General features: G+C 40.5%; 8 protein-coding genes and 2 long non-coding RNA genes across 18 annotated transcripts in view; 6 read left to right on the forward strand and 4 right to left on the reverse strand.

The window, feature by feature from the left end:
* Positions 1-30,529, forward strand: part of LOC117531261 (NHP2-like protein 1) — a 35,985-nt gene extending 5,456 nt beyond the window's left edge. For 2 of the 4 annotated variants that reach the window (XM_034194279.1, XM_034194281.1), the window contains exon 3: positions 30,080-30,529. In XM_034194279.1, the coding sequence (XP_034050170.1) occupies positions 30,080-30,342 (263 nt within the window). In that variant the 3' untranslated portion in view covers positions 30,343-30,529. Of the gene's footprint in view, positions 1-18,942; positions 19,160-19,270; positions 19,398-30,079 lie in introns of those variants that run through there. The other 2 variants (XM_034194282.1, XM_034194280.1) reach the window with 2 other exon arrangements.
* LOC117531262 (ketimine reductase mu-crystallin-like) lies at positions 11,593-12,234 on the forward strand. Its single transcript, XM_034194283.1, has 2 exons — positions 11,593-11,808; positions 11,887-12,234. The coding sequence occupies exons 1-2, from the start codon at positions 11,642-11,644 to the stop codon at positions 12,062-12,064; spliced, it is 345 nt and encodes a 114-aa protein (XP_034050174.1). The 5' UTR covers positions 11,593-11,641; the 3' UTR covers positions 12,065-12,234.
* A 5,452-nt stretch (positions 30,530-35,981) lies between the features above and the next one.
* On the forward strand, positions 35,982-51,713 carry LOC117530526 (ketimine reductase mu-crystallin-like). Its single transcript, XM_034193420.1, has 8 exons — positions 35,982-36,200; positions 36,279-36,429; positions 47,066-47,128; positions 47,213-47,314; positions 47,400-47,583; positions 50,447-50,568; positions 50,673-50,757; positions 50,857-51,713. Exons 1-8 carry the CDS (start codon positions 36,034-36,036, stop codon positions 50,991-50,993), a joined length of 1,011 nt encoding a protein of 336 aa, XP_034049311.1. The 5' UTR covers positions 35,982-36,033; the 3' UTR covers positions 50,994-51,713.
* A 1,679-nt stretch (positions 51,714-53,392) lies between these two features.
* On the reverse strand, positions 53,393-62,925 carry LOC117530527 (ras-related C3 botulinum toxin substrate 1). Its single transcript, XM_034193421.1, has 6 exons — positions 62,620-62,925; positions 59,805-59,876; positions 59,395-59,512; positions 57,390-57,452; positions 56,916-57,075; positions 53,393-53,969 (listed from the first exon to the last, which is right to left on the reverse strand). Exons 1-6 carry the CDS (start codon positions 62,652-62,654, stop codon positions 53,839-53,841), a joined length of 579 nt encoding a protein of 192 aa, XP_034049312.1. The 5' UTR covers positions 62,655-62,925; the 3' UTR covers positions 53,393-53,838.
* Positions 62,926-85,694: 22,769 nt separating this feature from the next.
* LOC117531470 (cytohesin-3-like) lies at positions 85,695-151,035 on the forward strand. The gene is made up of 13 exons (XM_034194585.1): positions 85,695-86,048; positions 112,068-112,150; positions 113,558-113,622; positions 115,438-115,504; positions 115,641-115,759; positions 120,085-120,165; positions 120,274-120,386; positions 122,444-122,592; positions 122,680-122,791; positions 136,612-136,688; positions 139,867-139,938; positions 140,644-140,798; positions 150,688-151,035. The coding sequence occupies exons 1-13, from the start codon at positions 86,030-86,032 to the stop codon at positions 150,758-150,760; spliced, it is 1,185 nt and encodes a 394-aa protein (XP_034050476.1). The 5' UTR covers positions 85,695-86,029; the 3' UTR covers positions 150,761-151,035.
* Positions 141,230-152,673, reverse strand: LOC117531472. The gene is made up of 3 exons (XR_004566630.1): positions 152,124-152,673; positions 144,610-144,619; positions 141,230-141,241 (listed from the first exon to the last, which is right to left on the reverse strand). It is a non-coding gene; the product is annotated as an uncharacterized LOC117531472 (long non-coding RNA).
* Positions 152,674-152,819: 146 nt separating this feature from the next.
* usp42 (ubiquitin specific peptidase 42) lies at positions 152,820-180,629 on the reverse strand. Of its 5 annotated transcripts, none has more exons than XM_034194581.1 (17): positions 179,724-180,629; positions 170,384-170,633; positions 166,702-166,902; positions 166,404-166,514; positions 166,077-166,176; positions 165,324-165,391; positions 165,160-165,230; positions 164,839-164,921; positions 163,346-163,457; positions 163,126-163,266; positions 162,333-162,433; positions 161,669-161,834; positions 160,591-161,240; positions 159,357-160,466; positions 156,050-156,354; positions 155,009-155,072; positions 152,820-154,893 (listed from the first exon to the last, which is right to left on the reverse strand). In XM_034194581.1, the coding sequence occupies exons 2-16, from the start codon at positions 170,622-170,624 to the stop codon at positions 155,011-155,013; spliced, it is 3,522 nt and encodes a 1,173-aa protein (XP_034050472.1). In that variant the 5' UTR covers positions 170,625-170,633; positions 179,724-180,629; the 3' UTR covers positions 152,820-154,893; positions 155,009-155,010. The 5 variants fall into 5 exon arrangements, with proteins under 5 accessions (XP_034050472.1, XP_034050473.1, XP_034050471.1 ...); XM_034194582.1 differs by having other exon boundaries at positions 165,160-165,179; positions 166,702-166,911; XM_034194580.1 differs by having other exon boundaries at positions 156,050-156,351; positions 166,702-166,911.
* LOC117531471 lies at positions 160,237-194,862 on the forward strand. Its single transcript, XR_004566628.1, has 4 exons — positions 160,237-160,249; positions 176,333-176,454; positions 183,405-183,409; positions 194,851-194,862. It is a non-coding gene; the product is annotated as an uncharacterized LOC117531471 (long non-coding RNA).
* Positions 183,705-224,024, reverse strand: eif2ak1 (eukaryotic translation initiation factor 2-alpha kinase 1). Of its 2 annotated transcripts, none has more exons than XM_034194583.1 (15): positions 223,723-224,024; positions 204,080-204,247; positions 203,537-203,673; positions 201,634-201,677; positions 201,451-201,550; positions 201,271-201,351; positions 201,101-201,194; positions 193,544-193,592; positions 193,045-193,432; positions 192,687-192,795; positions 188,772-188,878; positions 185,800-185,914; positions 185,615-185,694; positions 185,254-185,487; positions 183,705-183,985 (listed from the first exon to the last, which is right to left on the reverse strand). In XM_034194583.1, exons 1-15 carry the CDS (start codon positions 223,865-223,867, stop codon positions 183,881-183,883), a joined length of 1,956 nt encoding a protein of 651 aa, XP_034050474.1. In that variant the 5' UTR covers positions 223,868-224,024; the 3' UTR covers positions 183,705-183,880. The 2 variants fall into 2 exon arrangements, with proteins under 2 accessions (XP_034050474.1, XP_034050475.1); XM_034194584.1 differs by lacking the exon at positions 223,723-224,024 and adding an exon at positions 204,383-204,941.
* Positions 224,025-225,055: 1,031 nt separating this feature from the next.
* On the forward strand, positions 225,056-237,071 carry pms2 (PMS1 homolog 2, mismatch repair system component). The gene is made up of 16 exons (XM_034194337.1): positions 225,056-225,215; positions 225,409-225,551; positions 227,027-227,113; positions 227,188-227,290; positions 227,367-227,550; positions 228,238-228,405; positions 229,929-230,026; positions 230,111-230,210; positions 230,282-230,366; positions 230,457-230,609; positions 235,244-235,801; positions 235,832-236,051; positions 236,196-236,363; positions 236,443-236,543; positions 236,640-236,809; positions 236,911-237,071. Exons 1-16 carry the CDS (start codon positions 225,196-225,198, stop codon positions 237,052-237,054), a joined length of 2,502 nt encoding a protein of 833 aa, XP_034050228.1. The 5' UTR covers positions 225,056-225,195; the 3' UTR covers positions 237,055-237,071.
* Positions 237,072-238,575: the final 1,504 nt, after the last annotated feature.

Genomic DNA, 238,575 nt, shown 5'->3' on the forward strand with positions numbered 1-238,575 from the left:
AGCTTTATCTATCCATGAAGCCAGAGGACACACACCAATTAGCTAAACTGCAGGATTGTCTTACAGACATAAAGACATGGATGACCTCTAATTCCTGCTTTTAAACTCAGATAAAACTGAAGTTATTGTACTTGGCCCCACAAATCTTAGAAACATGGTGTCTAACCAGATCCTTACTGTGGATGGCATTACCCTGACCTCTAGTAATACTGTGAGAAATCTTGGAATCATTTTGATCAGGATATGTCATTCAAAGCGCATATTAAACAAATATGTAGGACTGCTTTTTTGCATTTACGCAATATCTCTAAAATCAGAAAGGTCTTGTCTCAGAGTGATGCTGAAAAACTAATTCATGCATTTATTTCCTCTAGGCTGGGACTATTGTAATTCATTATTATCAGGTTGTCCTAAAAGTTCCCTAAAAAGCCTTCAGTTAATTCAAAAGCTGCAGCTAGAGTACTGGACGGGGACTAGAAGGAGAGAGCATATCTCACCCATATTGGCCTCTCTTCATTGGCTTCCTGTTAATTCTAGAATAGAATTTAAAATTCTTCTTCTTACTTATAAGGTTTTGAATAATCAGGTCCCATCTTATCTTAGGGACCCTCGTAGTACCATATCACCCCAATAGAGCGCTTCGCTCTGACTGCAGGCTTACTTGTAGTTCTAGGGTTTGTAAGAGTAGAATGGGAGGCAGAGCCTTCAGCTTTCAGGCTCCTCTCCTGTGGAACCAGCTCCCAATTCAGATCAGGGAGACAGACACCCTCTCTACTTTTAAGATTAGGCTTAAAACTTTCCTTTTTGCTAAAGCTTATAGTTAGGGCTGGATCAGGTGACCCTGAACCATCCCTTAGTTATGCTGCTATAGACGTAGACTGCTGGGGGGTTCCCATGATGCACTGTTTCTTCTCTTTTTGCTCTGTATGCACCACTCTGCATTTAATCATTAGTGATTGATCTCTGCTCCCCTCCACGCATGTCTTTTCCTGGTTCTCTCCCTCAGCCCCAACCAGTCCCAGCAGAAGACTGCCCTCCCTGAGCCTGGTTCTGCTGGAGGTTTCTTTCCTGTTAAAAGGGAGTTTTTCCTTCCCACTGTAGCCAAGTGCTTGCTCACAGGGGGTCGTTTTGACCGTTGGGGTTTTACATAATTATTGTATGGCCTTGCCTTACAATATAAAGCGCCTTGGGGCAACTGTTTGTTGTGATTTGGCGCTATATAAAAAAATTGATTGATTGATTGATTAGAGCGGCAAACTGATCAGATGTTATGACGCCTCACAGAGCAGCTGATCAATCGAAGCTGGACGCCGGTTAAACAATGTCAACGTAAGTCCAGATTTCTTGTTTAGTTTTGGCTTCGTGTCCTTTGTTAGTGCCATGTGACCGGGGCTTTACAGTCCTTGATAGGAAAGTTCAACAACCAAAATACCAACATTCTGCGGGCAATGAACATGTTTTCACTGTGTTTTTTTTTTTTTTTTTTTTTTGTGCGACTGACTTCATTATTCAAGTATTCAAAGGGTTATTTCTACCTCCACACAACTTCAAACAGCAACGAGAAAGTTTCTTGACAGTTCTTGTTGGGAAAAAAAAAAAAACGCGTCTCCCTAACTGGACAGAGTTGTGACGTCATCGCGCATGGCCATAGGCGCTACTCTATTGCAACTTGAAAATCTCCATTGTGGTTGGAATGGATTCAGCATGTTAGGAAATATAGGAAACAACACATTTGTGTCTGTATGACATCTACTACTACAACTCCTGGCAATAATTATGGAATCACCGGCCTCGGAGGATGTTCATTCAGTTGTTTAATTTTGTAGAAAAAAGCAGATCACAGACATGACACAAAACTAAAGTCATTTCAAATGGCAACTTTCTGGCTTTAAGAAACACTATAAGAAATCAGGAAAAAAAAATTGTGGCAGTCAGTAACGGTTACTTTTTCAGACCAAGCAGAGGGAAAAAAATATGGACTCACTCAATTCTGAGGAATAAATTATGGAATCACCCTGTAAACTTTCATCCCCAAAACTAACACCTGCATCAAATCAGATCTGCTCGTTAGTCTGCATCTAAAAGGGAGTGATCACACCTTGGAGAGCTGTTGCAGCAAGTGGACTGACATGAATCATGGCTCCAACACGAGAGATGTCCATTGAAACAAAGGAGAGGATTATCAAACTCTTAAAAGAGGGTAAATCATCACGCAATGTTGCAAAAGATGTTGGTTGTTCACAGTCAGCTGTGTCTAAACTCTGGACCAATACAAACAACATGGGAAGGTTGTTAAAGGCAAACATACTGGTAGACCAAGGAAGACATCAAAGCGTCAAGACAGAAACTTAAAGCAATATGTCTCAAAAATCGAAAATGCACAACAAAACAAATGAGGAACGAATGGGAGGAAACTGGAGTCAACATCTGTGACCGAACTGTAAGAAACCGCCTAAAGGAAATGGGAATTAACATACAGAAAAGCTAAACGAAAGCCATCATTAACACCTAAACAGAAAAAAACAAGGTTACAATGGGCTAGGAAAAGCAATCGTGGACTGTGGAGACTGATGAAAGTCATATTCAGTGATGAATCTGCATTGGGCAAGGTGATGATGCTGGAGCTTTGTTTGGTGCCGTTCCAATGAGATTTATAAAGATGACTCCCTGAAGAGAACATGTACATTTCCACAGTCATGATGATATGGGGCTGCATGTCAGGTAAAGGCACTGGGGAGATGGCTGTCATTACATCATCAATAAATGCCAAGTTTACATTGATATTTTGGACACTTTCTTATCCCATCAATTGAAAGGATGTTTGGGGATGATGAAATCATTTTTCAAGATGATATGCATCTTGCCATAGAGCAAAAACTGTGAAAAACATTCCTTACAAAAAGACACATAGGGTCAATGTCATGGGCCTGCAAATAGTCCGGATCTTAATCCAATTGAAATCTTTGGTGGAAGTTGAAGAAAATGGTCCATGACAAGGCTTCAACCTGCAAAGCTGATCTGGCAACAGCAATCAGAGAAAGTTGGAGCCAGATTGATGAAGAGTACTGTTTGTCACTCATTAAGTCCATGCCTCAGAGACTGCAAGCTGTTATAAAAGCCAGAGGGTGGTGCAACAAAATACTAGTGATGTGTTGGAGCGTTCTTTTGTTTCTCATGATTCCATAATTTTTTCCTCCGAATTGAATGATTCCATTTTTTTTTTCCCCCTCTGCTTGGTCTAAAAAAGTAACTGTTACTGACTGCCACATTTTTTTTTTCCCTGATTTCTTATAGTGTTTCTTAAAGCCAGAAAGTTGCCATTTGAAATTACTTTAGTTTTGTGTCATGTCTGTGATATGCTTTTTTTTTTTCTACAAAATTAACCAACTGAATGAACATCCTCCGAGGCCGGGTGATTCCATAATTTTTGCCAGGGTGTATGTCCCACAGCAGCCTGTACTCAAGGTTATCAAAATGGAGCAATATCTCCACCTGGTGAACATTTTCTATTAAAGAGGAACTATGCAACATTTTTACCTTAATTTTACAGTTTGGGAGTAAATGTAATTCCTAATGACTTGTTTTGGAGAGAATGGGCACTCTCTCTCCCCCCACCAAGCATCTTGCAGCAGAAATCCAGCCTTGCAAGTGTTGGGACACCAACCCGGTGTTCTTTGAACGAAAGTCTCAAATCTCACAAGAAACACAGACTGCTTTGACAATCCACCTTATCGAGGCACCAGCAAGCTAGCAGTTATAACAACAAGCCAGTACAGGCTTTATTTCTTACATGTTCATTGTAGTGGCAGGGCCGGCAAAAAGGCCAAAAAATTAAAAATTAAAATAACACTGTCGGAAAAAGAGAAACCAGTCATGTGATCACGTTTTTAAGACCGTTTTATGACATACAGTAGTGTTCAGAATAATAGTAGTGCTATGTGACTAAAAAGATTAATCCAGGTTTTGAGTATATTTCTTATTGTTACATGGGAAACAAGGTACCAGTAGATTCTCACAAATCCAACAAGACCAACCATTCATGATATGCACACTCTTAAGGCTATGAAATTGGGCTATTAGTAAAAAAAAAAAAAAGTAGAAAAAGGGGTGTTCACAATAATAGTAGCATCTGCTATTGAGCTACAAAACTCAAAACTATTATGTTCAAACTGCTTTTTTAGCAATCCTGTGAATCACTAAACTAGTATTTAGTTGTATAACCACAGTTTTTCATGATTTCTTCACATCTGTGAGGCATTAATTTTGGTTGGTTTGGAACCATAATTTTGCTCCGTACTAGTGTGCTTGGGGTCATGGTCTAGTTGAAACACCATTTCAAGGGCATGTCCTCTTCAGCATAAGGCAACATGACCCCTTCAAGTATTTGACATATCCAAACTGATCCATGATACCTGGTATGCGATATATAGGCCCAACACCATAGTAGGAGAAACATGCCCATATCATGATGCTTGCACCACCATGCTTCACTGTCTTCACTGTGAACTGTGGCTTGAATTCAGAGTTTGGGGGTCGTCTCACAAACTCTGGGGCCCCTGGACCCAAAAAGAACAATTTTACTCATCAGTCCACAAAATATTCCTCCATTTCTCTTTAGGCCAGTTGATGTGTTCTTTTGGCAAATTGTAACCTCTTCTGCATGTCTTTTATTTAACAGAGGGACTTTGCGGGGGATTCTTGCAAATAAATTAGCTTCACACAGGCGTCTTCTGTCACAGCACTTACAGGTAACTCCAGACTGTCTTTGATCATCCTGGAGCTGATCAATGGGTGAGCCTTTGCCATTCTGATTATTCTTCTATCCATTTTGATGGTTTTCCGTTTCTTCCACGCGTCTCTTTTTTTTTTTTTTTTGTCCATTTTAAAGCATTGGGAGATCATTGAAGATGAACGCCTTAATTTTTTGCACCTGGCTATAAGTTTCCCCTCTCCAATCAACTTTTTAATCAAACTACGCTGTTCTTCTGAACAATGTCTTGAACGTCCCATTTTCCTCAGGGCTTTTAAAGAGAAAAGAATGTTCAACAGGTGCTGGCTCATCCTTAAATAGGGGACACCTGATTCACACCTGTTGTTCCAGAAAACTGACGAACTCACTGACTGAATTCCACACGATATTATTGTGAACACACCCCCTTTTCTACTTTTTTTTTTTTATAATAGCCCAATTTCATAGCCTTAAGCGTGTGCATATCATGAATGCTTGGTCTTGTTGGATTTGTGAGAATCTACTGGTACTTTGTTTCCCATGTAACCAATAAGAATATAACTCAAAACCTGGATTAATCTTTTTAGTCATAGCACTAGTATTATTCTGAACACTACTGTATATTCCCAAGCTGTAGAGAAGAATGTGACCAAAAAAGCTGACCAAACAGTGAAAAACTGACCAGAGTTGTATAGTTGATCTTGCAGGTACATTAGTATTCACCAAGAGCTCTAGTATAGTAACAGAGAAGGAGCATTTTGAAGGTATTCCACAGCGGTATGGTGGCATCTTGGAATTTATGTATTATCTGACTGCTGGTGGGAGATTGGGCTTGGCATGATATCTATTTTTGTCAATTACCTGCCAAACCATGTCTGTGCAAAATTTGGTGCTTTTAACATAAAACACACAGTCGTATGATCTTGGTATATTGCATTCATTATAATAAGAAAAATATCTCCTGTTTCCTCCCAGCTACAAAACATTAAACAGGGGCATCGCAGAGTTCATTGTGATGGCTGCTGATGCCGAAACCACTGGAGATCATCCTCCACCTCCCGTTGCTCTGCGAGGACAAGAACGTCCCATATGTGTTTGTCCGCTCAAGCGGCCCTGGGGCGGGCGTGCGGTGTGTCCCGGCCCGTCATCGCCACCTCGGTCACCATAAAGGAAGGCTCTCAGCTCAAACCACAGATCCAGTCTGTTCAAACAGCGATTGAGAGACTGCTTGTGTGATTACTGTTTGCTCTGGTCTCTGTTGAGAAAGGAGAACCAAGACTTAAACATCCTATCTTCTGTTTTTGGACCAAACTGTTCATATGCATTAGCAGCAAGTTACTTTTTTATTTTAGGGCAGGTGACTACATCATTGTACTAGTTTGCAAGTTACCTGATTTGTAATAAAACATTAATTGAAACGTTAGTGTTTTTGGCGTTTTTGCTTTGATCTCATAATGTGGCCATCGTGATAAAGTGCTGAGTTACTGGAGTGAATGTGGAGATGAGTTATGAATCAGACTAGATTTTTAGATTAGATAGAACTTTATTAAGTCTTTGGGAAGAATCCCGCGGAAGTTGAAGGTTTCCAGTAGCCTTTGTATAGCAGCACACAGGGTAAGAAGCACAGGAGTATCGAAAGTAAAAAAAAAAAAAAAAAAAAAAAACTAGAGACGATCATCACGAAATGTCCCGTGAGCGGTATTTTCCATGCTAAGTGCAGTAATATGTACTTGTATGTACTATGTGTTTGATGTAAATTGAGATATACAATGAAAAAATTGGAGATTGGCGTAATATTTATTTAGAGGATTTGACAAACAGTGACATAAAAGTAGGTCATGGTCGCCAGCCTTCAAAACAAATAACTACTGGTGACATTGAAACGGCGGTCAAGGTCACCGGCCTTTGTGACCATTGGTGACCTTGAAAAGCAGGTCAGGTCGCTGGCCTTTGAAACCCATGCGAAGTACTAGGCATGTACCCACTAAATATTAAGTTTCTGCGAGCAATACGTGCCAAGCTACGTTGCGGCGAAGGATTTGACAGTTGTGACCCCTGGTGACCTTCAAAAGTAAGTCGTGGTCACTGGCCTTTGAACCCATGCGAAGTACTCCAAGGCATGTACCCACCAAATATGAAGTTTCTGCTAGCAATAGGTGCATAGCTACTTTGTGGCGAAGAATTTGACAGTTGTGACCTTGAAAATAGGTCAAGGTCACCGGCCTTCGAACCCATGCGAAGTACTCCAAGGCTTGTACCCACCAAATATGAAGTTTTTGCGAACAATAGGTGCCAAACTACGTTGCGGCAGACGGATGGACAACCTGGATGGTATATGCCCCGCCTCGTGGCACAAACGCCGGCCGGGGCGTAAAAAAAAAAATAAAAAAAATTGCAAAATGTAAATACCAATAAAAATACCAAAAATACTGCTTGCTACTACTGTTCCTCTCCTTTCTGTCCTCTGTCTTCCTGTTACTCCTCCTCCTCAAGTGAGGACTTGTACAGTCTGATGACCTGAGGGACAAAGGAGTTTTTCAGTCTGTTGGTCCTGCACTTGGGAAGGAGCAGTCTATGGCTGAAGAGGCTCCTCTGGTTCCTGATGACTGTGTGCAGAGGGTGATTGGCATCATCCATGATGTCCAGAAGTCTGTCCAGTGTTCTGTCACCATCATTGGAGTGTCTGCCCTTTCATTAAAATATAGCTTACAAAATATCAGGTGGATATGGGAAATGATGAAATTTGTGAAAATGGTCCATAAGCATCAAATTGAATAAATTTTAGGAATAAACCCAAAGTGACCTGCTCCTGCAGCTTTAATCCACCAGTCAACATGAACTAACAGCAACTTAACAGTTAATAATTTATTAAATGTTCACGTTAAACCAAGATAATAAATGGCTACTAAACACAGCTAACTCTGTTCTTCAAAGGTTAAACTCAGTGTCTCTCTTCCCGACAACTGAGCCAATGATCATAAAGGGGCGTCTCTTCTGTTGCGTCATACCTTCCCAAGCATACAGTAGCTGCGCAAGATGTCTCACTCGACATAAACACAATGGAGACGCAGCCCAACTTTTTCAGGTCTGCAAAACAACAACTTTTTAATGTGGTTTCTGAACCTCCTAACCTGCATATTTGCCATCTTTCCCTGTTCCACCAAAAAGCTGATTAGTTTCATTTTGTGTAAATGTACTTCACTTCTGATGAAGAAAATAATGGGATTTAGTTCAATTAATGGTTACAGGATTTCACAATTCAAAAGCTTTGCAGAAATAAAGTAAAATAAACATGCAAATTTAAAAAGGAGAGCTGCAGGGGTCACAAAGGGTCATACATTCATTAGATTGTCATATAGAATCAGAAAATTCTTTGTCTTTTACTGTCGTAAGAAACACCAAGAAGTATGAAATTTGATTTTTTTTAATGCATTTTATGTTTTGTTTTTTCTCAAACTTTTTCAACAAATCCAATAACCATAAACGAAGTACGACAATAGGTCACAATAACATTCACAGTATTATCATTAGAAATAGAATGAGATAGAAAATAAAATAAAAATTGTACAATAACAAAAGTAAAGGAATTCATTAACATTAATTCTCTTTAAAAAAGTTCCTTATAGAGACTGGCAGTTTGATGACATTTGATACTGCTTACTGTAGTTCATTCGGCTGCTCCCGGTTTTGTTCAGGGTCGCCACAGCGGATACAGCCCGATCCACATTGGTAATTGGCACAAGTTTTACGCCAGATGCCCGTCCGGATGCAACTCCAGTTTTACCCGGAGAAAACACACACAGCCGCTGTGTTCCAAAGAGATCTCTCATCCAAGTACTAACCAGATCCTGCTCTGCTTAGCTTCTGAGATCTGACGGGATCAGGCTGACACAGAGGCAGACCGGCAAAATGAAACTTGCAAACTAAAAATAAATACAGTAGTGTTCAGAATAATAGTACTGCTATGTGACTAAACAGATTATCCAGGTTTTGAGTATATTTCTTATTGTTACATGGGAAACAAGGTACCAGTAGATTCAGTAGAGTCTCACAAATCCAGCAAGACCAAGCATTCATGATATGAACACTCTTAAGGCTATGAAATTGGGCTACTAGCAAAAAAAAAAAGAAAAGGGGGTGTTCACAATAATAGTAGCATCTGCTGTTGATGCTACAAATTAAACTATTAGGTTCAACTGCTTTTTAGCAATCTGTGAATCACTAACTAGTATTTAGTTGTATAACCACAAGTTTTCATGATTTCTTCACATCTGCGAGGCATTAATTTGTTCGTTGGAACCAAGATTTTACTAATTTACTAGTGTGCTTGAGGTCATTGTCTTGTTGAAACACTCATTTCAAGGGCATGTCCTCTTCAGCATAAGGCAACATGACCTCTTCAAGTATTTTGACATATCCAAACCTGATCCATGATACCTGGTATGTGATATATGGCCCAACACCATTAGTAGGAGAAACATGCCCATATCATGATGCTTGCACCACCATGCTTCACTGTCTTCACTGTGAACTGTGGCTTGAATTCAGAGTTTGGGGGTCGTCTCACAAACTGTCTGTGGCTGTGGACCCAAAAAGAACAATTTTACTCTCATCAGTCCACAAAATATTCCTCCATTTCTCTTTAGGCCAGCTGATGTGTTCTTTGGCAAATTGTAACCTCTTCTGCACATGTCTTTTATTTAACAGAGGGACTTTGCGGGGGATTCTTGCAAATAAATTAGCTTCACACAGGCATCTTCTAACTGTCACAGCACTTACAAGTAACTCCAGACTGTCTTTGATCATCCTGGAGCTGATCAATGGGTGAGCCTTTGCCATTCTGATTATTCCTCTATCCATTTTGATGGTTGTTTTCCATTTTCTTCCACGCATCTCTGGTTTTTTTTGTCCATTTTAAAGCATTGGAGATCATTGTAGATGAACAGCCTATAATTTTTTGCACCTGCGTATAAGTCTTCCCCTCTCCAATCAACTTTTAATCAAACTACGCTGTTCTTCTGAACAGTGTCTTGAACGTCCCATTTTCTTCAGGCTTTCAAAGAGAAAAGCATGTTCAACAGGTGCTGGCTTCATCCTTAAATAGGGGACACCTGATTCACACCTGTTTGTTCCCAAAATTGACAAACTCACTGACTGAATGCCACACTATTATTGTGAACACCCCCTTTTCTACTTTTTTTTACTAATAGCCCAATTTTCATAGCCTTAAGAATGTGCATATCATGAAATGCTTGGTCTTGTTGGATTTGGGAGAATCTACTAAATCTATTGGTACCTTGTTTCCCATGTAACAATACTAATATACTCAAAACCTGGATTAAGCTTTTAGTCCACATAGCACTACTATTATTCTGAACACTACTGTAAATAAATACATCAGCAATGGGTCAACAAGGCTGCTGAAATCCATAAATGACAGCAGAGGCTTTTTCAACGCCATGAAAGCAAGCGACAGTGTATGCAAAAGTTTGGGCACCCTGATAATTTTCATGATTTTCCTTTATAAATCATTGGTTGTCTGGATCAGAAATTTCAGTTAATATATCATATAGCAGACAAACACACTGATATTGAGAAGTGAAATGAAGTTTCTAGTATTTACAGAAAGTGTGCAATTATTATTGAAACAAAATTGGGCAGGTGCATAAATTTGGGCACCCATGTCATTTTACTGATTTGAATACATTTAGCACTATTATTGGAACACAGATTTGGTTTGGGTAAGCTAATTGACCCTTGCCCTCCTTACACAGGTGAATCCAATCATGAGAAAGGGTATTTAAGGGGGCCATTTGCAAATGTTTCTCCTCTTTGCATCTCTTCTAATGAGTGGCAACATGGGAGCCTCTAAACAACTCTCAAATGACCTGAAAACAAAGATTGTTCAACATCATGGTTTAGGGGAAGGATACAAAAAGCTATCAGAGATTTTAGCTGTCAGTATTTGATACTGCTATATACAGTGGTCCCTCATTTATCACGGGAGTTATGTTCTTAAAAAAAACCTGCGATAAGCAAAATCCGCGAAGTAGTCAGTGTTATTTTTTGCAATTATTATAGATGTTTTAAGGCTGTAAAACCCCTCACTACACACTTTATACACTTTTCTCAAACAGGCATTAACATTTTCTCACTTTTCTCTCTTGTGTAAACACTCTTTTTCTTCTGTGCGAGAAGATTATAAACAGACACACGCAGAACACAATGCGCATACTCTCCCTTCGCTCACTGCCTCCGGGGGTACGGATGCGGGACCCAAGTCCTCTCTTGGTGGCCACGGAGCGCTGCGGCTGCGGTCAACATCCGGATCAAAACAGTGAGCGTAGTCTCTGGACCTGTTGTCAGATTTGGCGCAGCTCTGCACAGCAGACAGGAGGGCGGTGTGAGTGGCCCGCTGCTGCGTTTACCAAGCCCGCAGACTCAGAAAGCGCATCGGAAGCAGTGAGAGCAATCGCGGTGATACTGACCGGTGCTGCGACTGGCCCACCTGATAAGGACGCAGAACACAATGCGCTGTTTAAAAAAAAAAAAAGCATGCAAAATTGCACTAAAAAAAAATCTGTGAAACTGCGAGGCCGTGAAAGGTGAACCGCGTTATAGTGAGGGACCACTGTATTGCCTAAATTCATCCAACTGTTCATGTAAAGTCACAATCCTTTTCAATACTCTGCATTTATGAATATGAAACTGACCAAACAATATTAAAAGGTAGATTGTAGTATTCAATGCGCTTCTGGTTAATTATGGTTTACCACAAGGAGCAAATGCCACGCCCACCTTCACCTCGCTCCGTGTTTTCACAGAAGTGGCGCATCTTGCGTTGCTCTCGTATCTTTCTTGATCTTTGGCTTTAGGCTGTTGAATGCTGCACTTCGGTCAGTTTCCGCAGTCATGGCGGAGGGTCCTGTCGTTATCCGGCGGGCGGACGTGCAGCGCCTCCTGCTGTACTCCGAGCTGATCCCCGCTTTGGAAGAAGCTTTGGGGAAATTCTCTAAACGGGACAGTGCGGCGGTGATCCAGCCGGTGCGAACCACCGTCCCGCTGCAGAAACACCACGGGTAGGCGCTCTGCTTCTTCCTCACATTCTGACCCGACAGAAAGAAGAATCCGCGCCTCATCCCTGCGCCCCTTTCCAGGTTTTTTGGGGTGATGCCTGCGTACATGGAGCAGGACGGGATTCTGTGCACCAAGATGGTGGTGTGTTTCTACAAGAGGGAGCCCGGTTCCGACCTGCCGTCCACGCAGTCCACGGTGCTGCTGCTGGATCCACAAGTCGGAGACGTCAAAGCTGTGAGTGCTGAACTACTTAAGTAAAGTTGGGAAGACATTCCAAGACTCGATTTTCCGGAAGGCAGTGGCTACGGGTACGGACCCGTATCTACAGAGACCGTTGTAAAGATAACGGAGGGTGTCTTACCGACCAATCAGAATGCGCAAATATGTCAGTACCCGTATGCGGTTGAAGGTCCGCTTAGAACTTGAGGTGGATTTATGATGATAAGAAGCACAACACCTTCGCAATTTACGTCGCTATTTTGATGAATTTCTTCATTTACATTTGATGAATTTCTTAAATTACAGCAGCTTCATTAAACAAATGTACTCGAATGATTAGCAGCACGACGGCGAGCTTACAGGCTAACCTCCGCTAACACTAGAGGACAGTTGCTAGTTATGGCTTCTGAAACAAGGGAGGAAAAAAGAAAGAGAGTGGCTATACGCCCAGCCGTTGGGTCAATAAAGTAAATTCGCGAGCATATACGTCCAACCGTGGACATATAGACGCGGAATGGCCGTCACGTGACTAGCGGCGTGCCGCACGGCGGCCATTACTAAGGGTGGAGAGAGACCTTGAGCCAGTTAAACAGAAGCTAAATGAGGAGGAAAAAAAGGCAGCCAGTGCTTCACCATCAACTGCAGCAACTACAAAAACAAATTCTCCAAGACTAAAATGAAATAAATGTCTATTTTAAAGTCGTTGTGTCGCAATTTAATATTGCTATACTGAGACTATAACTCAACGCCGTAAGTTCTTTTCATTAAGCTGCGTTCACATGCATACAAATATGTAAACAAAAATGTTTCAGTATATTTATGTATATATACTTGCAGTTGTTGTTTAATATGATATGTACATGGTCACAGGTGGCATTTAAATTTGAACAGTGTGGTTGGAGGGGATGGAGGAGGTACTTTTTACCCTGACTGAGGGTCAAAGTCATCAGTTCTGAATGGCTTTATATCTACTTGGAATAAAATGTTAGTAAAAGTCATATATATATGTTGTTGTCATTAAAAGACTATATTATATTACAATAATATTACAGTGGAAAAAGCAGCAAGGTAAATGAGCACAATGGCAAGGCATACTTCACATTTATATTTAATATATAAGGATTTTTTATCCAGGCATGTATGGGTTCATTAGAGCTTTTAATCAGCATGAATACAACTTATAAGGCTTCATTTATAAAAATCCATCGAGAATTATGATGACAGGAAAAAAAACATCACAGTAAATGAACATAATGGCATATTTACCCCAAATTTCCACTTTACATAATTTTTTTTTCTACCCAGACATGTATGGGTTCATTAGAAAGAGCGATCAAAGGGCTTTAAAACAAGCCTACTTTTTTTTTTTATTTTATTTTATAATTCAAGTATTTAGTGTTATTAGTGTTTCAGTAACTACAGAGGCATAAAGCTGATCAGCCACAGCATGAAGTTATGGGAAAGAGTAGTAGAAGCTAGACTTAGAAAACAGGTGAAGATCTGTGAGCAGCAATATGGTTTCATGCCGAGAAAGAGCACTACAGATGCAATGTTTGCTCTGAGAATACTGTTGGAAAAGTACAGAGAAGGACAGAAAGAGTTACATTGTGTGTTTGTGGACTTAGAAAAAGCTTATGATAGGGTGCCAAGAGAAGAGTTGTGGTATTGTATGAGGAAGTCTGGAATGGCAGAGAAGTATGTTAGGGTAGTGCAGGACATGTACAAGAATAGTGTGACAGCAGTGAGATGCGCAGTCGGAATGACTGACTCATTCAAGGTGGAGGTGGGATTACACCAAGGATCAGCTCTGAGTCCTTTCTTGTTTGCAGTGGTGATGGACAGGTTGACGGATGAGATCAGACAGGAGTCCCCATGGACTATGATGTTTGCAGATGACATTGTGATCTGTAGTGAGAGTAGAGAGCAAGTTGAGTCTAGTCTGGAGAAGTGGAGATATGCTTTGGAGAGAAGGGGAATGAAAGTCAGTAGAAGCAAGACTGAGTACATGTGTGTGAATGAGAGGGAGCCCAGTGGAATAGTGCAGTTACAAGGAGTAGAAGTGGTGAAAGTAGATGAGTTTAAATATTTGGGGTCAACTGTTCAAAGTAATGGAGAGTGTGGTAGAGAGGTGAAGAAGAGAGTGCAGGCAGGGTGGAGTGGGTGGAGAAAGGTGGCAGGAGTGATTTGTGACCGAAGAATATCAGCAAGAGTGAAGGGGAAAGTTTACAAGACAGTAGTGAGACCAGCTATGTTGTACGGCTTAGAGACGGTGGCACTAACAGAAAGACAGGAGGCAGAGCTGGAGGTGGCAGAGCTGAAGATGTTGAGATTCTCTTTGGGAGTGACAAGAATGGACAAGATTAGGAATGAACAAAGTCAGAGAGGCGAGATTGAGATGGTTTGGACATGTGCAGAGGAGGGACCCAGGGTATATAGGGAGAAGGATGCTGAGGATGGATCCACCAGGCAGGAGGAGAGGAGGGAGACCAAAGAGGAGGTTCATGGATGTGCTGAGAGAGGACATGCAGGTGGTTGGTGTGACAGAGGAAGATACAGAGGACAGGGTGAGATGGAAACGATTGATCTGCTGTGGCGACCCCTAATGGGAACAGCCGAAAGACAAAGAAGAAGAAGTTGGTACATGGCAAATACAATATTACAGACCTCATGTTTACATGAGAAATACAAGAAAAACAAAAAACCAAGAGTCAGTTGGAGTCGGGGTTGTAACTCAAAAACAGTGCAGGTAAGCACAAAGAAGTACATCATTATATAAACCTCTCAGGCATCAGTACCACCACATTAAAGCATATTTAACCTATTATTGGGGTTATATTCCTATCTAAGAATTATTTGTCGTGATGTATGACCAAAATGATCCCATACTGATACTATAGTTTTGTCCTTTTTTAAGCTTGAGCATGCACTCATAAAGCCATTTTTGTCATTATTGGCCCATTCTTTAACTTCTGGAGCGGTCTGTATTTTCCAGTGGGTTAGAATAACTCTAGCAGCTATGAGACCCCTACCATGATGACTGAGAATTTCCCAGCAGAATGTTAGGTATCTGTGCTCTATCCCCCAATAAACATAATCTGGGACAAAGGTAAGGGCTTCCCCAGCCAATCACTAAGAATTTGCACCACCTTTAACCAGAAGGGTTTTATAACTGTACACTCCCACAGACAGTGCATAAGAGTCCCAGCCTCATTACAGCATTTCCAGCATAATGGATTATTCATAAGGCCCAGTCTATGCAGCTTTGTTGGAGTCCTAGTATCTCTGAAGTATTTTATATTGTGTAAATTTACCTCTACATTCTCTTACAATTTTCCATTTTCAGATATAATTTTAAACCACTCTTCATCTTTTAACACAGTTCCAATGTCTTTCTCCCATAAAACTTTCAAAGCTTTACAGCCATCACTGAGTGCTGAGTTGATTCTCCTGTAGAATGTTGGCTCGATGATGATGAGGTGGGAGATTCAAATAGTCCAAAATGGGATTGGCATCCGAAGACTGAGGCAGTGACTTTACAATTCCTTATCTGAAGATATTTCCAAAAGTGTCCTTTACCCGTCAGAGAGTATTTTTGTAATATTTCATTATATGACATTAATACCCCATCCTTATAAAGATTTCCCAGTGTGGATATTTTGTGATCGTGCCAATTCCTCCAGTAGATTGGTGCCTTCCAATACAAATGGCTGAATTTGCCAGAGTGAAGAATACAATTGTTTAGAAAATGACATTTTAAAAAGTTTATGTGCCTTCATCCAGATTTCTTTTGAATGTGACATAATGGGATTGTCAGTTTCACCTGTAATTTGAGAGAGGCATTCTATAGGAGTGAATTGGCCAGACAAGGATTTCTCAATAGTTGCCCAGTACAAATGATCTCGTCCCGACCAATGTGAAGCAATTTTTGCCATTTCAAAGGAAATATAGTACAGTCTAGGGTCAGGTAAACCCAGCCCCCCTGCATCCCTTGGTAAACACAATTTAGTTAGTTTTATTCTAGGCTTTTTCCCCTCCCAAAGGAACTGCTTAACCATCAATTCATATTGTTTGAATATGGATGGTGATATAGTGACTGGCAGCATCATAAGAAGGTAATTGAACTGTGGTGAGATGATCATCTTGATTACATTCACTTTGCCCCAGAGTGTCAATTTCAATTTTCCCCATTTGTCTAAATTAACTTTCATGTTTTGTAAAATTGGTTCTAAATTTAATGCTGGCATTTCCTCCACTTCCCTACTCAATTAATGCCCAAATATTTCATTCCTTTTGAAATCCATTTAAAACCAAATTTTGCCATTATGTTTCCACTATAAATGCCTGATATGGGCATTGCCTCAGATTTTGTCCAATTAATTTTGTATCCTGAAACTTTAGAATAAGATTGTATAGTATCCATTAATTGGGGTATTGATTTGTCTAGATCCTCTAACAGGACTAATATATCGTCTGCGTAAAATAGCAGTTTGTGCTCTATCCCACCACCTTCTATGCTCTTTATATTCAGATTCCTCTTATGGCAACTGCCAGTGGTTCTAGTGAGATATTAACAATAAAGGTGAGAGGGGCACCCTTGTCTCATGACTCTCTTTAGGCCAAAAAAGGGAGATATGACCCCATTAGTAACTGAAGCTTTGGGACTTTTATATAAAATTTTGATCCACGTGACAAATGATGTGGAGAAGCCAAAATTAACTAGAGCTGCAACGCGGTCAAAGGCCTTCTCCGCATCGAGGGAGAGGGCCACAATAGGGTAGTTTTTCTGCGATTAAGGCTTATTAGGTGCAGCAGCTTCTCATATGATCAGTGATGATCTATTTTTCATGAACCCTACTTGGTCCATATTTATAATATACGTTAGCACTTTTTCTAAACGGGTAGCTAATATTTGAAATGGACATTACAGAATCATGTTTCAGGCACAGACATTTTTATATGCAGTTCCGCAATTTTTTATAGCCCATAAACATTTGGACAAATTAACATACTTCTTACATAATGAATAAAATGCTATTTTTATAGACAATTTTCTTTTGACAAGTCAGGGGATGAATAAATAAACATTTACAAGTGACCATACAAGAATAAGACAAGTGAGGCAAGCCTCCAAGACACCACACCAACTCTAAGGAGTTTAGGCTTCAGAGTCTGTAACTGGAGAAACTATAGTGCAAGTTTTATCTGCAGCATCAGTTGTACAGCTTCATGGTGGAGTGGAACAAACAAGGATTTTCATGCAAGAAAACAGTTCAAACCTAGGCTCCAGTCTCTCATGTGCTTTCTGAGATACTGCCATTAAAGTTCACATAGTTTTACAAAAATCCTCTGCTCCACCCACCGAGAAGCCATCCAAATACTCATGCACCTATTCCTACACTGAATGTGGAACTTACTCAGTCTGGAAAAAGAAACACTTCTGCTTATTGTTAACTAACTAAATATATATATATATATATATATATATATATATATAAATCGATAAATCAATGAGCTTTATGGATGTACAAATTCAAGACAAAATAAACAGGACAAACAAATAACGATATTCAACACAAAGCAAACAAATGAGAAGTACTTACAGGTAAATAACAAGTAACATTCTCTACACAATTAACTATATATTCCTGCAGAAATTGTATTTCAGACTCAAAAATAATATTAAGTTCCAATGAGTACAATGCTTTAGCTGATCCTGTTAGGTTGCAATGATTTTACCTCTTTAAATGGAGCTGTTAAAACCGATATGATTTTAGAAAAGTGACGCAAAGTAATATGCAGCTAACTCTGCTAGCCTCTGTGCTAACTGCTCTGGTCTCCACCGCCTAGTTTGTCGGACATCGTCCTGGATTTTCAGGTGGAAAAACAAACGATATCGGTGATTATATGCACACACAAATATATAACACAAATAAATAACGCCTTACTGAAAAGCGAGTAATTTCGCGAATCCCCTTCATTCTCTCCTTCAGCCAGGACGATATGGCAATGTCCTACTACCCACAATCCCTAGCGCGTTCTGGAAGCACACATTAAGTGCATCAGCGCCACCTAATGTTCTGGAGTTGTTACTGACGAAGAATACAGACAGGATGCACAACGACCCTGACAAATTAATAAGTTCCTACTTTTATCTGATATTTGATTCTTCAATTTTTCCATTTGTTTGTCTAGAACTCAGTAACTTCTCAATGCATTTTAATGAATATTTTACAAATGATCTTCATATTTAGAAAGATGACTGTTAAACATTTATGGCCATGAAAACATTATAGCCAAGGTCTCAAAAGTGTTTGATGGATTTCCTTCATATTTGGCAGAATGTTTGTACCAATCTGTAATACTGTTTTAAATATAATTGTGACAAATATGCATCAATGTTTAGTCAAAGGAGGCGTTTAAATTTTTTTTGATCAGAACACTCCAAACTCCAAAGATATTCAGTTTAGAATTATATAAAACAAAGAAAATCACCAGTTACTCTTAAAAAAACAGCAATAACCAAATTATTTATTTAATTATTTAAACAATTTGTATATGATTAAAAATAAATGTTGACTGATGTTATATTCTATTAAATCGATCAATTAAATTTAATTGTTGTGGTACCAGTTTGTTTAAAACTCCATAAACACAAAAGCAGCACATTTGACACAACTTTTACCCTTGACGTATTTATTTTCTTTTTTATTTATTTTGTAATAATGCCTCGATTTTCAGTCAGTCAACTTATTAATGTTGACACCCTATAATTGCAAAAAAACCGTTTATCACTACTTCTAAAATACCCAGTTTTCATTTTTAAAAGAGATACGTTTATTTAAGAAATACACCGAAATGCAGACATGGCTAGTTTTGATTTTATTTTGAAGTATTTCCTCTTTTTGTACTACTACATCCTGGTTCTCAGAGCGCATGTGCTTGTCTTTACACATGTGGTGAACGTTTATGTTGCGTTTAACGTAGTTTAAAGTTATAGTTATTAGAAATAGCGCTCCAAAAACATAACTTAAGATTCGTTTTTATATATATAGTAGCCCTTTCGATCTTAGCTTTCAGAAACAGTCCTCCGTGAAGCATTTCGCCGAGAGGGCCGGAGAAACAAAACCCGCGATGGTGAGTGTGAACAACCTAACGCTAACTTAGCTTGCAAGTAATTAAATCTGACTAACCGGATAACTTTAGACACGTCTTTCCTGGTAGTTAATATTTTATGATGTTGTTTAATATTATCAGACTGATGCCCAAGTGAACCCGAAGGCCTACCCGCTGGCTGACGCCACGCTGACTAAAACTATGGACTTGGTGCTGCAGGCTGCTAACTACAAGCAGCTGAGGAAGGGAGCTAATGAAGGTCAGCAAACTACACCACCCATTGTAAAATACCTAGCATCGCAGTTCACACACAACCCTATCCATATGTTTCTTGCTTTAAACTCAACAGTTGCCTCCTGTACAGCTTTGATTCCGTGATGTCCACTTTTATGTTACGATAATCACAGCGGTTCATTCTTACTGAATGCCGTATGAAGTGGTGGAATACGATACCGTAATAAGTAGAAAGTTTGAATAAAATATGGACATTAACTGGGTTTTCTCTGAGGTTGAATGAATGTTATCTACTGTGCCTAATTGGGTTTTCTAGAGCCCTTGGAATCACGTGACCAGCGGTAGGGAGACAGTCTCGCTACCACATGTATTAATGTCATAGTTTTTGGTCCATATTGCCCTTATGCCTGGTTCACACGGCAGGATTTTAAAATTATCTGTAGGTTTTCAAAATCCGAGAGACCACACACGTGAAGATAAAAAAAAAAACACGGTGAAGTCAACACACCACACATGAAGAGATTTCACACATGAACATTCCCAGATCAGACAGGAAATCTCAATCTCTCAAGGTTAAATATGACATCTCCAGTCCACTCAGGAACGATTCCTTCTCACGCACATATGTGAACAATTAAAAAAAAAACTGGCTTGCAGCACTTCCTCACTCTCCTCTCAAACTCTCTTATCACTCTGTTAAATAAAAGGACAAAAAAGGACATGAGATCTGCTCACAGACTGAATGCCAGAGACAGGACATGTCCACATCAAGTTTAACTCCAGACATCTCCACACAGACGTTCGTTCGCGCACATGCGTACGTTCGCGTACACGCAGCTTGCGGTCAAAGAAAGAAAGATAAACTATAACAGACCTCAGAGCGCAGACCTGCAGCTCAGCACAAAAACAAGGTGAAGTGAGGGGAAGCACCTGGAAGCAAAACTGCAGCCCAACGACTCGTCATCGGGTGCAAGCCGACACAGCAATTAACGGGCAATTAACTCCAAATAGCGCAGTTTTTTTGGCGTCGTCATGATGCCACAGGAAGCAACTGCAAGCACCCCTGGTGTGAAAGGGGCTTTAGCGTCATCACGATAATCAGGGCATCCTTAAGATTGCCGGAAGGGGAAGATCGGGTCTGATATCGGCCTAATTATCTTGCCGTGTGAACCAGGATATTTGTCCTATCGTGCAAATTTTTAGTTTAGTTGGTAAACTTTCAATTCGTGTTTTTTCCAATGCTGTTTAAAATTTATGCAGTATGTTCATGTCCAACTTGGTTTTTCTAATTGTTTTTTGCCCTTGAGCAGCGGGGGCCAGCCAGCTGCCAAAATGGTGTGCTTTTACATTTTGTTCTGATATATAAAGTCTAGATCTTGTAGTCAGTGTAGTGTACAAGCTATCTACATGGTAATATACACTGTACAGTGAATATCAATTCAGTGATGTATGCCAGGCTGACTCGGTTGAAACAAAATGTTTTGACTATTTACCCCTTTTCCATGTGCTGTTGATGAAATTCAATATACGATTCTTGAAGAGAAGTGTTTTAAAAAAATTAGCATGATAGGACAAATATTAAGGGAGATATGGACCAAAACATATAACATTAATGCATGTGATTCTGAGACATTAAGCAGTTAGCATTAAGCAGTTGCAGCTGTCATCACGTTCGGGTGCATTTGTTTTCAAATTGTAATATTTCTTAAATTTATTTTGTTTATGGAAATTTTATGGAGTGGTTGGAAATGACAAGAGGAACAAGTGATGAAATTTTAGTGATGATCTCGATCACGATCCGGATCCCGATGCTAACGCATTAGCATGTCTATGGCATTTTCAATGTTAAAAGTTAGCATTAAGCAGTTGCAGCTGTCATCACGTTCGGGTGCATTTGTTTTCAAATTGTAATATTTCTTACATTTATTTTGTTTATATATTATAATCTAATGATTATTATATACAATTTTAGAGAAAGAGACAAAAAGAAATAGATCACTGTGCCAAGGAGGGAATCTCTTTAGGGTCAGTGACCCTATGGCCTTGTTTAGAGAAGTGTTTCATAAATGTTAAAAAATTCGTATATTTGCAGTTTAGTTGAATAATAAATTGAATTTTGTCTCATTTGTTTTTGTCTATAAGCACATGCAATATCAATATCAGTGCTCAGATGACAGTAGCTTCTGGGAAAGGTGCAAGTTGCAATAAACTGTGATGCCAAGCGCTAAGGATACATGCTATCCAGTCACAGCAGATGAAACTTTTTTATTACTGAGCAAACATCATTGTTTGACTTTTTTAGGTTCAGTGATTCCACGGCATGTAGATGTTATGGCGTCAGTGACCCCATGGCCTTGGCGGAGGTTTGCACTCTGAGTGCTTCTAGTTTTATAATAATAATAAACAAAAATTGATATCATGCCAGTGTATTTATTTATTTTATTCAATGTAATGGACAATTTTCAGGTTGTGCTGCTGAGACTTCTAGTTAGTGAGCCTCTCACTCGCATGTTTGGTGTCATTAGAAACAACAGCGTGTTATGACACCTCGCGGCTAACCGATCAGTCGTTATGGGCCAGTTACCGTGTTTGTGAAGCATTGTGTGTTCTCCAAAAAAGTGAAACACTCAGTCTGTGAGTCTGAGCAAAAAACAGAAGAGTGACGGACTTCTGCTGAGGGAGCTTGTTTCAGAGACTGTTCGTTGGTGTGGTCCCAGTGTAAGGGGAGTGCTGCCCCTCACACTGGCCAGAGAGAGACAGCAGCCGGATGAAAAGCAGATTTCGACTGTGGCTGACTGGTCGGGTGTTACGATGCCTCTCTGCAGCTTCTCTCCCCTGCCATCCCCTCATTACCCCATCCCCGTAGAGACGGTGCCTGCTCCCAGACTACCAATAACCAGCAAAAATCTATTTAAGAAAATTCAAAAAGAAAAAATAATATAGCACCTTCAACTGCACCACAGACTAAACAGTTAAATGTGGTCTATTAAACATTAGGTCTCTCTCTTCTAAGTCCCTGTTGGTAAATGATATAATTGATCAACATATTGATTTGTTGCCCAAACCTGGTTACAGGATGATTGTTAGTTTAAATGAGTCAACACCCCCGAGTCACACTAACTGCCAGAACACTCGTAGCACGGGCGGGGCGGAGGATTAGCAGCAATCTTCCATTCCAGTTATTAATTAATCAAAAACCCAGACAGAGCTTTAATTCATTTGAAAGCTTGATCTTAGTCTTGCCATCCAATTGGAAGTCCCAAAAACCAGTTTTATTTGTATTATCTATCGTCACCTGGTTGTTACTGTGAGTTTCTCTGAATTTTCAGACCTTTTGTCTGACTTAGTGCTTAGCTCAGATAAGATAATTATAGGGGCGATTTTAACATCCACACAGATGCTGAGAATGACAGCATCAACACTGCATTTAATCTATTATTAGACTCTATTGGCTTTGCTCAAAAAGTAAATGAGTCCACCCACCACTTTAATCATATCTTAGATCTTGTTCTGACTTATGGTATGGAAATAGAAGACTTAACAGTATTCCCTGAAAACTCCCTTCTGTCTGATCATTTCTTAATAACATTTACTCTGATGGACTACCCAGCAGTGGGGAATTGTTTCATTACACTAGAAGTCTTTCAGAAAGCGCTGTAACTAGGTTTAAGGATATGATTCCTTCTTTATGTTCTCTAATGCCATATACCAACACAGTGCAGAGTAGCTACCTAAACTCTGTGAGATAGAGTATCTCGTCAATAGTTTTACATCCTCATTGAAGACAACTTTGGATGCTGTAGCTCCTCTAAAAAGAGAGCTTTAAATCAGAAGTGCCTGACTCCGTGGTATAACTCACAAACTCGTAGCTTAAAGCAGATAACCCGTAAGTTGGAGAGGAAATGGCGTCTCACTAATTTAGAAGATCTTCACTTAGCCTGGAAAAAGAGTCTGTTGCTCTATAAAAAAGCCCTCCGTAAAGCTAGGACATCTTTCTACTCATCACTAATTGAAGAAAATAAGAACAACCCCAGGTTTCTTTTCAGCACTGTAGCCAGGCTGACAGAGTCAGAGCTCTATTGAGCTGAGTATTCCATTAACTTTAACTAGTAATGACTTCATGACTTTCTTTGCTAACAAAATTTTAACTATTAGAGAAAAAATTACTCATAACCATCCCAAAGACGTATCGTTATCTTTGGCTGCTTTCAGTGATGCCTGTATTTGGTTAGACTCTTTCTCTCTGATTGTTCTGAGTTATTTTCATTAGTTACTTCATCCAAACCATCAACATGTTTATTAGACCCCATTCCTACCAGGCTGCTCAAGGAAGTCCTACCATTATTTAATGCTTCGATCTTAAATATGATCAATCTATCTTTGTTAGTTGGCTATGTACCACAGGCTTTTAAGGTGGCAGTAATTAAACCATTACTTAAAAAGCCATCACTTGACCCAGCTATCTTAGCTAATTATAGGCCAATCTCCAACCTTCCTTTTCTCTCAAAAATTCTTGAAAGGGTAGTTGTAAAACAGCTAACTGATCATCTGCAGAGGAATGGTCTATTTGAAGAGTTTCAGTCAGGTTTTTAGAATTCATCATAGTACAGAAACAGCATTAGTGAAGGTTACAAATGATCTTCTTATGGCCTTGGACAGTGGACTCATCTCTGTGCTTGTTCTGTTAGACCTCAGTGCTGCTTTTGATACTGTTGACCATAAAATTTTATTACAGAGATTAGAGCATGCCATAGGTATTAAAGGCACTGCGCTGCGGTGGTTTGAATCATATTTGTCTAATAGATTACAATTTGTTCATGTAAATGGGGAATCTTTTTCACAGACTAAAGTTAATTGTGGAGTTCCACAAGGTTCTGTGCTAGGACCAATTTTATTCACTTTATACATGCTTCCCTTAGGCAGTATTATTAGACGGTATTGCTTAAATTTTCATTGTTACGCAGATGATACCCAGCTTTATCTATCCATGAAGCCAGAGGACACACACCAATTAGCTAAACTGCAGGATTGTCTTACAGACATAAAGACATGGATGACCTCTAATTTCCTGCTTTTAAACTCAGATAAAACTGAAGTTATTGTACTTGGCCCCACAAATCTTAGAAACATGGTGTCTAACCAGATCCTTACTGTGGATGGCATTACCCTGACCTCTAGTAATACTGTGAGAAATCTTGGAATCATTTTTGATCAGGATATGTCATTCAAAGCGCATATTAAACAAATATGTAGGACTGCTTTTTGCATTTACGCAATATCTCTAAAATCAGAAAGGTCTTGTCTCAGAGTGATGCTGAAAAACTAATTCATGCATTTATTTCCTCTAGGCTGGACTATTGTAATTCATTATTATCAGGTTGTCCTAAAAGTTCCCTAAAAAGCCTTCAGTTAATTCAAAAGCTGCAGCTAGAGTACTGACGGGGACTAGAAGGAGAGAGCATATCTCACCCATATTGGCCTCTCTTCATTGGCTTCCTGTTAATTCTAGAATAGAATTTAAAATTCTTCTTCTTACTTATAAGGTTTTGAATAATCAGGTCCCATCTTATCTTAGGGACCTCGTAGTACCATATCACCCAATAGAGCGCTTCGCTCTGACTGCAGGCTTACTTGTAGTTCCTAGGGTTTGTAAGAGTAGAATGGGAGGCAGAGCCTTCAGCTTTCAGGCTCCTCTCCTGTGGAACCAGCTCCCAATTCAGATCAGGGAGACAGACACCCTCTCTACTTTTAAGATTAGGCTTAAAACTTTCTTTTTTGCTAAAGCTTATAGTTAGGGCTGGATCAGGTGACCCTGAACCATCCTTAGTTATGCTGCTATAGACGTAGACTGCTGGGGGGTTCCCATGATGCACTGTTTCTTTCTCTTTTTGCTCTGTATGCACCACTCTGCATTTAATCATTAGTGATTGATCTCTGCTCCCCTCCACAGCATGTCTTTTCCTGGTTCTCTCCCTCAGCCCCAACCAGTCCAGCAGAAGACTGCCCCCTCCCTGAGCCTGGTTCTGCCTGGAGGTTTCTTCCTGTTAAAAGGGAGTTTTTCCTCTACCACTGTAGCCAAGTGCTTGCTCACAGGGGGTCGTTTTGACCGTTGGGGTTTTACATAATTATTGTATGGCCCTTGCCTTACAATATAAAGCGCCTTGGGGCAACTGTTTTGTTTTGATTTGGCGCTATATAAAAAAATTGATTGATTGATTGATTAGAGCGGCAAACTGATACAGATGTTATGACGCCTCACAGAGCAGCTGATCAATCGAAGCTGGACGCCTGGTTTAAACAATGTCAACGTAAAGTCCAGATTTCTTGTTTAGTTTTGGCTTCGTGTCCTTGTTAGTGCCATGTGACCGGGGCTTTACAGTCCCTTGATAGGAAAGTTCAACAACCAAATACCAACATTCTGCGGGCAATGAACATGTTTTTCACTGTGTTTTTTTTTTTTTTTTTTTTTTTTGTGCGACTGACTTCATTATTCAAGATTCAAAGGGTTATTTCTACCTCCACACCAACTTCAAACAGCAACGAGAAAGTTTCTGACAGTTCCTTGTTGGGAAAAAAAAAAAACGCCCGTCTCCCTAACTGGACCCGAGTTGTGACGTCATCGCGCTATGCGAATAGGCGACTCTCTATTGCAACTTGAAAATCATCCATGTGGTTGGAATGGATTCAGCATGTTAGGAAATATAGGAAACAACACATTTTGTGTCTGTATGACATCTACTACTACAACTCCTGGCAATAATTATGGAATCACCGGCCTCGGAGGATGTCATTCAGTGTTTAATTTTGTAGAAAACAAGCAGATAACAGACATGACACAAACTAAAGTCATTTCAATGGCAACTTCTGGCTTTTTATAGAACACTATAAGCAATCAGGAAAAAAAAATTGTGGCAGTCAGTAACGGTTACTTTTTCAGACCAAGCAGAGGGAAAAAAATATGGACTCACTCAATTCTGAGGAATAAATTATGGAATCACCCTGTAACTTTCATCCCAAAACTAACACCTGCATCAAATCAGATCTGCTCGTTAGTCTGCATCTAAAAGGGAGTGATCACACCTTGGAGAGCTGTTGCAGCAAGTGGACTGACATGAATCATGGCTCCAACACGAGAGATGTCCATTGAAACAAAGGAGAGGATTATCAAACTCTTAAAAGAGGGTAAATCATCACGCAATGTTGCAAAAGATGTTGGTTGTTCACAGTCAGCTGTGTCTAACTCTGGACCAAATACAAACAACATGGGAAGGTTTGTTAAAGGCAAACATACTGGTAGACCAAGGAAGACATCAAAGCGTCAAGACAGAAAACTTAAAGCAATATGTCTCAAAATCGAAAATGCACAACAAAACAAATGAGGAAACGAATGGGAGGAAACTGGAGTCAACATCTGTGACCGAACTGTAAGAAACCGCCTAAAGGAAATGGGATTAACATACAGAAAAGCTAAACGAAAGCCATCATTAACACCTAAACAGAAAAAAACAAGGTTACAATGGGCTAAGGAAAAGCAATCGTGGACTGTGGATGACTGGATGAAAGTCATATTCAGTGATGAATCTGCATTGGGCAAGGTGATGATGCTGGAGCTTTTGTTTGGTGCCGTTCCAATGAGCTTTATAAAGATGACTCCCTGAATGAGAACATGTACATTTCCACAGTCATTGATGATATGGGGCTGCATGTCAGGTAAAGGCACTGGGGAGATGGCTTGTCATTACATCATTCAATAAATGCACAAGTTTACATTGATATTTTGGACACTTTTCTTATCCCATCACTTGAAAGGATGTTTGGGGATGATGAAATCATCTTTTCAAGATGATAATGCATCTTGCCATAGAGCAAACAACTGTGAAAACATTCCTTACAAAAGGACACATAGGGTCAATGTCATGGCCTGCAAATAGTCCGGATCTTAATCCAATTGAAATCTTTGGTGGAAGTGAAGAAAATGGTCCATGACAAGGCTTCAACCTGCAAAGCTGATCTGGCAACAGCGATCAGAGAAAGTTGGAGCCAGATTGATGAAGAGTACTGTTTGTCACTCATTAAGTCCATGCCTCAGAGACTGCAAGCTGTTATAAAAGCCAGAGGTGGTGCAACAAAATACTAGTGATGTGTTGGAGCGTTCTTTTGTTTCTCATGATTCCATAATTTTTTCCTCCGAATTGAATGATTCCATTTTTTTTTTCCCCCTCTGCTTGGTCTAAAAAAGTAACTGTTACTGACTGCCACAATTTTTTTTTTCCCTGATTTCTTATAGTGTTTCTTAAAGCCAGAAAGTTGCCATTTGAAATTACTTTAGTTTTGTGTCATGTCTGTGATATGCTTTTTTTTTTTCTACAAAATTAACCAACTGAATGAACATCCTCCGAGGCCGGTGATTCCATAATTTTTGCCAGGGGTTGTATGTCCCACAGCAGCCTGTACTCAAGGTTATCAAAATGGAGCAATATCTCCACCTGGTGAACATTTTCTATTAAAGAGGAACTATGCAACATTTTTACCTTAATTTTACAGTTTGGGAGTAAATGTAATTCCTAAATGACTTGTTTTGGAGAGAATGGGCACTCTCTCTCCCCCCACCAAGCATCTTGCAGCAGAAATCCAGCCTTGCAAGTGTTGGGACACCAACCCGGTGTTCTTTGAACGAAAGTCTCAAATCTCACAAGAAACACAGACTGCTTTGACAATCCACCTTATCGAGGCACCAGCAAGCTAGCAGTTATAACAACAAGCCAGTACAGGCTTTATTTCTTACATGTTCATTGTAGTGGCAGGGCCGGCAAAAAGGCCAAAAAATTAAAAATTAAAATAACACTGTCGGAAAAAAGAGAAACCAGTCATGTGATCACGTTTTTAAGACCGTTTTATGACATACAGTAGTGTTCAGAATAATAGTAGTGCTATGTGACTAAAAAGATTAATCCAGGTTTTGAGTATATTTCTTATTGTTACATGGGAAACAAGGTACCAGTAGATTCTCACAAATCCAACAAGACCAACCATTCATGATATGCACACTCTTAAGGCTATGAAATTGGGCTATTAGTAAAAAAAAAAAAAAAGTAGAAAAAGGGGTGTTCACAATAATAGTAGCATCTGCTATTGATGCTACAAACTCAAAACTATTATGTTCAAACTGCTTTTTTAGCAATCCTGTGAATCACTAAACTAGTATTTAGTTGTATAACCACAGTTTTTCATGATTTCTTCACATCTGTGAGGCATTAATTTTGTTGGTTTGGAACCATAATTTTGCTCCGTTACTAGTGTGCTTGGGGTCATGGTCTAGTTGAAACACCCATTTCAAGGGCATGTCCTCTTCAGCATAAGGCAACATGACCCCTTCAAGTATTTTGACATATCCAAACTGATCCATGATACCTGGTATGCGATATATAGGCCCAACACCATAGTAGGAGAAACATGCCCATATCATGATGCTTGCACCACCATGCTTCACTGTCTTCACTGTGAACTGTGGCTTGAATTCAGAGTTTGGGGGTCGTCTCACAAACTCTGGGGCCCCTGGACCCAAAAAGAACAATTTTACTCATCAGTCCACAAAATATTCCTCCATTTCTCTTTAGGCCAGTTGATGTGTTCTTTGGCAAATTGTAACCTCTTCTGCATGTCTTTTATTTAACAGAGGGACTTTGCGGGGGATTCTTGCAAATAAATTAGCTTCACACAGGCGTCTTCTGTCACAGCACTTACAGGTAACTCCAGACTGTCTTTGATCATCCTGGAGCTGATCAATGGGTGAGCCTTTGCCATTCTGATTATTCTTCTATCCATTTTGATGGTTTTCCGTTTTCTTCCACGCGTCTCTTTTTTTTTTTTTTTTGTCCATTTTAAAGCATTGGAGATCATTGAAGATGAACAGCCTATAATTTTTTGCACCTGCGTATAAGTTTCCCCTCTCCAATCAACTTTTTAATCAAACTACGCTGTTCTTCTGAACAATGTCTTGAACGTCCCATTTTCCTCAGGCTTTTAAAGAGAAAAGCATGTTCAACAGGTGCTGGCTTCATCCTTAAATAGGGGACACCTGATTCACACCTGTTTGTTCCAGAAAACTGACGAACTCACTGACTGAATTCCACACGACTATTATTGTGAACACCCCCTTTTCTACTTTTTTTTTTTTACTAATAGCCCAATTTCATAGCCTTAAGCGTGTGCATATCATGAATGCTTGGTCTTGTTGGATTTGTGAGAATCTACTGGTACTTTGTTTCCCATGTAACAATAAGAAATATACTCAAAACCTGGATTAATCTTTTTAGTCATAGCACTAGTATTATTCTGAACACTACTGTATATTCCCAAGCTGTAGAGAAGAATGTGACCAAAAAAGCTGACCAAACAGTGAAAAACTGACCAGAGTTGTATAGTTGATCTTGCAGGTACATTAGTATTTCACCAAGAGCTCTAGTATAGTAACAGAGAAGGAGCATTTTGAAGGTATTCCACAGCGGTATGGTGGCATCTTGGAATTTATGTATTATCTGACTGCTGGTGGGAGATTGGGCTTGGCATGATATCTATTTTTGTCAATTACCTGCCAACCATGTCTGTGCAAAATTTGGTGCTTTTAACATAAAACACACAGTCGTAGTGATCTTGGTAATATTGCATTCATTATAATAAGAAAAATATCTCCTGTTTCCTCCACAGCTACAAAAACATTAAACAGGGGCATCGCAGAGTTCATTGTGATGGCTGCTGATGCCGAACCACTGGAGATCATCCTCCACCTCCCGTTGCTCTGCGAGGACAAGAACGTCCCATATGTGTTTGTCCGCTCCAAGCAGGCCCTGGGGCGGGCGTGCGGTGTGTCCCGGCCCGTCATCGCCACCTCGGTCACCATAAAGGAAGGCTCTCAGCTCAAACCACAGATCCAGTCTGTTCAAACAGCGATTGAGAGACTGCTTGTGTGATTACTGTTGCTCTGGTCTCTGTTGAGAAAGGAGAACCAAGACTTAAACATCCTATCTTCTGTTTTTGGACAAACTGTTCATATGCATTAGCAGCAAGTTACTTTTTTATTTTTAGGGCAGTGTGACTACATCATTGTACTAGTTTGCAAGTTACCTGATTTGTAATAAAACATTAATTGAAACGTTAGTGTTTTTGGCGTTTTTGCTTTGATCTCATAATGTGCCATCGTGATAAAGTGCTGAGTTACTGGAGTGAATGTGGAGATGAGTTATGAATCAGACTAGATTTTTAGATTAGATAGAACTTTATTAAGTCTTTGGGAAGAATCCCTCGGAAGTTGAGGTTCCAGTAGCTTTGTATAGCAGCACACAGGGTAAGAAGCACAGAGTATCGAAAGTAAAAAAAAAAAAAAAAAAAAACTAGAGACGATCATCACGAAATGTCCCGTGAGCGGTATTTTCCATGCTAAGTGCAGTAATATGTACTTGTATGTACTTATGTGTTTGATGTAAATTGAGATATACAATGAAAAAATTGGAGATTGGCGTAATATTTATTTAGAGGATTTGACAAACAGTGACCATAAAAAGTAGGTCATGGTCGCCAGCCTTCAAAACAAATAACTACTGGTGACATTGAAACGGCGGTCAAGGTCACCGGCCTTTGTGACCATTGGTGACCTTGAAAAGCAGGTCAAGGTCGCTGGCCTTTGAACCCATGCGAAGTACTAGGCATGTACCCACTAAATATTAAGTTTCTGCGAGCAATACGTGCCAAGCTACGTTGCGGCGAAGGATTTGACAGTTGTGACCCCTGGTGACCTTCAAAAGTAAGTCGTGGTCACTGGCCTTTGAACCCATGCGAAGTACTCCAAGGCATGTACCCACCAAATATGAAGTTTCTGCTAGCAATAGGTGCATAGCTACTTTGTGGCGAAGAATTTGACAGTTGTGACCTTGAAAATAGGTCAAGGTCACCGGCCTTCGAACCCATGCGAAGTACTCCAAGGCTTGTACCCACCAAATATGAAGTTTTTGCGAACAATAGGTGCCAAACTACGTTGCGGCAGACGGATGGACAACCTGGATGGTATATGCCCCGCCTCGTGGCACAAACGCCGGCCGGGGCGTAAAAAAAAAAATAAAAAAAATTGCAAATGTAAATACCAATAAAAATACCAAAATACTGCTTGCTACTACTGTTCCTCTCCTTTCTGTCCTCTGTCTTCCTGTTACTCCTCCTCCTCAAGTGAGGACTTGTACAGTCTGATGACCTGAGGGACAAAGGAGTTTTTCAGTCTGTTGGTCCTGCACTTGGGAAGGAGCAGTCTATGGCTGAAGAGGCTCCTCTGGTTCCTGATGACTGTGTGCAGAGGGTGATTGGCATCATCCATGATGTCCAGAAGTCTGTCCAGTGTTCTGTCACCATCATTGGAGTGTCTGCCCTTTCATTAAAATATAGCTTACAAAATATCAGGTGGATATGGGAAATGATGAAATTTGTGAAAATGGTCCATAAGCATCAAATTGAATAAATTTTAGGAATAAACCCAAAGTGACCTGCTCCTGCAGCTTTAATCCACCAGTCAACATGAACTAACAGCAACTTAACAGTTAATAATTTATTAAATGTTCACGTTAAACCAAGATAATAAATGGCTACTAAACACAGCTAACTCTGTTCTTCAAAGGTTAAACTCAGTGTCTCTCTTCCCGGACAACTGAGCCAATGATCATAAAGGGGCGTCTCTTCTGTTGCGTCATACCTTCCCAAGCATACAGTAGCTGCGCAAGATGTCTCACTCGACTAAACACAATGGAGACGCAGCCCAACTTTTTCAGGTCTGCAAAACAACAACTTTTTAATGTGGTTTCTGAACCTCCTAACCTGCATATTTGCCATCTTTCCCTGTTCCACCAAAAGCTGATTAGTTTCATTTTGTGTAAATGTACTTCACTTCTGATGAAGAAAATAATGGGATTTAGTTCAAATTAATGGTTACAGGATTCACAATTCAAAAGCTTTGCAGAAATAAAGTAAAATAAACATGCAAATTTAAAAAGGAGAGCTGCAGGGGTCACAAAGGGTCATACATTCATTAGATTGTCATATAGAATCAGAAAATTCTTTGTCTTTTACTGTCGTAAGAAACACCAAGAAGTAATGAAATTTGATTTTTTTTTAATGCATTTTATGTTTTGTTTTTTCTCAAAACTTTTTCAACAAATCCAATAACCATAAACGAAGTAACGACAATAGGTCACAATAACATTCACAGTATTATCATTAGAAATAGAATGAGATAGAAAATAAAAATAAAAAATTGTACAATAACAAAAGTAAAGGAATTCATTAACATTAATTCTCTTTAAAAAAGTTCCTTATAGAGACTGGCAGTTTGATGACATTTGATACTGCTTACTGTAGTTCATTCGGCTGCTCCCGGTTTTGTTCAGGGTCGCCACAGCGGATACAGCCCGATCCACATTGGTAATTGGCACAAGTTTTACGCCAGATGCCCTTCCTGATGCAACTCCAGTTTTACCCGGAGAAACACACACAGCCGCTGTGTTCCAAAGAGATCTCTCATCCAAGTACTAACCAGATCCTGCTCTGCTTAGCTTCTGAGATCTGACGGGATCAGGCTGACACAGAGCAGACCGGCAAAATGAAACTTGCAAACTAAAAATAAATACAGTAGTGTTCAGAATAATAGTACTGCTATGTGACTAAAAAGATTAATCCAGGTTTTGAGTATATTTCTTATTGTTACATGGGAAACAAGGTACCAGTAGATTCAGTAGAGTCTCACAAATCCAGCAAGACCAAGCATTCATGATATGAACACTCTTAAGGCTATGAAATTGGGCTACTAGCAAAAAAAAAAAGAAAAAGGGGGTGTTCACAATAATAGTAGCATCTGCTGTTGATGCTACAAACTTAAAACTATTATGTTCAAACTGCTTTTTTAGCAATCCTGTGAATCACTAAACTAGTATTTAGTTGTATAACCACAGTTTTTCATGATTTCTTCACATCTGCGAGGCATTAATTTTGTTCGTTTGGAACCAAGATTTTACTAATTTACTAGTGTGCTTGAGGTCATTGTCTTGTTGAAACACTCATTTCAAGGGCATGTCCTCTTCAGCATAAGGCAACATGACCTCTTCAAGTATTTTGACATATCCAAACTGATCCATGATACCTGGTATGTGATATATAGGCCCAACACCATAGTAGGAGAAACATGCCCATATCATGATGCTTGCACCACCATGCTTCACTGTCTTCACTGTGAACTGTGGCTTGAATTCAGAGTTTGGGGGTCGTCTCACAAACTGTCTGTGGCTGTTGGACCCAAAAAGAACAATTTTACTCTCATCAGTCCACAAAATATTCCTCCATTTCTCTTTAGGCCAGCTGATGTGTTCTTTGGCAAATTGTAACCTCTTCTGCACATGTCTTTTATTTAACAGAGGGACTTTGCGGGGGATTCTTGCAAATAAATTAGCTTCACACAGGCATCTTCTAACTGTCACAGCACTTACAAGTAACTCCAGACTGTCTTTGATCATCCTGGAGCTGATCAATGGGTGAGCCTTTGCCATTCTGATTATTCCTCTATCCATTTTGATGGTTGTTTTCCATTTTCTTCCACGCATCTCTGGTTTTTTTTTGTCCATTTTAAAGCATTGGAGATCATTGTAGATGAACAGCCTATAATTTTTTGCACCTGCGTATAAGTCTTCCCCTCTCCAATCAACTTTTTAATCAAACTACGCTGTTCTTCTGAACAGTGTCTTGAACGTCCCATTTTCTTCAGGCTTTCAAAGAGAAAAGCATGTTCAACAGGTGCTGGCTTCATCCTTAAATAGGGGACACCTGATTCACACCTGTTTGTTCCACAAAATTGACAAACTCACTGACTGAATGCCACACTATTATTGTGAACACCCCCTTTTCTACTTTTTTTTACTAATAGCCCAATTTCATAGCCTTAAGAATGTGCATATCATGAATGCTTGGTCTTGTTGGATTTGTGAGAATCTACTAAATCTATTGGTACCTTGTTTCCCATGTAACAATAATAAATATACTCAAAACCTGGATTAAGCTTTTTAGTCACATAGCACTACTATTATTCTGAACACTACTGTAAATAAATACATCAGCAATGGGTCAACAAGGCTGCTGAAATCCATAAATGACAGCAGAGGCTTTTTCAACGCCATGAAAGCAAGCGACAGTTGTATGCAAAAGTTTGGGCACCCCTGATAATTTTCATGATTTTCCTTTATAAATCATTGGTTGTCTGGATCAGAAATTTCAGTTAAATATATCATATAGCAGACAAACACACTGATATTTGAGAAGTGAAATGAAGTTTCTAGTATTTACAGAAAGTGTGCAATTATTATTGAAACAAAATTGGGCAGGTGCATAAATTTGGGCACCCATGTCATTTTACTGATTTGAATACATTTAGCACTAATTATTGGAACACAGATTTGGTTTGGTAAGCTAATTGACCCTTGCCCTCCTTACACAGGTGAATCCAATCATGAGAAAGGGTATTTAAGGGGGCCATTTGCAAATGTTTCTCCTCTTTGCATCTCTTCTAATGAGTGGCAACATGGGAGCCTCTAAACAACTCTCAAATGACCTGAAAACAAAGATTGTTCAACATCATGGTTTAGGGGAAGGATACAAAAAGCTATCAGAGATTTTAGCTGTCAGTATTTGATACTGCTTATATACAGTGGTCCCTCATTTATCACGGGAGTTATGTTCTTAAAAAAAACCTGCGATAAGCAAAATCCGCGAAGTAGTCAGTGTTATTTTTTGCAATTATTATAGATGTTTTAAGGCTGTAAAACCCCTCACTACACACTTTATACACTTTTCTCAAACAGGCATTAACATTTTCTCACTTTTCTCTCTTGTGTAAACACTCTTTTTTCTTCTGTGCGAGAAGATTATAAACAGACACACGCAGAACACAATGCGCATACTCTCCCTTCGCTCACTGCCTCCGGGGGTACGGATGCGGGACCCAAGTCCTCTCTTGGTGGCCACGGAGCGCTGCGGCTGCGGTCAACATCCGGATCAAAACAGTGAGCGTAGTCTCTGGACCTGTTGTCAGATTTGGCGCAGCTCTGCACAGCAGACAGGAGGGCGGTGTGAGTGGCCCGCTGCTGCGTTTACCAAGCCCGCAGACTCAGAAAGCGCATCGGAAGCAGTGAGAGCAATCGCGGTGATACTGACCGGTGCTGCGACTGGCCCACCTGATAAGGACGCAGAACACAATGCGCTGTTTAAAAAAAAAAAAAAGCATGCAAAATTGCACTAAAAAAAAATCTGTGAAACTGCGAGGCCGTGAAAGGTGAACCGCGTTATAGTGAGGGACCACTGTATTGCCTAAATTCATCCAACTGTTCATGTAAAGTCACAATCCTTTTCAATACTCTGCATTTATGAATATGAAACTGACCAAACAATATTAAAAGGTAGATTGTAGTATTCAATGCGCTTCTGGTTAATTATGGTTTACCACAAGGAGCAAATGCCACGCCCACCTTCACCTCGCTCCGTGTTTTCACAGAAGTGGCGCATCTTGCGTTGCTCTCGTATCTTTCTTGATCTTTGGCTTTAGGCTGTTGAATGCTGCACTTCGGTCAGTTTCCGCAGTCATGGCGGAGGGTCCTGTCGTTATCCGGCGGGCGGACGTGCAGCGCCTCCTGCTGTACTCCGAGCTGATCCCCGCTTTGGAAGAAGCTTTGGGGAAATTCTCTAAACGGGACAGTGCGGCGGTGATCCAGCCGGTGCGAACCACCGTCCCGCTGCAGAAACACCACGGGTAGGCGCTCTGCTTCTTCCTCACATTCTGACCCGACAGAAAGAAGAATCCGCGCCTCATCCCTGCGCCCCTTTCCAGGTTTTTTGGGGTGATGCCTGCGTACATGGAGCAGGACGGGATTCTGTGCACCAAGATGGTGTGTTTCTACAAGAGGGAGCCCGGTTCCGACCTGCCGTCCACGCAGTCCACGGTGCTGCTGCTGGATCCACAAGTCGGAGACGTCAAAGCTGTGAGTGCTGAACTACTTAAGTAAAGTTGGGAAGACATTCCAAGACTCGATTTTCCGGAAGGCAGTGGCTACGGGTACGGACCCGTATCTACAGAGACCGTTGTAAAGATAACGGAGGGTGTCTTACCGACCAATCAGAATGCGCAAATATGTCAGTACCCGTATGCGGTTGAAGGTCCGCTTAGAACTTGAGGTGGATTTATGATGATAAGAAGCACAACACCTTCGCAATTTACGTCGCTATTTTGATGAATTTCTTCATTTACATTTGATGAATTTCTTAAATTACAGCAGCTTCATTAAACAAATGTACTCGAATGATTAGCAGCACGACGGCGAGCTTACAGGCTAACCTCCGCTAACACTAGAGGACAGTTGCTAGTTATGGCTTCTGAAACAAGGGAGGAAAAAAGAAAGAGAGTGGCTATACGCCCAGCCGTTGGGTCAATAAAGTAAATTCGCGAGCATATACGTCCAACCGTGGACATATAGACGCGGAATGGCCGTCACGTGACTAGCGGCGTGCCGCACGGCGGCCATTACTAAGGGTGGAGAGAGACCTTGAGCCAGTTAAACAGAAGCTAAATGAGGAGGAAAAAAAGGCAGCCAGTGCTTCACCATCAACTGCAGCAACTACAAAAACAAATTCTCCAAGACTAAAATGAAATAAATGTCTATTTTAAAGTCGTTGTGTCGCAATTTAATATTGCTATACTGAGACTATAACTCAACGCCGTAAGTTCTTTTCATTAAGCTGCGTTCACATGCATACAAATATGTAAACAAAAATGTTTCAGTATATTTATGTATATATACTTGCAGTTGTTGTTTAATATGATATGTACATGGTGGTCACAGGTGGCATTTAAATTTGAACAGTGTGGTTGGAGGGGATGGAGGAGGTACTTTTTACCCTGACTGAGGGTCAAAGTCATCAGTTCTGAATGGCTTTATATCTACTTGGAATAAAATGTTAGTAAAAGTCATATATATATGTTGTTGTCATTAAAAGACTATATTATATTACAATAATATTACAGTGGAAAAAGCAGCAAGGTAAATGAGCACAATGGCAAGGCATACTTCACATTTATATTTTAATATATAAGGATTTTTTATCCAGGCATGTATGGGTTCATTAGAGCTTTTAATCAGCATGAATACAACTTATAAGGCTTCATTTATAAAAATCCATCGAGAATTATGATGACAGGAAAAAAACATCACAGTAAATGAACATAATGGCATATTTACCCCAAATTTCCACTTTACATAATTTTTTTTTTCTACCCAGACATGTATGGGTTCATTAGAAAGAGTGATCAAAGGGCTTTAAAACAAGCCTACTTTTTTTTATTTTATTTTATTTTATAATTCAAGTATTTAGTGTTATTAGTGTTTCAGTAACTACAGAGGCATAAAGCTGATCAGCCACAGCATGAAGTTATGGGAAAGAGTAGTAGAAGCTAGACTTAGAAAACAGGTGAAGATCTGTGAGCAGCAATATGGTTTCATGCCGAGAAAGAGCACTACAGATGCAATGTTTGCTCTGAGAATACTGTTGGAAAAGTACAGAGAAGGACAGAAAGAGTTACATTGTGTGTTTGTGGACTTAGAAAAAGCTTATGATAGGGTGCCAAGAGAAGAGTTGTGGTATTGTATGAGGAAGTCTGGAATGGCAGAGAAGTATGTTAGGGTAGTGCAGGACATGTACAAGAATAGTGTGACAGCAGTGAGATGCGCAGTCGGAATGACTGACTCATTCAAGGTGGAGGTGGGATTACACCAAGGATCAGCTCTGAGTCCTTTCTTGTTTGCAGTGGTGATGGACAGGTTGACGGATGAGATCAGACAGGAGTCCCCATGGACTATGATGTTTGCAGATGACATTGTGATCTGTAGTGAGAGTAGAGAGCAAGTTGAGTCTAGTCTGGAGAAGTGGAGATATGCTTTGGAGAGAAGGGGAATGAAAGTCAGTAGAAGCAAGACTGAGTACATGTGTGTGAATGAGAGGGAGCCCAGTGGAATAGTGCAGTTACAAGGAGTAGAAGTGGTGAAAGTAGATGAGTTTAAATATTTGGGGTCAACTGTTCAAAGTAATGGAGAGTGTGGTAGAGAGGTGAAGAAGAGAGTGCAGGCAGGGTGGAGTGGGTGGAGAAAGGTGGCAGGAGTGATTTGTGACCGAAGAATATCAGCAAGAGTGAAGGGGAAAGTTTACAAGACAGTAGTGAGACCAGCTATGTTGTACGGCTTAGAGACGGTGGCACTAACAGAAAGACAGGAGGCAGAGCTGGAGGTGGCAGAGCTGAAGATGTTGAGATTCTCTTTGGGAGTGACAAGAATGGACAAGATTAGGAATGAACAAAGTCAGAGAGGCGAGATTGAGATGGTTTGGACATGTGCAGAGGAGGGACCCAGGGTATATAGGGAGAAGGATGCTGAGGATGGATCCACCAGGCAGGAGGAGAGGAGGGAGACCAAAGAGGAGGTTCATGGATGTGCTGAGAGAGGACATGCAGGTGGTTGGTGTGACAGAGGAAGATACAGAGGACAGGGTGAGATGGAAACGATTGATCTGCTGTGGCGACCCCTAATGGGAACAGCCGAAAGACAAAGAAGAAGAAGAAGAAGTTGGTACATGGCAAATACAATATTACAGACCTCATGTTTACATGAGAAATACAAGAAAAACAAAAAACCAAGAGTCAGTTGGAGTCGGGGTTGTAACTCAAAAACAGTGCAGGTAAGCACAAAGAAGTACATCATTATATAAACCTCTCAGGCATCAGTAGCCACCACATTAAAGCATATTTAACCTATTATTAGGGTTATATTCCTATCTAAGAATTATTTATCGTGATGTATGACCAGAAATGATCCCATACTGATACTATAGTTTTGTCCTTGTTTTTAAGCTTGTTGAGCATGCACTCATAAGAAGCCATTTTTGTCATGTTATTGGCCCATTCTTTAACTTCTGGAGCGGTCTGTATTTTCCAGTGGGTTAGAATAACTCTAGCAGCTAATGAGACCCCTACCATGATGACTGAGAATTTCCCAGCAGAAATGTTAGGTATCTGTGCTCTATCCCCCAATAAACATAATCTGGGACAAAAAGGTAAGGGCTTCCCCAGCCAATCACTAAGAATTTGTACCACCTTTAACCAGAAGGGTTTTATAACTGTACATTCCCACAGACAGTGCATAAGAGTCCCAGCCTCATTACAGCATTTCCAGCATAATGGATTATTCATAAGGCCCAGTCTGTGCAGCTTTGTTGGAGTCCTATTTGTGAAGTATTTTATATTGTGTAAATTTACCTCTACATTCTCTTACAGATTTTCCATTTTCAGATATAATTTTAAACCACTCTTCATCTTTTAACACAGTTCCAATGTCTTTCTCCCATAAAACTTTCAAAGCTTTACAGCCATCACTGAGTGCTGAGTTGATTCTCCTGTAGAATGTTGAGGCTCGATGATGATGAGGTGGGAGATTCAAATAGTCCAAATGGGATTGGCATCCGAAGACTGAGGCAGTGACTTTACACAATTCCTTATCTGAAGATATTTCCAAAAGTGTCCTTTACCCGTCAGAGAGTATTTTTGTAATATTTCATTATATGACATTAATACCCCATCCTTATAAAGATTTCCCAGTGTGGATATTTTGTGATCGTGCCAATTCCTCCAGTAGATTGGTGCCTTTCCAATACAAATGGCTGAATTCTGCCAGAGTGAAGAATACAATTGTTTAGAAAATGACATTTTAAAAAGTTTATGTGCCTTCATCCAGATTTCTTTTGAATGTAGCATAATGGGATTGTCAGTTTCACCTGTAATTTGAGAGAGGCATTCTATAGGAGTGAATTGGCCAGACAAGGATTTCTCAATAGTTGCCCAGTACAAATGATCTCGTCCCGACCAATGTGAAGCAATTTTTGCCATTTTAAAGGAAATATAGTACAGTCTAGGGTCAGGTAAACCCAGCCCCCCTGCATCCCTTGGTAAACACAATTTAGTTAGTTTTATTCTAGGCTTTTTCCCCTCCCAAAGGAACTGCTTAACCATCAATTCATATTGTTTGAATATGGATGGTGATATAGTGACTGGCAGCATCATAAGAAGGTAATTGAACTGTTGTGAGATGATCATCTTGATTACATTCACTTTGCCCCAGAGTGTCAATTTCAATTTTCCCCATTTGTCTAAATTAACTTTCATGTTTTGTAAAATTGGTTCTAAATTTAATGCAGGCATTTCCTCCACTTCCCTACTCAGTTTAATGCCCAAATATTTCATTCCTTTTGAAATCCATTTAAAACCAAATTTTGCCGTTATGTTTCCACTATAAATGCCTGATATGGGCATTGCCTCAGATTTTGTCCAATTAATTTTGTATCCTGAAACTTTAGAATAAGATTGTATAGTATCCATTAATTGGGGTATTGATTTGTCTAGATCCTCTAACAGGACTAATATATCGTCTGCGTAAAATAGCAGTTTGTGCTCTATCCCACCACCTTCTATGCTCTTTATATTCAGATTTCCTCTTATGGCAACTGCCAGTGGTTCTAGTGAGATATTAAACAATAAAGGTGAGAGGGGCACCCTTGTCTCATGACTCTCTTTAGGCCAAAAAAAGGGAGATATGACCCCATTAGTTATAACTGAAGCTTTGGGACTTTTATATAAAATTTTGATCCACGTGACAAATGATGTGGAGAAGCCAAAATTAACTAGAGCTGCAACGCGGTCAAAGGCCTTCTCCGCATCGAGGGAGAGGGCCACAATAGGGTAGTTTTTCTCGCGATTAAGGCTTATTAGGTGCAGCAGTCTTCTCATATGATCAGTTGATGATCTATTTTTCATGAACCCTACTTGGTCCATATTTATAATATACGTTAGCACTTTTTCTAAACGGGTAGCTAATATTTTAGTTAAAATTTTACAATCTACATTTAGTAAACTAATAGGCCGATAATTAGAGGGTTGTAATGGGTCTCTATCTTTTTTGGGGATAACTGTAATTAAAGCCTCATCAAAACTTGGAGGTAGAGATCTTAATGCAAATGCTTCATTATATACATCCTTCAGCACCGGGCCTAAAATGTCTATAAACTGTTTATAATACTCAATGGGAAACCCATCTCCCCCGGGAATTTTCCCATTCTTCATTCCAGCAATGGATTTACGAATTTCAGTTTCAGTTATGGGACCCTCTAATCGTTTTGCCTGTTCTGATGACAATTTAGGTAGATTTATTTTAGTAAAGAAATCATCAATTTCTCTGTGATCGGGGTGTGAATCTGGAGTATATAAAGCTTTATAGTAATTTTGTAATACTTCATTTATTTCTTTAGTGTCAGTTACAACTAAATCTCCTTTTTTTATTGCAGGTATTTGATTCCCAGAGTTGCGCTGTTTAAGCTGTTTAGCCAACAATTTGCCTGTTTTTTCTCCTTCTTCATAAAAGGATGTTTCCAATCTAAATAAGGCATATTATACTTTCTTATTGTATATTTCCTGAAGTTCAAATTTAAATTCACAAATTTCCTGAAATTTAATGTTAAAACAAGCCTACTTTTATTAAAATCTGTTAACAAATAGCGACAATAGAGAGAGAAAAGCAGCACAGTTTGTCATAATTTCCCCAAATTTCTGCATTTTACATAAGTTTTTTTTTTTCACCCATACATGCATAGGTTCATTGCAAAGAGCTTTCAAATGGCTTTAAAACAAGCCCACATTTATTAAAATCTGTTAAGAAATAGCGACGCTAGTGCGAAAAAAGCGGTCAGTTTATTATTGATGATCTGCACATTTCCACCCTTGGTAATGGCGCCTTCCTGTCCTGAGCGACACTAATAGATTGAGGCGCGCACGTCCATTCCTGTCTATATTTCATGCGCCCAACCACAACTGACCAATGAGCGCGCTTGTAAGCTCACTTCCGGTTTCAATGCGGGAGGGAAAAAAAGGTGGATATTTCTCGCCGGCTACGGGAGGGTTCGCAGCCCGTGGAGGAGCTGTGATCTAAAGTGGTTCTGTTTGGCTCATCACACCCAGGGAACAGTGTCAAACTAACACCATCTCACAGCCAACAAGCAGCATTTTGTTCAAAAACTGTTTCATCGTCGTTAACAGGCTTCTGTTCAAAAATGCTTATGAAGTTTGTCTGTTTTCATCCATTGTGGTGTTTTTGCAGTAATTAAAGACGGCACCGTTAAATGTCAAACATACGCCGCAATAGAGCCTTAAAAAGTGGTGTAAAAAACATAGTTTAGATGCACAAAACGTCAAATACACGATCATGGTTGGGTGAATAAGATAAGACATATTTATTTGCCCAACGGTTGGGCATATAGCCTTTGCCAAAAAGAAACAGCACAGTTCAGCTGAAAATAAGTAAAATATTCTGTATCTGTTAAGCGCTTCACCGCTTGTTCCACGTGTGTATTTCCCTCTGGTTCATGTACATCCACTCAGTGAACCACAGTCCGTACCTTTAGCAGTCCCGCAGAAGATACGGATGTACGTACCCATAGCCACTTTGTTTCTGGAATCTTCAAAGCAAATTGCCGTTTTAACCCAAATGACACATCTTTGTAAACGTTGTAACCCAGACTACAAACAACCAAAACTGTTTTCCCCCCGAAATGAGACATCACGTTGATCTTTAGGTGCAGCAGGCGTCATGCCAAAGTAGTTTCCCCCATCAGTATCCCCTATCGCAGAGTGCGCACTCAGTGCAGCTCTTACAAGAGTATGTTGGTTGTCCGTTTCATAATCTTTGACAACGTTTAATGCATACGTGTCTTCACATTGATTACACAAGCACTGCACAGAAACGATTTCCAATAACACGCTGTAAGACATTGACAACTGCCCCACTGTCACGATAATCTACAATGATTTTTGTTGTGTTCTTACCAGAAAGAAGTGTTGTGGGTCTCCATGGAAAAGACTTGTTGAACAAATGGCAACTTTATTACAGTACTGTGTACAGATTTACAGCTTCCTCTCATGCTCTCGCTCTGCACCAACAACCCGACTCTCTCTCGGATCTCCCCAGGGGCAGCTCCAGTACATGTCAGGGGTTTTTAATATTTTTGTCTGTTATTTTAGACAGTTAAAATGTTATATGTTTATAGTAGACTCACTGCATATTTTGACACTAATACTGTCCACTAGGAGGGTAAGCTGTTGCTGTATCAAGACATATTCATGAATGGTTGGCTGGAAGGGAAAAGTGTGGTTGGAAAAGGTGCACAAACAACAGAGATGATTGCAGCCTTGACAAGATTGTCCAGCAAAGCCAATTCAATAACTTGGGGGAGCTTCACAAGGAGTGGACTAAGGTTGGAGATACCAACTATCCTCTATTAAGGCTCCATATCTCAAAATTTAAAGAAGATACAAGCCCAAATTTGGACTCAGCAGTTGTTGGGTATCATTATATTATTATGTGAAATGCAAAGAAAATCAAAGATGGTTGGGAATTTTTTGTAAAAGCTTTTGATTTCTAATAGAATGCCCCTAATGTGTCCATCCATCAGTCTTTACCACTTTCCCAAAATTTAGGAAAATATGTGTTTAGGGACATGTCACATTAGTGTATAAACATTAATACCCATTTTTCAGATTTATGCTGACATCCGCTATACGGTCGCTATACACTGTACGCCTTTAAAGCTCACCCACATCTACGTCTTGGTCTGAATTGACATCAATCAATCAATCAACTTTTTTCTTGTATAGCGCCAAATCACAACAAACAGTTGCCCCAAGGTGCTCCACATTGCAAGGCAAGGCCATACAATAATTATGAAACACAGTCTACGTCTAAAGCAACATAACCAAGGGATGGTCCAGGGTCACCCGATCCAGCCCTAACTATAAGCCTTAGCGAAAAGGAAAGTTTTAAGCCTAATCTTAAAAGTAGAGAGGGTATCTGTCTCCCTGATCTGAATTGGGAGCTGGTTCCACAGGAGAGGAGCCTGAAAGCTGAAGGCTCTGCCTCCCATTCTACTCTTACAAACCCTAGGAACTACAAGTAAGCCCGCAGTCTGAGAGCGAAGCGCTCTAATGGGGTAATATGGTACTATGAGGTCCCTAAGATAAGATGGGACCTGATTATTCAAAACCTTATAAGTAAGAAGAAGAATTTTAAATTCTATTCTAGCATTAACAGGAAGCCAATGAAGGGAGGCCAACACGGGTGAGATATGCTCTCTCCTGCTAGTCCCCGTCAGTACTCTAGCTGCAGCATTCTGAACCAACTGAAGGCTTTTTAGGGAACTTTTAGGACAACCTGATAATAATGAATTACAATAGTCCAGCCTAGAGGAAACAAATGCATGAATTAGTTTTTCAGCATCACTCTGAGACAAGACCTTTCTGATTTTAGAGATATTGCGTAAATGCAAAAAGGCAGTCCTACATATTTGTTTAATATGCGCTTTGAATGACATATCCTGATCAAAAATAACTCCAAGATTTCTCACAGTATTACTAGAGATCAGGGAAATGCCATCCAGAGTAACGATCTGGTTAGACACCATGCTTCTAAGATTTGTGGGGCCAAGTACAATAACTTCAGTTTTATCTGAGTTTAAAAGCAGGAAATTAGAGGTCATCCATGTCTTTATGTCTGTAAGACAATCCTGCAGTTTAGCTAATTGGTGCGTATCCTCTGGCTTCATGGATAGATAAAGCTGGGTATCATCTGCGTAACAATGAAAATTTAAGCAATACCGTCTAATAATACTGCCCAAGGGAAGCATGTATAAAGTGAATAAAATTGGTCCTAGCACAGAACCTTGTGGAACTCCATAATTAACTTTAGTCTGTGAAGAAGATTCCCCATTTACATGAACAAACTGTAATCTATTAGACAAATATGATTCAAACCACCGCAGCGCAATGCCTGTATCCAGTTCTGTCATTTTGGCTCCCATCACCAGTGAAACTGGGAAAAAGTGGGAATGTCAACCAGTCTAGATAAAATCATTCGGATGCAGAAGTACAGTGCATCCACAAAGTATTCACAACACTTCACTTTTTCCACATTTTGTTATGTTACAACCTTATTCCAAAATGGATGAAATTAATTTTTCCCACCCCTCAAAATTCTGTACACAAAACCCCGTAATGACAACGTGAAAAAAGGTTGGTTTTTTTTTTTCTTTTTACATTTTTGCAAATGTATTAAAAAAAACTAAGAAATCACATGTACCTTTCACAGCTTTTTCCATGAAGCTTAAACTTGAGCTCAGGTGCATCCTGTTTCCACTTATCATCCTTGAGATGTTTCTACAGCTTAATTGGAGTCCATCTGGAGTAAATTCAGTTGATTGGACATGATTTGGAAAGACACACACCTGTCTACATAAAAGGTCCCACAGTTGACAGTGCATGTCAGAGCACAAACCAAGCATGAAGTCAAAAGAATTGTCTGTAGACCTCTGAGACAGGATTATCTTGAGGCACAAATCTGGGGAAGGGTACAGAAACAGTTCTGCTGCTTTGAATGTGCACAGTGGCCTCCATCATCCATAAATGGAAGAATTTCAGATCTCCCAGGACTTTTCCTAGAGCTGGCCACCCATCTAAACTGAGTGATCGGGGAGAAGCACCTTATTCAGGTAGGTGACCAAGAACCTGATGGTGATTCTGTCAGAGCTCCACCATTCCTCCAGCTTCAGATTCCAACCATCTCTGCAGCAATCCACCAATCAGGCCTGTATGGTAGAGTGGCCAGACAGAAGCCACTCCTTAGTAAAAGGCACATGGCAGCAAATCTAGAGTTTGCAAAAAGGCACCTGAAGGACTCTCAGACCATGAGAAATAAAATTCTCTTTGGCATGAATGCCAGGTGTCATGTTTGGAGGAAACCAATCACTATCTACAGTGAAGCATGATGGTGGCAACATCATGCTGTGGGGATGTTTTTCAGCAGCAGGAACTGGGAGAGTAGTCAGGACTGAGGGAAATATGAATTCAACAATGTACAGAGACATCCTGAATGAAAACCTGCCCCAGAGCACGAGTGATCCAGCAGGACATTGACCCTAAGCACACAACCAAGATATCAAAGGAGTGGCTTCAGGACAACTCTGTGAATGTCCTTGAGTGGACCGGCCAGAGCTCAGACCTGAATGTGATCGAACATCTTTGGAGCGATTTAAAAATGGCTGTGCACCAATGCTCCCCATCCAACCTGATGGAGCTTGAGAGGTGCTGCAAAGAGGAATGGACAAAACTGCCCAAAGATAGATAGGTGCACCAAGCTTGTGGCATCATATTCAGGAAGACTTGAGGCTGTAATTGTTGACAAAGGTGCATCAACAAAGTATTGAACAAAGACTATGGATACTTATGTGCATGTGATTCCTTTTTATTTTTAATTTGCAAAAAATGAAAAAACAACTTTTTTCATCTTGTCATTATGGGGTGTTGTGAGTAGAATTTTGAGGGGAAAAATTAATTGACTCCATTTTGGAAGAAGGCTGTAACATAGCAAAATGTGTAAAAAGTGAAGCGCTGTGAATACTTTCCCAATGCAGAGTACACCCCAAAACATGCTCAACGCAAGACTTTGTTTGTTCAGAAGTGGTGGTGTTTCCAACCTGCAGGTCATCGACGGTGAGGTCATCACAGCCATGAGGACGGCTGCAGTCTCGGCCATTTCTGCTAAGGTACGAGTCCAACCCTTTTTTAATGTAGACATCAATCCACCATGAATCTCTGATTCATAAATGCTTTGTCATGTTATTGTGCAGCTCCTGATGCGGTCTGAAGCGGAGATCCTGGCCATCCTGGGAACCGGCCAGCAGGCCTTGAGTCACTACCACATCTTCACTGAAATATTTTCATTTAAAGAGGTGCAGTTTTCAAAGCTGTTAGTAGGAGTGGATTAGGTGCTTTCTCAGTAGTTTTGTTGTTTTATAAAAAAGGTCTGATGTTTAGGTGCGCGTGTGGAGCCACACGCGAGAGGGTGCGGAGCGGTTCAGGCACTCTGTCAGTGGTCCTGTAACTACATGTGATTCTGTGGAGGAGGCAGTAAAAGATGCAGATGCCATAGTGACGGTAACCACATGCACAGAGCCAGTGCTGTTTGGATGCTGGGTCAAACCTGGAGCTCATATTGCAGGTGTGACATCATAAATACACTGTGCACGATAATAGGACACCCACAGTCTCGTTTGAATCCTCCGTGATATCGTGGGATTTAACCACTTACGGGGACCTCCATTTAATATATAAACAGTATATACACACTAAACACGAATAAATGGTGTACGGTTTTGTTTTCTCCTGCAATCACCGAAGCAGTCACGAAAAGTATTTTTGTTTTCGGTTCCTGGTGGAGAAGAAAAGGCGAGGAGGTGGGAGACATTGTCCCAGTAAGTGTTAGCGTACACAGTTAACCAGAGTAGCTCCGTTCTCTCTTTTGCAAAACCGCTTTGACACATTTGTGCTCCAGATCATAAACAAACCGCAACACATGCCCACTTTCCCACTGCATCATCACTTTTTCTTTGCATTTTCACTTTGTTTGCGTGTAATTGCCCAAAACCCCATTGAAAATACCGTGGTTTGTACCCCGGAAGTAGAGAAATGACATCATATGCGTCATATGTTACGGTGAGCAAATCCCAGAACTACACAGAGGGACCTGATGAATGACCTGCAGAGAGCTGGGACCAAAGTAACAAAGGCTACACACTACGCACAGAGGGACTCAAATCCTGCAGTGCCAGACGTGTCCCCCTGCTTAAGCCAGTACATGTCCAGGCCGTTTGAAGTTTGCCAGAGAGAATATAGATGATCCAGAAGAGGATTGGGAGAATGTCATGTGGTTAGATTGAAACGAAAATAGAATTTTTTAGTAAAACTCACTAGTCATGTTTGGAGGAAGAAGAATGCTGAGTTGCATCCCAAGAACACCATATCTACTGTGAAGCATGGGGATGGAAACATCATGCTTTGGGGCTGTTTTTTGCAAAGGGGACATGACGACTGATCCGTGTTAAGGGAAGAATGAACGTGGCCATGTACTGTGAGATTTTAAGCCAAAACCTCCTTCCTTCAGTGAGAGCATTGAAGATGCAACGTGGCTGGGTCTTCCAGCATGACAATGATCCCAAACATGCCGCTCGGGCAACAAAGGAGTGACTCCGTAAAAAGCATTTCAAGGTCCTGGAGTGGCCAAGCCAGTCTCCAGACCGCAACCCCATAGAAAATTTGTTGAGGGAGTTGAAAGTCCGTGTTGCCCAACCCCAAAACATCACTGCTCTAGAGGAGATCTGCATGGAGGAATGGACCAAAATACCAGCTACAGTGTGTGCAAAACTGGTGAAGACCTACAGGAAATGTTTGACCTCTGTTATTGCCAACAAAGATTATGTTACAAAGTATTGAGTTGAACTTTTGTTATTGACCAAATACTTATTTTCCACCATAATTTACAAATAAATTCTTAAAAATCCTACAATGTGATTTCTTGGATTTTTTTTTTGTTGTTTGTTTTGTCATTTTCTCTCTCATAGTTGCATGTACCTATGTTGAAAATTACAGACCTCATCTTTCTAAGTAGGAGAAATTGCACAATCAGGACTGACTAGATACTTTTTGCCCCACTGTAACTATGAGATACCAAGTAGAACGTTTAATCATAATAAGTTTTCATGAGTTTTTCTTGTAAGCCATGAGATAAAAGGTCAAAATTATGAGTTGAATTATGTTGAATTAATTAACTTATGAGAATTTGACTTTCAGAGTCATATCAGTGAGATAAGAAGTCAGTATTTCAACTTTTGGAGTTACTTATGAGATACCAAGTAGAACGTTCAGTCATAATGAGTCCAAATTATGAGTTTTTCCTTCTAAGCCATGTGATAAAAGGTCAAAATTCTGAGTTGGATTATGTTGAATTAATAACGTATGACAGATAAAAATGAAATTTTGACTGTCACATTTATGAAATGGCAAATGAAAAAATATATATGTATATATTTTGAAGTGGTAATTATCGAACAGTAAGGTAAAAATGGGTATGAGAGTCAAAATTTAAACTTTTGAACTAGACTACAAAGTACTAAATCTAAGCAATGATTCATAATTATGAGATGAAGTCAAAAACTAAGAATTATGTCAAATCTCTGACTGAACTGAGAGATACTAAGTGGAATGCTGAGTCAAATTTGATGTTTTAGTTGTGCATGAGATGCCAAGTCACAAATGTCATTTATGACTAAATTTTTAAGTTAATTATGAGATACTAAATCAAACTTTGAATCATTCAAAATGATTTGAAGTCATGAGAAATTATGAACACCGATGTCAAAATTTCAGTCATCTGAAAATACTGTCAAAAATACAATTTTCATGATTATAAAATATGAAATCAAAAGTGACTTTCCAAATCATAATAAAGTAAAAATTATGATTTTCATAATATTAAAGTTAAAACATTCCAAGTTGTAATATAAGTCGAAAGTGTTATTCAATCATAATAAGTCAAAATTATCACTTAGTTATGAGATAAATTATAAACAGTGAAAAGTTCAACTTTCTCAATCATACATAAGAGATACTAAGTCAAAAATCTGCTTTCATAATTATCAGCCAAGTGACTTCCAATTTATATTCAAGAGATGGTCAAACTACTGGCTACGTCATAAAGAGTCAGTTATCAACATATAGTTACAATGAATCAAAACTTTGTCTTTCGGAGTCAAACATGAGATACTCAGTTGAAAATATGATTTTGATCATATAAATTGTCTAATTATGAGATAGTCTAAAATTACTTCACAATTATAAGCTAAGTGACTTCCAATTATCAATGAGATGGTCAGAATTATGACAGTCATAAGATGAAGTCAGTTGTCACCAAGCAAGTCAATACTCTTCCTGTTCTGATTGTTTCTATAGAAGATTTAAAGATTGTCAAACCCATCAGCCCTGTAAAGTGCCACTGTTTGTTGTGTGTGTGTTGGGGGAATGCGAAGCGGTGGGAGCCTGCAGGCCACACTGGCGGGAGATGGACGATGTGCTAATGAAGGAGGCAGTGCTTTACGTTGACAGCAGGGAGGGAGCGATGACTGAGTGTGGCGACGTCATCTTATCTGGGGTCGGTTTATTTTATTGGCTTCTTAACAGCTCGTGCATTTTGTCCAAGTCTCCGCCAATGGTTCACTTTCACTGCGGCGTTTTTTGTGTCTGTCGTGTTTCTAGGCCGAGGTGTTTGCAGAGAATTGGAACGTTCTAAATGGAACAAAACCTGCCCACAGAGACCAGATGACGGTGTTCAAATCTCTCGGTGAGCTGTTCCACATTCAAACTGAACATCATGTGGAACAGTCTTTAAACCTGCAAACTACATACATTAATACTTAATGTTCCTCTTCCTCTTTAACAGGAATGGGGGTGCAGGACGCTGTGTCAGCCAAACTGGTGTTTGACCACTGGAAGAATGAAACTAACCTTTACACAGACGACAATCTTAAATCTTCATATTTCGACTTGAGTTTAACCTCAGAAGTTAATATCAAATGAGCACTACAAATGTGAACTTGCCTTCTTTAATATAGATTTTCTCATATTGTGCTGCTGTTTGATAACACCGGGAAAATACCTTCAGATTTACTATCAATTTATTTTATACAGTGCCATCGCCCCAAGGGACTCTACTGTAAAGTACGGACTGCATGGAGACCGTGGAGCTCGACTGGGGGCTTAAAGCACAACCCTTGATCCATGCACAACCCTATCCCTATGTTGCGTGCTTGAAACTTGACAGTTGCCTCCTTTGCAGCTTTGATGCCGTGATGTCCACCTTTATGTTATGATAATGACGGCAGTTCATTCTTATTGGATGACGGATGAAATGGCAGAATACGGTACCGTAACAAGTAGAAAGTTTGAATTAAATATGGACATTAACAGACTTCTCTCTGAGGTTGAATGATTATCTACTGTGCCTAATCGGGATTTCTAGAGACCTCGAAACCACGGGACCAGCGGTAGGGAGACAATCTCGTTACCGCATACATTAATGTCATACGTTTTGGTCCATATCTCCTTTAATATTTGTCCTATTGTGCTAATTTTTAAAATGTGTTCTTCACGTAATTCTCTTTGAGGATCACATATTATAGGATTATAAACTGAGCTTGAGGTCTGTACTGGAAAATATATGTGTTCATGTCCGACTTGGTTTTTCTCATCGTGTTTTTTTGCTTTCTGGTTTGTAATAAATGTGATCCACGATCCGGACCGATTGTCGTTATTTCTTCCCCCAGTTCTTTCTGTAACACTGCCTCTTCCAAAGTACAAACTCGAACTATTCCACTTTTAAATGTAATCAAAGTCACAGCAAAATAATCAGGCCTGGGCCCTGCAAGAACTTCTCCTACAGACAGATCCGCTATTACAGAACCCCGAACAAGTTTTATACAGGATTACGTCTGTAATGGCTATTGAAGCACTGACTCCCAGCCACAGTCCACTCTTTGCTTTCCCTGTTGATTGTACACCTTTTTCTACCATTTTTTTTTTTTTTTTAAACTTCCACTCAATTTTCCATTAATATGCTTGGATACAGAACACTAAACAGCCAGCTCCTTTAGCAATTACGTTTTGTGGCTTAACCTCCTTGCGGAGGATGTCAATGACTTGTCTTCTGGACAACTATCAAGTCAGCAGTCTTCCCCAGGACTTCGCAGCCTATTGGACCAGACTGAGAGGCTATCTGAAGGTTCAGATAACCTTTGCAGGTGTCTTGAGTTACTTAGTTGATTTATGACATGAGTCTACAGTATTGATCCCCCCACATCATTCTAATTTTCTATGATGCTGAATTTTGGGTTTTCATTAGCTGTAAGCCATGATCATCTAAATTAAAAGAAATAACTTAACTTTTCAATGATATTCTAAATTATTGACCTATGCCTGTATCTTAGACTGTCACCATGTCTAAATGTTGTCTGGAACTTACAAAACCATCTGCAGTGCCCTCTAGTGGACATTATCTCATCAGCAAGGTAAAGGGCAGGTGTGTGCAGTAACTTTTAACACGATTTGAAACAGATTTTTGTACTTAAAATGGAACATGAATGAGCCTTTATCTGAAATGTGTGTATATAGATATAAGACATAACGGGGTATTTTCAAAGAATTTTATTTGCTTTTTAAAAAAAAATCTGTAGCTCTGTGAAAATGAAACCACATTGACTAAGAAATTCAACCCACATGTGCACATCCACTGAAACCCTAACGCTAATCCAGAGTTTTGTTTTCCCACCAGATGACCAACGCGTTTTGATCTTTGCTCCTTCCAAAGCGTTGTGCACGTGCAGAATGGCTGCTGAAGACATTAAACTCACTAACCTACAAGTGCCAACACCACCAGTCACAGGCAGAGTTAGAACACAATGACAACGTCGGCTGCACATAGAGTACAAAAAAGAAAAGAAAAAAGGCATAATGCCTGAAGAAGAGTTTGGGAAGAAATAAAAATGCTTCCAAGCTTTAATAGAACCCATCACCTTGTGTAAGGATGATGTGACATGACAACACTGGAGGGTGAAACAGACGCCACTGAAGTAAAAAAAATAATTAAAAAAATTAACTGCTTAAACTAATGAGTAACGAGTCTCTTCTACTCTGTCAGACTGCATCACAATTTCATGGACCAACGTTTGAGCCTCATTATACAGGCTGGCAGAACAAGGCGGGGCTTCAAAGAAAGGGGGAGTGGTCCACAGTAGGGACGACTACACCATCATCAGCAATTTCAACTTCATAAATGGTTTTTCACAGAATCAAACGACTTCAAGACTGCGCTGATTTGTTTTTTTTTTAGTGTTCGTGAAGAGCCGCCAACGGATGACTGGTCAGTTTTGGCGAAACCTCAGCCTGGCTGGGTGACAAGTGTAAACAAAAAGGTCTGCCTGCAACAGCTGGCGATGGAAAAGCTGAGAAGACACACCTTTCAGTGAAAATAAAATAAACATTTTTCTTAAAGCAAAGTGTCACCAAGGCAGAAGGAATCTCGTAGTGTCAGGGAGAAAATGTAGTGGTGGAGCTTCAAGGGTAACTTCATAAAAAAAAAAAAAAAATCATATTCAAGTAATACTTTTCACAATATCTGAGTAAATGTCAGCCTTTTTTTCTTATAATTTGTGTAAAATCCCTCTATGTCCTTCCTGCTCGCCTGAACGGATGAAACGGACGTAAGCGACATCAGTTTGATCCTTTCAGACTGCAGCCTAAACGACGTCTGTCAAAAGCACGGACACAAGAGGGGAAATGGATATTTGGGGAACCTACACATTATACTTCCTTCCCAGTAGGCAACTGCAACTGGCAACTGACCCCCCCACCCAGAAATGATTTGTGATTACAATACTGAACACTTCCTCTTCCTCTTCTTAATGGGTGGGGGGCAGAGAACCGCCCTGATGGCTTCATCGAACACCGTCTTCAGGCCACGCTGCGTCAAAGCTGAGCATTCCAAATACTTCACTGCACCTTCAGGAAGAAAGCGGGAGGAAAGACACACACACACACAAAAAACCCTCAGTAAAGGTGTCGAGTGCTTCTTGAGCTAAAGCGTCAATGACTCTCCTGACCTTTGACCTTGAACATAATGCACAACCACCTGACAAATACTGTCTGCAAACTCAATACAAATCAGACAAATGCAGGACTAGCTGCACTTTTCAAATTAATTCAAGTGGCAAAAGAATGTGACCTTCAGGGATTAAAGCAAAAAAAGAAGAAAAAAAGACTGAATTTATTTACAGCCAAATCATAAGCTGTTCACCATCTATCTTTTTATAGAAACCCTTTTAGCGATCACATCCTTGAAGGTAAAACAAGGCGGAGACAGAAAAGAGAACAGCATATTGTTCTCCTGATGAACAAGATTATAGTTCACTAACCATTGCTGCTCTTTCCTAATGCAGCATCATATTACAGAACGACTTTAACCTACACATTATTTAAATACTTCAGGACAAACACATTTTAAGGGGACAGCGTTTCTACAACTTTTAAATAAGTCAATACAAATTCAAATCTCAGGCCTGTAGCCAGGATATGACATGGGGGTACTTTGTTGGTGAAAGTGGACCTGTGTCAGCAGTAGTCCAAGAGCCAGACATGAATTTTGACCTAATCTGTACCACTTAAGGGGGGAGGGGGGGGGGGGGGGGGGGGGACACGACACTTAGAATCCAGCCTCAGTGTATCATGGCCTACACAAAAATGTATGATAGCCATCCCAGGGTGGTAGCTGTAGCCAGGTAGGGGTCAATGAAGAATTACACAGAGGTCAAACTTTAAAAATGCTCCAATCATTTTGAAAACTATATCACATTATTTGTCGGATCATAACAATTCCAAAAAAGGTATAGTTTGGAATATCTATGATGGAATGTTCTGGAGTTATGGGGTAAAAACAGCAAAATGGTGACAAAGGTCAATTTCAGTTTGTACAGGGGTCAAAAGTTAAAGTTGCTCCAATTTCAGCAAAAATTATGCAAATTATTGGTTGAAATAAAAGGATCAATAAATGGTATAATTTTGACTGTGTTGAATGCTTTGCCTCCAAAGTAAAGGTCAAACAATGTCAACATCCATTGAATTCTATGACATGTTGCATATGTTACCCTGTATCATGATAATTAAGCATGACAGATGGTGCAAACTATTCCTTTTTAGAACCCTATTAACCCAAACAATAATTTGCATACTTTTTTTTACTGAAATTGGAGCAACTTTAATATTTGACCCCTGTACAAACTGAAATTGACCTTTGTCACCATTTTTGCTGGTTTGACCCCATAACTCCACGGCATTACATCATAGATAGTCCAAACTATACCTTTTTGGAATCATTATGTTCAGACAAGTAATGTGATATAGTTTTCAACATGATTTGAGCATTTGACCTCTGCGTAATTCTTTAATGATCCCTACCTGGGTACAGCTGCCACCTTGGGATGGCTATCACACATTTTTGTGTAGGCCATGACACACCGAGGCTGGATTCTAAGTGTTGTTTTTTTCCCCTCAAGTGGTACCGAAAACCAGCTTGGCCCATGGACTACAGGGGGTCAGAGGGTTGCTCAAGGCCCGCAGCAAATTTTAGGGCTTTGATGTCCAGGGATGCATGCTGGAGGGTTTTTATGACTATTTTCTCACTCTAGTCCCTCCCCAATTTAATTGTACTGTTTAATGTGTTGTATTTGTTTATTTTCTTTTGCACATTTTCACCTTTTCTTTGCCTTTAACCAAAATTGATATCACAGCCTACATGTTTGTTTGATCAGATTACTAACCACAAGAGCTGTAATCATTTTAATATTTTTGGCTTCCCTTATCCTAACTGACTTGATTTTAAAAAGGAAGAACCCCAAACACGCCCAGTAATACTGAGCTTTGCTTCACATCCCACTTTAGATATGCAGAAAGGTTAAACTAAGTAAACTTAATTTTATACAGCTCATCATTAAACTTAGTCCAGAACTACAGAAAAACGTAGGCACAGAGAAATACTGATTTAAACATTTTAGTTATTGAAATAATTTGTTATTATTACTGTTATTATTATAAGTAGTAGTAGTTTGAAACATGTCTTCAAAAGTGGACTGTTAATCAAGGGGTGTTGTGGGGGGGCACATCCCCTCAGAACACCCTCTTTCCACCTGGATTCACCCCTGGTTTGCAGTCTGAGTAGGAACAATCAAGAATTTGTGTATCTATGTGGAAAGTGCAACCCTGATTGAGAGGTAAGGTCTTCTGAGCGTATTTTACATAATGCCGTCCTCAGGAAGAGATTACAGGTGTTTTTTTTTTTTTTTGGGGGGGGGGGTGTTTGTTGTTAACACATCGTGGGTTTTGCAGCTGTGTTTTTAGTTTAACCACAGCGAGGGCACTCAGAGCAGAATTTCAAAGAAAAGAAAAACTGCGCTCTGCTCGCTCTGTCGTTACGGCGCTGTGACACAAACACAGCAGGCTGACCCACCACCCTCTTCCCTCCGGTGGAGTGGACACAGAGGAACAGACGAGGGGACTCACTGCAAGAAGGAAAAAACAAAACAAAGACATTCTAAAAATCGATTTCTGAATGCGGCTGGCATGTGTCCCAGGGATGTGGTAAATTTTATAGCTTGTGTCCAGTCTCGATTTTGCGTCAGTACTAAACCTGCCTGTTGGCAGCCCAACTGACAGAAACCCATCATGGTACAAATTTTCTCCAAATCTGAAAATAACTGCAAGAGTAAAAGCATTTTAACTTTTATACTCCATGTACTAAATTCTGCAAACTTCGAACTGAGAAAACAAACCATCTACTTTAACAGATGCATCAAAATAAGAATAAAGCAAAGTGATGATCAAAAGAAGCATATTTATGATGTTAATGTGATTTTTATGGTCTTGAATAAATGTGCAGTGCTCCAGCAGACTTACTTATCTCTTTGGCCATGGCCAGACCTTGAGGGTAGATGATGGGGGAGAGTTTCTTCTCTTTCAGTTTTTCGATGGTGTCCTTGTCGTCTCTCAGGTCCAGCTTGGTACCCACCAGAATGATGGGGGTATTGGGGCAGTGATGTCTCACCTCTGGGTACCACTAGAGGCGGAAGAGAGCAAGAGGACAGACAAAGACTGTTGGACATGACCGGGTTTATTGCTTAAATCTCTGTTGACAACATAAATTTTGGCTTTTGAAGGGTTTTTTTTTTCAGCTCATTTGTGTCTAAAACTCAGGTCTTGTCAGATGAATTGCAGTAAATTCCAGATAAGGAACAAAAACTGCTCACCTTCAGTCTAAGTGGATCTGGCCTGACAATTTCTACAACACCTAACAGTTTTTCAAAATTCTGTTAAAATTACATTTTTTTTTAGCAACAAAAGTGCTCACAGAAAGAAGAGACAGTAACTCACCTTGGCACGGACATTTTCAAAGGAGGCCGGACTAACGAGTGAAAAGCAAATCAGGAAAACATCCTACAGAAAGGAGTGAAAAAAAACAACCAACCCACCATTAATCCAGACGCACATTAAAAGACAAAGAGATATTATTGGGACATAGATTTCCCAGATTTTTTTTTTTAAATAAAGAGTTAAAACTCACTAATTTATAATTTATTAGTTTTTATATTTCATCTGACATTACTAATGTTTTAATTTGTAATTCGTGCACATTTGCGTTGGTTGTTCTCGTGTTCTGTGATTAATCTGCAACTGGAACTGTTGATCAACACTTCAACATCAGGCTGGGCAATAAAACATCACAATCACCGACTGCAATAAAATTCACATAGATAACGAAGATGAGGTTTGGACATTTATGCACGACGTGGCCAGAGCTGAGAACCTGTTACACAGCAGAAATTAACGCAAGAACACAGTCTGCATATCAAAGTGCGTGACCATTTCCTGCCGCAAAGTCTTTGAACAGCAGCATGGTGAAGAAAGCAACGGAAACGGGGCCAAAAACTGTTAAAAAGTGACAGTGAAAGTGAACTTGTACATCATACTCTAAAGCTAAAGAAACGACTGACAAAACAGGTTATCTAATCAGCTGTTGGTGTTGCACTGATACAGTCGCCACTGTGTGAGCAGAGAAAACTGGTTTCCACTCAAGTCACAGTCTAACAACACACACCTCTTGTACCAATGTTTCACAATAAAAGCCATACACATGCCTTGCTACTACTACAATAACAACAATTACAAAATGTTTGTGTAGCACTTTCTAAACTTACAATAAAAGCCAATTGTTTAACAAATGGGGCAGCACGGTGGCTTAGTGGTTAGCACTGTTGCCTCACAGCGAGAAGGTTGTGGGTTCAATTCCCGTGGCCTTTCTGTGTGGAGTTTGCATGTTCTCCCCGTGTTTGCGTGGGTTTCCTCCGGGTGCTCCGGTTTCCTCCCACATCCAAAGACATGCGGGTTAGGTGGATTGGACTCTTTAAAATTGTCCGTAGGTGTTTGCGTGGGTTTCCTCCGGGTGCTCCGGTTTCCTCCCACATCCAAAGACATGCGGGTTAGGTGGATTGGACTCTTTAAAATTGTCCGTAGGTGTGTGTGTGGGTGTGTCTGTGTTTGTTTGCGACAGACTGGCGTCCTGTCCTGGGTGTACCCCGCCTCGCGCTCTATGACTGCTGGGATAGGCTCCAGCCCCCCGCAACCCTTAATTGGACTAAGCGGTAGAAGATGAATGAATGTTTAACAAATGAACCAGCTAGTTTCTTAAGGTTTCAATCACTCTGAGGATACTTTCAAACTGGCAGGATTATTTACCGTATTTTCCTGTGTATAAATCACACTTGCTTAAATAAAAAAAAAAATGTCTTGAAGAGGAAAAACTTGTGTTAATTTCATGAGACAAGACAAAATATATTTCTGAACAACCATTTTTTTTCATGACGAGATGGCGACACCATGTCTGTGTTCTAAAACGCTGACGAAGACAAAATTAACATGCATTATTGTCGACGAAAAAGACGAGACTAAAATATTTTGCATAAAATAAAACAAAACCTCTCTTTATCTCTCTTTGAATGCGCGGGACGTCCCGTGGAATGTGGCAGGAAAATAACTATGTCAAAATCATTTACGAGATGTTAAGTTCATCAACACCATTATTACTATGATAAGCAGAGCGCAAACAATACTGACTTTAATGTGTCCGTATGAGGACTGAGAAATGTGAACAGCCCCTGTTGCCGGCTATAAATCAACTCCTGTTTTCAGCTGCCCGTGTCTCTGGCACAGAGGCCAGCGTGTTGTGAAGACAAAGAAGGCAAACAAATGATTCAGTCGCACCACCCAGACAGTGTATAGGTACTGTGGATACAAGGCTCTACTCCACTGTCTGAAACAGTGCGATATTAGTCTGTATGTGACACAGATCGTACAGTTGGGTGCAGTATGTGAACTTTACCGTCTGTGGGTATGACAGCGGTCTGAGCCTGTCATAGTCCTCCTGTCCAGCCGTGTCCCACAGCCCCAGGTTCACAGGTTTTCCATCGACCATCACATTTGCAGAGTAGTTGTCAAAGCTGTGAGGAAGAAGGCAACAGCAGTGATTTTAATTTAACGCGGTGTGCAAGCTGGAGCATGGCTGTGCCTGCTTGCTACATACTGAGTAAAAATTAGATAATGAGGACAAATTCATTCAAATTTGGTGAAGTTTAACTAACCAGATTATTCCAAAAAAAAAGTAACTTCAGTTTGCAATATCACATAGATGCTTCTACCATCTGCATTCTAATGTACCAAGCTTTACTATCTCTCCTTTTGCTGACCACCTGTGTAAGACACAGCTGTTCAAGGCATGCGTGTGTTACTTACACTGTGGGGATGTACTCTCCAGGGAAGGCATTGGTTGTGTAGCTGATGAGCAGACATGTTTTACCCACAGCCCTGAGTGGAAAAAACAGAGCAAACAGTCACACAAACAAAGGATGGCTACTTGATTCAGAAGAAAAGGTAAAATAAACATGCGTCAGTCGATACAGCCCGCACACATGAGCAGTAAAATCTACAACAAGGACACGAATCAAGCAACAGCCTCAAAAAACAGTTTGAATCAACAGCTGCCTCATACAGATGCTGCACAAATGATTGTTATTGGTGCCCATTTTTTTTTTTGGGTTGTAAGCTCTGGGTTTTTTCTGTTTGTTAGTTGGTTGGTTTTTAAGAATTCTTAGCAGGGAACCACTGTCTGACCATGTATCTCATTTGTAGCAAGTATTTAAACCATCTCTCTACAAACTAATGGTAGGAAAAACTAGAACTGCATCAATCAGGATACAAACACTTCAAACTCAGTGACCAAAAAAATAAAATCGTAGTATAGCTGGAACTATTACTCACAAAATTTCTAATGTGTTTAAATGCAGTTATTATGAAACACGTTTATTTCTGTGGTATTAGAATCACAAAGTTACAGCTAATTTTACTGGTGGTATTTATTCTGGGTGCCTTCTGTGGCAAATACAGTGAGTTTACTCCAAGACGCTGCAGATGACCTGAAAGGGGGGGGGGGGGGTACAAGGTTCAAAGTTCAAGATGTATTTAGTGGAAACTGGGAATGTAAAACTTAAATTTTTGATAATATATTAGTCTCCCCCACTGCCTCATTTTGGCATATTATGTAAAAACAGTATATGTATAACAAATATATGTTGACAACTGACAGTACATGTGTGAGTACTGGCCTACCTGTCCAGCAGATATCCAGCAAAATCTTGGTGTAAAATATGTCCACATTTTAAATGGAGTTTTTCCCAACAACATCATTGCTTGCCTATGCTTACCAGCATCCTTTCTGCTTAAATTTTACAACATTTCGGGGGCAATTTCAGTCACAAATGAAGGTCTCCTGCATTTCTTCAACTCCATCATGCTGACACTACCACATGTAGCGTAGCAGTATCAAACTGCAGAGCTTATTATTTCAGCATGAGTTACCCAGCATACTATTTGAGGGTCAGAACCCCCCCCTCCCCCACCACCACACACACACACACACACACACACTTTCTATAAAATCTCTACAGAAAGTGTCTTTTTGCTCTATTTTAACTCATGTGAGTCCAACTGCTAAATTGTTTTTAGAAAAGGCAGATGTGAATCATATTATTGGCACTGTAATACTGAATCCTTTATCAAGATGCCAAGGAAGAAAATTATGCTGATGCAAATTTCTTTTATTGATTTAAATGGCTACACTTTTAGACAACTACACCTTTAAAATTGCACAAGTATGCATTATTGATTATGCAATAATTTGATGCTGCTGTTGTAGTCGTGACATTCAAGTAAAATATTAGACATTTCCTGTTAAGACTTAAGCTTAATATAAAACACTGGACAATTGATTTATTTATTATTTTGACTTTCCAGTTAAAGTAGCTGAAAACAGGTTTTACAGTTTCAGTTTTTAAGAGCGTAGATAGATAAATAGATGATGAACACAAAATTTACCCATTTATTTTTAAAATATGAGGAAATGGTTTAGTCATTATCAAAACTTGACAAATCATTAGAATGCAACTCTTTGGGTTGCTTGATTTACTATGAATCTACAGACAACTAATCACCACCAGTGGTTCTGATTTCTCGGGCAGTCAGTTGTTATTGACTTATAACTGGGTCAATACTGTTTTGAAATTAATTGTCATTGCTGATACTGCTGGTAAATTGTTCCATTCTTTTACAAACACACCAAGAATGAATATTTGCTAGTGCTGAGCCTTAGTTGTCTCTGTATTGTTTTTGAGCATCCACAGAAATTCCTGCTGGATTGCATAAATGTAAAAAAAAAGAAAAAGAAAAAGTTGTAATCTGTTAATTCATTCGTTATTCTAATGAATAAACACAAAGTCTGCTCATATCTAGAGATTTAAGGTGTTTTTTTTCTTTTATTTCTCTTCATATGTACTGCTTACCAATTATTTTACTAAAATAAAATAAAATAGGGCTGGGACGACGAATGGGTACCATTAGTGAGACTAGTCCGCAACTAAATGGTGAAACTCAAATGTGACAGTTATTTTAACAAATATAAGCACAAAATCACAAATACAAAAAAAACAGCATTAGAATGAAGACAATTTACTAGGCATAGACTACCCATCTGAGCTGACTAATTCACACACTTTCTTCACTGAGTGAAGGGAGTTGACCAGTCGGATGTTAGCTAGTCATAGTCAGCTATTACGACTAGCCGTCCCAACCCAAATTTTTAGTGCTCTTTTCTGGACTTTCTCTAGGTTATCAATGTCAGTCTGTAAACCATGCTTGGATACAACACTCCAGATATGGTCTCACAAGGACTTGTATAATTGAATTACATTTCTTCTCTCTCTTACATCTTATAGCTCTTGCTGGTACAAAACAACTTAGACACTTAGAACTTTCACATATGCAAATGTGGCGATAGTGCGCCCTTTAACAGCAATTTTTAGCCCAGAAATTAGTCGAAAGAATGACAAGTTTTCTTGACAACAAATCTGTCTGATCCAGCTGGCACTTATAGCAGCTGTCGCTCATCATGTTAGCCGCTAGCCAACTCTGGTTAACTGGGTCATGGCAAACTGCTAGCTTATTACCCATGTAGTTTAACAGGTTATGCGTTGAATAAAAACAAAAGTTAACTTACCCGTCCCCTACTACGACACACTTAATGGCCTGCATTACAAGTCTGTGTCGTTAGCAGCTAACGTTATAGCAACTTGTTCTCAGTTAGCTTAGCTAAGGGAAGCTAAGCAGGCTAATATCGCCTGAAAGTTAAAAAAAAAAAAAAAAAAAAAAGAAGAAGAAGAGCCAATTCCTCAACTGTGAGATCAAAAGTATATGACGGTGTCGCCACAGAAATGATCAGGCTTATTCTGAGGCGAGCCGGTGAAACTCCAAGACAAAGCAGGCAACACCCATAGAAGAAAAACGCCCAGTGTTTGGAAAACTACAAGATCCACACAAGTCACGTCCGGTCAGGGCCAGCACGAGCACACAGTGCCCCCTAAAGGCCACACTGCATTTTACTGGATGAACTGGAAGGCATTTCAAACAACACAACACAAAAGGTGGTGTTGGAATTTTTAAGCATTTTATGGTGGCTCTGAAGTGTAAAACACAGCAGCAAATCGCACAACACAACAGTAAATCACACAACACAACTGCAAATCAGACAACACAACAGCAAACTGCACAACAGAACAGCAAAAGAGAAACCACAACAACATTAAGCAAAACGGAAAAGGTAGGTACCATCGGGCAACACGAATTGTTGCTAATTGGACGGTGGTCCATCCTGTCCTGTGACCCAGAAGACCGTATACTCAGGCGCCAGACAAACAGAAACAAACAAACATGTCGCGATGTATTGCCAAAACTGTGGCAAAGAGTTCGAGGAAAAACCAAACTTCTGCAGTGATTGTGGGAAAAGGCTAAAAGAAGACGGTGATGACATTCACGCATGACCTTCAAGTTTAAGAGCACGTACGTTTTCACTAGCGGCGCTCATATTTTGAAAACATGTAAACCTTCCGGTTCACAAGACAGGACGGACCACCGTCCAATCAGCGACGATTTGTGTCGCCCGAAGGTACCTACCTTTTCCATTTTGGTTAATGTTGTCGTTTCTCTTTTGCTGTTGTGCTGTGTGATTTGCTGTTGTGTTTTTTGATTTGCTGTTGTGCTGTATGATTTGCTGTTATGTTGTGTGATTTGCTGTTGTGTTTTTTTGATTTGCTGTTGTTTTGTGCGATGTGCTGTTATGTTGTGCGATTTGCTGTTGTGTTGTGCGATTTGCTGTTGTGTTGTGCGATTTGCTGTTGTGTTGTGTGATTTGCTGTTGTGTTTTTTGATTTGCTGTTGTGCTGTGCGATTTGCTGTTGTGTTTTTTGATTTGCTGTTGTGTTTTTTGATTTGCTGTTGTGTTGTGCGATTTGCTGTTGTGCTGTGTGATTTGCTGTTGTGTTTTTTGATTTGCTGTTGTGCTGTGTGATTTGCTGTTATGTTGTGTGATTTGCTGTTGTGTTGTGTGATTTGCTGTTATGTTGTGTGATTTGTTGTTATGTTGTGCGATTTGCTGTTGTGTTGTGTGATTTGCTGTTGTGCTGTGTGATTTGCTGTTGTGTTGTGCGATTTGCTGTTGTTTTGTGCAATGTGCTGTTGTGCTGTGCGATTTGCTGTTGTGCTGTGTGATTTGCTGTTGTGTTGTGTGATTTGCTGTTGTGTTGTGCGATTTGCTGTTGTTTTGTGCAATGTGCTGTTGTGCTGTGCGATTTGCTGTTGTGCTGTGCGATTTGCTGTTGTGTGATTTGCTGTTGTGTTTTTTTGATTTGCTGTTATGTTGTGTGATTTGCTGTTATGTTGTGCGATTTGCTGTTGTGTTGTGCGATTTGCTGTTGTGCTGTGTGATTTGCTGTTGTGCTGTGCGATTTGCTGTTGTGCTGTGCGATTTGCTGTTGTGCTGTGCGATGTGCTGTTGTGTTGTGCGATTTGCTGTTGTGCTGTGTGATTTGCTGTTGTGTTTTTTTGATTTGCTGTTGTGCTGTATGATTTGCTGTTATGTTGTGTGATTTGCTGTTATGTTGTGCGATTTGCTGTTGTGCTGTATGATTTGCTGTTATGTTGTGCGATTTGCTGTTGTGTTGTGTGATTTGCTGTTGTGCTGTGCGATTTGCTGTTGTGTTGTGCGATTTGCTGTTGTGCTGTGCGATTTGCTGTTGTGTTGTGTGATTTGCTGTTGTGTTGTGTGATTTGCTGTTGTGCGATTTGCTGTTGTGTTGTGTGATTTGCTGTTGTGCGATTTGCTGTTGTGTTGTGTGATTTGCTGTTGTGCTGTGTGATTTGCTGTTGTGTTTTTTTTATTTGCTGTTGTGCTGTATGAGTTGCTGTTGTGTTTTTTTCATTTGCTGTTGTGCTGTATGATTAGCTGTTGTGTTTTTTTCATTTGCTGTTGTGCTGTATGATTTGCTGTTATGTTGTGCGATTGCTGTTGTGTGATTTGCTGTTGTGCTGTGCGATTTGCTGTTGTGCTGTGCGATTTGCTGTTGTGTTGTGTGATTTGCTGTTGTGTTTTTTGATTTGCTGTTGTGCTGTGTGATTTGCTGTTATGTTGTGCGATTTGCTGTTGTGTTGTGCGATTTGCTGTTGTGTTGTGTGATTTGCTGTTGTGCTGTGCGATTTGCTGTTGTGCTGTGTGATTTGCTGTTGTGCTGTGTGATTTGCTGTTGTGTTGTGCGATTTGCTGTTGTGTTGTGTGATTTGCTGTTGTGCTGTGCGATTTGCTGTTGTGCTGTATGATTAGCTCTTGTGTTTTTTTTCATTTGCTGTTGTGCTGTATGATTTGCTGTTGTGTTGTGTGATTTGCTGTTGTGCTGTGCGATTTGCTGTTGTGCTGTGCGATTTGCTGTTCTGTTGTGTGATTTGCTGTTGTGCTGTGCGATTTGCTGTTGTGCTGTATGATTTGCTGTTATGTTGTGTGATTTGCTGTTGTGTTTTTTTTTTTTTTTGATTTGCTGTTGTGTTTTTTTGATTTGCTGTTGTTTTGTGCGATGTGCTGTTATGTTGTGCGATTTGCTGTTGTGTTGTGCGATTTGCTGTTGTGTTGTGTGATTTGCTGTTGTGTTTTTTGATTTGCTGTTGTGCTGTGCGATTTGCTGTTGTGTTTTTTGATTTGCTGTTGTGTTTTTTGATTTGCTGTTGTGTTGTGCGATTTGCTGTTGTGCTGTGCGATTTGCTGTTGTGCTGTGCGATTTGCTGTTCTGTTGTGTGATTTGCTGTTGTGCTGTGCGATTTGCTGTTGTGCTGTATGATTTGCTGTTATGTTGTGTGATTTGCTGTTGTGTTTTTTTTTTTTTTTGATTTGCTGTTGTGTTTTTTTGATTTGCTGTTGTTTTGTGCGATGTGCTGTTATGTTGTGCGATTTGCTGTTGTGCTGTGCGATTTGCTGTTCTGTTGTGTGATTTGCTGTTGTGCTGTGCGATTTGCTGTTGTGCTGTATGATTTGCTGTTATGTTGTGTGATTTGCTGTTGTGTTTTTTTTTTTTTTTTGATTTGCTGTTGTTTTGTGCGATGTGCTGTTATGTTGTGCGATTTGCTGTTGTGTTGTGCGATTTGCTGTTGTGTTGTGTGATTTGCTGTTGTGTTTTTTGATTTGCTGTTGTGCTGTGCGATTTGCTGTTGTGTTTTTTGATTTGCTGTTGTGTTTTTTGATTTGCTGTTGTGTTGTGCGATTTGCTGTTGTGCTGTGTGATTTGCTGTTGTGTTTTTTGATTTGCTGTTGTGCTGTGTGATTTGCTGTTATGTTGTGTGATTTGCTGTTGTGTTGTGTGATTTGCTGTTATGTTGTGTGATTTGCTGTTATGTTGTGCGATTTGCTGTTGTGTTGTGTGATTTGCTGTTGTGCTGTGTGATTTGCTGTTGTGTTGTGCGATTTGCTGTTGTTTTGTGCAATGTGCTGTTGTGCTGTGCGATTTGCTGTTGTGCTGTGTGATTTGCTGTTGTGTTGTGTGATTTGCTGTTGTGTTGTGCGATTTGCTGTTGTTTTGTGCAATGTGCTGTTGTGCTGTGCGATTTGCTGTTGTGTGATTTGCTGTTGTGTTTTTTTGATTTGCTGTTATGTTGTGTGATTTGCTGTTATGTTGTGCGATTTGCTGTTGTGTTGTGCGATTTGCTGTTGTGCTGTGTGATTTGCTGTTGTGCTGTGCGATTTGCTGTTGTGCTGTGCGATTTGCTGTTGTGCTGTGCGATTTGCTGTTGTGTTGTGCGATTTGCTGTTGTGCTGTGTGATTTGCTGTTGTGTTTTTTTGATTTGCTGTTGTGCTGTATGATTTGCTGTTATGTTGTGTGATTTGCTGTTATGTTGTGCGATTTGCTGTTGTGCTGTATGATTTGCTGTTATGTTGTGCGATTTGCTGTTGTGTTGTGTGATTTGCTGTTGTGCTGTGCGATTTGCTGTTGTGTTGTGCGATTTGCTGTTGTGCTGTGCGATTTGCTGTTGTGTTGTGTGATTTGCTGTTGTGTTGTGTGATTTGCTGTTGTGCGATTTGCTGTTGTGTTGTGTGATTTGCTGTTGTGCGATTTGCTGTTGTGTTGTGTGATTTGCTGTTGTGCTGTGTGATTTGCTGTTGTGTTTTTTTTATTTGCTGTTGTGCTGTGTGATTTGCTGTTGTGTTTTTTTCATTTGCTGTTGTGCTGTATGATTAGCTGTTGTGTTTTTTTCATTTGCTGTTGTGCTGTATGATTTGCTGTTATGTTGTGCGATTGCTGTTGTGTGATTTGCTGTTGTGCTGTGCGATTTGCTGTTGTGCTGTGCGATTTGCTGTTGTGTTGTGTGATTTGCTGTTGTGTTTTTTGATTTGCTGTTGTGCTGTGTGATTTGCTGTTATGTTGTGCGATTTGCTGTTGTGTTGTGCGATTTGCTGTTGTGTTGTGTGATTTGCTGTTGTGCTGTGCGATTTGCTGTTGTGCTGTGTGATTTGCTGTTGTGCTGTGTGATTTGCTGTTGTGTTGTGCGATTTGCTGTTGTGTTGTGTGATTTGCTGTTGTGCTGTGCGATTTGCTGTTGTGCTGTATGATTAGCTCTTGTGTTTTTTTCATTTGCTGTTGTGCTGTATGATTTGCTGTTGTGTTGTGTGATTTGCTGTTGTGCTGTGCGATTTGCTGTTGTGCTGTGCGATTTGCTGTTCTGTTGTGTGATTTGCTGTTGTGCTGTGCGATTTGCTGTTCTGTTGTGCGATTTGCTGTTGTGTTGTGCGATTTGCTGTTGTGTTGTGTGATTTGCTGTTGTGCTGTGTGATTTGCTGTTGTGTTGTGCGATTTGCTGTTGTGTTGTGTGATTTGCTGTTGTGCTGTGCGATTTGCTGTTGTGCTGTATGATTAGCTGTTGTGTTTTTTTCATTTGCTGTTGTGCTGTATGATTTGCTGTTGTGTTGTGTGATTTGCTGTTGTGCTGTGCGATTTGCTGTTCTGTTGTGCGATTTGCTGTTGTGCTGTGCGATTTGCTGTTCTGTTGTGCGATTTGCTGTTGTGTTGTACGATTTGCTATTGTGTTGTGCGATTTGCTGTTGTGCTGTGTGATTTCCTGTTGTGTTTTTTTTCATTTGCTGTTGTGCTGTGTGATTTGCTGTTGTGTTTTTTCATTTGCTGTTGTGCTGTATGATTTACTGTTGTGTTTTGCACTTCAGGGCCACTGTATTTTATGTTTTGCACTTCAGGGCCACCGCAAACTAGAAATGAGTCAATATTCAAAATGAAACACGGAAATTGGAGACTCCTGCATGCAAACAATAAAATAAATAAATAAATAAATAAATAAATAAATAACAACTTTTTCAACCTTCCAGAAAGAAAGGCGTTGAAGAAAATGACGAACATTTTTAATTATGCCTTTTTTTTAACTAATCAGAGAACAGAGAATTTCGCAACATTTTCTAACCAATTGGATGTCCAGGTCTTTGTGATATCATAAGGCAGTGTGAGGTTAAAATATGAATTTGGATTTAGTTTCGGATTTGCTTCTGAATTTGATGGACTTTCCCCTCACCATTCTTTCCGAAAGTGTACACCCCCACCCCCGCTTCTCTTTGCCAATTACATTATGCAATTTTGCATACGAACACTAGAGGGCGGCGTTTTGCAATTTAGAGTTTTTAAAGCATTGACTTGTTTATTTCAGTTTATTTCTATTTTATAGAAATCGATGCTTCCAGCTGTTGGAGAAACACGACGGGGCTGTAAAATCACGTGCTGTGGAGAACCAGAAGTCTGCGACGGTGTATTAGGGCCATTCAAAGACAAGAAAAAAAAAACGGAGATTACATTTTCGAGTTTAGAATAAACATGCAAATTTTCGAGATTAAAAACATGCAAATATACGTGAAAAGGGCAACAAATTTACGAGAAAAAAGGAGTAAATATGTCACGCTAATTTGCCACAATTAAACACACAAATTTTTTAAACATGCAAATATGCAAGAAAAAAGTAGCAAATTTGCCACAATTAAACACGCAAATTTAAGAGATTCTAAACGTGTAAATCTGTGACAAAAAGTAGCAAATGTGCGAGAAGTAAATACACAATTTTATGCATAAAAACAGTGTGTTTTATTTGTAAGACTAGAAGCACTCAGAGTGCAAACCTCCGCCAAGGCCATGGGGTCACTGACGCCATAACATCTACACGTCGTGGAATCATTGAACCTAAAAAAGTGTAACAATGATGTTTGCTCAGTATTAAAAAAAAAAAAGTTTCATCTGCTGTGACTGGATAGCATGTATCCTTAGCGCTTGGCATCACAGTTTATTGCAACTTGCACCTTTCCCAGAAGCTACTGTCATCTGAGCACTGATATTGATATTGCATGTGCTTATAGACAAAAACAAATAAGAGACTAAATTCAATGTATTATTCAACTAAACTGCAAATATATGAATTTTTTAACATTTATGAAACACTTCTCTAAACAAGGCCATAGGGTCACTGACCCTAAAGAGATTCCCTCCTTGGCACAGTGATCTATTCAAGAATTCAGTGTTACAACCAAAACTATGATATATACACTTTTCTTTCCTTTATATTTGACATCCTTGACCATGAAAACATACCACTAGAACTTGGAATGACTTTTATGTCTTTATTAGTTCAAAAGTTATTGTATAGAAACGATTTTTCGGTAATCTTCTGGATCTAGCTCCATAACATTTGAAGCTACATCAAATCTGATGACACCTTACTGAATCAGTACAGATTCAGCTACAATTTCATGTTAGTTGTGCATCTCTAGCTTCATTTGTCACCTCACACTGACACATTTTCTATTTTCCCTATATTTTTGCATATTTTGGATCACCAGATCCGGAATCTGGATCTGATCATCACCAAACTTTGTTGTTTGATAGAACATTTGACTATGTTACACCCTCATTTTTTTCAAGCCTTTCTGTCTTGTTTTTGTGGAGGTAGAAACTAGAATGTCAAAATTCCCCCTATCCCGCAATGGTGAAGAATCCTTTAAAAAAATTCCTGGATCCGGATTGAGATCTGGATCACCACTAAAATTTGATCACTTGTTCCTCTTGTCATTTCCAACCACTCCACAAAATTTCATCAAAATCCATTCAAAACCTTTTGAGTTATCCTGCTGACAAACAGACAGACAAGCAAACAAACGCGACTGAAAACATAACCTCCTTGGCGGGTAACTAGCCGGAAACACAAATGAGGCTACGGGAAGTTGGTTTGTTTTTGCTAATATCATAAACACACAGAACAGATGGTAAAACAAAAGTGCAGAATGGAAATGGAAAAAACTTCTTTCTTGTTTCTTTGGATCTAACAAACTTAAGTTTGCCACATGTTTAGTCTCCCTTTAGACTATTATCTGTTACATCCAACATGAACTATACAATGTCCATGATCCATATGTTGTTTGATAAAACGGCATTAAACACGCACTGGAAATCAGGAAATCCATCGTAACAATCAGCTATTTCCAGAATACATCCATGTGTTCTTCCAATAGGTCTTCTTATGAATGCTGACATGTTTGAAAATATGACTTCTATTTTTTGAAATATTAGGACATCACTTCCTGTTGTGAATCTCAGGAACCTTCCCAGTTTGTGTTCATTTAATACGCTTATATATATATATATATCTTTTAAGATGGTTGTGGACCTCCCTTTGGCTTCCTGTCATTGATTCTGGGAATTGAAGTAATCCCACTACTTTTTGCAGGAGTTGGCTTGTAGTTTTCAAATAAGGAGGGGTGTTATTTCAAAAAAATTGGAAATCTATAAATGTTTGCATGGAATATGGAAATATACACGGAATAAACCATAGCAGGATAAATTTTGGGTCATTTGGTTCCAAAAACCCATATGGATGGAGCCAGTGACGATATCGGGTTCAAAAATCGCCAAAAATATCGACGAAAATGTCATATCTTGAGAACCGCTGCACCTAGAGACTTGAAATTTGGCTCCAAATGTTGCTTGACCCCAAGTTTATATTCAACTTCTATAGTAACAATAAGTCTATCTGGTGTTTTTTAAGAGTAATTGACAAAAAAACTAATTTCAGTACATACGAGGTCTGTGATGAAAAAAGCGGTCCATTTTATTTTTTTCAAAAAATAAATGGATTTGATTCATATGTTTTTACGTCAGACATGCTTGAACCTTCGTGCGCATGCATGAGTTTTTTCACGCGTCGGTGATGTCATTCGCCTGTGGGCAGGCCTTGAGTGAGGAGTGCTCCACCCCGCCCGTTGGAATCTCTTTGTCTGAATAGCCGCTGCGGACGGCGCGCGTTGCTTTGTCAACATTTTTTCTGGACCTGTGAGGAATATCCGAGTGGACACTATTTGAGAAATTAAGCTGGTTTTCGGTGAAAAGTTTAACGGCTGATGAGAGATTATGGGGTGTTTCTGTCGCTGTAAGGACTTCCCACGCAGCGGGACGTCCTACAGCGCTTCCAGGCGCCGTCGTTGGCCTGTTTTGACCTGAAAACATCCTAATTTAAGGCTTAATTCACCCAGGACGTCGTGAGAGAACAGAGAAGATTCAGAAGAGGCCGGCATGAGGACTTTATGCAGACATTCCACTGTTTAAGGACATTTTGTAATGAAAGACGTGCGCGCAAATTCGCCGAGTCGTTTCCGTGACGACTCGGCGAATCTGTGTGCGCCGCAACAGGAAAAACACCTCCGTGTTGAAAACCATTTGTAAAATTCAGGCGGCTTTTGATGGCTTTCAACAAGTGAGTAACTGAGAAATTGTTTAACAGCTTGGGCATGTTCCAATTTGCCCGTTAAGGTTTCCAACGGAGGTGTTTTTCCTGTCGCGACCCCCCGCGTTCGGGTCCGGCCCGACATGCGACTCTGCCCGCACGTTCTTTCATTACAAAATGTCCGTTAACAATGGAATGTCCGAATAAACTCCTCATGCCGACTTCTTCTGAAAGTTCTCTGTTCTCTGACGACTTACTGGGTCAACAGAGCCTGAAATGTGGAAGTTTTCAACTTGAAACGGCGAGACACTGCCGCCTCGAAGCACAGATCGCCGTCAGGCGCCGTGGGCCGTCCTTACGGCGACACTACCAGACCAAAATCTCTCATCAGCCGTTAAAATTTTTACCGAAAACCAGCTGAATTTATCGAATGGTGTCCACTCAGTTGTGCCTTACAGTTTTGAAAAAATTTTGATCAAACAAAGCAGCAGTCTCTGAGCCATTCCTAAACAATGAAAAAAATCGACGAGAGGGTGGGCCACTCCTCACTCAAAGACTGCCCACAGGCGAATGACGTAATCGACAGGCGTGAAAAAACTCTCGCATGCCCACGAGGGTTCAAGCATGTCTGATGTAATCACACGTGATTCAAATCCATATGGTTTTTGAAAAAAATAATAAGGTCGGATACTTTTCTAACAGACCTCGTATGTTACAATCAATTGTAACAAATAAAATCTATGTAGTTTTTATTTCAGGAACATCAGTTGAGTATAATCATCACATGTAAAGAATGACATGGCCACAATGAACTAATTAAAAGCAACAGAGTGGTTTTCTACGTCAACAGCACATATACGACACATGCGTTACTCGAAATTATTATTTATTTATAAATTCTTTATTTTATTTATTTATAAATTAGTTATTTTCAAACGCTCCGTCCATATGGGTTTTTGGAACCAAATGACCCAAAAATTATACTATTATGGTTTATTCCATGTATATTCCATATTCCATGGAAAAATTTATAGATTTCAAATATTTTTGAAATAACACCCCTCCCTAGATTAACAATGAATAGAATCACAGTGTAGCACATGTGCACACCACAGCATGTACTGTTATTTAAAATAAGGGTTTTGAAATTCCAAAAATAAGTAAGAGACAATTTCCAAATTTTTTGAAGTAACAACTCTCCCTATTTCAAACATCCTCAAAAGATCATCATGTGTGAAAGAGACATTTGGTATCACTACATCCTTCTAACAGTCTATCAGCAACATGAGTTTTGCACCAACTCCTTGTTTGCAGTCTCTTACAGGATGTCTGTCAGTGTCTTTGGTGTAACTCATGCAGCATTCATAGTTTGACAGAACCTCAAGAAGCTCATCCAACTCAACTGATGCAAAGTCATCGAGGGCCTGCTGCAAAATATTGTGAACATGGGATCTTACAAAATGCATAAAGGTTTCAAGTAAATTACTTAACACTTCTCAATGTAAAATTAACTCCAGAAGAGGGAGAGCCAGCTTGATTGGCAGACACTGGCATGTATGGTGACCTCGGACAAGAATCCTCCCAATAGCCTTCCAAGTTTTACTGCTAAAGTAATGCCTTATCAAACGTACCTTTACATTTGTTCCCACTGTGCAGTGCTCACAGAAATCTTGCCAAAACGAGGAATAGAAATCTCTTTGAACACCTAAACCAACAGCACTTTCCACAGAGTTATCAGGGAGTATCTGTTTTATGATTACGTTTTCTGTCAGCACTGCTGGATCAGCAAATTCTTTGATCGTGTCATTCAAGCAGTTGGTGTGATGGAGTCTTATGATCTTTACAGCTCTTGACCTGGAGGTGGAGGGCAGCTATGTTGTGGCCACAAAAAGGTAGCTGTAATGTAGAGTGAGGAGTGGGCACACTGGAGATAGAAGGCACGTGTGGTGTGGGGCGTGGAGTGGACACACTGGTGGTGGAAGGCGGCTGTCGCAACATGAATTCAAAGTCATATGGCTCTGTGTCGTTCTCACCTGATGAATATTCTGCAACATCAACATGTGGGCCAAATGTGACTTCATCATCAGAGAAAGAGGTGAGGTCTACAAGCTCTGTGTTGTGTTGAGGGTCTTGGGCATAGCTGTGGTCAATGACTGAGGAAACATCTATGTCTGCATTAGGTCAGGCTTGGTGGCCAAGTATGCCGTCTTCAACATGATCATGAACTAACTCGTAAATTTGCATGTTTATTCTCATATATTTGTCACTTTAAACTCGAAAATGTAATCTCTTTTTTCCCGTCTTTGAATGGCCCTACTATACCGTAGAAAATGACAAACAGGAAGTGGGAATTGACAACCCGGAAGTGAAAATTGACAACCCCGAAGTGGACCAGGAAGTGGGACATAACCAACCACTAAACTATACACTAGTTCAGTGTGACCAACAGGGGAACATGACAAACAGGAAGAGAAGCAGGAAGTGGAAAATGACAACCCGGAAGTGGACAAGGAAGTGGGAAATGATAAACAGGGGAACATGACAAACAGGAAGAGGAGCAAGAAGTGGAAAATGACAACCCGGAAGTAGACCAGGAAGAGGGAAATGATAAACAGGAGAACATGACAAACAGGAAGAGGAGCAAGAAGTGGAAAATGACAATCTGGAAGTGGAGTAGGAAGTGGGAAATGACAAATGGGAACGTGACAAATTGGAAGAGAAACAGGAAGTGGAAAATGACAACCTGGAAGTAGACCAGGAAGTGGGAAATGACAAATGGGAACATGACGAATTGGAAGAGAAACAGGAAGTGGAAAATGACAACCCGGAAGTGGACCAGGAAGTGGGAAATGACAAACGGGAACATGACAAATTGGAAGAGAAACAGGAAGTGGAAAATGACAACCCGGAAGTGGACCAGGAAGTGGGAAATGACAAACGGGAACATGACAAATTGGAAGAGAAACAGAAAGTGGAAAATGACAACCCGAAAGTGGACTAGGAAGTGGGAAATGACAAATGGGAACATGACAAATTGGAAGAGAAACAGGAAGTGGAAAATGACAACCTGGAAGTGGACCAGGAAGTGGGAAAATGAGAAACAGGAAGTGGAACAGGAAGTGGAAATTGACAAAAAGGAAGTTGGAAAATACAATGGTGTATTACCAGGTCACCATCTTCTGTTGAATCATCATCTGTCTGTTGATTAGAATCATCTTTATCTCTTCGTCACTTGACTCCAGGAGTTCTGTATCATTGTTTCCTGTTTCTGATTCAGATGTGTTTGTAGGACTTGGCTGTGTTTTGTGAAAAGTAGCAATATAGAATCGTAACCTGGACATACATGTAGTGTTGTAGAAAACATCAATGGTAATCAGTGATTCTATTTTGTGTATTACACCAGAGCTCAAATCTAAAATCACTTTCTTGGCCTTTTGTGGACTTGCCACCAGGAAAGAAAAGATTCTTCCCCTTTTCTAGAACAGTGTGCATCCCAGATTGCATTTCAAGATCCAAGGTTTGAGTGCCACCTCCTTGTTTGGCTCTTAATTGCTTAAACTCCCCTTCTCAAAATTAATCCACCCTATTTCAATTTTGTGATGGCTCGCTTTACCTCACTTTTTTTGCATAACTAGAGCATTCATTGTGCTGTCCTGTTCTTTTATTTTCATTGGCAGCAGTTTATTTTCTCTGCTGACGTTTTGACCTCAATTTTTCAAAAAGTCCAGGTTTCCTCCTCTCAAGAGATGTTTGACCTTTGCAAAAGTTTCTCAATGTCAGACAATCTCCAGATGATGGAATATAATTAGCTAGATTGTTGTCCTCCATAAGAGAGATGACATGGATGTCAATCTGTGGAAGTAGAGGACATAACAGCAGTTAACGGTACACCACAAAGACAAGATATTTAAATGTTCAAACTGATACTTTATTGTTTTTGTGCAAATATTTGCTCATTTTAAAATGGATGTCTGGAACACATTTCAAAAAAGCTGGGACAGTGGCAACAAAAGACTGGGAAAGTTGATGAAGGCTCAAAGAACGCCTGTTTGGAACATTCCACAGGTTCATTGGAAACATGTGAGTGTCATGATTGGTTATAAAAGGAGCATCCCCAAAAGGCTCAGCCATTCACAAGCAGGATGATGGAGTGAGGATCACCACTTTGTAAACAACTGTATGAAAAAACAGTCCAACAGTTTAAGAACAATGTTTCTCAACATTCAGTTGCAAGGAATTGAGGGATTCCATCATCTACAGTCCGTAATATAATCAGAAGATTCTGAGAATCTGGAGAACTTCCTACACGTAAGCGGCAAGGCCGAAAACCAATATTGAATGCCAGTGACCTTCGATCCCTCAGGTGGCACTGCATTAAAAACCGACATTGTGTAAAGGATCTTACCGCGTGGGCTCAGGAACACTTCAGAAAACCATTGTCAGTTAACACAGTTCATCGCTACATCTACAAGTGCAAGTTAAAACTCTGCCATGCAAAGTGAAAGCCATACATCAACAACATCCAGAAACGCCGCCGCCTTCTCTGGGCCTGAGCTCATTTGAAATGGACAGACGCAAAGTGGAAAAAGTGTGCTGTGGTCTGATGAGTCCACGTTTCAAATTGTTTTTGGAAATCATGGACATCGTGTCCTCCAGACAAAAGAGGAAAAAGACTATCCAGATTGTTACCAGCGCAAAGTTCAAAAGCCAGCATCTGTGATGGTATGGTGGTGTGTTAGTGCCCATGGCATGGGAAACTTACACATCTGTGATGGCACCATCAATACTGAAATGTACATCCAGGTTTTGGAGCAACACATGCTGCCATCCAAACAACGTCTTTTTCAGGGACGTCCCTGCTTATTTGAGCAAGACAATGCCAAGCCACATTCTGCACGTTACAACAGCGTGGCTTCGTACTGTAGCAAGGTGAAGTCCAGATTGAAAAGATGTTTGCGCTAGCTTGGCTAACGGGGGAATTCCCCTTTGGCTGACCTGGTAGAGTTCTGGTCTTTAGTTGGAGCAGTCTGGGGTTCAATCCCACCGCCATCCCGGCCACAAAGATCCTCCGGTCACAACTGGCATTGACGGCAGGATATGAACCTGCGCGGGAAAACCCCAATGGATTTCCACTCCATGTGACCGGAGGACCCTTGTGCCCGTGACGGCGGTAGGATCAAACCCCGGACTGCTCCAACTAAAGACCAGAACTCTACCAGCATCACCTTCAAATACTGCACAAAACATAAGCATAATTTAGACAGATGCACTCAGACATGCGCTCATGCACACATGCAAACCCAGCCTTAACCGGGGAGGGGGTCTGAGACAGGCTTTATCCCCTGTTTACAATGGGGTACTCAGGTCAAAGCAGTTTCAGTCTTTTGTTCATGGTAATGAGTCATTCACGTCATCAGCAGAGTCATCAAGGGAGCCATCCAGGAGAGGGACAGCTGCCCTGTCATTAGGAGGGTGCTAACTAGAGCACAATAGGTGCTAATTAGAACTATTGTTTAGTCACAAGCCTATAGCAGTCTGCCTCTCGGTAGGAGGGGTCTGGTTAGGTTAAAAACTCCAGCTTTTGTGACTTCTTGATTATTCTTCTCTACAAGAGTCAAGACAGAAGTCAGACCACCAGAGCAAGAATTTTAGCTGAGGAAGCTTCTGCGATTTGAAGCGAAACGTCCTCACATCAAGCAACCCAGTCCAGTCGAAGATTCAAGTTTCTCTACTAGAGACTAATGAAGGATAAACAGGCCTTTTGCATGCAAATGTGCATGTGCACACACACACACACACACACACACACACACACACACACACACACACACACACACACACACACACACACAGAGTGGAGAGTCATTATGTGGGGCCTTTGGGGCTTCAAACTGATATGAAATTTGGAATTTTTATTTTTGGAATTTACATATTTTAACCCTCAAAAATGTTTGAACAAAATAATAATAATAATAATAATAATAAAATTATTGAATATTATTTTAGAAAATATTTTAATCAGGTCATGTAACTGGATTATGTTCCCCCATTACAGTTAAAGAAAAACAAACAAAAAAAAAAAAACAGCTGAGGTTTTATAACCTTTGTCAGTGTAATCTGATTTGCAAAGGTGCCAGATTGGCTGCTGGCAGTCAGCAACTAAAAATGCCAGAATGTGCTCTGTAATGGCAATGCAAACGTCAGAGACGTGCTGTTACGTCATGTGGATAAGGTCGATGATTTCAACAAAGCGAGTGTCGAAAATGCAATAACAATGACAGTAATTACCAGTGCATAATTAAAGCATTCCCTGGATTTCATGTGCCAAACTGCAGATGAGCGCTGGCATTTGTGTTGCTATCTTCACTTCCCACAGCATCCATACACACACGATCCTGCAGATAATTTGTGAATCACTCAGCAGCTCAAACCGTGCAGAGAATTTATCTGAAGGCACATCTATTGGGCACTGTAAATGTGGATTTTTAATCTGATAATGAGTTTCATGATGTTGTCTTTTTATGGCACGGTTGCATCAAAGAATAACATTTCACCGGCCAAGAAGAAGCCCTTTTCAAGTTCACTCGCTCACTGGTGCCAGCACAGTTGCACGGTGTTAAATGTGCATGCGCAGCTGCATTAAAATAACAGTACAACAAATCACGCCTGAAAGTGTGCCAGCAATACAAACTGATTTGCTTTACTTCACTGTTTGAACATTGTGCATCAGGTGGCTTTCCTTTCTGCACTAACTGTTAGCAGATGGGATGCTTCCAAAGAAAATATACTGCAGAGCCTCATTTCCGGTCCATTCTGTTTGTTAGAGTTTTCTCTGATGACAATATGCAATTATTCGCTATTAGCAGTGAGTCACTGTTGAAATCAGATTCAGTGAGCTGGAAGGGAGTTTTTAGGTTAATCACACACTGCTGGCTGCAGGACGTGATGGAAAGGTTTCCAATCGTTCCTCCACAAACATTCTGCAGGATTCAGGACTTTGCTGGAATAATGTAAATCAATACTGAATTTTATTATTTAAAAACACTACAAATGCCCTTAAATGGTCAGTTTCAGCAAATGTCAAGGTCATTGAGGTTAAAAGGTTAAAAAAAAGTTTGATTCTTTTTATATTTTCATTCCAGTGTCCATCAAATGTGCCACACACATGTATCTGGGTTCTGGAATTGACTGGAAAAAGATTAAATTTACTGAGGATCAATCACTGGGGTCAAACTTATTGGGGTGAGTTGTGGAATTGCCCAGTTGTGGTCAAATTTGCCAAAGGTCAGTTACCGGGGTCAAGGTCATGTCTGCTTGTCTGTTTGTTGGAATCTACTCCTCTGAGGTCCTTTGGCAAATTTCCACCAAACGTTGTACCTCAGTGAAGGTTGATCCCAAAATTGCTCTTTAAAAATACATTTTGGTATTACTCAAAAATAATAAATCAATCAATCAATCAACTTTTTTCTTATATAGCGCCAAATCACAACAAACAGTTGCCCCAAGGCGCTCCATATTGTAAGGCAAGGCCATACAATAATTATGAAAAACCCCAACGGTCAAAACGACCCCCTATGAGCAAGCACTTGGCCACAGTGGGAAGGAAAAACTCCCTTTTAACAGGAAGAAACCTCCAACAGAACCAGGCTCAGGGAGGGGCAGTCTTCTGCTGAGACTGGTTGGGGCTGAGGGAAAGAACCAGGAAAAAGACATGCTGTGGAGGGGAGCAGAGATCGATCACTAATGATTAAATGCAGAGTGATGCATACGGAGCAAAAAGAGAAAGAAACAGTGCATCATGGGAACCCCCCCACAGTCTACGTCTAAAGCAACATAACCAAGGGATGGTCCAGGGTCACCCGATCCAGCCCTAACTATAAGCCTTAGCGAAAAGGAAAGTTTTAAGCCTAATCTTAAAAGTAGAGAGGGTATCTGTCTCCCTGATCTGAATTGGGAGCTGGTTCCACAGGAGAGGAGCCTGAAAGCTGAAGGCTCTGCCTCCCATTCTACTCTTACAAACCCTAGGAACTACAAGTAAGCCCGCAGTCTGAGAGCGAAGCGCTCTAATGGGGTAATATGGTACTACGAGGTCCCTAAGATAAGATGGGACCTGATTATTCAAAACATTATAAGTAAGAAGAAGAATTTTAAATTCTATTCTAGAATTAACAGGAAGCCAATGAAGAGAGGCCAACACGGGTGAGATATGCTCTCTCCTGCTAGTCCCCGTCAGTACTCTAGCTGCAGCATTCTGAACCAACTGAAGGCTTTTTAGGGAACTTTTAGGACAACCTGATAATAATGAATTACAATAGTCCAGCCTAGAGGAAATAAATGCATGAATTAGTTTTTCAGCATCACTCTGAGACAAGACCTTTCTGATTTTAGAGATATTGCGTAAATGCAAAAAGGCAGTCCTACATATTTGTTTAATATGCGCTTTGAATGACATATCCTGATCAAAAATGACTCCAAGATTTCTCACAGTATTACTAGAGATCAGGGAAATGCCATCCAGAGTAACGATCTGGTTAGACACCATGCTTCTAAGATTTGTGGGGCCAAGTACAATAACTTCAGTTTTATCTGAGTTTAAAAGCAGGAAATTAGAGGTCATCCATGTCTTTATGTCTGTAAGACAATCCTGCAGTTTAGCTAATTGGTGTGTATCCTCTGGCTTCATGGATAGATAAAGCTGGGTATCATCTGCGTAACAATGAAAATTTAAGCAATACCATCTAATAATACTGCCTAAGGGAAGCATGTATAAAGTGAATAAAATTGGTCCTAGCACAGAACCTTGTGGAACTCCATAATTAACTTTAGTCTGTGAAGAAGATTCCCCATTTACATGAACAAACTGTAATCTATTAGACAAATATGATTCAAACCACCGCAGCGCAGTGCCTTTAATACCTATGACATGCTCTAATCTCTGTAATAAAATTTTATGGTCAACAGTATCAAAAGCAGCACTGAGGTCCAACAGAACAAGCACAGAGATAAGTCCACTGTCCGAAGCCATAAGAAGATCATTTGTAACCTTCACTAATGCTGTTTCTGTACTATGATGAATTCTAAAACCTGACTGAAACTCTTCAAATAGACCATTCCTCTGCAGGTGATCAGTTAGCTGTTTTACAACTACCCTCTCAAGAATCTTTGAGAGAAAAGGAAGGTTGGAGATTGGCCTATAATTAGCTAAGATAGCTGGGTCAGGTGATGGCTTTTTAAGTAATGGTTTAATTACTGCCACCTTAAAGGCCTGTGGTACATAACCAACTAACAAAGATAGATTGATCATATTTAAGATTGAAGCATTAAATAATGGTAGGGCTTCCTTGAGCAGCCTGGCAGGAATGGGGTCTAATAAACATGTTGATGGTTTGGATGAAGTAACTAATGAAAATAACTCAGACAGAACAATCGGAGAGAAAGAGTCTAACCAAATACCGGCATCACTGAAAGCAGCCAAAGATAATGATACGTCTTTGGGATGGTTATGAGTAATTTTTTCTCTAATAGTCAAAATTTTGTTAGCAAAGAAAGTCATGAAGTCATTACTAGTTAAAGTTAATGGAATACTCAGCTCAATAGAGCTCTGACTCTTTGTCAGCCTGGCTACAGTGCTGAAAAGAAACCTGGGGTTGTTCTTATTTTCTTCAATTAGTGATGAGTAGAAAGATGTCCTAGCTTTACGGAGGGCTTTTTTATAGAGCAACAAACTCTTTTTCCAGGCTAAGTGAAGATCTTCTAAATTAGTGAGACGCCATTTCCTCTCCAACTTACGGGTTATCTGCTTTAAGCTACGAGTTTGTGAGTTATACCACGGAGTCAGACACTTCTGATTTAAAGCTCTCTTTTTCAGAGGAGCTACAGCATCCAAAGTTGTCTTCAATGAGGATGTAAAACTATTGACGAGATACTCTAACTCCCTTACAGAGTTTAGGTAGCTACTCTGCTCTGTGTTGGTATATGACATTAGAGAACATAAAGAAGGAATCATATCCTTAAACCTAGTTACAGCGCTTTCTGAAAGACTTCTAGTGTAATGAAACTTATTCCCCACTGCAGGGTAGTCCATCAGGGTAAATGTAAATGTTATTAAAAAATGATCAGACAGAAGGGAGTTTTCAGGGAATACTGTTAAGTCTTCTATTTCCATACCATAAGTCAGAACAAGATCTAAAATATGATTAAAGTGGTGGGTGGACTCATTTACTTTTTGAGCAAAGCCGATAGAGTCTAATAATAGATTAAATGCAGTGTTGAGGCTGTCATTCTCAGCATCTGTGTGGATGTTAAAATCGCCCACTATAATTATCTTATCTGAGCTAAGCACTAAGTCAGACAAAAGGTCTGAAAATTCACAGAGAAACTCACAGTAACGACCAGGTGGACGATAGATAATAACAAATAAAACTGGTTTTTGGGACTTCCAATTTGGATGGACAAGACTAAGAGACAAGCTTTCAAATGAATTAAAGCTCTGTCTAGGTTTTTGATTAATTAATAAGCTGGAGTGGAAGATTGCTGCTAATCCTCCGCCCTGGCCCGTGCCACGAGCATTCTGACAGTTAGTGTGACAGTGTAAATGCTGTCATCTTGCAACTCAACAGAATAAAAAAGCACATCATTAGAAAAAAAACTCATTAAAATGGGGTGAACTATAAATGCATCAGATCAATTAAAAAAGCAGCTTTGTTTTTCCTACGTAACACCCCATAGATGTGAGTGCCACCTGCTGGATGGTTGTAGATTTAACTCATTTTGCCTCATAACTAAGCATAACATATTCTTTTAAAAATCCTATTAGTGCAAACAATAATTTGTGCTTTCTTTTTCTTTGTTTTCCTTGCCAAAAATTGTTGCACCTTTCATTTTTGACCCCTGTACAAACCAAATTGCTCTTTATCACAAATCTTTGCTGGTTTTACCCCAGGACCTTTGTACTCTTTACAGCACAGTTATGGCATTTTTAAATTTTGATCCATCTGTAATCTTTATTTGACCCCTACCTGGTTATAGCTGCCACTTTGGCAAAATAATCATACCTTTTTATTGGGACCCTCTTGTGGTTGCATTGGTCTCTGTGTCACTATGTTTGTATGTTTGTTAGCAGGATATGTTAGGAAAGCCTATTCTGATTTTGATCAGACTTGGCAGGTACACTGGGGCTACAGATGGGAAGAAGTGATACGATTTTGGTAAGGACTGCTCAATAATCAGGGTCAAAGGTCAAGGCTCGACTTCTGCCCTCATGGTAATATATAGGAAAATGGTTCACTTTTGTGGAAATTAGTTCAGTGTGTATATCAGTGGTTTCATAATGGCTCCAGAAAGGGATGAGAGGATGCAAGTTTTTGCTGGAACACATGGTGGGGAGTTAGTCTGCAATGTAATCAGAACGACTCAATCTTGTGCCCAGTCCATTCTCTCTGGAACCAGATTGGCAACACAGGAGTAGATGATTTGATGTCCAGATGTTGAACCTGCTGATCAGCAGTGCACGTATAACTCTGAAACCTCTGAAGTATCACTAATGGAGTTACCTCCTATATTTTTTTTTCTATATCATCACATGAGTGAGGAAATTTGTTTATTTTGTGATGCAGAGCTTTTGTCGAACTCCACCCTGTGTGTTACAGTGAAGCTGGAAACGAGGTCACTTCCTGAACCTGAACATCTGCACCCAACAGGAAATAATCCCACATACTGACAGCCTTCATTTTCCCCCCGACAAGAAAATTGTTTTACTGTTCGAGAAAGTGACGACAGTCGCTGCATCCAATCAGCTTTTCCCTTCATGCCTGGCTGCAGATTTCTGAGGGTGTGAGGATGAATTCACGGTGACGTTAGACACCGCAACTTGCAACCGCCAGTTTAAGCTGAGAGCCGTTGACTGAAAAAAAGCTCTTAATTGTCTGTTTTTGGAAAGAGCATGTGATCATATTATAAGATGTATTCTTTTTTTTTACTGCAGATAATCAATAACATAAGGACATTGAAGCTTTGGGCATTTGCCAATACAGAGAGATTGTTTGTAATTAAATTCTTAGATGCAAATTTCCACGGTCAGAGGTCACGTCAGGTTTACAGGGAGGTTGGGGAGGGACGGGCACATCACGTCATTTTCCTTTACAGAACTTTCTTCCATTGTGTCCTGTAGTGCTGCACAAAGCGTCCTCAGCAGAACGCCCTTCCTGAACCCTGGACCTCAGATCGTTGCTGGCGTGGCCTGCATCTTCTTTGCAAAAGCCTCACAGAATCACTTTGGTTTACGCTTCATGAGCTCACATGCTCTGCTGGGCAGGGACAAGCAGGAAGTGTCCATCCCAGGTTCTTCTGGGCATTGATGATGTCATCATTCCTGCAGCACAAACAGTGCATGACATGGTGAAGAATCACAAAAGTACATTTTAACGGGCTACAAGAGGAAAGAACCCATTTTGATGTGGATCTGACTACAGGGATAGTCCTGAGAATATATATATATATATTAGATTTCCTTCTTTCACCAAAACCAAAACAGGCCCTTCAACTATATGAACCCCAACATATAATCCAACAGTTCAACTTCTAAATTTGTAAAGTCCATGCATGGTATGATGACTGACAAAAATACAAAGAAAAAAGAAAAGAAAATTCTCTTGGACCCAGACTTGCACTGAAATGTTTAGTAATAATAATAATAATGATGATGATAACAACAACAATAATAATAATGATAACAACAACAACAACAATAATAATAATAATATGGTAAATATGTATGTTTCATAAATAGCTATAAATAAGTCAAATGTGACCACTTTTCACTTTTACAAATACATGATTTCATGTAGGCAATAAAACTACATGATTTTTTTTAAGGTAGTCTCCTGCAATTTATAAATAAACAAGGATGTGTTTAAGTAATCATTGGTAACTGTTTTCCTTGAGATGTAACAGTACAGCAGTACACATGGAGAGAAATAAACTTTTTTTTAATTATATCATTATTAAAGCTGTACAGCCTTCGGGTTTTTAAAGATTTAAGTCATAAAAATAATTTTTTGGCACGACTATAATTTTATTCTTTAGCAATTAAATAAGGGGTTTGTAATATGAGATTGCCACCATGATTCAAATTTGTGCTGTCTGGAAAAAAAATCTTTGAATTTTCAGTTTTGCAGATAAACATGTATTTGTAAAAACCCACACACAAGTTACAAATCAGAAATTTGTGTTTGTGCATCACAAAGCACATGTACAAATCAAAGGGTATTTGTAAATCACCCTCTGTGCATTTGCAAGTATTAATGAGACAAATTTAACTCCATACTCCAAAAATTTAGGTGTCCTAAATATTTATTACGGCCACTCTTAAAACTTCACATATCTTTATTTATACCTATGTGCAAGTTTACTGAACTTGCAATCATTCTAAGTGATGTGTGTGTGCACTGATACCATTTTAGAGGAACACGGGTGACTAAAGCACATACCTTGGTATTTATAAAGCAATTTACTATATATTGTTCATTTCGACAACATTTTGTGGAGCCCCTCCAACTTTTACCCAAGCTCCCCCTTAGCCTCCCCCCCCCCCCCCAACAAAAATTTCCTGGCACCGCCACTGCAAACGACTAACGTTATTTTTCTAAAATATGTACCAAAAGCTATACACAGTCAAACTTTGGTGCTTGTAACTGGATTTGAAGGATTCCTCTGCAAATATTCTGTTATCTGCTGCACTATTTGTGTTGACCCACTGATAAAAGGAATGAGGAGGTGCCTAAAACTATTGCACAACACTCTATATATCATGATTTTATTTATTTAAAGATTCAAACACCTCCCTTCCCCGGTTTTTTTTTTTTTTTTTTTTTTTTTTTTTAATTTATTGTGAACTGACTTGTTTTGAAATAAGGCCCGACACGTCAAACCCGTGGGTTTGGGGCGTTAATGAAGGGGCGGGGCTTGATGACGCAGGCTGCGCTTGCAGTGTTGTGAATGCAGACGGAGCGGCGGAGGATGGAGCGCAGCCGAGCCACACGTCGCACGCACTTCGGACATATTTCCACTTAAGGATCGCTCTTTAATTAAAAGCCACGTTGAGGGGATTTTTCTGGGAGGTGTTTTTCTGATGATTTCCTGCTGACATCAGTCCACTCCACCAACCCGTCTGTCAACCTGCCACCGGCTTCGTTTGTCTGTTAGCGTGGAAATGGAGAGAAAATCCCGCTGAAAAAACAACAACAAAAAAAAACAGTCAACAAAATCCATTTTCAGTGAGGTTCCAGTCGGACACACCTTCTGCTGGACTGCTGTGTCTGATTCAGTCAGCATGGATGAAGACAATCACGGTAAGGCTGCTTTTTCCTTTCAGTCTGTGTGCAGGATGCACATATGGATCTGTGGATGTGCACATCATCCAGAGCCAGGGTGTGCAGCTAAAATAAAATGAAATAAAAACCAGCATCAGATGTCATCCTGGTGATCCGTGCAGGAAATAAATCATTTGTTGGTTTTCTTGCACATGAGCAAAACAAAAGGTGCAGATTTTCGTGCACCTTTTCCGTTTGTGTGGGGCCTTGATGCAACCATTTGAACTTTGTTGCTCTTTCTTTTGAACTGTTGGAAAATGATAACTGACTGGCTGCCATCCGCTACACAGGAGCTGCACGTAGAGGAACACGAGATAAATCAATGTGAGGTCGCTCCACTACCAAGCTGTGCAGAACAGGGGTGTCAAACCGGCAGCCCGGGGGCTGGGTACAGCCTGTGAATCGGTAGTTTATGGCCCGCAGCACCACCTCTCAGGCATTATATTGTCCAGTTCAGAAAAGTTGAATACATTCAAAACTGATGTAATTTGGCTTATTAGGCTTTACAATCACTTTATTAATGAGCAATCGTACTGTTACATCACATGTAAAACACAGTTACTAATGATTGCTCATTAATAAAGTGATTGTAAAACCTAATAAGTCAAATAACATCAGTTTTTTCAATGGCAACCCATCTTAATTTCTCAACCGAATAAACAGTTGAGACCTTGCCTCGTATTTGAACAGCTTTTGTCGCCGTCTAATGGGTGATGTGAGTATTTCAGGTCTTCTGGTATGTTTTGTACGTGAAACCTAAAATCCAGTAAAAAAAATGGTTTTATAAATTTAGAAATGTATGTTTTGTTTTGTTTTGTTTTTTTTTGTTGTTGTTGTCGTTTTTTTGCAAGCGGTAACACTCAAGCTCAGATTTTGAGCGTATTGCAGAGTCATTTTTATTTAAGTTCCTTGACTGGCCACTAGAGGCTGGCTCCAAAACAGAGCAAATTCCCATATAAGCCCATTTTAAAACATCCAACTTTCCAGCAGAAATAAACATGTTTACAGCCTGGTACAAAAAAAGTTTTGGTCTCTATAAATAGTTCCCTTCTCCATGACAACTGTATGGGGTGAATTTTTTTCTAACTTCTTACTTTAATATATTTTAATTAATAAAATTCTGTATAATTATGGGTGTGGTTGCTTTGAGTGACAGCGACTGTGTCCATTGACTCCTCCTCTCGTAGTCTTCCACTGATACGGAGTCACCCACTTTTGTGTCTGTTTGAAGTATTTTATTACAAACATTTGGAATAGTACGGCTTGTTGTACGGTGAAACGTTTTAACGGATCATCTAAGATGTCCCTGTTGAAATATTGACGCTGAGTGAAACCCTCGTCTTACTTAATACTGTATGCTAACATTGTTAGCACTTTTAGTAGCTGTCCACTTAATGCACTATTACTGAGGAGATATGCGGCGGTAACTTTTACTGTCCACACTAAAGTAAACCCTTATGAGAACCGCTGAGCAATGCCCAAAAATATGAATTAATAAACACCTAAAATGAGGTTAGCTGTTAGCGTGTTCAAGCTTTTTTTGGAGCCACCCATGCTCCACCCCTTTATGCATTAAGAGTTCATCATGAAACAGTGCGGGCGGGGCTCTCAACATGGCAACGCCCACAAAAGGGGCTCATTTTGGTTGTTCCGGGTCTTTATAGAAAACCTATGGGTGACGTCACACAGGCTGTATCCAGTACATACACTATGTTTATATCTATGTTTTTTTGGCCCACGGAGCTTTGGTATCCCAGTATTAATGTATAAAAATTTAGATTTTGAGAGTATTAAGGTTATTGAGTTTTAGGATGTGCGAGGTTTTGCCGTACGGAAGGACAGACCAAAGGACCGCAATTTCTTTTGACAGGCATAACTTACATTTGCGAAAAATTTAATCTAACCATTATCCTAACCTTAAACCATCTAAAAGAATGTCATTTTCAAGTTTGCCAAGCATCTAAGACATTGGTTTAGTGCCTCATTTTGAAACTGGTGCCCTACCAAAAATGGTGTCCAGTTTTGGTGTGCGTATGGCACACCAAAATGTGTTCGACAGGAAAAACACTTTTTAACCTATTAAAAATGGTGAAATGTAAAATGCAGGGAAGCTAAGAAAAACAGCACTATCTAAAATGTGTTGTTGATATAAACACAGGTTTGCGTAATTTTTCTTTGACTTAGTTTAGGAACACTGCTTGTATGTAGCAAGTTTCATATGTGGAAAAAGAAGGATGAATGAAAACACCATGGCGTTACATGCTAATTTCTGCTAATGCTAGACGTTAGCACTCAGGTAACAGGCTGTATGTCACACAGCAGTGTTCATAATGAAGTCAGGTTTTTTCTCATCTTCAATATTATGACATTGTTGTAAAAGCTTGTTACATGCCATTTTAATTAAAAGTCTGAGTTGAGACTTTGATTGTGAAATATAAGACAGGAAAGTTTTCTAGAAATTGCCAGATTTCTGGGTTTGGGTCATACTGCTAGTTACATCAGACATTGTTTTGCTAACACTGTGAATTTAATTAGTGTCATCTGAAGTTAGCGTAATTCACAGTTAGCATTGTTATACCGGGGGAGGGTCCACTGATCCTAACGTCTTTATATTATTTGATGGTGTATATTACAACACCAAAACTGATTTTAAAGTTCGCAAATATATATAATATTTTCAAATAGCCAACAAACCAGATCCAGTTTTGCTCAATTTAAAAAAAATAAAAAGTGATTCTGTTGAGATACACTATTAATCACATTTAATTGTACTTTTGTCTATAAATCTGCTGAATTGAAAATCAACAAATAATGGCAATTCATCATAATTAAAGGTAATTGTCACACTTTTGTAACATTAACCTACTTTTGTGCAACATATAGCCTAAAAAACAACTTCAGCATGCTCTCCTTAATAGGACTAGGACTAGTGAACCTGAGAACTAGTAGGAAGTTCCCGTTGTACCGCATGCTTGCTGCATGTTGATATAACTAGTACATCATATCCAGAAATCTGTTAAATTGTAGAGCACTTTCTTCTCTGGATATAAATCCTGATTACTGCCCAAACAAAAGCAATTTATTTAAATGAGTTTGATTATTTTCCTGGCAGAGATCAAGCCTGTTAGCTAAAATGAGAGTTGGCATTAGCCGCGTCATGCAACAGGATGGTGCGCCGCTTTTATCAAACGTAAACCATACAACAGAAGCTCGGAAAAGGCCGTGTGCAGAAGTCAGTGTGCTGGATGAATTGTTAAAATAACTTTCCATAAATGTTGAAGTGCTGTCTCGCTCGCACCCTTGCTAACGTCATGTAGCACTTAAAATTGTTAGCGTCAACACCTTTACAGGCTCTTGATGCTAAATTTGTCTCCATCAGTCACACATAAGTTACAGCTTCATTAAGAGAAGCAATAACATTTGTGTAGGCGTTTCGATTATACTGTCTCACATTTTGTGCAAACATTTGTAATTTTACACTACGTAATTTTTACTAGACCTTGAAATAAAATGGAATAAGAAGGGGGAGGAAATTTCTATCTCAGACTTTTGAGAAAACTTTGGATGTGAGTGATAAATCGAATTAATATCAGTCAGAAATATGCTTTATAATGGCTGTAAGTCAGTGTGTGGATGCATAGATATGTCTTTGTGATAATTGGAGGAGAAGAGAGTGTGACCTCCTGCACATGCGACCCAAAATTCCTGTTTCAGACTGTGAACGGTTCCACTGTGTTTTCTTTGTTGGATGCGGCTGAGATTCATTAGTGCATGTTTACTGCATTGGTTCATAAGAGTTGGTGCTCGTCTATGCGGTTTTACATGGCGGTACGGAGACGAGGCCGAGCCACACAATGGATGTAAATCGGCAACAAGCTTGAAATCTTAAAGTGTTTTTATTGCTCACAGTTCTATTTTTAGTCTCATAGTAAAGCTGGATGGAGAAGTGGAAAGAATGCAGAATGTGGCTGGCTCTGGCTCTGCGGTACGAGATTAAATGGCTGAATTGAATTATAACACCTTTTTTTGCATGCATTTTCATGTGTTTTACAGCCTTGTTTTTCAGGGATTAATGTAGGCTCTATTTTGATCTTAGCTTTATAAAACTGAGACAATGAATAGAATTCACTGTTTATAAATTCTTGCAGCACTTTAATGAAATGCCATGATGGTCATGCTCTTCTAAATTGATTAATTTAACATTTTAGAGACTAAAACATTAAGCAAATACTCAGAGTGAACATATCCCTTGGTTTTGTTAAACGAGTCACAGTAGCTCAAAAACAATTTACTAAATTAAAAGAACATATGAGAGGATAAACTGACTAGACATTGGTGAACCTTAATGCACCAGATCAATCCTAATAGCTGATCCCAATTCACACAGCTTTAAGCCTGATCACATCTCTTTGATCCTGATTACTGAATTTTGATCCTTAATATTGACATTTGATTTTGATTTTGCTGGCATTTGGCCCTAAAACTTACATAGATCATGGTCACTATTAAATGTCAGTTTTAGGGTTAAAGGCCAGAAATCAAAACCATATCTCAACATTAAGGATCAAAATTCAGTCATTAGGGTCAAGGAACCGTAATCAGGATCAAAGATTAGAGATCAAAGGCCATGGTCACATTATTAAATGTCAGTTTTAGGGTTAAAGGCCAGAAATGAAAACCAAATCACAGTGTTAAGGATCAAAGTTTGGTAATTAGGGTTAAAGAATGGTAATCAGGATCAATGATTAGAGATCAAAGGTCATTGGTCACTATTAAAGGGCAGTTTTAGGGCCAAAGGCCAGAAATCAAAACTAAATCGCAACATAAAGGAACAAAGTTTGGTCATTAGGGTCAAAGAATGGTATTCAGGATAAATGATTAGAGCTCAAAGGCCACCAGTCACTATTAAATGTCAGTTTTAGGGTCAAAGGCCAGAAATCAAAACTAAATCGCAACATAAAGGATCAAAGTTTGGTCAGTAGGTTCAAAGAATGGTAATCAGGATAAATGATTAGAGCTCAAAGGCCACCGGTGACTACTAAATGTCAGTTTTAGGGTCAAAGGCCAGAAATCAAAACCAGTTGTCAACGTTAAGGATCAAAGTTCAGTCATCATGTTAAAAGAGCAGTGATCAGGATGAAAAGCCAGGGAACAGGATGAAAGATCGGCGATGAGGTTTGCAAATAAGGAGGACAGTCAGATTTCTGCAGTGGGAGATCAAAGGTTAGTATTCAGAAACAAAGGGCAATGTTTATGATGAAAGGTCGGGATCAGATCAAAGTTTAGCCTCACCATTTAACCTAGTTTGCATCTCTTGTACTCACAAATAAACTACTACACAGAAAGAAACCAAATCAGATTCAAACCCATGACCTTCTAGCTATGAGCTAACAGTGCTCGCTCTGTGGTGCCCACCGCTCACACACCACAATTAAAATCAGATTTACAGGGACGCGCACTGTGACTTTGATATAACAGACACCAACATCATGGCGTTATTTCACGTCACATTTATCCCTGCAGACATGAAACACAAACCACAGCAGCTCTGGGGCCGCGTGGAGTCGGGTTGTGGCTAAACGGGAGGAAGTTGGAGTTATTAGAGTGCAGACTTTGTTGTGGCTGTAGATGTGTGTGGTTGTGCGTCAGATCGTCACTGTGGGTGCTCTGTGGGTGTTTTGTGTTCACTCGGGAAGGCTGACTGCCTTAAAAAAATGAAGTGGTTCATACTGAACAGCCAGACGGCGGCGCAACATCTGTTCATGTTCTAATATCAGCCTGCAGCTTTCATGCACGTTACAGGTAGAATGTACCAGCTCAATTCAATTTCAACTCAATTTAATCAGCTTATAAAGCACCAGATCACAACAAAAGCCGTCTCAAGGCGCCTCGCACAGAACAGTTCAACATAAAAATTAAATAAATAATTTTAAAAATTCAAATACATAATTAAAAACAGAGGTAAAAGAATAAAACAGATAAAAAAAATAAAAACTAAGAGAATAAAAATAGGTTTTAAGTCTTGACTTAAAAATGTCCACAGACTCCCTTGTAGGAAGACTGTTCCACAGCTGGGTGCACAATAAGAAAAAGCTCTTTGACCCGCTGACTTCTTCTTCACCATGGGAACACAGAGAAGTCCCGCATCCTGTGACTGCAAAGCCAGGGACGGCACATAAGGTTCCACCAGATCAGCCAGATAAGACGGCGCCAGCTCGCAAATAAAAACTAAAAACTTCTCATCAACGCCTTCAAATATTACATATAAATTAGAGCCCGACTGATATGGATTTTTTGAGGCCGATAACGATATTTGGATGAAAAAAATGCCGATAATCGATAAATCGGCGGATTTGCCGATAGCCGATAAATCACCGATCAGCTGAGTGTTTCAACCTCTTAGCAGTAAATGAAAGTTTTTTATGCTAGAAATAATGTCTACACAACATGGGCTTAATAAAAGCGTGACCGGCGCAATGATGCACATTTGACACATTACTACATAAACTGAGTTAATCAAACTGAGTTGAACTGAAACAGGAGAAATGTGGGGTGAATGTAATCGCAAAGTTATTATAAACAACATCCTTATAAACTTACTTGTATGCTTTTGTCAGCCGATCAGTGCAGTGTGACGGCGAACTACTACGGGGCCGGTGATGAACACATTTAAGCAGGGGTGTAAGCAGCTCTCAGTTGAATGGAGTCAGAGCTCCATCTACTGGACAAATGGTGCAAGGACATTTTACATTGCCGACATAAACATTATTTCAGTAACTGTTCTGTTTATGAGAAATTATCGGCGTTCTATCTGCAAAATTTCAGCCAACAGTGAGTACTTTGAAAGGGGCTTATATCGGCCAATAATATCGGCCGGCCGATATATCGGTCAGGCTCTAATATATAAATCTACAAATTAGATTTTACACAAACAGTTTCATTATTATAGAAATAATGAATGTTTTTTCAGTCGTGCAACAGTAAGAATATTTCATGAGGTTCCATTCCACGAAGTGCATTCACAAGTGCTTAAGCAGTCTATCCCACTAGGAACCAGTATAGGAACTAGTATACCAGTTCAGTTGGTGTACCACCCAGCACTCCATCAGGTTGTTTTATTTCTTCTGACAGCCACAACATGACTATTAAAGAGACAAAAGCCACTGTTGGAAAAGTTCTTGTGCTTTATTATTTTTCATTATTATCATGATGGGAGAATGTGGAGTTTTCTTTTAAATGATATCATGTATGCTGAGTATATATTGTGCTAAATTTACATTTAAGTGTGACCACTTAATGCTGAGGGTTTTTCATGTGAAAAGACAAAAGTGAGCTCTCCTCAGGGAATAAGATAAGAGAAGGCCACTCTCCCCCAGTCATAACCCTGGCAAAATTGTTGCTAGCACCCCCACCCCCCCATGTGATCCAGGCTGGATATATTCTGAAGTTTTGCTAATATGCTTCAGCGATGGCACTCCCGCAGTAATAAAGACTTCAAATTGAAGCAAGACATCCGTTTTCCTCTTCTTCTAACGCAAGTCATGACGGTTATTATTATTATTATTATTATTATTATTATTATATTTTTCTGACAGCCACCTTGACACTTGCATGAATTTGACCCCTTTTTGGGGTGTGGCCAGTCATTTCTTAGAGCGATATCTGCTTTTCAGAACACCTGTTGTCACCTATAAGCAAGCTCAAAATGTTCATAATATGACCCCTTTAAAAATGAAAATAATCTCATATTTTATCTGCAAATCATTTTGATGGACTTGTTGTCATTTTGGACCTGACTTACTTTCAGATGAATGTGTGAAATGCTTTTATACAATGAATTCTCTGGTGCACTTTAACACAGATGTGCAAAAACTTACTCTTTGCACTTGTAGCAGTTTGACCCGGGTGGCACGGCTGTGCCGTTTAAAGCCTTAAAGTGAGATGTTTGAATGAGAGAAATTCATTTTAACTGCCCTGATTATGGGCTTTGTGGTGCAGCATGATCAGATTAAACACACAGTGCATTAAAAACGCACCAGCACGGTGCGCGGTGCACGGGCCTGCAACACACCGGAGCACTGAGGCGCGCAGACTACATATGGACCTGATTACGACAAAGACTTTGGAGGCTTCTACACAAGTTCTCATCAGCATGGCAGTGAGGGATTTTTTTTTCTTGCCATGCGACAGCATATTCCTGCTGTGGAGAATCGAGGTGCGCTTTGCTCAGAATTACTGCTTCAGGCCATTTTACCGCGAGAGTGCAGATGTCAGACGGAAAGGAAAGGCAAATTAAATCAGGTGGAGTTTGGGTAATCCACGACGAATGTCAGTAGGAGCAGAGTGCAGAGGAAACTGGATCCAGACAGGTTTAGAGGAGCTGCAGGGGAGATTTGTGCTTCTTGGCTTCTGTTGTCATAGGAATGGGGATGGTGTTGGTGGGGGAGGCGTGGGGTGCATGGCACACAGTATATTCTCACCTTAATAAAATATCCTGGCACTTTCTCTTTTCATTTCCTGCAGTGTTTTTACACTCGGGCTCTGCTTTGAATAGACCTCAGCACGGAGGGTGTTGCTCTCAGTGAAAGAGCGAGAGCAGGTAGAGCGGCGAACATGCTGCTCTTTAACATCGTCCATCTGAAAGGAAATCAAGATACAAATGATCAAACAGTCCCCCCCTGTCTTTCTCTCTCTCGGCCTGGAAAATACCCTTTTGAGCAGAATTTGCAGTGTGCTGGTTTGCTTGCACTGGGTATTTTTGTATGCAGTGCTCCCCCCGTGTACAATCCAGTGTACGTGTGTCTGTGAACAAAATAACTTCCATCCAACTGTGACTTTCTATCCAATTTGGACAAAACTTGGTGGAGTGATTGATGGTCAGCCGGGAACAAAGGGATTTGCGTTTAAGCTAAATTAGTTATAAGTCAACGTCACAGGCCAAGGTCAAACTTTTTGCTGAAAGCAGGTGGCCCAGTAAGGATTTTGGCTCCCAACATATATAGACCTGGCTTTGATTTTCAGTCACACTACTTGTCCGTGTCCTTGGACAAGAAACTTCATCTGCATTGTCTGAGTCCACCCAGCTGTTGTTGGGTACCAGCCTTGGCTGGGGAGGTAACCTGCTTATGAATAGTATCCATTCGGGGCCAATTGTAGATTCATAAGCTTCATACTATAAAATCCACCATGGTACAAGTTGGCCTCAGAGCCTATATACAGTAGTGTTCAGAATAATAGTAGTGCTATGTGACTAAAAAGATTAATTCAGGTTTTGAGTATATTTCTTATTGTTACATGGGAAACAAGGTACCAGTAGATTCAATAGATTCTCACAAATCCAACAAGACCAAGCATTCATGATATGCACACTCTTAAGGCTATGAAATTGGGCTATTAGTAAAAAAAAAAAAAAAAGTAGAAAAGGGGGTGTTCACAATAATAGTAGTGTGGCATTTAGTCAGTGAGTTCGGCAATTTTGTGGAACAAACAGGTGTGAGTCAGGTGTCCCCTATTTAAGAATGAAGCCAGCACCTGTTGAACATGCTTTTCTCTTTGAAAGCCTGAGGAAAATGGGACATTCAAGACATTGTTCAGAAGAACAGCGTAGTTTGATTAAAAAGTTGATTGGAGAGGGGAAAACCTATATGCAGGTGCAAAAAATTATAGGCTGTTCATCTACAATGAGCTCCAATGCTTTAAAATGGACAAAAAAAAAAAAAAAAAACAGAGACGCGTGGAAGAAAATGGAAAACAACCATCAAAATGGATAGAAGTATAACCAGAATGGCAAAGGCTCACCCATTGATCAGCTCCAGGATGATCAAAGACAGTCTGGAGTTACCTGTAAGTGCTGTGACAGTTAGAAGATGCCTGTGTGAAGCTAATTTATTTGCAAGAATCCCCCACAAAGTCCCTCTGTTAAATAAAAGACATGTGCAGAAGAGGTTACAGTTTGCCAAAGAACACATCAACTGGCCTAAAGAGAAATGGAGGAATATTTTGTGGAGTGATGAGAGTAAAATTGTTCTTTTTGGGTCCAAGGGCCGCAGACAGTTTGTGAGACGACCCCCAAACTCTGAATTCAAGCCACAGTTCACAGTGAAGACAGTGAAGCATGGTGGTGCAAGCATCATGATATGGGCATGTTTCTCCTACTATGGTGTTGGGCCTATATATCGCATACCAGGTATCATGGATCAGTTTGGATATGTCAAAATACTTGAAGAGGTCATGTTGCCTTATGCTGAAGAGGACATGCTCTTGAAATGTGTGTTTCAACAAGACAATGACCCCAAGCACACTAGTAAACGAGCAAAATCTTGGTTCCAAACCAACAAAATGAATGCCTCGCAGATGTTAAGAAATCATGAAAAACTGTGGTTATACAACTAAATACTAGTTTAGTGATTCACAGGATTGCTAAAAAAGCAGTTTGAACATAATAGTTTTGAGTTTGTAGTGTCAACAGCAGATGCTACTATTATTGTGAACACCCCCTTTTCTACTTTTTTACTAATAGCCCAATTTCATAGCCTTAAAAGTGTGCATATCATGAATGCTTGGTCTTGTTGGATTTGTGAGAATCTATTGAATCTACTGGTACCTTGTTCCCATGTAACAATAAGAAATATACTCAAAACCTGGATTAATCTTTTTAGTCACATAGCACTACTATTATTCTGAACACTACTGTAGGTTGTTGTTGTTGTTCTTCTAGGTTGGTCATTAAGGCCCGGTCCCACTGGGGAGAGGATTAATTGCACATGACTTGAATATACAAATTACGAGCATTTGTTGTCGCCTGCAACAGAATTGGCCAAAAATGACAAATGTCCCAATATGAATTACGGATATATTAGTAATGTATAGTGAATATATGACGAACAATCACGGCTGTATAACACATGTATTGAGGAAACAGATCGGATACATTGCGATTATCACAGAAATATTACAGAAGTATTGTGAATGCATCGCACATGTGTGGCGGAAATAGCGGTTGTATTGCGCGTGCGCGGCATCTGCATTGCGGTCATTAAAGAAGTGCACTCAGGCCTGTCAGCATCACTATTCACACCAACACCACAGCCTCTGGAGCAATTGCTGGACTTGGACACGATGATTGGTATGTTGTTGGATGGTAGCAACTATTACACTACGTCTTTGGAGATCCATAACTACATCTGTACGTCTCCACAGCTGGACTGGCAATGACTGGCAAGTATGTTGATTTCTGTTTGTTATGCATTCGCAAAATGACCGCAAATCAGATGCAAAGCAGACGTAATACAAACGCTTTATCCGTGGCCACTCTGTATGCATTCGCTACAACTTATATTAGTTTGTGATGTGGGCGTGATAGGCACGCTATATATTCATTTTACACACTGTCTCCATTCGCTGCCAAGCCGCAATACCCCGTCAGTTGCAGATATCAGCGGAGTATGTATTGTGTATGTATTTCGTATGTATTGAATATGTAAGGCGGATGTCATCCGCAACCAAAATTTTGTGCGGCTCAAAAATCCTGGCAATGGAAAAACAGGGCTCTGTGGATAATTGCGGATGTGTGCGGGTGTCAGCCGACTCATGCAAGCATGTTTCATGGATATTGCAGATGTTTAGCGAATATAAACCACTTTTGTGCGCAATTCATACGCAAATCTTCCTAAACGCCAGTGGGACCGGGCCCTTAGATTAGATTAGATAGAAGTTTATTAATCCCTTGGGAAGACTTCCTCAAGGAAATTGAGATTCCAGCAGCATTGTATAGCAGCACACAGGGTAAGAAGCACACAGAGTATCAAAAGTAGAAGTAAAGAACAATTTGCAAAATGTAAATACAAATATAAATACCAGAAATACTGCTCACTACTGGTTTACTGGCTACTACTACTATTGTTCCTCTCCTTCCTGTCCCCTGTCTTCCTGTTACACCCCCCCACCCCAAGTGAGGAGTTGCACAGTCTGATGGCCTGAGGGACAAAGTAATTTTCAGTTGAGTATTGTTGTGTCCCTCGCAGTCACATAACATGAGGCAGGGTACATGACACCAGTCTGTTACAGGGCCACAAACAAGACAAACAAACACATTCACACCCGCACCTACAGTTAATTCAAGTTTCCAGTCCACCTAACTTGCATGTCTTTGGATGTTGGAGGAAGCCAGAGCACCTGGAGGAAACCCACACAAATTCCACACAGAAAGGACACAGGTGGGAATCAATCCCTTGACCTTCTTGCTGTGAGGCAGCAGTGCAAACCACTAAGCCATCGTGACTAGTAGGGAATATTTCTAATACAATTTCAAGAAATGGTGAAAACTGTGGTTACTGTTAAGCACTAAATGAAGTAATATATCATATTTCTATTGGTCACATGACATTTGATCTTGAGTGACCTTAGAAGGTCAAACCCAAGGTCATACCTGTTTACCTCAAACAGTCTGGGGTGAATGTGGATTAAACATGTTTTAGTTAAGGACAAACAGGTTCAGTTTTAAGGCCACACTGAACCACATGTTATATTGTCACTGAATCACCAAGAATAATTTGAAGGAATCAGTGTCAGTCATGTAAAATGTGAGTTACCCTTCTATCAAATTTTTAGAATTTGACATTTTTTAGTGTAACAATTGGTATTTTATTATATTACACATTTACTATCGGCTTTGCATGAAACCTGAGTGACAGTTGATGTGGATCCGGCCTGTTCAAACCCCCGTCATCAGATTGGGATTAATTTGGACACCAGTGGAAGGCGTCAGATCACACAGACATCGAAGTCCTTCTGATTCTGAGCAGATGTGTCGTGTAAGACGTCATATAAAAGTCCAACGTCTATGCAAATACACAATCGCACACACGCACGCACGCACGCACGCACGCACAGACAGCAGGAGGTCCCTCCCCAAAACTGCAGATTAAACAGAGAAATCTGTATTTGAGCTGTTCAGCTATCAGAGCCCCAGATTCTCCCCGTGAGCACAGATGAGGTTCAAAACTAGATTTCATAGTGCGACCCAAAGCCGTCACGCGATAGAATATGGAATTATTACTGAACAATGAACATACACTGAAAAAAGAGAATAGTTGAACCAACTTTAAAAAAGCATTACAATGGTAAAACCTGAATGAATTAAGTTGTATGAACCTAAGTTAGCAAGTTAGATCAACTCTAACTTACAAACCTAAGTTCAAACAACTTAAATCATTCAGGTTTTACTTATTGCAACTCTTTTTTTAGGTTGGTTCAACTATTCTCTTTTTTCAGTGTATACAGACAACCCCAATTCAGAAAAAGTTGGGGTGATATGGAAAATCTTTAAAAAAAAAGTCATCATCCCACTTTCTCTGATTTGGAGTTGTAATAAAACAATTTTACTTATCATTGAGTTCTATATATTATTTCATGAGAAAATGGGAACATGAGGGGAAAAAAGTTGAATTTTTTTTGCAGAAGTGAAAAAACATTTCCCAAAATGTTCCCAATGTCACATACTTTTCTTTCCGCCGTATTTTTCTTTCGCTGACATGCGCGTAAGTCATGAAACTGAGCATGATACGGGACATATCTCCCCCCGTGAAAAATATTTCCCACACTCGAAACATATGTGTACATATAATTGCTTATGAGATATACCAAATGAATAATACAAATTAGAGCCAGACCAATGTGGATTTTTTGAGGCCGATGCAGATAACGATATTTGGATGAAAAAAAAATGCAGATAATCGATAAATCGGCTGATTTGCCGATAGCCGATAAATCAGCCGATATTATTATTTTTTAAAAATGAATAAAATGTTCTTTTTTGGACCCTTAACAAAAAAGGTATGATCTAAACACTGAAGCTTTGTCCTCATATTGATTAACTTTATAACAGAGAAGAATTTTCAAGTTCAAAAAATGCAATCAAGAATTAAACCTTTGTGAAATTAGCAAATACATATCCTTAAAAAGAGTTGTGAAATACATCTGATCTTGTACCTCTTGTTGCTGCAACTTAGATACAGGTTCAGGATAAGGATATAGATCCTTATAAACTTACTTGTATGCTTTTGTCAGCCAATCAGTAAATGAAAGTTTTTTATGCTAGAAATAATGTCTACACAACATGGGCTTAATAAAAGCGTGACCGGCGCAATGAAGCACATTTGACACATTACTACATAAACTGAGTTAATCAAACTGAGTTGAACTGAAACAGGAGAAATGTGGGGTGAATGTAATCGCAAAGTTATTATAAACAACATCCTTATAAACTTACTTGTATGCTTTTGTCAGCCGATCAGTGCAGTGTGACGGCGAACTACTACGGGGCCGGTGATGAACACATTTAAGCAGGGGTGTAAGCAGCTCTCAGTTGAATGGAGTCAGAGCTCCATCTACTGGACAAATGGTGCAAGGACATTTTACATTGCCGACATAAACATTATTTCAGTAACTGTTCTGTTTATGAGAAATTATCGGCGTTCTATCTGCAAAATTTCGGCCAATAGTGAGTACTTTGAAAGGGGCTTATATCGGCCAATAATATTGGCCGGCCGATATATCGGTCGGGCTCTAATACAAATGCACGATTTGAGTTTGTATTATTGCATAATAGGGGCAATATTATGATTGTATGAGAAGATTTCATATGATAGTTATGTCATACATTTTTTTCAGATTCAGACAACTTTATTGATCCCTAAAAGGGCAATTCATTTCACACCCAATTACCTCAGACAAATATACAGCAATTAATCCACAATTATTACTTTGATAATTACATTGATAATTGGGGGAAAAGATTTCATTGTATTTATGTCATACCATTTTTTGTCCCTTCTTTGGGGGAAAACTGTATCATACTCAGTTTTCCGACTTGCGCACATGCGCAAAATGCGTATCAGGGAAAGTAAAATACGGCGGAAAGAAAAGTATGTGAAACCGGCCTGTGCCCCACCTCTCCGACACCTTTCAGGAAAATTGAAATCCAAAGGCTTCTGGGTAACCCTGGTGACGGTCAGACCCACATACTTGTTGTCCAGCCCTCTCATGTTGCCCTCTCCTCACGTTGGCCTCCGTGCTTCACGTCCCAGCATTCCCGTGTCCTGACTCGCAGCCAGAACGTCTCTGCAGGCAGCAGACTATCAGCTGGCACGCTTCCCTTCCAGACGGTTTCACCGACTGCTCAAGTAGGTTACGGCCGGTCGGCCACAGCATCTGTCTGCGTGCTGTTAAACATCACACATCCGCTGTAAGGCTGTGAGCGGCGGGGAGGGCGAGCGCACCCGATTAGCGCCGGCTGGCCCTGATGTGCAGCTGTTATGATACAACACACATCTCCGTCCACAGTCGGGATAAGAGATTCACATGAGAGATAAGGCGTAGAGGAAGTCCCCTTCCTGCTTCCTCTCGCGCCTCCCAGAGTGCCGCGCGAGGCCAAACAGGGTAACTGGGGATCTTTAAAGATATTACAGCGGTTAAGTCGCCACTTTAATACCAGGGGATTTAGACAAATCCTCTCATGCTCACACGGGAGCAGAGAAAACTGGGATGGCGGCCAGCATTAAGTGAGTGTGAGAGTTCCACTCCTCTCCAAGTGCAAACAGTAGGAAGGATGTCTTCGTAAAGCCCCGACTAATTTCTTGAATCACTTCCTACGGGTCCTGAGTTTTAGCTGAACATTATAAACCTGCAGGTTTTGTGGGCGCAGAAGCACAGCTGCCGGATTTTAAACGCCCGTGAAGCCTGCGGTTCCGGTGGGTAGACAGGGAGGGATCGCTTTGAAGCAGAGTGAGGATTTGTGTTGTGAAAGTGTTGGAACACGGACCCACAACAGGGGGCGCAATGAACGGACAATGGAGAAAGTAAATAACAAGATTTACTACTGAACAAGCAAGAGTAATACAACAAACACAATTTAGGGTCGAATCCGCTGGTGTCGTGTGGGCAGGCTCGAAGGTAGGAGACGTCCGTCTCAGTCGAACCGGAACCACCCAGATCTCCTCTGCCACCGAACCCTGGAAATACTGGAACCGCCAAGTCCCGACCTCCCAGGTGGCCACTGCCTCCGCTCGTCGGATCCGGTACTGCTGGCAGGAGAGAGCAACAACACACAGGAGTGGATGAACGCACCCAGTTACAGAGAGGGGAGAAGCCGTCTCCACCTCTTGACAAAGTTCAGCAGGAAGGTGAGTACTTATCCAAGGAATAAGGTTCTTAGTAGTCACCAGTCCTGAAAAACAGTTTTGACAGTCTTAAGTAATAATGCAAAGTATACCTGCAGAGAATACTACCTTGGTCTTAGGTGATATCTCGGCACTGAGGTGGAGACGCCGTCCTCCTGATATACCTCGGTGCTGAGTGGAAACAGCTGTGTTTGGTGATGGGTGACAGCTGTCACCCAGATTACTCCCATGATGCGGCAGCGCCCTCTGGTGCCTGGAGCCCGCACTCCAGGCAGGGCGCCCTCTGGTGGTGGTGGGCCAGCAGTACCTCCTCTTCAGCGGCCCACACAACAATTTGTCCCTGAAAGTACAACCCCAAACCAGAAAAGGTTGGGTTGGTATGAAAAATGATTCTTAAATTTTATTTCGAACCCATTCTTTTTTTTTTGCACAGTAAAGTTTTAAGTGGCATTTGTGAATGTAACTCTGTATTGCAGTGCTTGACAAAGGTTTTCCCAAAGTAATCCCTTGCCCATGTGGCTATATCAGCTATTGATGAGTGGTGGTTCTTGATGCGGTACTGCCTGAGGTATCGGTGATCACAGTGTTTAGCTTAGGCTTGCACCCTTGCTCTTTATTTACTGAAATTCCTCCAGAATCCTTGAATCCTTTAATGATATTAAAGTAGACCTGCAGTGAAATAAATGTGGTCAGATCTCAGAAAGAAATAGCTGATATGTATTTATAAGACCCTTATGAATGCAGTAAAGTAAATCTGTAAGCCCAAATTTGTAATTCAGCGGAGAAATCTTCGTTTAAAAATGACAAATTTGCAGCTAAAATTTAGCCCTCTGTGAAAACAGTTTGTACAGCCGTATCATTTCCATGACGTCAGGGACAAGACGACGCGCTCCCGCCTTCAGTCCGATCCCACATTGAAATTGATTTTATCTGTTAGTAATGTTACTTATACACGTCCTGGTTTCAACATCCAAAAGTAAGCTGCAATCAATCAATCAATCAATTTTTTTTTATATAGCGCCAAATCACAACAAACAGTTGCCCCAAGGCGCCTTATATTGTAAGGCAAGGCCATACAATAATGATGTAAAACCCCAACGGTCAAAACGACCCCCTGTGAGCAAGCACTTGGCTACAGTGGGAAGGAAAAACTCCCTTTTAACAGGAAGAAACCTCCAGCAGAACCAGGCTCAGGGAGGGGCAGTCTTCTGCTGGGACTGGTTGGGGCTGAGGGAGAGAACCAGGAAAAAGATATGCTGTGGAGGGGAGCAGAGATCGATCACTAATGATTAAATGCAGAGTGGTGCATACAGAGCAAAAAGAGAAAGAAACAGTGCATCATGGGAACCCCCCAGCAGTCTACGTCTATAGCAGCATAACTAAGGGATGGTTCAGGGTCACCTGATCCAGCCCTAACTATAAGCTTTAGCAAAAAGGAAAGTTTTAAGCCTAATCTTAAAAGTAGAGAGGGTGTCTGTCTCCCTGATCTGAATTGGGAGCTGGTTCCACAGGAGAGGAGCCTGAAAGCTGAAGGCTCTGCCTCCCATTCTACTCTTACAAACCCTAGGAACTACAAGTAAGCCTGCAGTCTGAGAGCGAAGCGCTCTATTGGGGTGATATGGTACTACGAGGTCCCTAAGATAAGATGGGACCTGATTATTCAAAACCTTATAAGTAAGAAGAAGAATTTTAAATTCTATTCTAGAATTAACAGGAAGCCAATGAAGAGAGGCCAATATGGGTGAGATATGCTCTCTCCTTCTAGTCCCCGTCAGCACTCTAGCTGCAGCATTTTGAATTAACTGAAGGCTTTTTAGGGAACTTTTAGGACAACCTGATAATAATGAATTACAATAGTCCAGCCTAGAGGAAATAAATGCATGAATTAGTTTTTCAGCATCACTCTGAGACAAGACCTTTCTGATTTTAGAGATATTGCGTAAATGCAAAAAAGCAGTCCTACATATTTGTTTAATATGCGCTTTGAATGACATATCCTGATCAAAAATGACTCCAAGATTTCTCACAGTATTACTAGAGGTCAGGGTAATGCCATCCAGAGTAAGGATCTGGTTAGACACCATGTTTCTAAGATTTGTGGGGCCAAGTACAATAACTTCAGTTTTATCTGAGTTTAAAAGCAGGAAATTAGAGGTCATCCATGTCTTTATGTCTGTAAGACAATCCTGCAGTTTAGCTAATTGGTGTGTGTCCTCTGGCTTCATGGATAGATAAAGCTGGGTATCATCTGCGTAACAATGAAAATTTAAGCAATACCGTCTAATAATACTGCCTAAGGGAAGCATATATAAAGTGAATAAAATTGGTCCTAGCACAGAACCTTGTGGAACTCCATAATTAACTTTAGTCTGTGAAGAAGATTCCCCATTTACATGAACAAATTGTAATCTATTAGACAAATATGATTCAAACCACCGCAGCGCAGTGCCTTTAATACCTATGGCATGCTCTAATCTCTGTAATAAAATTTTATGGTCAACAGTATCAAAAGCAGCACTGAGGTCTAACAGAACAAGCACAGAGATGAGTCCACTGTCCGAGGCCATAAGAAGATCATTTGTAACCTTCACTAATGCTGTTTCTGTACTATGATGAATTCTAAAACCTGACTGAAACTCTTCAAATAGACCATTCCTCTGCAGATGATCAGTTAGCTGTTTTACAACTACCCTTTCAAGAATTTTTGAGAGAAAAGGAAGGTTGGAGATTGGCCTATAATTAGCTAAGATAGCTGGGTCAAGTGATGGCTTTTTAAGTAATGGTTTAATTACTGCCACCTTAAAAGCCTGTGGTACATAGCCAACTAACAAAGATAGATTGATCATATTTAAGATCGAAGCATTAAATAATGGTAGGGCTTCCTTGAGCAGCCTGGTAGGAATGGGGTCTAATAAACATGTTGATGGTTTGGATGAAGTAACTAATGAAAATAACTCAGACAGAACAATCGGAGAGAAAGAGTCTAACCAAATACCGGCATCACTGAAAGCAGCCAAAGATAACGATACGTCTTTGGGATGGTTATGAGTAATTTTTTCTCTAATAGTTAAAATTTTGTTAGCAAAGAAAGTCATGAACTCATTACTAGTTAAAGATAATGGAATACTCAGCTCAATAGAGCTCTGACTCTTTGTCAGCCTGGCTACAGTGCTGAAAAGAAACCTGGGGTTGTTCTTATTTTCTTCAATTAGTGATGAGTAGAAAGATGTCCTAGCTTTACGGAGGGCTTTTTTATAGAGCAACAGACTCTTTTTCCAGGCTAAGTGAAGATCTTCTAAATTAGTGAGACGCCATTTCCTCTCCAACTTACGGGTTATCTGCTTTAAGCTACGAGTTTGAGAGTTATACCATGGAGTCAGACACTTCTGATTTAAAGCTCTCTTTTTCAGAGGAGCTACAGCATCCAAAGTTGTCTTCAATGAGGATGTAAAACTATTGACGAGATACTCTATCTCCCTTACAGAGTTTAGGTAGCTACTCTGCACTGTGTTGTTATATGGCATTAGAGAACATAAAGAAGGAATCATATCCTTAAACCTAGTTACAGCGCTTTCTGAAAGACTTCTAGTGTAATGAAACTTATTCCCTACTGCTGGGTAGTCCATCAGAGTAAATGTAAATGTTATTAAAAAATGATCAGACAGAAGGGAGTTTTCAGGGAATACTGTTAAGTCTTCTATTTCCATACCATAAGTCAGAACAAGATCTAAGATATGATTAAAGTGGTGGGTGGACTCATTTACTTTTTGAGCAAAGCCAATAGAGTCTAATAATAGATTAAATGCAGTGTTGAGGCTGTCATTCTCAGCATCTGTGTGGATGTTAAAATCGCCCACTATAATTATCTTATCTGAGCTAAGCACTAAGTCAGACAAAAGGTCTGAAAATTCACAGAGAAACTCACAGTAACGACCAGGTGGACGATAGATAATAACAAATAAAACTGGTTTTTGGGACTTCCAATTTGGATGGACAAGACTAAGAGACAAGCTTTCAAATGAATTAAAGCTCTGTCTGGGTTTTTGATTAATTAATAAGCTGGAATGGAAGATTGCTGCTAATCCACCGCCCCGGCCCGTGCTACGAGCATTCTGACAGTTAGTGTGACTCGGGGGTGTTGACTCATTTAAACTAACATATTCATCCTGCTGTAACCAGGTTTCTGTTAGGCAGAATAAATCAATATGTTGATCAATTATTATATCATTTACCAACAGGGACTTAGAAGAGAGAGACCTAATGTTTAATAGACCACATTTAACTGTTTTAGTCTGTGGTGCAGTTGAAGGTGCTATATTATTTTTTCTTTTTGAATTTTTATGCTTAAATAGATTTTTGCTGGTTATTGGTAGTCTGGGAGCAGGCACCGTCTCTACGGGGATGGGGTAATGAGGGGATGGCAGGGGGAGAGAAGCTGCAGAGAGGTGTGTAAGACTACAACTCTGCTTCCTGGTCCCAACCCTGGATAGTCACGGTTTGGAGGATTTAAGAAAATTAGCCAGATTTCTAGAAATGAGAGCTGCTCCATCCAAAGTGGGATGGATGCCGTCTCTCCTAACAAGACCAGGTTTTCCCCAGAAGCTTTGCCAATTATCTATGAAGCCCACCTCATTTTTTGGACACCACTCAGACAGCCAGCAATTCAAGGAGAACATGCGGCTAAACATGTCACTCCCGGTCTGATTGGGGAGGGGCCCAGAGAAAACTACAGAGTCTGACATTGTTTTTGCAAAGTTACACACCGATTTAATGTTAATTTTAGTGACCTCCGATTGGCGTAACCGGGTGTCATTACTGCCGACGTGAATTACAATCTTACCAAATTTACGCTTAGCCTTAACCAGCAGTTTCAAATTTCCTTCAATGTCGCCTGCTCTGGCCCCCGGAAGACAATTGACTATGGTTGCTGGTGTCGCTAACTTCACATTTCTCAAAACAGAGTCGCCAATAACCAGAGTTTGATCCTCGGCGGGTGTGTCGTCGAGTGGGGAAAAACGGTTAGAAATGTGAACGGGTTGGCGGTGTACACGGGGCTTCTGTTTAGGGCTACGCTTCCTCCTCACAGTCACCCAGTCAGCCTGCTTTCCCGGCTGCTCGGGATCTGCCAGGGGGGAACTAACGGCGGCTAAGCTACCTTGGTCCGCACCGACTACAGGGGCCTGGCTAGCTGTAGAATTTTCCACGGTGCGGAGCCGAGTCTCCAATTCGCCCAGCCTGGCCTCCAAAGCTACGAATAAGCTACACTTATTACAAGTACCATTACTGCTAAAGGAGGCCGAGGAATAACTAAACATTTCACACCCAGAGCAGAAAAGTGCGGGAGAGACAGGAGAAGCCGCCGTGCTAAATCGGCTAAGAGCTAGTAGCTACGCTAAGCTAGCGGATTCCTAAAAACACGCAAAGTGAATAATGTGTAAATAATTTAGAGGTGATTCATCAGAATGAGTGCTTTAGTTAAGGCACGTAAAGATTACACTGGGAAACAAATCGTAATCTAGATAACTAGATCAATCTAACTGCGCAGATTAAACAGCTAACAGATACAGAAAAACACCGCTGTGCTCCGGAACAGGAAGTGATACAATACCGCAGTGAGAGCCAACCACCAGTAGAGTAGATAGATGAATCAAAAGATGCAATGAATGTGAGATACAGATCTGTGTGCTCAGATCAGCAATGACATCGACAGCGGGCGCCGTTCTTCCTCTCCCGCTCTCTGCCTCCACTACACTCGCTGTTTTAATGCGAAGCGGCCGGTACACCTGTTGCTGCAAGGACAGACTTCTTGCGGCAAAATCCATAGCACTGCACATCTCGGCAATCGGAGCCCCAGAGCTCCATGGACGCTGAGAGAGGTTTATATATTTTTAATGACTGGGATTCTTTGCGGGTCTCGCCTCCATATCCCGCGATGGTACCGGAGGCGAAAGACAGTAGATTTTCATTGCAACACCACTCAATCAAACGGGCGTATGAAAAAGTCCCCCAAAATAATTTTCAAGCACAAATAAAAGAAATGCATACTCACCAAACGTGCCGCAAGACAATATGAAGTTTTAAAAAAAGTAGATCCTTCCATATAAGACAAGAAAAAGGTGCAGATGCAAACTGACGTAAATCCACAAATTACAATTGGCGCAATGCATGCTGGGAGAGGGTCTTGTCCGTGACGTCTCGGCAGCGTCCATGATGAGAGGGACAATTTGCGGACGGCTAAATGTTAGCTGTAAATTTGTCATTTTCAAATGAAGATTTCTCTGTTGAATGACAGATCTGGGCTTGCAGATTTACTTTACTACATTCAGAAGGATCTCAGGTGTAAATGTAAGTCATTTTTTGTTCAAAAAATCTGACTGCATTTTTTTCAATGCAGGTCTACTTTAAGCACTGCAGAAATATTCAAATCCCTTCTGTTTTATTGCAGACCGTATGAAACAGAAGTCAAAATAAAACCCTGCACCTGACACCCATTCCTGCATTTCCGGTCTGCAACACGTTTCAATTTAAGGCTAGTTTTTACAAAATGAAAAATGCAACAATAAATGACCATATGCTGTTGTACACCCTAAGACATGTTTGCAGGAAGAATGAGACAAAATAACATCTGAAACGCTTCATTGTAAGGTTTCAGTGTTTTACTGAAGCTTTCTTTCCCTGTGGTGTGTGTGTGTGTGTGTGTGTGTGTGTGTGTGTGTGTGTGTGTGTGTGTGTGTGTGTGTGTGTGTGTGTGTGTGTGTGTGTGTGTGTGTGTGTGTGTGTGTGTGTGTGTGTTGGACTCTGCATCCTTTGAAGCCTCTCAACCTGCTTTAAGTGTAATTTGAAACAAATATGGCACACATATGGGGTGTAGGTTCTGGTGAGATCACATATACCAAATATCCCAAAGGTTAATGATTGGGGTCAAAAGTCAAAATTTTAATTTGTCACTCTGATTGCTCACCCTTTGTTTACTCTGTTCTGTGGTCATGAAGCCTTGCAGATATGAAGGTACTGGGAAGGGTTATGAGGGCAGCAGAGGAGATTAGGGCCAGGCTGCCAACCATTGGTGAACTGGCAGAACAGATCTGTCGGTCCAGGGCAAGAAGAATAATCAAGGACACTTCACATCCCTTTAACAAACTGTTTTCTCTCCTTCTCTCAGGTAGATAGCCCGAGGTGCAAAACATGCAGACTTAGGGACAGCTTTTGCCCAAATGCCATAGACAGTCACATACAAATCGATAGAAAGAGCTGTGCAATATAGAATGTAGGATATAATACACTGTAGCATCTGATAGCAACTTTGTTCTTGTAGCATCTTCATATGTGCAATATCCCGTGTCAGTATTTCATTCTGTGACCGCATCTGTGATGTTTTTTACTGAATGACAATAAAAACAAGTCTAAGTCTAAATGTTTGTTTCCCACAAGCCAAATTGAATACAGGCTGACATGCACACAAACAGACATCACCGCAGCTGCACACAGTCTGTCTTCTTCCAGACAACATCGATCATGCCTCTTCCAAACTTGGGTTGTCTTCGCCTCATTTCCACTTGTGCAAAACCTTCAGGCTACTTTCTGTTATGGGAAATCCTCTGCATAATCAGAATGACCAAAATGCAAACCTGTGTAAAATGTGTTGTCAGTATAGTTAAGAAATGCAATCTGCAGTTTCATTTATCTGCACAAAGTGCGAAGTGATTTCTATTTATTTATTGGGTGCATGCATTTTGCTTGACTACCTGTTCATTTTAAGTGACACCATACAGATTTCAATGTTTCACACATTCTAAAACTGCACATCCTGCACATGTGGACAAAATGCACATCCCAATGTATTATTTTGATGATTTAATAATAATGTCGAAAAAACTATTAATTCCATTTACTGCAGTACATGCAACCTCCTTACAAATTAGCAACAGGTAATTTTCTATGCACTTTTTCACCCTTTTTTCCTCTTATACTTAGTGGGAGGGACTTGGATGCAAAGAAGAATTTGCAAATGAGAGAGGAAACGTTGCTCAAGTAGAAGATTTAAGAATTGTGTAAAACAGCTGGCAGCCATGGAGAAACTTTTTAAGAGCTGTGATTGGTCTTAAATCCATCTTCACATTGCTCTTGTTGCGTTTTATAACTGCTGAGAGGTCTTCGGCGGTTAATGTAGCTAATAAATTTCTTTTCCGTCACTGTGCATTCACTTGTCTCTGCTGTCTGTTTACCTGATTCTCCTCGGATAACTCAGGAAGAGCTTTTTCTTTCCCGTTTAATGGGAACGCTGTCTATAACAATACTCCTTTACAAGCTGTCAAATGAAAAGTGCTTCCTCTTGAGGCTGGCTGATCTGGTTTGACTTTAATTGCCACGGCTTCCCACCTGCAAGAAAAATAACAATCGCACCTTCTCTCCTTAACAACTTGAACGCACAAAGCTGCAGCATTGGTGTTTCATGCTCTTTTTTGTTGTTCATTGAGAAATTTGTAACAAAGCTCCGGTTTAATGAAGCAAGATGGTGCAGCTTTTGCGAGTAGAGAAAGATGGAGTAGTTATGGGGTGAGAGGGGGTTGTTTCAAGATCTCGCCAGTTTTTACCCAGAGTCATAAAACCCCGGTGGCTGTAGAATCGGGGTCGTAGGTCGTGTTAAATGTCCGCATTAACGTTTAATGAAAGGGAAACTAATCTGGATTGGATTTATTAATAGATGTTCCCCCTTTAGCTGAACAGAGAATAGGGGAAAGAGGAAGCTTTGAAGTGGAATAATTAAGACCCTTTACCTTTTTTTTTTTTTTTTTTGGGTCCCAGACTAATGAAGATGAATGCACACAATTCACAGAATTGTGCACAGAATTCCTCTCACTGTATTTCAGCTTCCAGCACTGCAAAAACTGATATCTAAGAAAGTAAAAAAAGAGACTTTTTAAAGATTTGACTTAATTTTTGTCTAAATAGAAAATTAATCTCGTCAATTATTTACATGAGAAAAAATGTCTTAATTTGGGAAAATGTATCTCACTTTTTATGAATACGTTTTTCCAGCTAATATCAACCTGTATTTAGCCAGTAACAAGGAAAGGCAATGGATTTAAAATCATCCACGCAAAGGAACAAGATTGTTTTCCTTATTTTAAGACTGAGGCTAATCTTAAAATAAGAATTCTGACTAGTTTTAAGGCACATTTTGATTATTCAGTTCCAAAACATTTTACTAGTTTTGAGAATTCTAAACAAGTAAATTTTTCTTACCCATTGGCAGATTTTTTTGCTTAATACAAGACAATTTGGCTAGATTTTGGATTATTTGGCTGACAGGCCGATATGTCCTTTTTTAATTTCTCTTGGATTTCTTTTCAATATAATGCAATGGGCCCCAGACCTGAGGTCTAAAGTTGCACCCTAAACTCTAAAGTTGCACCCTAAACAAGCTGGCATTGTATCTGAGGGCTCTCTTCAAGATGGTGACCGCTCCCTTAATTGCAGACAACTGCACCTTGTGTGCACTTGGGCAACCAGGGATTGCCTCGAGGTGTTTCTTCAGGTTCTTCTTCGTAAGGCCTGTTGCCACCACCACAACTGGGATGATACCTATTTCTTTCAATGACCATGTTGTTCATAGGTCATTTTTCAGGTTTTGGTATTTCCTGATCTTTCATTCAGCTCTATTCAGCCCATAGTCATTGGGGACTATAACATCAATGATTTTGGCTATATTCTCTTGCTTGTTCCAAATGACAATGTCACGTTTTTGATATACCTTCATGTGTGGGTGAGTGTAAATGAAACTGAAGGACTGTTGTACGTTGTCCGTCATGTGCTTCAGTTCCTGAGGATCTGTCTCTGGAGGAGAGGGATGAGCTGTCAAACATCCGACGCAGGAAGAGAGAGCTGTTGGACGATATCGAGGTGTGTCTTTGAAGATTTTCTTCCTTTTTGTACCAGATTGACTGATGATCTGTTTGTGCCTCTGACATCAAACCTGTTATTGTTGATTTTTACCTCCTGGTGGAGGAGCTATAGAATTGAGTTTGGTGTCGCTGTGCAATTACTTGAGAAAAGATCATCACAGAGCTAGTATATTTGGGATTTAAGTTCATCTCACAACCCTCTCGTTGATTTCAGTGGTGCTGACTTTGACATATTGTTCTGGGTCATATCTGGGTCTACGCTTAAAACTAGGTCTCCTGTGTGTGTGTTTGTGGAATTCATCACACTCTTCCCATTACTCAACCCCAAATAGTCAAAGACTCAAGATGGGATGATCCAACCTTGAGCTACTTTTCTTTGGTCAAACCAGGTCAACAAGTAACAAGTTCTTCGATGCACAATGACTTAACCCCTTAACGCCTATTGTCGCATATATGCTACAATATTTGACTCAAATATGCAACATACCAAATTGACCAGTATGCCTGTTGTCGCATATTTGCAACATACCATTATTATAATTATAACATTATAAGATAAAGTCATTACCAAAATACCAAAATTACTATTTATTTTTTGTGCAAAAGTGAAATTAATAATCTCAACATTATTTACCATCTACTTAAAAAAACATGCACAAAACATTTTTTTATATACAGCTATATAAATTCAGGCGTTAAGGGGTTAACTGTGCATTCAGCTGATGTTCACGTTTACACTTCACTGCAAAAAGGGGTGTCTAAAAACAAAATAAAAAAAAACACAAAATAACAAAATAATCTGACAAATAATTTCACTTGATGAGATGTCTTGAATTAAGATTATTAAATGTAGAAATAAGCATGTCAAACACTTAAAATAAGACATTAACCCCTTAAAGCAAGATAAATTATATAACACTTCTAAATCTATTTTTTTTTTAATCTGGGTAACACCCAAATAATTTGCAGTGTAACAAGATAAAAAAAAAAATTAGATTTAGGCGTTTTCAATAATTTATCTTGTTTTAAGGGTTAATGTCTTATTTTAAGTGTTCGACATGCTTATTTCTACATTTAACAATCTTGATTCAAGACATCTTGTCAAGTGAAATTATCCATCCATGCAGCAAGATAAATTCTCTCCGATTTAGTGTTTTTATCTTGTTTTTAGACACCGCTTTTTTGCAGTGTAGTTTGTCCTTTTGATAAATTTTAACTCCGGCAGCATGTGCCTCATTAACAGAGTTGATACAGCGAGGCTTAGAATAGGTGGAGGAAAATATTAGCAATTCTTAGTCAAATTTTCTCTATTTATGCCCTAAAAATCATACGAAAGATGGCAGGAAATGCATTTTAAAAAATCAGCACTGTGTCTTGTCTTCATTCATGTATTTATTTTTGACAGAGGTTGAAGTTTGAGATCGCCGAGGTGATGACGGAGATTGAGGAGCTGACGTGTGTTGGGGAAAGGTACGTTTTATCGCTATTTTTCAGTACGGTTCTGTGTGTACGATGTGTAATGCCGGTGTATGATGACACACTGTCTGAGTTACCTGAAAAATGAGAAGCCGCAGAACTGTAGCAAAGACATTTTGCTATTCCTCATAGTTTGCACCCAACTATCTTGCTGAACTTGTTAAGCCTTATGTGCCTCCTCATACCCTGTAGTCACGGGATGCGGACTGGCTCTGTGTTAAAAAGAAGTCAGCAGGTTATAGAGTCTTTTCCACCCTTGTTGAATATTTTTCTTGTTGGGATTTGAAAAGCTACTTCCCCTGACTCTTTTAAGAATAATCTTGAAATCTACTTATTTTATATTGCCTATCATTAGTTTTATAGTTTTTAGCTTCTTTTAATTATTTTGCTTGTACAAAATTGTTTTTATAGTTTCATTTGCTTTACTCTGTGATATGGGGATCTTGTTCTGGAGATTAAGCACTTTTTTCCATTTAAAGTGCTTCATAAATAAATGTATTATTATTATTCTTCCAGACAAAATACTTTCCACATCAAATTTTGGTGTGTGACTCATCCTGCAGCTTTTGGAGAACTCACATTCATACAAAAAAAGACAAAATCAACACTTTAAATTGGGTAACTGTGTGTTACATTATCTGAACAAAAAAAAACCTTTTTTAAAAAATCTTTTCCTTTTGTCTTTTCCTGGTATTTGAAGGACAACCTTTATGATATTACTCGTTTAAAAAAAGGTGTACACATATGTCAAAATGGCCCAAGTTTCAAACTTTGTTTTTTCTTTTTTCTATGTTTTCACTGTTTCCATTTCTTTTTCTACTGTTAATTAAATTAACTTGGCTAACAAGCTAAGCTAGCAAGTGCCGGGAGAAATATGACATTCACTATGTGGGCAAATACAGGACCAAATATACCAAAAGAACAGCAAAGCCAAACCGGAGTGAAAGAATAGATAGAACGTGTGGCTGGGGATGACACCAAAACTTTTTTTCTGTTACTACAAATTACTGATGCTTAACTCAAAACGCTGTATTGAAGTGTTGCAAAACTTTTGCAAGACCCATATTTCAGAGGAAGGTTTTGAAACATTCAATGTCGATGCAGGATCTGACGTGCACAAATACGCAAAACCTATAAAAAACATTGAATATATAAACCATTGAATTGTGGGGATGTAAAGAGGGTGGACCCTTTTTTTAGCTGTGTGATGGAGGGAGGCTTTGAGGTGACGCACACTGTGATCAATAGGGGAAACCGGGACACAGTGAATCACGGGGCACAGTGGATGACATGAATTATTCCATGAATTATTTCTATAATTTGTGTATATACACAACTGTTTTCACGTTTGAACAGAAATTATGACAGTTGTATTTATAATAGTTTCTACAGGACTTATATCACTATATAAGGCACTCACACATTACATAGCTGGTTTACTAAATTATAGTTTGTATTTGCATAAGCATATGTTTAATTATTTTGAAGAAATCTTTATAATCATGTGTTTTTTCATTATATTCTAAGTTGATTCACTGTGTCCCATGAATTAGTGTCCAGGGCACAGTGAATCAAAAATTTTAAAATCGATTTTTAACACCTGTAAATTACACTTGGGGAGAAATACATAACACAGCCTTATAAACAATAACTTGCTGTATTAAATCCACAATAGAATGACCTAAACCTATGCATAATGTGTTTATGCTGCCATAAAACATTTCTGATCCACTGGGCCCCGGCTTCCCCTAGTGTACTCAATGTGTTCAAAATTTCAAATCACATAGTCACATTTGGGTTGTTTTCCAGTAAAACATCGCAAAGAAACAAGCAGATTGCCATGGGGAGAAAGAAATTCAACATGGATCCCAAAAAGGTTTGGAACATGTGACACGTCTCCATCACACATGACATTTAATCTATTCTTAGTCGTGAAACACTGTTGTATTGTCATTGGTCCTTGAGTGAGATGAACATTAGAGGGTTTTTTGGGATATTTTCTGCCTGTCCAGGGGATCCAGTTCCTGCTGGAGAATGACCTCCTCCAACACACACCTGAAGACATTGCCCAGTTCCTCTACAAAGGCGAAGGCCTGAACAAAACCATCATCGGAGACTACTTAGGCGAGAGGTGAGATGGGTATTGAACTACAGGACATGGTGTCCTCATTGCCAAAGATTTACTTCCTTTCTGTGATTGGAGAAAGGGATGATGGGCTACTTTTGTTGACTAGTATGTAGAACATTGTCAGCCTGGGCATCTTGTTCCAGCATACCCATGTCAACATGGAAATGGTAATAAAAAATCCATCCAACCCATAGCATCTCACATACTGGATAATCACCTGTGTTGCTTTGAGGCAACTTTGTTGTGATTTGGCGCTATATAAAATGAAATAAATTGAAATTGAATTGAAATAAGTAAAAAAATGTCCTCCGGTTCTTGCTCAGTAAGTGCTTGCACACTCCCATGCTGGATTCAAACCAAGTATACACTGAAAAAACAATCAACTTAAAAAGTTGTTTCATTTGGTAACACCTGAATGAATTAAGTTGTTTGAACTTAAGTTAGTAATTTAGATCAACTCTAACTTACAAGGGTGATTCTTAGACTACGGGCACTTATTATGTCCTTTGATCATATTGTATGAAAAACAGAAAAAAGGGGAAATTTCACACTTTTATAGTTATCTTTACAATGAAAGTGTGTTAAGAAATTTGTTCTAGTAGTCTATGATGTCAGCATCATTATATGCAAATATTGCCGTTTTGTGCTTGTCCCACACCCAGACTTTTGATCTTCAATGATAAAAATGAATGGTAAAGAAACGTTTTTCTAATGTTTTAAAATATCTCTGAATAAAATATCAGTAAAATAATCAAAACATAATTGGGGTATTCAATGTCATACAACTGTTGTGATTTTTTTTAAACAAAATGTAGTTGTCCCACACTATTGCTGTAATTTCCACCACAACACTGTAATGTCCCTTTAAACAGTTTGTATGAAAGATTGTTTGGGTAGTTTCTATGGAGATAAACAGTGACATCAGAGCACATGTATATAGTGCCAAATCACAACAAACAGTTGCCCCAAGGCGCTTTATATTGTAAGGCAATGGTGTGGTGGAAATTACATTTACAAGGCCAATAGTGCCCGTAGTTAAAGAATCACCCACAAATGTAAGTTCAAACAACTTAATTCAAGTTGTTTCAGTTGGTAACACCTGAATGTATTAAGTTGTTTGAACTTAAGTTAGTAATTTAGATCAACTCTAACTTACAAACGTAATTTCAAACAACTTAATTCATTTAGATGTTACCAACTGAAACAATTCATTTAAGTTGGCTCAACTATTCTTTTTTCAGTGTAGTCTGTGACCCTAAAAAAAAAACCCTGCTCAAATTTAAATATTGTCACATTTAAAGGGTTTATATTGTGAACTTTTTTATATAAAGCTAATAGGTCACCAGGTGTTTTAAAAGCAGATTTGGAAAATATTCCACAGACACTAAGGTGATTCATCTGAAACGCAACCTGTTTAAAGAGTTTCTGTGCCTGTTCCTTTAAATGGAAAAGAGCTGTTCTTTGCTTTGCCCTGTTTTCCATTTAGGGGAGAGGCATCTCCATCTTTCTTAGGTTATTTTCTTGGACACTGTCCACAGAGCATTCCCACGTGTGGAGTTCTGTTACATATGTCACAATCACAGATACCCAAAACGGGTCATTTCAAGCCTAAATTTTGGAAATAGCTTGAAAACTTCTCCAGCCACAGTCATAGATGTGAGCGACTTTGAAGGTGTTTTAAACAAAGTTCTAAAAGTGTGTAACTGTTAAAAGTGCACAAAAGCGTTTGGCACAATAAGTCCCCTTTAACAACGAAGGGTGTGGACAAAAACTTCATGTATAAACTTTTGGTTAAATCTTCCTGCATTTCTTCCTTTATTTTAATAGAACTGTTTAAAATCCAGCTCAGGCTTAATGAGTTTTTTTTCTGATTTGAAGTGAATTAAATAACAAATAAGTTACAAACAATATAATGTAAACATCATGTTGTTTTTCTCTGTATGTCATCTGTGATGCTTTAAGCAAATACAGAGAATTTTGTAAAAGAAAAGTTTTCAGTTGTTTAAAAAAAGTGCAACACTTGTGTTTGTTCCCATTTTTCATGTGTTAAAGTGAAAGGTAACTCATTAACATGAATTTTAACGAATTTGTGAGGAGAACTAAGGCTTTTGTGTGGTCACTGAAGAACGCTAAGCTCTTTTACTTCAATGCATGAAAAATGATAATACAAATAAGTGTTGCATTAATATTTTTGTGGCATATACTTCAGCGTGTGTATTTTTTAAGCGTTGCATGAAAACGGCAGCTACTTGTTGGTTTAGCTTGCGTGAGTAAAACTGCTGATTGAGCAGCAGCGGACAGATGAACAAATGTCGTCAGACGATAAAACGGCAAAAGAGACACAAACATCCACAGAGAGGAAGGATAAGGGGGGCCGGGGGTCTCTGGGGGTCTCCGGGGACGCCTCCCGCTTTATTCATGGGCATCCTTCAAACAGACCACCTACCCGCTGAAAATCGCTCGAAACACAGGATTAGGTCTTACACTCAGTAATTACCGCTAATAGAGTTTATGCAGAGAGCTTTCATTACCCGCTGAGTAGAAGTAGCAACACATGGAAGGAGGGCTAATAGAGAATAGGCCATGGAAGACAGAAAAGTGGTTTGAAATAGAACAGATGATTAGCAAGGGATGCAAGCAGAAGAAATTACGCCAGTCAGTAGCATTTTTATTGTTTCCTTTTAAAAATTTGTTGTGTACAGTCCCCTCACTGACATATTGTGGATATATACACATTTATTTTAGTGTCACAAATAGTGTCAGATTGTTTCAACACTAATGGTAGCCACAAATGACAGTTCCAGCTAACTGTGGTTAAAACGATCAGTTAGCATTAGCATGATATATAATGTTTATACTGCACTAACTGACACTGCTACATCAACATGCCATGTTTTAATTCATGAAAAATCATCTTTAAGCAACTGCTAGAATTGTATTTGTCATTAGCATAGGCTGTCATGCTAAATGTGGATGACAATAATGTTTGAGGTAACTGTGCTAACAGTTAGCATTATAACTGACAAAGGCCATCCACTAATGTACTTGTAAAAACTAGTCTAAGGACCAAAATCAGTTTGAGGACCACATTGGAAATATGTGTGTTTATATTATGTGTTATTCTCGGTTTTTATACTTGTTATTATTCGGGTATGAATTTTATCAAAGTAAATCCAAACCAATCCGAGCATTCTTCATTACTATCCACAGTTAGCATGGCAGCATATGCAAATGCTAACATTGGCATTGACATATGCTATCATGCTAATTGTTGATTATGCTATCTCTGGAAAACAAGGGCTAGTTTTTGCTATTGAACTATTACATCTTAGTGCTGAGCTAGCAGATGGTAAAATTTGGGGCAGTGCCACATACTGTAGCAGAAAATAAAATATAGAAGAAACCAGGAGTTATTAACTGTTAGCCTGTTATTGACTTATTACATTGGTGTGCTGAAATGTATCTGCATTATTTGACATTTGACATAAAAATCACCCATAATTGTCTGTTTTGCCTAGTCAGAAATGGCACACATGCAGCGGCACTGGTGTAGCATAGTCGATAAGCCTAACTGTGGATGATGCTAAGCTGATGTTGACGTTAACTGAAAGTATCAATTGGAGTTTTGTGAGATCGCATCTGCTAAAGCTTGCATTTTCTTTAATATAGCCTGTCATTAGTGAAACCTGTCATAGCGGTACGCTCTCAATTTTGTAAAATCTGGACAGCTTCATTTTATTCTGTTGGAAACTAGGTAAATGAGCTGAAAATACCACAAATCACTCAAGAGTGCTACTGTAATGCAACATTTAGGTTCCTATCTTGTAATGCAGCAGAGCATCTTTTCCTTCACAATAAAAGTTCTGGAAGTTCCTGGTTGTCCAGCGGTCATATAAAGAACATGTAAAGCTTTCAGGATGATGTACGACAAACGCGATCAGAAGCCGTGACCTCTGGCGGTTGACCTTTTCTCCAAACCCCCTCAAATAAACAAACAACCTGAAACAAAAAGGAGCCTGTGTGGCTTTTGCTTTGGTTTCTTTTGCATCGAACCCCCTCAGTCTGGAGAAACGCTCAGCGCTGGCCAGCTGTCTAAATTATTTCCAGATGCCACCATATGAATAAAGACACAAATATGGCAGGAATGTGCAATTCAAGTTGAGAAATACCTTCAGAAAGAAAATATGTGTTCCCCACCCTTCTTTTGGATTCACATTATGCTCTTTAATGTTCTCTGAGATTTTTTGATACCCTTCCACCTAGAAGTGTAATAACTTAGAGAACAAGAAATAAAAAATCTGCTTTCATCATCTTTTTTTTCCCACTAGGGATGAATTTAACATCAAGGTGCTGCAGGCGTTTGTGGAGCTACATGAGTTTGCAGACCTAAACCTCGTCCAAGCGCTACGGTCAGCACAGCCAATCAAATACTTGCTGTTATTAGTGAAAAAAACATTTGGTTTGTGCATTTTTTGGCATCTCACATGAGATTTCCAGTCTCTCCATTTTTCTTGCAGTCAGTTCCTGTGGAGTTTCCGTTTGCCGGGTGAAGCTCAGAAGATCGACCGTATGATGGAGGCGTTTGCCTCGCGGTACTGCCAGTGCAACCCTGGAGTTTTTCAGTCAACAGGTCAGACCCCCAGCAGGGGACTGTAGAGTCCTGTAGAGACTTTTATATTCAACAATGAGAGCCTTCATTGAGAGTTATTGTTGTTGTTGAAACATACTATTAAAAAAATATTAGCTAAAAGAACAAAAACATTCAAACACTATGATGAATACAAAATGTCACTTTTTGCAGATGATATGCTGTTATACTTTGTTTCGCTATATGAAAGCAAAGTGTCTTGAATGCTAAAATAATAAAATCAAGGTAGTAATCCAGGTAACAGCAACTGGAAGATAGGGTGGAAAATATAATCTTCATGACAAAAGTAATTATTATGAAAAGTTTGAGAGATTAATCGGTAATTTAAATAGATCTTGGTTGCACCGTAATTGACTGAAAATTTATGTGATATGACATTCAGTATAACTTCACGTGCCAGTAGAAAGTGGTGCCCTGTTTAATTATGTGCTTTGATCACAAAGCCACTAGAGATACTGTAACTAAGGCTCAGTGAGGATTAACCAGATTAAACAAACTACTTTTACACCATACAAGTCCAGCAAATAAACAACCGGAAACAAACGAGTGTCATCTATTATTGAAGAAAACTCAACCTGGCTGGACAGTGACACATGGGCTAGTTAAAAAAAAATTACAACCACAGCACTGACTAAATAATGAATGTGTTTAGTTTAGCTGGCTGTGCATGTGATGAGGGTTCTAGCCATATGGGGGCTAACGATTACTTTGCAATGAGTTTCCGTTGAAGGATTATGTGCTCAGATGTGATTTGACGAGATTCTAATACTGATAATTAAAATGAGTAAAAACATGATGGTGGCGGTTACTTTGGAAGCAGATTGTATTTGTCAAGGTTTTGGAAAAATTAGACGTGACAAGACAAAGGGGACCCAAAAAGTCAAGTTTAATTACATTTTAGGCTTTTTGGGGGTGGGGTGGGTGGCATTTTCTGTTTTGTAAAAATTCAGTTAGATCTTGGGTTCCACATGGAGATCATACTGTGCCAGAGTATTTAATTTCCAATCAATCATTTATAATTGATTTAACGAAAACCCATGTGGTGGATAATCGCCTCCAGACTTGTGTATGAAATAATGAGGAGAAAGTAAAAAAAAAAGTCTAAACTTTTTCAGAAATGACCAGATTTCCATATCTAACCCGCTGCTTTTGTGTTTCTGAATCTATCATAGGCTAACCTGCTTTTTTGGGTCTCTTGATCTATCATAGGCTAACCCAGTGTTGTTGCTTCTTTGGATCTAACAGGTTACCTCACTATCTTTGTGTTTCTGGATCTATCACTGTCTAACCTGCTGTCTTTGGGTCTCTGGATCTATCATGGGCTAACCAGCCGCCTTTTTGCCTCTGAATCTATCATAGGCTAACCTGCTTTTTTTGGGTCTCTTGATCTATCATAGGCTAACCTGCTGTTGTTGCATCTTTGGATCTAACATATGTTACCTCACTGTCTTTGGGCCTCTGGATTTATTAGGGGCAAACCCACTGTCTTTGGGTCTTTGGATCTATACCTGGCTAACCCGCTATCTTTGGGTCTCTGGATCCATTACAGGCTAACCCGCTGTCTTTGGATCTCTGGATCCATCACACCAACCTGTCATCGCCAAATACCATCAGATCAAACATAGCCTATCATGCAAGGTTAAAGTGGTTTGTGACTCCTGGATCATCCAAAATGTAATTAGTTGTACTTACAGAAAACTCTGCCCCAAGCCATATTTCATAAAAAAAATCAGTTCATAACTTTTAAATGAATTCTGCAAACAAGCAAATCAATTAGAGCATTTTATAGAGACCACCCCCTCGACCCAATCCCGGATAAGCGGTTGAAGATGAGTGAATGAGTGGTAGAGACCATAACTCTGTGAAGGAACACGTCCTTTAATTATATTAACTTGATCCTGTATTCTGAAGTATCAGCTCAGCGCACTTTGAGCTTAAAGTGTCCACAGTGGTAATTAATGACAGACTGTTCCAACTGTTTCTTATTTTTGGTATTGTGGAGACGTTCTGTTGTGTTGAACCCTTTCTGTTGCTCCCAGATACCTGTTACGTGTTGTCATTTGCTATCATCATGCTGAACACCAGCCTGCATAACCCAAACGTCAGAGACAAGCCCCCCGTGGAGCGCTTTATCTCCATGAACAGAGGCATCAATGAAGGAGGCGACCTACCAGAGGAGCTCCTCAGGGTGAGCGCTAAACCCTTTCACACCTTCTCTCTCCAGTTGAAGCAGTTTGTACCAGTTTGATTAAGAGTTTTCCTCCTACGTATGCAGAGTCTTTACAACAGCATAAAAAACGAGCCCTTCAAAATCCCAGAAGATGACGGGAATGATCTGACACACACGTTCTTCAACCCCGACAGAGAAGGCTGGCTCTTGAAGCTAGGTACGTGCTTTGTGCTTTCAGACTCAAAAATGGAGAGTTGTTCTCTTCTTTATGTTATCTCTTTGGCATTTGCATGTGGCTTATCTATGTGGGCTTTTAGACTGTCACATTTATGGTCGAGGACAATGCGACTGGAAGTTTGCAGAGCTCCAAAGGAGAAAAAAAAAAACAACTTTTCCTGACTTTTTCTGAGTGGTGTGCCTGCTCAGGAGGACGCTGTACTGACTGCTGCCAGGTGAAAGGTGCTTGGGGAAATTGATTTATTTCCCCAAGGACATTTGTGAGAGCCAATTTACACCAAGATGGAATATTTGACTCTTTATGGGCCATTTTTGGGCATGGGCACATTAGCTAATGCAGTGACTGTCAGGCTAGCAGCAGTTAATGTTAGTTTTTAGCATTAACCATCATTTTATGCCACAGTTTCACTCTCTAGACAAATACTTTGTTCTATGTGCTTTACTTTGTAGTTTACCGCTTTGGCAGTAAACAATTTTTAACAGAAAAAATGTCATCATGCAGCCGAACGCTGCAGTGTTTCTGTGATATTTGCTTTTTTGGAAATGCAACCAGAGCTGTGGTGCTACTGTTCTCTTTCGGCGTATTTCAAACTGTCTTTTATCACTCAGTTTTTTTATGTTGGAATCATCACCACCAGGCCGGCCATTGGACTCGTCGCAAACATGACTATGTATTTTGCGTATGCAGTTAGCACTGGACACTCAGATTACACTGACGTACAGAAGCACCCCAAACACATACATGACACCTAGCAAACCTACTGTAGAAAAACCTATGTTCTGTTTCCTGCCCAGTAAGGCAAACGTGTTAAGATGACTGTGGTTCAAAATAAAAGAATTTCAAAGCAGTGGCAGCTGTAATAAAAAAGCAAGTATGAGCTTTATTGCTCCATTGTTAGCAGGCTAACATGGCTAAGCTAATAAGTTTTATTAAAGTCTGATGTCAATATTGTCTAAGTGTTTCACCAGGATGTCCTTTAGAAGCATTGTGCATCTGTAATATAGATGTTCTCACATGTGACAAAGCATCACAAATGAGGAGCAATGGTTTGCTGAAAAAAAAAACAAAGTTGCACACGTGAATTGCTACGACATTCATCTTAGCACAGTTTGGGGGCTTTCAGTAAGAAATGTGGCTAGCCAACAGCTGTTCCTATCTTTAGCTGTACAAACAGTAATACCATGTAAATATTGATATAAGAATGCGTTGCTGAAGTTGTTGCCGCTTCCTTCTAGCAACGCTAAGCTTCAACCGAAACTATTTCTGATACTCTCAATCCTACGAAAACTTCTAGCTACCTTGTTGTTGTTTTGTTCTGTTGAGTTTAGACAAAAAAAACAAAAAAACAAAACACAACTTTATGTCTGAAGCATTGGAATATAAAATACGCAACATCTTGAACTGATCTCCACATGCGCGCCAGACAGTGAGCATGCTAACTTATGGCACGCATGCGCAGATCTATAAAACAGAAATATGCCAATGGAAAACAACAAAGAGGTAGGTGGAAGTTTTCTGTTAACGTTTATTGACGTTTCAGGTGCGATTGCGCAGAGGATCGAGTGTGATGGATTAAAATAAAAGTTTATAGGAAAGACGACAGGTTAAAGCATGGCGCCGGGAGAAGGAAGCGGAACCCCTTCGGTAACGCCAAGCAGGGCTTTAAGAATAATGACTCTTAACAAATTTGGCATTTTGTATTTAATTTAATTTAATTTTTTCTGGCAATGTCACCAATCTGCTATGATACAGTTTTATTTATTTATGGGTTGGTAAGGTTAGACCTGACTTGTGTGAAGCACCTTGAGGCAGCTTTGATGTGATTTGGCGCTATATAAACTAAATAAGTTGAAAATGAATTAAATTAAATTGAATTATTTATTTGTTTTAATGTATTTCAAGATTTTTTTTTTTCTTTTACAAAATTTGGGCTGTACTATATTGTAACAAAACACAGGTTTCAGACTGATTATTTTATTTTAAAAAAATTGCTTGATAATGCCCTTGTGGATGCTTGCGGTGATCTTTGATGTTGCGCGTCTTTTGTCTCCTCGTCCTCATCGTTCTCTCGTCTCGTTTTTTGTAGCATGTGCGTTTTTTTGGTGAAGACACTTTTGTCTGTGTGTCGTGGTGATTTGTGTGCTTGCTGTGTTTTTTGGAACCCTCCTGTGTGTTGTGTTCTCCGTGCCCTCTCTCTAACCTTTCACCTTTTCACCCTCTGTTCTGTTCTTTTTCATTCCGTTCTGTGGTGGCTGTTCCTTCTCGTGTCTCTGTATTAGGAGGTAGGTAACGGCTCCTTCCTCCTCCATCCTCCCACATCTTCACTGTGCTCTGAAATCTATTTTTTTTTTCCTGCATGGAAACCAGCTGCAGCTCCTCTTGTGTTTCTAGAAGAGGCTGAATGATGCAAACATGCCGTTTTGTCAAACTATCAATCACAGAATTATAGACTTTCAACATTAATTTCATATATAAAAAGAAAGGTGGGGGAGGTGGAGAAAAACTGCATATATATTTTTACTTTTTTAATAAATATACTTTTTTAAACTTTTCTTTCTGGATTTCCGTTTAATCAGTTCAGACATTTGACTTAAAAGCTCAACAGGCTGACAGACTTCATGCACATTTGCAGTGCCTCCTGTTGCAGTTTATGCATTAATAAGGAAAAAAAAAATCAATATATGCAATTTAACCAAATTATCAACATTTCTTTGTGCCACATCCTGCTTCAGATTGTGTCCAGCAAAAGTTAGCATGCATGACTGACACGTGGACGTTTGCTCAGTTGTCTGATTTGCTGTAAAATGTAACTTATCTTTGCATCATGCAGCTTCGGTCAGAGCATGCAGTCCTGCTGGAGTTCATAGTCAACAGACTGCTCCATCAGAGTTGCTGCAATTTCCTTTCCCCAAATGCAGAGATTGCTCATTTGTCTTTTTTTTTCTCTCTCTTAGATCTGCTCTGTCTGTATCCCACTAGCTGCACTTGAACCATTTTAGTAAAACTGCAGTAGTGAAAATCAGCTGAGATTTAGGTCCATTGCTGCTTTTTAATGGAAACTTTTATTTGAGGTTGAACTAAAAGTTGCACTGCTGTGTCACAGAATGCAAAGCTGCAAAAAATTATGTATTTGCACTACGTTTTTTTTTTTTGTTGTTTTTTTGCTAGGAGCTAGTCTGTTGCTCTGCATGAATCCATCATCATCCTCAGTGGCCTGCACGATGGCTCACATCACAAACTGTCATTTAAAACGGGCAAACCACAAGTCAGCATTTCAAATCCATCAATCCATTTTCTTCTACTTGTTGAGGGTCACAGTGAGGCTGGAATCTGTTTCAGTGCACATCGGACAAGACCCAGGGAGCGTCCTTACAGAGTCACATGACTAACACATCAATCACCGACACCTGATTTAGCATCAACCCATGAACACACCTGCCAACTATTATATGTTTTGCTCATCTACATTTAATTGTGTCACTGCACATGCACCCCAAACTATACCAGAACATTTATATTACAGCCCAAACTATACCCAAATGTTTATATTGCACCCCAAACTACACCAGAACAGTTATATTACACCCCAAACCATAACAGTTATACTGCACCCCAAACTATACCAGAATGTTTGTATTGCACCTAAAACTATACCAGAATGTTTATATTGCAGCCAAACTACACCAGAACAGTTATATTGCACCCCAAACTACACCAGAATGTTTATATTGCACCCCAAACTACATCAGAATGTTTATATTGCATCCCAAACGACATCAAAATGTTTATATTACATCCCAAACTACATCAGAATGTTTATATTGCATCCCAAACTATACCAGAATGTTTGAATTGCACCCCAGACTACATCAGAATGGTTATATTACATCCCAAACTATACCAGAATGTTTGAATTGCACCCCAGACTACTTCAGAATGTTTATATTACATCCCAAACTATACCAGAATGTTTGAATTGCACCCCAAACTACATCAGAATGTTTATATTACACCCCAGACTATACCAGAATGTTTGAGTTGCATCCCAAACTACATCAGAATGTTTATATTGCACCCCAAACTACACCAGAACGGTTATATTACATCCCAAACCATAACGGATATATTGCACCCCAAACTATACCAGAAAGTTTGTATTGCACCTCAAACTATACCAGAATGTTTATATTGCAACCTAACTACACCAGAACAGTTATATTGCACCCCAAACTACACAAGAATGTTTATATTGCACTGCAAGGTACATCAGAATGTTTATATTGCACCCCAAACTACATCAGAATGTTTATATTACATCCCAAACTATACCAGAATGTTTGAATTGCACCCCAGACTACATCAGAATGTTTATATTGCACCCCAAACTATACCAGAATGTTTGTGTTGCACCCCAAACTACATCAGAATGTTTATATTGCATCCCAAACTACACCAGAACGGTTATATTACACCCCAAACCATAACGGTTATATTGCACCCCATACTGCACCAGAATGGTTGTATTGCACCCCAAACTACATCAGAATGTTTATATTGCATCCCAAACTACACCAGAACAATTATATTACACCCCAAACCATAACGGTTATATTGCACCCCATACTGCACCAGAATGGTTATATTGCACCCCAAACTATACCACAATGTTTATATTGCACCACAAACTATACCAGAATGTTTATATTACACCCCAAACTACATCAGAATGTTTATATTACACCCCAAACTATAGCAGAATGTTTATATTACACCCCAAACCATAACGGTTATATTGCACCCCATACTGCACCAGAATGTTTATATTGCACCCCAAAGTACATCAGAATGGTTATATTGCACCCCAGACTACATCAGAATGTTTATATTGCATCCCAAACCATACCAGAATGTTTATATTGCACCCTAAACTATACCAGAATGTTTGTGTTGCACCCCAAACTACATCAGAATGTTTATATTGCATCCCAAACTACATCAGAATGTTTATATTGCACCCTAAACTATACCAGAATGTTTGTGTTGCACCCCAAACTACATCAGAATGTTTATATTGCACCCCAAACTACAGCAGAATGTTTATATTGCATCCCAAACCATACCAGAATGTTTATATTGCACCCTAAACTATACCAGAATGTTTATATTGCACCCTAAACTATACCAGAATGTTTGTGTTGCACCCCAAACTACACCAGAATGTTTATATTGCACCCCAAACTACACCAGAATGTTTATATTGCACCCCAAACTACATCAGAATGGTTATATTGCATTGCAGTCTACACCAGAACATTTATATTGCACCCCAAACTATTCCAGAATGTTTATATTGAAAAGGTTAGCAGCAGGGCTGCTGCAGGAAGTTATGTTGCTGTCAACAGAAAGTGAAATATGTAAAGCTCCTAGTTTTAACATATTTTTCTGAATGTGCTTCATAATAAAAAACATTTTAATGCCAAAGCAGTGGAAGCTACACAATAAGACTTATACACAATAAGACTTTTATTCTGACAGGGCAGCATGACTGCGTCGTGCTGCTGAACACGCTACTGTGGATAAGCTAATATCATACTATAAGTTACGTGTTTATTATTTTATGTTTATTTATTTGTTCATTCATGTTGCCTGTCTTTGTTACCTTTCTTCTCACAGGTCCTTTGGCCAATTTCCACCAAATGCTATATATGGCTCATGATCAACCCCGGAACTCTCCTTTAAGGGTTTTGTTTTGACACAGGTCAAGGTCACTGGGTCAAAGGTCATTATTTATTTTATGTTTACTCTAAGGTCCATCAAATTTGGTGAGTTCTGAAATTCCCTAGGTGAGGTCAAGTTGTCCAGACGTCAGTTATTGGGTTCATTGGTCAAAATTTTAATTTTCACTCCTGTGTGCACCAACTTGGCACATAGTGTATGTAGGTGGTTTCTTAAATTTTACAAGCAATGCTAAATTTTTCAAACATCAGTCACTGAGGTCAATGGTCAAATATTTTTCACTCCAATGTGCGCCAAAAGTGGCACCCTTATGGAATTAGTTTATGGAATTGCTTATCAAGTCATATTTGCTGAAAATCAATCATTGGGATCAAGGTCTGTTTGTTGACCTATTCCTCCAGTGTCCTTTTGGTGATTTCTACCAAACTTGGTATGTCAGTGAAGGTTAACACAGAAATTTCCCTTAAAGGATTAATTTGGGCAAAGCTCAAGGACAAGAAATTAGAATTTTAACCTGATTTGATCCAAAGTGGCACACACTTAGGTGGATTCCAGAATTGTCCTGGCAAGGTCAGCCAGTGGGCAATGATTTGGATGAAGGTAAAGGTCATTGGGGTCGAATGTAAGTTTGCCATAGCCTTACTTTTTTTGTGACCACTGGTACTAGTACGTAGTTAGTGAAGTTATCACATTTATTATCAGAAGGTTTTATCAGGAAATTGTTTTTGAAATGTTGCACACACGACAGCACGATACGATCTTAAGACTGTGAGTACAGACTGTTTCCTGACACATAAAGAGAAGAGCAGAAGTAAAATGGCAAAATGAACATACAGATGTTTGGACAGAAAAGTCAATAAATGTCTCTGAAAACATTGAAAATGACAACATTTTTGGAAGATATTTTGTGTACATCTGTGCTCGTTTAGATTTATTGACATAAATGCCGCGGATGGTAAAGTTTACTTTAATATGAGCCCCACTGAGGTCAATGGTCAAATATTTTTCACTCCAATGTGCGCCAAAAGTGGCACCCTTATGGACTTAGAACAGCATGTGTGTCGACACACTGATGACATCACAAACGTGCACAATTACTATGTCTTACATACTGCAGGGTTCCATGTTACATTTGTGATTACATACATAAGTTACTCATTGTATCGCTGATTAACAGAAAATCCAATAATCCCGATAATCTACTTCTGTCCATAATGGAGGCTGGACAGATTATAGGGGGTGGGGGGGTCCCTAAAACTGATATAACATTATATTTACAACTAGCTTTGGTGTCTTTGCCAAAATATAAATAAATGAATAAATAAAAATAGACACGGAATGAAAACGTTATGCCTGAGCTCCTGGTAAATATGATGTTAAGAATGAATTTTAATTTTTAATTTTAATCTTCTAAACCCAAAGGTAGTGCAGTTCTTGCAGTTGGGATAGAAAGTTTATTACCAGTTAGATAACCAGTGCATGTTAATGTGGTCACAAGCAATTTGTTATTTAAAAAAAGAATATATATATATATATATATATATATATATATATATATATATATATATATATATATACACACACAACCCCTGGCAAAAATTATGGAATCACCGGCCTCGGAGGATGTTTATTCAGTTGTTTAATTTTGTAGAAAAAAAGCAGATCACAGACATGACACAAAACTAAAGTCATTTCAAATGGCAACTTTCTGGCTTTAAGAAACACTATAAGAAATCAAGAAAAAAGATTGTGGCAGTCAGTAACGGTTACTTTTTTAGACCAAGCAGAGGGAAACAAATATGGACTCACTCAATTCTGAGGAAAAAATTATGGAATCATGAAAAACAAAAGAACGCTCCAACACATCACTAGTATTTTGTTGCACCACCTCTGGCATTTATAACAGCTTGCAGTCTCTGAGGCATGGACTTAATGAGTGACAAACAGTATTCTTCATCAGTCTGGCTCCAACTTTCTCTGATTGCTGTTACCAGATCAGCTTTGCAGGTTGGAGCCTTGTCATGGACCATTTTCTTCAACTTCCACCAAAGATTTTCAATTGGATTAAGATCTGGACTATTTGCAGGCCATGACATTGACCCTATGTGTCTTTTTGCAAGGACTTTTTTCACAGTTTTTGCTCTATGGCAAGATGCATTATCATCTTGAAAAATGATTTCATTATCCCCAAACATCCTTTCAATTGATGGGATAAGAAAAGTGTCCAAAATATCAATGCAAACTTGTGCATTTATTGATGATGTAATGACAGCCATCTCCCCAGTGCCTTTACCTGACATGCAGCCCCATATCATCAATGACTGTGGAAATTTACATGTTCTCTTCAGGCAGTCATCTTTATGAATCTCATTGGAACGGCACCAAACAAAAGTTCCAGCATTATCACCTTGCCCAATGCAGATTCGAGATTCATCACTGAATATGACTTTCATCCTGTCATCCACAGTCCACGATTGCTTTTCCTTAGCCCATTGTAACCTTGTTTTTTTCTGTTTAGGTGTTAATGATGGCTTTCGTTTAGCTTTTCTGTATGTAAATCCCATTTCCTTTAGGCGGTTTCTTACAGTTCGGTCACAGACATTGACTCCAATTTCCTCCCATTCGTTCCTCATTTGTTTTGTTGTGCATTTTCGATTTTTGAGACATATTGCTTTAAGTTTTCTGTCTTGACTCTTTGATGTCTTCCTTGGTCTACCAGTATGTTTGCCTTTAACAACCTTCCCATGTTGTTTGTATATGGTCCAGAGTTTAGACACAGCTGACTGTGAACAACCAACATCTTTTGCAACATTGCGTGATGATTTACCCTCTTTTAAAAGTTTGATAACCCTCTCCTTTGTTTCAATTGACATCTCTCGTGTTGGAGCCATGATTCATGTCAGTCCACTTGGTGCAACAGCTCTCCAAGGTGCGATCACTCCTTTTTAGATGCAGACTAATGAGCAGATCTGATTTGATGCAGGTGTTAGTTTTGGAGATGAAAATTTACAGGGTGATTCCATAATTTATTCCTCAGAATTGAGTGAGTCCATATTTTTTTTCCCTCTGCTTGGTCTAAAAAAGTAACCGTTACTGACTGCCACAATTATTTTTCCTGATTTCTTATAGTGTTTCTTAAAGCCAGAAAGTTGCCATTTGAAATGACTTTAGTTTTGTGTCATGTCTGTGATCTGCTTTTTTTCTACAAAATTAAACAACTGAATGAACATCCTCTGAGGCCGGTGATTCCATAATTATTGCCAGGGGTTGTATATATATATATATATACCCCAAACTATACCAGAATGTTTATATTGCACCCCAAACTACATCACAATGGTTATATTACACCCCAAACCAGAACGGTTATATTGCACCCCAAACTATACCAGAATGTTTGTATTGCACCTCAAACTATACCAGAATGTTTATACTGCAGCTCAAACTACACCAGAAGGGTTATATTGCACCCCAAACTACACCAGAATGTTTATATTGCACCTCAAACTGCATCAGAATGTTTATATTACATCCCAGATTTTACCAGAATGTTTGAATTGCACCCCAAACTACATCAGAATCTTTCTATTGCTCCCCAAACTACATCAGAATGTTTATATTGCATTCCACATTTTACCAGAATGTTTGAATTGCACGCCAAACTACATCAGATTGTTTATATTACATCCCAAATTTTACCAGAATGTTTGAATTGCACCCCAAACTACATCAGAATGTTTATATTGCATCCCAGATTTTACCAGAATGTTTGAATTGCACCCCACACTACATCAAAATGTTTATATTACACCCCAAACTACATCAGAATGTTTATATTGCACCCCAAACTATATCAGAATGTTTATATTACACCCCAAACTATACCAGAATGTTTATATTACACCTCAAACTACACCAGAATGTTTATATTACACCTCAAAATACATCAGAATGTTTATATTACACCCCAAACTATACCAGAATGTTTATATTGCACCCCAAACTACATCAGAATGTTTATATTACACCCCAAACTATACCAGAATGTTTATATTACACCTCAAACTACACCAGAATGTTTATATTACACCTCAAAATACATCAGAATTGTTATGTGTCGGACGCAGTCGGAGCACCGACCCAGCATTTGACAGGACCCAGCATAAAGGAAACAGAGCACGGTTCAAAGGATAACAGAATTTAATGACATAACAGTGAGTGCTCAATTAATAACCAATACGTGCGCAGTCTGGCGAGGTGGAAAAACGGCGCGCTCCCAGTAGCACAAACGGTCCGGAGCCAGAACAGTTCGGACCCAAGGACCCCGCCGACACCCCCCAGGTGGCCGCGAACAACCGAGTCTGTGAAAGAAGAAACCATAATGTTAGTCCACCACTCCACACACAGAGAGACCACTCAAAGGTGTACATAATCAGCAAACACTTCCTGGCTTAATCACCAATCAGCTTCCCATCCTGCAGGCATGGAACACCCAGTTCAATTCTCCACTGCAGTGGAAGCTGATTAAACGACTAACATAACAGCTCAATATAATAAGGTGTGAGGGACACCGCATCTACTGACTGTACTCATGTTAGTCACAAAACCTAAAGTACCTCAGGAAGTGTGCTGACGAGCGTGAGACCTCACCCCCTCCTCTTTCACAGACCATGGCATCAAACCTGGTACGGTCTCTGCGTCCATAATGATGAGATGGTTCTCCAAACATCGATCTCACCCGTCTGGTCACAAGGTCGAGTCTCTGGCAAATACACACTGTGTACTCCAGACTTAAATGCAACCATGCCCCAATCCATACAGATGCACCACTGCTGTGAGTCCTGACGAGCTGCACATGACAAGCCTCAGGTGATCAGGGTGAGGTCCTGATAACTCAGCCACACATCAGCCACTCAGTCCTGAACGCATGCCACCTGGAAGGAAAGACAGAAAACAGAAACAAAAGCCAGCCAGGCACCCCAGCCACACAACAAGAATGTTTATATTACACCCCAAACTATACCAGAATGTTTATATTGCACCCCAAACTACATCAGAATGTTTATATTGTACCCCAAACTACACCACAATGTTTATATTGTACCCCAAACTACACCACAATGTTTATATTGTACCCCATACTACATCAGAATGTTTATATTGCACCCCAAACTACATCAGAATGTTTATATTACACCCCAAACTATACCAGAATGTTTATATTACACCTCAAACTACACCAGAATGTTTATATTACACCTCAGAATAAATCAGAATGTTTATATTACACCCCAAACTATACCAGAATGTTTATATTGCACCCCAAACTACATCAGAATGTTTATATTGCACCCCAAACTATACCACAATGTTTATATTGTTCCCCAAACTACACCACAATGTTTATATTGCACCCCAAACTATACCAGAACGTTTATATTACACCTCAAACTACACCAGAATGTTTATATTACACCTCAAACTACACCAGAATGTTTATATTACACCTCAAAATACATCAGAATGTTTATATTACACCCCAAACTATACCAGAATGTTTATACTGCACCCCAAACTACATCAGAATGTTTATGTTGCACCCCAAACTATACCAGAATGTTTTTATTGAAAAGGTTAGCAGCAGGGCTGCTGCAGGACGTTCTGCTGCTGTCAACAGAAAGTGAAATATGTAAAGCTCCTAGTTTTAACATATTTTTCTGAATGTGCTTCATAATAAAAATATTTTAATGTCAAAGCAGTGGAAGCTACACAATAAGACTTTTATTCTGACAGGGCAGCATGACGGTGTCGTACTGCTGAACACGCTACTGCGGCTAAGCTAATATCATACTATAAGTTACGTGTTTATTATTTTATGTTTATTTATTTGTTCATTCATGTTGCCTGTCTTTATTACCTTTCTTCTCACAGGTCCTTTGGCCAATTTCCACCAAATGCTATATATGGCTCATGATCAACCCCGGAACTCTCCTTTAAGGGTTTTGTTTTGACACAGGTCAAGGTCACTGGGTCAAAGGTTAAAAGTTTGATTATTTATTTTATGTTTACTCTAAGGTCCATCAAATTTGGTGAGTTCTGAAATTCCCTAGGTGAGGTCAAGTTGTCCAGACGTCAGTTATTGGGTTCATTGGTCAAAATTTAAATTTTCACTCCAGTGTGCACCAACCTGGCACATAGTGTATGTAGGTGGTTTCTTAAATTTTGTAAGCAATGCTAAATTTTTCAAACGTAAGTTACTGAGGTCAATGGTCAAATATTTTTCACTCCAATGTGCGCCAAAAGTGGCACCCTTATGGACTTAGTTAGAACAGCATGTGTGTCGACACACTGATGACATCACAAACGTGCACAATCTGCACATTACTATGTCTTACATACTGCAGGATTCCATGTTACATTTGTGATTACATACATAAATTACTCATTGTATCACTGATTAACAGAAAATCCAATAATCCCGATAATCTACTTCTGTCCATAATGGAGGCTGGACAGATTATAGGGGGTGGGGGGGTCCCTAAAACTGATATAACATTATATTTACAACTAGCTTTGGTGTCTTTGCCAAAATATAAATAAATAAAAATAGACACTGAATGAAAACATTACGCCTGAGCTCCTGGTAAATATGATGTTAAGAATGAATTTTTATTTTTAATTTTGATCTTCTAAACCCAAAGTTAGTGCAGTTCTTGCAGTCAGGCTACATAATATACATATAAAGTTTATTACCAGTTAGATAACCAGTGCATGTTAATGTGGTCACAAGCAGTTTGTTATTTAAAAAAGAAAAGCTTTTTGACTTTTCACCCTCTGGCCTCAAAATCAGTAAGGTTGTTTGACTCGGGCTACATAACCTACAATCAGGTATGCTGGTAACAATCAGGTATGTTGAGCAGAAGGTTTTGTGCCCAGAAGCATGTTATAGGTTTAAAAACAAAAAAAAGAAAATGATCCTTCAAGTAGTCTTGACCTTTGATCTTTTGACTCAAGAATCACTGGTCTTGCTATAACTGGGGTACCAAGCGCTCAACTGCAAGTACAGTAACAATCAGGGATGTCTGACCAAAGATTAAAAAATTACATTTGACATATATATTAGTTTAGACTATCCTTGACTGAATGTTTTGGAGTTATGGGGTAAACAGCATGATGACAAAGGTCAATTTCAGTTTGTACAGGGGTCAAAAGTTAAAGTTGCACCAATTTTGGCAATAAAGTGATGCAAATTATTGGTTGAGCTAATAGGATTAATAAATGGAATAGTTTTGTCTGTGTTGAATGTTTAGTCTCCAAAGTAAAGATCAAACAAGGTTGACGTCCATTGGATTCTACGACATGTGACATGTTACCCTGTAATATGATAACTAAGCATGACAGATGATGCAAAGTAATCCTTTTTAGAATCCTATTAGCTCAACCAATAATTTTTCATCACTTTTTACCAGAATTGGACCAACTTTATCTTTTGACCCCTGTACAAACTGAAATTGACCTTTGTCATCATGCTGTTTACCCCATAACTCCACAACATTTAGTCAAGAATAGTCTAAACTATACCTTTTTGGAATTGTTCTGATCAGACAAATAATATGATATACCTTTCAGTATGATTGGAACATTTTAAAATTTTGACCCCTGTCTAATTCTTCATTGACCCCTGTAGGTCATGAGAGGTCAGCTCCAGGATACCTCCACATCTGAAAATAAGTATTAGTTCATTTAGAATATGTGTGCCACATTTGGTGCCTTTATGACAAAATGAACAGTTGTTCTGGAAATTTTAGTTAGCGCACTCATAAAGTTTGTGAATTAAAAAAAAAAAAAAAGTTTGCAGGGATGTTGACCTTTGACCCTCCAATTCCAAATTCTTTAAGGTTGCTGGAACCCGGCTGTTGACAATACATGACATGTTTGCGAAAAATGTGATATATGAAAAAGTACATTTACAGTTAGGTCCAGTAACGCAGCGATCTGATGATCCAGAAGCAGACGTGGTTTTAAATCGATGCCGATGTGTTTGTTGTGTTTGTTGTTCGCAGGCGGCAGAGTGAAGACATGGAAGCGAAGGTGGTTCATTCTGACGGACAACTGCCTCTATTACTTTGAATACACAACCGTAAGCCGTCATGTTTGCTCCACACGATTGCTATCATTATGTTTGCACATCACTCACTGACAGCAATATGTAGGGATGTTGTATCTTAAAGGGGTCCAATACGTTTTGTTTACTTTTTATAGTTACATGTGTTTATGGTTTTTTTTTGTCAAACATATGCAAAGTGTTGAAGTTCTGTCTTTTCGTGCGCAAATTATTCTGCAACAAGCAAACTTTTGGCCTAAAATGGCTTGTTTTACACTTTTGTGACATATGTCACGGAAGCACCTAATTGGATTTTCACTTACTCAGAGACACGCCCACTGAGCATCACTTTGAGTCAGCAGGAAAACATTATTCATTATTCAAATGTTTCAATAATTTTAATCCAACATCATTTGGGGAATGATGTCTCACAAATTTTTATTTATTTATTTGTTTTTATTTTGTTTTGATTTCATTATAAAAAATATATATTTGCACAAAAAATCTAAAGCTTGTCCAGGCACCTTCTTGAAAGATAGATATCTATGTAGATTTTAAATATTAAGTCTGATATTGGCAGGCTAGCAAAGTGCTCGAAGTTGCTGAGGTAGAAATAAATGTCATATGAATTATGAATGAAGGAGAACAAAATGTGACAACAGTTTAAGGGGAGACGTTCAGACTGCAAACGTTTTCCACTTATATATCATTTGCTTCACTTAGAAATGTCGCCACCATTTGGTTCGTTCAACGAGTGGAAACGTCTATTTTTGGATTCATCAGACTCGAATCTGTCGATTTGGATCGTTTGAGTCAGTTTAATAGAAATTTTAAAAATGTGCTGTATCACAGCCCAGATTGTTGAAAAAAAAGATCACCAAATTTATTATGGAGAAGGAATTGTGTGTTTAAAAAAAGAAAACCCATAACCGAGGGGATTTTGGATCTGATTGATGTTGGAGGAACAGCTTGTGCATCGTTTTCAGAGCTTTTTTTAAGACGTTCACAGACCTGATCACAACAACGCCTTCGAGGATAAAAAAAAAAATGCTTAAAATGTCAAGATGGAGGCATCTGGCGACGTCTTCCTTCTGTGCTCGTTAACAGCTGCAGCCCCTTTGACCTAAATGAACCTCACTCCAGCAATTAATAAGAGAGATCATCTGAAACATCTGGCGTTACACATCTGGCTCCCGCTAAGCCAAAAAGAGGCCCCGCCAGCACCCCTGTTTCTGAAGACAACCCCCCACAAACACTAAGGCACAAAATTGCACTTGCACTGTGGGGGGGGGGGGGGGGGGCACAATCCATCCAGCTGTGAGCAGCCGTCCCTGAGGATCTTTTCCTCGTCCTCATTAGTGGAAAGATGGCAGGCTGCACACCAGACTGTTCCCCAAGGTCTCCTCCAAGCCATGTCAGGCCCTGCAGACGCAGCTGAAGTCCCCAGAGGACGGAGGGTGCAGGAAGATGCGGGAGGGTGCAGGAGAATCCAGGAGGATGCAGGAGAATCCAGGAATGTGCAGGAGGATTCAGGAGGATGCAGGAGAATCCAGGAGGGTGCACTAGGGTACAAGAGAGTCCAGGAGGGTGCAGGAGAGTCCAGGAGGGTGCAGGAGAGTCCAGGAGGGTGCAGGAGAATCCAGGAGGGTGCACTAGGGTACAAGAGAGTCCAGGAGGGTGCAGGAGAATCCAGGAGGATGCAGGAGGGTACAGGAGGGTGCACTTAGGGTACAGGAGAATCCAGGAGGGTACAAGAGAATCCAGGAGGATGCAGGAGAATCCAGGAGGGTGCAGGAGAATCCAGGAGGGTGCACTAGGGTACAAGAGAGTCCAGGAGGGTGCAGGAGAATCCAGGAGAATACAGGAGGGTGTAGGAGGATGCAGGAGGGTACAGGAGGGTGCACGTAGGGTACAGGAGAATCCAGAAGGGTACAAGAGAATCCAGGAGGATGCAGGAGAATCCAGGAGGATGCACTAGGGTACAAGAGAATACAGGAGGATGCAGGAGGGTGCACTAGGGCACAAGAGAATACAGGAGGATGCAGGAGGGTGCACTAGGGTACAAGAGAATACAGGAGGATGCAGGAGGAATCCGGGAGGTTAAAGAGAATCTAGGAGGCTACAGGAGAATCCAGGAGGGTACAGGAGGGTGCACTAGGGTACAAGAGAATACAGGAGGATGCAGGAGGGTGCACTAGGGTACAAGAGAATACAGGAGGATGCAGGAGGGTGCACTAGGCTACAGGAGAATCCGGGAGGGTAAAAGAGAATCTAGGAGGCTACAGGACAATCCAGGAGGGTGCAGGAGGGTACAGGAGGGTGCACTAGGCTACAGGAGAATCCAGGAGGGTGCAGAAGGAAGAAGAATGATGCAGGAGATACAAGTAGAAGGCAAGAGTATTATTATTATTATTGTTATTATTATTATTAGTATTCAAATGACAAAATAATGTGTATTACTGGACTCTTTTTTCACAAAAATGTGCTGAAAGCATTGCTTGAGTCTAATCCAGGGGGTGGGGTAAAGAAACTTTTCAAGACATTTTCTTTGACGATGCACTCTAATGTGTGGTGGTGTAGTTTACTGCTTAGGTGTTGCTCGTCATGATATTAAAATAAAAATTGTAAGTTTGAGGTGCAGGCTTGCAACCAGACTGTCATGGGTTTGATCCCCTGACTAGGCAGGAAAATGTGGGTGGGAAAATTGAAAAGCATAGGCATTTACATATCCCATAAATTCCAGTAAGTCTGTTCCCTTCTGTTTGTTAATGCAATAACTGAAAAACAATAAAAGCTGTCTTCTTGTAAGTCTACAAATTAAAACAGCACATAATGAGGAAAAACTGATTTAATTTTGGTTAAATTTGATGCACCATATCAAGACGAATAGCAGGTTTGTTTTAATTATGTAATATACCGTTGACATTTCTACCACCTGCTGGACATGTCTGGGATGGTTGAAGGGAATAATCGTATCATCACATGCCTGATGGAAGTTGATGATGGCGAAGCTGTCGTTGAAATGACCTTGTTTGTCTGTTTCTTTAATTTACAAAACCTGGGTCTGGTTGTATAAGTTTGAACAGGAGCAAATCCCTTAAAAAAGAAAAGAAATGACAAAAAGTCTGATTTTATAGTCTTTAGGTGTTTAAAAGAATTTGAATCTGTTTGAATAAATCATCAAACATCTGATGCCAAGTATTTGTGTCTCTAGGATAAAGAGCCTCGTGGGATCATTCCTCTGGAGAATCTCAGTATAAGAGAAGTGGATGAGCCTAGAAAACCAGTAAGGAGAACATCTATGCAGTCTCTCAGCTTTGGGGAAAAAATATGCAATTTATAGTTTTTGAGGTGTTTTCATCAAGTGCATTTAGAACTGCATGAAACAAGGTTGATACAGACCCCAGCAGTGTCACTGAACCCAACCTCAAACTTGAGCAAGGTCTTTGATAGATGTCACCCACTGTAGCATACTGTATGACCCAGAAAGTCCTTGTGGTGTTGCAGCATGCCCTAGGTTTCAGAGTCCTGCCCCTTTGGTACCCATAAGTGGAATCAACAGAACCAGCAAAAAAAAAAACAAAAAAAAAAACCTTTTCAGACGTCTTGGTGGGGTGGCCTTGTGTACCGTTTCACCTTGATACACTAGCCACAAGTATAACTGAAACACAACCAACAGTGAATTTTTCTGAAGTCTTTGTGACCTTGTGCAACAAGTTTCACCTTAATACACAAAGTCTTTGTCAAGATATCAAGTACATTAGGTGTCAGAGACTCTGCCTCCTGGTGGCCATAAGTGTGGCTGAAACACAACCAATCAGGAACTTGTCTTAGGTCTTAGTGAGTTGATCTAGTGTACCAAATTTCATCTTGGTACATGAGGTTTTTGCCAAGATATCGTACACACAAACCACAAGCACAGAGTCTAACAGTGGCTAGACCTGTTTGATTTCAGATTACACCAATAATGAGAATCTCAATGTCTCCTTAGAACTGCTTTGAGCTCTACAACCCCAACCACAAAGGTCAGGTGATCAAAGCTTGCAAGACTGAGGCTGATGGGCGTGTCGTCGAGGGCAACCACGTGGTGTACAGGATATCGGCTCCTACACCGGAGGAGAAGGAGGAATGGATCAAATCCATCAAGTAAGATGCGGCGTATCATCTCCTGATGTTTCTCACACCTCCACAGATAAAACTGCTCCCTGGATCAGTCCAATTCCCTTTAATTGGGACTTGACATGGAAAGAAATCAGCCTTTTTTTGTCGGCCTTTGTCACATGCCCGGATGGCACCTTGTCAGTGGGAGGAGACTGCAGCAGACAATTGATCCACTGACTGCTCATCATCCACTCACTGGGCAATATGATGAATAACAGAGCGGAAAATCACATTACCACCCCCCTCCCCCCACCCCCAATGCTGATCACATAAAAAACCTCTTAGCATTAGCGTATGTGTTTCCATTGAATCAGACTGCTGGGTTTTAGGTTTACGCCAAAGTCCCGCTAAGGTACTGGAAATTTTGTTGGAGCTTCACATATGTTTAAAGAGCACTAAATGCCATCTAGAGGTCAAGATGCATTTTGCTTCCCCTTTTTATACAACCCCAATTCCAATGAAGTTGAGACGTTGTGCAAAATATAAATAAATCAGAATACAATACTGAGTGTGTCACCAATCATAGTTCACCAATGAAGCCTCAGAGCACATCTCAAAGAACCACTGTTGTTTCACTGGAGTGTGAAGTTCGCTGATCCACAGCAGGATTGTTTTCCACCGGCGCGGCTCCACCTGAAGCCCGAGGTGTCAGCGCACATCCACCGGCGCGGCTCCACCTGAAGCCCGAGGTGTCAGCGCACATCCACCGGCGCGGCTCCACCTGAAGCCCGAGGCGTCAGCGCAGTTCCACCGGCGCGGCTTTACCGAGGCCCGAGGCGCCAGCGCGGAGTTATCTGACCATGGGTGTTATGTGTCGGACGCAGCTCGGAGAACCGACCAGCGTTTGAAGGACCCAGTATGAAATAAGCAGAGCACGGTACAAAGGCTAACTGAATTTAATACATAACAGTGATACAAAAAATAACAAAAAGTGCGGTCTGGCGTGGTGCGCTCCCAGCAGCGCTAACGGTCCGGAGCCAGAAGCTGTTCGGACCCAAGGACCCCGCCGACACCCCCCAGGTGGCCGCAACAAACCGAGTCTGTGAAAGAAGGAACCATTATGTGAGTCCACACTCTACACACAGAGAGAACACTTAAAGGTGTACAAACAGCAAACACTTCCTGGCTTGATTACTAATCAGCTTCCCAACCTGCAGGCATGGAACATCCAGTTCACAAAACTCCACTGCAGTGGAAGCCGATACATGACTAACATACAGCTCAATATAATAAAGGTGTGAGGGACACCACATTTACTGACTGTATAAATGTTAGTCACAAAATCTAACGTACCTCAGGAAGTGTGCTGACGAGCGTGAGACCTCACCCCCTCCTCTTTCACAGACCGTGCATCAAACCCTGGACGTTCTCTGCATCCACTGATGATGAGATGGCTCCCGAGACGACGATCTCACCCGTCTGGTCACAAGGTCGAGTCTCTGGCAAATACACACTGAATACTCCAGTCTTAAATGCCACCATGTTCCAATCCATATAGATGCACCTCAGCTGTGAGTCCTGACGAGCCGCAGGTGATCAGGGTGAGGTCCTGATAACCTCAGCAACACAGCCACTCAGTCCCAAATGCAAGCCACCTGGAAGGAAAAACAAAAGACAGAAACAAAAAGGCAGCCAGGCCCCCCAGCCATACAACAATGGGTCCGAAGAAGGCACTGACGGCGGAGGAGGGAGACGATATCAAGAAGTCCCTGGACTTTTTGTCTGAGGAAATCTCTGTGGTTAAAATGCAGCAGAAATCCATTATGGAGCTGGTGGAAGAAGTGAAGGCTCTCCGGATCCAGAATGCCGAGAAAGACCGGCGTCTGGTGTACCTGGAGAACCGTGTTGCGGAGTTGGAACAGTACACAAGGATGAACGACGTTATTATTACAGGAATTCATGTTAAACCTCGATCCTACGCACGGGCGGTGTCAGAAGACAGTGGAGGGGAGGCCAGTGAGCAGGAGGCCAGCTCAGTGGAACAACAGGTGGCTGACTTCCTGCAATCTAAAGGTATTCAAATGGACTGTAATAACATTGAAGCGTGCCACCCCCTGCCCAGGAGAGAGGATGGAGACAAGCGAGCAGTTATAATAGCATTGTTAAAACAGGGACGGAAACTTAAAGGAACAAACGTATTCATCAATGAACATCTGACCAAAAGAAACGCAGACATCGCCAGGAAAGCTCGTTTCTTAAAAAAGCAGGGAAAAATTCAACAGACATGGACATCCAACTGCAAAACATTTATCAAATTGAATGGAACACCAGAACAAGCGAAGGTTATGGTAATCAGGAACATCAAGGAACTGGACAAATACGACCAATAAGGTATGAGGACACAAACACATCACAACACCATGACACAGACCAGAGGAACCTATTCATCTACTACCTATTCATCTACATCTGGAGACAAGAAGGATATAACTCAAAGGATTGCTGATCGTGGAAAAGTAGAACTGAGAACATTTAAATACACAGACCACAATGTACTGGACTTGGAGCACGATATAGACCCGGACAATAATTTCTTCTCAAATATCAATGACAGTTGTTGCTATTATACAGATGAACAGTTTAATCGGATCATTAAAACGGATAACAAATTATCAATAATCCATTTCAACAGCAGAAGTCTATATGCAAACTTTATCAACATTAAAGAATATTTAAGTCAGTTTAAAAAAATATTTAACATAATTGCTATATCAGAAACATGGATCAATGAAGATAAAGGAATGGATTTTGAACTGGATGGATATGAATTTAATTGTGTAAACAGAATAAGAGTGGAGGAGGAGTGGCTGTGTATGTGGATAAGAACATGGATTATAAAATAGTAGACAATATGACAACTGTGATTGATAACTTATTAGAATGTATAACTATTGAAATATGTGAAGAAAAAAGCAAAAATGTATTAGTCAGCTGTATATATAGAGCACCAGGATCTAGTATTGAAACATTCACTGACTGTATGGGAAAAATGTTCTCAAAAACTAATCAAAAAACTGTGTTCATTTGTGGTGACTTAAATATTGATCTGCTCAATCCAAATAAGCATAAAATAACAGATGAATTTATCAGTATAATGTACAGTATGAGTTTATATCCAAAATCACCAGGCCAAGCAGAATTACATCCCATAGTGCCACCTTAATTGATAATATATTCAGCAATGATATTGAGAATAACACTGTGAGTGGATTATTAATCAATGACATTAGTGATCATCTACCAGTTTTCATCGTTTATAATAGAAACCATCGGCGGAATCAGCCAGAGGAGAAATAAAATACAGGCGAGTGCGGACAGAGGAAAACATGAACACACTAAAGAAGGATTTACAGGAGCAAAACTGGGAAAAGGTATACAGTGAAAGTGATGTTGATAGTGCATATGAAACTTTTTTACAAATATTTACATCATTATATGATAAAATTGTCCAATTAAACAAGACTACAGAAAACAAAAAATCCAAGCTCGACCATGGATGACGAAAGGGTTACGAAATGCATGTAATAAGAAAAATACACTGTATAGAGAATTCATAAAACTAAAGACTAAAGAGGCAGAAAATAGATATAAGAAATACAAAAATAGATTAACTAATATTATACGGGTATGTAGGAAGGAATATTATAGTAACATATTATATAATAACAAAAACAATATTAAATGAATATGGGATATATTAAATAGCATTATCAAAAATGGTAATAAAAAACAGAGTTACCCTCAGTATTTCATTGATAATAATGTCAAGAAGGAAAATAAGGATGAGGTAGTCAACGGTTTTAATACTTTTTTTGTAAATATTGGACCAAGCTTGGCAGAAAAAATTCCTGATTCCCAACCTGAGGATTGGGATAATAATCTCATAGAAAGAAATCCCTGTTCAATGTTCCTCACAGCAGTGGATGGAAAAGAAATTATAGACATTGTGAATAATTGTAAATATAAAACATCTACCGATTTAAATGAAATTGATATGGTGGTGGTAAAACAGGTCATTGAATGGATTGTAGAACCATTAACATACATCTGTAACTTATCATTTCAAACCGGTAAATTTCCCAATCAAATGAAAATAGCTAAGGTTTTGCCGCAGTATAAGACTGGGGATAGACACCACTTCACAAATTATAGACCTGTTTCTTTGCTTCCACAATTTTCCAAATTATTAGAAAAGTTATTCAATAATAGATTAGACAAATTCATAAATAAACATAAATTACTTACTGATAGTCAATATGGATTCAGAGCACATAGTTCAACATCACTTGCATTAATAGAATCAGTTGAGGAGATTACAAACGCCATAGACCACAAATTACATTCAGTTGGAATATTTATAGACCTTAAAAAGGCTTTTGATACAATCAATCATGACATATTAATCAATAAACCTGAACAGTATGGGATTAGGGGGTTGGTGTTGCACTGGGTGAGAAGCTACTTAAGTAACAGAAAACAGTTTGTGAAGTTGGGGGAATATACATCATCATGCTTGGACAATGCTTGTGGCGTCCCACAGGGGTCAGTATTAGGTCCAAAACTGTTTCTAATTTATATAAATGATATTGTCAATGTTTCCAAAATATTAAAATTAGTATTATTTGCAGATGACACAAGCATTTTTTGTTCAGGGAGGGATTTGCAGGAGTTACTGAGGAGGATCAGTATAGAAATGGGAAAATTGAAAATATGGTTTGACAGAAACAAATTATCATTAAACTTAAGTAAAACAAAATACATGTTATTTGGCTATTGTAATACAGACATACAGGTTCAGTTACAAGTCGAGGGGGTAGATATTGAAAGGGTACATGAAAATAAGTTTCTGGGGGTGATAATAGATGATAAGATAAACTGGAAGACTCATATAAAACATAAACAAAGTAAACTGTCAAGCATTTCAGTTCTAAACAAAGCGAAACATATTCTGGACCACAACTCACTCCGCATTCTTTACTGCTCACTGGTTTTACCATATTTACAGTACTGTGCAGAGGTATGGGGTAATACTTATAAAGGTACAACACAATCACTATCAGTAATACAGAAAAGAGCTATAAGAATTATTCATAATACTGGCTATAGAGATCATACAAATCCACTATTTTTACAATCCAAATTCTTAAAATTCACAGACTTGGTTCATTTTCAAACAGTACAAATTGTGTATAAAGCAATAAACAATTTACTTCCAGCAAATATTAAAAATATGTTTTTTAACAGATCAGGGGATTACAGTCTGAGGGGGAAATTTAATTTAAAGCATCAGTGGGCACGAACAACATTAAAAGGTTTCTGTATTTCTGTCTGTGGGGTGAGGATGTGGAACAGATTGGGAGTGGGGCTCAAGCAATGTCCAAGCATGAACCAGTTCAAACAGCGGTACAAAAATATGTTTTTTTCTAGGTATAGGGAGGAGGAAGGGTAATGAGGGTTAGGGTGTTTTTGTTTTTTGCTTCAGCTTGTAAATATATAGTATTTTGTATGTAAGTAGGTATGTGTAGGTGTATATTTATGTTTTTGTATATATATGTGTATATATATGTATATATGTATATGTGTGTATATGTGTATGTATATGTGTATGTATGTTGATATGTGTATATATATATATATATATATATACACTCAACAAAAATATAAATGCAACACTTTTGGTTTTGCTCCCATTTTGTATGAGATGAACTCAAAGATCTAAAACTTTTTCCACATACACAATATCACCATTTCCCTCAAATATTGTTCACAAACCAGTCTAAATCTGTGATAGTGAGCGCTTCTCCTTTGCTGAGATAATCCATCCCACCTCACAGGTGTGCCATATCAAGATGCTGATTAGACACCATGATTAGTGCACAGGTGTGCCTTAGACTGCCCACAATAAAAGGCCACTCTGAAAGGTGCAGTTTTGTCACACAGCACAATACCACAGATGTCGCAAGATTTGAGGGAGCGTGCAATTGGCATGCTGACAGCAGGAATGTCAACCAGACCTGTTGCTCGTGAATTGAATGTTCATTTCTCTACCATAAGCCGTCTCCAAAGGCGTTTCAGAGAATTTGGCAGTACATCCAACCAGCCTCACATCCGCAGACCACGTGTAACCACACCAGCCCAGGACCTCCACATCCAGCATGTTCACCTCCAAGATTGTCTGAGACCAGCAACTCGGACAGCTGCTGAAACAATCGGTTTGCATAACCAAAGAATTTCTGCACAAACTGTCAGAAACCGTCTCAGGGAAGCTCATCTGCATGCTCGTCGTCCTCATCGGGGTCTCGACCTGACTCCAGTTCGTCGTCGCAACTTCGCACAGCCATTGAAGAGGAGTGGACCAACATTCCACAGGCCACAATTGACAACCTGATCAACTCTATGCGAAGGAGATGTGTTGCACTGCATGAGGCAAATGGTGGTCACACCAGATACTGACTGGTATCCCCCCCCCCCAATAAAACAAAACTGCACCTTTCAGAGTGGCCTTTTATTGTTGGCAGTCTAAGGCACACCTGTGCACTAATCATGGTGTCTAATCAGCATCTTGATATGGCACACCTGTGAGGTGGGATGGATTATCTCAGCAAAGGAGAAGTGCTCACTATCACAGATTTAGACTGGTTTGTGAACAATATTTGAGGAAAATGGTGATATTGTGTATGTGGAAAAAGTTTTAGATCTTTGAGTTCATCTCATACAAAATGGGAGCAAAACCAAAAGTGTTGCGTTTATATTTTTGTTGAGTATATATATATGTATATATATATATATATATAAAATATAAACGCAACACTTTTGGTTTTGCTCCCATTTTGTATGAGATGAACTCAAAGATCTAAAACTTTTTCCACATACACAATATCACCATTTCCCTCAAATATTGTTCACAAACCAGTCGAAATCTGTGATAGTGAGCACTTCTCCTTTGCTGAGATAATCCATCCCACCTCACAGATGTGCCATACCAAGATGCTGATTAGACACCATGATTAGTGCACAAGTGTGCCTTAGACTGTCCACAATAAAAGGCCATTCTGAAAGGTGCAGTTTTGTTTTATTGGGGGGGATACCAGTCAGTATCTGGTGTGACCACCATTTGCCTCATGCAGTGCAACACATCTCCTTCGCATCATCCGTGAAGAGAACACCTTGCCAATGTGCCAAACGGCAGCGAATGTGAGCATTTGCCCACTCAAGTCGGTTACGACGACGAACTGGAGTCAGGTCGAGACCCCGATGAGGACGACGAGCATGCAGATGAGCTTCCCTGAGACGGTTTCTGACAGTTTGTGCAGAAATTCTTTGGTTATGCAAACCAATTGTTTCTGCAGCTGTCCGAGTGGCTGGTCTCAGACGATCTTGGAGGTGAACATGCTGGATGTGGAGGTCCTGGGCTGGTGTGGTTACACGTGGTCTGCGGTTGTGAGGCTGGTTGGATGTACTGCCAAATACTCTGAAACGCCTTTGGAGACGGCTTATGGTAGAGAAATGAACATTCAATACACGAGCAACAGCTCTGGTTGACATTCCTACTGTCAGCATGCCAATTGCACGCTCCCTCAAATCTTGCGACATCTGTGGCATTGTGCTGTGTGATAAAACTGCACCTTTCAGAGTGGCCTTTTATTGTGGGCAGTCTAAGGCACACCTGTGCACTAATCATGGTGTCTAATCAGCATCTTGATATGGCACACCTGTGAGGTAGGATGGATTATCTCAGCAAAGGAGAAGTGCTCACTATCACAGATTTAGACTGGTTTGTGAACAATATTTGAGAGAAATGGTGATATTGTATATGTGGAAAAAGTTTTAGATCTTTGAGTTCATCTCATACAAAATGGGAGCAAAACCAAAAGTGTTGCGTTTATATTTTTGTTGAGTGTATATATATATATATATATATATATATATATATATATATATATATATATATATATATATATATATATATATATATATATATATATATATATTGATATCGGTTTAGGTGTGTAGGAATCTATGTGTATATGTGGCAAAGGGTATTACTGGTTGTGGGGAAGAAGGGGTAGAGATAAATAAGCTGATGCTTCACCCTACCCCTTTTCGGACATGTTGGGTACACAGTAGGAACTTTTTTGTTGTTGTCTTTACTGATCTATCTTGTAATTGTTGTTGTATCAAATGTTCGAAATAAACAGTTTTCATTCATTCATTCATTCATTCATACAATGATTTGCAAATCCTCTTCGACCTACATTCAATTGAATACACCACAAAGACAAGATATTTAATGTTCAAACTGATAAACTTTGTTTTTGTGCAAATATTTGGTCATTTTGAAATGGATGTCTGCAACACATTTCAAAAAAGATGGGACAGGGGCAACAAATGACTGGGAAATTGATGAATGCTCAAAGAACACCTAATTGGAAACACGTGAGTGTCATGATTGGGTATAAAAGGAGCATCCCCAAAAGTCTCAGCCATTCACAAGCAAAGATAGGGCGAGGACCACCATTTTGTAAACAACTGCATGAAAAAATAGTCCAACAGTTTAAGGACAATGTTTCTCAACATTCAGTTGCAAGGAATTTAGGGATTCCATCATCTACAGTCCATAATATAATCAGAAGATTCAGATAATCTGGAGAACTTTCTACACGTAAGCGGCAAGGCCAAAAACCAACATTGAATGCCAGAAAACCATTGTCAGTTAACACAGTTCGTCGCTACATCTACAAGTGCAAGTTAAAACTCCACCATGTAAAGCACAAGCCATACATCAACAACATCCAGAAACACTGCCGCCTTCTCTGGGCCCGAGCTCATTTGAAATGGACAGACGCAAAGTGGAAAGTAAAGTGTGCTGTGGTCTGATGAGTTCACATTTCAAATTATTTTTGGAAATCATGGACATCGTGTCCTCCGGACAAAAGAGGAAAAAGACCATCCAGATTGTTATCAGCGCAAAGTTCAAAAGTCAGCATCTGTGATGGTATGGGGGTGTGTTTGTGCCCATGGCATGGGAAACTTACACATCTGTGATGGCACCATCAATGCTGAAATGTACATCCAGGTTTTGGAGCAACACATGCTGCCATTCAATCAACATCTTTTTCAGGGATGTCCCTGCTTATTTCAGCAAGACAATGCCAAGCCACATTCTGCACATGTTACAACAGCATGGCTTCGTAGTAAAAGAGTGCGGGTACTAGACTGGCCTGCCTGCAGTTCAGACCTGTCGCACATTGAAAATGTGTGGCACATTATGAAGCACAAAATATGACAACGGAGACCCTGGACTGTTGAACAACTGAAGTCATACGTCAAGCAAGAATGGGAAAGAATTCCACCTACAAAGCTTCAACACTTAGTGTCCTCAGTTCCCAAATGCTTATTGAGTGTTGTTAGAAGGAAAGGTGATGTAACACAGTGGTAAAGAAACCACTGTCCCAGCTTTTTTTGATACGTGTTGCAGGCATCCATTTCAAAATGAGCAAATATTTGCACAAAAACAAAGTTTTTCAGTTTGAACATTAAATATCTTGTCTTTGTGGTGTATTCAATTGAATATAGGTTGAAGAGGATTTGCAAATAATTGTATTCTGTTTTTATTTACATTTTACACAACGTCCCAACTTTATTGGAATTGGGGTTGTACGCTGACATGTATTTATGCATTCTAAACTTAACATTTTTACACTTTTACACAATTATATATTTTATTCCAGGCTATGTCCAATTGGTGAAGATTTACAAAAGTGAAAATGCAAGTTTATTATTATTCTTTTAAGATTGAGATGTTTTGAGGCCAGTGCCGCTTGCTTTTCTGGCAGTTGATGTTTTCCTGAGATTCTCCTGTCCTTCCTTCCAGAGCGAGCATCAGCAGGGATCCTTTCTACGACATGCTGGCCACCAGGAAGCGGAGGATAGCCAATAAGAAATGATTTCCATCTGCACCAGCTGTCAGCATCCTCGTCTCTGTGTGTTAAGCAGGTCACTCTGTCCGGGACACAGTTTGACTGAAATGGATCGTTGGAGCCCATTTGAATGTTACATATTTAATTCGGCACAGACTTTGGATGCTGGTGTGGGATTCCTAAAATGCTGGAAGAAAACACACAACTGGAGAAACAGCCATGGCTGGAATCATGGGAACATATAATACTGCCCTCTGCAGGACACCTTTGGAATTGACCCATTCTGCAGTAATGGCGGAGGACTTTGATGTAGCCATTGGATTATGTAGAATTCCAACTACACACACGCACGCACGCACGCACAAATATACACACAGAGCCCAGTTCCCGATGACAGCATACTTTTTTGTTTTTTTGGTGGGGATTAGAAAAACTGTTTTTGAAAACTTTATACATTTAACAAATCAAAAAATGCATAATTCCATCTTGCTGTAAATCATTATGGAAGCCATCTTGGATTTTTTTAAAATTACATCCTTCAAGTATGGATTTGTCTAAATAGTGGCTCCTAGTTTACTTAAAGTTGTGATTCTAGGAGTTAAACTTGCCTTTTGGGGGCAATGAATCCCATTGTGCTAAATAAGTCATCACTTTACTATTAATTCCCGGTTCAAGGTCACCTATGGCCTGTTCTCCTAATACATCTGGAGTGGTCAGGAAGAGTGCCCGGTGTAAATTTAACAGATCGTCATGCTGGTCTATACGGGCCCCACTGTAGTGACCTCAACCATAAAACAGGAGTCTCAAGTCAAGTTTAGGAGCATGCACTGGTACCACACCCACCGCATCACTGAACTGCTGTGGTTCCTGGATGTCATCCACCAAGGCCATCAGTCCATCCCCGCCTCTCCATACAGCGGTAGTCAGCTCAAAAGCTGTGCTGAAGGACATCAAGAAACATGAGAATTTGGGCCTGCCACAAGTTATTACTGGTTTGGATGTTGGTAGTCTTTTTATTTCAAATAGTTTGTCTTACGGCGGCTTTATGATTAGCACTGTTGCCTCACAGCAAGAAGGTCATGGGGTCAATTCCCGCCTGTGGCCTTTCTATATGGAGTTTGCATGTTCTTTGTGTTTATGTGGGTTCCCTCTGGGTGCTCCGGCTTCCTCCCACACCCAAAGACATGCAGGTTAGGTGTTTGTTAATCTGTGTGGCCCTGTGACAGACTGGTGACCTGTCTAGGGTGTACCCTGGCACACGCCCTATGACTGCTGGGATAGACTCCAGCTTCCTCTGATCCAATCTTGGGTAAACGGTTTTAGAAGAGTGTGTGTGAGTAGTCTGTGTCACACTATCAACAAAGTTGAAGTTTGGAAGGCACTTAAATACTTTATGATTATTAAAGCATATATGGGCAGTCATTGTAGTATTGTACTTAACCCTGGAAATGGTTTGGACACAAGTATCACAGGCCCAGTTAATCTAGATGTCGAGATGATTCGGAAGCATGAAACGGACAAGAGTCTTCAACTCCCCTTGGAGGGGACACCAGCCCAACTCAGATTACTTCCCCAACCAAGACCATCATCCATTTACAGCTGGGTGGACCAGGACAAGGACCCAGTCCACCCAGCTGTGAACTATCTTGTCCAAGGACAGAGACTGGTACTGTGAGTGGGAATCAAACTACAAGCAAACCCTTAAGCCACTGAGCTACCTGCTCAAACAGGCAATTCAGTTATGCGCAATAAAAATCAAAAATAGTCATACATTGGTTTTTCCTAGACTATAATTTATACCACTGGATTCCTTGCCCTCACAAATACAGATTTAGCTACAGAAATTAGGATTTTGGATAGAATGAGATGAAACACTGAGAAATCGGTATTTAAATATCCAAGAAGGCAAACATACACATGTATGGAATTAAACATTTGTTATTGTACAAGATTTTCCCCAAAAAAAACCTTACAGGGTTCATAATCCTGCCCCACCACACAACAAAAAATGAACAAAATTACACAGAACCTGAGTATCCCCATCAGCGTGACCTGCCGGTCTGGTCGCCGATTCCCTGATGTTTTACCACCTTTGACTGATGAGACGACTGCCGTGTTTTTTTTTTTTTTTTGTAGCATTCTGTCAGCGCAGAAAACCTCAAGCTTTTAAATCAGCTGGTCTGACTGCGAGCTCCGAACTGACTGTATATGCAAACACGCTGATTTATCACCAAGGAGAAACTTCACTTATATTATGGCCACCGATTTTCTCTTAAGTTGTTTTTACGAATATTAATGGTTTAAATTGTTGAATTTAATCACTTCTATGATTAAATTCAGCTCTTTTTGTATTTGTTCAATTTAATAGCGGCCCCAAGTGGCTTTATTCATGCATACTGTATAATGTACATTTTTTTTGTTGTGTTACACAGCATGAAAGTCATTACGGTGGCCACGTACAGCTGTTTGTTTAGTTGGTTTACAACATTGTAAGTAGGATGTGAGCGATTGAGAATCTGAACAGAGCTCTATGCCATGTTAGACAAGTGGACTGCACTCTAGAACCTGCTGGAATCTGGATCAAAACACTCATGACACTGCAATTTCCAAGGCTGGGAATACCAAATCAAGATTTTAGATTTTAAAAAAACTCGACATTTGTCAGGCGGATCTTCTCCTCAACTCTTTGATGAAGGCTCTGAATAAAAATACTTTGCTGATCAGAAATGGTTTGTGCATGAGACTCGTGAGCCTGAACCACAAAATTTAGTCTTTGGTTACTATGTGGAACCGAAAATGGTGCAAGTTGAGGAGTATACAAATTTTAAGCAAGAGGAGTAAAATTAGTCCCAAGTGGAGAACGACTGCCATAATTCTCCATTCATCTACACGTATCATACTTCAGTCAACAAGAAGCTCGACTACAATCTAATTTATGACGGCAGATGGGAGCTTTCCAGGATTCTTAACGACTTCCTCAGTCATTTCAAATCAGCATTTTCCTACGTTTCACTGCAGCTTCTCAACAAAAACCAAACACCAAGAATAAATTGCAAGTTTTGACATTAACAAATGTATTTTAAGGCTTTTACCTTATTCATTGTATAAATTTTGACATGCTAACTAAAAGGTATAACAGCAGTTTTTGAAGATAGGTTGAAGAAAGAAAAAAATAAAATAAAAAAAATCAAGATTACAGAATATCATCAAAATTAAACCTTTAAAAAAAAAAAAGTCCTGATACAGGATTTCTACATGTGAAGAGTAACTGATAGTACAGTTCAAAATATATTCACAGTATTCTTACACACTAGAAGACAAACTATTTTGTGTTAGAAAGCAAACAAAATGGTCCACAGCAGTTACTCCTTGTCCTTTTTTCCTTTTTGAAAGAAGTAATGCCAGAGGGAAAATTGTGATCCAGAGGGAGAGAAGAAGAGGAGGAAGGTAAGGAAACAAAACCAACCAAACAAGCAAAAAGCCTTCTGCATGTGTGGAAAAAGATTTTTTTTTTTTAAATGACAGAGTGACAAATCTTCGGCTTTGCAGCAAAATGGAAACAAAAAGCTGGGAAATATCCTCAAGTCTGTCCAGGTATACATGGAGGTATGAGCCTTTGAAGTCTTTTGTTCCCGTTGCTGCAGTCGGTGGTCTCGCTCGCTGCTCTCTCAGTAATAGTTTGTGTCGCACCACTAGAACCAAACAAGAAAACCTGCTGCTCCGCAGACACGACCACATCATAGATTCGCCACCAACACGATGCCTCGGAAAAGGAATTCTCCCTTCTTTCGTGTGCTAACTCGTGCGGAGATTTTTGACAGATGTTAAAACATTCCCAGGTCCCAAGTTCCACCGAACAGCAGCCGAGATGTTTCAGCTCCAGCAGGCTTTTTGTGTTCTTACAAGTATATATTAAATTTTTTTTTTATATATATATACTGTAAATGTTCGTCAAGTGACTAGCTTAACCATAGTTGGAATAATTATGGTAAATAAAATCAATGCCTTACAAAAGGAATATTTTGAACATTTAAAAACACTTAAATCGTGGTAAAAATACAGTTTGTTTTTAATTAATTTTCCTTCCTCCTCAACAATGACGAAGCACCACATCAGAGAATTGTTGTCATTCCCCTGCTGTTAAAATATTGGACTGCTGCCTGAAACAGAAAGAAGAAGAAATTAATATCCACAATAACTCTTCCAGCTGTTTATCAGCATGCAGTAAAGCAATGACCAAAAAAAAAAAAAAATCCTGAAAGAACAATCACTCACAGTCAATGTTTCAGACCAACAAACATTCTGCAGGGGTCGCCGTTGGGTCTGCCGTATTCGTTTCCTAGAAAATAGAATCGATACCTGTAAGTGTCAGGCTCCACAGCTCTGTGGAATAAAAGAGATACACTCCAAAATACATCTGGGATGAAACTGATGTTAGAATCCACACCGTTGATATCAACGCTCTGCACTGTATGCACATCAAAAATATTTTGGAATTGGTCCATACGGGAATTCTGCTACTGCGTAAGACTTTTGGAAGTGTGCAAAGCTGTGGTCTGGAAGCAGAAGCATTGTTAAAATTTCCAAACTTTTTATAGTTCCCCCCCCAGAAAAATTTAACCCTAGTAGTCCAGAAACAGCAGTCAGATTCTGGAGTTTGTCCCGGTGCAAATACGGCACAGCACATGGACACTGAAAGTGCATCTCATGACTGAGCAACTGTTAGCAGCACACCGGATAGTGAAAATGGTCAAGTGTAATATCAGAGAAAAGCTCTTTTTTAATAAAACTGCTAAAAAGGACAAATATGGATGTCACTGGGGTACAAGCAGTTGAGCTCTAAAATAACTTAAACTTATGTTTATTCCAAACTTTAAAACTCCATGGCATCTGTGTGTGTGTGTGGCATTATTTTGTTCCCATTTTGTATGTATGTTTCGTGTTGTTGGTTTTCTCACTTTTTCCTTTATTTTTTTCTTCACTTTTACTCTCTTAAGTACATAATAAATGCTTTTCATTTTTGCTGTTAAAAGCTGACAAATTTTGTTCAGGTTATCAAAGTGTAAATGACACACACACACACACACACACACACACACACACACACACACACACACACACACACACACACACACACACACACACACACACACACACACACACACACACACACACACACACACACACACACACACGACAGCACTCCTATGTTCCCCTTTTGACCTTACGGCCAGTGAGGGATTAAAAAAAAAATTAAAAAAAAAGGAGACGATGGTCATTTAAAAATTATTTTTGGCCAGCAGCTTCTTCTCGTACCTGTGTATCCGTTGACATGATGGGAGGCAGATCTGTTGGTGACAACGATGAATGACGTGTGGTGGGAGGCGGGTACATGATCGCTGTCTGTGTCATTTATGGGCCGGCTTTTCTCTGGCAGGCAAACCACGTCACTTTTCACATCTCTGTCACCGTAATGCCGCTTGTGGTTCTCCCGTTCTTCACTGCTCCTGGACTTATGGCTTCGAGCTCTCAAAGGGCTCCGCTGCTCGGACGAGTCGTGCTGCCTCTTTCTCTTTTTCCTTCTAGATTCACTGGTTCTGTCTGAATCCACGTCAGAGCTTCTAGAGAACGATAAACCAGTGTGAAAATTAGTAGACATCTCAACTTTACCGAGTGTCCCCCCGTAGACAAATGATACAAATTACAATCAGAATACTACAGAATATTTTGGGCAAATATTTAAACAGTTCCCTATAATACAAAAATGCATTTTTCGGGGTTACTGGTCACACTGAATGATTAAGGATGAGAATCGAGAAAAGGTTTTTTAAACCATTAGAATTGTGTGCCTCAGTAGTTATCAATTAGTCTTCCTTAATGCAGTCTTTTTTTTTTTTTTGACAGTCCAGTGTTTCAAAAACTCCTGCATAATGACATCAGAAGTGATGTCATGATGATGACTCTTCATTTCGCAACAAATGAATGGAACCGCTTTGGTGCTGAAAACCTGCGGAAATCTACATTTTTTCCCTACACACAGAAAACTGATCAGAAATCAATAAGGGAACTCATAAAGCATCGCCAGCCCTGATCAATTCCAGGGAACATTTTTTAATCTTTTTTAATTCTTCATTTCAAGTGACTTATTTGCTGGTTCAGCTAATTGGAAGGGCTGTGAACAAAAAGAGCTTGAGGGCTGATTGTTGCCACCTAGAGTTGTGGAGGACTGTGACATGTGAATGGTTGGTCTAGGATTTTAGGAGATTGCGTTTTTTCCTATGGTTTTTCCCCCCAAACTCTTATAAAAGAACCATCGACTTGTAAGATTATTTTGTGATATTTCTAGTTACATACTTCATTACTTGTATCAAAATAATGTTAGCAAAAAATTTGAAGTTAAAAAGAAATTGTGCTTTATTTGGGGTGCCCAAACAACTGAGTCAATTGTTGTCCCAGGGGTCGAAATACATTTTTTAACCTACTTGCACTGGCACTAGTAACAAAAAAGTTACTTGCACCAAAAAAAAGTTACTTGCACAACCAAAAGTCAGAATTATATCAACCTTAAAACTCCTCCTCTGATGTGTCAGACTCTTCCTCTCTGGGAAGAGTTTGCCGCTGCTGCTGCTCTCCCCTGTTTTTTTTTTTTTTTTTCCACGTGCGTGCGCGAAATCGTCGTGAAGATGATTTTATTTATTAACTACACACATGTATAATAAAACAAACGGTGACTGGTTTATAACAATTATGACAGAGTTTCAGGGGAGAGAGAGCGAGAAACTACGGAGCCCTTGGAAGTGTCATCGCAAAATGTTTTGCATGTGGAGAGAATGTGTGCACATTTTATTATATTGTGCACTCATTTTATGATATTGTGTGCACGTTGACTATTAGTCAACAAACCAACAGACAGTGTAATACATTTCCCCATTAGAAATGGATCTGGTCAGGGTATATCATCATGGTTTGGGCGCACAAGGCCATACACAGAACTCCAGCTGCCCAGCATGGCATCATCTGGAGTTTAAGCACGTTAAAAAGGATGCTGAGGTCGAAGCGTCGTGAGGATGACAATTTGGGTCATATTATGAAGTTCATTTTGAACGAAAGGAAAACGTGTGCACGTTTTATTAATTCGAGGGCTCGATTAAAGGAAAACGTGCGCACAAATTATCATGGCCAGGAAAACGTGTGAATGTTTTATTAATTTAAGAGCACGTTTTAATAATTCGAGGGCTCAATTAAAGGAAAACGTGCGCACAAATTATCGTGGCCAGAAAAAAAATATCAGTTTAAGTGACATGTCCCAGATTCCGTAAAGGAACCGCAGCGGCAGCCACGTTTTTTTTCCACGTGCACGCGAACTAATCGTCCGTGAAGCTAATTTTATTGACTACACAGATGTATAATAAAACAATGACGACAGAGTTTGAGGGGGAGAGAGAGGAACCACAACCAGTCAGTTTTTTTTTCTTTTCTTTGTTTACATGTGCGCCCGCGAACACAACAAATGGAGCACAGCAACTCACTCCGTGTGTCTGAGTCATAAAATGCAGGGAAGATGAAGACAACACACTGGAAATTGTTTTTTTTCCTAATTTATTCCTTTATCGGTTCATTCTACTGGTGCTTATAGTTGATAAAGCTTGGATAAAGTTCCTTGCACCAGTGCAAGTGCAGTATAAAATTACGTGCACCGCTCGAATAATACGTGCACAAACTAGCACATGCACGTACTATTTCGAGCCCTTGGCCAAGTCTCGCAGTCTGAACGGTCCTCCCTACAGATCGGTCCCCCTGCCTTCACTATACACGCATCATTTCGGAGCATCAGCAGCGATTCACCGATTAGCGCTTCATAGGTACTTTAAGAGGTTTTACTTTGTCATCTGATGGTTAATAATGATATTATTCCCTTTGATCGGTTTAGGTGTAGGGAGTCAGATTCAGAGAGTCAGTCTCAGACACCCTAGTGTGGCGCTCTGATCGCTCCCCTGTTTTTATGATGAAATGATGCTGAATTTATGTGGAAATGATTGTTGTACAAAAGCTTCAGATATCTGTCGCTGAGATAGATGATGACTGGAGTGCAGTTTTAAACAGAAACGAGACGACAATCAGCAAACCGCTGCTGACGCTCCAAAATGATATGCACAGTATGCAAAAGGGGCCTGAATTTTAGGGGGGGGGGGACCAATCAGACTGCGACACCGGCTCTGTAATAAAGTGTCAGACTGATAAACAGAATTGGTAAGGATAGAGAATAGATACATTCTCAGCAATTCCCACACATATGATTGAGTGATTGAAAAATGGGGAAAAAACCTGCTTGTAGTTACCGAAACAGACTCACCAGAAATCAGCTATTAAACCAGATTTTGGCTCTAAAGGTAGACAGTGGAGACACGGATTATTCATCAGGTTCGGTCAGGAAAGTTGTTAATACTTTTGGTGAGTTAAATCTGCTGCAGTTGGACTGATCCCTGGTTAACCTCAGCTCCCTGTATCTCTTCACAGAGAACCTGATGTAAAATATGTCCATCAAGGGTCATAGATCATTAAAATAAAAGTCATAAATCAGATGCGGTAACAGGAGCTTTAATGCAGACAAAGAATGACTCACCCAGTGTCCCGGTGTCTGTCTCTATCCTTCGACCTCTTTCTCTTCTTACTCTTTTTGTGTTTTTTACTCCGATGGTCCTCGTAGCTGTCGTCCCGCTCCCGACTCACATGAGCAGCGCTCCTCTTCAGATCTCGATCATCCCTGCTAGCAGCTGAGCTAAACGTGGAAGCAACACCTCTAGGAGGTGAGTCCTTGTACCTGGTGGAAGTGTCCGGCGCCACAGCAGGAGTGGAAATCTCCTCTCTTGAGGGATAATAGTCCTTCTCCCTGCCGCTGCTCCTGTCCATCGCCCTGAAATCTCGGCTCTCGTGATGCCACCTCCAGTGGCTGCGAGAGTCCTTGTGGTAATTAAAACTGTGTCCTCGCTGCTCGTGGCCCCGATCCTCTCTGGATCGGCGGCGGTGGAAATGGTGGGAGCCCCGGTCACGGTCCCGCTCTCTCGGGTGGTGAACACTTCGGTCCCAGTGACGCCCAGACTCCCCATCCCTATAATAACGATCTTGAAGCGGCAAACGATCCCTGTTTGAATAATGGTAGTGATGATGGTGGTGATCACTATAGTCCCGCCTATACCGGTGACAGTCATCAAAGTCTCTGTCCCTACTCCTGTCTCTGCGATGCCTGTCCTTGTCTCTGCTCCAGTCAGAGGAGTACAGTCTTTCTCTCTCCTTGTTTCGGGAAGTGTGTCTTTGATTTCCTCTGGAACTGGGCTTGAACTCATACTGTTCCTTAGCAACAGACTGTCCTTCAGCTCCCGCTGCTGGACCATTCGGCCATGTTCGATCCTTGTATTGATCTTTTACTTCATCCAAACCGATGTTGACCTGCTGTGGAGCTGCTGTAGTACCTGTGGTGTTCTGGGAGTAGTCTGACTGGGTGGATAAGGCCGCAGGGTTATGCTGATGCACAAAAGAGGGCGCAGATTCTCTGGATATAACAGAAACTGTGCTGGCAGAAGTTGAATTAGCTGTAGAGCATGCTGCATGATGAGGTTCAGGTGGAGTTTTAGCCCTTATGATAGGCTCAGACAGGTGCTGACTTTTACTGGTGTCTAGATGGATCTTCTGTGAAGATGTAACATGGCCTGTGGTAGTACTATGGCCCTCTTTACTGTGAGAAAAAAATGGAGACATATCAGTAATATTCAATACCCAATTATATGTGCATATGAAAAGTCAAACAAATTGATGTGTATGCTAATTAAGTTTATAACTGTGTCTTTTGTTAATCTTACCTAGTCTGACTACGGTCACATTCTAGTCCATTAGCAACAACATTATCCAGACTAGACAAACTACCATAATGGTGACCGTTTTGGTTGGATTTCAACATGTAAGTCGCTCCGTTTAATCCATTACTGTTACAGTGGACTTCTGCATCTCCGTTGGTGGGCTGCGGTGCAGGATCATAAACGTCTTCTGTTCGGTTTCCATTAAGGTGAGACTTGCGGCCATTGTCCATTGTGCCCCCGTTCTCCTGATCTGATTCTTCAGAAGACTCCTGGCTGTACGGGACCAGGAATGACGCTCCATTTCCTCCAGCGTGGTGATCCCCATTACTAAAAGACGCATCATTAATGTGATTCAACTGACATGGAACAAAGCGGACATCTGAGGTAGACTGTGACGAGGACAAGCAGCTACTCGCGGGGGACGTTGAGTTGTAAGAAGACGAGGCTGATGATGACGACAACCGGATCGGTTTGCCTTGCCCAATGAAGAATGAGAGTTTCTGCCGTTTGTCTTGGTCTGGTATCCCTGTGGGTCGGCTGACTGAGTGGGGAATGGAGGAGGAAGAAGCCGGCCCATGGCTCGGTGTTCCTGCAACACTGCTGCTGGTGGGGTATTCTCTCAGAGATCCATTCCCATTGACATGTAGAGCGTTCTGGATTAAAAACAAAAAGTACATTTTTAAACAATCTTGATCAAAATATTGAGAAGCAACATTCAGAAATACCAAATTAGCACTACATTTTTATCTAATCGAAATGTTTTTCCATATGATTACATCCACGGGGATGTTTCACCCTCACTATACGTTGATATGTTTGTCCACGGTTTGTCAACGTCTTCAGTTGAAGGGGTTCAGGTTTCTTAAAAAAATTAAAAGGTGCTGAGCAGATGTCACCCACTGGTACAGTTCTTCTTGTATTTTTGTTTCCCAAAAAGGCGTAAGAAAAGATGTGCATGCAGACTTTTATAACAGTTACACATTTGTTTGATTAAGACACATAATTACAAAAATACCATTTGTAATATATTATTCAAAGCCTTAAAATAACACTGGAGAGTATGTCATTAGGTGTTGAATACCTTGGTCATATGTGGGGGCAGTTGAGGACCAATGAATCCAACATTGGTGTGGTGAGCGGGGGTGTTGGTACGAGGTATTACCACTGGTCGTGGTGATGACTGACCAGGGATTCCTGGGTTATGGCTCATGGGACTGTAGTCCCCGGTAGTCTTTATGTCACTGGACCTAGTAACAGAATACAACGGTATTAGCAGTGGAGGAACACGTCAAGTCTACAACACTGACAGAGCAAACTTACAGTTTTCTCTATGGAGGCCCTGTAGAGTTCATTAAATTAACCTTGTACATAGTTTCACTTTTTATTTTTTGCTGCTATTACACATTTTCTACAGAAAGGTTGAAGCTCTTGCATTTGTATGAAGCATCTGTTTCATACTGAAACCACATTTGGATATCAGTATCCCAGAATTTTTTTTCCTGCAGGTGAACAAACGCATCACAGTTATAGTCAAAATAATCTGCCCATAAAGAAACAACATTAACAGATGTGCACACGGTACAATTTGTTTGTCCATGTACCAAATATTGACATTTATGTAGCCTGGTGCCCAGCTGGTGGTTGTACTCAGCATTTGTTCTTAAAAGGTATGAGATATTTGCTCTTAGTCCGTTAGGAGACATGATTATGTCTTGAATCAGGCTGGTGCCCACTGGTTTACTCACCTTGTATAGAAAAGGACATAGGCCTGCTGGTTGAGAACAGTCCTTATGTCACTGACGGACACAGAAGAGTCGTTCATTTGGTACCACTGCCCATTACTTCCCTGGAAGACAACAAGACAGACAGCAGAATGATGTATTTACTAAACAATATTTCAGCCTTGTTTTTATGTGTTTTATTTCAATATATTTATACTTTCTAAAACTTTACTCTGAAGACTGGTTACGGGTCACTATATAACAGTCGGAACATACAAACATTATAAAATGTAAAAGCTACTGTGTTTTAGGAAACCAATAAATTGAGTGGTCACATATGCAACTAGAATTCTATTGGAAGTGTGTTGTTGGTTACCAAAAACATCTGGTCAAGGTGGAACTTGCTAAGGAACATTCAGACAAATATGTGTGCTGTATGTATAATTTTGGCCCTGTGTTGATTAAAAAAAAATTCAATCAAATGAAAAACCCTAAACAAATTCAAAGTTGTGCACCATCATTTTGGTTTCCTCCCCATTAAAAGATGTTGTGTTTTGCAATAACTTTACCCCAGAACAAGTCTAAGAAACAAAATTCCCAATTTGCCATTAATAGCCATGCTCACAATGAGAGTATGTAAACGTCTTACTATATTTGTATTTCTCCGTACTTTTTCAGCCTGTCTTGACCTTGAGAAGAACTCTGAAGGGCTCCTGTTGAGTCTTTAATAGTGTTGGAAAGACAAATGTGTGCAGGCGTACTTGCTATCAGTGGTGTCCTGAGAGATTAAAACAGTGGTCTGTAGCTCTGCCAGTACCTTAATATAGCAGAAGTAATGACCAGCGTGACAGCTGAAGCCAGAGTGGACCAGCACAGCATACAGGCCATAGAGCTGAGGCTCTCCTTGAGACTGGGACATGAAGGGTCGCAGGTCCAGGCACTCCGAATACTTCACATCCTGTTAACAGAGCATTAATCAAACATATGAGAGACATGAGTTCTGATCCGTTCCTGTGTTATGGAGTACACTGGGGTACCTTTGTGATTTTGCCTCCACTGAAGTTAGCGAAACGCTTAAGTGAGAGCGTGAGTACACAGGAGCTGCGATGAATGGTGAATCTCTTTGAAGCTGTGACCATTTTTTTGCACCTAAGGGAGACAAAACAACAGGCTATCAAGTGATCAAATTTAAATTGAAATGAAAACAGATCACACGGAACGATTTGATACGATTAACTGGTTTCCCACTCATCCTGCATTTGCAATTTCAATTGAGCTAAATTCTGTATTTGTGGTCTACAGACTATCAAACAACAAGAGCTTCTTAACCATAAACAGAAGCGTCTACTTTCTACGTGAAAATTAGATGATGAAAACGATGCTGCACATTATTGTGATAAACCTGAGGAAATGAGCACAGGGAGGGAAAAAAAAAACACTGAGGACAAACTTCAAATCCAAAAAAGACAGATTTGTCTTCTTGGTCAAAAAGCTGTAGTCCAGACCTGAATTTTTTAATTTGTAAAAGCATATGGCTGTTCCATTAAACTGTAAAGAGATGCTCTGCGAGCCTGCTGCCTGCAATGCTTTCAAGCTGGGCCAAAGATGGCTTTGCCGAGATGAAAAGAGGATGTACACACACCCTGTCTGTTCACTATATTAAAAGCACTCCAGCAGCCTGTCCTGTCAGTGTGTGATGCTACTGGTAATTGATGCAGCTCAAGTACAGAGCTGTTAATAGGATCGGGGCTTGTCGGGAAACTGAAGTCAGATGCAACTTAATACTTTGTCACAAGGACTTTTGCATCTCATCAGTCAGTCTGCTACTAACTGAGTTTAGCTAGGCACTTCATTTAAAGAATAAAAAGCAGAGCTTAGATGTTTTCTATCCAAAATATACATGCTGTCTCATATTGTCTGAATATTTTCATTTGGGAATATGCTAATTTTAAATTTGTGGTTATACCACAATCTAGCACAACAATACAGGTGACATTTATTTTTAAACACTGCAAATTAAATGAATTTAATATAAATACATGCACTCTTGAACTCTTTGGCACAAAGAATAGAATGTGAAAATGTTTAATAGTTTTCTGTCTGTCTGTTGCACTGCAATGCCAAAATGCTGAAAGGTTTTGGGTCTGACAAGACATGGGCTTACTGTTTTGAAATACATAACTGACACACTACACAGCAGCTATGTGCCATCCAGGACTGAAATATTACATGTTCCTAACTATAGGATTTTTTTGTTGTCCTAATTCTTGCAGGTGATTTATAAGTTTTTGTCATCGAACGCATATATCTGATTCAAGTTTTATCTTATTTTATTCATTTTAAAATTTTGTTTTGGTACTGGCGGCTCATATGCATGTCATTAAAATGTACCGAGTCTGCATAAAGGAAGGTAAGCGACAAGTTTTTTTTTAAAAAAGAAATTAGTCACCCCAGAACAATAAACACATTAATAAATGACAGAAACATCCAGGCTCATTCTGTTTGCCAAATTGTGTGTAAAGCAACTTACTTGGCACATTTATATGCGTTTTCGCCATCCAGTGGTTCCGGTTTAACAAACTGCTCCAGAGCTTTGGAGACACTGGGAGCCGTCTGCAAGTGGTGAGATCTTGACTTTACTCTTGTGTAAAAATGACTGACACGTTTGCAATATCAAGCAGAACTGATTTAACTTTAGTAACGAAACCAACTGCAATTATTTTAGGCCTTCAAGATGTTTTGCCACTCATCCAAGTGACTTCTTAAAACTGAAGGAGTCACTTTCTAGACATATCCTACCTGGAAAACTAAAAACCCTCATCAGCAATAAAGGACTTAGAACTTTCATTACCTTTACTTCCAGAGAAACATCTAAGAAAGGGTCAAATGTGTCCGAGACTCCTTTGCAGTTCAGACATTTAACTGCAGAAAACATGGGGAAAAAACTGTACAAAAAGCTGCAAATCATGTAAATATATCAAGAAAATAGTCAAATCAATGGTCACAATAAGTTACCTCTGGACCTTAGGTACCCTCCAAACACTTGATGTATGAAAGTGGTTGCCTGTGTTTGCCTATCCAATCTGTCACAAAGTAAAATAAAAAGAGAGCCATTAGTTAAGAAGCTATTTCTCGGTGTATAATCATTGTCATACTTGAGGTAGTTGAAACAAAGTAAAAAAAAAGAAAAAAGAAAACTTGTCAGGTCTTACTAGAAGCAACAGATGGGGAAGCAAATAAACAAGGACATCCTGTCAGAAACTCAAAAAGTTAATTAAAATGTCCTCCCCCCTCAATCTTGAACTAAGTATTCATAAAATGTGCGCAAAATATTGTACTTTAGTGAAAAATGGTGTGGACTGAGAAGAAGAAAGCAACACAACAGTCACTCCTAACAACCAGCTTCTTTCATGTTAACAGATACAACATTATACAGGGTATCCAGGATCTGTGTTTGCTTTAATGAAGCAGGTAACCCCAACAGACACAGAGATCTCAGGACAACAGCTAGTGATAGTGACATAGCTGTTAGCCAGGTTCTATAAACTTTCTACAACCTGAAATACTAAATTTCAACATAACATGCAACATGCTACCAACAGTATTGGTATGCAAGTGTTGCTTCATGAAGGATACTCTGTCCTCTGGGGCAGTTACACTCAAACCACTCTGAAGTCTGTTTTTTTTTTTGCATCCAGAATTTCAGGACTGCATTGGTCCTTGCCTTACTAATGCTTTGTTTGTTTTCCCATTTCTAACAGTACGTACTTGTTTCCAAGCAAGCAGGACTTTTGCATAGCATCCAGTGTGTAACGCAGGAACTCGTGGGCATCCTCCTGACTTCCATACCGGAAGTGCTTTGCAATCCCTTTGTTAGAGAAACCACAAAGCAGGAACCTTTGTAAGAATGCTGAATGTTAAATAGACTAAATGTCTCTATTACCATTAAAACTGTAGTATTAGTAGTAAACTGCACAGTATGTACATTTAAAAAAAAGCTGCCTTTAACAGTTGACTGCAAACTCCAAATGCAGTATTTTTTTTTTTATGTACAAGTATGAAAGTACTTCAGAGTAACACCAGGAAACCACTTACTTTTGAGTTCATTGAGGACTCCAATCGGCTTAATGACATTACCAGAATTGGCAAAAACCTGAATGATGTGGTTTTCCATTGTACACATCATACAGAATCCTGGCTCATGACCTACAACAGAGACACAGATGGAAAGGACTGAGTGAGACATGAATCTGCCAAAAAAAAAAGCCTCTTAGATAGATATTGCCAAAAGTCATTCAAATGATTTGACAGTTATGGATAAATGAACAATTCATGTGTGATTCATGTCCATCCTTGGCACATGAATCACACACACAAAATCTCCTCAACGTACATGTTTTGGAGTGATCCCGAGTCAGCATGTAGTTTGCAAATGGTGGTGTGTAGGTGAGACACTGCAGGGCTGAATTGAGGAAGCAGGTATTGCCCATGTTCTGCAAGCCAGCGCCAATGCGATGAACTTGTGCCCACTTTAAGTTGAGGCGCTCTGGTTGGAAAAGGATCTTCTGTGGCAGCTCGATGCCATCAACACTTGCTGTGATAACACACACACACACACACACACACACACACACACACACACACACACACACACACACACACACACACACACACACACACACACACACACACACACAAAATTCCAATGTAGTTTCCAAGTTCAATTTGTCTGTGTGGCTGCACTGGCTAAGATATACGACAGTGCAACTTACCAAAGATAACAGAGCCTTATACTAATCCTTAGACAGAGGTGCATGAAATACTCGTACATTATGTGCAGCTCTGTGCTTTAAAAAAAAAATAATGTGGCACATATACCACCAAAATAAGGAAAAGCTTCAAAATAGATCATTTATTAGCAGGACTGCTAAGCAAAGTGCAAAGAGGAAACAAATATCTTGTGCCCGAGATGTGTAAAGATCAATTATTTAAGGTAAACTATTCCACAGTTGCACAAGAACATCATGTTGACTTATGCATTAATCGGCTATTATTACATTGTATTTTTGTTATCTTTATAGTCATGTATTGGCCTAGGAAGGTGCAAGTGTTGAACTTTTTCTTAATCTGTAAAGATCTGTAATGGCCAACATACTGAGTAATTATGGACAATTGTGAAACATTCATATTGACTAAAGGAACATTAGAAATATCGACTAAGGCTGCCCACTGAGCCCGTTGCTATTCACTCTTTTTATTGAGCCATTAAGTCAGTGCATCACCCAGAATCAGGATATCAAGGGTATTGATATGAAAGGGGGTAATCAAAAAATTTCCTTGTTTGCGGACGATGTATTACTTTATTTATCCGATCCAGAGACTTCCTTTATACATTTAATTACACTACTAGAGGACTATGGAACATTCTCTGGCTACAAGTTAAATTGATCAAAAACACAAGTTATGTGCTTTAGGTATAATCCCACAAAAAACATGTCTGAAAAATACCCACTAAATTGGGGAGCTACTAAAATGAAATACCTCGGGGTTGAAATCTCCAAAGATTTAACAAATTTATACTCTGATAACTACCTACCATTAAATAAAAAACTCCAGGAGGATGTTCAGAGGTGGAGCACCATTTCCCTTCTTGGTTTTGGACCCAGAGCACAATCAGTTCAAATGAATATTCTACCTAGACTACTTTACTTGTTTCAATCCCTTCCTGGGGAGATACCAGACCAACAATTCCAGGAGTGGGACAGACTAATTTCACGTTACGTCTGGCAAGGCAAAAGACCAAGAATCAAAGACAAAAACTTACAATTATCTAAGAGTAGGGGGGGAGTGGCGCTCCATGCCCTCAAAGATTATTATGTGGCTGCACAACTTAGACCACTTGTGTGCTTATGTAATCCTGACTACTTTGCTAAATGGAAAGAAATTGAAGAGGCATCAACAAACGGATATCCAATTCAAGAGCTAATAGGAGAAAAAATTAGACTGGACAGATTAGACTGAAAAATCCATTTATTACTTTACCTATTAAATTATGGAATAAGACAGTACAATACAATAATTTAAATTATGTGGTGGGAATACTGAAATGGTGTGGATATGATAAAGATTTTGCACCCAGCAGGTTAGATGCAAGATTTAAAGAATGGACCTCACAAGGGTTAACTGCTTATTGTACCTTGTTAAATCAAGGGAAAGTGAACAATTTCCACACACTGAAAATGATTTATGGTTTAAACAATAGTGATTTTTTTTTAGATTTCTCCAAATTCGAAACTACATTGAAAAAATGTTAAAGAATACTAAAGAAAAACGTCAAAATAATCTTTTAATCAAAGTGTTTGTTGATGCCTACACTTCACATAATGACCATAAGACAATTTCAAGGATCTACAAAGGACTATGTCAATCAAAAGGACTTAAGTGTCATGTGAAACAAAAATGGGAAAAAGAGGGGAATTTACGTATCTCTGATGAGGAATGGACAACAATCTGTGAGGTACAATGGAAAACTACCAACTCAACAATCTGGAGAGAGTTTTGTTGGAAAAACTTGGTTAGGTTTTTCAAAACACCGGCACAAGGAAAAAACTTCACCAAATCAGCAACCTGTTGGAGGCAATGCGGAGAACAGGAAGCAAACCATTGCCACATCTTCTGGACATGCCCTCTGATTGTTCCATTTTGGACTGATGTTCATAAAATCTTTGAAAAGTGTTTCACATGGACATACCGTTCCAATTTACATCATTGTACCTAGGTTCCTTGCTAGATGACAATATATCATATAAAAGTAAATACTTATTCCAAATTTTAAGTGCGGCTGCTAGGAAAGCAATTACTAGAAAGTGGTTAAACCCACAAATACCATCAATAAATGAATGGTTTGATATCATGTATGACATTTTCAAACTAGAGAGAATAACATTCAATATTAGATTACAACGAGACAAGTTTGAAAACCAATGGAAGCGGTGGATTGAGTTTATTATAACCACTAGACCAGTTTTTATTTAACTTCTCAGAGATTGTATTTCATTTTTTGTATTTATGGTAATCTTGTATTTACATCATTGGCACACCCCCTGTGTTACACGTTACTTGGAAAATGTTTTTCTGAAAAAATTGAAAATAAAGAATTAAAAAAAAAAAAGAAATATCGACTTATCATAATTAAATACTGATTATAATAACAACAACGTCATCAACCTATGATTGAATAGAAAAAGAGGGTTGTGGTCAATCAGAAATCGAGTGAAGAGGATAATGTTACCATAAGTTCTTCTGATCACTTTTTTCAGCAATACTTCAGGGGCAGCAATAGTCAACACATCACTGAGTGCGTCAATAAATACTATCTGTGCACTCATTGCTCTGGTCTCGTTCTCTCTCACAGATGCATATAATACAAGAACAAGGAAAATTTATCAAAGTTAAACATTTGCAACAATCTTGAATTATCTGTTCAGGTCTTCAGGGATCAATCAATCAATCAATCAATTTTTTTATATAGCGCCAAATCACAACAAACAGTTGCCCCAAGGCGCTTTATATTGTAAGGCAAGGCCATACAATAATTATGTAAAACCCCAACGGTCAAAACGACCCCCTGTGAGCAAGCACTTGGCTACAGTGGGAAGGAAAAACTCCCTTTTAACAGGAAGAAACCTCCAGCAGAACCAGGCTCAGGGAGGGGCAGTCTTCTGCTGGGACTGGTTGGGGCTGAGGGAGAGAACCAGGAAAAAGACATGCTGTGGAGGGGAGCAGAGATCGATCACTAATGATTAAATGCAGAGTGGTGCATACAGAGCAAAAAGAGAAAGAAACAGTGCATCATGGGAACCCCCCAGCAGTCTACGTCTATAGCAGCATAACTAAGGGATGGTTCAGGGTCACCTGATCCAGCCCTAACTATAAGCTTTAGCAAAAAGGAAAGTTTTAAGCCTAATCTTAAAAGTAGAGAGGGTGTCTGTCTCCCTGATCTGAAAAATAACTGGGATAACTGACTGAACACCAGTCAAAAAGAAATGCAACATACCCAGTTAGTAGTTACCTACCTTGCTCTTTGGGCCGGTCCCCAGAAGAAGACGTGCTGTTGTAGACAGCAGCTGCTGGAGTCGGGCCCAGGCAGCTCCCTGATGCCTTCAGCCTGGGAGAGTCACCGGGCAGGATGTTGCCCACTGGCCAGCTGCTGGAACAGCTACCGTCCATTCCCACACTTTCACCGGGGAAGGAGAGGCGTTTGCGCCCGACTGACTCGTGGTCAGGCTTTTCTGAAGATCTGTCAACTATGGTCATTGTTCATTGCTGCAGATGAGGCATAAATGCAGACATGCAGGACACACTGAGCTGCGAAAACACAAACAATCTGATGCTCTTTATAATGAACGAATGCAACAAACAGATCAAAGTAAAATCTCACAATGAAAAGATAAAAATGATCCCCCTTTTTAGGGAGCTCCAAAAAAAAAAAAAAAATTAAAAACAGTGTGAGGAACTTTCACGATGAGGACAATTTTTGTAAGTACTACACTTACAGTACAGTATTTTTTTTTTTACATTATTTAATGAATTATATATGCTTTTGGATGGTTTGCTTGGTGTGATTACACACAATGCAGGGGAAAATGTAGCTCCTCAGGCCAAACTGATTTCAAGTACAGATGGGCATTGATAAGATTTTATCGATATCGTTGCCATTATCAATTCCCTTACTGATACTGCTTGTGAATTTTCTGTGTACTAAAAGTAGGCTTTACAGGATTTCTATGCCAACAACATATTATTGAGTCTTATAGTAAATAAATATGAAATTGTCTCCTTGATCTCTGGACATAAATAAAAATAAAATCTGTAGTTTTTGTCAAAAGCATTTCCTTCCAGACATTTTGGCATGAATGTCTCTCCATACATCTGAGCTGAGCTCAGCCGGCTACTGCATGTCAACGCAAGACGTCTCAATTTGGGAGGGAAAAAACATTTTGATCGACTGCAGTTTGTTTGTATTACATTTGGAAAGAGGTGTCATTTGATTTAAAAGGCATTTTGCTTTGAATGTATTAATTCCGACTGGACTCTATTGTTCCAACTTGACTAGGCAGAGAGCTGCGCAGCGTTTGGAGCTGTGTGAACAGAACGGAGGACGATTCCCATTTTATTCTCGCAACAAGACCAGAGTCCTAGTTAGTGACTTTAATCCTCACAAAAGTGACTCTCGATTGACGAAAGTGGTGAAAAACAAAAAAGGCTGAAACCAAAAATTACCCCCCAACACCACCCACATGAAAATATTTGAATTCTACAACCCCTGGCAAAAATTATGGAATCACTGGCCTCGGAGGATGTTCATTCAGTTGTTTAATTTTGTAGAAAACAAGCAGATCACAGACATGACACAAAACTAAAGTAATTTCAAAAGGCAACTTTCTGGCTTTAAGAAACACTATAAGAAATCAAGAAAAATAATTGTGGCAGTCAGTAACGGTTACTTTTTTAGACCAAGCAGAGGGAAAAAAAATATGGACTCACTCAATTCTGAGGAATAAATTATGGAATCACCCTGTAAATTTTCATCCCCAAAACTAACACCTGCATCAAATCAGATCTGCTCATTAGTCTGCATCTAAAAAGGAGTGATCACACCTTGGAGAGCTGTTGCACCAAGTGGACTGACATAACTCATGGCTCCAACACGAGAGATGTCAATTGAAACAAAGGAGAGGATTATCAAACTCTTAACAGAGGGTAAATCATCACGCAATGTTGCAAAGATGTTGGTTGTTCAGTCAGCTGTGTCTAAACTCTGGACCAAATACAAACAACATGGGAAGGTTGTTAAAGGCAAACATACTGGTAGACCAAGGAAGACATCAAAGCGTCAAGACAGAAAACTTAAAGCAATATGTCTCAAAAATCGAAAATGCACAACAAAACAAATGAGGAACGAATGGGAGGAAACGAGTCAACGTCTGTGACCGAACTGTAAGAAACCGCCTAAAGGAAATGGGATTTACATACAGAAAAGCTAAACGAAAGCCATCATTAACACCTAAACAGAAAAAAACAAGGTTACAATGGGCTAAGGAAAAGCAATCGTGGACTGTGGATGACTGGATGAAAGTCATATTCAGTGATGAATCTCGAATCTACACTGGGCAAGGCGATGATGCTGGAACTTTTGTTTGGTGCCGTTCCAATGAGATTTATAAAGATGACTGCCTGAAGAGAACATGTAAATTTCCACAGTCATTGATGATATGGGGCTGCATGTCAGGTAAAGGCACTGGGGAGATGGCTGTCATTACATCATCAATAAATGCACAAGTTTACGTTGATATTTTGGACACTTTTCTTATCCCATCAATTGAAAGAATGTTTGGGGATGATGAAATCATTTTTCAAGATGATAATGCATCTTGCCATAGAGCAAAAACTGTGAAAACATTCTTTGCAAAAAGACACATAGGGTCAATGTCATGGCCTGCAAATAGTCCAGATCTTAATCTAATTGAAAATCTTTGGTGGAAGTTGAAGAAAATGGTCCATGACAAGGCTCCAACCTGCAAAGCTGATCTGGCAACAGCAATCAGAGAAAGTTGGACCCAGATTGATGAAGAGTACTGTTTGTCACTCATTAAGTCCATGCCTCAGAGACTGCAAACTGTTATAAAAGCCAGAGGTAGTGCAACAAAATACCAGTGATGTGTTGGAGCGTTCTTTTGTTTTTCAGGATTCCATAATTTTTTCCTCAGAATTGAATGATTCCATATTTTTTTTCCCTCTGCTTGGTTTAAAAAAGTAACCGTTACTGACTGCCACAATTTTTTTTCCTGATTTCTTATAGTGTTTCTTAAAGCCAGAAAGTTGCCATTTGAAATGACTTTAGTTTTGTGTCATGTCTGTGATCTGCTTTTTTTCTACAAAATTAAACAACTGAATGAACATCCTCCGAGGCCGGTGATTCCATAATTTTTGCCAGGGGTTGTAGAAGCTCTGAAATCTGGGGCTATTCCAGACAATAAACTGCAGTGAGTGCAGCATCTATTTTGGTGAGAGAAAAAAAAACAACAACTTTCCTTATTCAAATTCATTCCAGTAGTATTCTGCTCTTACTAGGATGTAGCAGTTTTCTAGCTTGGCAGACAGTTCTGGAGGAAATCACTGAGGAAATTAACAAATTGAAAATATGGTTTGACCGAAACAAATTGTCATTAAACTTAAATAAAACAGGGATGAAGTGGAGGTGTAAGAGTCACTAGGTGTTCACAGGAAACAGTTATTTATTTCTATATATATGTTCATTGTTAGTTGGTTTTATCTTTTCAGTTGTGTTTTATCAGGTTCTTTTTGTTTCTTTCTCTAAAATTGTACTGTAGCATTATTAGTTATTATTATTACTATTATTGTTGTTGCTATTATTATTATTAATATATAAATAAAAAAATATTACAATTTGTAATACATTTGACTCTTTTACGACAACAAACGCTGAGCCATTAATTATTATACAGAAAACAAATGCACACAAATGTGCTGAGATGCAAACAGCTTAATGCTAACTTTAACATTGAAAAAGCCATAGACATATTAACGTGTTAGCATCGGTCCCATTTTTTAATTATAAAATACATCTATCAACTGTTTCAGAAGACCATAACAGGTCGGTTTAACATAAAAAGGTAAATATTACTCACAGACATATGCACTTTAGGGTTTTAGCGGAGAAAAATTAAGATAAAGCGAAATAAAACAAAGAACCAACAAAGCAGTAGGTCGGATCAGTCCTTCATTGCTTCAAGCTTCAAAGAAGAGCCGCACAGCAGAAACAGTTGATTACAGACCCTGCAGGGGTTCTGTTATCAACATAAAGAAATGCTCATTTTCCCGAGAAACACCCCCCAAAACAACGGCCGCTTTGAAGGACCGATAAGGGAATCGTTAAGCAAAAAGGCTATTGATGTCGGTGGATCGAATCATTTCTTAACAATTCCCGAAAAGAACCGGTTCTCGAAACCCAACTCTAATTTCAAGTGATATTATTCCAGCTTTTTAATTTTGTGTAAGAATTTGTGTTCTACATCTGTATAAGGAAAGCTAGAAAGGAAGGTACAGTGACTTAATATGTACCATAATCTTGAAACCATATCAAACCAAAGGGGTTGTCAATGTTGTAGCAGTCACCTCAAGTCTCGAATCCAAGCCACCAGTAATTAAGATCACTTTCAGATTGCCAACCAAAATCCAATTTGAAGTCTACCAAGATTGTACAGAGATTGAAATTTTGATAGGTCATACAGCAAACAAAAAAATAAATATAACTCCAAATATGACTCCTGCCAAATACAGAGGTGAGTTCAATCCCTATTGAATTTCCAGATGCATCTTAACTTTTGTGCTGCATTGCATTTAGAGTGTGGCTTAGTTCCATTAAGAGTGCAAATTTGGTTCCATATGTTTGGTACCATTGCACTCTGCACGCACAGACACGTGATTGCGCACACACATGATCGCGCACGGCATGTGCATGCCCACAGATGCACGTGTGCGCGCACGCACACACTAAACAAATCCACCGTGCAATCTGGAGGCTGTTGGCAGGAAGTTGGAAAGAAAAGCTGGACTTATTTCTGACGTGATTTTTTTTTCCGCTGCACTGAGGATGTACACAGTCTTTTTTTTTTGGTAGTACACGCACACACAAGCGCCGACCAGGTTGCGTGTGTGCATGTGTGCGGGGACAATGACTCTCCCTAGACATAATTTGATTGAGCTAACTGACGCTGCTAATTCTCTCACACACATACACACACACGCACACAAAACAAATCCACTGTGCTGTCTGGAGGCTGTTAGCAGGAAGAAAGAAGAAAAGCTGAACTAATTTCTGACGTGATATTTTTCTTTTTTCGCTGCACTGGGGACATAGACAGGCAACCTGCTAATTCATGTAACACACACACACACACACACACACACACACACACACACACACACACACACACACACACACACACACACACACACACACACACACACACACACACACACACACACACACACACACACACACACACACACAAAATCCACTCCACTGTAAGCCGTCTGGATGCATGAAGACCTGTTCACATGAAACGCTGACAGGATTTTTGGCTGGACTGAGGAACTACACAAAGTCTTTTTTTTTTTTTTAATGGAACTCCAAAGTCATTGCACAGCATCACTGGACTACATGTTACAGTAGAACACCAAAATGTAAGTCCCTTTTCTGTTGTTTATAAATTAATAAAGTATCAAATGACAAGGATCTATTTTAACTGTTATATAAAACAAATAATGAATGTTTTTACATTCTTTCAATGGAACAAATATTTAATTTGTTGAAAACTGGAACATACCATTCAAGGAGGCGAAGCCGAGTTGAATGGTATGTTCCAGTTTTCATCTCATGAAATATTCATACCACTGAACTCATAAACATTCATTATTTGTATAATATATATTTATTTATTTGCAAATTTATTAAAAATAAAAAACTAAGAAATCACATGTACATAGGTATTCACAGCCTTTGTTCAATACTTTGTTGATGCACCTTTGGCAACAATTACAGCCTCAAATCTTCTTGAATATGATGCCACAACCTTAGCGCACTATCTTTGGGCAGTTTTGCCCATTCCTCTTTGCAGCACCTCTCTAGCTCCATCTAGTTGAATGTGAAGTGTTGGTGTACAGCCATTTTCAGATTTCTCCAGAGATGTTCAACAGGATTCAGGTCTGGGTTCTGGCTGGGTCACTCAAGGACATTCACAGAGTTGTCCTGAAGCCACTCAGCCAAATCATGTCCAATCAACTGAATTTACCACAAGTGGACTCCAATTAAGATGTAGAAACATCTCAACGATGATCAGTGGAAACAGGATCAGGGAACCCAGCCAGGAAAAAAAAAAAATAGAGGAAAAGGAAAATATTAGCCGGGGCTCAAGGGGGCCGCACGGGTACAGTGGTAGACCCCCTGTTGGGGTTCAGGGGCAATGCACCCTGAAGCTGAAGCAATTTTTCCATTTCAAGGTGCTTTTGAAGACATTTCCTTGATATCAATTTTGTAAAAATGCAAGAAAACTTACCAGTGGTTACCATGTTTTGATTCACTTGAAAATCTCTTCACTATATCACTATAAGTCATGAATATATGATAGCGATATACAAATGTACATGATGTATAGTAAAAACTTGACACATTTGGATTTAAATCTTTCTTTTTTGATAGACTGTATTGCAGTGGAATCTGATGATCTTTTCCTTGGCTACTCTGACTTGGCTTTCTCTTTCTTTTGGTGTTTAAGCAGTGCCTTTTTGGAAAGTTTCTTGGCCACCCTGTTTGCATGAGCTTTTGTTTCAAGGGCACTGGCCAACAGTAGTATATATGCCCTATCATTTCTTACTAAGAATTGTAACTTATGAAAATGACTCACCAGGTAGTTTGTAATTCTGTTTTCTCAATCTCTTCTTCTCCTCAGCGTGCTTGCTTCCCTCACAATGTTGTTTCAGTCAACAGCCAACCTTTCTCACCATAGTTTATCACCTTTCCATTGCACAGACTACAAAGGGCTTCCCCGGATCTTTGTGTTTTAAAATGAAATCTGAAAGCGGGTATCCATGGACTTGTTTTTCCAACCATGACCAATTCCACGAATTCTTTATCCCCGCATCCAAAGCTGTCACCATCCCGCTGTCTCTCTTATGGAGGATATCTTTCTTCCACGACATCTTACAATGTGAATACTCGCGTGCTCGCCAAGCAAGCAACACGTTATTATATCAAACAAAAGCACTACACGATATATACCAAACCCAAACTGTATTTTAAACTATTAAACATATAATACCTAAAAATGCAACGACATTTAGCATGTTTTCTTGTGAAAAACGCGGCGAGGGACCTAGCATTTGTTTTCTCGTGCACAGTCTCGCGGTATTTTACTCCCGAGCGATCCCGAATGTCAACGGAAGCAACCGACACTGACCAAAACATACGAAAGCTTGTCAAGACGAGCAATATGCATTCTGATCATCTTTTCACCTATCAAAACAAATGTTTTATGATCTCCACAAGGTTCTGTGCTAGGACCAATTTTATTCACTTTATACATGCTTCCCTTAGGCAGTATTATTAGACGGTATTGCTTAAATTTTCATTGTTACGCAGATGATACCCAGCTTTATCTATCCATGAAGCCAGAGGACACACACCAATTAGCTAAACTGCAGGATTGTCTTACAGACATAAAGACATGGATGACCTCTAATTTCCTGCTTTTAAACTCAGATAAAACTGAAGTTATTGTACTTGGCCCCACAAATCTTAGAAACATGGTGTCTAACCAGATCCTTACTCTGGATGGCATTACCCTGACCTCTAGTAATACTGTGAGAAATCTTGGAGTCATTTTTGATCAGGATATGTCATTCAAAGCGCATATTAAACAAATATGTAGGACTGCTTTTTTGCATTTACGCAATATCTCTAAAATCAGAAAGGTCTTGTCTCAAAGTGATGCTGAAAAACTAATTCATGCATTTATTTCCTCTAGGCTGGACTATTGTAATTCATTATTATCAGGTTGTCCTAAAAGTTCCCTAAAAACCCTTCAGTTAATTCAAAATGCTGCAGCTAGAGTACTGACGGGGACTAGAAGGAGAGAGCATATCTCACCCATATTGGCCTCTCTTCATTGGCTTCCTGTTAATTCTAGAATAGAATTTAAAATTCTTCTTCTTACTTATAAGGTTTTGAATAATCAGGTCCCATCTTATCTTAGGGACCTCGTAGTACCATATCACCCCAATAGAGCGCTTCGCTCTCAGACTGCAGGCTTACTTGTAGTTCCTAGGGTTTGTAAGAGTAGAATGGGAGGCAGGGCCTTCAGCTTTCAGGCTCCTCTCCTGTGGAACCAGCTCCCAATTCAGATCAGGGAGACAGACACCCTCTCTACTTTTAAGATTAGGCTTAAAACTTTCCTTTTTGCTAAAGCTTATAGTTAGGGCTGGATCAGGTGACCCTGAACCATCCCTTAGTTATGCTGCTATAGACGTAGACTGCTGGGGGGTTCCCATGATGCACTGTTTCTTTCTCTTTTTGCTCTGTATGCACCACTCTGCATTTAATCATTATCATCAATCATGCTATGACTTAAAATCTTAAAAAGTGAAGCGCTATGCATACTTTCTGGATGCACTGCATAAAAATACTTTTAAACTGGCATCAATGTAGATTATAATCCATGAGATCCATATGAGTAGTAAAGTAGGACCGTGTGACGTGCAGTTACGGCGACATCAGTCACGTGTTTACGTTTGAGTGGTTGCATTACCATAGCAACGATGCAGTTAAGGGTCTTTTTAAATGACCACTTGCTTAATCGCTGAGAAAATTTTGAGTCAGAATTCATTAAATCCGAATTCAATTGGCAGTTTGAATAAAAGCCCCAATGCAGTATTAAAATGTAAGAAAATATCAATTATTTTTGTCTATTAAAACAAAATTGAAAAATCCAAGTTCGCCCTTAACTTCTGCCTCCGAACGCAGGGAAGAAAAATCACCGGGTCACAAAATCGGATGTAACACCAGCAAGCTATAAGTGATCACGCCTATTGTCTATACGTGATTTATTAATGAGTGTAGTTTTCGTAAAAATTATATTCATCCGGTATTAAAACTATATAATTTCGCAAAAACTACCATTAGATTTTTCAGTCATGCGAAGGCCATCGACTGAATGTTGTTAAAAAGCCCCCAGGAGAGAGAATTTCCTGCTCAGACGCAGCAGCAGCTGTTCCCTCCCACCTGCTCCCGGAGAATGGCTCACATTGGCTAACAGACGGCAGCTAGTTACAGGCCTTTAACCGTGAGCGAAAACACGCAGTACGCTCACTCATCTCAGGGGGGGTTGGAGAGAGCGAGAGCTGGAGAAAGCCTGTGTTTTCTCGTCGTCGACGGCGGCCTGGCACCGACCGCCACAAGCGTGTGACGGAGCGGTACCGAAAGGGAACACCATGGAAACGGTAACACGGCGGCGGCTTTACGGGTGCTAGCTGGGCTAGCTAGCTTCAGCGCGGCGAATGCTGTCTGACGCTGCGCACTCTAATCCGAGGAGTCGAAGAGCGGTTTTTCCAGCAGCCCCACTATGTCAAAAACGAGCGGCGTGGGGGTCTGAATATTCGTGGAGCGGAACTGATAAAGGAGGGGCTGGAAACCGGCGGCTGTGACTGCGCCGCTCCAGCCGCCGACATGAACCGGTGTAACGCTACTGTGACAACTGTGGGCGCCCAAAGCCTGCTGGGATAAAACAGCCGCCCCACGCGAACGACATTTTATCACCAAAAGAACAACACGCTCACCTGGAATCTCTTATGAACACATTATTAGCATTTGTAAAGCCATTCCTTATTTCCAGCGGGTGTCCGGCGGTGAACAATGACGTAGCTAATTGCCCCACGGGTACATCCGGGTATCGCCGAAGAAAGGCGGCTTCTGATTGGCTGTCTCTTCTGTTTTGTATGAAAGGAGTTTAGGGAACAGCCGTCGCGTGCACGCATCTCTAACCTTTGTGTACATGATGTACAACCTGTTTTGTGTGTGTGTGTGTGTGTGCATATACATTTTGATATTTATATGGCGCTTTACAAAAATCAAAGCACTGAACAAGATGTAACTGCAATAAAAAATATACATTAAATAAAACAAATCTCACATTAAAACTAATAAAATCCCCAAACATCCTTAATATGCATCCACTTTAAGTTGTAGAAAATAAATGCCTTGCATCTGGACTTAAAAGTGCTCAAAGAACTTGATTGCTTTTGAGGGGTGGCGGACTGTTCTGCAAAATTGGTGCACAATACATATATACAGAATACATTCTTATTCATCTTCAGAAAACAATACACTGGACTCCTGGGATCGCATTGCATGTGGCGGTACATACAGCTCCACCAGTTCAGCCAGATAAGAGGGCACACAGTCATTCAGGATCTTATAGACAAGAGAACATAAAAATCCACTCTTAAACAGGTAGTCACTGTAAAAAAGCCAACGCAGGGATAATATGATCATGCCTCATCCAAGCAGGACATATAACCATTATTTCAGTCTTTGGCCAAGTGGCTAATGCGCTTGGTGTCAGTGCAGAAGGTTCCAGGTTCAAATCCCACCCCTGCCACATTTCTCCATGTAATGTGGAGTTGCGTCAGGAGGGCATCCATTGTAAAACCTGTGCCAATTCAACATGCAGATCCACCTTGGATTTGCTGTGGCGACCCCGAGTGCAAACAAGGGAGCAGCTGAAGGGACTTACTACCATTCAGCAACAGGAAGTTGGAGTACATCCAGCCCCTCACTGCTGCCACACCTTTACCCTGTGAGAATAGGCATGTACAACTGTAAATCATCTGCACAGCAAAACCACATCGTATATGTTTGCACAACATGCTCCTGTGCTGAAAGGTGATCTGGCAACGACAACCCAATGCTATCCTCACTATGCAAAATAATTAACTTGAATTGTTTTTAGGTTTTTGTCATTTTAATTTCTTCAATCAGGTTCTGATTAACTCCCTTCTCAGTTTTTCTGTGGACACTAACTCAAAATGTGATGGACTGAGCCTAGTTCTTGGGTCAGCCAAGATTTGAGCAATTTTTGGTGGTGAAAGCTTATTGGCACACCTACTCTTACTGTAAATAGTCATGCTTTAATGTTGACAATACTTTTAATAAGTTGTTTTATTGCATTAGTCCTCTCATTTTCCCTTGTGACTTGGTATGTGGTTACTTATCCTTAAAAAACAAAAACACTGCAGTGTACCAAAATCATAGGCATAACCCTTGACGACCTTACCTGTCTATACAAGGTCGCTTGTGGCCGATTCTATCATCTGCCTACATGCAGGAATATATATATTTATATATATATATATATTTTAAAGTTGGCCCTTTAGTGCGAGTTCATTGTTGGTTGTTTTCCATTGGCCCTTGTTATAACTGATTTTATTGTTGTTATGGTCTTTTCATTTGTATGTTCTAGCATTGCTCCTGATGATTGCTCAATCGATTAATAAAGATATCCTTGGTACTTGATTAAACTGTCTCTCGTAATTTTTTAAGTACCAAACATGGTGAGAGAAAAAGAAAACTCAACTTTCTATGATAAACAAGAGCGATACTGACAATAACCTTTGTTACCGAGGACAAACCCAAACTTCTGTATGGTTTTAAATAGGTATAATCTACTGAGGATCCATTAAGGCTGTGACGTGCAGGTTTCAGAGGCTTGACCCCCTGGTGGCCACAGTTATTTTCAAACCACCCAAATCATAACTTGCCTGAGGTGTAATAGGTGAGGTCACCTTATGTCCCAAGTTTCACCTCGACTCAACAAGCTCATCAGGAGAGCTGGCTCTGTCCTGGTGGTTGAGCTAGAGTCTGTGGTGGAGGTGTCAGAGAGGAGGATGTTGAGGAAACTGCTCAGCATCCTGGACAGCCACACTGACGTCCTGTCAGTGCACCTTCAGCCACAGACTGACACCACTGAGGTGCACCACAGAGCGCCAGATGAACAGAGTTATTTAGAGTGGGGAAAATAAGTATTTGACCCCCCTGTCAGTTTTGCAGGTTTTCCCACCTACAAAGAATGTAGAGGTCTGTAATTTTTATTGTAGATACACTTCAACTGTGAGACAGAATCTAAAAAAAAAAAAAAAAATCCATAAAATCACATTTTATTATTTTTAAATAATTAATTTGCATTTTATTGCATAAAATAAGTATTCGACCCCCTACCAACCAGCAAGAATTCTGGCTCTCACAGACCTGTTCATTTTTCTTTAAGAAGCCCTCTTATTCTGCACTCTTTACCTGTATTAATTGCACCTGTGAACTTGTTACCTGTATAAAAGACACCTGTTCACACACAATCACACTCCAACCTGTCCACCATAGCCAAGATCAAAGAGCTATCTAAGGACACCAGGGACAAAATTATAGACCTGCACAAGGCTGGGATGGACTACAGGACAACAGGCAAGTAGCTTGGTAGAAGACAACTGTTATGATTATTTATTAGAAAGTGGAAGAAACACAAGATGACTGTCAATCTCCCTCGGTCTGGGATTCCATGCAAGATCTCACTTTCTGGGGTAAGGATGATTCTGAGAAAGCTCAGAACTACACAGGAGGGCCTGGTCAATGACCTGAAGAGAGCTGGGACCACAGTTACAAAGATTACATTAGTAACACATGATGCTGTCATGATTTAAAATCCTGCAGGGCAGCAAGGTCCCCCTGCTCAAGCCAGCACATGTCCGGGCCCGTTTGAAGTTCACCAGTGACCATCTGGATGATCCAGAGGAGGCATGGGAGAAGGTCATGTGGTCAGATGAGACCAGAATAGAGCTTTTTGGAATCAACTCCACTTACCATGTTTAGAGGTTGAGAACAACCCCAAGAAAACCATCCCAACAGTGAAGTATGGGGGTGGAAACATCATACTCTGGGGGTGCTCTTCTGCAACAGGGACAGGACAACTGCACCGTATTGAAGGGAGGATGGATGGGGTCAGGTATTGCAAAATTTTGGCAAACAACCTCCTTCCCTCAGTGAGTTTTGAAGATGGGTCATGGTTAGGTCTTCCAGCATGACAATGACCCCAAACACACAGCCAGAGCAACTAAGGAGGGGCTCCGTAAGAAGCATTTCAAGGTCCTGGAGTGGCCTGGCCAGTCTCCAGACCTGAACTCAATAGAAAAATCTTTGGAGGGAGCTGAAACTCCAAACCTGAAAGATCTAGAGAAGATCTGTATGGAGGAGTGGACCAAAATCCCTGCTGCAGTGTGTGCAAACTTGGTCAAGAAGTACAGGAAACGTCTGACCTCTGTAATGGCAGACAAATGTGTCTGTACCAGTTGTTAAGCTCTGTTTTTCGAGGGGGTCAAATACTTGTTTTATGCAATAAAATGCAAATTAATTATTTAAAAATCATACAATGTGATTTACTGGATTTTTTTTTTAGATTCTGTCTCTCACAGTTGAAGTGTACCTACGATAAAAATTACAGACCTCGACATTCTTTGTAGGTGGGAACACCTGCAAAACTGACAGGGGGTAAAATACTTATTTTCCCCACTGTAATTACTCAATCATGTGCAATATTGTTGAACATCTTGTGCAAATGTCTTTAAAAAAAACATTCACCGTTTACTGTCACCGTTTCGGTACTCTGGCAAAATAATTTCCTTCGGGATGAATAAAGTTGATCTTATTCTTATTCTAATACAGAAAGTCTGTCAAGATGTCAGTCCTGGCACCTCTTCAAAAATCGCACAGGAGATAGAAAACAAGATTTATTGCACACATGGTTGCATTTAAATACTTGCACTTTCAGGTCCACAGGTCACACATGCTTAAACATGCACCAAGTAATCAGAATGTGGCACAGCAGCAACTGAATAAATGTCACTGACAGTCTGCAGGATTGACATTTTCTACATCAAGTTTTGTTTGACTAAGGAAGTGAGGTTTGTGAACTACGAAGCTGACTGATCTGCGTTCTCAGCTGCAGGATCTCCTTCTCCTGCTCTTCAACTCTTCTTTGCAAGCCATGGATCACCTGAAGTGAGAACAAAAAGACAGGATTATTAAAAATTAGTCAACAGTTACTGTGAATGAGAATTCCCAAAATCGGTAAATAGGACGTATAAAAACATTGCTTTGCATACTAGACCACTTTTAAACAGTTTTTGTATCCTTGGTACTGTGTGTAAGCTCATGAATGCATTAAATTGCACTTTATATTTTGTCATTTGTTACAGGGTGTTTGCAACTTCCTGCAAAATTTATAGAATGTGGGAATTTTAAGTTATTGCATCAACTTGACATCATGACATAACTCAAAGCTACAGAGAAACTGCTAAATCTAACAGTTGTTTCGATTAAATAATAACTTTGTAGACTTTAGATTAGGAATCTACAATAATTAACTTTAGGAATAATGTCATTATAGCATTCTTTTAACTGGCAGAAGAGCATTGGCAGGGTGCTGTGGAGTACCTCATCCCAGCTGTTTCTATGGCAACAATAAATGGCTAATGAGAAGCTTCCAATGGTACAGTTATAAAAGCACTCACCCTCATCAGCGACATTTAGTCTATACAATCTGCTCCCATAGATGAGCTTTTTTGTGTCAACTATAATAGATTTTGTTTGACATGTCAGCTGACTGTAGATAGAGATGGCAATAGCAAGTTTCTTCTGTTTTTTTTTGGCTGCCAGAATGACAAGATTAGCTATCTCAAGAGGTAGTGAATGCAGGAACTTTCTGATGTGTCCAGACATTTTCAACTTAAAGCGCGTAGAAAGGCAACCCCCCCCCCCCCCCCAAAAAAAAGGTTCTAGGCGCATGCAACGCTTCTCATGGCCAGTGATTGTGTGGGCAGGGCTGCAACCCCCTGGTGGACTACAAAGGTACTGCATGTGGGCTATGAGAGATCAAAATAAATTAGACAAAAAAAACCCTTGCATTTTCAATTTTGTAATAAAGTTTAAAATGACCTAAAATAACCTCAATGGGATTTAAATTTTGCAATCATTAATATGACCTAGTTTAACATAATACACATGGAAATACTTTATCTTAGTCTCATGTGTCAATTAAAATGTGATTCAAGGTTTCAAAGTGGGCCTCAAAGTTCATAAATTTGGGAATAAATGCTCTAGGCATCTGCATATGCTGATTTTGCTTTGGAAGCAATTAAAAACAAAAAAAGACACTGGCACTCAAAAAAAAAAAAAAAAAAAAAAAATGCTATACTGTATGAACACGGGCCCTTATAGCACAGGAAGTCCGGAGGTAGTGTTGTAACTTAAATACATCCATACCAAGTCTTTGCTGCCGAAAAGTTCAGTCTGTAGAAGCTGGGTAGCTGTGGGCCGAACAGACGGCTCTTTATTTGTTAGCTTAATGATGTGCTTGGCCAAGAGTGGCCATCGCTGGCAGAATGAGTTTGGAATTTTTCTTTCTCGCAGGTCCCCAAGAGTCAGCACCCGCTCCATCTCAGTCCCAAAGGGCTGGAAAAGCTCAAAAGCCAGTATTCCAATGCTGTACATATCTGACTGGGGGGAGAAAGAAAGCGGAATGATAAAACTGGCAAAAATTATCAAATTTTGTACAAAATTCTGGGCACAGCATATGTATATATGTATACACACACACACACACACACACGATTAAAATGTATACCTTAGAATCGTAACTGGAACCATTCAGCTGCTCTGGTGCAGCATAAACAAATGTACCAACACCTGTAGTATGAGAGAAACCTGCAGAAAACACATGAAGATGGTGATTTGCATGCACGTAGAGCCATCTAATGGCGAAACTGACAGGTGCTGTTTTGAGAAAGTTGTGCATGTCAACATCTTTACCGCTGCTGGGTGAGGCAGCACTTTTATGGTCATCCACTATCAAATCCCTGCAGGCCAAACCAAAGTCCCCAATCCGAATTTGGCAATCATGTCCGTGGAGGAAAATATTCCTTGGCTGTGGAAGGGAAGGGGGGGAGGATGGAACCAAGGTAAGATTTTCTTAGAAATCATGCAGGTTAGAAAGGTGAAAAACTGTTTTGAAACAGTGAAAGTGTGATACGTGCACTGATGCCACAGGTTGCCGCATCCACTACATAACAGAACATTGTGGGTGCTGGATGCCAACCACCAAGGCAGACAACCAGTCCATCCTCACCTTTCAAAAGTTGCCAATTTTCCATCACAGCCAGGTGAAGCATGTCCTCAACACTGAGGTACATGCATGTTTGATCATGCCCAGAGGAATGCACCACATGGCCTAACTGTTATAGCCTATGTTCCCTCACAATGCAAGCAATACTCCTTGTCTGAGTCTCCCTAAGCAACTGTTCATTTCATACAAAGTCATTCAAGCGGTATCCAGGGATCCTCCAGAGACCCCTGGCATCAAAAACTTGCAGTCGTCACCTTAGGTCACTGAATAGCGTCCAAGTCTCACAACCATACAGTTAAGCCAGGAAGCACCAGGAACCTCAACACTTGGACATTAGTTGTTGTGGCATAGTGGGCTTAGTGGTTAGCAATGATGCCTCACAGCAAGAAAAGTCATAGTATCGCTTCCCGCCCTTTCTGTGGAGAGTTTGCATGTTCTCCCCGTACCTGCATGGGTTTCCTCCAGGCACTTTGGTTTCCTCCCACAATCAAGAACATGCTTATTTAGAGTCTGCTCCTGACCAAAGCAGCATCTCTACATCTGGAGTTGTTCCCCGAGTGCCGGACTGTGGCTGCCGACTGCCCAAGTGGTTGGACTGTGTCTAACTGTAACTAGGATGGGTTGAATGCAGAGGACAAATTTCGCTGTATGTATTCACAATGACAAAGGCTCTTCCTTCCTTCCTAGTTCTCCTGCAAAGATATTGGCATTGCCAAATAACTCTGTCCACCAACCTCATGACTCCATAAGGCAGAGGTGGGACAAAGTCGCTGTCAAGTCATTCCCAAGTCAGCTTGCAAACAACTGGTGGTCATTCTGACTTGAGACTTGCTGAGTCATGACTTGAGAATGACCTGATGGTGACTTCGTCCCACCTCTGCCATAAGGTCTTTCAAGGCGTCTCTCAACAACAAAACAGAGGATGTAGAGACAAGAATGCCACTGCTTAGATTAAGTAAATCTCTCTGTAAGTTCGATACGCTCACCACACACACATACATTTTTGTTGGCTGAGTCCAAGCACTCAAAAAAGCCTGGTTCTTAGTCTTGACTGAGGACAGTTTCAAACTCAGTCCAGTTCCTCACTCAGCTTCTAAAATACTGCAATCAGGGCATCCGATGGTTCAGCAAAGATCCCAGCATCTTAACCCTATGATCGTAACACCGCTTGAAAATGAACTCACAGGTTCCAGACTAACTGGCTCTGCCAAGCTACCATAAACCCAAATGGAAGTTCAACCAACCTGTAGCACAGTTACTTTTCTCTTTTCACATTGCAGAATTTATTGCAACTTCTTCATTTGCAAGGACAACAAACCAATACTTGGCTGAAGCCTCCCACCTATGATGCTGAAATGTACATGTGATGTGTACTGTACATGCAGGTGTTAACAGATAATTGTGGGCATTGAAAGCATGAGTTTCTATAGAATGATACGCCAGACAGAAGCAATTTCAGTGAAGAGTACAAATCACTGCCGAAATTGAAGTGCATGTGTACTGTTAAGTGTAATTATTACTACAGCCCAAGATGTATGCATAAAAGTGAAAGTAACCATTTCTGGGGCCAGACAATGCCTTTTATCACTAATTGTCATGTCTGACCTTGAGGTCCAAGGTCAAATGCGGTAAGGTCAAGGGAGTCAGGATGCATGATTTCCTATAGGTGTACAATACAAATGTAAGCTGTAAAAGTGATATTTGGAGGGATAAAATGACAATCTGGGGTCATGCGGTGGGTGTCTTTGTCGGCCATTATGTTGGATGATAGTAGAGAAACTTGAATCTTCGACTGGACTGGGTTGCTTGACGCGAGGACGTTTCACTTCAAATTGCAGAAGCTTCCTCAGCTAAAATTCTTGCTGTGGTAGTCTGACTTCTGTCTTGACTCTTGTAGAGAAGACTAAACAGAAGCCACAAAAGCTGGAGTTTTAAACCTAACCAGGTAGACTGCTATTGGCTAGTGACTAAACAATTGCTTTAATTAGCACCTATTGTGCTCTTGTTCTCACCCTCCTAATGACAGGGTAGCTGTCCCTCCTAACGATGGGACTGATGGCTCTCCTGATGACGTGAATGACTCATTACCATGAACAAAAGACAAACTGCTTTGACCTGAGTACCCCATTGACCCCCTCCCCATTTAAGGCTGGGTTTCAACTGTTTCACATACAATGCCTCCTTCACCCCTCTCTCAAACCAGTTCTTCTTTCTGGCAAAGATTTTTTCTTTTCTACAAGGGTCAAGACAGAAGTCAGACTACCAGAGCAAGAATTTTAGCTGAGGAAGCTTCTGTGATTTGAAGCGAAACGCCTTCGCGTCAAGCAACCCAGTCCAGTCGAAGATTCAAGCTTCTCTACTATGGAAACCACCAGGACACCTGAGAGCCTTCACAGAAATGTTGGATGATCTCTTGAAAATCTGGGCCAAGGTCATATGCCTGGATATCACATTTCTGTCTGTGTACAATACAGTATGGGTGTGTGTACTATGTATGCAAGGGGTGAGACGGAAATCTAAAGCCATCAAAACATGATGGCCAGATGGATGGACAGCTGCATGGACGAGTCCATTTCAATGGTCCCCCTCACGGCGGAGGACATTTGAATCATTTGAGTTTCAAACGTCAATAACCGTCTCATATATCACAACACTATACCTTCAAGTCTCTGTGCATGATTCCCCGGGAATGAATGTACTCCACTCCTTCAAGTATCATTCTCAACATGCTGAGTGTGAGTTCAGCATCAACACACCCATAAGGACCTGAAAGCACACGTGCAAAGAAATTATTTTCAGACTTGGAGGACCAGAGTGTTTTGCTTTAGACACATCTTCATATGGTGTGCGACCACTGTGTGAAGTTTTGATTAAATCTAAAGGTTTAGGAAGAATTGAACTTACAAAATTCATGGACAGACAGACAACTTGATACATAGATGTACTCCAGTTTTTTTGTTTGCAGAAGTATTAAAAAGAAAAGGTTCAGGTCTGCAAGACCCCTGTACCTGTGCATCCTCCTGGAACATTTTGTTGTGAGATTACAGTATGTGGGAAATACACAAAGCTTCTATAAATTAAGTGGGAAAAAAAGGATTGAAGATTGCCTTTATAGTTTACACTGTAAACCGTCATACACAGCGACACTATGACTATGATAACTGATAACCGCTACGGGAGTCCCGGTCTGGAAAAGGCTGACAGTGAAACGTTGTTTTTCTGTGGACAAAGGACAGCGCCACACAGTGGAACAATAATTCTACATGGCCCCGTGTGTGAACACAACACAAAGGGAACTCGAGCACAAATATTGAGTTTCATGGTTTAAAAGAAAAAAGCAGTTTGTCTTAAATTTAGCTTCTTAAAGCTAAATGTGAGATGTTGAGGTTATTAACATAAACCTCTGACCATATACACTCACCCACCACTTTATGAGGTACACCTGTTCAACTGTTTAACACAAATAGCTAATCAGCCAATCACATGGCAGCAACTCGATGCATTTAGGCATCTAAATGTTGGTGAAGACTACTTGCTGAAGTTCAAACCGAGCATCAGAATGGGGAAGAAAGGGAATTTAAATAAATCTGAACGTGGGATGGGTGTTGATGCCAGATACGCTGGTCTGAATATTTCAGAAACTGCTGACCTACAGGGATTTTCACACACAACCACATCTATGGTTTACAGAGAATGGTCCGAAAAAGAGAAGATGTCCACTGACTGGCAGTTGTGTGGACGAAAATGTTTTTTTGATGTTAAAAGTCAAAGGAGAATGGGCAGACTAGTTGAATGGGCGACTGTGCGATACCATCATGTCAATGTGGACCAACATCTCTGAGGAATGTTTCCAACACCTTGTTGAATCCAAGCCACGAAGAATTAAGGCAGTTCTGAAGTCAAAAGGGGGTCCAACCCTCTACTTGCAAGGTGTACCTAATAAAGTGGCCGGTGAGTGTATACCTGTTAAAGGTAGACAGACAGTGGTGGGCACAGCTAACCAAAAAGTTAGCTTCGATAACAGATAATCATCTAACTGAAAAGTTATCTTTTATGAATCTAAACCGATAAACTACCCAAAAAATTATGGAAAGCTAGAGGTGGGCGGATCGATCCCAATATTGATAATATCGATACCAACGCTGGTATTGATATCGAACGATCCTCATGTAAAAAGATCGATACTCAACTCATACTCATACTTTCTCTCCCGCACGCACTGACTGCATCATCAAAGTCTACTCTGTCTGTAAGAGCAGCGCACCCTTGTATTGTAGTTTGTCAGCCCTCTACCTCAGGAGATTTTGTTTTAAGTTGTGTTGAGTGATATTTTTTAAACAAAAATGTTGATTGTGATAATAAAGTATTGTGTTGTCACGTATAATGTTTGGCAAAATTCTATCCTATGTCTTTTGGATCCTTTGGATTGATGAAGGTTAAATATGAAAAAGTATCGGTATCAGCGATACTGGGCCTGTATTTACTTGGTATCAGATCAATACCAAAATTCCCTGTATCACCCAACTCTATCGGAAGCTACAGATAACCAATGACTTTCAGTATTGTCTCCGGAACACTTGCAACTAACAAGCTGAATCACTTCTGGTAGCGTCAATGACGACCACAGAACCAAACAATGAGTCAACACTTCTGTCTTTGTGCACCCTGCCCACTGCTGGAAGCTACTGTTTACTACATAACTTGTAACAGGGAAGCAGCTGAGAGGAGCTGCGAAGCTCAACTCTCTATGCCAGGGGTAGGCAACCTGTTCCAGAAAGAGCCATGAGGGTGCAGGTTTTCTTTGCAGCCACTGACTCCACCAGGTGATTTCACTGATTAACTGATTCCATCTGCTCAAAGTGATATTAATCAGTAAAATCACCTGGTGGAGTCAGTGGCTGCAAAGAAAACCTGCACCCTCATGGCTCTTTCTGGAACAGGTTGCCTACCCCTGCTCTATGCAATAGCAGTGTCGCCGTGAGGCGGAGGTCTTGGAAAATAAAGCAGTGCTGACTTATGGTTTTGAAGTGTAAATAAAATTAATACCAATAGAATAACTCCATTAATGTCAATTCTGTCATTTGTACAAAGTTAAAATATAACATATCTTTTAATTTTAAATAATGCACTAATTATGAAGTTTTGTAACAAACACAGACAGATGCCAAAGGGATTATGGGTAAATGAGCCTCCACTAACACTGATTGGTTGACTCATTCATTCTATGTAAAAACCAACACGTTAATGTGAGGTGTGTGTGTTGGTGTTTACATATAATTGTGCTTTTGTAAAATGTGCCATTTTTTATTTGTAAAAAAACAAACAAACAAACAAAAAAGCCATATGCTAAGCCAAAAACTTGATTTGACAACCGTCTGATATAACCAGTCAAAATAAATAGAACACTGCCATCTACTGGTGCCCAGACACTTTGAACCTAAGGCGAATACTGCGATGAACACTACTGGCCAGTAGATGGTAGTAAAGACCCTGAAAACTTGCAGTTGTCATACGGATCATTTATTATTCCAAATAAATAATCCGTCCGTGTCTGCTACATTTAAGATGCATGGAATTTAATGAACGGAAACCAAATTTCAGACATCCTATATATACATTACTCTGGAACAAACAGAACAGTCAATGTTTGACAAAAGCAAGATGTTAAAGAACATGAAGTGTTGCAGCTCACAATGATTCCAATTAAAAAAAAAATAATGGAGGAACCTGAGCTTCTTCTGGCATTTTTCCATAAAACAAACACAATAACAACATCTATAAATCCAGAGAATATATTCATGAGAGTTTTAGGCACAATATACAAAGGGTTTAATGCCGTTGTCCATGTGGAGCCTGACCAGAGCGTCTGCAAATGCATTTCTTCTGTCGTGAATGTACTGAGGTTACCCATAATGCACTTTGTGGAGACACAATGTCCACACTAAAACCTTCAAAATTAGTGCATTACTTTAAAACTATAACATATCTGATATTTTCACTTTATAAAACTTCAGACGTGACGATAATTTAAATAACTTGTCAGAAATTAGTTTGGTTAAAATTTTAACCATAAGTTAAAACTGTATGCCCCTGGATGACTTGGGTGATATTGCCAGCACATCCGTATGGGGTCAAAAGAAATGAACTTTTCTTTTCTGTGACCAGTTCTCCTTTGTCTGCAGAGGACAGAGCAGTTTCTCCTGGAACCAGCACTCCTCTGTTTGCAGAGGATAGAACTGTGCATCTATTACAAAACATTTAACAGGTAGGTACTCAAATCTTTGATTTCGGACTTCATAAATGTTTGTAACTGTTAAGCTTTGTTCACCACTGCTGCAAAAATAGGTTAGTGGTCTAAAATTTATTGTACCAAAATTTCTCACAAGATAATTAATCGGCTGATGGTTTCAAAGTTATCTAAAAAGCTAATCTGATAATGAAAACATTAGCTTTGATAATTATCGGTTAGCGGATTAGCAGTACTGTGCCCACCACTGCAAACAGATACCGCATGCAAACTGAATTAGTGCAATATAAGAGTATAACGACAAACGTGTATATGCAAAATCATTACATCTTGATGCATGCTCCTCTCTGGGTTTAGTATTTCTCTCAAAGATCCAGTCCTTCAGTGACTGTTCACACAGCTGCATCTGGATGTAGAGCATCAGGTGGAACTGCGCCTGCATGCACAGCAGAATAGCGGCAAACTGAAAACTGTACGTTAATACAGAAGATTTGTTCTGCAATTATTTCTTCATAAAAAAATTACCTTTTCCTATTCATTAGAAAACCATGGCTATGCACGACAGAAACCCTTCAGTGTGTTACATGGACCCAGTCTTCCTGTGCTCATCTTTGGAATTTTTTTTTCGCATCTACTTTAGCAAATTAGCTCAGTAGAACCCTTTAGTCATGGTACGAGCACCTACCTCTTTCGAAGCCTTCTGTCTGTGTTTGTCGGCAAGCTGCTGGACCTCCGTATCAATGAGGGAGTTATTATTCAGCTCAATGCTGCTCCTTCTAGACCCTTCCTCTATTAGTGCCGAGCTGTCCCATTTCATGCTGGGACATTTAGAGTTCCTCAGGGGACCTCGCTGACCCAGGAAAACACAGGGGACGTAATCCTCTGGAATTAGAACCCTTGTCTTGGGGCACAACATCTGGATCTTTTCTTGAGCCGGGACAAGGGCTGTGACAGATGGGATCTCTCCTGGATGTGTTTCGGCACCTGACCCATTATGTGGCTGGGGTTGGCTGAGGTTTTGAAAAACGATAGAGGAGCCTGTGCTACTTCTGTTGTTGAGGCTTCCATCAGTACTGAAACAAAGATGAGGACAAAGTTATGGTGATATTCTCGATGCATTCTAAGATTAAGCTCGACAGTGATCTGTCTGTTTAATACAAAAAAAGTCTGAACATTATTCTTACCGATCATGTTGTCCAGGTGATTCCAGTGCAGGCAGCACCGGTGCAGAATCTGCAATGAACACAGTTTAATACTAAAGCTTCTGCAAACAAAACAGTCCATGGGCCAGGTAGCTTTTCAGTACCACCTAAGGCGGCTAAACAACACTTACAATCCAGCTTTAGTCAAACGTGGCCAATAACCTGGTAGCTAATGAAGGATTACACAGAGATCAAAATTTAAGATGCTCCAATCATACTGAAAACTATACCACATTATTTGTCTGATCATAAAGATTCCAAAAAGGTAGTTTGGATGAGATTTGATTGAAAATTATAGTGTTACAAGGTAAAAAACAGAAATATAACACAATGCTAAAATACCCTTGGCTGCTTGAGCATGTAATCAATGAAAGCTTGTGTGGAAAGAATGTGACCTTTGACCCCTTAGAATAGGTCAAGGTTAGCCACCTTTGAACTTGTCCAAGGTCTGTGCCCCAAGAATGCTCCCTGTGAATTTGAAGACCCTGGCAGTAATAGGACTGGAGTTATGGTGAGCACAAACGAACAGACGCAAAGTCTTTGCGATACCCAATGGCCATAGTTTAGCCTTGGTAAAAATGACAACAAACGCTCCAATTGTCCTAAAGACTGATGTAAATTATTGGCTGAGATAATAGGATTTTAAAATGATTCTGTGACATACATATGTCAGAATTCGCTGGATGTTGACCTTGGTTGCTGTTACTTTACAGAGTTTCTGTGTAGGCTCTCAGTTGTCCAGGTGGTTTCCATAGCAGAGAAGCTTGAATCTTCGACTGGACTGGGTTGCTTGACGTGAGGACGTTTCGCTTCAAATCACAGAAGCTTCCCCAGCTAAAATTCTTGCTCTGGTAGTCTGACTTCTGTCTTGACTCTTGTAGAGAAGAATAAATCAGAAGCCAACAAAAGCTGGAGTTTTTTAACCTAACCAGACCCCACCTACCGAGAGGCTGACTGCTATAGGCTAGTGACTAAACAATAGCTCTAATTAGCACCTATTGTGCTCTAGTTAGCACTCTCCTAATGACAGGACGGAAGCCTCCCCTGATGGCTCCCTTGACAACTCTCTCCTGATGACGTGAATGACTCATTACCATGAACAAAAGACTGAAACTGCTTTGACCTGAGTACCACATTGTAAATAGGGGACAAAGCGTGTCTGAGACCCGCTCCGCGGTTAAGGCTGGGTTTCAACTGTTTTACAAAGAATGCTTCCTTGACACCTCTCTCAAACCATTTCTTCTCTCTGGCTAAGATTTTAACTTCCTTGTCCTCAAACGTGTGGTTAGTGTCTTTCAGGTGGAGATGAACTGCAGACTGAGGACCACTGGCAACCTCTCTGCGGTGCTGGTATAGCCTCTTGTGTAAAAGTTGCTTCGTCTCACCTATGTACTGTTCATTACAGTTTTCCTGACATCTGATATGATACACTACATTGCTCTGTTTGTAACTAGGGATCCTGTCCTTAGGGTGAACTAATTTCTGTCTCAAGGTGTTGACTGGGATTTTGTGCTGTCTGAAGATCCTCTGTAGTTTTCCCCTACTCCTGCTAAATAAGGGAGAGACACTCTTCTTCTTGTCTCCGTCTATCTGGTCTCTTTGTTTTCTGGGACTTCTGCACTTTGTCCAGGGACCAACGTGGGTACCCACATACTGTGAGGGCTTTCCGTACAAGTTGTTGCTCTTTAGCCCTTCCCTCTGCAGTTGTGGGCACCTGTAGGGCTCTGTGTTGAAGAGTCCTGATCACCCCGAGCTTGTGTTCAAGGGGGTGGTTTGAGCCAAAGAGCAGATATTGGTCAGTGTGAGTGGGTTTTCTGTAAACCTCTGTCTGGAGCTGCCTGTTTTCTACAATCGTAACATCACAGTCCAAGAAGGCTAAATGGTTGTTTCTGGCATCCTCACGTGTGAACTTGATATTGGACTCCACCGAATTGATGTGTTCTGTAAAGTCCTCGACCTCCTGTTGCTTGATTTTAACCCATGTGTCATCGACATATCTGAACCAGTGACTGGGAGAGATGCCCGTGAACAACGTCAAGGCTGTCTTCTCCACTCGCTCCATGAACAGATTGGCCACAATGGGGGATACCGGAGACCCCATCGCACAACCATGGATCTGCCTGTAGTAATTCCCCCTATACAGGAAATACGTGGTGTTAAGATAGATCTCCAAGAGTTGGCACATGTGGTCTGGTGTGAGTTTGGTCCTTTCAGGTAGAGACATCTTCCAGCAGTCTCTGCCTCACAGCTGAGATGGCCTCAGCAGTGGAGATGCAGGCGAACAACGAAGTCACATCAAATGACACCATAGTTTCATCTGCCTCCAGCTGCAGGTCCTTGATTTTGTTCACAAAATCTTGTGTGTTCTCCACATGGTGGTCTGAGTTACCCACTAGAGGAGCCAAAATCCACTTGAGGTGCTTGGCCAAATTGTATGTGATGGAATCTGTGCTACATACAATAGGCCTGAGTGGCACGTCCTGTTTGTGGATTTTGGGCAGTCCATAGATGCACGGAGTGGTGTCCCCCGGGTACAGTCTGTAGTATGTCTGCCTGTCAATGAGTCCCTCTTTCTCCAGGTTTTGGAGGCAGCTAATGATTTTCTTCTTATAGCCACTCGTGGGGTCTCTCTTCAGACGTTCGTATGTACTGGAGTCATTGAGCAAGTTGTTGATCTTGGCTTCGTAGTCCGATGTGCTCAGGACCACCGTGCATCTGCCTTTATCTGCTGGCAGGATAAGGATGCTTTGGTCCTTCTGCAGTGCTGCCAAAGCTTTCTGTTCTTCTCCTGTGATGCTGGACGGAGGAGGCTTAGCACTGTTAAGTGCTGCTGTGACTCTTAGTCGGAGGTCCCCAGCTTCTGACAAACTGTTGTGTTTAATGGCTGACTCTACCACAGTGATGTAATCTACTGTCGGTATATGTTTAGGGGTCACTGAGAAATTTAGACCTTTGGTGAGCACATCCTTTTCTGTCTGTGTAAGAACCCTGTCGGACAGATTCTTTACCCAATTTTCCCTGTTGTCACTAATTTGTCTGGGTGTATCTTTAAAACTACTCCCACTGAAAGTACACCTCTTCTGCACTAAAAGGTTGTGAAACTTCCTGATTTGCCTCTCCTTACTTTTTAAATGCTCAGCCATTTGAATTTTAACTATGAACTTTGTGATCTTATTATGGGCCTCTTCCCCCACTAAGGTTTCTAACCTTTTGTAAAGACTATCAAGATTATTTTGGAGGTCTAATATTTTAAAATGAAGCCTTCTAATTCTAAGACCCAAAATCCTCCTAAGGTAACTGTGCTGGATCTTTTCTGCTGTGGCCTGCTTCTAGTGCCTTTTGCTTCATGCATTTGGGAATAACATTGTTTTGTTTGCATCTTAGGCTAAATCTTAATTGGTTTCTAAAGTTAGCTATCTTTTTAGCAGTCCTTTCCAGCTTACGTACCAGTGCCAGGGCCTCATGCCCACAGTTGGTCGCAATGTTTCTGTGTAGGCTCTCAGTTGTCCAGGTGGTTTCCATAGTAGAGAAGCCTGAATCTTCGACTGGACTGGGTTGCTTGAAACCACCTGGACAACTGAGAGCCTACACAGAAACATTGCGACCAACTGTGGGCATGAGGCCCTGGCATCTTAGGCTAAATCTTAAGTGGTTTCTAAAGTTAGCTATCTTTTTAGCAGTCCTTTCCAGCTTACGTACCAGTGCCAAGCTCGGGGTGATCAGGACTCTTCAACACAGAGCCCTACAGGTGCAGAGGGAAGGGCTAAAGAGCAACAACTTGTACGGAAAGCCCTCACAGTATGTGGGTACCCACGTTGGTCCCTGGACAAAGTGCAGAAGTCCCAGAAAACAAAGAGACCAGATAGACGGAGACAAGAAGAAGAGGAGTGTCTCTCCCTTATTTAGCAGGAGTAGGGGAAAAACTATAGAGGATCTTCAGACAGCACAAAATCCCAGTTTACTTTAAACCAGTCAACACCTTGAGACAGAAATCAGTTCACCCTAAGGACAGGATCCCTAGTTACAAACAGAGCAATGTAGTGTATCATATCAGATGTCAGGAAAACTGTAATGAACACTACATAGGTTTGACGAAGCAACTTTTACACAAGAGGCTATACCAGCACCGCAGAGAGGTCGCCAGTGGACCTCAGTCTGCAGTTCATCTCCACCTGAAAGACACTAACCACACATTTGAGGACAAGGAAGTTAAAATCTTAGCCAGAGAGAAGAAATGGTTTGAGAGAGGTGTCAAGGAAGCATTCTTTGTAAAACACTTGAAACCCAGCCTTAACCGTGGAGCGGGTCTCAGACATGCTTTGTCCCCTGCTTACAATGTGGTACTCAGGTCAAAGCAGTTTCAGTCTTTTGTTCATGGTAATGAGTCATTCACGTCATGGTTACTTTACAGACCAAACATTCAAACCAGTCTTAAAGAATTCCATATTTTACAACCCCTGGCAAAAATTATGGAATCACCGGCCTCGGAGGATGTTCATTCAGTTCTTTAATTTTGTAGAAAAAAAGCAGATCACAGACATGACACAAAAATAAAGTCATTTCAAATGGCAACTTTCTAGCTTAAGAAACACTATAAGAAATCAAGAAAAAAAAAATTGTGGCAGTCAGTAACGGTTACTTTTTTAGACCAAGCAGAGGGAAAAAAAATATGGACTCACTCAATTCTGAGGAATAAATTATGGAATCACCCTGTAAATTTTCATCCCCAAAACTAACACCTGCATCAACTCAGATCTGCTCATTAGTCTGCATCTAAAAAGGAATGATCACACCTTGGAAAGCTGTTGCACCAAGTGGACTGACATGAATCATGGCTCCAACACGAGAGATGTCAATTGAAACAAAGGAGAGGATTATCAAACTCTTAAAAGAGGGTAAATCATCACGCAATGTTGCAAAAGATGTTGGTTGTTCACAGTCAGCTGTGTCTAAACTCTGGACCAAATACAAACAACATGGGAAGGTTGTTAAAGGCAAACACACTGGTAGACCAAGGAAGACATCAAAGCATCAAGACAGAAAACTTAAAGCAATATGTCTCAAAAATCGAAAATGCACAACAAAACAAATGAGGAACAAATGGGAGGAAACTGGAGTCAACATCTGTGACCGAACTGTAAGAAACCGCCTAAAGGAAATGGGATTTACATACAGAAAAGCTAAACAAAAGCCATCATTAACACCTAAACAGAAAAAACAAGGTTACAATGGGCTAAGAAAAAGCAATCATGGACTGTGGATGACTGGATGAAAGTCATATTCAGTGATGAATCTCGAATCTGCATTGAGCAAGGTGATGATGCTGGAACTTTTGTTTGGTGCCGTTCCAATGAGATTTATAAAGATGACTGCCTGAAGAGAACATGTAAATTTCCACAGTCATTGATGATATGGGGCTGCATGTCAGGTAAAGGCACTGGGGAGATGGCTGTCATTACATCATCAATAAATGCACACGTTTACGTTGATATTTTGGACACTTTTCTTATCCCATCAACTGGGATGATGAAATCGTTTTTCAAGATGATAATGCATCTTACCATAGAGCGAAAACTGTGAAAACATTCCTTGCAAAAAGACACATAGAGTCAATGTCATGGCCTGCAAATAGTCCGGATCTTAATCCAATTGAAAATCTTTGGTGGAAGTTGAAGAAAATGGTCCATGACAAGGCTCCAACCTGCAAAGCTGATCTGGCAACAGCAATCAGAGAAAGTTGTTTGATTGTTGAAGAGTACTGTTTGTCACTCATTAAGTCCATGCCTCAGAGACTGCAAGCTGTTCTAAAAGCCAGAGGTGGTGCAACAAAATACTAGTGATGTGTTGGAGCGTTCTTTTGTTTTTCATGATTCCATAATTTTTTCCCGCTCTGCTTGGTCTAAAAAAGTAACCGTTACTGACTGCCACCATTATTTTTCCTGATTTCTTATAGTGTTTCTTAAAGCCAGAAAGTTGCCATTTGAAATGACTTTAGTTTTGTGTCATGTCTGTGATCTGCTTTTTTTTCTACAAAATTAAACAACTGAATGAACATCCTCCGAGGCTGGTGATTCCATAATTTTTGCCAGGGGTTGTATTTCTATTAGCTCAACTTATGCTTTGCATCACCTTTTACCAAAATTCGAGCAACTTTGTGGTTTTGCTCCTCTTCAAACTGAAATTGGCCCCTTTGTCACCATTTTTATTGCCTAACTCCATAACGTTCAGTCAGATTCTCCAAGCTATACCTTTTTGTAATCCTTATTATTGGACAAATAATAGAGCATACCTTTCAAAATCATTGGAGCATTTTTAAATTTTGGCCCCTGTATAATCCTTCATTGACTTCATTGTCACTGTGTTGTTATTGTCATCACTTTTTCAAGATTAAGTGAAAATTTCACTTTTCGTTACAACGCTGGACAATACAGCTGTTTTCAACTTAATTTTCCAAAGCACTTTGCGTGCATGTTGTTAGGAAAGCGTCTTCTTTTGAAATATGCTAAAAGAAGCATATGGATTGGATGTTTTATTATCTCTGACTTTGCACATTAAAGGACATGTCTCATGTTTTTTAACGTCCCAGTTAGTAAGACAACATAAAAGTACTCATGATTGTGTCTCTGCACATATGTGCTAATAATTAATGATCTCTGATGTATTTTATTCCTCTCACTCTGAGCGTTAGCAGGTGCATTTCTGGAAAACATCTTACTCGGCAATCTTCTGCATTTTTCAGTGTGTGACGTCCTAATTAACAAAACAGAAACATCTCAATGACTGACTGACAGACAGAGGGAAAAGAACCTGCTCCGTCCAAAAACAAAGTTTCTGAACTGCTGTTCGAACATGATGGCACGGATTTACAGAGAGCAGACAACAGATGACAGGCTGTCTTTCTGACTCATGGCCGTGCAGGTGCACAGAAACCTCCTTGGGGCCGCAACTTTTACCGTGACTCCATCAAAATGAACAGTTATCACTTAAAAACGAGTCATCATAACACAACATCACACTTATTTCAACTCTGGAATGAATCTGTGCCTCTGTTCTTAACATTATCAGCTACATTCCACTGAAGTACACGCTGGAACACTTCTAGTTGCGAAGTCACTTGTCGGAAACACCCGAGTACTCACGAGTACTTTGTTTTTGGACGTCTCCGTAACTGTTTGCTGGGAATGCTGTATACTTTGAAACCGGTCACGGAAGTGCACAAAGTAATCCCGGTGGATCAACGGATGGTCACTAACAGCCTAAATCAAAACTGTTCTGATTTTGGTGCGAGATGTCCTTTAATAAAATACTGCAAAAAGGTTACAGAGCAGACCTTATTATGAAATTTAGTTTTACATTTCAAATGTTAATTTTGGACAAAATATAATGTAATTGGCCCTCCAACCATTTTCATTTTTGGCCCTTCATAGGAAAGAATTTGGACACCTCTGCCTTAGGTGGTACTGATTAGATTAAATTATCTGTGGTGACGATGATTTTATGGACTTAAAAAAACTGATTTTAGACAATATTAAGACTCACGTGCAGCAGGCTGCACATGTTCCAGCCATGCAGTGTGATAGCCCACAATATTTACATGGTGCAGGCTAGACAGCATTTTGACCTCCCTGAGGACCTGCAGAAACATTTGAAAGCAATGAATCTCTTGGCCGTAACTGGATGCGTACAAAGTTCAAACTCCGGCACCTCACCTTCATGCAGTCATCCTTTGACACCTTTTTGATGAGAATTTTCTTCATGGCATAATACTGCCCATCAAGTTTATTTAGAACCTACAAAATTGTGGAAATCATAATTCTCTTGACCAGCTTTTAGGTTTGTCATTACCCGCAAAGGAATAAAACCACATGGAATAAAATGTCGCAAAATACCTTAAATACATTTCCATATGACCCTTTTCCGAGGCGGCAGATCTCTTCAAACTCACTAAGATACCTCGAGGTCTGTGCCTGAAATAGTCCCTCCTTCGACCTGTGAGCAGGTGAAAGTCTCTCAGAGGATATTCCGTGAAAGCAGCCTAATATTAAACTTACTCAGAGTAAACTTGTTCCTACCTCACGACAACACTGTGCGAGTCTGAGCCGACACACTGCTGGCCCTAAAAGATAACGGGAAGATATCACCGTTAGCATGTTGGGGCTACGGCAAAATCAAACACAAACCCACAACTGTGTGGAAAGTTCATTTTTGGACTTTATGCAGAAGTAAAAGATGGTCAACCACATGAGCTGCCTCACGTTTGATCAACAGCTGGGAGTCTGAGTGAATACACAGTTCATAAAAAAAACACCACCCGCCTCCCTCCAAAAACAAACAAACAAACAAAAAATGACTTTTGTGACTTTTTCTGAATGATGTGCCTTGGGTGGACTCAGATGCTCTGGGAAAAATCAGCTGAGGTGTGATGTCCCTCAGCTTGTTACAGGAAGATAATAAATTAGGAATAACAAACAGATGAATAAGACCCCATTTAAATAAAAAAAATCCCCGCACGCATGCCGACATGGACCCGCATAAAAATTTTTTTTGATGAACTTCACTGACGGCGGCACAGCTGGCGCAAGAACCGGCACGTCAGCTAGGTGGCGAGTGTGCTTTGGCCAAAGGCGGCCGAAGTTTACAGACCTAGGCCTGGAACCTGCCGCTTGACAATGGAGATAGCTTGGCCGCCAAGTACAACGGCTGCAAGGTGAGTTTTTCTTCAGTGAGTTGTAGCTCTGTGTTGACACATTCTATATTCCGTGTGACTTCTGGCAAACTGTAGCTGAAATTTCACATCTTCTTGAGAAGAAAATCTTTCTCTCTTGTATCACCAAGAAAGTCCTGTACAGTGGTCCCTCGCTATAACGCGGTTCACCTTTCGCGGCCTCGCAGTTTTGCGGATTTTTTTAGTCCAATTTTGCATTTTTTTTTTTAACAGCGCATTGTGTTCTGCGTACTCATCAAGCAGGCCAGTCTCGGCACCGCGAAGGGAGAGCACGCGCATTGTGTTCTGCGTGTCTGTTTATAAGAATCTTCTTGCCCGGAAGAAAAAAGAGCACCAACAACTACCCATAACTGTGTTCTTCACTCGGAAAAAGACACCTGCACCGAGGTGTCACTCAGTGGAAAAAGATGCGACAGCGGATCGGCGCCAGGACGAAGAGGCACAATCAGAGGATCTGTGAAATACTGGTCAGTCACTATTAATAATTTCTTATGTGTCCAACTTCGTAGGTTGATTGTTAAAATCAAATTTGTTAGTTCTAAAAGCCATCATAATTATTTATAGGAAAACGTTCTATTTTTATTTCTCAAACAAATGTTTGGGCCTGAAAACAGGTTGGTCTTATTTTTCCACTAAGGTTTGAACTTTGAGAGTGTTTACACACAAGAAAAAAGTGAGAAAATGTTCATGCCTGTTTGAGAAAAGTGTATAAAGTGTGTAGTGAGGGGTTTTACAGCCTTAAAACGTCTATAATAATTGTAAAAAATAACGCTGACTACTTCGCGGATTTCGCCTATTTCGGGTTAAACGAGGGACCACTGTGTGTGTGTGTGTATATATATATATATATATATATATATATATCCATCCTCCCTCATCACTTTTTTCTGATGTCAAGAATGACAAACTTTTTTTTTTTTTTTTTTTAATGGGGTCTAATATTAAAGTCATTTAATTTATGAGTAGAGACTTTAAAAAGTGTCATAAATACAACACCCCCACCACCACTAATATCATCATCTATCATGATGTTTGACTGTTGACATCGCTATGAGCCAATGGAGTAGACAATCGCCTGACCTGCACAACACCAGTAAACACACGCACCACTTTCACCAATATTAATATGACCAGTCTACAGTCGCCATGTATTTGTCCCTATATGCATATTTCTGGAACTCTATTTTCTGCATCCAAAGGGCCACTGTCACGCCACGATGACATGCTAGCTGTGCAGGGTGTGCGGTTACCTGTGGATACAGCGAGGAGCTGGCAGCATGCAGCAGCTCGGTGAAAGCTCGGTTATGTTGGAGTCTGATGGTGCTGAACTCGTCGCTCACAGCCAAAGGCGAGAGGAGGTTTATGGCAACTAAACGCTGACCTATGACTATCACAAATCATAAATAAAAATAAATAAATAAAATCATGCATTTTAAATCTTACAAGTTCCCTTTTAGTGTTTTAATACTGTTAATATAGCAGGAGTTTTTATGTATAAAGTGATGTGAAGGCATCACTTTGGGGTAGTTTCATCATTCTCTGTCTTTTTTTTTTTATATATATATATATATATATATAAATAATAGCAAATGTTAAAACAGACTTGCACACTTGTCTCACGAGCCTCGCATCACAAGAGAAGGACCGACAAAGTTGTAACGCAATCTGCAACCTCACCACTGAATGGCGCTAAATCCTACAAACTGTAGCTTTAAATGAATACTTAGTTGGAACATAAATGTACGTAACACACTGTTCTCAATCAAACAAATGAGCGTGCAGTTAGAAAATACCTTTAAACAGCGTGCGTGAGCGTGCTGGATTACTCTCGTAGAGGAAGCACAGGTGCTCCAGCAGCGATCCGAGGAGAAGGTGGTTGGGAATCGCCGAGGCAAACTCTTGGATAGACGTATAACACTTCCCTGCCATCATCACCTCAACATTATCGTCGCTGTCAGACGCTGAGCGCAGAAAATAGAAGAAACAAATCAAACAGAAACGCTGACAAACTGTCATGATTTTGTTTGTGCAGCTTTTTTTGTGCCATTTTGCAAGGCACACACTGGAGATTACGAACAAGTATTTTTTCCACTTACCTTCAGCAATAACCTTTGCTATCATTTCAGCAACATTTTTCCCCCTTAGATCCATTTTCAAGCAAAATTAAAAATGAAGAACTGAACTCATGAGTGCACGGTTCACCCTTCAAGGCAAAAAAATAAGATCTTCTTGTACGACGATAAGGGGACGTACACAGGATTAATGCTTATCTGTCTGCTGCAGCACACAGTGCCTCTGCAACCTACTGTCCTCTAAACCCAGGGTGAGCAACAGTGTGCCAACAACAGCCAAACAGCGCACATTTTCCTCCCATTTTCCCATTTGCCATCACCAAAGCAGGTTGTTTACTAATAAGCGACTCCCCTCAACTTAAACATGTGATCATCAGTGACATCACCAAGTGGTCAGCTCCAGTGTTGAACAATGAAGCCAACACAGAACTGCCAAAACTTGCAGTTCTTTTAATGGCCACTTCAGGTTGGCTCCAAAAGTGAGTCAATTTCCAGAGAGCCCCATGTTAAAATGTCCAAATTTACAGCAGACACTAACATGTTTACAGTCTGGTACCAAATACTATTTTGATCTCTGTAGCTAGTCTACACACAGTGTTGCCACAGTTACTTTGAAAAAGTAATCCAATTACTGATTACTCCTTGAAAAATTAACTTACTTTACTGATTACTCAGTTGTAAAAGTAACTAAGTTAGATTACTAGTTACTTTTTTAGTTACTTTCCCCAGCTGTCGACAACAACCCTCTGCCACCTCAACATGACAATGATACTTGTTTAGCCAAAACTCGCTTTATAGTCACCCTTTCTTGACTTCAATGAAAATAAATACTTGTTTTATAAAAAGTAAAATAAAGACATCTTTCTTGACCTCATATTTCACTGTTGACAGCACTGTAACAGTAAAACTTGCAATTTCTAGCCTACATTGTTTATAAATGTAACTATTAAATTCTTTCTAACATTTTTCTAACATTTAAATTCTCTCTAAACATTTTACTTGTCGAAATTATTATTATAAGTAGTATTAGTAGTTGTAGCAAAAAAAAGCTTCAAAACTGGACCTTTAATCTAGGGGTGTTGTGGGGGGGGGGCACATCCTTGCCCCACGCCCCCATTCCATCTGGATTCGCCCCTGCTTTGGTGGTTGAGCACAAAGAATGGATAACATTTATTTATGCAGAAAACATGACCAGAATTACAGGTAAGAAAGTTTTATTGCATTTTCACATCATGTGGTCCTCAGAAAGAGAGTTTAGGTGCATTTGAGTGGAAAATAGTGTTAGTTGTTGACGCGTCGCGGAGGATCAGCTGTTTTTAACGAGACGATACGGCGCGGCTCAGCTCAGAATTCTGAATAAAGGAGAAAAATGTCTTTGTAAAGTTCAGTGCAGGTGTGCTGTTGTCTCCGTGCTTTAAGAGGTGAGGACGAGTCGTAGCTGCTGCAGAAAACCGCGGATGAAAAGCTCACAGCTCACTGAAAGTGTGTAGTTCAGTCAAAATCAGACCCCCTGCCCACGGATCAAGTTTAATGCTGCTATCAACCCACAATGCAAAAATAATAGTAATGCACAGTGACTTGGAGAAGTAACTTTAATCTGATTACTGATTTGGAAAGATTAACGCGTTAGATTACTCGTTACTAAAAACGTAACAGGGATGAATTTTTATATACCTTAAAACATTAGGTTATTTTAAGCCATTATGATTAATTGGTCACTTTGAGTGACAAGTAATGTGTCAGTGGGTCAAGAGCCATGTTACCAGCGATCACTACCTGCTGTGTATTTGACCACGTTTGCCTTTTCTGAGCATTTTATTACAAATATTTGAAATAATACAGCTTACTGGCGGTTAAATATACAACCCCTGGCAAAAATTATGGAATCACCGGCCTCGGAGGATGTTCATTCAGTTGTTTAATTTTGTAGAAAAAAGCAGATCACAGACATGACAAAACTAAAGTCATTTCAAATGGCAACTTTCTGGCTTTAAGAAACACTATAAGAAATCAGGAAAAAAAAAAAAATTGTGGCAGTCAGTAACGGTTACTTTTTAGACCAAGCAGAGGGAAAAAAATATGGAATCATTCAATTCTGAGGAAAAAATTATGGAATCATGAAAAACAAAGAACGCTCCAACACATCACTAGTATTTTGTTGCACCACGTCTGGCTTTTATAACAGCTTGCAGTCTCTGAGGCATGGACTTAATGAGTGACAAACAGTACTCTTCATCAATCTGGCTCCAACTTTCTCTGATTGCTGTTCCCAGATCAGCTTTGCAGGTTGAAGCCTTGTCATGGACCATTTTCTTCAACTTCCACCAAAGATTTTCAATTGGATTAAGATCCAGACTATTTGCAGGCCATGACATTGACCCTATGTGTCTTTTTGCAAGGAATGTTTTCACAGTTTTTGCTCTATGGCAAGATGCATTATCATCTTGAAAAATGATATCATCCCCAAACATCCTTTCAATTGATGGGATAAGAAAAGTGTCCAAAATATCAACATAAACTTGTGAATTTATTGATGATGTAATGACAGCCATCTCCCCAGTGCCTTTACATGACATGCAGCCCCATATCGTCAATGACTGTGGAAATTTACATGTTCTCTTCAGGCAGTCATTTTTATAAATCTCATTGGAACGGCACCAAACAAAAGTTCCAGCATCATCACCTTGCCCAATGCAGATTCGAGATTCATCACTGAATATGACTTTCATCCAGTCATCCACAGTCCACGATTGCTTTTCCTTAGCCCATTGTAACCTTGTTGTTTTCTGGGGGTCATTTTGACCATTGGGGTTTTTACGTAATTATTGTATGACCTTGCCTTGCAATGTGAGGCGCCTTGGGGCGGCTGTTTGTTGTGATTTGGCGCTATATAAATAAAATTGATTGACTGATTGATTGTTTAGGTGTTAATGATGGCTTTCGTTTAGCTTTTCTGTATGTAAATCCCATTTCGTTTAGGCAGTTTCTTACAGTTCGGTCACAGACGTTGAATCCAGTTTCCTCCTATTCGTTCCTCATTTGTTTTGTTGTGCATTTTCGATTTTTGAGACATATTGCTTCAAGTTTTCTGTCTTGACGCTTTGATGTCTTCCTTGGTCTACCAGTATGTTTGCCTTTAACAACCTTCCCATGTTGTTTGTATTTGGTCCAGAGTTTAGACACAGCTGACTGTGAACAACCAACATCTTTTGCAACATTGCGTGATGATTTACACTCTTTTAAGAGTTTGATAATCCTCTCCTTTGTTTCAATTGACATCTCTCGTGTTGGAGCCATGATTCATGTCAGTCCACTTGGTGCAACAGCTCTCCAAGGTGTGATCACTCCTTTTTAGATGCAGACTAACGAGCAGATCTGATTTGATGCAGGTGTTAGTTTAGGGGATGAAAATTTACAGGGTGATTCCATAATTTATTCCTCAGAATTGAGTGAGTCCATATTTTTTTCCCTCTGCTTGGTCTAAAAAAGTAACCGTTACTGACTGCCACAATGTTTTTTCCTGATTTCTTATAGTGTTTCTTAAAGCCAGAAAGTTGCCATTTGAAATGACTTTAGTTTTGTGTCATGTCTGTGATCTGCTTTTTTCTACAAAATTAAACAACTGAATGAACATCCTCCGAGGCCGGTGATTCCATAATTATTGCCAGGGGTTGTACTAAGAGGCCATGTAAGAAGTTGGTGCTCCAGTATTTCCATTAATTGAAATTACAGTATCATTTCATTTGTATGCTAGCACCATTAGCATTAATTCTCTATAGCTCGGTGACGTTAGCTACAGCTAGTGCAAGTCGTAGTTTTTAATACCAACATCCAGGCCACTGATCAGTGCACAAAGAATATGCATTAATCAAAACATAATATGTATAATTAACCATAGAGAAAGCCATATTATCTGAGTAATAAAATACTCAAAGAATGAATCGACAGCAGCTAGCAAGCTCTGCTAGCACACTAGCTGTCACTCAAATGCTGTCAGCACAATTGGTGAATCTGAACTATTCCCTAATGGGACCTAGACAATAAAAGAACTGCACAAGATTTGTGGAAATGCACAAAACTGTGGTCTGGAAGTGCAAGTATTGTTCAAATTTCTAAAAACTTTATGCAATTGTCAAAAATTCAACCTTTTCCCAGTTCCTTATTCTAATTCTGAACCATTTAAGATCAAATAATTTGCAAAGTTGCTACACAGCTGAGAAAGGTTTAGAGCCTCATTCTGACACAAGAAGCACTTCCAGAAATGGTCATATTCTGGAGTACACACACACACACACACACATGAGGTCTGTGATAAAAAAAAGCGGTCCTTTTTAATTTTTTCAAAAAATAAATGGATTTGATTCATATGTTTTTACATCAGACAAGCTTGAACCCTCGTGCGCATGCGTGAGTTTTGTCATGCCTGTCGGTGACGTCATTCACCTGTGGGCAGGCTTTGAGTGAGGTGTGGACTCCCCCTCCCGTCGGAATCTCTTTGTCTGAGAAGCTGCAGGGAGACGGCGCGCGTTGCTTTATCAAATTTTTTCAGGACCGGTGAGGGATATCCGTGTGGACACTATTCGAGAAATTCAGCTGGTTTTCGGTGTAAAGTTTAATGGCTGATGAGAGATTGTGGAGTTTCTTTCGCTTTAAGTACAGCCCACAAAGCGGATCGGCGCGGCGCGGTCGGAGGTGGCGTCCGTCTGGCTGTTTCGAGCTGAAAACATCCTAATTTAAAGCTCTGTTCACCCAGGACGTCGTCAGAGAACAGAGAAGTTTCAGAAGAAGCCGGCATCAGGAGTTTACCCAGACATTCCACTGTTAAAGGAGATTTTGTAATGAAAGAACGTGCGGACGAATTTGCCGAGTCAGATCCGTGACGACGTGGCAAATCCGTCTGCGCCGCGACATGAAAAACACCTCCGTGTTGAAAACCATTTGTAAAATTCAGGCGGCTTTTGATGGCTTTCAACAAGTGAGTATCTGAGAAATTGTTTAACAGCTGGGCATGTTCCAACTTGTCCGTTAAGGTTTCCAACGGAGGTGTTTTTCCTGTGGCGACCCCCCGCGGTCAGGTTCGGCCTAACATGCGAATCTGCCCGCAGGTTCTTTCATTACAAAATCTCCTTTAACAGTGGAATGTCTGGATAAACTCCTGATCCCGAATTCTTCTGAAAGTTCTCTGTTATCTCACGACGTCTTGGGTCCACAGAGCCTGAAATTAGGAAGTTTTCAGCTTGAAACAGCGAGATGACGCTGCCTCGGAGCGCAGATCGCCGTCAGGCGCCGTGGGCCGTCCTTACGGCGACAGTAAAACTCCAAAATCTCTCATCAGCCATTAAATTTTTCACCGAAAACCAGCTGAATTTATCAAATGGTGTCCACTCAGTTGTGCCTTACAGGTTTTGAAAACATTTTTATAAACAAAGCAGCAGTCTCTGACCCATTCCTAAACAATGAAACAAATCGATGAGAGGGTGGGCCACTCCTCACTCAAAGACTGCCCACAGGCGAATGACGTAACCGACAGGTGTGAAAAACTCTCGCATGCCCACGAGGGTTCAAGCATGTCTGATGTAATCACACGTGATTCAAATCCATATAGTTTTTGAAAAAAATAATAAGGTCCGTTACTTTTCTCACAGACCTCGTAACTCAGCCACATGGGGTGTGCAGCCAGTACATTCTGAGTGCCGGTCCCAAGCCCGGATAAATGAGGAGGGTTGCGTCAGGAAGGGCATCCGGCGTAAAACAAGCCAACCCAACTATGCAGACTCAGAATCGAATTCCCATACCTGATCGGTCGCGGCCCGGGTTAACAACGTCCGCCACCAGTGCTATTGCCCAACAGGGTGCCGGTGGAAATTAGGCTACTGCTGGGCGAAGATGACGAAGAAGAGGAGGAAAACATTGCCATGAACAGCGGGAGAAGAAGAAAACTACAAGTGTGGAAATGAGAGTGGGGACTTTGAATGTTGGCAGTATGACTGGTAAAGGGAGAGAGCTGGCTGATATGATGGAGAGGAGAAAGGTAGACATATTGTGTGTGCAAGAGACCAAGTGGAAGGGAAGTAAGAGCAGGAGCATCGGCGGTGGGTACAAGTTGTTGTACCATGGTGAGGACAGGAAGAGAAATGGTGTTGGGGTCATTTTAAAGGAAGAGTATGTTAAAAGTGTGTTGGAGGTTAAGCGAGTGTCTGACAGGGTGATGAGTGTTAAGTTGGAAACTGAAGGGGTGATGATGAATATCATCAGTGCATATGCCCCACAGGTAGGATGTGAGATGAAGGAGAAAGAAGATTTCTGGAGTGTGTTAGATGAGGTGGTGGAGAGTGTGCCCAAGCATGAAAGAGTGGTGATAGGAGCAGACTTCAATGGGCATGTTGGTGAAGGGAACAGAGGTGATGAGGAAGTAATGGGTAGATATGGTATCAAGGGTAGGAATGGGGAAGGACAGATGGTAGTTGATTTTGCAAAAAGGATGGAAATGGCTGTGGTGAATACCTACTTTAAGAAAAGGGAGGAGCACAGGGTAACATATAAGAGTGGAGGAAGGTGCACACAGGTGGACTACATTCTTTATAGGAGATGCAAGCTAAAAGAAATCACAGACTGTAAGGTGGTAGCAGGAGAGAGTGTCACTAGACAGCATAGGATGGTTGTTTGTAGGATGACTTTAGAGGTAAAGAAGAAGAAGAGAGTGAGAGCTCAACAAAGGATCAGATGGTGGAAGCTGAAGGAGGAAGACTGTTGTGTGAAATTTAGCGAGCAGGTGAGAGAAGCACTAGCTGGAGAGGAAGCAATTTTGGACAACTGGAAAAGTACTGCAGATGTGGTGAGGGAGACAGCTAGGGCAGTACTGGGTATGACATCTGGACAGTGGAAGAAAGACAAGGAGACTTGGTGGTGGAATGAAGAGGTCCAGGAAAGCATAAGGAGAAAGAGGTTGGCGAAAAAGTTTTGGGATAGTCCGAGAGATGAAGAAAGTAGACAGGAGTACAAGGAGATGCGGCGTAAGGCAAGAAGAGAAGTGGCAAAAGCAAAGGAAAAGGCATATTGCGAGCTGTACAAGAAGTTGAATAGTAAGGAAGGAGAAAAGGACTTGTACCGATTGGCCAGACAAAGGGACAGAGCTGGAAAGGATGTGCAGCAGGTTAGGGTGGTAAAAGATGCACATGGTAATGTGCTGACAAGTGAGGAGTGTGTGCTGAGAAGGTGGAGGGAATATTTTGAAGAGTTGATGAATAAAGAAAATGAGTGAGAGAAAGGCTGGATGATGTGGTGAGAGTAAATCAGGAAGTAAAAGAGATTAGCAAGGAAGAAGTGAGGGCTGCTATGAAGAGGATGAAGAGTGGAAAGGCAGTTGGTCCAGATGACATTCCAATGGAGGCATGGAAATGTCTAGGAGAGATGGCAGTAGAGTTTCTAACCAGATTGTTTAATAAAATCTTGGAAAGTGAGAAGATGCCTGAGGAGTGGAGACAAAGTGTGCTGATTCCTATTTTCAAGAACAAGGGTGATGTGCAGAGCTGCAGTAACTACAGAGGCATAAAGCTGATCAGCCACAGCACGAAGTTATGGGAAAGAGTAGTAGAAGCTAGGCTTAGAAAACAGGTGAAGATCTGTGAGCAGCAATATGGTTTCATGCCGAGAAAGAGCACTACAGATGCAATGTTTGCTCTGAGAATACTGTTGGAAAAGTACAGAGAAGGACAGAAAGAGTTACATTGTGTGTTTGTGGACTTAGAAAAAGCTTATGAGTAGGGTGCCAAGAGAAGAGTTGTGGCATTGTATGAGGAAGTCTGGAGTGGCAGAGAAGTATGTTAGGGTAGTGCAGGACATGTACAAAAATAGTGTGACAGCGGTGAGATGCGCAGTCGGAATGACAGACTCATTCAAGGTGGAGGTGGGATTACACCAAGGATCAGCTCTGAGTCCTTTCTTGTTTGCAGTGGTGATGGACAGGTTGACAGATGAGATCAGACAGGAGTCCCCATGGACTATGATGTTTGCAGATGACATTGTGATCTGTAGTGAGAGTAGAGAGCAAGTTGAGTCTAGTCTGGAGAAGTGGAGATATGCTTTGGAGAGAAGGGGAATGAAAGTCAGTAGAAGCAAGACTGAGTACATGTGTGTGAATGAGAGGGAGCCCAGTGGAATAGTGCAGTTACAGGAGTAGAAGTGGTGAAAGTAGATGAGTTTAAATATTTGGGGTCAACTGTTCAAAGTAATGGAGAGTGTGGTAGAGAGGTGAAGAAGAGAGTGCAGGCAGGGTGGAGTGGGTGGAAAAAGGTGGCAGGAGTGATTTGTGACCGAAGAATATCAGCAAGAGTGAAGGGGAAAGTTTACAAAACAGTAGTGAGACCAGCTATGTTGTATGGTTTAGAGACAGTGGCACTAACAAAAAGACAGGAGGCAGAGCTGGAGGTGGCAGAGCTGAAGATGTTGAGATTCTCTTTGGGAGTGACAAGAATGGACAAGATTAGGAATGAACATATCAGAGGGACAGCTCAGGTGGGACGGTTTGGAGACAAAGTCAGAGAGGCATTACATACATACATACACACACACATACATATATATACATATACACACACACACACACAAGGTCTATTAGTAAAGTATCCGACCTTATTATTTTTTTCAAAAACCATATGGATTTGATTCATATGTTTTTACGTCAGCCAAGCTTGAACCTTCGTGCGCATGCGTGAGTTTTTCCACGCCTGTCGGTTGCGTCATTCGCCTGTGAGCACGCCTTGTGGGATTTGTGGTTCACCCCTCTCGTCGTCGTTTCATTGTGAGGAAATGGCGGAATGATTTGGGCTTTTTTTCCATTAGAATTTTTTCAGAAACTGTTTGAGACAAGCAGCTGGAAACCATTCGAAAAATTCATCTGGCTTTCGGTGAAAATTTTACGGGCTTCACAGAGAATAAGTACTGTTACTACAGCTTTAAGGATGGCCCACAATGGCGCACAGCGTGCCGCGCTCCGAGCCGCCATCGAGAGGCAGAAAACACCGCATCATTTCTAAACGGATGGCTGTGTGGAGCTGGGACCATCGTGTGCAATTTCTCTGGTTATCACAAGAGCTGGACATCAGCCATTTTCTGGCAGATTTCACTTTTAACAAGAGAATTTGTCATGGAAAGCCGCGCGGAGGCTTCGCGCGTCAGGACTGATTCGCTGATCGAGCGAGACAAAGGAACACCTCCGTTTCGGAGTGCCAGGGGACAAGTTGGGACATGCACAGCTCTCCGCAATTTCTCTTATACTCACTGGGCTGGTAAGCATTGAAAGCCGAGATAGGCATGATAACCAGAGAAATTGCTCACGATGGTCCCAGCTCCACACAGCCATCCGTTTAGAAATGATGTGGTGTTTTCTGCCTCTCGATGGCAGCTCGGAGTGCAGCGTGCCGTGTGCCATTGTGGGCCGTCCTTAAAGCTGTAGTAACAGTCCTTATTCTCTGTGAAGCCCGTAAAATTTTCACCGAAAGCCAGATAAATTTTTCGAATGGTTTCCAGCTACTTGTCTCTAACAGTTTCTGAAAAAATTCTGATGGAAAAAAAAAGCCCAAATCATTCCGCCATTTCCTCACAATGAAACAACGATGAGAGGGGTGGACCACTCCTCCCACAAGGCGTGCTCACAGGCAAATGACGCAACCGACAGGCGTGGAAAAACTCACACATGCGCACGAAGGTTCAAGCTTGGCTGATGTAAAAACATATGAATCAAATCCATATGGTTTTTGAAAAAAATAATAAGGTCGGATACTTTTCTAATAGACCTCGTATATATATACACACATATATATATATATATATATATATATATATATATACACACACATACATATATATACATACATACATACATACATACACTCAACAAAAATATAAACGCAACACTTTTGGTTTTGCTCCCATTTTGTATGAGATGAACTCAAAGATCTAAAACTTTTTCCACATATACAATATTACCATTTCTCTCAAATATTGTTCACAAACCAGTCTAAATCTGTGATAGTGAGCACTTCTCCTTTGTTGAGATAATCCAGCCCACCTCACAGGTGTGCCATACCAAAATGCTGATTAGACACCATGATTAGTGCACAGGTGTGCCTTAGACTGCCCACAATAAAAGGCCACTCTGAAAGGTGCAGTTTTATCACACAGCACAATGCCACAGATATCGCAAGATTTGAAGGAGCGTGCAATTGGCATGCTGACAGCAGGAATGTCAACCAGAACTGTTGCTCGTGTATTGAATGTTCATTTCTCTACCATAAGCCGTCTCCAAAGGTGTTTCAGAGAATTTGGCAGTACATCCAACCAGCCTCACAACCGCAGACCACGTGTAACTACACCAGCCCAGGACCTCCACATCCAGCATGTTCACCTCCAAGATCATCTGAGACCAGCCACTCGGACAGCTGCTGGAACAATCGGTTTGCATAACAAAGAATTTCTGCACAAACTGTCAGAAACGTCTCAGGGAAGCTCATCTGCATGCTCGTCTTCCTCATCGGGGTCTCCACCTGACTCCAGTTCGTCGTCGTAACCGTATTTGAGTGGGGCAAATGCTCACATTCGCTGCCGTTTGGCACATTGGAGAGGTGTTCTCTTCACGGATGATGCGAAGGAGATGTGTTGCACTGCATGAGGCAAATGGTGGTCACACCAGATACTGACTGGTATCCCCCCCAATAAAACAAAACTGCACCTTTCAGAGTGGCCTTTTATTGTGGACAGTCTAAGGCACACCTGTGCACTAATCATGGTGTCTAATCAGCATCTGGTATGGCACACCTGTGAGGTGGATGGATTATCTCAGCAAAGAGAAGTGCTCACTATCACAGATTTAGACTGGTTTGTGAACAATATTTGAGGGAAATGGTGATATTGTGTATGTGGAAAAAGTTTTAGATTTTCATCTCATACAAAATGGGAGCAAAATTTTTGTTGAGTATATATACATACATACATATATACATACATACATATATACATACATACATATATACATACATACATACACATACATACATATACATATATACGTATATATATATATATATATATATATATATATATATATATATATATATATATGCCTCCATTTTCAGAACCAATTAGTAATGCAACAAAAGAAATATAAAGATTATTTGTAATACAAGTCATCACTTTTACAGCCAGTTTTCTTGGATGCCAGGGAATGAACACATGAACATTTCCAAATCACTGAATGCGTCATGGGACAGCATGGTGGCTTAGTGGTTAGCACTGTTGCCTCACAGCAATAAGGTCATGGGACTGATTTGCACCTGTGGCCTTTCTGTGTTGAGTTTGCATGTTCTCCCCGTGTCTGCGTTGGTTCCCTCCAGGTGCTCCGGCTTCCTCCCACATCAGAAGACATGCAGGTTAGGTGGATTGGAAACTTTCAATTGTCCGCAAGTGTGGGTGCGGGTGTGTTGTTTGTCTATATGTGGCCCTATGACAGACTTGCATCTTGTGCAGGGTGTACCCCACCTCACGCCCTATTACTGCTGGGATAGGCTCCAGCACCCCCCCCCCCTCAACCCTTAATTGGAGTAAGCAGGTATAGAAAATGGATGAATGCACCTTGGACTTCATTTACATCAACCAGTTAGTAACATTAACAAAGTATGCTAATGATAAATCTGTATGTAGTAGGCAGTTTAAAAAAAAACAGACCAGTCAAGGAGGAAAAGGTAAATGTGTTAGGGCCACATTGTTTTTTTATTTGTTTTTTTTTTAGACTTCGAGAATAAATTCATAATATTACCACAATAAAGATGTAATTTTATGAGAAAACTCTACATCTCAAAATGAGGTATGTGGAGCGCTTTGTTAAGTTGTACTTCAGTATAAGTTTTACAAATAAGGAAGCAAGACAGAGGTTCTTTTTCAACGTAGTTGCCAATGAAAGCCTGCAGCACGTCTCTCACTCCTCCCCAGCACTCCTGTTGAAAGTGCCAGTTGGGAGCATGGCTGTAATCGAGAAACGAACCCAGATCACTGGAAAATCATTACGCACCCACCTTAGTCCATGGGCCAAGCAGATTTTTGGTAACACTTAAGGGGAAAAACGACACTTAGAATCCAGCCTCAGTGTATCATTGCCTACACAAAAATGTATGATAGCCATAGGGGTCAATGAAGAATTACACAGAGATCAAACTTTAAAAATGCTCCAATAATGTTGAAAACTATATCACATTACTTGTCTGATCATAACAATTCCAAAAAGGTATAGTTTGGACTATCTATGACAGAATGTTCTGGAGTTATGGGGTCAAATCAGCAAAAATGGTGACAAAGGTCAATTTCAGTTTGTACAGGGGTCAAATATTAAAGTTGCTCCAATTTCAGTAAAAAAAAATTATGCAAATTATTGTTTAGGTTAATAGGGTTCTAAAAAGGAATAATTTGCACCATCTGTCATGCTTAGTTATCATGTTACAGGGTAACATATGTCACATGTCATAGAATTCAATGGATGTTGACCTTGTTTGACTTTTACGTTGGAGAAAAAGCATTCAACACAGTCAAAACTATTCTATTTATTGATCCTTTTATTTTAACCAATAATTTGCATCATTTTTTTTTTTACTGAAATTGGAGCAACTTTAACTTTTGACCCCTGTACAAACTGAAATTGATTTTTGTCACCATTTTTGCTGTTTTTACCCCATAACTCCAGAACATTCAGTCATAGTCCAAACTATACCTTTTTGGAATTATGATCAGACAACTAATGTGATACAGTTGTCAGAATGATTGGAGCATTTTTACATTTTGACCTCTGTGTAATTCTTCACTGACCCCTACCTGGCGGCAGCTACCACCATGGGATGGCTATCATACATTTTTGTGTAGGCCATGAGACACTGAGGCTGGATTCTAAGTGTCCTTTTTCTCCTTAAGTGGTACCGATTAGGTCAAAATTCATGACTGGCTCATGGACTACCTCCCTAAATAAACCTCCCGAAATACTTCATCTTCTGGCCCATCTGCACGACATTATTAGTATCAGAACATTGAAAAGAATATGCAAGAAAATGTGTCTATTCCGGAGGAGGAACCACACGGAGTTTGCATGTAGTTCCAACAATTAGTAGCTCCCGAAATCACCTCTTTCATGGAGGAGGAGATGGCTGAAACTGGTAGTCTCCAGGGTTATCATTTCTCATATAAATTGTTGTGAAAGTGTAGGAACACGGACCCACAACAGGGGGCGCAATGAACGGACAATGGAGAAAAGTAAAGAATTAGTTTTACTGTTGTGAGAAGAACACAACTAATACAACAATTAACAATTTGGAGGCGTAAGCCGAAATCTGCTGGTGTCGTGTGGGCAGGCTCGAAGGTAGGAGACGTCCGTCCTAGTCGAACCGGAACCACCCAGATCTCCTCTGCCACCGAAACCCAGAAGTACTGGAACCGCCAAGTCCCGAATTCCCAGGTGGCCACTGCCTTCGCTCGTCGGATCCGGTACTGCTGGCGGAAAAGAGCACAAACACACAGGTAGGATGCGACCGCACCCAGTAGACGGAGAGGGGCAAAGCTGCCTCCACCTCTTGTCACACTTAAGCAGGAAAGGTGAGTACTTATCCAAACACTTGGCCTTCAGTAGTCCGCTGTCCTGAAAGGGTTATCAAATATTGTCACAGAATATGCTGCTGAGGTGATTACCTTAACTCAAGGCGATATCTCGGCACTGAGGTGGAGATGCCGTCCTGCTGATATACCTCCGTGCTGAGTGGAACAGCTGTGTCCAGTGATGGGTGACAGCTGTCACCCTGGCTGCTCCCGTAAGGCGGCAGCGCCCTCTGGTGCCTGGAGCCCGCACTCCAGGCAGGGCGCCCTCTTCTGGTGGTGGGCCAGCAGTACCTCCTCTTCAGCGGCCCACACAACAGGACCCCCCCCTCAACGGGCGCCTCCTGGCGCACGACCGGCCTTGTCCGGATGGCGACGGTAGAAGTCGGCCAGGAGGGCCGGGTCCAGGATAAAGCCCTTCTTCACCCAGGAGCGTTCCTCGGGACCGTACCCCTCCCAGTCCACCAGGTACTGAAAACCCCGGCCCATGCGACGGACGTCGAGGAGCCGGCGCACAGTCCAAGCCGGCTCCCCGTCGATGATCCGGGCAGGAGGTGGCGCCGGACCCGGGGTGCAGAGGAGTGAGGTGTGATAGGGTTTTATCCGGGAGACGTGAAACACTGGATGAATCCGCAGCAAGGCCGGAAGCTGGAGCCTCACTGCGGCGGGATTGATGATTTGGAGGACTTTGAAGGGACCGATGTATCGTTCTTGGAGTTTGGGGGAGTCCCCTTGAAGGGGAATGTCCTTGGTGGACAACCACACTTCCTGCCCAGGACGATACTTGGGGGCCGGGGCCCGCCGCCGGTCTGCATGTTTCTTCGCCCTCGTCCGGGCCTTCAACAAAGCAGAGCGGGCGGCGCGGCACACCCGACGGCACCTCCGTAGGTGGGCCTGGACCGAGGGCACGCCGACCTCTCCCTCGACCACCGGAAACAAGGGGGGGCTGATACCCCAAGCACACCTCAAACGGGGAGAGGCCGGTGGCTGATGACACTTGGCTGTTGTGGGCGTACTCGATCCAGGCCAGGTGGGTACTCCAGGCCGTCGGGTGCGCGGCTGTCACACAGCGTAGTGTCTGCTCCAATTCTTGGTTGGCCCGCTCTGCTTGCCCGTTGGTCTGGGGGTGGTACCCGGACGAAAGGCTGACCGAGGCCCCCAGTTCCCGGCAGAAGCTCCTCCAAACGTGTGAGGTAAACTGGGGGCCGCGATCGGAGACGATGTCTGATGGTATCCCATGCAGACGGACGACGTGGTGGACCAGGAGGTCCGCTGTCTCCTGGGCCGTTGGGAGCTTCGGGAGGGCCACGAAGTGGGCCGCCTTGGAGAAACGGTCCACTATCGTGAAGACGACGGTGTTTCCCTGGGACGGCGGGAGACCCGTGACGAAGTCCAGGCCGATGTGGGACCAGGGGCGATGAGGCACGGGCAGTGGCTGTAGCTGCCCTGAGGTCTTTCTGTGGTCGGCCTTGCCCCTGGCGCAGGTGGTACAGGCCTGGACGTAGTCCCGGACGTCGGCCTCCAGGGATGCCCACCAGAAGCGTTGCCGGACGACTGTCACGGTCCTACGCACCCCAGGGTGACAGGAGAGTTTAGAACCGTGACAGAAGTCCAGGACTGCAGCCCTAGCTTCTGGTGGGACGTATAGTCTGTTCTTTGGTCCGTTTCCAGGGTCCGGGTCACGGGTCAGGGCCTCCCGGACGGTCTTCTCCACGTCCCAGGTGAGGGCGGCCACGATAGCGGACTCCGGGATGATGGGATCCGGGGGATCCGACGGTTCCGTTTTGACTTCGTCTTCGTGCACCCGGGACAATGCATCCGATCTTTGATTCTTGGTCCCGGGACGGTAGGTAATCCGGAAGTCAAAACGGCCAAAGAACAGTGACCAGCGGGCTTGCCTGGGGTTCAGCCGCTTGGCGGTCCTGATGTACTCCAGGTTCCGATGGTCAGTGAAAACCGTGAATGGCACGGCTGTTCCCTCCAACAGATGTCTCCACTCTTCGAGGGCCTCTTTCACAGCAAGGAGTTCCCGATTGCCGACGTCATAGTTCCGTTCAGCGGGGGTCAACCTGCCGGAAAAATAGGCACACGGGTGAAGGACCTTATCGGTCTTCCCGCTCTGGGAGAGCACCGCTCCTATCCCTGAGTCCGAGGCATCCACTTCAACCACTAACTGGCGGCTAGGATCGGGCTGCACCAGAACTGGTGCAGACGAAAAGCGCCGTTTCAACTCCTTGAACGCGGCTTCGCACCGATCCGACCAGGTGAAGGGGACTTTTGGTGAGGTCAGGGCTGTCAGGGGGCTAACTACCTGACTGTAGCCCTTAATGAACCTCCTGTAGAAATTAGCGAAGCCGAGGAACTGTTGCAGCTTCCTACGGCTTGTGGGTTGGGGCCAATCTCTCACCGCCGCAACCTTGGCCGGATCAGGGGCGACGGAGTTGGAGGAGATGATAAACCCCAGGAAGGACAAAGAAGTGCGGTGGAATTCACACTTCTCGCCCTTCACAAACAGGCGGTTCTCCAACAACCGCTGTAGGACCTGACGGACATGAGTCTCAGGATCCGGAGAAAAGATGAGTATATCGTCCAGATACACGAAGACGAACCGGTGCAGGAAGTCCCGCAAGACATCGTTTACCAACGCTTGGAAAGTCGCGGGAGCATTAGTGAGACCGAACGGCATGACCAGGTACTCAAAATGGCCTAACGGGGTGTTAAATGCCGTCTTCCATTCGTCTCCCTTCCGGATCCTAACCAAATGATACGCATTCCTAAGATCAAGCTTGGTGAAGATTTTGGCTCCATGCAAGGGGGTGAACACTGAATCCAACAGGGGCAACGGGTATCGATTGCGAACCGTGATTTCATTCAACCCCCTGTAACCAATGCATGGACGAAGCCCGCCATCCTTTTTACCCACAAAAAAGAAACCAGCACCCATCGGAGAGGTGGAATTCCGGATCAACCCGGCAGCTAATGAGTCCCGGATGTAGGTCTCCATTGATTCACGCTCCGGCCGTGAGAGGTTGTACAGCCTACTGGACGGGAACTCACTGCCCGGAACCAAATCAATGGCACAATCATACGGGCGGTGGGGAGGAAGCGTGAGAGCCAGATCCTTGCTGAACACGTCAGCGAGGTCATGGTACTCCGCCCGCACCGCCTTCAGATTGGGCGGGACTCGGACCTCCTCCTTAGCTTGGGAGCCGGGAGGAACCGAGGAACCTAGACACTCCCGATGGCAGGTTTCGCTCCACTGAACCACTACCCCGGACGGCCAATCGATCCGGGGATTGTGTTTTAGCATCCAGGGAAAACCCAAAACCACACGGGAGGTGGCCTGAGTCACAAAGAACTCGATCACCTCCCGGTGGTTACCTGACACCACCAGAGTTACTGGAGGTGTCTTATGCGTGATTGGTGGGAGTAGGGAGCCATCTAGTGCCCGAACCTGCACAGGCGAGGTAAGAGCCACCAGAGGGAGCCCTATCTCCCTCGCCCATCTACTGTCTAGCAGATTCCCCTCGGAGCCCGTGTCCACCAGTGCTGGGGCCTTCAGGGTTGAATCCTCAAACAGGATCGTGACTGGGAGTCGTGTGGCAATGTGGGTGTGTCCCACGTGAATGTTTCGGCCCACCCCTGGCCCAGTCTCTAGGGGTGGGCGTTGGAGTTTAACCGCTCGGGGCAGTCGTTTGCGAGATGCTCGCTCGAGCCACAAACATAACAAGCTCCGTAGGCCCGCCTCCTTTGTGCTCCAGGTGCCCTAAATGTTGCCCTGCTCGTGTCCATAGCTTCGTCAGCAGGGGGAGCCGTAGGCGCACGGAGCGCAGGAACAGAGGAGCGTGGGGAGGGCGGAGCTCGGTCGGAACCGGAAGGGAGAGGGACGACGCGTGCCTGGCCACGCCCTTCGCCTCGTTCCCGACGGCGTTCTTCTAACCGGTTGTCGAGTCGTATGACCAGATCGATGAGCCCATCTAAGTCCCGCGGTTCGTCCTTCGCCACCAGGTGCTCTTTTAGGACCAGTGACAGTCTGTTTACAAAGGCGGCGCGGAGGGCAGTGCTATTCCAGCCGGATCTCGCCGCCGCGATGCGGAAGGCGACTGCATAGGCAGCTGCGCTCCGACGCCCCTGCCTCATTGACAGTAGCGCGGTTGAAGCGGACTCTCCTCTGTTGGGATGGTCGAACACCGTTCTGAGCTCCCGTACAAACCCATCATATGTATGAAGGAGCCGTGAGTTCTGCTCCCAGAGCGCTGTAGCCCAAGCGCGTGCCTCCCCACGAAGCAGATTTATCACATAAGCTACTTTGCTAGCATCAGTCGCGTACATCACGGGACGCTGTGCGAAGACGAGCGAACACTGCATCATAAAATCCGCGCACGTCTCCACACAGCCTCCGTACGGTTCTGGAGGGCTTATGTATGCTTCTGGGGACGGAGGAAGGGACCGTTGAACGACCAGTGAAACGTCACTTTCACGCGCAGGGTCCTCGGGAGGGAGAGCCGCAGCGGCGCCCGGAGGGCGCGCCTCCACTTGTGCGGCGAGAGCCTCCACCCTGCGGTTTAGGAGAACGTGCTGCTCGGTCATTAAATCGATCCGAGAGGTGAAAGCGGTGAGGATCCGCTGCAACTCACCGATGACCCCTCCCGAAGCCGCCGACGCGCCTTGTTCTTCCATTGGCCGTTCAACAGCCGGTTGACGCCCCTCGGGGTCCATGACGCTGGCCGAGATATCCTGTTGTGAAAGTGTAGGAACACGGACCCACAACAGGGGGCGCAATGAACGGACAATGGAGAAAAGTAAAGAATTAGTTTTACTGTTGTGAGAAGAACACAACTAATACAACAATTAACAATTTGGAGGCGTAAGCCGAAATCTGCTGGTGTCGTGTGGGCAGGTAGGATGCGACCGCACCCAGTAGACGGAGAGGGGCAAAGCTGCCTCCACCTCTTGTCACACTTAAGCAGGAAAGGTGAGTACTTATCCAAACACTTGGCCTTCAGTAGTCCGCTGTCCTGAAAGGGTTATCAAATATTGTCACAGAATATGCTGCTGAGGTGATTACCTTAACTCAAGGCGATATCTCGGCACTGAGGTGGAGACGCCGTCCTGCTGATATACCTCCGTGCTGAGTGGAACAGCTGTGTCCAGTGATGGGTGACAGCTGTCACCCTGGCTGCTCCCGTAAGGCGGCAGCGCCCTCTGGTGCCTGGAGCCCGCACTCCAGGCAGGGCGCCCTCTTGTGGTGGTGGGCCAGCAGTACCTCCTCTTCAGTGGCCCACACAACATAAATACAACTTTATTCTAGCAATATTGCAGGCTTTTCTCATAAAATTACAAATTTATTCCCGTAATACTGAGTTTTTTTTTCATAAAATTACAACTTTATTCCCGTAATATTACAAGTGTTTTCTCATAAAAGTACAACTTTATTCTCATACTATTATGACTTTATTCTCAAAGTCTTAAAAAAACAAACAAACTCAAATGTGGCCCTAAAATGCCGTTGTAAAAAGGAAGCCACAAAAACACCTTGAGAAGTCTGATTGTGTTGTAGGTTTTCGTGGTTGTTCTTGGAGAAACTGGAAACGGTGCAACACAGATTTTTAAATGACAATTCAAATATCACTGGGGGGGTACAGCCCAATCGAAACTCACCCTGAAACCGCCCCTGCTTGAAGGCCGCCACTAACAAAAAGGGACACAGTTTTTGTACAATAAAGACAGCTGCTTACTATCAAACTGGACTTCATCGTCCTCTTCGTTTGCCAAATGAACCAGACTACTTTCATGTCTCCTGAAAGGTTTGAAGCTGCGGCAAACCAAAACATTACTACTGCTGCCAGAACATTCCTCCGAGCGATCGTTAAATGTCGACATTTAGACACGGCTAAAACTGAGCAAAAACAAACTTTTAAATAGGTACATCATACCACAACACACGTGCTCTTAATCGGCAAAGTCCAGCTCTTTAAGCGTAACAAAACCAAATCTAGAAAACATCGCTGTGAAATCTTCTCTCACGTGCTCCCTGACAGGATTCGACAGGAGTAAGGGACGATCTGACAACACTTTTCTATATACACAAAAATGAACTGATAGAGAAATCACTGTTTCGCATTATGTCAACACACAGCGTCCACACTACTGAAAAATATGAATACATATATTTCCAGAGTTTAGTGTTTCTGAGAACAGTACTGTAACACAATCAAAGGTATTCGCTTTTTTTGGACATGAGATATTATGAGATGCTCCTTAAATTCTGTATGCGTGCGGAATGACGAAACGCTGCAAAAGTTGAGGCAACCATATTTTCTCATTCAAAATAAAATACAGAAAAAAAACTTAATTAAAAATAATGCACATATTTTATCCAACAGATTTTATCTGTTATTTGACAAAATTTAACATATTGACATTAATTATTAAAATATTAATAAAATATAAATAATAATAATAATAATTATATTATACTATATTATTATTAATATTATAAAATATTAAAATATTAGACTTGTATTTGTTAATTTTGGGAATTCTTACACAGACCATTAATTTATTGTCAAATTTTTTGATAATTCACAGGAAAATTAATATCCACAAATGCAAATATAGCAATAAAAAAATCCACTCTTAAATTCTAACTTTAATTTGTACCTTAACACTCTTAAAAACTCCAGAAATGAAAAAGCTGTGAAAACCATTAATGTCGGTAAATGTTTTAATTTATGACCATACTTATTTTATTTTTATTCTATTTATGATAACTGAGATTGGATTTTATTTATTCGTTTATTTGTATTATTTATAGCTGTTTTGTGTGATCCCCTGACATGGTTTTTTCGAGCCCTTTGTTCTTTTTTTCTAATAAAGGGTTTAAAAAATACTTCCTCATTCTCTATATTTTTATTCGTGTAACTTTGTAAAATCGTTGTTATATTCGACATGCTGTTTTGCTTAGCACATTTAATATTTTATCCATTGCATTCATCAGAGACACTGCGCAGATTAGCGCACCGGTGATTCTCATGAACACTCTCGGTACGGCGCGGAACAGTTTCACATTTGTTTACAGTAGCCTTTAGAATGTTCAAAATTTTACGCTAAATTTGACGAAAATATAGCTGATAAGTACCGGTAGTTATTAGGCGTCTGTTTCCTGTCTTTTTAGATGAATCTTATAATTAAATTTTCACCCCTCTAAGATGTCTGATGCTGATGCTTGGTAAGCTAGCTACCAAATAAATTGCTTTATTTCCACTTTGGTCCCCCAATAACTGTGCAAAATCAACATCTTTCCTCAGACGAAAGTATTAGCAACTCAAATAATGGCCCTCTACATGTGATATTTCCCAGCTGTTGTTATATATGAAAACGTATTCAAAGTAATTTTTTTCCCTAAATGTTTTATTTTTCAGTACCTTGGAACCTGCTGGAGCTATCAGGGCCATTGACAAACACTCAGTGCATCAGATCTGCTCAGGACAGGTGGTGCTGAGTTTGGCTACTGCTGTGAAAGAACTGGTGGAGAACAGCATAGATGCAGAAGCTACCAGCATTGGTAAGATGATCAGAATTAATTATTCATAGGGGACTTCTTTCATCAAGTGTTGAAATGTGATGTGTAGGTTTGCTGTTGTGTGATAATTTGATGCTGTGCAGAAGGCTAAGCCTCATTGGGCCCTATCTTGTTGATATTTGCTGCAGTGTGCATTTTGAGCATCTGCACCTTCACACTGAGCTTTATGTGGCACAAATGTGGGGGAAACAGGGTTGGATAGAGTCAGCTAAAGATTCATGGGTGTGTTGTAGGCATAATATAAAATCAACCAATAATAGTGTTACCTGTCATTCACTTTAACACATTAGTGTGTCAGGTGCAGAGGCATTGCTATTCTGAATCCAGAAGTGAGAGGCTATCTGGTAAGGACAAATCAGTGTGCACAGCTTGGATACAGAAGCAATGGGCAAAAAAGACACATACATGACAAGCGTTTATATCAAAGTACTGTGGGTCAGCCACAATCAAAAGGTCATGAATTTTGCAAAGACAGCGGTTTTTCACTTTTATCCTACGTTGATCAACTTATGTCCGCTGTAAATATAGTCATTTAGGGATACTGGTTCAAAATTTCTTGAAGTATCCTCATCAGATAAAAATTCTGCAGTTATGAATATAATAACCATGTTTGCAATTTCTGGCATTGCGGACTCAGAAACAAGTGACAATACAGACTTTTAAGAAAACAGGTATACATTATAATTTAAGATAGCATCTTACTTAGCAAGCTATTAGACAAATACCATGATTTCAGCAAATATTTGGACATTCACATGATCAGTTACATTACGTTATGGACTATACAGACCAACTATGACATTTAATGTCTTTTTGTTGTTGTTATTTTATTAACTTAAAGTGTCAACATGAATTTTCTAAGCAGAAACATACTCAGAATATAAGAATATACATGTTATTTTCAATACTGAAATTAACCCGGGTTACGTCCTCAGTATGAGACCGTTTTCAGACTTTACATAAATCACAACACAGTGGATGATTAATGGCTCTTTTACAGCCCACCAATCCTGAGACGGTTCAGATTACTATGCTGTATCATAAATTTCAAAGTAAATCAAAGTAATTATGTCATCAAGCATTGATTGAATTGTCATCACTTATTTGCAAATTTGTAATGTGGAAAAATTATAAAATGTTATTCTTTTAAGGTAATAATTCAATGTTCAATGTTCATAATTCAAGAAAACCACAGGTACTAATGGAAAACTCATCACAACAGAACTGTAACAGCTTTGTATACATAAATGCCATTTGATTGTGGCTGATCCGACCACAAGAAAATTTAAGCCATGTAGTATCTTGGATTAGAGGTTATGATATGTGAACATTCAGAGTCAGTTTTGCAGAATGCCTTTATTTACCATTGATCCATGCTGCATGCAGCTGGTGATTTGGATATCTTATTATTACGATCATAGAGTTTTAACTAATGTCAAAACCCAATAATTTTCCAGATGTCAAGCTGAAGGAGTGTGGAACTGAACTTGTGGAAGTGTCAGACAATGGCAGAGGAGTAGAAGACGCCAATTTTGAAGGACTAAGTAAATGTGTCCACTTTGTAAAGCTCTATCTGGTCTTGCTAAAATAAATTTAACCTCCATTAACTGTTCTGCAGCTTTGAAACATCACACGTCCAAGCTGAAGGATTTCTCTGATCTCATCCATGTGGAAACATTTGGATTCAGAGGTGAAGCCCTCAGTTCTTTATGCGCTTTGAGGTAAAAACCCTTCAGCAGACACACAAGCTTTGATATCTCGTGACTTCAGTGGGTGAAGTTCTCACTTTTGTCACAGTGACCTGAGTGTGGTGACGTGCCACAAGTCCAGCCAGGTTGGGACTAAACTGGTGTTTGACCACAAAGGCCACCTGGTGCAGAAGTCACCCCATCCCAGGCAGCAAGGCACCACAGTCATCTTGCAGCAGCTTTTCTACACGCTGCCTGTTCGACACAAGGAGTTCCACCGCAATATAAAAAAGGTCCATACAGCTGCTTGGTTGTTTTTTTTTTGTTTTGTTTTGTTTTTTTTCGTTTGTTTTTTTAATCTCAATAAATGTAAATAAGGGTTGTTTTAGTTGCCCAGAAGAACATTTGCATGGCACTGTATACTCTTGAAAACTGGAGCAATGCTTCTTGCACGAGTTCAGAGGGCACTGACTTTCTTACGTATTTTTTGTGGGGGAGTCAAGTTCTGGTTATTGCATTAAAATCAGCCACCCTATATGTGTGCATTTGTGGGCTTTACCGTGCAATTATTCAACACCAAATCATTGAATTCCCAAGATATTTGGGGAAGAAAAGTTCATTTTACAACCCTTTTGCATGAGTTCAAAGGGCACCAGCCGTGAGTTACATTTTCTGGGTCAAATCCAGGTCACCACATAATAATAAGCCTTTGCCATGCAATTACTCAAGATCCAATTATTGCAGGTTCCAAATATTTGGGATATACTCGTAAGTTCATCTCACAACCCTTTCACGTGAGTTCAGAGGGCACAGACCTTGACCTACTGTTTCTGGGTTAAGTCAGGAAGGACTGAATTGTCTGTGAGTGCCTGAATACTTGTCCCTTTCATTTACACTACACTACCAGTTCACCCCACAGCCAATCAAAATCCATATCATCAATCATTAAAAGCCACAATTTTGTTATTTTGTACTTTCAGGAGTATGCCAAAATGATACACGTCCTCCAGTCCTACTGTATCATCTCTAAAGGAGTGCGTATTACCTGCTTCAACCACACTGGGCAGGGAAAACGCAGCGCAGTTCTCAGCACCAGTGGAAGTCGCAGTATGAGAGACAACATCGGCGCTATATTTGGACCCAAACAGGTTTGAATGAAGAGTTTATTCAGAAACACCAAACTGTTAATTTGACCATATTGTGTTATCTCAGAGAACACGGTTGGATTGGTATATGTCACGGCCTTCGTAAAACCAGCAGGGGGCAATAAGTGTTGGCTACTATGGTATAAGATTTGAATATTGTGATAGGTCTAAAGTAGCAGTGTACTCATTTTTAAAATGGCTATATGGCAGGAATGAGTGCTGATATCATCCCAGATTTGAAAGAAAGAAGTGCTGAAACGTTTTACAGGTTTGTGTCACTAAAATTTACAATGTGACATCTAAGCTTTTTTTTTCTTTTTTTGTCGTGGTGCGGCGTCTGTAGTAGGCATCATTGTTGTCCGTTTATTGCAATATCTCAAAAGCTAACTTTTTTCTAATTTGTCAAGGGCATAATATGGATCATTGTCATATTTCATGGCAAAATATTATAGTCATAGAGTCCTTTGTTTGGAAATGACGGCTATTTTTATGCAGAAAACAGCCAATTTGGGTATTTGGACCCAGTTTTCTCAAAAACTGTTTGAAACTTTTCTTTTAATATAACAGTGAGATTGTTCCCATCACAAATTTATTGCGTACATTCGTTCATTTGGAAATGGTGGCCATTTTATGCTGAAAATGGCCATTTTGCCTTGGGCATTAATTGAGCCGGTAACCCACAAGGCCCTTTGCAATCTAATTAAACATGACAGGCATTGGGTCATGAGCTGTTGGCTACCAATATCCAATGTGTACTCCATCATACCTGTTGACAAAATTGGTATATTTTTGGAAAATTGGGATGCCAATATAGTAAAATCACATCCTACTAGTGAAAATTATATTGGTACTTACTGACATATTAACCAGGGCTGCAGGAAGAAAGACATCCACTGAGTTTTTGTGGAAATTTACAGTTGCCTGAGACTAATATCCACAAATTGGCTTTTTGCCTAGTCAGAGATAATAGGTAATATTTAACAATGAAAAATGTGTAGATTGTGCTTAACCTTATTACTGAGTTCTTCAGGTGAACTAAGAACGTGATGACCATGAAGAGCCCATCCCAGCAAAATTTTGGGGCGTGTGTGGGGAGGGGGGTATAGTCAGTAGCACCCTATATCCATATGTCCAACAGAACATTTGCCACTATATCTCCAAGGCCCTTGTACCCAAACCAACCACATGTGGCACACTGGTAATCACAGTGGGAGGAGTGATCACCATAGCAACAATGGTCTGATTTGCATATTAATTAGGTCATGGGGTCAGTAACTGCAAAGATCATATTTTGGCTCATAGAGGTTATATTGCTAGTGCTAGACATACTATTTTTTGACACAACCTACAACGGACTCTGAGGCACCTAAGAGGTACTAGATAACCGTTTAGGTCATGATGTCATCCAGTGCAGAATTTTATCCTGAGCTGAGTAGGGGATTATGTTGTATTAAAATAACTTATATCATTTGATTTGCTAAATATTAAATTTTATAAAGTTTTCTTCATTTCCACTTTACTTGCAGCTTCAGTGTCTTCTGCCATTTCAGCAGCTTCCTCCAACAGAAAATGCTCAGGAAGAATATGGACTAAAGGAAGCAGAACTACCCAGAGAGCTTTTTATGTAGGTGACATGATTTTATTGAAAAGATGTGGATGGATTGTCTGCAAACGATGATTATTTTTTTAATCCACTGTGTTCTGGTAGCATCACAGGGTTTGTGTCACGAGGAGATCACGGTGTCGGGAGAAGCTCCACAGACAGACAGTTCTTCTTTATTAACAACCGGCCGTGTGATCCCGTTAAGGTAACCCATGCCCAGTGGAGGTCAGGATGATCATATTTTAAACCTAACCTCTTGTTGTTCTCACGTTGTAGGTGAGCAAAGTTGTGAATGAAGTATATCATATGTACAACAGGCATCAGTATCCGTTTGTTGCCTTAAACATCTCTGTGGCCTCAGGTTTGAAAAATAGCACATTTCAAAACCGAGGTTATTACTGACCGGCATCTTCGCATTCTTTAACACGTGAGCATTTTGGTGTTTTTGCAGAGTGTGTGGATGTGAACGTCACCCCAGACAAACGGCAGATATTTCTTCAGGAGGAGAAGCTTCTGCTGGCCATTTTAAAGACTTCCCTCATCGCCATGTATGAGGGTGGAGTGAACAAGATCAGCCTGAACTATACACACACACCCAGCACCAGTAAGAACAGATCATCACATTATTCAGCAGATCAGTACTTGAGTCTATTTGTCTGGAGTAGCTAGTTCTTAAAAACTGCCTGTGTAAGAAGGAGACTCGTGAGGGAAGCCAACAAGACACCCTTGAGTCCCCCTAAAGGAGTTATTGGCTTCTTAGTGCAGCAGATAGGCAAAATAGTTGTGCATTATGTGACACAAGCATGATATTTGGTATGTGGTATTTGGTATATATATATACACAACAAAAATATAAATGCAACACTTTTGGTTTTGCTCCCATTTTGTATGAGATGAACTCAAAGATCTAAAACTTTTTCCACATACACAATATCACCATTTCCCTCAAATATTGTTCACAAACCAGTCTAAATCTGTAATAGTGAGCACTTCTCCTTTGCTGAGATAATCCATCCCACCTCACAGGTGTGCCATATCAAGATGCTGATTAGACACCATGATTAGTGCACAGGTGTGCCTTAGACTGCCCACAATAAAAGGCCACTCTGAAAGGTGCAGTTTTATCACACAGCACAATGCCACAGATGTCGCAAGATTTGAGGGAGCGTGCAATTGGCATGCTGACAGCAGGAATGTCAACCAGAGCTGTTGCTTGTGTATTGAATGTTCATTTCTCTACCATAAGCTGTCTCCAAAGGCGTTTCAGAGAATTTGGCAGTACATCCAACCAGCCTCACAACCGCAGACCACGTGTAACCACACCAGCCCAGGACCTCCACATCCAGCATGTTCACCTCCAAGATCATCTGAGACCAGCCACTCGGACAGCTGCTGAAACAATTGGTTTGCATAATCAAAGAATTTCTGCACAAACTGTCAGAAACCGTCTCAGGGAAGCTCATCTGCATGCTTGTCGTCCTCATCGGGGTCTCGACCTGATTCCAGTTCGTTGTCGTAACCGACTTGAGTGGGAAAATGCTCACATTCGCTGGCGTTTGGCACGTTGGAGAGGTGTTCTCTTCACGGATGAATCCCGGTTCACACTGTTCAGGGCAGATGGCAGACAGCGTGTGTGGCGTCGTGTGGGTGAGCGGTTTTCTGATGTCAATGTTGTGGATCGAGTGGCCCATGGTGGCGGTGGGGTTATGGTATGGGCAGGCATCTGTTATGGACGAAGAACACAGGTGCATTTTATTGATGGCATTTTGAATGCACAGAGATACCGTGACGAGATCCTGAGGCCCATTGTTGTGCCATACATCCAAGAACATCACCTCATGTTGCAGCAGGATAATGCACGGCCCCATGTTGCAAGGATCTGTACACAATTCTTGGAAGCTAAAAATGTCCCAGTTCTTGCATGGCCGGCATACTCACCGGACATGTCACCCATTGAGCATGTTTGGGATGCTCTGGACCGGCGTATACGACAGCGTGTACCAGTTCCTGCCAATATCCAGCAACTTCACACAGCCATTGAAGAGGAGTGAACCAACATTCCACAGGCCACAGTTGACAACCTGATCAACTCTATGCGAAGGAGATGTGTTGCACTGCATAAGGCAAATGGTGGTCACACCAGATACTGACTGGTATCCCCCCCCCCCCCCAATAAAACAAAACTGCACCTTTCAGAGTGGCGTTTTATTGTGGACAGTCTAAGGCACACCTGTGAGGTGGGATGGATTATCTCAGCAAAGGAGAAGTGCTCACTATCACAGATTTAGACTGGTTTCAATCAATCAATTTTTTATATAGCACCAAATCACAACAAACAGTTGCCCCAAGGCGCTTTATATTGTAAGGCAAGGCCATACAATAATTATGTAAAACCCCAACGGTCAAAACGACCCCCTGTGAGCAAGGACTTGGCTACAGTGGGAAGGAAAACTCCCTTTTAACAGGAAGAAACCTCCAGCAGAACCAGGCTCAGGGAGGGGCAGTCTTCTGCTGGGACTGGTTGGGGCTGAGGGAGAGAACCAGGAAAAGACATGCTGTGGAGGGGAGCAGAGATCGATCACTAATGATTAAATGCAGAGTGGTGCATACAGAGCAAAAAGAGAAAGAAACAGTGCATCATGGGAACCCCCCAGCAGTCTACGTCTATAGCAGCATAACTAAGGGATGGTTCAGGGTCACCTGATCCAGCCCTAACTATAAGCTTTAGCAAAAAGGAAAGTTTTAAGCCTAATCTTAAAAGTAGAGAGGGTGTCTGTCTCCCTGATCTGAATTGGGAGCTGGTTCCACAGGAGAGGAGCCTGAAAGCTGAAGGCTCTGCCTCCCATTCTACTCTTACAAACCCTAGGAACTACAAGTAAGCCTGCAGTCTGAGAGCGAAGCGCTCTATTGGGGTGATATGGTACTACGAGGTCCCTAAGATAAGATGGGACCTGATTATTCAAAACCTTATAAGTAAGAAGAAGAATTTTAAATTCTATTCTAGAATTAACAGGAAGCCAATGAAGAGAGGCCAATATGGGTGAGATATGCTCTCTCCTTCTAGTCCCGGTCCCCTGAAGGCTTTTTAGGGAACTTTTAGGACAACCTGATAATAATGAATTACAATAGTCCAGCCTAGAGGAAATAAATGCATGAATTAGTTTTTCAGCATCACTCTGAGACAAGAGCTTTCTGATTTTAGAGATATTGCGTAAATGCAAAAAAGCAGTCCTACATGTTTGTTTAATATGCGCTTTGAATGACATATCCTGATCAAAAATGACTCCAAGATTTCTCACAGTATTACTAGAGGTCAGGGTAATGCCATCCACAGTAAGGATCTGGTTAGACACCATGTTTCTAAGATTTGTGGGGCCAAGTACAATAACTTCAGTTTTATCTGAGTTTAAAACAATATTTGAGGGAAATGGTGATATTGTGTATGTGGAAAAAGTTTTAGATCTTTGAGTTCATCTCATACAAAATGAGAGCAAAACCAAAAGTGTTGCGTTTATATTTTTGTTGAGTATATATATATATATATATCAAAAGTTATTCCAAATAAAACTCGATATTGAGCCCTCTGGAATTTTCATCATGGTTGCCATTTGTCAAAATGAAAAAAAAAAAAAAAATGTGTCTGATCATAACAACTCCAAAAAGGTATAGTTTGGACTATCTTTGAATGTTATAGAGTTATGGGTTAAAAGCCACAAAAATTGTGACAAAGGTCAATTTCTGTATGTACAGGGGTCAAAAGTTAAAGTTGCTCCAATTTTGGTAATAAAAAAGGTGATGCAACTTATTGGTCTCCAATGTAAAGGTCAAACAAGGTTGACGTACGCTGGATTCTGTGATATACGACATATGTTACTCTGTAACGTGATAACTGAGCATGATGACAGATAGTGCAACTAATCCTTTTTAAAATCCTATTAACTAAAACAATAATTTTACTTTTTACAATTTTTTTTACAACTTTAACTTTTGAATAACTGTCTACTCCAGACATATTGACCATATTGTTTGTATTTCTTAATGATTGACGCAAATGTTCATGTATCCATCTCCCAGTTGTGTGCAAAATTCAGAAATTTTGATTGTATTTCTGTTTCTCAGTTCAAAAGTAAGATGAAAATCAAGAATTTTGCACAGCCCAGACACCCCTGATGTGTCTAAAGAAAACTGGCTATAAATATGATCATTTGCATTTACATTAATATTTCTGTTTTGTTTGTCCAATTCCTCAGGGGCTTTGAAAATGGAGGTGTGATGTATACAAACGACCATGATTCCTAAAGTGTTAATGCAGTGTTTTTGAAAAACAAAAACAAAAAAAACCTTGATTTAAAGCTAAATGTCTATATGAAAAGCACATGTTTCATTTTAATCCCGCTGTGGTGATGTACAGAGCCACAGGTACACTGTCCAAATACTTGTGGGCCTGACTGTATAGCAGATGCTTTTGGAGATAGGGGGCATTCAGAATTCTGTAGAGAGATAATCTCCAACATTAAGAAACATGTGCACAACATGTCTTATAAATGTATAATTGTATAAGAGTATATATTAGGCCACAAGAAGCTTGAGTTAAAGTTTACAAGGAGGATGTTTGGAGATGGAGAGTGTTTCCACAAATCTGACTGCAGCACTTGAAACTGGTAGCTCATCTGGAGAGCTGGCTGTGTTCTGGCGGTTGAGCTGGAGTTTGTGGTGGAGGTGTCAGAGAGGAGGATGTTGAGGAAACTGCTCAGCATCCTGGACGGCACCTCCCACCCCCTGCATGCCACACTGACGTCCTGTCAGAGCACCTTCAGCCACAGACTGAGGCCACCGAGTTGCACCACAGAATGCCACAGGGGGTCGTTCCTACCTGTGGCAATCAGACTATATAATTCCTCCCCCTTCTGCAGGATGAATACATAATGAACAGAGTTATTCGGAGTTATGTGCAATATTATTGAACATCGTGTGTAAATGTCTTCCAGTCAATTCGTATAAATTTGTTGTACTTATTGTATTAAAAAAAACATTGTTTACTGTTTCGGTACTCTGGTAAAATCATTTATTTCAGGATAAATAAGGTAGATCTTATCTTATTTTAAATGCGCAATAAATAGAGCATCAGTCAACAAGGTGCAATGTCAGAGCTCTGTTTGAACTGTTGCAGAATATTATTTAAAATGTCTGATCATGTTATTTATGGAAGGTAATAATAATAAAATGATGTATCTACAGAGGCGTCATATGAGTCTGGAGAGGGTGACGTTCTGTGTACTGAGGACATCCCAGCACCTGGAAGTGACTTTGAACCAGTACTTCAGAAAGCAAAATCATCCCTGAACCTGGACGGACTCAAAGCTGCTTTTTCAAGCCGCTATTGCTTTAGTTCTGTGAATAAGTCGAACTCGTCAAAAGCTGCTGATGTGGGCCAGAAGCAGAAAACGCTGCAGGCGTTCTTTAAGTCCCCTGAAAAACCTCTCATGCACAAACCAAGTTTAAAATCTCCCTCAAAATCCACCGCAGATGTGATCCAGTCCTTTCAAAGCAGAAAGTCATCACTTGATGGGTTCTGTTTCAGCAGGACGCCGTGCAGTGATACAGACTCTGGAAATGATGGTGCATCCAGCACAGAATCACCAGATGGTTTAGATGGTTTAAGTGTGAGAGAGGAGACGTTCAATAATCACGCACGTCCTGAAGATCCAGTGTTACAGACGGAGCCACGCACTGCTAATCAGGACTGTAGCACCAGCCCAAATGCCAAGAGAGCCAGAACAGATGGTGCAGATTCCCAAATGGAGCAGAAATCCAGCTCTGTTTCAAGTTCCTCTCAGGACTCCTCTTCTAAAGTGGATGCTCCAGGATCCTTGCAGAGGAGGACAGTTCCCCTGCAGTTCTCCTTCCGGCAGTTGGCAGAGAGGATAAGGAGGCTAAAGGAGCGAAAAGAGAAAACCAGTGAGGAGCTGCTGTACAGATGCTTCAGGGCCAAGATCAGCCCCGGAGAAAACCAAAGCGCAGAGGACGAGCTCAAAAAAGAGATCAGGTGAGATCCTACTCAACGTATGACGTGTCCACGTTCTCTGACGCAATGTGATGCTTTTACAATGCTTTTACTTTTTTCACAATTTTGGTGCTTTTAGTGATGTTTTACACAAAATGAACAATTTTTTTTCTTACATTCTTGCAGAAAGGAAATGTTCAAAGAAATGGAGATCATTGGTCAGTTTAACTTGGGCTTCATTATCACCAAACTCAACTCTGACGTCTTCATGATCGACCAGCATGCCACCGACGAGAAATACAACTTCGAGATGCTGCAGCAGCACACTGTGCTACAAGGACAGAAACTCATAGCGTAAGAAGTCCAGTTAGCCATCAAATCCCATTGAAGTTGATCTCTTCACTGATCTTTTTTTTTTTTTTTGTACTTTCAGGCCTCAGAAGCTCCACCTTACTGCCATCAGTGAGAACATTCTCATGGAGAATATGGAGATTTTCAGAAAGAACGGCTTTGAATTTTTAGTTGAGGAAGATGGTACAAAAACTTGAAATTTGTCATTTATTTTTAACATTTGAGTCAACACTTTTTTTTTCTTTTTTTTTAAACATGCAACGGCTATTCTTTCGTCAGCTCCGGTGATGGAGAGGGTGAAGTTGGTGTCGCTGCCCACCAGTAAGAACTGGTGTTTTGGGCCGGCAGACATAGAAGAACTGATCTTCATGTTGACTGATAGCCCTGGTGTGATGTGCAGGCCGTCCCGCGTCAGGCAGATGTTTGCTTCCAGAGCCTGCCGGAAATCGGTGAGTTCAAACGCTCGCTCAAACGGCGCCTAAAAAAGGTCAGTTCGGGCCATCTTTCAGTTTGAGAGCTTGCTGCTGAGGACTGTCTACTGCGTTTTCAGGTGATGATTGGCACGGTTTTGACCACAGGCGAGATGAAGAAGCTCGTAGTTCACATGGGGGAGATCGAGCATCCGTGGAACTGTCCTCATGGCAGACCCACCATGAGACACCTCGTCAATCTGGACGTCATCTCCCAAGATTAGCCAGGTTGAGTACACGGAACCACAACTGAACTGTGCTGTATCCAAGAACTCTTATTCAGTTTTATTCTCCATTTCCCGTTGAATAAAATGACACTAGTTTCCCCCATAAGAAGCTGTAAAATGATCCATTGGACACTTTTTACTGTGATTATCAGGGTGTGTAGACATAATGGAGACAGTCAGTGCGCAGGCGAGTGAGTGGGTCTGCAAAATGTCCATCAGTAACTCTGTAAATACTACTGCATATTCAGATTTGAAATATAAGATACAGGTGAGGACCAGTGAACTGCCCCTTTTTGGTCTGTGTTGACATCTTTTAACATTTGCAGGTATTATTTTACATATTAGTTTAAATAGGAATGATGGCATACTGTATGTAAAGTAGGCCATTTGTGTCCATGCAGTTTGTGAAGCCTTGTTGCTAATTGCAGTAGGGTAATGGCCACTAGAAGCCACTGTTATTTGCATTTTACACCATGACTAAAGTTGAACATCACCTACTGCACTGCTATTTTTCTTCAAAGTATAATGCAAATTTTACAGCACTATACTAAAATGTTTTTGCAGTTTAGAGAGTTGGAAGAATGCCAGGTTTGTCTAAATTAAGCATACTGATATTTTATTCCTGTCAATTTTTTTTATTTGTGAACTTAGAATTGCACAATATTTTTTTGAGAGAACAAATTTTTGTCAACTTTTTAAGTTCTTGTATTTTTTTTTTCTCTCTCTCTCTCTTTCGTACCATCTCTTTTGACCTGTTGTGATTATCATGTTTGAGGCCTCCCACTGCTGACTTTATATTTTAATACTCATTTTGGGAATAAACAAGACATTCATTTGCATTTGTTTCTGTTGTGTTTTTCACTGATTGAAACTTGACCAAAAGTACTCAGCAATGCCACACACATTTCAGATGATAAGGCATGTTGAGAAATAGTCAAGCTCACCAGCAGTAAAATATCTGAATTCATGACTGCAAAATTTACTGATAGCAAAGGGCTGAACATTAGACGACTTCTGACTTTGATCATTGACTAAACCCAACTGAAATTGAATCACTTGAGGAAGAAGGGGCACCACAGCAGCCTCACGAGTGATCGTTACAATCATAGTAATCAAGGCAGCACAATTAATCACATCGGAATCAAGTCTGTGATTATCCAGGTATAATCTCGAAAGATTCCGATTTACGAGGTCTGTCCAAAAAGTATCGTACCTTTATTTTTTTCAAAAACTATATGGATTTGAATCACGTGTGATTACATCAGCCAAGCTTGAACCTTCGTGCGCATGCGTGAGTTTTTCCACGCCTGTCGGTTGCATCATTCGCCTGTGGGCAGGCTTTGAGTGAGCACTGGTCCACCCCCCTTGTCGGATTTCTTTTGTCTGAGAACTTGTTGAGAGACTGCTGCTTTGCTCCATGAAGTTTTTTTCAGAAACTGTTAGAGACAGGCAGTTGGAAACCATTCGATATATTCAGTTGGATATCGGTGAAGATTCTGTCGGCATCACGCGGATTAA

The sequence above is a fragment of the Thalassophryne amazonica genome, chromosome 18 (assembly GCF_902500255.1).
Source record: "Thalassophryne amazonica chromosome 18, fThaAma1.1, whole genome shotgun sequence".
In the NCBI taxonomy this organism is placed as follows: Eukaryota; Metazoa; Chordata; class Actinopteri; order Batrachoidiformes; family Batrachoididae; genus Thalassophryne; species Thalassophryne amazonica.

Bases quoted from the DNA above. Each gene is read 5' to 3' on its own strand.
- eif2ak1 (XM_034194583.1), bottom strand. From the start codon at position 223,867: ATGTCGACATTTAACGATCGCTCGGAGGAATGTTCTGGCAGCAGTAGT. The intron at 201,352-201,450 runs GTATTTTGCGAC...ACAATTTTGTAG, and splicing joins CATATGGAAATGTATTTAAG to GTTCTAAATAAACTTGATGG. The intron at 185,488-185,614 runs GTATACATTTTA...TTCTCCCCCCAG, and splicing joins GTTCCAGTTACGATTCTAAG to TCAGATATGTACAGCATTGG.
- LOC117530526 (XM_034193420.1), top strand. From the start codon at position 36,034: ATGGCGGAGGGTCCTGTCGTTATCCGGCGGGCGGACGTGCAGCGCCTC. The intron at 36,201-36,278 runs GTAGGCGCTCTG...GCCCCTTTCCAG, and splicing joins CCGCTGCAGAAACACCACGG to GTTTTTTGGGGTGATGCCTG. The intron at 36,430-47,065 runs GTGAGTGCTGAA...TCCAACCTGCAG, and splicing joins AAGTCGGAGACGTCAAAGCT to GTCATCGACGGTGAGGTCAT.
- pms2 (XM_034194337.1), top strand. From the start codon at position 225,196: ATGTCTGATGCTGATGCTTG. The intron at 236,364-236,442 runs GTAAGAAGTCCA...TTGTACTTTCAG, and splicing joins CAAGGACAGAAACTCATAGC to GCCTCAGAAGCTCCACCTTA. The intron at 236,544-236,639 runs GTACAAAAACTT...TTCTTTCGTCAG, and splicing joins ATTTTTAGTTGAGGAAGATG to CTCCGGTGATGGAGAGGGTG.
- LOC117530527 (XM_034193421.1), bottom strand. From the start codon at position 62,654: ATGCAGGCCATTAAGTGTGTCGTAGTAGGGGACGG. The intron at 57,453-59,394 runs GTAAAGTTCACA...TCCTTTCTGTAG, and splicing joins CGCTGTCATACCCACAGACG to GATGTTTTCCTGATTTGCTT. The intron at 53,970-56,915 runs GTAAGTCTGCTG...TTCTTCCTGAAG, and splicing joins GGCCATGGCCAAAGAGATAA to GTGCAGTGAAGTATTTGGAA.
- LOC117531470 (XM_034194585.1), top strand. The intron at 112,151-113,557 runs GTGTGTCTTTGA...TATTTTTGACAG, and splicing joins AGCTGTTGGACGATATCGAG to AGGTTGAAGTTTGAGATCGC. The intron at 122,792-136,611 runs GTACGTGCTTTG...TGTTGTTCGCAG, and splicing joins AGGCTGGCTCTTGAAGCTAG to GCGGCAGAGTGAAGACATGG.
- usp42 (XM_034194579.1), bottom strand. From the start codon at position 170,624: ATGACCATAGTTGACAGATCTTCAGAAAAGCCTGACCACGAGTCAGTC. The intron at 166,912-170,383 runs GTAGGTAACTAC...TGTGTGTGTGTG, and splicing joins GGACCGGCCCAAAGAGCAAG to TTATCACAGCAAGTGTTGAT. The intron at 163,267-163,345 runs GTACCCCAGTGT...CTCTGTTAACAG, and splicing joins GTGGAGGCAAAATCACAAAG to GATGTGAAGTATTCGGAGTG.
- LOC117531262 (XM_034194283.1), top strand. From the start codon at position 11,642: ATGGCGGAGGGTCCTGTCGTTATCCGGCGGGCGGACGTGCAGCGCCTC. The intron at 11,809-11,886 runs GTAGGCGCTCTG...GCCCCTTTCCAG, and splicing joins CCGCTGCAGAAACACCACGG to GTTTTTTGGGGTGATGCCTG.